General features: G+C 34.5%; 26 protein-coding genes, 3 long non-coding RNA genes and 19 pseudogenes across 37 annotated transcripts; 42 read left to right on the forward strand and 6 right to left on the reverse strand.

Annotated features, from left to right (window-relative positions):
- Nucleotides 1–7,225: 7,225 nt before the first annotated feature.
- On the reverse strand, nt 7,226–10,430 carry LOC18593330 (fatty acyl-CoA reductase 1-like). Its single transcript, XM_018124744.2, has 10 exons — nt 10,352–10,430; nt 10,139–10,242; nt 9,720–9,922; nt 9,503–9,603; nt 9,165–9,357; nt 8,884–9,045; nt 8,659–8,740; nt 8,289–8,558; nt 7,643–7,770; nt 7,226–7,528 (listed from the first exon to the last, which is right to left on the reverse strand). The coding sequence occupies exons 1-10, from the start codon at nt 10,428–10,430 to the stop codon at nt 7,372–7,374; spliced, it is 1,479 nt and encodes a 492-aa protein (XP_017980233.2). The 3' UTR covers nt 7,226–7,371.
- A 1,792-nt stretch (nt 10,431–12,222) lies between these two features.
- Nucleotides 12,223–13,109, forward strand: LOC148761370 (ABC transporter C family member 3-like). Its single transcript, XM_088808186.1, has 5 exons — nt 12,223–12,226; nt 12,268–12,501; nt 12,602–12,664; nt 12,709–12,906; nt 12,991–13,109. Exons 1-5 carry the CDS (start codon nt 12,223–12,225, stop codon nt 13,107–13,109), a joined length of 618 nt encoding a protein of 205 aa, XP_088664312.1.
- A 1,755-nt stretch (nt 13,110–14,864) lies between these two features.
- LOC18593332 (ABC transporter C family member 3-like) lies at nt 14,865–20,939 on the forward strand. The gene is made up of 10 exons (XM_018125121.2): nt 14,865–17,628; nt 17,821–17,907; nt 18,001–18,645; nt 18,756–18,920; nt 19,089–19,383; nt 19,488–19,702; nt 19,780–20,085; nt 20,218–20,281; nt 20,397–20,636; nt 20,720–20,939. Exons 1-10 carry the CDS (start codon nt 15,259–15,261, stop codon nt 20,836–20,838), a joined length of 4,506 nt encoding a protein of 1,501 aa, XP_017980610.2. The 5' UTR covers nt 14,865–15,258; the 3' UTR covers nt 20,839–20,939.
- A 986-nt stretch (nt 20,940–21,925) lies between these two features.
- LOC18593333 (ABC transporter C family member 3-like) lies at nt 21,926–28,009 on the forward strand. Its single transcript, XM_018125182.2, has 10 exons — nt 21,926–24,614; nt 24,830–24,916; nt 25,011–25,655; nt 25,766–25,930; nt 26,108–26,402; nt 26,498–26,712; nt 26,787–27,092; nt 27,226–27,289; nt 27,422–27,661; nt 27,745–28,009. Exons 1-10 carry the CDS (start codon nt 22,239–22,241, stop codon nt 27,861–27,863), a joined length of 4,512 nt encoding a protein of 1,503 aa, XP_017980671.2. The 5' UTR covers nt 21,926–22,238; the 3' UTR covers nt 27,864–28,009.
- A 1,914-nt stretch (nt 28,010–29,923) lies between these two features.
- LOC18593334 (receptor-like protein Cf-9) lies at nt 29,924–31,434 on the forward strand (annotated as a pseudogene).
- Nucleotides 31,435–32,263: 829 nt separating this feature from the next.
- Nucleotides 32,264–33,319, forward strand: LOC108662689 (receptor like protein 22-like; annotated as a pseudogene).
- A 5,668-nt stretch (nt 33,320–38,987) lies between these two features.
- LOC18593335 (receptor-like protein Cf-9 homolog) lies at nt 38,988–42,178 on the forward strand. The gene has a single exon (XM_088807930.1). It carries the CDS (start codon nt 39,020–39,022, stop codon nt 41,753–41,755), a length of 2,736 nt encoding a protein of 911 aa, XP_088664056.1. The 5' UTR covers nt 38,988–39,019; the 3' UTR covers nt 41,756–42,178.
- Nucleotides 42,179–44,963: 2,785 nt separating this feature from the next.
- Nucleotides 44,964–49,236, forward strand: LOC18593337 (receptor-like protein 33 pseudogene; annotated as a pseudogene). 2 transcript variants are annotated; one of them, XR_016027356.1, is made up of 2 exons: nt 44,964–48,190; nt 48,667–49,236. The product of XR_016027356.1 is annotated as a receptor-like protein 33 pseudogene, transcript variant X1 (transcript). The 2 variants fall into 2 exon arrangements; XR_016027357.1 differs by lacking the exon at nt 48,667–49,236 and having other exon boundaries at nt 45,463–45,604; nt 46,752–48,299.
- A 2,532-nt stretch (nt 49,237–51,768) lies between these two features.
- On the forward strand, nt 51,769–55,391 carry LOC108662690 (receptor-like protein 6). Of its 2 annotated transcripts, none has more exons than XM_088808739.1 (2): nt 51,769–54,863; nt 55,274–55,391. In XM_088808739.1, the coding sequence occupies exon 1, from the start codon at nt 51,818–51,820 to the stop codon at nt 54,857–54,859; it is 3,042 nt and encodes a 1,013-aa protein (XP_088664865.1). In that variant the 5' UTR covers nt 51,769–51,817; the 3' UTR covers nt 54,860–54,863; nt 55,274–55,391. The 2 variants fall into 2 exon arrangements, with proteins under 2 accessions (XP_088664865.1, XP_088664864.1); XM_088808738.1 differs by lacking the exon at nt 55,274–55,391 and adding an exon at nt 54,982–55,164.
- Nucleotides 55,392–55,584: 193 nt separating this feature from the next.
- On the forward strand, nt 55,585–58,264 carry LOC148761371 (uncharacterized; annotated as a pseudogene).
- Nucleotides 58,265–63,297: 5,033 nt separating this feature from the next.
- LOC108662930 (receptor-like protein 7) lies at nt 63,298–67,560 on the forward strand. Of its 3 annotated transcripts, none has more exons than XM_088808408.1 (2): nt 63,298–66,451; nt 66,910–67,560. In XM_088808408.1, exon 1 carries the CDS (start codon nt 63,331–63,333, stop codon nt 66,445–66,447), a length of 3,117 nt encoding a protein of 1,038 aa, XP_088664534.1. In that variant the 5' UTR covers nt 63,298–63,330; the 3' UTR covers nt 66,448–66,451; nt 66,910–67,560. The 3 variants fall into 3 exon arrangements, with proteins under 3 accessions (XP_088664534.1, XP_088664533.1, XP_088664535.1); XM_088808407.1 differs by lacking the exon at nt 66,910–67,560 and adding an exon at nt 66,570–66,621; XM_088808409.1 differs by lacking the exon at nt 66,910–67,560 and having other exon boundaries at nt 63,298–63,673; nt 63,809–66,621.
- A 3,185-nt stretch (nt 67,561–70,745) lies between these two features.
- LOC148761372 (receptor-like protein 9DC3 pseudogene) lies at nt 70,746–71,237 on the forward strand (annotated as a pseudogene).
- Nucleotides 71,238–77,606: 6,369 nt separating this feature from the next.
- Nucleotides 77,607–81,084, forward strand: LOC148761373 (receptor-like protein 6). The gene has a single exon (XM_088808578.1). It carries the CDS (start codon nt 77,639–77,641, stop codon nt 80,750–80,752), a length of 3,114 nt encoding a protein of 1,037 aa, XP_088664704.1. The 5' UTR covers nt 77,607–77,638; the 3' UTR covers nt 80,753–81,084.
- A 3,603-nt stretch (nt 81,085–84,687) lies between these two features.
- LOC148761374 (receptor-like protein 9DC3) lies at nt 84,688–87,111 on the forward strand (annotated as a pseudogene).
- A 6,568-nt stretch (nt 87,112–93,679) lies between these two features.
- Nucleotides 93,680–97,131, forward strand: LOC18593339 (receptor-like protein 7). 2 transcript variants are annotated; one of them, XM_018124759.2, is made up of 2 exons: nt 94,140–94,280; nt 94,447–97,129. In XM_018124759.2, exon 2 carries the CDS (start codon nt 94,524–94,526, stop codon nt 96,777–96,779), a length of 2,256 nt encoding a protein of 751 aa, XP_017980248.2. In that variant the 5' UTR covers nt 94,140–94,280; nt 94,447–94,523; the 3' UTR covers nt 96,780–97,129. The 2 variants fall into 2 exon arrangements, with proteins under 2 accessions (XP_088664246.1, XP_017980248.2); XM_088808120.1 differs by having other exon boundaries at nt 93,680–97,131.
- Nucleotides 97,132–97,863: 732 nt separating this feature from the next.
- On the forward strand, nt 97,864–105,679 carry LOC18593341 (putative DUF21 domain-containing protein At3g13070, chloroplastic). The gene is made up of 14 exons (XM_018125163.2): nt 97,864–98,677; nt 99,402–99,499; nt 99,592–99,685; nt 99,891–99,968; nt 100,163–100,266; nt 100,427–100,508; nt 101,142–101,281; nt 101,363–101,441; nt 101,553–101,616; nt 101,761–101,852; nt 102,343–102,408; nt 102,784–102,900; nt 103,169–103,348; nt 104,130–105,679. Exons 1-14 carry the CDS (start codon nt 98,138–98,140, stop codon nt 104,382–104,384), a joined length of 1,989 nt encoding a protein of 662 aa, XP_017980652.2. The 5' UTR covers nt 97,864–98,137; the 3' UTR covers nt 104,385–105,679.
- LOC148761375 (uncharacterized) lies at nt 104,318–104,904 on the reverse strand. Its single transcript, XM_088808121.1, has one exon. The coding sequence runs from the start codon at nt 104,902–104,904 to the stop codon at nt 104,536–104,538; it is 369 nt and encodes a 122-aa protein (XP_088664247.1). The 3' UTR covers nt 104,318–104,535.
- A 789-nt stretch (nt 105,680–106,468) lies between the features above and the next one.
- LOC18593343 (heavy metal-associated isoprenylated plant protein 47-like) lies at nt 106,469–107,410 on the forward strand. Its single transcript, XM_018124619.2, has 3 exons — nt 106,469–106,540; nt 106,703–106,781; nt 106,862–107,410. The coding sequence occupies exons 1-3, from the start codon at nt 106,484–106,486 to the stop codon at nt 107,158–107,160; spliced, it is 435 nt and encodes a 144-aa protein (XP_017980108.2). The 5' UTR covers nt 106,469–106,483; the 3' UTR covers nt 107,161–107,410.
- Nucleotides 107,411–110,095: 2,685 nt separating this feature from the next.
- LOC108662692 (heavy metal-associated isoprenylated plant protein 47-like) lies at nt 110,096–111,286 on the forward strand. Its single transcript, XM_018124152.2, has 3 exons — nt 110,096–110,247; nt 110,484–110,562; nt 110,678–111,286. The coding sequence occupies exons 1-3, from the start codon at nt 110,242–110,244 to the stop codon at nt 110,944–110,946; spliced, it is 354 nt and encodes a 117-aa protein (XP_017979641.1). The 5' UTR covers nt 110,096–110,241; the 3' UTR covers nt 110,947–111,286.
- Nucleotides 111,287–116,591: 5,305 nt separating this feature from the next.
- On the forward strand, nt 116,592–119,052 carry LOC18593344 (receptor-like protein 9DC3). The gene is made up of 2 exons (XM_088808187.1): nt 116,592–116,680; nt 116,944–119,052. Exon 2 carries the CDS (start codon nt 117,037–117,039, stop codon nt 119,050–119,052), a length of 2,016 nt encoding a protein of 671 aa, XP_088664313.1. The 5' UTR covers nt 116,592–116,680; nt 116,944–117,036.
- Nucleotides 119,053–120,691: 1,639 nt separating this feature from the next.
- Nucleotides 120,692–122,200, forward strand: LOC18593355 (uncharacterized; the record flags this gene model as incomplete). The annotated part of the gene is made up of 1 exon (XM_088808188.1): nt 120,692–122,200. A coding segment is annotated over exon 1 (1,509 nt), but the record flags the coding sequence as incomplete, so codon positions are not given.
- Nucleotides 122,192–123,000, forward strand: LOC148761376 (receptor-like protein 9DC3 pseudogene; annotated as a pseudogene).
- Nucleotides 123,001–123,944: 944 nt separating this feature from the next.
- On the forward strand, nt 123,945–126,563 carry LOC108662693 (receptor-like protein 9DC3; annotated as a pseudogene).
- A 4,298-nt stretch (nt 126,564–130,861) lies between these two features.
- LOC18593347 (uncharacterized) lies at nt 130,862–134,138 on the forward strand. Of its 2 annotated transcripts, XM_018124052.2 has the most exons (3): nt 130,863–131,036; nt 131,250–131,982; nt 132,213–134,138. In XM_018124052.2, the coding sequence occupies exons 2-3, from the start codon at nt 131,343–131,345 to the stop codon at nt 133,958–133,960; spliced, it is 2,388 nt and encodes a 795-aa protein (XP_017979541.2). In that variant the 5' UTR covers nt 130,863–131,036; nt 131,250–131,342; the 3' UTR covers nt 133,961–134,138. The 2 variants fall into 2 exon arrangements, with proteins under 2 accessions (XP_088664027.1, XP_017979541.2); XM_088807901.1 differs by having other exon boundaries at nt 130,862–131,982.
- Nucleotides 134,139–135,070: 932 nt separating this feature from the next.
- Nucleotides 135,071–136,660, reverse strand: LOC148761377 (uncharacterized). The gene is made up of 3 exons (XR_016027630.1): nt 136,378–136,660; nt 136,078–136,143; nt 135,071–135,226 (listed from the first exon to the last, which is right to left on the reverse strand). It is a non-coding gene; the product is annotated as an uncharacterized LOC148761377 (long non-coding RNA).
- Nucleotides 136,661–138,604: 1,944 nt separating this feature from the next.
- On the forward strand, nt 138,605–140,953 carry LOC148761378 (receptor-like protein 33; annotated as a pseudogene).
- A 4,748-nt stretch (nt 140,954–145,701) lies between these two features.
- On the forward strand, nt 145,702–147,736 carry LOC148761379 (uncharacterized). The gene is made up of 3 exons (XR_016027526.1): nt 145,702–146,097; nt 146,282–146,369; nt 147,622–147,736. It is a non-coding gene; the product is annotated as an uncharacterized LOC148761379 (long non-coding RNA).
- Nucleotides 147,737–148,087: 351 nt separating this feature from the next.
- On the forward strand, nt 148,088–152,568 carry LOC18593349 (uncharacterized). The gene is made up of 4 exons (XM_088808189.1): nt 148,088–148,149; nt 148,571–148,715; nt 151,202–152,441; nt 152,555–152,568. The coding sequence occupies exons 1-4, from the start codon at nt 148,088–148,090 to the stop codon at nt 152,566–152,568; spliced, it is 1,461 nt and encodes a 486-aa protein (XP_088664315.1).
- A 61-nt stretch (nt 152,569–152,629) lies between these two features.
- Nucleotides 152,630–153,478, forward strand: LOC148761380 (receptor-like protein 9DC3 pseudogene; annotated as a pseudogene).
- Nucleotides 153,479–159,659: 6,181 nt separating this feature from the next.
- On the forward strand, nt 159,660–160,660 carry LOC148761381 (receptor-like protein 9DC3 pseudogene; annotated as a pseudogene).
- A 4,291-nt stretch (nt 160,661–164,951) lies between these two features.
- On the forward strand, nt 164,952–166,702 carry LOC18593352 (uncharacterized; the record flags this gene model as incomplete). The annotated part of the gene is made up of 1 exon (XM_018124156.2): nt 164,952–166,702. A coding segment is annotated over exon 1 (1,635 nt), but the record flags the coding sequence as incomplete, so codon positions are not given.
- On the forward strand, nt 166,699–167,567 carry LOC148761382 (receptor-like protein 9DC3 pseudogene; annotated as a pseudogene).
- A 452-nt stretch (nt 167,568–168,019) lies between these two features.
- Nucleotides 168,020–232,129, reverse strand: LOC18593365 (ARM repeat superfamily protein). The gene is given in 5 exon segments (XM_088807952.1): nt 168,020–168,288; nt 168,291–168,468; nt 229,999–230,413; nt 230,415–230,946; nt 231,989–232,129. Coding segments are annotated over 4 exon segments (1,386 nt in total). The 5' UTR covers nt 230,939–230,946; nt 231,989–232,129.
- On the forward strand, nt 174,227–176,678 carry LOC18593354 (uncharacterized; annotated as a pseudogene).
- On the forward strand, nt 178,341–179,849 carry LOC148761383 (uncharacterized; the record flags this gene model as incomplete). Its single annotated transcript, XM_088808181.1, has 1 exon — nt 178,341–179,849. A coding segment is annotated over exon 1 (1,509 nt), but the record flags the coding sequence as incomplete, so codon positions are not given.
- On the forward strand, nt 179,853–180,544 carry LOC148761384 (receptor-like protein 9DC3 pseudogene; annotated as a pseudogene).
- On the forward strand, nt 184,314–185,804 carry LOC148761385 (uncharacterized; the record flags this gene model as incomplete). The annotated part of the gene is made up of 1 exon (XM_088807950.1): nt 184,314–185,804. A coding segment is annotated over exon 1 (1,491 nt), but the record flags the coding sequence as incomplete, so codon positions are not given.
- On the forward strand, nt 185,826–186,661 carry LOC148761386 (receptor-like protein 53 pseudogene; annotated as a pseudogene).
- Nucleotides 190,923–192,827, forward strand: LOC148761387 (uncharacterized; the record flags this gene model as incomplete). The annotated part of the gene is made up of 2 exons (XM_088807949.1): nt 190,923–191,661; nt 192,049–192,827. Coding segments are annotated over exons 1-2 (1,518 nt in total), but the record flags the coding sequence as incomplete, so codon positions are not given.
- On the forward strand, nt 192,846–193,658 carry LOC148761388 (receptor-like protein 9DC3 pseudogene; annotated as a pseudogene).
- On the forward strand, nt 194,853–199,085 carry LOC148761389 (uncharacterized; annotated as a pseudogene).
- Nucleotides 199,107–199,796, forward strand: LOC148761390 (receptor-like protein 9DC3 pseudogene; annotated as a pseudogene).
- LOC18593359 (uncharacterized) lies at nt 202,012–204,231 on the forward strand. Its single transcript, XM_007020533.3, has one exon. The coding sequence runs from the start codon at nt 202,128–202,130 to the stop codon at nt 203,994–203,996; it is 1,869 nt and encodes a 622-aa protein (XP_007020595.3). The 5' UTR covers nt 202,012–202,127; the 3' UTR covers nt 203,997–204,231.
- Nucleotides 205,294–207,531, reverse strand: LOC148761391 (uncharacterized). The gene is made up of 2 exons (XR_016027378.1): nt 206,816–207,531; nt 205,294–205,538 (listed from the first exon to the last, which is right to left on the reverse strand). It is a non-coding gene; the product is annotated as an uncharacterized LOC148761391 (long non-coding RNA).
- On the forward strand, nt 214,182–215,681 carry LOC18593360 (uncharacterized; the record flags this gene model as incomplete). The annotated part of the gene is made up of 1 exon (XM_018124158.2): nt 214,182–215,681. A coding segment is annotated over exon 1 (1,500 nt), but the record flags the coding sequence as incomplete, so codon positions are not given.
- On the forward strand, nt 215,697–216,389 carry LOC148761392 (receptor like protein 26-like). The gene has a single exon (XM_088807953.1). It carries the CDS (start codon nt 215,697–215,699, stop codon nt 216,387–216,389), a length of 693 nt encoding a protein of 230 aa, XP_088664079.1.
- ERMO2 (Sec23/Sec24 protein transport family protein) lies at nt 218,042–239,508 on the reverse strand. 2 transcript variants are annotated; one of them, XM_007020537.3, is made up of 14 exons: nt 239,316–239,503; nt 237,320–238,444; nt 237,080–237,218; nt 236,412–236,602; nt 235,695–235,802; nt 235,386–235,589; nt 235,052–235,283; nt 234,807–234,956; nt 234,425–234,581; nt 233,781–233,908; nt 233,369–233,691; nt 233,097–233,285; nt 232,374–232,614; nt 231,833–232,221 (listed from the first exon to the last, which is right to left on the reverse strand). In XM_007020537.3, exons 2-13 carry the CDS (start codon nt 238,385–238,387, stop codon nt 232,381–232,383), a joined length of 3,123 nt encoding a protein of 1,040 aa, XP_007020599.3. In that variant the 5' UTR covers nt 238,388–238,444; nt 239,316–239,503; the 3' UTR covers nt 231,833–232,221; nt 232,374–232,380. The 2 variants fall into 2 exon arrangements, with proteins under 2 accessions (XP_088664074.1, XP_007020599.3); XM_088807948.1 differs by lacking the exons at nt 231,833–232,221; nt 232,374–232,614 and adding an exon at nt 218,042–218,837 and having other exon boundaries at nt 239,316–239,508.
- Nucleotides 224,650–225,643, forward strand: LOC18593363 (receptor-like protein 9DC3 pseudogene; annotated as a pseudogene).
- Nucleotides 239,509–243,688: the final 4,180 nt, after the last annotated feature.

Below are 243,688 nucleotides of genomic sequence, written 5' to 3' on the forward strand. Positions count from 1 at the left end.
TTTTCCCTTGTTTTTATTTTGTTGTTCTTTCAACTGTATTTCTTCATCTTGTGAATCTGAGTTTAAGAGGTATATATAGGAGAGAACCTAAGCTGTTGATGGTTCTTTTCAAAAATACCCCTCATACATAATGTGTTTTTGAAAATAACCCTCTTTATAATTTTAATTATTTTTAGTCAAAAGAAATTACTTTGGGATTAAATTACCTTTAATAAAACAAACTCAGATGTTTAGATCCACATCTCAAACTGTTCATATCCTTTGAGCTTTCCTCACCAAACCATTTATCTTTGGAGTATTTCTTTCTAGAAAGAAAATCTTTTAGGCATTTTAGAGTGATTTTTTATGCTCGTAGAAAACTTTTGAGCGTTTTGAGTATTTTTAAACATTTAGAGTCATTTTTGATACATAAAAAAAAAACCTTTGAGTAATTTGAGCATTCTTCGACGAGTAGGCATATTCGTTGATCATATTGATAAATAGAATATGATATATTATTTGAAGTTGTTAATTTTGTTAAATGAAATTTAGTAATTTTGGTGGTTTTTAAGCCTTGGGTAACCGATTTTTGCGCATTGTGTGACTAGTTTTTAGGTATTGCATTACTAATTTTTAGACATTACGTGATTGATTTTTAAGTATTATGTGACTAGTTGATATGACATTACGTGACAGGTTGATAGGTATTGCGTGACCGGTTAATAAGACATTGCATGACTAGTTAGGAAGGTATTGTGTGACTTAGGCATCGCCTAAAAATCAGTCACATAATGCCTAAAAACTAATCATACAATATCAAAAACCAATAACGTAACGCCAAAAAACCAGAGACGTAATGATTAAGGCACGTAATGCCTAAAAATCAATCTCGCAATACCTAAAATCCAATGACACAATACCTAAAAACTAATAAAGCAATACCTAATAAGTAATCGATTTACCTGCTCGTAGTCAGGTTTAAGTTGCCAAAGTTATACAGCGTTCTAATTTACAGATATATCTAATTAATTCCAACCCCCTCAACTATGGGGTTCGATGAATAAATCAATAAACCCAAGAACCTAAAACACATACCTTGATGTCATCTTTGCACTTTGGGGTGGCAAGAAAGAGCTGGACGACAAGATAGATAGTATTTGCCAAGAGAGAGAAATCGAGATTTGATTTTGAAATTTTTGTCTGGATGGTGGAATAGAGAAAATCGAAACCATTTTATTTTGTCTAAAATTTTTTAAAGTGCATTATTATCAAGTCATGTCAAAAATTAACTAAAAATAGTTAAAATTATAATGAAAGATATTTTTAAATTGGATTTATGAAAAGGATTATTTCTCAGAATTTTCTCTAGTAGAAAACACCCCATTTTGGTGCCCTTAGGCCATTGCTTTTGAGCAATGAATGAAGTTATGGCAACCGATGGTCCTATTTCATGTAATGGCCTTTCCTTTCTGAAATTGGGTATTTTAATCCGAACATAAAGTTAGGTTTAATTTCTACCAAATTTAGGGGCACGCTAGAGGGAAGCCCCAGCCAACAGAATGTGGAGGTGGATTCCAATGGGTTTGTTAAGCAAGTGCCGACATTGCTATCAGTTTGTCTAGTTTGGCTCTCAGAGTCAAAAAAGGTTACTCTCTAACAATCCCTATCACGGTCATAGACTGAACCCCACAAGAAAATATTTGGTCTTTAATTATTGGTATAAGAAAACAAACAAAAATTCAGACTATGAATTCTTCATTTTACTTTGAAGCAAAGATAAAATGACGAAGCATCATGTACACAAATAAATAAAGAACTATCAAGGCAATAACATCTGTCATTGGTCACAATGAAAGTAATGTAAGTATTCTCCATCTTTCCTCATCTGTTAAGCTGTTCAAAGCTTGATACCCACTATTTTTTTTTTTTTTAGATTTAGGGAAAGAGATTTGAACTTTACTCTTTAAGTAGAGAGATCATACACCAATTAATAAATCAAATGTTCGTGTGCGTCATCTACTTAAATTTTATTCAATTACTTTTATTTTTTAAAAATAATTAGACTTAATCGCATGTCTTAAGAGGCCAGGAATGTGAATGTTCATCATGTAATCCTCCCAATCAATACTCTTAGAATCGAAGTCAAATACACCCATATCAACGCCTCTCCCTTGAGCCACCATTTGCAACTTGTCTAAATTTGAGTCACTAAAGCTGCATAGGTAGATAAGAACATTTAAAGCAACGTAATTGGTGATTAGAAAAATTAAATTGTTATGCCAAATGCAAGAATTTTGAAATAAATAATAAACACATATGCATACTCACATGCCCTTAAAGAAGGCATAAGGTTTGTAAACTTCAGCAAACCGCATTACCAATTTGATTTTGCGATTAAGGTCCATGTAAACTTGCCTGAAATATTGACAATTGAGGATGTTCACCAAATACAATACCTTTACAAATTCGAAACATAAAAAATATATACTATGATAAGAAATGAGAATTAATTAAATAAGAAATGCTTTGACACATCTATATATATATATATATATATATATATATATATATATATATATATATATTCAACTTTCTTAATTATTAGCCCTAAATATTATTTTCCTTTTTATTCTATTTTCTTCTATACCTATTTTTTTGTCATTAAATATTTACCTTTTATATTTTAATTCATTATTGTTATGATTTTATAACTAAATATTTATTTACTTTATATGAATTATTTTTCATCTACCTAAATAAATTTTCCTTACAACTAGATATTTATCTATTTTTTTATTTACAGCTTTCTATGTATTATTATTTTACCCCTATTTCTCTACTCTAAAACCTCTTATAATTTTTTAATAATATTTTTCCATCCTATTTAAATTAATCACATGTTTATAACAACAAATTTCAAGCTAAATAAAATAAGCCAGCCCAACAAACTTAACCCAAGCAGATTTATAAATGGGTCAAAGAAAAGGTTATACCTTTCTTGGGCTAGAATTGGCCCAAGATAGTCGGCGAAGGAGAAAACAAGTCTGCTGCACCAGCTAACTATATCCCTTTCAAAACGCACCGTTTGGTGCTTTAAAGGCCCCTTCAAACAACGCCGTTTAGGCTCAAACTCACTCTCCCTTCCCTTCCCCAAAACAACGCCGTTTAATAATAACCAAACCTAACTATAAAAAACCTCTTTTCTCCCTTTTCTCTCATTTGCCCTTTTCACTTTCTCTCTCTAGTCATCGACACGTTCTACCTTCTCTCTAAAACAAAACCCCTTCCCCTTTTCTTTCAAATCCGAAATCCAAACCTACCTCTCTCTTCACTTTCCTAGCCGGCTGCTCTTCCTTCTCTCTCCCTTACAACCACCAATCGAAAGCCCCAAACCCCGTGACTATCTCGAAAGAGAAGAAAGAAAAGCAAACCATTTCCCAGTCCCTCTTAGTTTCGAAATTTTTTAAGGCTTTTTCTTTGGATTTCTTGGTTGTGGTTTTTTATTTTTTCTTTCTTTTTGTGGTAGTGTATATGGCTAAGTATTTTGGTTGGTAACATTCATTCTAGGGATTTTTCTTTTTTTTGCATCTCTTGATTGTGGCTGTTGGTTGTTGGTAGAAACCTAGGATTTTTTTATTTTGATTTTAGGGTTTTCAATCTCTCAATAAAATCTGCCCCTTTTTAGCTTTTTTTCAATCCGGCTTTCCTCCCTTAACCAAAATTTTGAAGATGATGGCCTCTAAAAGGTGAGCATGATTTCACAGATAATGGCTTATGGAGGTGACCCAAATCTGACTCCCCAATGGGCATTGAATGCTTTGTGCAAGTTTGTTTTCTGAAATATTGACTATGGAGGTCATGCATTTCATTTTTTTTTATTATGATTTATTTTATTTTATTTATTATTTATTATTATTTTTTGTTTGGGAGAAACAAAAGTCAACATTAATGAAGTACGAAACTTAAAATATTAGATACCTCACTACAAAAATATTTTTATCTTGAAGAAACTTGACAACATTATCTAATGTAAGAGAGTCTAATATTGTATTTTATTTAATTTAATTTTTATTAATTTTAGTTGATTTAAGAGTATATTATTAAATTATTATTATTTAAAAATTATAGGTAAAATAAAATTCTTTTTTTACTTGTATGAGGATTTTAAGTCAATCATGTTTTATTTAAGAATAGAACATTTATTTTGTTTAAATTTTTTGTTAATTATTTTAATTATATTAGATAATTAAGAGTAGAGTTTTATTGAAATGTGGGTTTATAATATTATAAATAACATTTTTAAGCTTAGTTATGAGATATTCAAATTGAGAGTTAATAAATAATATTTTTTGAAGTATGAGTGTTTATTTTTTTGGGTTCTTTTTAAAGAGTAAAAAGTTTTAGTATTTTTAATTTAGCCAATTAAAGTGAGATTTTGGTTATTTTTTTCACCTTAGTAGGTTTTCAACTTTATCAAGATTGGTGATTCACCTTAATGAAGTTTTCAACCTCACTACGATTAGTGTTTTTCATAATGTCTAGATGTTTTTACAACGTAGAAGTAATTTATCTATAGTATATATTGGAATAAAATTGGGTAAAATCCAACAATTTAATAGAGAAAGATAAGAAAGCAATGTTTAATCATAATTTGGAATATTGAAATAAAATTATTAAAGTTGAATAATAATCTAACATGTGGTCATCACTTACCTTAATTTTGGAATTTCTTTTCCCTTTTTCCCATTGATTTTTCCGTGTTCCTTTAGCTGTTCATTCTCCTCTTCTCTATGTGAGTTTTAAGAGGTATAAATAGGGATAAGAAAAGCTGTGTGTTGTAGTGGAAAACCCCATAATTTTGGTACCCCTAAGCTACTGCTTTTGAGCAATGAATGAAGTAATTATGGCAACCATGGTCCTAATTTCAAGTGTGAAAATCACATCTTATGTTGAATGTGAATATAATTATTAACACTTTAATAAAAATTTAAGTTAATCACTACTTAATGGAGTTTAAACTTTTGAAAATTACATGAATTAGATTTGAAAAATTGTTCGACCAATAATATTTAAATCAAGATCGTTACTCCATGTGATTTGGTTTATACACATTGATAATAGCCAATTGACGCGAAAGTGGTTAATTAGCACAAATGACAAAGGTAAAAAAGAGATTTTTTTATTGTTTGAAAAGCATGTAAAGGTAAAGGATGGATTAATAAGAGGGATGCCTTCCCTCATAAACCTACCTTTTCTTTTCTTTTCTTTTTATGTAAAAAAAAACATAGAAGGTGCGTATGAGATTTCCACCCTTTAACCAGATAAAAAAGTGAAAATTCCTTAAATTCTTTTCCTTTCTCTTCGTAAGTTAACTAAATAAGGTAATTTTATTATTATGTCAAAAATGAATCTTTTCATAGTTCGAATTTTATTCACAACCGTTATAGTTTGAGGACTTGTTTTAAGGTAAAATATTCATATTGCTTTGAGTTTTGGCCATAATTTCATGCAAGTTTATTAATATTCGAAATGAATAGTCCGTTCTAAAAGAATATCTTGCGCTCGACGCATAAGTCCTATCATTAGTTAATCGTTAATGTTTTCGATATTTGATCACGTGGTAATATTTTTAGGATAATTTTACCTTTCATCGTAATGTGCAGGAATGAGAACTTGACGCTTGGCCTGAAAAATTTAGAGAGTTACTGCGAAATTTTTTTTTTTTTATCTAGGTACGATTGGTCACCTATTAAAATTGTTCTTCTTGATAAAGTCCTAAATTAATTTTAGGATTGCTTAAAGAACAAGACTTAGTCTATGTATTTCAGAGTTGGATTCGGAAGTACAGTTATGTTTGGGAAAAGATTAGCAATCTCGTGATGCCCGTTCTACGAATAGTACCACTTTATCATATATTATCCTATTAACCTTAACTTTTTACTTTTATTTTTATATTTCCCTAATCCTTGTTTATTTATTTTATTTACAAATTAAAACATTTTTTTTCAACCTTACAGGGTGAGACGTGCATATGATGCAATTGTAAAATGCATGGCATAAAATCTAGATAATGTCAACGAAAACCATTAATTGAGTGTACTTCTTGAATCCACCCATCACACTAGTTGGATCTAAAGGTATTCTCTCACTTAGAGAAATATACGAAAAACTCGCATTTGCAAGTTTAATTAGTAAATCTCATCATCAGAGTAGTCGTTTGTATGTAAAAACTATATTTTAATAAATGCAAATCTTAATACAAGTAGAAATCTTTTATTAAGGATATTCTTCGAGTCTTTTCATTATACTAGTAGGACTCAAAGGTATCTTTTCACCTAGAAAATAGTTGGTTAAAAATGTTTGTTTACACTATGTCCATGAGCACTTTTATCTTCTGGTTCCCCCAAATTTGTTTCTGTTTCCAGGCGCGTGTATGCTTATATGGGAATCCCATTGCAATCAAGTAATATCTCATCTGCACTTGCAACATTCAGGATGCTTGAGGAGCCCATTTACAATCTTCCCGATACAATCTCAACGACTGTGATTAGACTAAAGGATCCCTGAATAAAATATCCTAATCATTTCTCAACATGATGACCTGCCAGCTGATGTCATTCAGAAGCTTCCTAAAGGAAGTACTGTCATAGCAGTTGATCAGAAGTCCTTCCACCAGTTCCTTGGTTCTCTTGCTCTATCTTGACACATTCGGTACTCTTTTTGTTCTTCATTCCGGACTTTTCACCTAATCAAATTCCCTTGTATTCCAGGAATTTTTCTTGAAGCTTTTGAGTGAAAACATTTATATATGCTACTCATCAAATAGAACTTTAATTTTACCAAATGCGAATCTTATATATCCTGGTGAGTGATACATATAGTTTGAAACAGTAACTCATCTTTCCTAGGAAAATAAGGTATCCCCTATCTCTACATTCCTTTTAATGGTAACGAGTTAGCAGTTGAAAAATGGCATTCATGCTATCAGATGAATCGATCCTGGCAATTGCTTTCTTAATATTTGCTGTCAGAGAAGATGGAGAGAATCGGATCGTGGGGCAGAAGCAACTGCTAGTCTGTGCAAACGGATAGCCAGCAAAAAAGACAAGGTTCACCATTCAGCGGGAGGTAAAAAATTCCCCTCCACCTTTTTGATGAACCATTAATTTCTCGAAGGTGTTTAACAATGAATGATTCTTTATTTTATTTGAAAGCACAGATGCTATCAAGTACACAAATAGTCACATATTGAAAGTAATGCAAGTATTCTCCATCTTTCCCTCATCTTTTAAGCTGTTCAAAGCTGGATACCCTCTACTTAAATCTTATTCAAAGGGTCGTGCATACAAATTCATTCAAAGGGTAATAGATAATTTTTTTTTTTGACAATAATTAAGATTTAACCGCATGTCTTAAGAGGCCAGGAATGTGAATGTTGATCATGTAATCCTCCCAATCAATACTCTTGGAATCGAAGTCAAATACACCCATATCAATGCCTCTCTCTTGAGCCACCATTCGCAACTTGTCTAAATTTTTGTCACTAAAGCTGTATAGGGAGACAAGAGCATTTAAAACAATTTAATTAGTGATTAAAAATATTAAATTGTTAAGCCAAAAGCAAAAATTTTGAAATAAATAATAAACACATATGCATACTCACATGCCCTTAAAGAAGGCATAAGGTTTGTAAAATTCTGCCAACCGCATTGCAAACTTGATTTTGCGATTAAGGTCCATGTACACTTGCCTGAAATCCTGGCAACAAAGGATGTTCACCAAGTGCAATACCTTTACAAATTACAAACATAAAAAATATATATTATAATAAGAAATGAGAATTAATTAAATAAGAGGAGTACTTATAAAAAAATACAAGACATAATGTTTTAAGAAACCCTTAAACTATTGAAAAAAATTTAAATAAATTTTTATTTTTCTATTGCGTACAATTAAGTCTCTATACTTTTATTTTGAATCAAATAGATCTTTATAACTAATGATTAATTGAGGTGGAGAGTGAAAAATACCACGTGACTATGCCATCATGTCATATTAGTATGTCATGTTATTATCTGTTATGACATGTTAGCATTCTATATCAACATTACGTGATATAAAATGACATGTAATGTTTTAACTAATGACAATTAATTAATTATTAATTTTATGGACTTATTTAATCCGAAACAAAAGCATAACAGTTTGAATGAATGCAATAAAAACATAAAAATTGATTTAATTTTTTCTAAATAGTTCAGAGTCCTTTTAGATATTATGTCAAAATAAAAATTAAGACTGTAACAAACCTTCAATGGAAACACATATTTAGTCCACATGTAGAGAAAATATCCACTGATTGTGCTCAACACTGTTCCTTTGCGAACTTTAACTCGTTGTCCGTTTCTATTAGACCATGGGTTTTCAGTGAAATAACGGTGCATAAATTTGGAAAAATACCTGAGTTTTAAAGGATTTTGCAAAGAGGAGCTAACATGGTAAATGGTCTGACAAGATTGATCATTCGTGTGAACAACCATGGCCACAACCATTGCATTTACCACCATGTCTGCCGGTATCTGCATAAATTTTGAAATTCACGTTTTTAATTTCACTTGCAATCATACCCAGCCATAGGAAGAAAAGGGTTTATGTTATCTAGAGACTAAAAATACTCGCCACATCGAGGGCAGAGTTAGGATAGCCAGGAAAACATGTTAATTTCCCCTTGCCATAACTCACAATGACGCTATCTATAGTTCTGCAGTAACACAAACATTAATGAGTCATTATTCCCAATATACAGCGTTAATGAAAGCAATAAATTGCATTAATGAAATATAATAATAATCCTAAATCAAATACCATAAAAATTTGAAGTTACAATTTGGTCATGATAATTACCTCACACCTTCAATCCAGCCAGGGAAGGGTTCTTTATAAGTGCTTGCAATCATGGTAGGGCGGATAATGACAAGAGGCAAATCTCCTTTGAAGTTCCCTAAAAGCATCTCTCCCATTGCCTTTGTAAACACGTATGTGTTAGGCCACCCATACAATTTTGCCCTGTATTCATAAGAAACAAGGTTTACCACTGTTTTCTTTTTACTTTTTTTTTTTTTTAATTTAAGATATCGTCCATACAATTCAAGGTGAAGTGAAAATGATGACGGTGAGAGAGAAACATTTTGAGGCCGAATTCCTTCATTTCTGATTTTATTACTTCGTTTGGGGCATGTTGGAATCGCAATTCATCTAATTTTTCCTCTACAATTCTCTTCTCTTCAATAATGTCTAATTTACATGTTTTCAACAATGTATCATCCACGGAGAATGGTTTTTCTAATATAATTCCTGCTTGTTCATCGCACACGTAGGCTAAAAGAAAATTATAATAAAAAAGCATGATTGTCAATCTTAATTTATCTCCGATATATGTTCTGAATGCACTAAAATTTAACTATGTATATAACAAATATCAACCACTAATTAATCAAGAACGATCAATTAATTTCATATTTACCAGTTGATGTGTGGAGAAACAGCTTTATCTTATCACATTTCTTCGCAAAGCTCAAAACGTTAAGAGCTCCAAACGTATTGATGGCCAATGCAACATCATAGCTTGAAAAATAAGAGGAAAGAAGAAAAGCATAGGGGGCAGCAGTTGATAAAATTATAGGCAAAATTATGTTCTTATGGCCTACTCCTATAATTCGAATATGAGGATTCTAAATTACCTTTCATTGAATCCTGTTGTGGCTGCAACATGTACTACAATTTCTATTTCTCTCAACATATGTTCTCTTAATTTCGATTCATTTAGCCCCAAGCTTTCAGATGAGATATCACCTGGCACTGCTATCACCTTAGTTGATAAAAAGAGATCAAATTCTGATCCCCAACGGTCTCGAAGAATCCTAAATAATTCTGTGCTTATGATCTACATAAAAATTAATCCATGTAAGACTTTTTTTGTGAATTTGAAATTGAATTTTATATAGAGTGTAATAAATTAGATTTGAAAGAAGAATTTTAATTTCAAATTTAGTATAAATCATATGATAGAATGGTAGTAATTACGAACATAACGTTGATGATTATTGTCCAATTGCCTGAATTTGTTAATGAAGTACCTAACTTAAAATTCATTAGATACCTCACCATTCAACCGTTTTGTGGCAGAATTAGTATCTGCAGCCCTAAGAAGAAGATAGAGCTTATTCACATTCGGTTGAAGCCTTAATATCTTCTCCACAAAGACTGAAACCAGAGTTGAGAATTAAAACATTAAATAAAATTAATATGATTAATTATATTTTATTTTAAATTAAATCATCATCCTTGGCTTCGTAAGAGAAAGAGAGAGTACCCTTTGCTAAAAATCCAGTTGCACCAGTGACTAAAATAGTTTTGCCTTGAAGAAACTTGACAACATTATCCAACTCCATATTCATGTCTGAGAACCCAAAAAGAAATCAAATTAAAGAAATAATTTATCTATAGTATATATTGGAGAATAAAATTGGGTAAAATCCAATAATTTAATAGAGAAAAGATAAGAAAGCAATGTTTAATGATAATTTGAAAATATTGAAAATAAAATTATTAAAGTCGAAAAATTATCTAACATGTGGACATTACCTACCTTGATTTTGGAATTTCTTTCCCCTTTTTCCCACTGATTTTTCCTTGTTCTTTTAGCTGTTCTTTCTCATCTTCTCTATGTGACTTTTAAGAGGTATTTATAAGGGATAAGAAAAGCTGTGTATGGTAGTGGAAAACCCCCCAATTATGGAACCCTTAGGGCACTGCTTTTGAGCAATGAATGAAGTAATTATGGCAACCTTGGTCTTTATTCCAAGTGTGACATCACATCCCATGTTTGAATGTGAATGCAATTATTAACACTTTCGTGAAAATTTAAGTTAATCAATATTAGTTATTAATGGAGTTTAAATTTTTAAAAATCACATAATTTAGATTTGAGAAATTATTCAATCAATAATATTTAGATCAAGATCGTTACACTATGTGATTTGGTTTATACACACTAACTATAACCAATTGAGACGAGAAGCTGAAAGTAAGTTAATTACCTCAAATGAGGAAGATAAACGAGAGATTTTTTACCCCATAAGCTCCTCAACATCTTGCGAGTAACAATAATTCAAAGGGCAACAATCAATCCATATGTTTGAAACATGTTTATTTCATGTATTTGTTCTTAGTTAAACATCAATCACATGATAAAGAGATATATTACTGGATTGCTATCCTCCACCAATTCCACAAGCTGAGGTGTCTTCTTAAGGTTTAGATATGCTAATAGTTAGATGTGTAGTTGTCACAGATAATAAAGATGAGAAAAAGAGTACCTAAAAAAATTTGTATTAAGTTACCATCCTACTTTTCTCAGGCTATAAAGATAGTTTAATGCCTATACAAGTAATTGCACATAAATAGTAGAGATGAATTTTAGATGCCTACCTTTATAATTTGAGAGATCAACCCAAATAAGAGATGAGGCTATAATAAAAATAATCAAGATAAAAACTATCAGATTATTAGAATATTTAATGCTAACTCACATAAGTAACTGTTTACCTATACTAAACCTTCATTCAACCAAGTCCTGCGTGTCAATCTTTGCAAAACACTTAACCCAAGATAAGAGACTGCAATAAAAATAATCAAGATGAAAACCATCATATTATCAAAATATTTCATCCTAACTCACATAGGAAACTATTTAGTTGTACTAACCATTCCTTTAGCCAAGTCCTGTGTGCCAATATTTACCAAACACTTTTGAAGCATAACAGGATGCAACAGATTCCTTACCTATATGGATATGTAGATTTGCAATTAAGTTATGAGAATAATTGAATCATTTATTTAGATTATCTTCAAAAGTAGGTTTTTAAGCACCCATGAAATAATGTCACCTTGTATTTTTTGAAAGATGTGTAATTAATTTATCCCATACTGACTAACTTAATTAACTTACCTTAACGAAGATTAAAATGAATAATTAACTTATATGATCAATAATTGCTTCACTGCTCCAACCTTACTTTGGCTTTCACCCCCACTTTTCATTGTCACTCCCATGCACATCAAATTGCTTGCCTTAGAGCTGAGTCAATTTTAGGGGCTTTGTGTTCTTGATAAACCCTCTGGTGAGGATGAATATATGATACTACTTACATGTCTTAAAAAATATTAAGTGGCATGATTTTAATGGGTACCTAAAAATCCACTTTATATGATCCTAATATAATTTAGGCATTGTAGGGAGAACAGGCAGTGCTAAATCAACTCTTGTACAAACACTTTTCCGAATTGTTGAACCTGCTGAAGGCCAGATTATAATTGATGTTGTCAATATCTCATCAATTGGACTGCATGATTTGCAGTCAAGACTCAGCATCATTCCTCAGGATCCTACTTCGTTTGAAGGGACTGTATGGAGCAACTTGGATTCTCTTGAAGAGTACACAGAGGAACAAGTTTGGGAGGTGGGTTCATTTCATTTTGATTAGGAGAGAAACAAATATCCAGTCTATACTATTTCTTTTCTAATAAGATGTATCTTTTATGATTGGAATTTGAAGTCTGACATGTATTAAGTGTCCACTTGGGGATGAAGTTAGAAAGAAGGATAGAAGGCTAGATTTCACAGATCTTGTTTTCTGTGATATAAAATAAAACTTGTTTAAAGTTTCCTAAGTTCCAATATTGAACGAATTCTTTATTTCATTACGACACTGATGCTTGATGAAGCTACGGTATCCTTTGATACAGCTACTGATAATCTGATTCACAGTACCGTTAGGGAGCACTTCTCTGACTGTACTGTCATAACAATCGCCCACCGGATAACTTCTGTTCTTGACAGTGATATGGTTCTGCTTCTGAGTCATGGCTAGTATAATTTGTGTAATTCAATAGTTTGCTTGTAGGATTTGTTGGGAGTTCAACTCATTTAAAACCTTTTAACAGTTGCAGGACTTATCAGAGAATATGATTCTCCAGCTAGATTGCTAGAAAACAAGTCTTCCTCTTTTGCACAGCTTGTAGCAGACTACACTGGGAGATCAGATTTGAGTTTGAAGAAGCTTGACTGAATCAGATTATGGAAAAATAAGTATTACATTTGATTTTCACTCTATTTTAACAAAAGATCAACAGGATGAGGCAAACTTAGTTGCTCATATAGCAATCGGATGAATCTATCCTGGCAATTGCTTTCTTAATATTTGCAGTCAGAGAAGATGGAGAGAGAATATTGGACCATGGGGCAGAAGCAACTGCTAGTCTGTCTTGTCTGAGCAAGGAAACAGATCTCCAAGGCAACAGTCTCATCAGATAACACTGTTCTTGATAGTTAAGTTTGTTTTTGACTTCCATTGGTAAAAACAAAAACTTGGTTTCAGGGTGTACGAAGGAATATGATTTCCTGCAAGGTTGATGATGATCTGACACCAAATATTGGTTCCAGTAACTGAGGACCAGATAACCAGAAACAACAGTGTTCTTGATACTATTATTCCTGAAGCATGTTAGTGTCACATGGTTTCCAGTACTTTCCATTTAGATTTTGACAGGTCATTTGGTTGCATTTCCAAGAACTTTCACTTTCAAAAAGCTGTTGTTGGAAATAGGGAATGGAAGAAAAAGAATACTATATTCCTCCATAGTTGCCAAGCAAAGATGCCTTTTTCAACTCTTCCAAGTTTCTTGTCAAAGGAGAGTATAATAATTTATTCACATTATGCTCTTGACTCTTTGAACCTGATGCATGGCTTTTTTTCTTTCTTTATTTTGTTTGTTTGTTTGCTTAGAAAGTTACACCCCCACATTCCACAAGAGATTGCAAATCTCATACTTTGGGAAGAAAAACAATAATTTATTTTGCATACCATCCATGGGTTTTGTTTGGTAGCCTGGAAAAGTTACAAAGAGATATTTTGTAATGGGATCAAGCAGGACAAATCATCTTATAGATCATAGTCATCTTAGAAGCTTGAGGAGTTGCCATGTCATCAAAATTAATGTAAAAAAATTGAAGTGGATTAATGGGACCCATTTCCAAATGAGTGAACTGTGAACCCAAACTAGTTGCTGATTTGAACCTATTTTTATATTTCCTGTTTTGCCCCTAGGAAGACAGATTCTGACAAACAGAATCCCCACATTTTCGCTGTGAGCACACAAGTCGAAGTAAAATCTGTGTGTGCTTTAGTTCGACGTCGTTTCCATTGTCTTTTTCCTTTTTTGGGTCGGCCCGTCGGCACGTGAGTCTCCGGTTTGGTCCAGCGCCACGTGTCAAGACAGTGACGGTTGAAAATTCCAACGGTTTCTATTGGTGTTTCCCGGGTTTTTTTTTCCTGGTTTGCAATAATTTACTATTGGTTGTTTGGGAAATTTTTTGAAATTATTTTAAATAATAAAAAAGCTTTAATACCCAAAATTATTTTTTAATTTAGGAGGAATATATATTTTTTATTTCGCTATTTATTTTTATAATTTGAATTAATATCAAATAACCAATGAAATTAATGTTTTGCTAAAAAGGGTCTTTAACTTTTTTTATGAGAAAAAAGGGTTATTTACTTTAAAATAATAATAAAAGAAGATTTTTTATTTATTTCTAGAAATTATTAAAATAACAAAAAGTCAGCAACTTTGAGCCAGGTTCATAGGATCAGATTATTATAATCTTATAAAGATTGATAAATGAAAGAAAAATTAATTCTTGAATTAAAACAAGGGTTTCTTTCCATTTTTTTCTTTGTTCAGAAAGCAAAAAGTTGTAGTAAAAGTCTTCGTCAGACAATTTTCCATTACTAAAGAAGTGTTATTTATTTATCTTTTTTTTTGGGCTCTTCTTTTTGGTTTAATTTCTAGTTTCCCTCTCTACAGAACAGAGGCATCTCTTATGTTCTGTCTTTCTCTCTCTCACTCTCTCAAGTATCACTCCTATCCGGGAAAGCCTCCAAACTTTTGTGTTTTTTAACTGTCTTTTGAGGCTTCAGCCTCCCTTCCTCTTTGCTCTCTCTGTCTCTCAAGTCTTGCTCTCCACGCATATCCCTTCCCCAAGTAATCTTCCTAATTTGACTCTCTCCTTTTATTGCCCACTTTTGACTGTGATACTCCTTTTAAGTCTTGTTTATATATAAACTCAAAAATAGAAACTTTCAGACACTTACACAAGCAAGTATCTTCTCCAACACTGAAAACCCAAGTTTTTTCTTCAGTAAAAAGTCCAAAAGAATGAAACTTTTTGCTTCAGAATCACCTTTGCTAATGAGTTCAGCTTCTAGTTTTGATTTTCTCCTAAAACCCATGTTTCTTCGTTGGTTTTCTGCTTCATTGCACCTAGTTTTATTGCTTCTCTTGCTGGTCTTATGGGTAGTGAACAGAGTTAAAGAAGCTGGTGGGGAAGGATCAAAGAAGAGGTTAAGGCAAAGGAAGGTTTTATGGTATAAGCAAACTTTAGCTTGTTGTTTTATTGTATCAGCTTTCAATATTGTCTTGTGTTTGTTAAGTTATTTTTATTGGTATAGAAATGGTTGGTCTGAGGATAAGTTAGTGTCTCTTTCTGATTATGTGGTAAAAACACTTGCTTGGGGTGCAACGTGTGTTTATTTGCATTTCTCCAATTCTGGTGAACAAAAGAAGTTCCCATTGTTGTTGAGAATTTGGTGGGGTTTGTATTTTTCAATTTCTTGTTATTGTCTTGTTGTAGACGTTGTTCTTTACAACAAACATGTTTCTTTCCCGAGTCAGTACTTAATATCCGATGTTTTTTCTGTTATTACTGGTTTGTTCCTATGTATTGTGGGGTTTTTTGGAAGAAATGAGGGTGAAGATACCCTCCTTGGGGAGCCCCTTTTACATGGAGATTCTAGTGTTGGTAATGGTGTAGAGTTGAGTAAGAGAAAAGGAGGTGATACTGTAACCCCATATTCAAATGCTGGTATTTTCAGCATTCTTACATTTTCTTGGATGGGCCCTCTTATTGCTGCTGGCAATAAAAAACCTTTAGACCTTGAGGATGTTCCTCAGCTAGATAGCAGTGATAGTGTTGTTGGGGCTTTTCCAAATTTTAGAAACAGGCTCGAGTCAGCTGACAGTGATGGGAGTGGAGTTACCGCGCTTAAGCTTGTGAAGGCACTGTTCTTCTCAGCTTGGAAAGATATTCTTTGGACAGCTTTATTCACGGTCACGTACACTGTGGCTTCATATGTTGGCCCATATCTCATTGACACTTTTGTTCAGTACCTGAATGGGCAGCGGGAGTTTAAAAATGAGGGGTATCTTCTGGTTATTGCTTTCTTTGTTGCAAAGCTAGTAGAGTGCTTAACGCAGAGGCTCTGGTTTTTCAAGTTGCAGCAAGTAGGAATTAGGCTGAGAGCAGTACTGGTAGCAATGATTTATAACAAGGGTTTAACCCTTTCGTGCCATTCAAAGCAGAGCCACACCAGTGGGGAGATCATCAATTTCATGACTGTCGATGCGGAGAGGGTGGGTGAGTTTAGTTGGTACATGCATGATCCATGGATGGTAGCTTTGCAAGTTGCTTTGGCCTTGGTGATCTTGTATAAAAACCTTGGATTAGCATCCATTGCAGCTTTTGTTGCAACAGTGTTTGTTATGTTGGCAAATATTCCTCTGGGAAAAATGCTAGAGAAGTTTCAGGACAAGTTGATGGAATCTAAAGATAAAAGGATGAAGGCAACATCAGAAATTTTAAGAAATATGAGAATTCTCAAACTTCAAGGGTGGGAAATGAAGTTTTTGTCAAAGATTATTGAACTCAGGAATGTTGAGGAAGGATGGTTAAAAAGATTTGTTTATACAAATGCAATGACTAGTTTTCTTTTCTGGGTTGCACCATCGTTTGTGTCAGTAGCCACTTTTGGTGCTTGTATTTTTTTAGGAGTTCCACTTGAGTCAGGGAAGATCCTATCTGCACTAGCAACATTCAGGGTTCTTCAAGAGCCAATCTACAATCTTCCTGACACAATTTCAATGATAGCTCAGACAAAGGTGTCTCTTGATAGAATTGCTTCCTTCCTCCGCCTTGATGACTTGGAGCCTGATGTTATAGAGAAGCTTCCAAGAGGTAGTTCTGATACTGCAATTGAGATCATTGATGGGAATTTCGCTTGGGATTTCTCTTCTTCTACTGCAACGTTAGAAGATATAAATTTGAAAGTTTGCCATGGTATGAGGGTCGCTGTTTGTGGTACAGTTGGTTCTGGTAAGTCGAGTTTGCTTTCCTGTATTTTAGGGGAATTACCCAAGATATCTGGAACTCTTAAATTGTGTGGTACAAAGGCCTATGTTGCTCAGTCGCCTTGGATACAAAGTGGCAAGATTGAAGAAAACATATTGTTTGGCAAGGAGATGGATAGGGAGAGGTATGACAGAGTGCTTGAAGCTTGTACCCTCAAGAAAGATCTTGAAATCCTCTCATTTGGTGATCAGACCGTTATAGGTGAGAGGGGAATCAATTTGAGCGGTGGGCAGAAGCAAAGAGTACAGATTGCACGTGCTTTATATCAAGATGCTGATATCTATCTCTTTGATGATCCATTCAGCGCTGTGGATGCTCACACAGGATCTCATTTATTTAAGGTAACATCTTTTCTTCTCTCATACTATTGCATGTAGTTTAAAAGTTACTTTTAATCTATGCAGAAAGCTATGCTGCTCTATGTACAGTAATTAATTGAACTACTAACATTTGCAATTTTGTCAGCTGCTTATTTGAGCTTTCTTGTTCAGTTGGTGCTTTGCCTGAGTAATTGTTTAATCTTTGAATGATAGGAAGTTTTACTAGGCAGTTTGAGTTCAAAAACAGTGATTTATGTCACTCATCAAGTTGAGTTTTTACCAGCTGCTGATCTGATCTTGGTAAGCTATTTACGTTTTCAGTGATTTTCCTCCTATGCCTTGGAGGGTAGGCAATAATATAATTTCAGGGTTAAAATTTTGCATTTTTGTTAGGTCATGAAAGATGGCAGGATTACACAAGCTGGAAAGTTTAACGACATTCTCAATTCAGGAACTGATTTTATGGAACTTGTGGGTGCACATAAGAAAGCTTTGTCAGCCCTTGATACTGTTGATGCAGGATCTGTTTCTGAAAAAAATATCAGTGAAGGAGATGGTACCATGGGATGTGCTAATGGGGAAGTGCAGAAAGAAGAAAACCAAAATAATGAGAGTGGTAAAGTAGATGATGTAGGGCCAAAAGGTCAGCTTGTTCAAGAAGAAGAGCGAGAAAAAGGAAAAGTTGGGTTTTCAGTCTACTGGAAGTATATCACAACAGCATATGGAGGAGCTCTTGTGCCTTTAATATTGCTGGCGCAGATTCTCTTTCAGCTTTTTCAAATTGGTAGCAATTATTGGATGGCTTGGGCATCTCCTGTGTCTGCAGATGTCAAACCTCCTGTTCGGAGCTTTACACTAATAATTGTCTATTTAGCTTTGGCCGTTGCTAGTGCCTTTTCTGTCCTTGCCAGAGCCATGCTTCTTAATACAGCTGGATACAAAACAGCCACTCTTTTCTTCAAAAAGATGCATTCATGCATTTTCCGTGCTCCTATGTCATTCTTTGATTCCACACCAAGCGGAAGAATCCTAAACAGAGTTAGTATCTAATGTTTTCTTGTGTGAATGTCAAACATTCCATTTATCTTATTTTTTTGGCATTCCTCCCTTGTTTCTGAAGGATTCTATTATTTTCCTGCCTCTTTTAGGCTTCTACAGATCAAAGTGCAGTGGATATGAGCATTCCGTATCAAGTTGGTGCATTCGCCTTTTCAGTTATCCAGCTCCTTGGTATCATTGCAGTCATGTCTCAAGTTGCTTGGCAGATCTTTATCATTTTTATCCCTGTGGTTGCTACCTGTATTTGGTACCAGGTAATTCTTGTCCCCTCATATAATATGTTGTCTGTCAATTTGTGGTTATAGAATGTATGACCTCATAGACTTGCAATATATATTGTAAATCTCAAAGTCGTTCGAGAAAACATAAAACCTTGCATAATACTTGGACATAGGAATTCTCATAAACTTGTAATTTTTCAGCAATATTACATATCTTCTGCACGAGAACTTGCACGATTGGTTGGAGTATGCAAAGCTCCAGTGATACAGCATTTTGCTGAAACAATTTTAGGAGCAACAACTATCAGGAGCTTTGATCAAGAATCAAGATTCCAAGAGGCAAACATGATACTAATGGATGCATTTTCTCGTCCAAAATTTCATGTTGCTGGTGCAATGGAATGGCTGTGCTTCCGCCTGGACATGTTGTCTTCCATTACTTTTGCCTTCTCTTTGTTCTTTTTGATTTCTATACCAGAGGGAATTATTGATCCTGGTAAGTGATTGTAGATTGGAATCTTTATTGACTACCATGTCATTGTAGATAACAGATGTTAAAGGAGAATGACTGAAAGTGTTTTCGTGTTTTCTTTTGCTTAGCCATTGCGGGTTTAGCTGTGACGTATGGACTCAATCTAAATATATTGCAAGCTTGGGTAGTATGGAATATTTGCAATATGGAGAATAAAATTATATCTGTTGAGAGACTGCTTCAGTACAGTAGTATTCCTAGTGAGCCTGCCCTTGTGATAGAAACTAACCGTCCGGACCGTTCTTGGCCATCTCATGGAGAAGTTAATATTCATGATCTGCAGGTAATGCAGTTATGCAGTGTTTATGACTCTAAGTTGTTATGTGTTGTTTTTGAAATAAATGATGATGTTCGATGTAGGTGCGGTATGCTCCACACATGCCACTCGTCTTGCGAGGTATGACATGCACATTACCAGGAGGGTTGAAAACTGGCATTGTAGGGAGAACAGGGAGTGGTAAAACAACTCTCATACAAACACTTTTCCGCATAGTTGAACCTGCAGCAGGTCAGATTATAATTGATGGCGTTAATATCTCATCAATTGGACTGCATGATTTGCGGTCAAGACTCAGCATCATCCCTCAGGATCCTACCATGTTTGAAGGGACTATACGGAGTAATTTGGATCCTCTTGAAGAGCACTCAGACGAACAGATTTGGGAGGTGGGTTCATTTCATTTTGATTACGAGAGAAAAGCTTTTCTGGTCTGTACCATTTATTTTCGAATAAAATGCTGTGTTTATGATTGGTATTTGAAGTGTGATATGTATTGATGTATGTTTTGATTTTTTAAGGCATTGGATAAGTGCCAACTTGGGGATGGAGTTAGAAAAAAGGAAGGCGGGCTAGATTCTTCAGGTCTGATCTTCTATCATATAACATACAAGTCGGATGTCATGCAAGTTGTTTAAAATCTACTACTAAATTCAACTGTTTAAAGAAATGTTGAAGTATTATAACATTGCTTCTGCAGTTACCGAGAATGGAGAGAATTGGAGCATGGGACAGAGGCAGCTGGTCTGTCTCGGGCGTGTGCTGCTCAAGAAAAGTAAGATCCTAGTGCTAGATGAAGCTACGGCATCAGTTGATACAGCTACCGATAATCTGATTCAGACAACCTTAAGGGAGCACTTTTCTGACTGTACAGTCATAACAATTGCACACCGGATCACTTCTGTTCTTGACAGTGATCTGGTTCTGCTTCTAAGCCACGGTTAGCACGGTTGTGTTATCTATCATTTGCTTGTAGGATCCTTTGAACTTCATTTCGTTTAAAACTATGTTTAACTGTCGCAGGACTTGTCGAAGAATACGATTCTCCCGCTAGATTGCTGGAAAACAAGTCTTCAGCTTTCGCACAGCTTGTAGCCGAGTATACTGTGAGATCAAATTCAAGCCTGGAGAAGTTCGACTGAATTAGATGATCACGAAAAATATATGTTCGGTACTCATTGGGAATGTTTTGTACAAGACAATCCTAGTAGTTTCCTGGGCTTCAATAAACACTAGTTATATATTTTCCTTTTCTCTCTTCTATCAGTCTGCCATTATTAAGTTACAAAGAATTTTTAAGACATGTTACGTCAAGAAAATTAATGTGAAAAATTGTCAAAAACACGTGCGAAGAAAAAAATATTATTAATATAAAGTCAACAATTGGGTGGTGGGCCTTCACAAGTCCGTTAGTGGGGCCCATTTCAAAAAGAAAGTGTCCAGATTAGTATCCCCCAAGTTTTCGTGGTGTGCAATGAGGATACAAGTCGAAGCAAAACTGTGAGGCTTCAGTACGGCGCCGTTTTTATTGTCGCTTTCCGGTTTTTGGTCAGACTGGCGGGATTTGAGTCTCCGGTTTGGTTCACCGCCAGGTGTCTGGACAATGGCGGTTGATAATTTCCAACGGTTTTTTGTTAGAGTTTCCCGGGTTTTTGTGGTTCCTTCTAACTTACTATTTTATGGTTTGAGAAATATTTTAAAATTGTTTTAAATTTATTTATAATAAATAAAAAAGACTTTTGATACCCACAATTATTATTATTTGAGTTATTATCAAATTAACCAATGAACATTAAATTTTTTTTAATGAGAAAAGAGGGACATTAAGTTTAAAATAATAATAAAATAAATTTTTTTATTTATTTTTAAAAATTATTTTTATTTTAAATTTAAAAAAAAATCAAATCTCATGATCATACATCAATCAATAAATTAAATATTTATATATTAGTTTTAAAAATTATTAAAATAATAAAAAAATATCTTTTTAAGTAACCTTAAAATTAGATTTTGATAATCTTTTTTATAAATAAAAGAAAAATTAATTCTTGAATTAAAAAAAGGTTTTTTTTTTCTTTATTGGTAATGCGAGAGTTGTAAAAATTTCATTAGATAATTTTGCCTAACAAAAAAGTGTTTCTTTTGGCTTTTTTCTTATTTCCCTCGCTACAGAGTCACTCTCACTCTATATTTCTATTTCATTGTATATCTCTTATGTTTTGTCTCTCTCTCTCTCTCAAAGCTCACACCTTTCCCGGAAAGCCTCCAATTTTTTAATGTTCTTGGGCTATCTTTTGAGGCTTAAGCCTCCCTTCTCCTTTGCTCTCTCCGTCTCTCAGGTCTTGGTCTCCACGCATACCCCTTCCCCAAGTAATCTTTTTTTGGCTTTCTCCTTTTGAGTCCCGATCTTGACTTTAACGCTCCTTTTAAGGCTCGTTGAGATATAAACTCAAAAACAGGAACTCTCAGACACTTACGCAAGCAAAAATCTTCTCCAACACTGAAAACCCAAGTTTTTTCTTCGGTAAAAAGTCCAAAAAGAATGAAATTTTTTGCTTCAGAATCATTTTTGCTAATGAGTTCAGCTTCTAGTTTTGATTTTCTCCTAAAACCCATGTTTCTTCATGGGTGTTCTGCTTCATTGCACCTAGTTTTATTGCTTTTCTTGCTGGTCTTATGGGTAGTGAACAGAGTTAAAGAAGCTGGTGGGGAAGGATCAAAGGAGAGGTTAAGGCCAACGAAGGTTTTATGGTATAAGCAAACTTTAGCTTGTTGTTTTATTGTTTCATCTTTTAATACTGTCTTGTGTTTGTTAAGTTATTTTTATTGGTATAGAAATGGTTGGTCTGAGGATAAGTTAGTGACTCTTTCTGATTATGTGGTAAAAACACTTGCTTGGGGTACAACGTGTGTTTATTTGCATTATCAGTTCTCCGATTCTTGTGAACAAAAGAAGTTGCCATTATTGTTGAGAATTTGGTGGGGTTTTTATTTTTCAATTTCTTGTTATTGTCTTGTTATAGACGTTGTTCTTTACAAAGAACATGTTTCTTTCCCAAGTCAGTATTTAGTATCCGATGTTTTTTCTGTTATTACTGGTTTCTTCCTATGTATTGTGGGGTTTTTCGGAAGAAATGAGGGTGAAGATACCCTCCTTGAGGAGCCCCTTTTGAATGGAGATTCTAGTGTAGGTAATGGTGTAGAGTTGAGTAAGAAAAAAGGAGGTGATACTGTAACCCCATATTCAAATGCTGGTATTTTCAGCATTCTTACATTTTCTTGGATGGGGCCTCTCATTGCTGCTGGCAATAAAAAACCTTTAGACCTCGAGGATGTTCCTCAGCTAGATAGCAGTGATAGTGTTGTTGGGGCTGTTCAAAATTTTATAAACAGGCTTGCCTCAGCTGACAGTGAGGGGAGTGGAGTTACCGTGCTTAAGCTGGTGAAGGCACTACTCTTCTCAGCTTGGAAAGATATTCTTTGGACAGCTTTGTTAGCGTTTATGTACACTGTGGCTTCATATGTTGGCCCATATCTCATTGACACTTTTGTTCAGTACCTGAATGGGCAGCGGGAGTTTAAAAATGAGGGGTATCTTCTGGTTATGGCTTTCTTTGTTGCAAAGCTAGTAGAGTGCTTATCGCAGAGGCGCTGGTATTTTAAGTTGCAGCAAATAGGAATTAGGCTGAGGGCAGTACTGGTAGCAATGATTTATAACAAGGGTTTAACCCTTTCGTGCCATTCAAAGCAGAGCCACACCAGTGGGGAGATCATCAATTTCATGACTGTTGATGCAGAGAGGGTGGGTGAGTTTTGTTGGTACATACATGATCTATGGATAGTAGCTTTGCAAGTTGCTTTGGCCTTGGTGATCTTGTATAAAAACCTTGGATTAGCATCCATTGCAGCTTTTGTTGCAACAGTGCTTGTTATGTTGGCAAATATTCCTCTCGGGAAAATGCAAGAGAAGTGTCAGGACAAGTTGATGGAATCTAAAGATAAAAGGATGAAGGCAACATCTGAAATTTTGAGGAACATGAGAATTCTCAAACTTCAAGGGTGGGAAATGAAGTTTCTGTCAAAGATTATTGGGCTCAGGAATATTGAGGAAGGATGGTTAAAAAGATTTGTTTATACAAATGGCATCACTAGTTTTGTTTTCTATGTTGCACCCTCAGTTGTGTCTGTAGCCACTTTTGGTGCTTCTATTCTTTTAGGAGTCCGACTTGAGTCTGGGAAGATCCTATCTGCGCTTGCAACGTTCAGGATTCTTCAAGAGCCAATCTACAGTCTTCCTGACACAATTTCAATGATAGCTCAGACAAAGGTGTCTCTTGATAGAATTGCTTCCTTCCTCCGCCTTGATGACTTGCAGCCTGATGTTATAGAGAAGCTTCCAAAAGGTAGTTCTGATACTGCAATTGAGATAGTTGATGGGAATTTTTCTTGGGATTTCACTTCTGCTACTGCAACGTTAAAAGATATAAATTTGAAAGTTTTCCATGGTATGAGGGTTGCTGTTTGTGGTACAGTTGGCTCTGGCAAGTCGAGTTTGCTTTCCTGTATTTTGGGGGAATTACCCAAGATATCTGGAACTCTTAAATTGTGTGGTACAAAGGCCTATGTTGCTCAGTCGCCCTGGATACAAAGTGGCAAGATTGAAGAGAACGTATTGTTTGGCAAGGAGATGGACAGGGAGAGGTATGACAGAGTGCTTGAAGCTTGTACCCTCAAGAAGGATCTTGAAATCCTCTCATTTGGTGATCAGACCATTATTGGTGAGAGGGGAATCAATTTGAGTGGTGGACAGAAACAGAGAATACAGATTGCACGTGCTTTATACCAAGATGCTGATATCTATCTCTTTGATGATCCATTCAGTGCTGTGGATGCTCACACAGGATCTCATTTATTTAAGGTAACATTTTTCTACTCTAATACTGTGGCATGTGTTTTTAAAGTTACTTTTAGTCTATGCAGAAAGGTATACTGCTCTATGTGAGGTTAATTAATTGAAACGCTAATATTTGCATTTTTGTCAGCTTGTTATTTGTGCTTTGCCCTTTTATTTTTGAGCTTTCTTCTTCAGTTATTGCTTTGCCTGAGTATCTCTGTTTGATCTTTGAATGACAGGAAGTTTTACTTGGCATTTTGAGTTCAAAAACAGTGATTTATGTCACTCATCAAGTTGAGTTTTTACCAGCTGCTGATCTAATCTTGGTAAAGCTATTTACATTTTCAGTGATTTTAATCCTATACCTTGGAGGGTAAGCAATAATATAATTACTGGATTCAACTTGTACATTTTTGTTAGGTCATGAAAGATGGCAGGATTACACAAGCTGGAAAGTATAATGACATTCTCAATTCAGGAACTGACTTTATGGAACTTGTGGGTGCACATAAGAAAGCTTTGTCAGCCCTTGATACTGTTGATGCAGTATCTGTTTCTGAAAAAAATATCAGTGAGGGAGATCCTACTACGGGATGTGCCAATGGGAACGTGCAGAAAGAAGATAACCAAGGTAATGAGAGTGGTAAAGTAGATGATGTCAGGCCAAAAGGACAGCTTGTTCAAGAAGAGGAGAGAGAAAAAGGAAAAGTTGGGTTTTCAGTCTACTGGAAGTATATCACAACAGCATACGGAGGAGCTCTTGTGCCTTTAATATTGCTTGCACAGATTGTCTTTCAGATTTTTCAAATTGGCAGCAATTATTGGATGGCCTGGGCGTCTCCCGTGTCTGCAGATGTCAAACCTCCAGTTGGGAGCTTTACACTAATAATTGTCTATTTAGCTTTGGCCATTGCTAGTGCCTTTTCTGTCCTTGCCAGAGCCATGCTTCTTCGTACAGCTGGATACAAAACAGCCACTCTTCTCTTCAAAAAGATGCATTTATGCATTTTCCGTGCCCCTATGTCTTTCTTTGATTCCACACCAAGTGGAAGAATACTAAACAGAGTTAGTATCTAATGTTTTCCTCTATGGATTTTAAATATTCCATTTTAATTTTTTGGGCGGCATTCCTTCCTTGTTTTTTAAGGATTCTGTTATTGTCCTGCCTCTTTTAGGCTTCTACAGATCAAAGTGCAGTGGATTTGAACATTCCGTATCAAGTTGGTTCATTCGCCTTTTCAGTTATCCAGCTCCTTGGAATCATCGCAGTCATGTCTCAGGTTGCTTGGCAGATCTTTATCATTTTTATCCCTGTGATTGCTACCTGCATTTGGTACCAGGTAACCCTTGTCACCTCATATAGTATGCTGTCTGTCGAATTGTGGCTATAGAATGCATAACCTTATAAACTTGCAACCATGAAGCTATTTATTGTAAATCTCAAAGTCATTTGAAAAAACATTCCACCTTGCATAATACTTGGACATAGTAATTCTCATAAACTTGTAATCTTGCAGCAATATTATATATCTTCTGCACGAGAACTTGCACGATTGGTTGGAGTATGCAAAGCTCCAGTGATACAGCATTTTGCTGAAACAATTTTAGGAGCAACAACTATCAGGAGCTTTGATCAAGAGTCAAGATTCCAAGAGACAAGCATGAAACTAACTGATGGGTATTCTCGTCCAAAATTTCATGCTGCTGCTGCAATGGAATGGCTGTGCTTCCGCATGGACATGTTGTCTTCTATTACTTTTGCTTTCTCTTTGTTCTTTTTGATCTCTATACCAGAGGGAGTTATTGACCCAGGTAATTGATTTCAGATTGGCATCTTTATTGACTACAATGTCATTGTAGATAACAGATGCTAGAGGAGAATGACTGAAGTTTTTTCTTTTGTTTAGCCATTGCTGGTTTAGCTGTGACGTATGGACTCAATCTAAATATGTTGCAAGCTTGGGTAGTTTGGAATATTTGCAATATGGAGAATAAAATTATATCTGTTGAGAGACTGCTTCAGTACAGTAGTGTTCCTAGTGAGCCTGCCCTTGTGATAGAAACTAATCGCCCGGACCATTCTTGGCCATCTCATGGAGAAGTTAATATTCATGATCTGCAGGTAATGCAGTTATGTGGTGTTTATGACTCTAAGTTGTTATGTGTTTTTGAAATAAATGATGATGTTCGATGTAGGTGCGGTATGCTCCACACATGCCACTCGTCTTGCGAGGTATGACCTGCACATTTCCAGGAGGGTTGAAAACTGGCATTGTAGGGAGAACAGGGAGTGGTAAAACAACTCTCATACAAACACTTTTCCGCATAGTTGAACCTGCAGCGGGTCAGATTGTAATCGATGGTGTCAATATCTCAACAATTGGACTGCATGATTTGCGGTTAAGACTCAGCATCATCCCTCAGGACCCTACTATGTTTGAAGGGACTATACGGAGTAATTTGGATCCTCTTGAAGAGTACACAGATGAACAGATTTGGGAGGTGGGTTCATTTCATTTTGTTATGAGAGAAAAGCATTTCTAGTCTGTACCATTTCTTTTCTAATAAAATGCATAGTCTTTATGATTGATATTTGAAGTCTGATATGTGTTGATGTATGTTTTGATTTTCAAAGGCACTGGATAAGTGCCAACTTGGGGATGGAGTTAGAAAGAAGGAAGGCAGGCTAGATTCTTCAGGTATGATCTTCTATCATATAACATAAAAATTGGTTTTCTTTTTCTTTTGAACGTCATCCAAGTTGTTTCAAATCTACTGCTAAATTCAACTATTTAAAGAAATTTTAAAGGAATATAACACTGCTTCTGCAGTGACTGAGAACGGAGAGAATTGGAGCATGGGTCAAAGGCAGCTGGTCTGTCTCGGGCGTGTGCTGCTCAAGAAAAGTAAGATCCTAGTGCTTGATGAAGCTACGGCATCAGTTGATACAGCTACCGATAATCTGATTCAGACAACCTTAAGGGAGCACTTTTCTGACTGTACGGTCTTAACAATTGCACACCGGATAACTTCTGTTCTTGACAGTGATATGGTTCTGCTTCTAAGTCACGGTTAGTACAGTTGTGTAATTTACAGTTTGCTTGTAGGATTCTTTTAAGTTCATTTCATTTAAACCTTTTTCTAACTGTTGCAGGACTTGTTGAAGAATATGATTCTCCCGCTAGATTGTTAGAAAACAAGTCTTCATCTTTCGCACAGCTTGTAGCAGAGTATACTGTAAGATCAAATTCAAGTATGGAGAAGTTCGACTGAATAAGATGATGACGAAAATCATGTCTTAAATTTTTTATCAAGAAAAAAATGTGTTACTCATTGGGAATGTTTTGTACAAGACAAGCCTAGTAGTTATTCTGGCTTCAATAAACAGTAGTAATATATTTTCTTTTTCTCTTCTTTCAGTCTGCTATTATTAAGTTATTCAGAGTCTGTCATCAAATATATCAAACCTTTCTGAATAGTTTTCAATATTTCAGTCTGGTATGACCTGATAGCAACTTGTAAGAATCAAAGAGTTCTTTCAATTAGTTTAGAATAACCTGCAATCTTGCAGCATCAGGTGCTATGCTTATCTGTTATCAAATTATTACCAGCACTATTTATTCACTATAATTAAGCAGGATGGTGAGATTAAGTATAGCTATTCATTGTATTAAGTAAGATAGCAATTTTTAGTTTGAACTCTTGTTTTGGAACAGGAAAACAGCCAGATTAAAGAAATTAGAGGGTCAAGTTCTCCATTTCACAGTAACCAGTAACTTGGTTTAGCTATCAGTTGTGCATATCCTACTTAGAAGCAGATGATGACAATTTGGGATCAATCTCTTTTGAGTAGCTCATCACTTACATGTTAAAAGAAGCTATCAGTTACAGTAACTGCACGTTGTGGAGTCAATTCCAACGCGGCAAAAGACTAAATTCCAGCCTGGTGTAGACCATATGAGCATTAATGAGACAAATTATATAATAGAATGATTGGATCATTCATCCATATTTTCCTCTTACACGTACCACCTCACCTTTTTCTTTAAGATTAGTTTGATTTTTCCTTTAAACTTGTCCTCTTTCTCTCTTTGATCATCCCATATTTTCCCTAAAAAACAAATCAATGACCTTAATGAGCTAGATAATCTAATTAATTAATCAGAAGAAAAGTCTAGATATGATGATTTCGACTGTTACTTCATATTATTTACAAATGATAGTATCAATCTGATTCATCATGCAAAGACTCTTGTTCATTTTGTTACCCTATTTGCTTTAAGATAACTTAATTGACGGTTCAAAGAAGCTAGCTCCAACGTTAAGGTTCTTCCAGCTTAGCTCAATTTTTCTACTAGCCTAGTCAATACTACAAAATTTCCAGGCTGGTGTAGTCCATATTAACATTGACGAGGCAAAGTCTATAATGGAATGATTGGATCTAGTGCACATATATTTTCCACTTACTGAATACGACTTTCTCTTACTTTCATATTAGCTTGATTTTTCCTTTTTAATCGAGACCCATAAAATTAAAATTGACAAATGTTCTTATTTGTTCTCTTTTTAATTGTATTAAAGATTTAAACAATTACATCCAAGAATATATTCTCTTGTGATGAATTTCAAGAACTGGTAGTCATTTCATCAATTTGATAATTGGTTGGGTCCTTATTGTTGCAATAAGATGGATAATCCAATTCTTATTTGCTATATGGATAAACCAATTTAGAAAGACTGTTCCAATCAACCATCCATGTATACAAATAACCCAGCAATTTGTTTTATCCGTTTGATTAATCAATTAGAGACTCTCATTCATTTTGCCATTCAATCATTTATCAAGTGGCCTCTCATTGTTGTGGAAATTTTAGCATACATGGAATCATTTTCTGCAATCTCAATCCCATTACTTAGTTGTCATGGAGAATTGAAAATGTAAGATAAAAATGCACAAGTAGGAATTTCCTTCATATGAATTGACTAATGAAGCTTGGAAAATAGAATCCAATGACCCAAGATTTTAAGCCCTAAGCCCAAATAGGAAGTTCAAAATTAAAATCTTGCCAATTTTCATGGATAAAAAGTAAATATCTATATTTTTATATATATATATATATATATATATATATAAATATCAAAGTAAAATAATAAATATGACAAGAGAGGAATTAAAAATTTAGGTGGTTACCAAAGTTTACTGAAGAAATTAGTTTACTTCAACCACAAGGTTATATATGAATACAAAATTATTTCATTGTAATTATAAGAAAATGAAATACTGTGTACCTCTTGGCAGCTTATGAATACTCATCTATGCCTTCTTACCATTCATATCGTCTCATTATTATTCCATTTCTCTTCTTGCTGCTTACTCAGAGCCTTTCAACTCCTCTACCTTCTTTTTTTTCCTCAACTTGCAACCTAATCTTTCATCTTCTTCTTCTTCTTCAGTAACACACTCGTGCTTTCCCGAAGAAGCTGCTGCATTGCTCCAATTCAAGACTTCTTTTTCCATCCGTGATACTTCTTCGTATTATGATTATTTTGGCGTTAATTCTATCCCAAGACAAATTCATGGCAGGAGGGTTCAGATTGCTGCTCATGGGATGGGGTCACTTGTGATAACATCAAGTGTCAAGTCACTGGCCTTGACTTTAGTTGCAGTCAGCTCTATGGCGGCTTCCCTTCCGATAGTAGTCTCTTCCATCTTCCACACCTGCAGAAACTCAAACTAGCCTTCAACCGTTTTAACTCTTCCAAGATGTCATCTAAGTTTGGTCAGTTTGCAAGTCTAGTGTATCTTAACCTCTCTCAAACAGTCTTTGCAGGACAAGTCCCATCCGAAGTCTCCCACTTGTCAAAATTGGTTTCTCTTGATCTCTCTTTGAATGATTTTCTAAAGTTTGACAAATGTACTCTAGAAAGACTTGTTGAGAACTTAACAGAGGTGAGACAACTCTTTCTTGATGGAATCATTATGTCTTCATGAATCTATCCTCATCTTTAAGGACACTTAGTCTCAATGGTTGTGAATTGCTAGGAAAAATCCCAGAAAATATTTTTCAACTCTTGCACCTCCATAATTTATACTTGTCATTCAACTTTTTTGGTGGAAAAATTCCATCATCACTTACAAATTTAAGATAACTTGAATTCTTAGATATTTCTCACGATCAACTTGAGGATTCTATTCCTAACGAGGTATCTATCTTTCCTAATTTAATCTTTCTAGACTTATCTTTTAATTTACTCAATGGAACACTTCCATCATGGTTATATACAATTTCCACATTGAAGCACATAAATCTCAATCACAACCAGCTTAGTGGTTATATCAATAAATTCCAATACAAATCACTGGAAGAGATTTTTTTTTGGAATAATAAACTTACGGGTCCACTTCCATCTTCAACATCCCAACTTGTGAACCTTACTATTCTTGACTTATCATCAAATAATCTAAGTGGTATTGTAGAGCTTGACATGTTCTCAAAACTCCAAAATATCTAATACCTTGATCTTTCATATAATAGTCTATCCTTAAGCTTTAATGGTACCAATGCTAATTATACATTGCCCAATCCTCAATATTTACACTTGTCTTCTTGCAATGTTAGTGAATTTCCCCAATTGTTAAGAGGCTCAAAGAGGTTGCAATCTTTGGACCTTTCCAACAATAAAATTTATGGCAAGATTCCCGAGTGGGTGCAAGATGTAGGGAAGGACTCTTTGTTGCTATTGAATCTATCTCACAACTCTTTGACAAATTTTGAGCAAATTCCATGGGACGGAATTGAATATCTTGACCTTAGCTCCAATTTGATTTAGAGAGATCTTCCAATTCCACCTTCAGCAACAACTTTCTTTTTATCTCAAATAATAGTTTGGGTGGACACATATCTTCTCTTTTATGCCAAGCAAATTCTCTTCAATTTCTTGACTTGTCTCACAATAAATTGAGTGGAATTATTCCATAATGTTTTGGAAATTTGAGCCAAAGCCTCTTAATGTTGAAATTAGAGATGAACGAGTTTCATGGAATCATTCTTCCAACTTTTACAAAGGGATGTCAGCTGAAACATCTAAACTTACATGGCAATCGACGAGGAGGACTTTAACACAATCCATCATTAATTTTAGAGGTCAGGAAGTGCTAGATCTTGGTAATAACTAGACCTGTCAATATGGGCTAGTCCGGCTCAGCTCGGCCCTGGCCCTTGTAGGCTGAAAAAATATGAGATGGGTCGAGTCAACTCATTTTTTTATATGGGTTGTAAAATCCCCAAACCAGCCCACCCCTTGCTAGCCCATGGGCTGAGTTAGGCCAGCCCATTTTTTTTTTCAAAAAAAAAAAATTATTTTTATAATTTAAGTTAATAAATTTTCTATTAATAAAATTATTTTATGATTTAATTCATAAATTAAATTTATTAATTTGATAAATAAATATTAAACACATTAAAATATATAAAATAAGTAACATTATTGGTAATTAAATTATTACTTTTATATAATTAAATATATAAAATTATTAATTTTTTTAACTCATAAGACTGGCCCGTCTCAACCCACTGATTTGGTGAGTTGACCCATCTAGGCTTGGTTTAAATATGGACCTAAATTTTCATGGCCCAGCCCATCTCATATTAAATGAAAAAAAAGATGACCCAATGGGTCAGGTCCATTTTGACAAGTATAGTAATAACAAGATCAATGATAAATTTTCTCATTGGTTGGGAAGTCTTCCACAACTACAAGTTCTTGTACTGGGTCGAATAAATTCCATGGTTCCATTTGTGGCCTTAGGTCTAGTCGTTCTTTCTCTAAAATCCAAATTTTTGATCTCTCAAATAATTATTTTACTGGTCCACTACCTGTTCAATATATAAAAAATTTTTGAAGTTATGATAAATATCAGAAAAGATGAACGTGGAATGTCATACAGGGCGGTGCATGGATATGGTGGCTATAGCTATTTTATTGGATTTACAATAAAAGCATTAGAGATTGAACTGATGAAACTTTTCATCATTGACTATAGCTATTCTATTTGAATTGCAATAAAACGAAAAGAGATTGAATTGGAGAAAATTTTCATCATGTTAATGAGCATTGACCTCTCAAATAATGAGTTTCAAGGTGAGATTCCAGAGGTTTTTGGAAAGCTTAACTCACTCAAAGAGCTTAACCTTTCCCATAATAACCTTAGTGGTTGTATCCCCACATCAATGGGCAATTTGACATCACTTGAGTCACTGAATCTCTCTTGGAACAAGCTTGTTGGGAAGATTCCTACACAATTGGCTAGTTTGGGTTTTCTTGAAGTGTTAAACCTTTCACAAAATCAGCTTGTTGGACCTATACCTCAGGGCAAACAATTCAATACCTTCGGCAATGATTCCTATGTTGGTAACTTGGGACTGTGTGCGTTTCCATTGTCAAACAGATGTGACAACATTGAGGCACCCTTTTTTCATGAGGAAGCAGATTCTGAATCTGAATTTGAGTGGAAAGTGGCATTGATGGGTTATGGAAGTAGACTAGTGTTCGGAATATCTGCAGCATACATCATATTCACACTTGGAAAACCCAAATGGCTTGTATGGAAGGTTGAAAAAGCAGGCTACAAATTGAAGAGATATCTGAGAGAACGCAGGAAGTTGTGAATTGGTAAGGATGGTTGTTGAAGTCCTTTTTTTCTTTTTCTTCCTAGAATAAATTTTCTTTTCATGGTAATGTAATCGTAAGCATGTTATTGATGTTTTATGGAATTTAAATTTGAATTTTGTATCCCTTTTTACAGATTTTGACATGGAATTCTAGTTGAATTCACTGCCCTTCTATATCTTTCGTCTGTAAGCTATATGAACATATTAATATTAATACATAGCAGAGCCTAGTAAGGTATGAGGAAAACTAAAAATTTATCAATTTGATTTTAGACGAGAGATAAGAGAGAAAAGAAGGCAGAGGAAAGTTCATCTGTACATATCTGAAGAAAAGAATGGGAAAAACACAAAGTTGGTAATCTTCCAACTTGGTGATTTCCTTCAGTGTTTCTGTTTATTCTCAAAGTTGCTTTCCTTCAGATTTGCCTTAGAAGACTTAGAAAGTCTTTTGCTTTTCATCAAGAGAAATGGTCTAAATATTAGGTATTGGACATCCTTATCAACCATCATTCCTTTAATTGGTACAACATATACATAATTAGTAATTACTTTTGGGTAGTTTCATTGATGATGCGAAGACGCTAGCTCCAGCATTCAGGTCTTCTTGCTTATCTCTTCCTTTTTATTATCGTAGTCAATACTGCAGACTTCACTTTCATGGATATTTCTGTAATGTTTCGGTTACTGCACTTCTGAGGCATAAACGTTTTTTCTTTCGTTCAGCAATAAAGTCAGCAGAAAATCATACTTTGTATCACAGAATTTACAGAATGATTTGAGAAAACTAATTTACAGCTAAGACTGACACAATAATATGTACCATTGAGGTATTTTCCATTAATGTAGATCCAAAGGGATCAATCATTTGGTCAAGAACTAGCCAGGGAAAGGAAATTTCTTGCTTTGATTCAAAGTTTCTTTCTTCCAAATTTTCATTAGAAGACTTAGAAAGTCTTTTGCTTTTCATCAAGATATGGTTTAATTATTAGGTATTGGACATCCTTATCAACCATCATTCTTTTAATTGATACAACATATAATTACTATTTGCTTTTGGACCAAATTGGTCTACAAATTGTTAAAAATACTTGAAAGTTGAAATGGATGTACTATTGAGAATCAAACTTTAGATAGTAAGAAATAGCATAAATAATAAACAAATGAAAATAAGTGTGAACATGAAGACAGACCTCCGAAGGTGATTATCTATTTCTCACTCTACAGCTATGTAAATGCCATTGACAATTCAAAATTAACTCTGTTGAAGGAAATTCTAACTAATGCAAGATGGGTTTCACGTTTATAGACCTGTTGAAATCAGAAAAAACATGAGCAAGCTTCCTTGGAGGAGTTTTAACCTCAGGCCGAAGCCCATAGGACATTACTTGCCTAGAACATCTATTACTTTTTGTATACGAAAATGAATTCTTTTATATAATGAATAAATTAATTAATAATTAAAACCAATTGATTGTTTGATTCAGAGTGTTAAACTAGAGAAAATTTCACTTGTATATATGCACTGCACATGCAGCTTCATCAATTAATTTCACACTTTGTTTAAGAAATAGTAGCCTAATCTCACCCAATATACATGTATAAGTGAAGTAAAACAAATTAGGCATTTTCTTGGTTAATTGATTGTTACCCAAATATTGAGAAACTCTGCTTCAAATCCAATTGATGAAACTGCAGAGAAAAGTTTCAGCAAAGTCTTCTTTTTCTTTGGAATCTCTGTTTTTTTGTATTTTTGTTCAGTGGAAGACAAGGGCCCAAACATCTTTTGCCTTATGGAACTTTTGGCCTCACTTTTTCTTCTCTTATTTCTTTCTTTCTTTCTATATTTAACAAGTAATTAGCATCAAGAAGTGGAATCAGCACATAAAAAATTGTAATGGTAACAAAACTTTCAAAAGGAAAAAGTTAGAGAGACTCAGTAAACTAATTTATGTTGAATACACTGATGTGAAGTTGGGGTTCATGTAATGTAGGCCACATAGTACTTTTTCATGCACGTATTTCACGTAAAAATGGTAAAGCGTGATACACGACCGTCCATTACTTATGTGAAAGCAAATCATACCAAGAATAAATTGAAACATGGAAAGATCAACATGTTAATCAGCATAGAGTTTTCCAAACGATTGGTATCTCCAAAAGCAAAAACGGTAGCTCCAACAGCATGAAGTGACAAAGAAAATTTCACTCGCATTCACTGCACGTGAACCTTCATCAATTAAGTTCACACTTTGTTTAAGAAATAGTAACTTAATCTCACCCCATACACATATATAGGTGAAGTAAAACAAAGACATTTACTTGGTTAATTGATTGTTAGCCAAATATTGATTGCTATGTGAAAGCAATTATGCCAATAATAAATTAATACATGGAAAGATCGACATGTGAATCAGCATAAAGTGGTATCTCCAAAAGCATAATGGGGTAAAAAGCAAAAATGATAGCTTCAAAAGCATAGAGTGGCAATATTGAGTCTTTATTTATGTATATTTGTCTCCATCCTCTTTAATCTGCAGCTGTAATCATGTGAGATTATCATCTTTTTTATATTCTTTCATTATATTTCGTTAGAAATTGAACAAAATGGAGTTAAAAGTTACTCTCTAGTTTAGTTCAACATGTTCTTGAGAAAATGAATATTGTCTAATATGAACTCTAACAACCCTGTTTCTGTTTCATCAGCTAAATAGATTATATGGTTTGCCACAATTTTTGAGAATGATATAACCAAATTAATTTACAGCTGTGGGGTTGTTAATAGTCAGGAGTCCTTTAGTCTTTTTGTATCTGCTCCCTCTCTTTGGGCTGCAGTTCTTTCTGTAACTATCTCCTTTTCAATGAAATTTATTGAACTGCTGAGCAAAAATAATAATAATAATAATAATAATAATTTACAGCTAAGTAGCAGACAGTAGAAGACTAAAATAGTAATAAGGAGCATTGAGGTGAGGTTTGTCACATTAATTTTATATAATTTTCTCTCCTTGATATACATCTCTCAATAATTTAGTCTTAGATATTCTTTGTTATGTCTTGGGTCATTGAGACAATTTGAATAAGAAATAAATTATCTTTCAAGTGTTGTTTACTCTGAAACTTTGAACTAGCAGCAGACTACTTGTCTCATGCCTTGTTGATGATTGCCTTTAACTTTGTTAGTCATCAATTATCCATCAAACCATGTCCCTAGACTCCATTCGCTTTTGGTAGCTTCATTGATGATGCAAAGAAGCTAGTTCCAGCATTCAGGTCCTCTTCCTTATCTCTTATTTTTTACTAGCGTAGTCAATACTGCAGATTTCAATTTTGCGGATACTTCTGTAATGTTTCAGTTACTGCACTTTTGAGGTATAAACTTTTTTTCTTTCATTAATACTTCAGCAACAAAGTCAGCAGAAAATCATACATCGTATCACTTAATTTACAGAATGATATGAAAAAACTAATTTACAGTTAAGTAGCAGATAATAAAAGACTAACACAATAATAAGTATCATCGAGGTGTTTTCCATTAATGTAAGATCCAAAGGGATCAATCATTTTATCCAAAGGGATCAATCATTTTCTCAATTACTAGTAAGGGATCCAAAGGGAAGCAAATTTCTTGCTTTCTTTCAAATTTGCATTAGAAGACTTAGAAAGCCTTTTGGTTTTCCATCAAGATATTGTTTAACTATTAGGTATTGGACACACATCCTTATCAACCATCATTCCTTTAATTGGTACAACATATATAATTAGTATTTGCTTTTGGACCAAATTGGTCTACAAATTGTAAAGAAAAACTTGAAAGTTGAAGTGGATGCACTATTGAGAATCAAACTTTAGACAGTAAGAAATAGTATCAATAATAAACAAATGAAAATAGGTGTGAACATAAAGACAGACCTCCAAGATGATTGTCTATTTCTCACTCTATCACTATGTAAATGCCATTGATAATGCAAAATTGGCTCTGTTGAAGGTAATTCTAACTAATGCAATATTGGTTTCATGTTTATAGACCGGTTGAAACCAGAAAAAACATCAGCAAGCTTCCTTTGAGGAGTTTTAACCTCAGGCCGATGCCCATAGGACATACTTGCCTAGAACATCTATTGCTTTTTGTATACGAAAATGAATTCTTTTATATAATGAATAAATTCATTAATAAAACCAATTGATTGTTTGATTCAAAGTGTTAAACTAGAGAAAATTTCAGATGTATGCACTGCACATGCATCATCATCAATTAAGTTAACACTTTGTTTAAGAAATATTACCCTAATCTCACCCCATATACATATACAAGTGAAGTAAAAACAAAGGGCATTTACTTGGTTAATTGATTGTTAGCCAAATATTGTGAAACTCTGCTACAAGTCCCTGTGAATAATTGACGAAACTGCAGATAAAAGTTCCAGAAAAGACTTCTTTTCTTTGGAAATCTCTCTGTCTCTCTTTATCTTGAATGCAGAGACTTGATAAACTAATTTGTGTTGAATGCAGTGGAAGGTGGGGTTCGTGCAATATATAGGCCACATAGACTTTTCCATGCAAGAATGGCAAAGAGTGATACACAACCCTTCTTTACTTATGTGAAAGCAAATAATGCCAATAATAAATTGATACATGGAAAGATCGATATTTGGATACAAACAAAGGTTTCCAAACGATTTGGTATATTCAAAAGCAAAATGGGGTAGAAAGCAAAAATTGAGTCTTTATTTATATATATTTGTCTCTATCCTCTTTAATATGCAAATGTAATCGTGTGAGATTATCCTATTCTCATATTCTTTTATGCTATAACCATGGTTAAAATTGCTACTCTTAGAATTTTTTTTTTTATATATTTGGAGAAGTGAGATTCGAATTCTATTTTTTTTTTTTGAGAGGGAGATTATTCTCTAACCAATGAACTAAATGCTCAACTGTACTCTTAAAATCTTCCTCATTCATTTTTTATTAAATTAATTTTTTTGAATAAAATTTAATTTAATTCTAGGTTAACTCTGCTTTTGTTAATATTGTGTAATATGAACTCTAACAACCCTGTTTCATCAGCTAAATAGATTATACAGTTTGCCACAATTTTAGAGAACGTTATGACAAGTCTAATTTACAGCTAAGTAGCAGACAGTAAAAGACTAAAATAGTAATAAGTGATAGGTGAGGTGTTTCTCATTAATTTGTTTAATTTTCTCTCCTTGATATACATATGTCAATAATTTAGTCTTCGATATTCTTAGTTTGGGACTTTCAATTTATTAATAATTGCATTTGTGAAAAAAAAAAAAAAGAAAGACAGAAAAGGGCTTTTAAAGTTTAGGGCTTCCTGTTTGTTACACCATTATTTGCCAGGGAAGAAAATTCCTTCAGCCATCACTCTATTAATTGGTACTTAAAAAGGCTCCATGGCCAACATACTTTAGTCTTTGCTTTTGGACCCCAATACCAAATTCACTCTTTTGGTCTACAAATTGTTAAAACTTTTGAAAGTTGGAATGCATAAATAATAAACAAATGAAAATGAGTGTGCACATGAAGACTAGCTCGATCTGGCATGCCATCAATTATGAACTGCGAAGAAACAGTACGAAAGTTTGAATAAAATTATGAACTTGGAACATACAGATGCTGCCATTTGTTTGACATTGCTTTGACTGGGCTGCTTATAAATACTCATCTATGTCTTCTCACCGTTCATATCAATCATACCATACCCTTATTATTCAATTTCTCTTCTTAATAAAGATGTGCTGCTTACTGAGACCCTTTCAGCTCCTCTACCTTCTTTTGTTCCTCCTCAATTTTCAACCTAATCTTTCATCTTCTTCTTCTTCTTCTTCAATAACACAGTTGTGCTCTCCTGAAGAAGCTGCTGCATTGATCCAATTCAAGACCTCTTTTTCCATTGATGAATCTTCTTCTTGGTGGTGCGATTATTATAGCAAAATATCTTATCCCAAGACAAATTCATGGAAGGAGGGTTTAGATTGCTGCTCATGGGATGGGATCACTTGTGATAACGTCAACGGTCAAGTGATTGGCCTTGACTTGAGTTGCAGCTGGCTATATGGCAGCATTGCTTCCAACAGTAGTCTTTTTCATCTTCGACACCTGCAGAAACTCAACCTCGCCTTCAACTATTTTAATTTATCCAAGATGTCATCTAAGTTTGGTCAGTTTGCAAGTCTAGAGTATCTCAACCTCTCTGAAGCATACTTCACAGGACAAGTCCCATCCCAAGTCTCCCATTTGTCGAAATTGGTTTCACTTGATCTCTCTGGGAATTATATTCAAACACTTGACAAACATACTCTGAAAGGACTTGTTGAGAACCTAACAAAGGTGAGACAACTTGTTCTTGATGATATCAATATGTCTTCCATTAGTTCTAATGCCTTGATGAATCTATCCTCATCTTTAAGGACTCTTAGTCTCGTTGGTTGTGGATTGATTGGAAAAATCCCAGAAAATATTTTTCACTTCTCACAACTCCGTTTTTTAGGCTTGCCATATAACTATTTTAGTGGACAAATTCCATCCTCACTTACAAACCTAAGACATCTTGAATTCTTATACATTTCTAATAACCAACTAGAGGGTTCCATTCCTAATGAGGTAACTGCCTTTCCTAATCTAATCTCTCTAGACTTATCTTTTAATTTACTCAATGGAACACTTCCATCATGGTTGTATACAGTTTCCACATTGAAGCACATAGCTCTTGAGAATAACAAACTCAGTGGTGATATCAAGGAATTCCAATACAACTCATTAGAAGAGATCTCTTTTGGGAATAATAAACTCAAAGGTCCTATTCCATCTTCAATATCCCATCTTGTGAACCTTACATTTGTCGACTTATCAAATCTAATTGGTATTGTAGAGGTTGACATGTTCTCAAAACTCCAAAATCTCCAAGTCCTAGACCTTTCATATAATAGTCTATCCTTAAGCTCTAATGGTGTTAGTGCTAATTATACATTGCCAAATCTTCAAGGTTTATATTTGTCTTCTTGCAATGTCAGTGAATTTCCTCAATTTTTAAGAGGTTCAGAATCTTTAAAACGTTTAGACCTTTCCAACAATAGAATTTCTGGGAAGATACCCAAGTGGATGTGGGATGTGGGAAAGGACTCTTTGTGGAACTTGAATCTATCTCACAACTCTTTGACAGATTTTGAGCAAATTCCATGGAAGGAAATTGAATATCTTGACCTTAGCTCCAATTTCATTCATGGAGATCTTCCGATTCCACCTTCAACAACAATGGTGTTTTTAATCTCAAATAATAGTTTCAGTGGAGAGATCCCTTCTCTGCTATGCAATGCAAATAACCTTGAATATCTTGACTTGTCTCACAACAACTTGAGTGGAATTATTCCACAATGTTTTGGAAACTTAACCCAAGGCCTTTTTGTGTTGAATCTACAAATGAACAAGTTTCATGGACCCATTCCTTCGGTTTTTACAAAGGGATGTCCTTTGTATTATCTCAACTTAAATGGCAATCAATTAGAAGGGCCTTTACCACAAGCCATCGTTAATTGTAGACGGTTGGAAGTGCTAGATCTTGGTAACAACAAGATCAATGATACATTTCCTCATTGGTTGGAAAGTCTTACACAACTACGAGTTCTTGTGCTGTATTCGAATCAACTGCATGGTTCTATTCATGGCCCGTGGTCCAGTCATTCTTTCTCTGAAATTCAAATTTTTGACCTGTCAAGTAATTATTTTACTGGACCACTTCCAGTTAAATATATAAAAAATTTCAAGGTTATGATAAATCTCACTGTAGATGAAAGTGAAATGTCATACATGGGGACGGGGGGTCGTGCTCCTGGTGACTTCTATGGTTATTCTACTAGAATTGCAATAAAAGGACAAGAGATGGAATTGGAGAAAATTTTCTCCGGGTTCACGAGCATTGACCTCTCAAATAATGAGTTTCAAGGTGAGATTCCAAAGGTTATTGGAAAGCTTGACTCACTCAAAGAGCTTAACCTTTCTCATAATAACCTTAGTAGTTGTATCCCCACAACAATGGGGAATTTGACAGCACTTGAGTCGCTGGATCTCTCTTCGAACAAGCTTGTTGGGAAGATTCCGGAACAGTTGACTAGTTTGGGTTCTCTTGAAGTGTTAAACCTTTCACAAAATCAGCTCGTTGGACCTATACCTAAGGGAAAGCAATTCAATACCTTTGGTAATGACTCCTATGCTGGTAACTTGGGATTGTGTGGGTTTCCATTGTCAAAGAGCTGTGACAACACTGAGGCACCCATTTTTCCTGAGGAAGCAGATTCTGAATTTGGATTTGAGTGGAAAGCGGCATTGATGGGTTATGGAAGTGGACTAGTGTTCGGAATATCTGCAGCATATATCATATTCACACTTGGAAAACCAAGATGGCTTGTAAGGATGGTTGAAGAAGTAGGCTACAAATTGAAGAGATATCTCAAAGGACGAAAGAATTTGTAAATTAGTAAGGAGACCTCATCTGTTGCTGGTGGATGGAATGGTTTGTGTTCCTTTTTGTTGTTCCTTTTATGTTCAGTCTGATTTTCTTTTCTTGGTTGTGTTTTGTTTTGTCTTGCACCTTGTCTTCTCTTCCAGGGGTTGTATCATGTTTTTAGGTTGTTTGTTATAGGGGATGTCCTGTTTTTGGTCTAGTATGTTGCTTGGCTGTTGCTCATAGCCATCCAAATGCTTGTTCTCTTCTCTTTTGTTCACTAGTGCTTGTTCCTGGTTGATAATGAATTCTACTTTTCAGAAAAAGTAAGGATGGTAGTTGCAGATTTTGTTTTTTTTCTTTCTAGAATAAATTTTCTTTCACGCTAATGAAATTGTAAGCCTGTTATTGATGTTATATGGAATTTAAAATTGAATTTTCTATCCCTTTTACAGATATTGACATAAAATTTTAGTTGAATTCACCGCGTTTAAATAAATTTTTTTTTTAATGTTTGGAAGCAGCAAATATCATGATCACACTTGGAAAACCAAGATGGCTTGTAGGGATGGTTGAAGAAACAGGCTACAAATTGAAGAGATATCTCAAAGGACGAAGGAATTTGTAAATTAGTAATTAAGATGGTTGTTGCAGACTGTTTTTTTCTTCCTTGAGTACATTTTCTTTCATTGTAATGAAATTGTAAGCATGTTATTGATGTTTAATGGAATTTAAAGTTGAATTTTCTTTTGACATGGAATTTTAGTTGAATTCACTGCCCTTCTATATCTTTAGTCTGTAAGCTATATTAACATATAGTACTAATACATATTATCAGTATGCAACCTACCTTTGATATTTGTTTTTTCATTAAACCACATGAGTTAAAAAGAGCAATGAATTAGCTTTTCTGCTGTCTTATAGTCCTAGATCAGGGGACTAGCAGGATAGAAACAGGGAAGAAGAAGACTTGATTTGATTATAACATTAAACATGATTTTCTGCTGTCTTATCAAAGATTGTTGTCTCATCAACCATTATTCTTTTAATTGGTACAACATATATAATTAGTATTTGCTTTTGGACCAAATTGGTCTACAAATTGTTAAAAATACTTGAAAGTTTAAATGGAATGTACTAAGGAGAATCAAACTTTAGACTGTAAAAACTAGCAGAAATAATAAACAAATGAAAGTAGGTGTGAATATGAGGACTGACCTCAAAAGATGATTGTCTATTTCTCACTCTATTATGAGAGGGTACTATAAATTTAAACTAAATTTAATTCTCATATTCATAATTGTTATATTTATCACTACAAAATAAAAAAAAATCCCAAATTGAATTACCCAACTAAAATGTTTTATATATGAAAACAAAAAATAAATAAACATTATAATATTTATTCGTCAATTGTTTTGCTCCTTGCAATGGGGAAATTTTATTTAACCACTAATGAAAAAAAAAGTGGAAAAATTGAGTCTTTATTTATATATATTTGTCTCTATCCTCTTTAATCTGGAGCTGTAATCATGTGAGATTATCCTATTCTTATATTCATTCATTAGATTTCGTTAGGAATTGAACAAAATGGAGTTTAAAGTCACCCTGTTTCATCATGAGCAAAATAGATTTTATGGTATGAAACAATTTTAGGGAATGATATGACAAAATTAATTTACAGCTAAGTAGCAGACAGTAAAAGACTAAAATAGGAATAAGTAGCATTGAGGTGCTTTCCATTAATGTGGATCCAAAGGGATCAATCATTTGCTCAGGTACTACCCAAGGAAGGAAATTTCTTGCTTTGATTCAAAGTTACTGTTTTTTCAAATTTTGATTAGAAGACTTAGAAAGTCTTGTGCTTTTCATCAGGAGAAATGGTCTAACTATTAGGCATTGGACATCCTTATCAACCATCATTCTTTTAATTGCTACAACATAATTAGTATTTGCTTTCGGACCAAATTGGTCTACAAATTGTTAAAAAACTTGAAAGTTGAAATGGATGTATTATGGGTAAGAAAGAGCCAAAACATTATGCAAATGAAAGTAAGTGTGAACATGAAAATAGACCTCTGAAGATGATTGTCTATTTCTCACTCTATTGCTATGTAAATGCTATTGATAATGCAAAATGGGCTCTGTTGAAGGAAATTTTAACTAATGCAAAATTGGTTTCATGTTTATAGACTGGTTGAAACCAGGAAAAACATCAGGAAGCTTCCTTTGAGGAGTTTTAACCTCAGGCCAAAGACCATAGGACTTTACTTGCCTAGAACATCTATTACTTTTTGTATACAAAAATGAATTCTTTTATAAAGTAAATAAATTAATTAATAAAACCAATTGATTATTTAATTTAAACCAGAAAATTTCAGATGTATGCACTACACATGCAGCTTCGTCAATTAATTTCACACTTTGTTTAAGAAATATTACCCTAATCTCACCCCATATACATAAATGAAATAAAACGAAGGCATTTACTTGGTTAATTGATTGTTACCCAAAAATTGTGAAACTCTGCTACAAGTCACTGCTCCCAATTGAAGAAACTGCAGAGAAGAGTTTCAGCAAAGACTTCTTTTCTTCGGAATCTCTTTGTTCTTTTTTTATTGTTATTATTTTTCTTATTTAAATCCTTGGTGGAGGACAAGGGCCCAAACATAATTTGTCTCAAGTGCAGAGACCTGGTAAACTGATTTGTCTTGACTGCAACGGTGTGAAGTGGGGTTCATGCAATATATAGGCCACAGAGAGTTTTTCGTGCACCTATTTTACGTAAGAATGGCCAAGCGTGAAACACGACCGTCCTTTAGTTATGTGAAAGCAAATCATGCCAATAATAAATTGATACATGGAATGATTGATATCTGAATCAGCATAAAGTTTTTCAAACGATTTGGTATCTCCAAAAGCAATATGGGGTTAAAAGCAAAAGTGAGTCTTTGCCCTAATTCTTATCAACCATGGCGAAACATAATTAGTATATGCTTTTGGACCAGGTCGGTCTACAAATTGTTAAAAAACTTTAAAGTTGAGAGGGCACTCTGATTGAAACTTACAAAGATGACTTCCAACTCAAAAAGCTAAGTTAATACTCTCAATTTTAGAGGATTGTCCCTAACAAATTGAATCCAAATTGAATTTACCTTTTGGCACCAATGCTGCCATTAGTTTGCCTTTGGTTTGACTGGGCAGCTTATAAATAGTCATCTATGCCTTCTCACCATTCATAACTATCATATCATACCATTAATTTTCAATTTCTCTTGCTAAGAAAGATGTGGTGCTTACTGAGAAGCTTTCAACTCCTCTTGTTTCTTTTGTTCCTCTTAAATTTTCAAGCTAATCTTTCATCTTGTTCTTCTTCAACAACACATTTGTGCTCTCCTGAAGATGCTGCTGCGTTGCTCCAATTCAAGAGCTCTTTTTCCATCAGTGAAGTTTTATCTTGGTCTTGCGATGATGCTGGCACTAAATCTTCTCCCAAGACAAATTCATGGAAGGAGGGTTCAAATTGCTGCTCATGGGATGGGATCACTTGTGATAACATCAACGGTGAAGTGATTGGCCTTGACTTGAGTTGCAGTCAGCTATATGGCAGCATCCCTTCCAATAGTAGTCTCTTCAATCTTTCGCACCTACAGAAACTCAACCTAGCCTTTAACTACTTTGACTCTTCCAAAGTGTCATCTAAGTTTGGCGGGTTTGCAAGTCTAGTGTATCTCAACCTCTCTGGATCACGTTTTGCAGGACAAGTCCCATCCCAAGTCTCTCACTTGTCGAAATTGATTTCACTTGATCTCTCTCAGAATTATGATCTAACATTTGACAAACATACTTTGGGAAGACTTGTTGAGAACTTAACAGAGGTGAGACAACTTTTTCTTGATGATATCAATATGTCTTCTATTAATCCTAATGCCTTGATGAATCTATCCTCATCTTTAATGACACTTAGTCTCCGGAGATGTTATTTGCGAGGAAAATTCTCAAAAAACATTTTAAGATTCCCAAAAAACATTTTTCTCCTGCCAAACCTCAAGTCAATCTATTTAAGAGGCAATCAAAACCTTGCTCTCGATTTTCCAAAGTTGAACAAGAGCAGCAATCTCGAACTTTTAGATTTATCAAACACTTCTTTCTCTAGAGGATTGCCTGACTCAATTGGGAATCTTGTTTCTTTGAAGCATTTGCTTCTTGACCATTCCAAGGTTCTAGGGTCAATTCCAAGATCATTGGGGAACCTAGTTTTGTTGGAGTATTTAGATCTTCGAGGATCCACCTTTTCAGGATCAATTCCAAGATCATTGGGAAACCTCTCGCAACTCAGTTATTTAGACTTGGCATTTAACAATTTCAGAGGTCAAATTCCATCCTCACTTACAAATCTAAAACATCTTGAAATTTTAGACATTTCTTATAATCAACTAGAGGGTTCCATTCCTGATGAGGTATCTGCCTTTCCTAATCTAATCTCTCTAGACTTAGGTTCTAATTTACTCAATGGAACACTTCCATCATGTTTGTATACAATTCTCACATTGAAGGACATATTTCTCTATGAAAACCAGCTTAGTGGCGATATCAGGGAATTCCAATACAAATCACTAAAAGGGATAAATTTTGGGAATAATAAACTCACAGGTCCACTTCCATCTTCAATATCCCAACTTGTGAACCTTACTATTCTCATTTTATCATCAAATAATCTAAGTGGTATTGTAGAGCTTGACATGTTCTCAAAACTCCAAAACATCCAATACCTTGATCTTTCATATAATAGTCTATCCTTAAGCTCTAATGGCACTGGTGCTAATTATACATTGCCCAATCTTCAATATTTACAATTGTCTTCTTGCAATGTCAATGAATTTCCCCAATTTTTAAGAGGTTCAGAAGGTTTGAAATATTTAGACCTTTCCAACAATAGAATTTATGGCAAGATTCCTAAATGGATGTGTGATTTGGGGGGTTACTATTTGTGGTACTTGAACATATCTCGCAACTCTTTGACAGATCTTAACCAATTTCCAATGGAAGGAATTCTAGCCCTTGACTTAAGCTCCAATTTGATTCACGGAGATCTTCCCATTCCACGTTCTTCGAGTGCTAGTATCTTTTTGATCTCAAATAATAGTTTGAGTGGAGAGATCTCTTCTTTGATCTGCGAAGCAAGTTCTCTTGAATACCTTGACTTGTCTCACAACAACTTGAGTGGAACTATTCCAGAGTGTCTTGGGAATTTCAGCAAAAGCCTTTCAATGTTGAAACTACAGATGAACCGATTTCATGGAATTATTCCTCCAACTTTCATAAAGGGTTGTCAATTGAAGAATCTCAACTTAAATGGCAATCAATTAGAAGGGGCATTAACACAATCCATCATTAATTGTAGAGATCTGGAAGTGCTAGATCTTGGTAACAACAAGATCAATGATACATTTCCTCATTGGTTGGGAAGTCTTCCACGGCTAAAAGTTCTTGTACTACAATCGAATCAATTCCATGGTTCCATTCATGGCACTAGATCCAGTCGTTCTTTCTCTAAAATCCAAATTTTTGACCTTTCAAATAATTATTTTACTGGTCCACTACCTATTCAATATATAAAAAATTTCAAAGTTATGATAAATATCCGAAAAGATGAAGATGGAGTGTCATACTTGGGGCTGCTGGATTTTTCTGGTCACTTCTATAGCTATTCCATTGGAATTGCGATTAAAGGTCGAGAGATTGAATTGGAGGAAATATTTGTCATGTTCACAAGCATTGACCTCTCAAAAAATGAGTTTCAAGGTGAGATTCCAAAGGTTATTGGAGAGCTTAACTCACTCAAAGGGCTTAACCTTTCTCATAATAACCTTAGTGGTTATATCCCAACGTCAATGGGAAATTTGATTAATCTTGAATGGTTGGACCTCTCTTCAAACAAGCTGGTTGGGAAGATTCCAGAGCAATTGCTGGATCTGACATCTCTTTCCTTCTTAAACCTCTCCATGAATGAACTAGTTGGGCCAATTCCTCGAGGCAAGCAATTCAACACGTTTGAAAACAGCTCTTATGAAGGGAATGATGGATTATGTGGTTTTCCACTCACAAGAAGTTGCAGCATCAACAAGTCGCCTCAACGACTACCACCTTCAAACTTACTGGAAGAAGATGATGGCTCAGAATCTAAAATTGCTTTTGGGTGGAAAGTAGTGTTGATAGGTTATGGATGTGGACTATTGTTTGGATTAGCTGTGGGATACGTTGTTTTTCGAACTGGTAAGCCAGAATGGATTGTAACTTTGGTTGAAGACCTGTATCCTAAGAGGCGAAGAAAGTCAAAGATTGGCAACCGCAGTGGTGGAAGAAGAAGAATCTAGTCAGTGCAAATGATGTTCAAGGATTTGTGTTGCAGTTGTCTCTTTTCTGGTAGTGCAGTCTGTCAGGTGTGTTTGGCCATGGTGAAGGTATGTCTTTGTCTTTATTATTGCATCAATTGTCTCTGTCTTTTATTGAATTTAATAATGTATTGAAGGATCTCTTCTAAGTGTTGAAATGTTTGTATGGTTTCAGCTATTTATGTCTCCATCTATCACTTTAGTTTCGATTCTTCCTACCTCCTATATATAATCTCTGTTACTGCTCTTCAACAAAAAAAGAAAAAGAAAAGGAGAAAATCTCCTCTTTAGCAATCTCTTTAACCTATTATAGAAATAATTTGTTTTTCAGGAGTTATATGGCTGAAATTGAATATTTCCCCTTTACTCTACCAGAACTTTTCTTGGTTGATTTTAGCTGCCTAAATTATGAAGCAATTAAATGAATCAGTTGATATTTAAGTTGTATGCCTCAGGCAACAGGACTGTACAAAAAATTAATAAATTTGTATATCTTAATCATGGATTTACATGTATATTAGTAAATTTTACTAATCTTATTCCAGCAAGTGACAAAAAGTACAAGTTGCAGTCAAGCATTCTTAATTCTGATCGACAGCAAACAACCAGTCATGCTTTAAAAAATATACCCTGCTTTCCATATCCTGATTACTTGTAAAGCACATTGAAGAAATGAAGAAACTAGCAACATTCTTACCTCGAGCAGCTTAATGAAAATCAGACAAAAGGTTGAAGCTCGATTTGTTGTTCAAAAGTTGCTTTAACAAAGAGTGGCATGTCTGTGAAACAGAGATTCTACCATAGTGTTATTGGCTAAGGCATTGATTCCAAAAAGCACTGTCAACATGAAAGCTGCGTACTGCACAAGGCGATGAAATATATTTAGTAGGTTTAGAAGAGAAGTAAAACAAGAGGAATTTAGAGTTCCATCCCAAACATCTCATTTTTTTTACTTGAAAGTTCATAACATGATTGTGGGGATGATGTGACAATGCAGATAAGCATTTGTAAGCTAACATGCATGTCCTTTTTTTTTCTCTTTTTGATGAAACATGCCAGCAAAAATCTGTTTCAGTATTTCTACCAGAAAATTCAGAATTCTTAGCATTGTTCTCCTCTTTTGTGTAGATCATCTTGATAGTACAGAACCCAACTTTCTGGTTTCAAATCACTAGGCAATCTGTTAGACAATCCGGGTATGGAGATGCTCTGTTAAAGGAAATTCTAACTAATGCAAGATTGGCTTCATGTTTATGTTTGTGATCCTAAACATAATAACCTCTTCTCCATAAGATTTCAAGAAATTGAATCTTTATAGACAAATTGAAAGCAGAAAATAGATCAGCCACTAGTGGATTATGACAATTTGGAGATGTATGCATATACATCATCAGATCCTTTTTAGAAGCAGGTTATGAAAATTTGGGATCATAACAGAGACACAATTTCAACAACTATAAAGCAACAATACCCGGGCAGTTCATCAGAATTGTTGACAACATTAATATTGTGAGACACCTAGCTATAATTCGACTCCTGGAATCATCACATAGAAAATTTTAATGGTGACAAAACCTTCAACAGGAAAGATACAGAAACTTGGTAAACGAATGCACTGACGTGAAGTTTGGGTTCTGCAAATATCTTATCTTTTCTATTAGCACTAATCAATACTGCAAATTGCACTTGTTGTGGAGAATTCTACAATGGTAAGTACAATAATTCTTTTGCATATTTTTCTTTCCTCAGTTTCCTATGACATTAATACTCTTTCCTTTCGTTTTATATTTATTTTAGTAGTTATCATGGCACCTTCGTAGCAAGAATTTGTGTAGACCAACATGAATAAATACAACATGATTTTAGTATACATAAAATCATTTTTCTCCAATCTCAATATTATGGATTAATTATTTAATTGTCATGAGCCTTCATTATCTGACCTTTTAATTGGAGATCCCCACTTTGCAATTGGAAAATTTAGGGAAAAAATGTACAACTAAAATTTTCCACACAATTATTTCAACACGTTGAAAAACATTAATTTGTAGAATTAATAAAACTTATCAATAGACATCAAATATATAAAAAAATATGGTAATGATAATTGAATAATATATAGAAGTCTTCAATTCTCTAAATGCCAATCTAGTTGACCAACTAGATGATAGGAAAGTATATCTGTAAACCAATCGAAAACGAAAGTTTTCATGTTGAATTAAAATCCAGTACTCTCTCAAACTCAATTGTCAAAGGAAAGAAAAAGTAGAAAGCTCCTTAGAGACCATTTGCATGTTCCTCCAATAAGCTCTTCGCGGCTGCTATCAATAATTTATACTAGGCATTAATAAGGAAGATATTGTTGAAGAAGTTTATAATAACACCTCAATGCTCGCAGTAGTCCACATGGTGGATTGGCTCTTCTTGTGTCTGTGTTATCAAAAAGATAATTTTGCTTTTGTTCTTCGATGGAGTTTCTTTGTTGGGGGATCAACTCTCAATCTCTTTGTTGGGGAATAAAGAAGGAAGGATCGAACAGATTGCCAACAGGGGAAGGGAACGCTTGATGGTTTTAATTTTTAATTAAGCAGTGGAAAACTTTTTAGAGGAGACAAGAAATGATGGGACATTTTGAATAAGGCATACATTATCATTCAACTGTTGTGTACTTTGAAACTTTGAAGCAGCACAGGAAAAAGTCAGAGAGACTTGGTAAACGAATTTGTCTTGAATGCACCAATGCGAAGTTGGTGGTGTATCAATGGGCGGATCCCATGTCCCTACACCCTCTTTGCTTTGAGGCAGCACTCAGGCAGGTGTACTCCATATTATCATAAAGTTTGTGCATATATGGAATCATTTTGTATATTCTCTCTAATTGAAACTCTAAATGGTAGGATTCCAATGATCAACCTGATTCAACACTCAAATACTCTCATTCATGTTGTTTCTAAATCATTTATGAGTTAATTTTTTTTCATTCACTTTATCATTTATCATACATACAAAAACAACAAGAAAGAGTCCACAACATCGAATCACCACCACGCCGAGAAGAGAGATGATTTGTTGATTCCATTTATCAGTTATTACACAAACATAAAGATTGTGCAAGTGGCCCAACATAGTTGTGGAATTTTTAGTTTATATAAAATCATCTTCTCCAATCTCATTATTCTCTATTGATTAGTTAACTGTCAGGAGCTTTCATTAAGTAGAAAGCTCCTTAGAGACCACTTGCATGTTCCTCCAATAAGCTTTTCGTGGCTGCTATCAATAATTTATTGTAGTAATTAATAAGGAAGATATTGTTGATGAAGTTGATAATAAAACCTCAATGCTGCTCTTGTTTCCATATTTTTGTTTTACATTGATTTTAGCAGTTAACATGGCAGCTTATATAATACCAACTTCAACTTCAACCACAAGTTTATATATGAATACAAAATTGTTTATACATTCTTTATATGTATATACAGAGTGAAAAATAAAATAAAAAGTTATATCTCTGAATGAATCCGTATATGAACTAAACCAGTAAATTATAAACTTTATGCTGTTTACCACTTGGCACCAATGCTGCCATTCGTTTGACTAATGGTTTGAGTGGGCAGTTTATAAATACTCATCTATGCCTACTCATATCAATCGTATCATACCATTCTTATATTCCATTTCTCTTCTTAAGAAATTAAGATGTGCTGCTTACTCATCAGATCCTTTCAACTCCTCTACCTTCTTTTATTCCTCCTCAATTTTCAAGCGTATCTTTCATCTTGTTCTTCTTCAACAACACAGCTGTGCTCTCCTGAAGACGCTGCTGCATTGATCCAGTTCAAGACCTCTTTTTCCATCAATAAAGATTCATCTGAGTTTTGTGATGAATTTGATATTAAATCTTATCCCAAGACAAATTCATGGAAGGAGGGTTCAGATTGCTGCTCATGGGATGGGATCACTTGTGATAGCATCAAAGGTCAAGTGATTGGCCTTGACTTGAGTTGCAGTCAGCTATATGGCAGCATCCCTTCCAATAGTAGTCTCTTCCATCTTCCACACTTGCAGAAACTCAACCTAGCCTTCAACGATTTTCAGTTTTCCGAGATGTCATCTAAGTTTGGTCGGTTTGCAAGTCTAGTGTATCTCAACCTCTCTTTCGTATACGTTGCAGGTCAAGTCCCATCCCAAATCTCCCACTTGTCGAAATTGGTTTCACTTGATCTCTCTTGGAATTATTATCTAACACTTGACAAACATACTTTGGAAGGACTTGCTCAGAACCTAACAGAGGTGAGACACATTTTTCTTGATGGTATCGATATGTCTTCTAATAATCCTAATGCCTTGACGAATCTATCTTCATCTTTAAGCACTCTTAATCTCATGTATTGTGATTTGCGAGGAAAATTCCCAAAAAACATTTTTCATCTGCCAAACCTCAAGTCGCTCAATTTAGGAGACAACATAAACCTCACTCTCTATATTCCAAAGTTGAACCGGAGCAGCAATCTCGAAATTTTAGATCTATCAGGTATGTCCTCATCTATAGAATTGATGGATTCGGTTGGGAATCTAGTTTCCTTGAAGCAATTGGTTCTCTACGAGACCAACTTAATGGGATCGGTTCCAAGACCATTGTGGAATCTAGTTTCCTTGGAATATTTAGATCTTGGTGATACTAACTTATCAGGATCTATTCCAAGATCATTGGGGAATTTCTCCCAACTCCGTTATTTAGACTTGTCAGAGAACCATTTTAGTGGACAAATTCCATCCTCACTTACAAACCTAAGACAGCTAGAATTCTTATCCATTTCTGATAACCAATTACAGGGTTCCATTCCTGATGCCTTTCCTAATCTAATCTTTCTAGACTTATCTTCCAATTTACTCAATGGAACACTTCCCTCATGGTTGTATACAGTTTCCACATTGAAGCGCATATATCTCAACAATAACAATCTCAATGGTGATATCAAGGAATTCCAGTGCAAATCACTAGAAGCAATCTTTTTAGGAAATAATAAACTCAAAGGTCCTATTCCATCTTCAATATTCCAACTTGTGAATCTTACTAGAGTTGACTTTTCACATCTAAGTGGTGTTGTACAGATTAACATGGTCTCAAAACTCGAAAATCTCCTATACCTTAATCTTTCATATAACAGTCTTTCCTTAAACTCTAATGGTACTAGTGCTGATTATGTGTTTCCTAATCTTCAGTATTTGTACTTGTCTTCTTGCAATGTCAATGAATTTCCCCAATTTTTAAAAGGTTCAAAAAGTTTGCAACATTTAGACCTTTCCAACAATAAAATTTATGGCAAGATTCCGAAGTGGATGCAGGATGTGGGGAAGGACTCTTTGAAGTTCTTGAAATTATCTCACAACTCTTTGACGGATTTTGAGCAAATTCCATGGAAGGGAATTGAAATTCTTGACCTTAGCTCCAATTTCATTCATGGAGATCTTCCGATTCCACCTTCAACAACATCTGTCTTTCTTATCTCAAATAATAATTTGAGCGGTGAGCTCCCTTCTCTGCTATGCAATGAAAATTCCCTTGAATTTCTTGACTTGTCTCACAACAACTTGAGTGGAATTATTCCACAATGTTTTGGAAACTTAAGCCGAAGCCTTTCAGTGTTGAATCTACAAGGGAACAACTTTTGTGGAATCATTCCTTCGGTTTTTACAAAGAGATGTCAATTGAATTATCTCAACTTAAATGGCAATCAATTAGAAGGGCCTTTACCACAAGACATCATTAATTGTGGAGGTTTGGAAGTGCTAAATCTTGGTAACAACAAGATCAATGATACATTTCCTCATTGGTTGGAAAGTCTTACACAACTACAAGTTCTTGTGCTGCATTCGAATCAATTACATGGTTCCTTTCAGGACCCGTGGTCCAATCATTCTTTTTCCAAAATTCAAATTTTTGATCTGTCGAATAATTATTTTACTGGTCCACTTCCCGTTAAATATATAAAAAATTTCAAGGCTATGATAAATCTCTCAAAAGATAAAAGTGCAAGGTCATACATGGGAGTGTATGCTCGTTCTGCTGCTGCTGACTTCTATAGCTATTCTATTGAAATTGCAATGAAAGGAGTAGAGATTCAATTGGAGAAAATATTCATCGCGTTGACGAGCATTGACCTCTCAAACAATGAGTTTCAAGGTGAGATTCCAAAGGTTATTGGAGAGCTTGACTCACTCAAAGGGCTAAACCTTTCTCATAATAACCTTAGTGGTTGTATCCCGACATCAATGGGGAATTTGACAGCACTTGAGTCACTGGATCTCTCTTCGAATAAGCTTGTTGGGAAGATTCCTACACAGTTGAATAGTTTGGGTTTTCTTGAAGTGTTAAACCTTTCACAAAATCAGCTCGTTGGACCTATACCTCAGGGAAAACAATTCGATACCTTTGGCAGGGATTCCTACGCTGGTAACTTGGGACTGTGTGGGTTTCTATTATCAAGGAGCTGTGACAACACTGAGGCACCCTTTTTGCATGACAGCACTGAGGCACCCATTTTTCATGTGGAAGCAGATTCTGAATCTGGATTTGTGTGGAAAGCGACATTCATGGGTTATGGAAGTGGACTAGTGTTGGGAATATCTGCAGCATATATCATGTTCACACTTGGAAGACCCAAATGGCTTGTGAGGATGGTTGAAGAAGTAGGCTACAAATTGAAGAGATACCTCAGAGGACGAAGGAATTTGTAAATTAGTAAGAAGCCCTCATCTGTCACTGGTGGATAGAATGGCTTGTGTTCCTTTTATGTTCAATATGATTTTCGTTTCTTGACTGTGTTTTGTTTTGTCTTGCGCCCTGACTTTTCTTCCAGGGGTTGTATCATGTTTTCAAGTTGTTTGTTACAGGGGATGCCCTGTTTTTGATCTGGTATGTTGCTTGGCTGTTGCTTATAGCCATCCAAATGCTTGTTCTCTTCTGTTTTATTCACCAATGCTTATTCCTAGAATAAATTTTCTTTCATACTAATGAAATTGTAAGACTGTTATGGATGCTATATGGAATTTAAAGATGAATTTTCTATCCCTTTTACAAATGTTGACATGAAATTTTAGTTGAATTCACCATGCTTAAATAACTTCTTTTTTTTTTTTTAACGTTTGAAGGCAGCACTTAGGGAGGATAACATTGACACTCGGCTACCTTCTCAATCAAGTCAAGCAAGCAAAAAGAAATCTGTGTTACTAGCTAAAGGCATCTGGGCTGGCAATTCGTTCATCACAAACAAATTTTGCTTTACTTTGCTGAATCAAAGATTTTGCTTGTATATATATGTATATATATATAACTGAGCTTTACATATATGTATATATATATGTATATATGTATATACATACATACATATATGTATATACATACATACATATATGTATATACATACATACATACATATATGTATATATGTATATACATATATATATATATATATATATATATATATATATATATATGTATATTGAAGAACTGAGCTTTGCTTTTTAAGCTTCAGGTGCTTAAACTATCCAGTTGCCAACTTGGCTTAACCTTGAACATGCCTTGGACCATGTTGAGAACAACAGTATACGTAGTTACAAAATCTAGTTACCATGCCTTCACACTTACAACTTTGACTGGGCATTACCAATGGAGCCAAAACTTTCCTATAATTTCAGTTGTTCATAATAAAAGTCTTGTTCTTTTCAATTTCAATTCATAATTCAACCTTGTGCTAGTATTCAGTTGGACTGGAGTTGTTCTAATGCCCAATTCAGGTCATATTTTCCACCTACTTTAGTTTAAGGAGAGAACTGTAATTCTAAAGTCTATGGGGGCAGGTTTTGTCATTTCTGCTCCTCTTACTTCCCACTTGCAGCAAGCAAATCTTTCCTTCACCAACCAGACTTCTCCCAAAAACCCCCCGGCTTGGAGTAATGAAGAGACCGAAGAGACCACCCTTCCATGGGAATTCTCTTCATCCCAATAAAACCTGAAACTCCCTTCTTTTTCTCTTTCTCCTCTTTCATATTTTGTTTAAGCAAGTTTCAATCTTTTTTCTTTCCTTTTTTCTTTTGTAGATTATTGAATTATTCTTGTTGATGAGAATGGCGCTTGAATCCTCAATTCTCAGCCAACCCACTTTCTTTTCTTCAAGAAGGTCCTCGCCTTTCATGCTTTTTAATCGAAATTTGAAGTACCCATCAAAGTTTTTATCCAAAACTAATCACTACCCAGCTCCTATTATCTCCAGCTTTTCCAATCCCGAGGTTTTCAAAGCCTTTGGATTGCGAAAAACTGGAATTTTTGGAAGTCAGGCACGTCTGGGATTGTTAAGTGAAGACAATGAAGATGTGGGAAATAATCAGAATCTGATTTTGGTGAAAAGGGGAATTTTGGTGGCAATGGTTTGCAGTGTATTGGTCTTTGGTTGTAAAAGAGTGTTTGCTGTTGAGGGAGTGGTTAATGCTGGCTATGGGGTGATTGGGCAGTGCATATTGTTGTTGAGGAACTCTTGGCCTAAGTTATCTATGCTTCTTAAAGCTAATCTTTCATCTTCTTCTTCTTCAATTACACAGTTGTGCTCTCCTGAAGAAGCTGCTGCATTGATCCAATTCAAGACCTCTTTTTCAATCAGTGAATATTCATATTGGGAATGCGGTGAATCTTATCCTATGACAAATTCATGGAAGGAGGGTTCAGATTGCTGCTCATGGGATGGGGTCACTTGTGATAACATCAAAGGTCAAGTTATTGGCCTTGACTTGAGTTGCAGTCAGCTAAATGGCAGCATCCCTTTCAATAGCAGTCTCTTCCATCTTCCACACCTACAGAAACCCAACCTAGCCTTCAACTACTTTAACTCTGCCAAGATGTCATCTAAGTTTGGTGGGTTTGCAAGTCTAATGTATCTCAATCTCTCTTATTCAAACTTTGAAGGACAAGTCCCATCCCAAGTCTCCCACTTGTAGAAATTGGTTTCACTTGATCTCTCTGGGAATTATTATCAACCACATGACAGAGATACTGTGGAAGGACTTGTTCAGAACCTAACAGAGGTGAGACACCTTTTTCTTGACAGTATCGATATGCCTTGATGAATCTACCCTCATCTTTAAGGACTCTTAATCTCAAGTACTGTGATTTGCGAGGAAAATTCCCAAAAAACATTTTTCACCTGCCTAACCTCAAGTCCCTCTATTTAGGATACAACGAAAACCTTGCTCTCTATTTAGATCTATCAGGAATGTCCTTCTCAACAAAATCGATAGATTCGATCGGCAATTTACAATCTTTGAAATATTTGGATTTATCATGGACTTCTTTTCTTGGAGGGTTGCCTGAGTCTATCACGAATTTATCATCTTTGGAGCATTTGGATGCATCAGACTCATCTTTCTCAGGAGGACTGCCCAACTCAATCGGGAATCTAGTGTCCTTGGAGTATTTAAGTCTTTCATCATCCAATTTATCAGGATCAATTTCGATATCATTGGGAAACCTCTCACAACTCAATTATTTAGATTTGTCATGGAACTATTTTAGTGGACAAATTCCATCTTCACTTACAAAGCTTAGGCAACTTGAATTTTTGGACATTTCTAATAATCAACTAGAAGGTTCCATTCCTGATGAAGTAGCTGCCTTTCCTAATCTAATTTCTTTAAACTTATCTTTTAATTTGATCAACGGAACGATTCCATCATGGTTGTTTACAGCTTCCACATTGAAGTTCATAGCTCTCATGCATAACCAACTCAATGGTGATGTCAAGGAATTTCAATACAAATCACTAGAAGAGATCTCTTTAGAGAATTAACACTTGGTTACCTTCTTAATCAAGTTAAGCAAGGAAAAAGAAGAAATCGGTGTCACTTGCTAAAGTCATCTGGGCTGGCAATTCCTTCATCACAAGCAAATTTGGCTTTACTTTGCTGAATCAAAGATTTTACTAAGCTTTGCTTAGTAACTCCGTGTGCTTAAACTATCCAGTTGCCAACTTGGCTTAACCTTGGACCATGTTGAGAAGAACACTAACTGGCCATTACCAATGGAGCCAAAACTTTCCTATAATTTCAGTTGTTCATAATAAGAGACCTGTTCTTTTCAAATTTTATTCATAATTTAGCCTTCTGATAGTATTCGGTTGGATCGGAGCTTTTGTAATGCCAAATTCAAGTCTTTTTCTTTTCTCAGTTCAGGGTAGAGACGGTTACCTCTAAGAACTTTAGTCTAAGGAGAGAATTGTAATTCTAAAATCTATGGGGGCAAGTTTTGTCAATTTCTGCTTCTCTCACTTCCCACTTGCAGCGAGCAAAATCTTTCCTTCACCAGCCAGACTTCTCCCAAAGACCCCTCTTGGAGTAATGAAGAGGCCACCCTTCCATGGGAATTCTCTTCATCCCAGTAAAACCTGAAACTCCCTTCTTTTTCTCTTTCTCCTTTTTCCATATTTTGTTTAAACATTTTGTAGCAGGATTAGGAACTTAATTCTCCGCATTTAGATTTTCTTTTTGCCCTCACCATCATGCCAATTTTATCTTCACCTTCCTTATCAGAATGAATTGAGATCCTCCCCATCACAAACTTCTGTGTCCATAATAAATAGTATGAAAATGTAGCAAAGGTATTGCAGGCTGTGGCATTGCAAAGCCATTTCTTCTTCATCTTCTTATTCATGGCTACCAGCATCACCACTAATAGCGACTATTAAAGTTGAGTTGTGGCTGCAAGCATCAGCCTCTGTTAGAGAAACAAAAGACAACGGTCATGTTATTAATCCATTCATCATCATAAAGTTTGTACAAGGGATATGTTAATACATATTATCGCAAGCATGCACAACACCACGTAATGGCTTTTGAAGCTGAGCAAGCACGCGCTAATTTGCTTGCTGTAGAGATAGGTTGCCCACGTGGCATTCATTAGAAGACTTGGAAAGTCTTTTGCTTTTCATCAAGAAATGGTCTAAATATTAAGTACTGGACATCCTTGCCAACCATCATTCCTATAATTGGTACACCAAATTGGTCTACCAATTGTTAAAATAACTTGAAATTTGAAACCATGGTCTACCGAGAATCAAACTTTAGACAATAAGAAATAACATGAATAATAAACAAATGAAATTAGATGTGAACATGAAGACAGATCTCCGAAAGTGATTATTTATTTCTTTTCTCACTCTATTATGAAAGGGTATTATAAATTTAAATTAAAATTTAACTCTTATATTCATACTTCAATAATTCACTTTCATGCGTTATCAATGAATTACAAAACTGCTATGGATAAAAATTACTATTCACACGATCAAACAAATGATTATTACTACAAAATCACAAAATAAAATAAATAAACATCTCAAATTAAATTTACCATAATAAAATATTAAATATATGACAACAAAAAAAATATATATTTGACAACAAAAAGTTAAAATTTGTAGGAAGCATTTTTTGCCTTCCCTGTGTTATAGACAGTTTCTTTTCCTCTTGAAGACGGGACCAACATTAATTTGCTCCTTGCAATAATCCCAACCTCCAACATTAAAATGAAAAAGAAAAAAGGTGAGAAGATATGGCTTTGGTCAGCCGAGTCTAATTGACAATCTCTGTTCCAAAATTGACAAAGAAACATCAATATGAAATTAGGACTCTTCTTTTTGTTCTTGCCTTGAAAGAATTAAATTCAACATCGAGATGGACATTACCAAAGTAAAAGGGAGATTCCTAAAGCTTTTCCATAGATTTTTGAAGAAGTATTTTAACTAATTCTCTCTCTCAAAAAAAAAAAAGGAATAGAGATGCTTTATTAAAGAAAATTCTAACAAATACAAATTAGCTTCATGTTTGTGATCCTAAATCTAATAATGTATATCTTCATAAGATTTCAAGAAATTAGTTCCAGCATTCAGTCTTCTTGCTTCTCTCATGTTTTCTAGTATAGCCCAGTCAATACTGTAAATTGCACTTGTTGGGGAGAATTCTGCAATGTTTCAGTGAGTGCACGTTGTGGGGGCAATTCCAACACGGTAGAAGATTAAATTTCAGCCTGGTGTAGACCATATTAGCATTAATAAGACAAAGTTTATAATGGAATGATTGGATCACACGTCCATATTGTCCTTTTACGGAAATAACCACCTCACCTTTTTCTTTAAGATTAGTTTAATTTTTCCTTTTGACATGTGGTCTTGGTCTCTTTGATCATCTCATATTTTCTCTAATGGAAACTCTCTGTGAAAAGACAAATCACTGACCTTAATGAGCTAGATAATCTAATTAATGAATCAGAAGAAAAGTCTTGATATGAAGATTTCGACTTTTACTGCATATTATTTACAAATGACAGCATCAACCTCATTCATCACGCAGAGACTTTGTATTGGAGACAAGACACCATGGACAGTTTGAATAAGGAATGTAATGTCTTTGGAGTGTTGTTTACTCTGAAACTTTGAAGCAACAGACTACTTTTAACAGGAAAAAGTTAGAGAGACTTGGTAAACTAATTTGTCTTGAATGCATTGACGTGAAGTTGGGGTTTATCTTTGAATAATCTGTAAACTAATTTATCTATTCCTCTTTAATCTGTATGTTAGATTATGGATTCTTATCTTCTCTCATTATATTTTATTAGAAATTTAACAAGATAGAATTGAACTTAATCTTTATTTTAATTTGATATGAAAATTTAGAAAAATGTTATGAAGCAAAGGGTAATGGCACTCTCATAACGACAATTGGTGTAGACCATGACTTTTCATCAACCCAAATTTGGGGCCAAACTAAATTTGAGATACAACATAAATAAATACTACATTTATGGTCTTTGTTTCTGTTCTTCCTCTGAATTAACTTGAAATTTATCACCTCTTTTCTTAACACAGCAAGATTAATTTAAAGTATGGTGTACTCCACATTATCATTAATGTAAAAATATATATAATGGAATGATTGAATCAAATGCCTTTTTTTTTTTTTTTGGTCGGTACCACCTCCTTTTGCATTCAAATTAGCTTGATTTTTTTTTCCTTTTTGACCAAGATCCAGAAAGTTAACATCGATAAGTCTTGTTAGTCATCTTATCTTCTCTCTAATTGAAACTCTCCATCAAGGACAAATTAGTAACCTTCAATGAATCAAAAGCAAAATCTTGATATGATGACTTTTGAATGTTACTTAATATTATTTATAAATAGTAGGATTCCAAAAATCAATATGATTCATCGTTCAGATACTCTCATTCATTTTGTTACTAAATCACCTATTAGTTAATTTTTTTTCATTTATTTATTATTTATCAGACATATTATTGGAAAATTACGAAATTGTCTCTAAAAAATTGTCCAAGATCTAACCCAATCAATAGAATAAAGAAAAAAAATCAAACACACCCACAAGAACACAAGAATTTACGTGGTTCGATCTTTTGATGACCTACATCCACAGGCACAGCAACAGAGAAAATCCCACTAAGAGAAAAATCAAGAGATTACAAGAACAGTATCAAACTCACAACCCTTATCCCACGTACACCTAAATCACTCTCTCTAATTCTAGGTGATAATTATTCTTTAACCCATAAGATCTTTTTATAGTGTCAAATACAATAACCTTATCTTAATATAATTAGGAATCTTATCCTAATAGAATTAGAAATTGTTATTCTAGTCTAACTAGATTTAAAGACTATTTTATAAGATATACTAATTTAATTAAAATTAAACAATCTTAATTAAATCACAATTCAAGACTATTCTAACACATAAAAACAACAAAGAGTGCACAACATCGTATCATCACCATGCCAAGAAGAGAGATGATTTGTCGACTCCATTTATCAGTTATTACACGAACATAATGATTGTGTTGGGTGATCAAAAATAATTTTGCTTTTGTTCTTCCATGGACTTTCTTTGTTGGGGGATCAACTCTCAATCTCTTTGCTGGGGACTAAAGAGGGCAGGATCGAACAGATTGCCAACAGGGGAAGGGAACGCTAGCTTAATGGTTTTAATTTTTAAGCAGTAGAAAACATTGTATAGGAGACAAGAGATCACAGGACAAATTGAATAAGAAATATATTATCTTCCAATTGTTGTTTACTTCGAACTTTGAAGCAGCAGACTACTTTTCACAGGAAAAAGTCAGAAAGACTTGGTAAACGAATTTGTCTTGAATGCACTGACGTGAAGTTGGTGGTTCTGCAATAGGTGGATCTCATGTCCCTACGCCCTATTTGCTTTAAGATACTTCAATTGACGGTTCAAGGAAGCTAGTTACAACGTTAAGGTTTTCCTGCTTATCTCATTTTTTCTACAAGGTTAATGCTGCAATATTTTAGTCTAGTGTAGTCCATATTAGTATCAAATGGAATTATTAAATCAATTGCTTATATTTTCCATTTATTGGGCACCACCTTCTTTTGCTTTCAATTTAACTTGATTTTTCTTTTTCGCTTGAGACCTATAAAATTAGCATTCACAAGTCTTTTTAGTCTTCGTGGACATTTTTTTTTCTTGACGAAAAGACATAATTGGTGGACATCTGATGTGAAATTGGTGGATCCCATGTCCCTAACACCCTATTTGCTTTGAGGTAGCTTCGTTTCAGCATCCAGTCTTCTTTCTTCTCTCATACTTACTACCAGCCTAGTCAATACGGCCAAACACTAAAGACTAATGTCCAGGCTGGTGTACTCCATATTCACCGGTCTTTTTGTGAATTGACTTAAAAATGATTCTTTTCTATATTTTCCAGTTACATTAATTCACCGGTCTTTTTGTGAATTGACTTAAAAATGATTGGATCCATAATTTCCTCAGTTTCCTATGACACTAATACTCTTTTCTTTCGTTTTATATTGATTTTAGCAGTTAACATGGCAGCTTATATAATACCAACTTCAACTTCAACTTCAACCACAAGTTTATATATGAATACAAAATTATTTATACATTCTTTATAGGGTTATACAGAGTGAAAAATAAAATAAAAAAGTTTTATCTCTAAATGAATCTGTATATGAACTAAACCAGTAAGTTACTGTTTACCACTTGGCACCAATGCTGCCATTGGTTTCACATTGGTTTGACTGGAAAGTTTATAAATACTCATCTATGCCTTCTCACCACTCATACCAAAAATATCATTCCATTATTATTCCATTTCTCTTCTTAACAAACATGTGCTGCTTACTCATCAGATCCTTTCAACTCCTCTACCTTCTTTTATTCCTCCTCAATTTTCAAGCTAATCTTTCATCTTCTTCTTCTTCAATAACGCAGCTGTGCTCTCCTGAAGGAGCTGCTGCATTGATCCAATTCAAGACCTCTTTTTCCATCATTAAAGATTCATCTTGGTATTGCGATGAAATAGCTGGCACTATATCCTATCCCAAGACAAATTCATGGAAGGAGGGTTCAGATTGCTGCTCATGGGATGGGGTCACTTGTGATAGCATGAAAGGTCAAGTGATTGGCCTGGACTTGAGTTGCAGTCAGCTATATGGCAGAATCCCTTCCAATAGTAGTCTCTTCCATCTTCCACACCTACAGAAACTCAACCTAGCCCACAACAATTTTTACTTTTCCAAGATGTCATCTAAGTTTGGTGGGTTTGCAAGCCTAATGTATCTCAATCTCTCTGATTCAAACTTTGCAGGTCAAGTCCCAACCCAAGTCTCCCACTTGTCGAAATTGGTTTCACTTGATCTCTCTCAGAATTATTATCAACCACTTGACAGGCATACTCTGGAAGGACTTGTTGAGAACCTAACAGAGGTGAGACAACTTTTTTTTGGTGATATCAATATGTCTTCTATTAATCCTAATGCCTTGACGAATCTATCCTCATCTTTAAGGGACCTTAATCTTCGTGGTTGTGATTTGCAAGGAAAATTCCCAAAAAACATTTTTCACCTGCCTAACCTCAAGTCCCTCTATTTAGGATACAACAAAAATCTCGCTCTCTATTTTCCAAAGTTGAACTGGACCAGCAATCTTGAACTTTTAGATCTATCAAGCATGTTCTTCTCTACAGAATCGACAGATTCAATAGGCAATTTACAATCTTTGAAATATTTGGATTTATCATGGACTTTTTTTCCTGGAGGGTTGCTTGAGTCTATCACGAATTTATCATCTTTGGAGCATTTGGATGCATCAGACTCATCTTTCTCAGGAGGATTGCCCAACTCAATCGGGAATCTAGTGTCCTTGGAGTATTTAAGTCTTCTAGCATCCAATTTATCAGGATCAATTCCGATATCATTGGGAAACCTCTCACAACTCAATTATTTAGATTTGACGTCCAACTATTTTACTGGACAAATTCCATCCTCACTTACAAACATGAGACAACTTGAATTCTTATCCCTTGCTTGTAATCAACTAGAGGGTTCCATTCCTGATGCCTTTCCTAATCTAATCTCTCTAGACTTATCTTCTAATTTACTCAATGGGACACTTCCTTCATGGTTGTATACAGTTTCCGCATTGAAGCACATATATCTCAACGATAACAAGCTCAGTGGTGATATCAAGGAATTCCAGTGCAAATCACTAGAAGAGATCTCTTTTGGGAATAATAAACTCAAAGGTCCTATTCCATCTTCAATATCCCAACTTGTGAATCTTACTACAATTGACTTTTCACATCTAAGTGGTATTGTACAGATTAACATGTTCTCAAAACTCGAAAATCTCTTATACCTTGATCTTTCATATAACAGTCTTTCCTTAAACTCTAATGGTACTAGTGCTGATTATGTATTTCCTAATCTTCAGTATTTGTACTTGTCTTCTTGCAATGTCAATGAATTTCCCCAATTTTTAAAAGGTTCAAAAAGTTTGCAACATTTAGACCTTTCCAACAATAAAATTTATGGCAAGATTCCAAAGTGGATGCGGGATGTGGGGAAGGACTCTTTGCAGTTCTTGAAATTATCTCACAACAATTTGACGGATTTTGAACAAATTCCATGGAAGGGAATTGAAATTCTTGACCTTAGCTCCAATTTCATTCATGGAGATCTTCCGATTCCACCTTCAACAACATCTGTCTTTCTTATCTCAAATAATAATTTGAGCGGTGAGCTCCCTTCTCTGCTATGCAATGCAAATTCCCTTGAATTTCTTGACTTGTCTCGCAACAACTTGAGTGGAATTATTCCACAATGTTTTGGAAACTTAAGCCGAAGCCTTTCAGTGTTGAATCTACAAAGGAACAACTTCTGTGGACTCATTCCTTCGGTTTTTACAAAGGGATGTCACTTGAATTATCTCAACTTAAATGGCAATCAATTAGAAGGGCCTTTACCACAAGACATCATTAATTGTGGAGGTTTGGAAGTGCTAAATCTTGGTAACAACAAGATCAATGATACATTTCCTCATTGGTTGGAAAGTCTTACACAACTACAAGTTCTTGTGCTGCATTCGAATCAATTGCATGGTTCCTTTCAAGATCCGTGGTCCAATCATTCTTTCTCTAAAATTCAAATTTTTGATCTGTCGAATAATTATTTTACTGGTCCACTTCCCGTTAAATATATAAAAAATTTCAAGGCTATGATAAATCTCTCAAAAGATAAAAGTGCAAGGTCGTACATGGGAGAGTATGTTCCTTCTGCTTTGGCTAACTTCTATAGCTATTCTATTGAAATTGCAATAAAAGGAGTAGAGATTGAATTGGAGAAAATATTCATCGCGTTGACGAGCATTGACCTCTCAAACAATGAGTTTCAAGGTGAGATTCCAAAGGTTATTGGAGAGCTTGACTCACTCAAAGGGCTAAACCTTTCTCATAATAACCTTAGTGGTTGTATCCCCACATCAATGGGGAATTTGACAGCACTTGAGTCACTGGATCTCTCTTCGAATAAGCTTGTTGGGAAGATTCCTACACAGTTGAATAGTTTGGGTTTTCTTGAAGTGTTAAACCTTTCACAAAATCAGCTCGTTGGACCTATACCTCAGGGAAAACAATTCGATACCTTTGGCAGGGATTCCTACGCTGGTAACTTGGGACTGTGTGGGTTTCTATTATCAAGGAGCTGTGACAACACTGAGGCACCCTTTTTTCATGACAGCACTGAGGCACTCATTTTTCATGTGGAAGCAGATTCTGAATCTGGATTTGTGTGGAAAGCGACATTCATGGGTTATGGAAGTGGACTAGTGTTGGGAATATCTGCAGCATATATCATGTTCACACTTGGAAGACCCAAATGGCTTGTGAGGATGGTTGAAGAAGTAGGCTACAAATTGAAGAGATACCTCAGAGGACGAAGGAATTTGTAAATTAGTAAGAAGCCCTCATCTGTCACTGGTGGATAGAACGGCTTGTGTTCCTTTTATGTTCAATATGATTTTCGTTTCTTGACTGTGTTTTGTTTTGTCTTGCGCCCTGACTTTTCTTCCAGGGGTTGTATCATGTTTTCAAGTTGTTTGTTACAGGGGATGCCCTGTTTTTGATCTGGTATGTAGCTTGGCTGTTGCTTATAGCCATCCAAATGCTTGTCCTCTTCTGTTTTATTCACCAATGATTATTCCTGGTTGATAATGAATTCTATTTAAGCAGACTTTGTTTTTTTTTTTCTTCCTAGAATAAATTTTCTTTCATACTAATGAAATTGTAAGACTGTTATGGATGCTATATGGAATTTAAAGATGAATTTTCTATCCCTTTTACAGATGTTGACATGAAATTTTAGTTGAATTCACCATGCTTAAATAACTTTTTTTTTTTTTTAACGTTTGAAGGCAGCACTCAGGGAGGATAACATTGATTCTTATAATTAAAACTGGAGCAACGGAAGCCTTTAATTTCTCTCAGATTTTGCCCTTTCACATAGTACAGCAGGCAAGCAGAAGAACTTAACAGCATCCCATAGTCAATGTTTTAATACCAGACACTTGGTTACCTTCTTAATCAAGTCAAGCAAGCAGAAAGAAATCAGTGTTACTAGCTAAAGGCATCTGGGCTGGCAATTCCTTCATCACAAACAAATTTTGCTTTACTTTGCTGAATCAAAGATTTTGCTCATATATATATATGTATGTATATTGAGGAACTGAGCTTTGCTTTTTAAACTTCAGGTGCTTAAACTATCCAGTTGCCAACTTGGCTTAACCTTGGACATGCCTTGGACCATGTTGAGAACAACAGTATGCGCAGTTACCAAATCTAGTTACCATGCCTTCACACTTACAGCTTTGACTGGCCATTACCAATGGAGCCAAAACTTTCCTATAATTTCAGTTGTTCATAATAAAAGTCTTGTTCTTTTCAAATTCAATTCATAATTCATCCTTCTGCTAGTATTCAGTTGGACTGGAGTTTTTCTAGTGTTCATAATAAATAATTTCTTTTCTAGTATTCAGGGTAGAGACCGGTACCCCTAATAACTTTGGTTTAAGGAGAGAATTGTAATTCCCTTAATTGGTACAACATATATAATTAGTATTTGCTTTTGGACCATATTGGTCTCCAAATTGTTAAAACTACCTGAAAGCTGAAATGGATGACTATATATATATGGAGAATCAAATTTTAGACAGTAAGAAATAGCAGAAATAATAAATAAATGAAAGTAAGTGTGAATACTAGGACAGACCTTAAGGTGATTGTCTATTTCTAACTCTATTATAAGAGGGTAATATAAATTTAAACTAAATTTAATTCTTAGATTCATTCTTCAATAATTCACTTTCCTGCATTATCAATCAATTACAGAACTGCTATGGCTGCAAATTGCTATTCACATGATCAAACAAATTATTATCACTACAAAACAAAAAAGAAATAAAATCACAATAAAATATAAACATCCCAAATTGAATTTAGCAAAGTAAAATATTTTGTATATGACAACAGAAAAAAAATAAACATTATACTATTTATTCGTCAATTGTTTAGCTCCTTGCAATGGGAAAATTTTAATTGACCACTAATGAAAAAAAAAAGGTGGAAAGATATAGTTTTCGTCAGTCGTTGCTTAATTGACTATCTCTACTCCATAATTGACAGAAAGCCATCAAATATGAAATTAGAACTCTTCTTTTTGGTCTTGCCTTGAAAGAATAAAATCCGATGTCAAGATGGACATCACCAAAGTAATGGAGAGATTTCTTAAGTTTTTTTAGAGATTATAAAAGAAGTATTTTGACTATTTCTTTCTCAAAGAAAGGAAAAAGAATGGGAGATGTTCTGCTAAAAAAATTCTAACTAAAGCAAAATTAGTTTCATGTTTATGATCCAAAACATTAGCAAGAAATTGAATATTTATTGACAAATTGAAAGCAGAAAAAAGATTAGCAAGTTTCCTTTGAGGAGTTTTAACCTTACGCCGAAACCCATAGGACATTCCTTGCCTAGAACATTTTCTACTTTTCGTATACCAAAAGGTATTCTTTATATAATAAATAAATTAATTAATAAAACAAATTGACTGTTTGATTCAAAGTGTTAAACTAGAGAAAATTTCACATGTATGCACTGCACAGGCGTCTTCGTCAATTAATTTCGTCAATTAATTGTTACTAATTTGCTTATTCAAATCCTTAGTGAAAGACTATAGGGTCCAAACATCGTTTGCCTTAAGGAACTATTGACCTCACTTTTTCTTTTATTTCTTTAAAAGAAAAAATTACTGTATATAACAAGTAATTAACATACGAGAAGTGGGATCAGCACATAGAAAATTGTAATGGCAACAAAACTTTCCAACCGGAAAAAGTTTAAGAGACTTGGTAAACTAATTTGTGTTGAATGCACCTGCGTGAAGTGGGGTTCATGCAATATATATATATATATAGGCCACAAAGACTTTTTCATGCATGTACAGCATAAGGTTGATACATTGAGGGATTGGTATGTGAATCAGCATAAAGTTTTCCAAATGATTTGGTATGTTAAAAAGCAAATATGATGGATTCAAAAGCATAAAGTGGCAAAATTGAGTCTTTATATATACATATAGTCTGCAGGTGTTACATGTCAGATTATAAACTTTAATGAAATAATATTCCAAACTTTGAACATTTATAATTTCAATTGCTTTCAGACCAATTGACAATTAAATTACCTACTATAATTAGAGGTTTGTAACTTACACAGAAGGCTTATAGCTAAGTTAGACATGAGGTAATCAATTCTAAATCCATCCAACTCAAAAAGCTAAGTTAAACTCTCGATCTTGTCTATAACAAACTTGAAAACCATGCAATCATTGTTGCCATTCAATAAAAAAACAAAGGTCAATCATTGTCTGAAAAGTGGCATTTCATGTGGCAAATGATAATTGTAGTTACAACAGTAAAACCGTAAAACATTGAATTATACCGAGAACCAAATCAAGAAGTGGAATCTGCACATAGAAAATTGTAATGGGGATATGAAATATAGGCCACATGGACTTTTTCATGCACGTACAGCTCAAAGGTTGATACATGGAAAGACTGATATTTATTTTTTGAATGGCATAATATAATTAGTAAAGGAGGGAAGAGTCTCATCAGAAAAGGAGAAACTCCAAACCCCAATACAAAGGGGACATCAAACAGAAAATGGAATCCCAGAGCAACAAGGACACCAAGCAAGAACAGTCAGGAAAAAAAGGAATAACAAATAGAAGAAGGAGAAAAGCACCAGAAGAAGAACACGAAAACACAGAAATTAACCAAAAACTTGAATCAGGATAAAGTTTTCCAAACGATTTGGTATGCCGAAAGCATAGTGGGGTAAACAGCAAAAGTGATAGGTTCAAAGGGAATACAGTGGCAAAATTGAATCCTATTTGTATATATTTGTCTTTATCCTCTTTAATCTGCACATGTACATAATGTGAGATTATCCAAATTCTTATAGTCTCTATATTCATTAGAAATTGAACAAAATGGAGTTGAAAGTTACTCTCTAATTTAATTTGACATGAAAATTTAGAAAAATGTTCTGATTTTGATACTTTTATTAAAGTAGCAATAAAAAAATCTAAATTAATTTGAGGTATCTTGAAAAAAAATCTTCGAATTCCACCTTCAACAACAAGATTCTTTTTTATCTCAAATAATAATTTGAGTGGAGAGATCTCTTCTCTAATATGCAATGTGAGTTCTCTTATAGTTCTTGACTTGTCTCACAACAACTTGAGAGGAATAATTCCACAATCCTTTCGAAATTTGAACAAAAGCCTCTCAATGTTGAAATTAGAGAGGAACAAGTTTTGTGGAACCATTCCTCTAACTTTTGTGAAGGGATGTGAACTGAATTATCTAAACTTACATGGCAATCTATTAGAAGGACTTTTAACACGATCCATCATTAATTGCCAAGGTTTGGAAGTGCTAGATCTTGGTAACAATAAGATCAATGATACAATTCCTCATTGGTTGGGAAGTCTTGCACAGCTACAAGTTCTTGTATTACGATCAAACAAATTCCAAGGTTCCATTCATGGTGCTAGGTCCAGTAATTCATTCTCCAAAATCCAAATTTTTAACCTCTCAAATAATTACTTTAATAGTCCACTTCCTGTTAAATATATAAAAATTTGAAAGCTATGATAAATCTCACAAAAAATGATAGTGCAAGTTCATACATGGGGCTGGATGCATATTGTGGATCTTATAGCTATTCTATTAAAATTGCAATAAAAGGACAAGAGGTTGAATTAGAGAAAATTTTCATCACGTTGACTAGCATTGACCCCTCAAAGAATGAGTTTCAGGGTGAGATTCCAAAGGTTATTGGAGAGCTTAACTCACCCAAAGGGCTTAACCCTTCTCATAATAACCTTAGTGGTTGTATCCCCACATCCATGGGGAATTTGATTAGTCTTAAATGGCTGGACCTCTCTTCAAACAAGGTGGTTGGGAAGATTCCTACACAGTCAACTAGTTTGGGTTATCTTGAAGTCTTAAACCTTTTAGAAAATCAGCTCGTTGGACCTATACCTCAAGGAAACCAATTCAATACCTTTGGCAATGATTCTTATGCTGGTAACTTGGGATTGTGTGGGTTTCCATTGTCAAAGAGATGTGACAACACTGAGGCATCCTTTTTTCATGAGGAAGAAGATTCTAAATCGTGATTTGGGTGGAAAATGGCATTGATGGGTTATGGAAGAGGACTAGTGTTGGGAATATTTGTAGCATGCATCATGTTCACACTTGGAAAACCAAGATGGCTTGTAAGGATGGTTGAAGAAGTAGGCTACAAATTGAAGAGATACCTCAAAGGACGAAGGAATTTCTAAATTAGTAAGGATGCTGTTGCAGACTTTGTATTTTTCTTCCTAGAATAAATTTTCCTTCATGGTAATGAAATTGCAAGCATGTCATTGTGTTCGTGGAATTTAAACTTGAATTTTCTACCCTTTTTACAAATTTTGACATGGAATTTTAGTTGCAACCACTGCCCCTATATATCTTTCGTCTGTAAGCTATACGAACATATTAATATGAATACATAGCACATGAATTAAAAGAACAACGAATGAAGTGCAATTAAGGTATGAGGTCTTTCTCCAAAGCTTCTCCAACTAAATTAGTTCTTCCGATTTGTTGGGGAATATAGAAGGTGGGGTTTTAATTTGTTTAAGCAACAAAAAACTTTGTATAGAATATACTTTATAGTGGGTTCATTTCAAAAATACCGATCATAAATAAGGTATTTTGGGAAATAGTCATCTCTATAATTTTAATTACTTTTAGCCGAGAGAAATTTAATTTTGGACAAAATTACTCTCAATGAAACCGATTCATATGTTTAGGTCTGCACCTCAAACCGATTCATATCCTTTGAACTTTCCTCACCAAACCATACATCTCTAGAGTGTTCTTTGTTAGAAAGAAAAACCTTTAAGCATTTTGAGTATTTTGGAGTAGTTTTTGAGACACGAAGAAAAACTTTTGAGTATTTTGAGCATTTTAAGTATTTTAGAGTGGTTTTTGATATATAAAGAAAAACCTTTTAGCATTTTGAGCATTTTTCATCAAATAGGTATATTCATTGATTATATTGTTAAATAGAATATGGTGTGTTGTTTGAAATTGTTGAGTTTGTAAAATAGAATTCAATAGTTTTAGTGGTTTTTAAGCATTACGTAACCGGTTTTTAGGCATTACGTGATTAGTTTTTAAACATTACGTGACTAATTTTTAGATATTGCATGACTAATTTTTAGGTATTGCGTGATTGATTGATATAACATTACCTGACTGGTTGATAGGCATTGTGTGACTAGTTAGTAAGGCATTGTGTGACTAGTTAGTAAGGCATTGTGTGACTAATTTTTAGGCATTACCTGAAAATCAGTCACGCAATGACTACAACCTAGTTACACAATACCTAAAAATAAAAAAACGCAATGATTAAGTCATGCAATGCTTAAAAATTTGTCTCACAATACCTAAAAACTAGTGACATAATGTCTAAAAACCAGTAATGCAATACTTAATAACTAATTGATTTGCTTGCTTGTAGTCAAGTTTAAGTTGCCAAACAATGTTCTAATTTGTAGATATGTCTAATCAATTTCAACCCCTTAACTTTGGAGTTTTATGGATATAAACGAATAAATCCAAACCCCTAAAACATATACATTGATGTTATCTCTTCTCTTTGGAAGCACGAGAAAAAGCTAGATGGCGAGATAGAGAGTATTTGGTAGAAACGAGAAATCAGGATTTAACTTTAAAATTTTTGTCTAAATGATGGGATAAAGAAAACCGAAGCTATTTTAATTTATGTGAAATTGTTTAAAAGGCATTGTTGTCAAGTCATGTCAAAAATTAGCTAAAAATAGTTTAAATTATAATAAATAATATTTTTGAATTGAGTTTATGAGGAAGGTTTCTCACAATTATTACAGTTCAATTGTGGTTGCAAGCATCAACCTCTGTTAGAGAAACAAAAAACAAGGATGAACAGAGGATAATACCAGCAACGCAACGGTCATGTTATTAATTAAATCACAACACTTATCTGGAACGTAAGAGAAAATTTTCAGGAAAGAGATAAATTGAAAACAAGGAAGTGAAAATGATTTTCATCACTGCATTAAGCGTATTTATACATGTGGTGATTTTCATCACTGAAAGAATAAGAACGAGAAAACAGTTAACCTAAAAATAAGGGATCAAAGATAGCATATATCATTCAAATAACTGCTGTTTTTAATGGCTCACGACATGTGGTCTTTATTACAGCGTAATTAAAAACTACTTAAGAATAAACTTCTAAGTCAGGTGGTTGACATGTGGACATCTTTATCTATCAAGTACTATGCCACACCTCTGCAACCGAGACTTCAATATCCATTATTATCACACCAAACACTTAGTTTCAGGTCAAGCATGCACAACACCACGTAAATCATGGGACAACATGATTTTCTTTGAAGTGTTGTTTACTCTCAACTTTTCTCTTGGGGAGATTTGTTGGATGTTTCATTGAGTGCAAGCATCTTGGTGGAGTCAATTGCAACTCAAAGCATAAACTCTTTTTCTACGAGAAAAACGTTTCATTAAATAAACGTTGGTGGAATTTATAATGGAATGATCGGTTCAATTGGATTCAATTCCTCTCTTTACTTTTAGATTAATTTGATTTTTTTTTCTTTGCCAAGATTTGAAAACTTAACATTGAGAGATCTTCCTATTCACCTCATCTTTTCTCCAACTGCAATTCTTGGCTGAAGATAAAGTAGTAAGCTTGACGAGCTAGACAATCTAATTAATAAATCAGAACAATAGACTCGATATATACATATAGAAGATCATGACAACCCAGACTTTTTTTTTTTTTCTAAAATATCATCCTCATAAGAACTTCTTGTTTTGAAAGTTTTAAGATTGCAAACTTAATTTGTAGTTGATCACATTATTAGCAAAGATATGATCCAAATCAATTTAGTTTCAATCCCACATTATAACTTTATTCATGAATAAGATAAATTACAAAAAAAAAAAAAATCAGTGTTTCATTTTAAAGCCAAAGAAAAAAAAGGAAATACCATCCCATAGTCTAAAATCTTGAATATAAATTTGAAGTTGTTTATATTGTAGGGCTCAATTCCCGCACCAATTAAGATAATATATATTGCATAACGTCACCACTTTGGAAATGATTTATATATATAGCGTAAACGTGGGTCTGTGTGGTTGGCCATTGTCAAAGAAATGTGGAAACACCATCTTCAGAGTCTGAAGGAAATGATGATCATGGAAATGGAGTGGTGTTTCGCATGCCTATAACATATATTATTATAAACAATGTGCCAATACAAACACAATCAAAACCTTGAGGTTGTGCCACAACGTGTGTCTCCACTTCCCTTGAGTCTGATTTGATGGTTGACTCCCAAAGTTTTCTTAGTGCATCCATCCACTATCACTTTATCAATTTAATATGCAAAGAATTCTTCAACTTTTTAGTTATTTAGTTGCAATATTCAATTTGGAATTGAGTTTGAAAAGTGTAAATTACTTGTTTTTCCCCTTAAATTCCCTCCATTAATACTTCAGCAATGAGTCCGTGGAAAATCATACATTGTATCACAGAGAATTTAGAGAATGATATGAGAAAACTGAGAATGGTAGTTTTGTTTATTTTTCTGACCTTGATATTTATCTGTCAATACTTGGGCATCCAATCGTCAATGTTTTTAATACCTGAAGAAATAATGGTTTTCCTACAGATATTAAGTCAGAGCTAGTCTCACCATCACGCAAACTGTATCCTAACCTTCCTTTTCAGGATGAATTGAGATCCTCTCCATCACAACTTTATAATTTCCCTCAATGTTTCTATTTATTCTCTAACATTCTAGACTAAGAAATTAAAAATGTCATGTCTAAGCATTAATCTAAATCAGAAGGTAATTCTAAGCCTTTGTCACTTGAAAATCCTTAATTCTCAGCCAACCCACTTTCATTTCTTCGAGAAAGTGCTCATCTTCCATGCTTTTGAATCGAAATTTGAAGTACCCATCAAAGTGCTCATTTCGTGGATACTTGTGCAATGTTTCAGTGAGTGCGCATTTGAGGCATAAACTTTTTCATTTGCTTTTAATGGGAAAAACGAGTCATTAAATAAACTTAAGACTTTGAAATTTATTAGTAGCAAAAGTATTCATCCAATCAATTTCAAAAGTATTGAAATTGCGTGAAGTTGCGTAAAGTGGGGTTTGTATGGTCTGCCATTGTAAAAGAAAAGTGGCATTAAATAACATTAGATGGTTGACCTATGAATGTGCAAATGCCAACACAGTCAAAACCTTGAGATGTTGATAGTGCCACAACATGTGCCTTCACTTTCCTTGGGTCATGATTAGATGGTTGACTCCCAAAGGTTTCTTAGTGCATCCATCAATTATCACTTGATCAATTTAATATGCAAAGAATTCTTCAAATATGTAGTTATTTAATTGCAATATTCAATTTGGAATAGATTTTGAAAAATTGTGTCAAATTACTCTTTGATTAATAGTTCAGCAGAAAATATTCATTGTATCACAGAGAATTTAGAGAATGATGTATAAGAAAACTGATTTAAAGCTAAGTAGCAGAAAATGGAAGACAAACAATAATTGAGGTGTTTCTCATTCGTTTATTTGAAATTGCTAATACTTATCTGTGAATAATTTGGTCTTAATTAGATATCATATCAACATGGGAGCAGAAGAAGCTTAAGTTAAGAGACATCAAAGAAGTAAAAATTAAAGCACAATTGAAACTAGAAGTACATGGTATAAACAAAATGCAAAATTGGCCCAGTTGGAGGAAATTTTATCATTGCTGCACTCTTAGATTATTTATCTATTTATTATTATTTTTCTTCTTTCTTTTCTTCTCTGAGTTAAAAGAAAACTTACAAATATAAAGAATGAATGAACAAAGTCAAAATTAATACTTGTTTTGATTAAGAGAGGAAAACAGAAGACCTTTTCAAAATGTTAATTTTAGAAATAGAGGTCATATAGAACTTTTCATGCATGTATTTCACATGAGAATAGCAAAGAGTGATACACGATTGCTCTATTCCTCTTTAATCTGCCTGTTAGATTATGGATTCTTATCTTCTCTCATTATATTTTATTAGAAATTTAACAAAATGGAGTCGAACTTAATTTTTATTTTAATTTAATATGAAATTTTAGAAAAATGTTCTGATTTTTATACTTTTGTTAAAGTAGTCATATGAATTTTTTAAATTAATTTGCGATATCTTTAGAAAATGAATATAACAAAAATCTTGAATATAAATTTCACGTTGATTATTATTGTAGGGCTTAATTCCTATACCTATTAAGATACTCTCTTTTTTGCATAACATCACCATTTTGGCCAATGAACCAAATTTTTGAATTAATTAGCAGCAGACTACTTTTCTCATTCCTTGCTGATGGTTGCCTTTAAATTTGTAGGTCATCACTAGACCCCATTTGCATTTAGGTAGCTTCGTTAATGTTGCAAAGAAGCGACTCCAGATCGTCTTCCTGCTTATCTCTTCTTGCACTTTCGTGGATACTTGTCCAATGTTTCAGTGGGTGCACTTTTGAAGCATAAACTTTTTGTTTCTTTTAATAAGAACAACGAGTCATTAAACGAAACTAATTTAATTCATATAACGTAAACTTGGGTTTGTGTGGTCTGCCATTGTCAAAAAAAAGTGGCAGTGATAAGGCACCAGAAACACGACCTTCAGAGTCTTAAGGAAATGTTGATTCATTCATAGATGGCTTTGGTTATGAAAATAGTGGTGTTGGCATTAAATAACAGTAGACGGTTGTTCAATGAATGTGGAAATTCAAACACAATCAAAACCTTGAGATATAGATAGTTCCACAACATGTGTCTTCACTCTCCTTGAATCTGATTAGATGGTTGAGTACTCCCATAGGTTACTTAGTGCACTATATCACAGAGAATTTAGAGAATGATATGAGAAAATTAACTATTTTACAGCTAAGTAACAAACAATACAAGGCTAAAACAATAATGAGTACCATTGAGCTGTTTCCCATTAATTTATTTGAAATTGTTAATATTCTTTATTTTTTAGATATCAGGGAGCAGATGAAGCTTAAGTTAAGAGACATCAAAGAAGTAATACTTCTTAATGAACCAAATTTGTTATTTCTTGGTGATTGAGGCTGACATAATTGCTTTTGTTGAAAAACACAAAAAGAGAAAAGGAAAGAATAATACAAAACATAGAGATTATGCGATTGGTACATGTTCCATGTCAAAAACATAAATGGGTATTGCTTTTGGACCAGGTTGGTCGATATATTAGCTCTCCACATGACCACCGTAACATTTTCCTCGATTTGACACATCATCAATTATAAACTTCCAAGAAACCTGAGAAAACAAAATTATGAACTTGGATTTGGTACCTCTTGACTAGGCAGCTTATAAATACTCATCTTTGCCTTCCCACCATTCATATCATGCCATTGATATTCAATTTCTCTTGTTAAGAAACATGTGGTGCTTACTCAAAGCCTTTCAACTCCTCCACCTTCTTTTGTTCCTCCTGATTTTTCAAGCCAATCTTTCATCTTCTTCTTCTTCAATTACACAGTTGTGCTCTCCTGAAGAAGCTGCTGCATTGATCCAATTCAAGACCTCTTTTTCCATCGATGAATATTCATCTGGGGAATGCGATGAATCTTATCCTAAGACAAATTCATGGAAGGAGGGTTCAGATTGCTGCTCATGGGATGGGGTCACTTGTGATAACATCAAAGGTCAAGTTATTGGCCTTGACTTGAGTTGCAGTCAGCTCTATGGCAGCATCCCCTCCAATAGTAGTCTCTTCCATCTTCCACACTTGCAGAAACTCAACCTAGCCTCCAACGATTTTAACTCTTCCAAGATGTCATCTAAGTTTGGTCGGTTTGCAAGTCTGGTGTATCTTAACCTGTCTTTCGCATCCTTTGCAGGAGAAGTCCCATCCCAAATCTCCCACTTGTCAAAATTGGTTTCACTTGATCTCTCTTGGAATTGTTATCAACCACTTGATAGGCATACTCTGGAAGGACTCGTTGAGAACCTAACAGAGGTGAGACAACTTTTTCTTGGTGATATCAATATGTCTTCTATTAATCCTAATGTCTTGACGAATCTATCCTCATCTCTAAGGGCCCTTAATCTTGAGGATTGTGATTTGCGAGGAAAATTTCCAAGAAACATTTTTCTCCTGTCTAACCTCAAGTCGCTCTATTTAGGATACAACGAAAACCTTGCTCTCTATTTTCCAAAGGTGAACCGGAGCATCAATCTTCAACTTTTAGATCTATCAGGAATGTCCTTCTCAACAGAATCGATAGATTCGATCGGCAATTTACAATCTTTGAAATATTTGGATTTATGTGGGACTTCTTTTCCTGGACGGTTGCCTAAGACTATCATGAATTTATCATCTTTGGAGCATTTGGATGCATCAGGCTCATCTTTCTCAGGAGGATTGCCCAACTCAATCGGGAATCTAGTGTCCTTGGAGTATTTAAATCTTCAATCATCCAACTTGTCAGGATCAATTCCGATATCATTGGGAAACCTCTCACAACTCAATTATTTAGATTTGACGTCCAACTATTTTAGTGGACAAATTCCATCCTCACTTACAAACCTAAGACAACTTGAATTCTTATCCCTTTCTTATAACCAACTAGAGGGTTCCATTCCTGATGAGGTGAATGCCTTTCCTAATCTAATCTCTCTAGATTTGTCTTTTAATTTACTCAATGGAACACTTCCCTCATGGTTGTATACAGCTTCCACATTGAAGTACATAGCTCTCAGGAATAACCAACTCAATGGTGATGTCAAGGAATTTCAATACAAATCACTAGAAGAGATCTTTCTAAAGAATAACAAACTCACAGGTCCTATTCCATCTTCAATATTCCAATTTGTGAACCTTACTATTCTTGACTTATCATCAAATAATCTAAGTGGTATTGTAGAGTTTGACATGTTCTCGAAACACCAAAATCTCCAACGCCTTGATCTTTCATATAACAGTTTATCCTTAAGCTCAAATGGTACTAGTGCTAATTATACATTGCCCAATCTTCAATCTTTACACTTGTCTTCTTGCAATGTCAAAGAATTTCCCCAATTTTTAAAAGGCTCAAAAAGTTTGCAACATTTAGACCTTTTCAACAATAAAATTTATGGCAAGATTCCTAAGTGGATGTGGGATGTGGGGAAGGACTCTTTGCAGTTCTTGAACTTATCTCACAACAATTTGACGGATTTTGAACAAATTCCATGGAAGCGAATTGAAGTTCTTGACCTTAGCTCCAATTTCATTCATGGAGATCTTCCGATTCCACCATCAACAACATCTGTCTTTCTTATCTCAAATAATAATTTGAGCGGTGAGCTCCCTTCTCTGCTATGCAATGCAAATTCCTTTGAATTTCTTGACTTGTCTCGCAACAACTTGAGTGGAATTATTCCACAATGTTTTGGAAACTTAAGCCGAAGCCTTTCAGTGTTGAATCTACAAAGGAACAACTTCTGTGGACTCATTCCTTCGGTTTTTACAAAGGGATGTCACTTGAATTATCTCAACTTAAATGGCAATCAATTAGAAGGGCCTTTACCACAAGACATCATTAATTGTGGAGGTTTGGAAGTGCTAAATCTTGGTAACAACAAGATCAATGATACATTTCCTCATTGGTTGGAAAGTCTTACACAACTACAAGTTCTTGTGCTGCATTCGAATCAATTGCATGGTTCCTTTCAAGATCCGTGGTCCAATCATTCTTTCTCTAAAATTCAAATTTTTGATCTGTCGAATAATTATTTTACTGGTCCACTTCCCGTTAAATATATAAAAAATTTCAAGGCTATGATAAATCTCCCAAAAGATAAAAGTGCAAGGTCGTACATGGGAGAGTATGTTCCTTTTGCTTTGCCTAACTTCTATAGCTATTCTATTGAAATTGCAATAAAAGGAGTAAAGATTGGATTGGAGAAAATATTCATCGCGTTGACGAGCATTGACCTCTCAAACAATGAGTTTCAAGGTGAGATTCCAAAGGTTATTGGAGAGCTTTACTCACTCAAAGGGCTAAACCTTTCTCATAATAACCTTAGTGGTTGTATCCCCACATCAATGGGGAATTTGACAGCACTTGAGTCACTGGATCTCTCTTCGAATAAGCTTGTTGGGAAGATTCCTACACAGTTGAATAGTTTGGGTTTTCTTGAAGTGTTAAACCTTTCACAAAATCAGCTCGTTGGACCTATACCTCAGGGAAAACAATTCGATACCTTTGGCAGGGATTCCTACGCTGGTAACTTGGGACTGTGTGGGTTTCTATTATCAAGGAGCTGTGACAACACTGAGGCACCCTTTTTTCATGACAGCACTGAGGCACCCATTTTTCACGTGGAAGCAGATTCTGAATCTGGATTTGTGTGGAAAGCGACATTCATGGGTTATGGAAGTGGACTAGTGTTGGGAATATCTGCAGCATATATCATGTTCACACTTGGAAGACCCAAATGGCTTGTGAGGATGGTTGAAGAAGTAGGCTACAAATTGAAGAGATACCTCAGAGGACGAAGGAATTTGTAATTAGTAAGAAGCCCTCATCTGTCACTGGTGGATAGAATGGCTTGTGTTCCTTTTATGTTCAATATGATTTTCGTTTCTTGACTGTGTTTTGTTTTGTCTTGCGCCCTGACTTTTCTTCCAGGGGTTGTATCATGTTTTCAAGTTGTTTGTTACAGGGGATGCCCTGTTTTTGATCTGGTATGTTGCTTGGCTGTTGCTTATAGCCATCCAAATGCTTGTTCTCTTCTGTTTTATTCACCAATGCTTATTCCTAGAATAAATTTTCTTTCATACTAATGAAATTGTAAGCCTGTTATGGATGCTATATGGAATTTAAAGATGAATTTTCTATCCCTTTTACAGATGTTGACATGAAATTTTAGTTGAATTCACCATGCTTAAATAACTTTTTTTTTTTTTTAACGTTTGAAGGCAGCACTCAGGGAGGATAACATTGATTCTTATAATTAAAACTGGAGCAATGGAAGCCTTTAATTTCTCTCAGATTTTGCCCTTTCACATAGTACAACAGGCAAGCAGAAGAACTTAACAGCATCCCATAGTCAATGTTTTAATACCGGACACTTGGTTACCTTCTTAATCAAGTCAAGCAAGCAAAAAGAAATCAGTGTTACTAGCTAAAGGCATCTGGGCTGGCAATTCCTTCATCACAAACAAATTTTGCTTTGCTTTGCTGAATCAAAGATTTTGCTCATATATATATATATATTGAGGAACTGAGCTTTGCTTTTTAAACTTCAGGTGCTTAAACTATCCAGTTGCCAACTTGGCTTAACCTTGGACATGCCTTGGACCATGTTGAGAACAACAGTATGCGTAGTTACCAAATCTAGTTACCATGCCTTCACACTTACAGCTTTGACTGGCCATTACCAATGGAGCCAAAACTTTCCTATAATTTCAGTTGTTCATAATAAAAAGTCTTGTTCTGTTCAAATTCTATTCATAATTAATCCTTCTGCTAGTAATCAGTTGGACTGGAGTTTTTCTAGCGTTCATAATAAATAATTTCTTTTCTAGTATTCAGGGTAGAGACCGGTACCCCTAATAACTTTGGTTTAAGTAGAGAATTGTAATTCCCTTAATTGGTACAACATATATAATTAGTATTTGGTTTTGGACCATATTGGTCTCCAAATTGTTAAAACTACCTGAAAGCTGAAATGGATGACTCTATATATTGGAGAATCAAATTTTAGACAGTAAGAAATAGCAGAAATAATAAATAAATGAAAGTAAGTGTGAATACTTGGACAGACCTTAAGGTGATTGTCTATTTCTAACTCTATTATAAGAGGGTAATATAAATTTAAACTAAATTTAATTGTTAGATTCATTCTTCAATAATTCACTTTCCTGCATTATCAATCAATTACAGAACTGCTATGGATAAATATTGCTATTCACATGATCAAACAAATTATTATCACTACAAAACAAAAAAGAAATAAAATCACAATAAAATATAAACATCCCAAATTGAATTTACCAAAGTAAAATATTTTGTATATGACAACAGAAAAAAAATAAACATTATACTATTTATTCGTCAATTGTTTAGCTCCTTGCAATGGGAAAATTTTAATTGACCACTAATTAAAAAAAAAAGGTGGAAAGATATAGTTTTCGTCAGTCGTTGCTTAATTGACTTGAAAGAATAAAATCCGATGTCAAGATGGACATTACCAAAGTAATGGAGAGATTTCTTAAGTTTTTTAGAGATTATAAAAGAAGTATTTTGACTATTTCTTTCTCAAAGAAAGGAAAAAGAATGGGAGATGTTCTGCTAAAAAAATTCTAACTAAAGCAAAATTAGTTTCATGTTTATGATCCAAAACATTAGCAAGAAATTGAATATTTATCGACAAATTGAAAGCAGAAAAAAGATTAGCAAGTTTCCTTTGAGGAGTTTTAACCTTACGCCGAAACCCATAGGACATTCCTTGCCTAGAACATTTTCTACTTTTCGTATACCAAAAGGTATTCTTTATATAATAAATAAATTAATTAATAAAACAAATTGACTGTTTGATTCAAAGTGTTAAACTAGAGAAAATTTCACATGTATGCACTGCACAGGCGTCTTCGTCAATTAATTGTTACTAATTTGCTTATTCAAATCCTTAGTGAAAGACTATAGGGTCCAAACATCGTTTGCCTTAAGGAACTATTGACCTCACTTTTTCTTTTATTTCTTTAAAAGAAAAAATTACTGTATATAACAAGTAATTAACATACGAGAAGTGGGATCAGCACATAGAAAATTGTAATGGCAACAAAACTTTCCCACCGGAAAAAGTTTAAGAGACTTGGTAAACTAATTTGTGTTGAATGCACCTGCGTGAAGTGGGGTTCATGCAATATATATATATATATAGGCCACAAAGACTTTTTCATGCATGTACAGCATAAGGTTGATACATTGAGGGATTGGTATGTGAATCAGCATAAAGTTTTCCAAATGATTTGGTATGTTAAAAAGCAAATATGATGGATTCAAAAGCATAAAGTGGCAAAATTGAGTCTTTATATATACATATAGTCTGCAGGTGTTACATGTCAGATTATAAACTTTAATGAAATAATATTCCAAACTTTGAACATTTATAATTTCAATTGCTTTCAGACCAATTGACAATTAAATTACCTACTATAATTAGAGGATTGTAACTTACACAGAAGGCTTATAGCTAAGTTAGACATGAGGTAATCAATTCTAAATCCATCCAACTCAAAAAGCTAAGTTAAACTCTCGATCTTGTCAACAACAAACTTGAAAACCATGCAATCATTGTTGCCATTCAATAGAAAAACAAAGGTCAATCATTGTCTGAAAAGTGGCATTTCATGTGGCAAATGATAATTGTAGTTACAACAGTAAAACCGTAAAACATTGAATTATACCGAGAACCAAATCAAGAAGTGGAATCTGCGCATAGAAAATTGTAATGGGGATATGAAATATAGGCCACATGGACTTTTTCAAGCACGTACAGCTCAAAGGTTTATACATGGAAAGACTGATATATATTTTTTGAATGGCATAATATAATTAGTAAAGGAGGGAAGAGTCTCATCAGAAAAGGAGAAACTCCAAACCCCAATACCAAGGGGACATCAAACAGAAAATGGAATCCCAGAGCAACAAGGACACCAAGCAAGAACAGTCAGGAAAAAAAGGAATAACAAATAGAAGAAGGAGAAAAGCACCAGAAGAAGAACACGAAAACACAGAAATTAACCAAAAACTTGAATCAGGATAAAGTTTTCCAAACGATTTGCTATGCCAAAAGCATAGTGGGGTAAACAGCAAAAGTGATAGGTTCAAAGGGCATACAATGACAAAATTGAATCCTATTTGTATATATTTGTCTCTATCCTCTTTAATCTGCACATGTACATCATGTGAGATTATCCAAATTCTTATATTCTCTATATTTCATTAGAAATTGAACAAAATGGAATTGAAAGTTACTCTCTAATTTAATTGGATATGAAAATTTAGCAAAATGTTCTGATTTTGATAATTTTATTAAAGTAGCAATAAAAAGATCTAAATTAATTTGAGGTATCTTGAAAAAAAATCTATTCATGAATAAGATAAATTACAAAAAACTAATAATGATCCATTTCAAAACCAAAGAAAGAAAAGGTAAATACCATCCAATAGTCTAAAATCTTTAATAGAAAATTTAAAATCCATACCGTTCATTAAGATAATAAATTGGCACGGACCAATTATGAACTTCAAAGAAACCAGATACAAACGAGAGAAAATAAAATTATGAACTTGGATTTGATACCTCTTGACACCAATGCTGCCATTTGTGTCACATTGGTTTGACTGAGCAGCTTATAAATATTCATCTATGCCTTCTCATCATTCATAACAATCATATGTTACCATTACCATTCCATTTCTCTTCTTAACAAAGATGTGGTGCTTACTCAGAGACTTTCAACTCCTTTACCTTCTTTTGTTCCTCCTGATTTTTCAACCTAATCTTTCATCTTGTTCTTCTCCAATAACACAGCTGTGCTCTCCTGAAGAAGCTGCTACATTGCTCCAATTCAAGACCTCTTTTTCCATCAGTACATATTCAATTTTGTGCAATGAATTTCACCCCAAGACAAATTCATGGAAGGAGGGTTTAGATTGCTACTCATGGGATGGGATCACTTGTGATAACATCAAAGGTCAAGTGATCGGCCTTGACTTGAGTTGTAGTCAGCAATATGGTAGCATCCCTTCCAGTAGTAGTCTCTTCCATCTTCCACACCTGCAGAAACTCAGCCTAGCCTTGAACAATTTAACCTTTTCCAAGATGTCATCTAAGTTTGGTGGGTTTGCAAGTCTAGTGCATCTCAACCTCTCTAAAACATACTTTGCAGGACAATTCCAATATAAATTACTGGAAGTGATCCATTTCGAGAATAATAAACTCAAAGGTCCTTTTCCGTCTTCAATTTCCCAACTTGTGAACCTTGCACTTGTCGATTTATCAAATCTAATTGGTATTATAGAGTTTGACATGATCTCAAAACAAAAAAATCGCCAATTCCTTAAACTCAGATGTTGATTATACATTCCCTAATCTTTAAGTTTTGTGTTTGTCTTCTTGTAATGTCAATGAATTTCCCCAATTTTTAAGGGGTTCAAAAAGTTCAATATCGTTAGACCTTTCCAACAATAGAATTTATGGTAAGGTTCCCAAATGTATGTTGGATGTGGGGAAGGACTATTTGTGGAATTTGAATCTATCTCACAACTCTTCGATAAATTTTGAGCCACTTCCATGGAAGAAAATTAGAGTTCTTGACCTAAGCTCTAATTTGATTCAAGGAAATCTTTGAATTCCACCTTCAACAACAAGATTCTTTTTCTTTTTTTTTTTTAAAGTTGGAATTTATTGATCATATATCGGCCATGGCAAAAGACCAGAAAGATGAAGGTTCATACTGCATACAACATTCTTGCAGCAGACCTTCGAAAACAGAGACCACAAAAGAAAAGAAATCCTGCCAAAGAAAACAACCAACTGCAGGAAACAAGAAGACAAACAACAAACCAAAGAAACCAACTTCTGACATAGAATAAAATTGATAGTGATTGGACTCTTTTTATCTCAAATACAACTTCTGCCAAAGAAAACAAGATTCTTTTTTATCTCAAATAATAATTTGAGTGGAGAGATCTCTTCTCTAATATGCAATGTGAGTTCTCTTATAGTTCTTGACTTGTCTCACAACAACTTGAGTGGAATAATTCCACAATGCTTTGTATTTGAGCAAAAGCCTCTCAATGTTGAAATTAGAGCGGAACAAGTTTTGTGGAACCATACCTCTAACTTTTATGAAGGGATGTGAACTGAATTATCTCAACTTACATGGCAATCTATTAGAAGGACTTTTAACACAATCCATCATTAATTGCCAAGGTTTGGAAGTGCTAGATCTTGGTAACAATAAGATCAATGATACATTTGCTCATTGGTTGAGAAGTCTTGCACAGCTACAAAGTTTTGTATTACGATCGAACAAATTCCAAGGTTCCATTCATGGTGCTAGGTCCAGTAATTCATTCTCCAAAATCGAAATTTTTAACCTCTCAAATAATTACTTTAATGGTCCACTTCCTGTTAAATATATAAAAATTTGAAAGCTATGATAAATCTCACAAAAAATGATAGCGCAAATTCATACATGGGGCTGGATGCATATTGTGGATCTTATAGCTATTCTATTAAAATTGCAATAAAAGGACAAGAGGTTGAATTAGAGAAAATTTTCATCATGTTTACTAGCATTGACCCCTCAAAGAATGAGTTTCAGGGTGAGATTCCAAAGGTTATCGGAGAGCTTAACTCACCCAAAGGGCTTAACCTTTCTCCTAATAACCTTAGTGGTTGTATCTCCACATCCATGGGGAATTTGATTAGTCTTAAATGGCTGGACCTCTCTTCCAACAAGGTGGTTGGGAAGATTCCTACACAGTCAACTAGTTTGGGTTACCTTGAAGTCTTAAACCTTTTAGAAAATCAGCTCGTTGGACCTATACCTCAAGGAAACCAATTCGATGCCTTTGGCAATGATTCTTATGCTGGTAACTTGGGATTGTGTGGGTTTCCATTGTCAAAGAGATGTGACAACACTGAGGCATCGTTTTTTCATGAGGAAGAAGATTCTGAATCGTGATTTGAGTGGAAAATGGCATTGATGGGTTATACAAGTGGACTAGCGTTGGGAATATTTGTAGCAACATCATGTTCACACTTGGAAAACCAAGATGGCTGGTAAGGATGGTTGAAGAAGTAGGCTACAAATTGAAGAGATATCTCAAAGGACGAAGGAATTTCTAAATTAGCAAGGATGTTGTTGCAGACTTTGCATTTTTCTTCCTAGAATAAACTTTCCTTCATGGTAATGAAATTGTAAGCATGTCATTGTGTTTGTGGAATTTAAACTTGAATTTTCTACCTTTTTACAAATTTTACATGGAATTTTAATTGCAATCACTGCCCCCGTATATCTTTCGTCTGCAAGCTATATGAACATATTAATATGAATACATAGCACATGAGTTAAAAGAACAATGAATGAAGTGCTATTAAGGTATGAGGTCTTTCTCCAAAGCTTCTCCAACTAAATTAGTTCTTCCGATTTGTTGGGGAATATAGAAGGCGGGGTTTTAATTTGTTTAAGCAACAGAAAACTTTGTATAGAATATACTTTATAGTGGGTTCATATAAAAAATACCAGTCAAAAATAAGGTATTTGGGACAATAACCATCTCTATAATTTTAATTATTTTTAGCCGAGAGAAATTTAATTTTAGACAAAATTACTTTCAATGAAACCGATTCATATGTTTAGGTCCGCACCTCAAACCGACTCATATCCTTTGAACTTTCCTCGCTAGACCATATATTTCTAGAGTATTCTTTGCTAGAAAGAAAAACCTTTAGGCATTTTGAGCATTTTGGAGTGATTTTTGAGACACGAAAAAAACCTTTGAGCATTTTAAGTATTTTAGAGTGGTTTTTGAGATATGAAAAAAAACCTTTTAGTATTTTGAGCATTCTTCTTCAAGTAGGCATATTTGTTGATTATATTGTTAAATGGAATATGGTGCATTGTTTGAAGTTGTTGATTTTGTAAAATAGAATTCAATAGTTTTAGTGGTTTTTAGGCATTACGTGGCTAGTTTTTAAACATTGTGAAATTAGTTTTTAAGTATTGCGTGACTAATTCTTAGGTATTGCGTGACTGGTTGATATAGCATTACATGACTGGTTGATAGGCATTGTGTGACTAGTTAGTAAGACATTGTGTGACTAGTTTTTAGGCATTGCCTGAAAATCAGTCACGCAATGCCTACAACTTAGTTACATAATGCCTAAAAACCATTACACAATGCCTAAAAATCAAATACGCAATGATTAAGTCACGCAATACTTAAAAATCAGTGACATAATATCTAAAAACTAGTAATGCAATACTTAATAACTAATTGATTCGCTTGTTTGCAATCAGGTTTAAGTTGCCAAAGTCATGCAGTATTCTAATTTGTAAATATATCTAATTAATTTCAACTCCTTAACTTTGGAGTTTTATGGATATAAACCAATAAACCCAAACCCCTAAAACATACACCTTGATGTTATCTCTGCTCTTTGAGATTACGAGAAAAAACTGAATGTCGAGATAGAGAGTATTTGGCAGGAACGAGAAATCAGGATTTAACTTTAAAATTTTTGTCTGGGATAGAGAAAACAGAAACTATTTTAATTTATGTGAAATTGTTTAAAGGGCATTATTGTCAAGTCATGTCAAAAATTGACTAAAAATAGTTAAAATTATAATAAATGATATTTTTGAATTGGGCTTATGAGGAAGGTTTCTCACAATTATTACAGTTCAGTTGTGGCTGCAAGCATCAGCCTCTGTTAGAGAAACAAAAAACAAGGACGAACAGAGGATAATACCGGCAAGGCAACGGTCATGTTATTAATTCATTCATCATCATAAACTTTGTACTGCCTAGGAATATATTAATACATATTATCTGTTGATTTTTTTAGAATATTATAAAGAAAAATCACAACACTTATCTGAAACGTAAGAGAAAATTTTCAGGAAAGAGATAAATTGAAAACAAGGAAGTGAAGATTTTCATCACTGAAAGAATAAGAACAAGAAAACAGTTAACCTAAAAATAAGGGGTCAAAGACAGCATATATCATTCAAATAACTGCAGTCTTTAACGGCTCACGACGTGTGGCCTTTATCACAGCATAATTAAAAACTACTTAAGAATAAACTTTTAAGTCAGGTGGTTGACATGTGGACATCTTTATCTATCAAGTACTATGCCACACCGCTGCAACCGAGACTTCAATATCCATTATTATCACACCAAACACTTAGTTTCAGGTCAAGCATGCACAACACCACGTAAATCATGGGACAACATGATTTTCTTTGAAGTGTTGTTTACTCTCAACTTTTCTCTTGGGGAGATTTGTTGGATGTTTCATTGAGTGCAAGCATCTTGGTGGAGTCAATTGCAACTCAAAGCATAAACTCTTTTTCTACGAGAAAAACGTTTCATTAAATAAACGTTGGTGGAATTTATAATGGAATGATCGGTTCAATTGGATTCAATTCCTCTCTTTACTTTTAGATTAATTTGATTTTTTTTTCTTTGCCAAGATTTGAAAACTTAACATTGAGAGATCTTCCTATTCACCTCATCTTTTCTCCAACTGCAATTCTTGGCTGAAGATAAAGTAGTAAGCTTGACGAGCTAGACAATCTAATTAATAAATCAGAACAATAGACTCGATATATACATATAGAAGATCATGACAACCCAGACTTTTTTTTTTTTCTAAAATATCATCCTCATAAGAACTTCTTGTTTTGAAAGTTTTAAGATTGCAAACTTAATTTGTAGTTGATCACATTATTAGCAAAGATATCATCCAAATCAATTTAGTTTCAATCTCACATTATAACTTTATTCATGAATAAGATAAATTACAAAAAAAAAAAATCAGTGTTTCATTTTAAAGCCAAAGAAAAAAAAGGAAATACCATCCCATAGTCTAAAATCTTGAATATAAATTTGAAGTTGTTTATATTGTAGGGCTCAATTCCCGCACCAATTAAGATAATATATATTGCATAACGTCACCACTTTGGAAATAATTTATACATATAGCGCAAACGTGGGTCTGTGTGGTTGGCCATTGTCAAAGAAATGTGGAAACAGCATCTTCAGAGTCTGAAGGAAATGATGATTATGGAAATGGAGTGGTGTTTCGCATGCCTATCAAAACCTTGAGGTTGTGCCACAACGTGTGTCTTCACTTCCCTTGAGTCTGATTTGATGGTTGACTCCCAAAGTTTTCTGAGTGCATCCATCCACTATCACTTTATCAATTTAATATGCAAAGAATTCTTCAACTTTTTAGTTTTTTAGTTGCAATATTCAATTTGTAATTGAGTTTGAATAGTGTAAATTACTTGTTTTTCCCCTTAAATTCCCTTCACTACTACTTCAGCAATGAGTCGGTGGAAAATCATACATTGTATCACAGAGAATTTAGAGAATGATATGAGAAAACTGAGTTACAGCTAAGTAGCAGACAGTAAAAAGACGAAAATAATAATAAGTATCGTTGTTAGTTTTGTTTATTTTTCTGACCTTGATATTTATCTGTCAATACTTGGGCATCCAATGGTCAATGTTTTTAATACCTGAAGAAATAATGGTTTTCCTACAGATATTAAGTCAGAGCTAGTCTCACCATCACGCAAACTGTATCTTAACCTTCCTTTTCAGAATGAATTGAGATCCTCTCCATCACAACTTTATAATTTCCCTCAATGTTTCTGTTTATTCTCTAACATTCCAGACTAAGAAATTAAAAATGTCATGTTCCATGCTTTTGAATCGAAATTTGAAGTTTGAAGTTCCCATCAAAGTTTTTATACAAAACTAATCACTACCTAGCTCCTGTTATCTCCAGCTTTCCCAATCCCCACGTTTTGAAAGCCTCTGGATTGCCAAAAAGTGGTGATTTTGGAAGTTAAGCACGTTCGGGATTTGTTAAGTGAAGAACATGAAGCTGTGGGAAATTATCAGAATTTGGTGAAAAGGGGGATTTTGGTGGCAATACTTTCTCTTTGAATACGAGACGAGAGATGATGAAACTTTGTAGCAGCAGACTACTTTTCTCATTCCTTGCTGAGGATTGCCTATAAATTTGTAGGACATCATTATCCATCAGATCATGTCGCTAGACCCCATTTGCTTTTAGGTAGCTGTATTGATGGTGTAAAGAAGCTAAGTTCTGGCGTTCAAAGCCTCCTTGCTTATCTCTTCTCCTTTACTAGTGTCGTTAAAATTTACTGCAAATTGCACTTTCGTGGATACTTGTGCAATGTTCCAGTGAGTGCTCATTTGAGGCACAAACTTTTTTATTTGCTTTTAATGGGAAAAAGCAGTCCTTAAATAAACTTAAATGACTTTGAAATTTATTAGGAGCAAAAGTATTCATCCAAATCAATTTAATTCATATACCGTAAACTGGGGTTTGTATGGTCTGCCATTGTCAAAGAAAAGTGGCATTAAATAACATTAGATGGTTGACCTATGAATGTGCAAATGCCAACACAATCAAAACCTTGAGATATTGATAGTGCCGCAACATGTGCCTTCAGTTTCCGTGGGGTGATGATTAGATGGTTGACTCCCAAAGGTTTCTTAGTGCATCCATCAATTATCACTTGATCAATTTAATACGCAAAGAATTCTTCAAACATTTGGTTATTTAATTGCAATATTCAATTTGGAATAGAATTTGAAAATTTGTGTCAAATCACTCTTTCATTAATGGTTCAGCAGAAAATATTCATTGTATCACAGAGAATTTAGAGAATGATGTATGATAAAACTGATTTAAAGCTAAGTAGCAGAAAATGGAAGACAAACAATAATTGAGGTGTTTCTCATTCGTTTATTTGATATTGCTAACACTTATCTGTGAATAATTTGGTCTTAATTAGATATCATATCAACATGGAAGCAGATGAAGCTTAAGTTAGGAGACATCAGAGAAGTAAAAATTAAAGCACAATTGAAACTAGAAGTACATGGTATAAAACATAACGCAAAATTGGCCCTGTTGGAGGAAATTTTATCATTGCTGCACTTTTAGATTATTGATCTATTTATTATTTTTTTTTCTTTTTTTTCTTCTCTGAGTTAAAAGAAAACTTACAATTATAAAGAATGAATGAATAAAGTCAAAATTAATGCGTGTTTTAATTAAGAAAAGAAGAATGAAAGAGAGGAAGACAGAAAACCTTTTCAAAATGTTTATTTTAGAAATAGTGGTCATATAGAACTTTTCATGTCACGTATTTCACATGAGAATAGCAAAAAGTGATACACAATTGCTCTATTCCCCTTTAATCTGCGTATTAGATTATGGATTCTTATTTTTTCTTATTATTCTTTATTAGAAATTTAACAAAATGGAGTCAAACTTAATTTTTATTTTAATTTGATATGAAAATTTAGAAAAATGTTCTGATTTTTATACTTTTATTAAAGTAGTCATAAGAATTTTTTAAATTAATTTACAATATCTTTAGAAAATGAATATAACAAAAATCTCGAATACAAATTTCAAGTTGATTATTATTGTTGGGCTCAATTCCCATACCTATTAAGATATTCTCTTTTTTTGCATAACATCACCCACTTTGGCCAATGAACCAAATTTTTGGTATTTTATCTTTCAAGTGTTACTTGGAATTAATTAGCAGCAGACTACTTTTGTCATTCCTTGCTGATGGTTGCCTTTAAATTTGTAGATCATCACTTAACCCCATTTGCTTTTAGGTAGCTTCGTTAATGTTGCAAAGAAGCGACTCCAGATCGTCTTCCTGCTTATCTCTTCTTGCACTTTCGTGGATACTTGTGCAATGTTTCAGTGGGTGCACTTTTGAAGCATAAACTTTTTGTTTCTTTTAATAAGAAAAACAAGTCATTAAACGAAACTAATTTAATTCATATAACGTAAACTTGGGTTTGTGTGGTCTGCCATTGTCAAAGAAAAGTGGCAGTGATAGGGCACCAGAAACACGACCTTCAGAGTCTTAAGGAAATGTTGATTCATTCATAGATGGCTTTGGTTATGAAAATAGTGGTGTTGGCATTAAATAACAGTAGACGGTTGTTCAATGAATGTGGAAATTCAAACACAATCAAAACCTTGAGATATAGATAGTTCCACAACATGTGTCTTCACTCTCCTTGAATCTGATTAGATGGTTGAGTTCTCCCATAGGTTACTTAGTGCACTATATCACAGAGAATTTAGAGAATGATATGAGAAAATTAACTATTTTCCAGCTAAGTAACAAACAATACAAGGCTAAAACAATAATGAGTACCATTGAGCTGTTTCCCATTAATTTATTTGAAATTGTTAATATTCTTTATTTTTTAGATATCAGGGAGCAGATGAAGCTTAAGTTAAGAGACATCAAAGAAGTAATACTTCTTAATGAACCAAATTTGTTATTTCTTGGTGATTGAGGCTGACATAATTGCTTTTGTTGAAAAACACAAAAAGAGAAAAGGAAAGAATAATACAAAACATAGAGATTATGCAATTGGTACATGTTCCATGTCAAAAACATATTGAGTATTGCTTTTGGACCAGGTTGGTCGACATAAAAGCTCTCCACGTGACCACCGTAACATTTTCCTCGATTTGACACATCATCAATTATGAACTTCCAAGAAACCTGAGGAAACAAAATTATGAACTTGGATTTGGCACCTCTTGACTAGGCAGCTTATAAATACTCATCTTTGCCTTCCCACCATTCATATCATGCCATTAATATTCAATTTCTCTTGTTAATAAACATGTGGTGCTTACTCAAAGCCTTTCAACTCCTCCACCTCCTTTTGTTCCTCCTGATTTTTCAAGCTAATCTTTCATCTTCTTCTTCTTCAATTACACAGTTGTGCTCTCCTGAAGAAGCTGCTGCATTGATCCAATTCAAGACCTCTTTTTCCATCGATGAATATTCATCTGGGGAATGCGATGAATCTTATCCTAAGACAAATTCATGGAAGGAGGGTTCAGATTGCTGCTCATGGGATGGGGTCACTTGTGATAACATCAAAGGTCAAGTTATTGGCCTTGACTTGAGTTGCAGTCAGCTCTATGGCAGCATCCCCTCCAATAGTAGTCTCTTCCATCTTCCACACTTGCAGAAACTCAACCTAGCCTCCAACGATTTTAACTCTTCCAAGATGTCATCTACGTTTGGTGGGTTTGCAAGTCTAGTGTATCTCAACCTCTCTCGATCATGCTTTGCAGGTGAAGTCCCATCCCAAATCTCCCACTTGTCAAAATTGGTTTCACTTGATCTCTCTCAGAATTATTATCAAACAATTGACAAACATACTTTGGAAGGACTCGTTGAGAACCTAACAGAGGTGAGACAACTTTTTCTTGGTGATATCAATATGTCTTCTATTAATCCTAATGTCTTGACCAATCTATCCTCATCTCTAAGGGCCCTTAATCTTGAGGATTGTGATTTGCGAGGAAAATTTCCAAGAAACATTTTTCTCCTGTCTAACCTCAAGTCGCTCTATTTAGGATACAACGAAAACCTTGCTCTCTATTTTCCAAAGGTGAACCGGAGCATCAATCTTCAACTTTTAGATCTATCAGGAATGTCCTTCTCAACAGAATCGATAGATTCGATCGGCAATTTACAATCTTTGAAATATTTGGATTTATGTGGGACTTCTTTTCCTGGAGGGTTGCCTATGACTATCATGAATTTATCATCTTTGGAGCATTTGGATGCATCAGGCTCATCTTTCTCAGGAGGATTGGACAACTCAATTGGGAATCTACTGTCGTTGGAGTATTTAAATCTTCAATTATCCGACTTATCAGGATCAATTCCGATATCATTGGGAAACCTCTCACAACTCAATTATTTAGATTTGACGTCCAACTATTTTAGTGGACAAATTCCATCCTCACTTACAAACCTAAGACAACTTGAATTATTAGACATTTCTTATAATCAACTAGAAGGTTCCATTCCTGATGAGGTAGCTGCCTTTCCTAATCTAATCTCTCTAGATTTGTCTTTTAATTTACTCAATGGAACTCTTCCCTCATGGTTGTATACAGCTTCCACATTGAAGTACATAGCTGTCAGGAATAACCAACTCAATGGTGATGTCAAGGAATTTAAATACAAATCACTAGAAGAGATCTTTTTAAGGAATAACAAACTCACAGGTCCTATTCCATCTTCAATATTCCAATTTGTGAACCTTACTATTCTTGACTTATCATCAAATAATCTAAGTGGTATTGTAGAGTTTGACATGTTCTCGAAACTCCAAAATCTCCAACACCTTGATCTTTCTTATAACAGTTTATCCTTAAGCTCAAATGGTACTAGTGCTAATTATACATTGCCCAATCTTCAATCTTTACACTTGTCTTCTTGCAATGTCAAAGAATTTCCCCAATTTTTAAAAGGCTCAAAAAGTTTGCAACATTTACATCTTTTCAACAATAAAATTTATGGCAAGGTTCCCAAGTGGATGTTGGATATGGGGAAGGAATCTTTGTGGACTTTGAATCTATCTCACAACTCTTTGATAGATTTTGAGCCACTCCCATGGAAGAAAATTCATATTCTGGACCTTAGTTCCAATTTGATTCAAGGAAATGTTCCAATTCCACCTTCAACAATAAGATTCTTTTCTATCTCAAATAATAGTTTGAGTGGAGAGATTTCTTCTCTAATATGCAATGTGAGTTCTCTTAGAGTTCTTGACTTGTCTCACAACAACTTGAGTGGAATAATTCCACAATGTTTTGGAAATTTGAGCAAAAGCCTCTCAGTGTTGAAATTGGAGATGAACAAGTTTCGTGGAATCATTCCTCCAACTTTTATGAAGGAATGCGATTTGAGTTGTCTCAACTTACATGGCAATCAATTAGAAGGGCCCTTAACACGATCCATCATTAACTGTAGAGGTTTGAAAATGCTAGATCTTGGTAACAACAAGATCAATGATACATTTCCTCATTGGTTGGGAGGTCTTGCACAGCTACAAGTTCTTGTGTTACGATCGAACAAATTCCATGGTTCCATTCATGGAGCTAGGTCCAGTCATTCTTTCTCCAAAATCCAAATTTTTGACCTCTCAAATAATTACTTTACTGGTCCCCTTCCTGTTAAATATATAAAAAATTTCAAGGCCATGGCAAATCTCACAGAAGATGAAAGTGTAATAGGGTCATACATTGGCGGGCATGGATCTGGTGGCTATAGCTATTCTATTGGAATTAGAATAAAAGGAGTAGAGATTGAATTGGTGAAAATTTTCATCAAGTTAATGATCATTGATCTCTCAAATAATGAGTTTCACGGTGAGATTCCAGAGGTTATTGGAGAGCTTGACTCACTCAAACAGCTTAACCTTTCTCATAATAACCTCAATGGTTGTATCCCCACATCAATGGGGAATTTGACAGCACTTGAGTCACTAGATCTCTCTTCAAACAAGCTTGTTGGGAAGATTCCGACACAATTGACTAGTTTGGTTTCTCTTGAAGTGTTAAACCTTTCACAAAATCAGTTGGTTGGACCTATACCTCTAGGAAACCAATTCAATACCTTTGGCAATGATTCCTATGCTAATAACTTGGGACTATGTGGGTTTCCATTATCAAAGAGCTGTGACAACATTGAGGCACCCATTTTTCATGAGGAAGCAGATCCTGACTCTGGATTTGAGTGGAAAGTGACATTCATGGGTTTTGGAAGTGGATTAGTGTTGGGAATATCTGCAGCATATATCATGTTAACACTTGGAAGACCTAACTGGCTTGTGAGGATGGTTGAAGAAGCAAGCTACAAATTGAAGAGATATCTCAGAGGACGAAGGAATTTGTAAATTAGTAAGAAGCCCTCATCGTTGCTGGTGGATAGAATGGCTTGTGTTCCTTTTTGTTGTTCGTTTTATGTTCAGTTTGATTTTCGTTTCTTGGCTGTGTTTTGTTTTGTCTTGCGCCCTGTCTTCTCTTCCAGGGGTTGTATCATGTTTTCAGGTTGTTTGTTACAGGGATGCCCTGTTTTTGGTCTGTTATGTTGCTTGGCTGTTGCTCATAGCCATCCAAATGCTTGTTCTCTTCTGTTTTGTTCACCAGTGCTGATTCCTGGTTGATAATGAATTCTATTTTTCAAAAAAAGTAAAGATAGTTGTTGCAGACTTTGTTTTTCTCATCCTAGAATAAATTTTCTTTCATACTAATGAAATTGTAAGCCTGTTATTGATGTTATTGGAATTTAATGTTGGATTTTCTATTCCTTTTACAGATGTTGACATGAAATTTTAATTGAATTCACCGTGCTTAATAATTTTTTTTTTAATGCTTGAAGGCAGCAATTAGGAAGGATAACATTGAATCCTATGATTAAAACTGGAGCAATGGAAGCTTTTAATTTCTCTCAAATTTTGCCCTTTCACATAGTACGATAGGCAAGCAGAAGAACTTGACAGCATCCGATAGTCAATGTTTTAATACCTAACACTTGGTTACCTTCTTAATCGAGTTAAGCAAGGAAAAAGAAGAAATCGATGTCACTTGCTAAAGTCATCTGGGCTGCCAATTGCTTCATCACAAGCAAATTTTGCTTTACTTTGCTGAATCAAAGATTTTGCTTATATATATATGTAGAGGAACTGAGCTTTGCTTAGTAAACTCCATGTGCTTAAACTATCCAGTTGCCAACTTGGCTTAACCTTGGACCATGTTGAGAAGAACACTAACTGGCCATTACCAATGGAGCCAAAACTTTCCTATAATTTCAGTTGTTCATAATAAAAGACTTGTTCTTTTCAAATTTTATTCATAATTTAGCCTTCTGATAGTATTCGGTTGGATTGGTGTTTTTGTAATGCCAAATTCAAGTCTTTTCTTTTCTCAGTTCAGGGTAGAGACGGCTACCTCTAAGAACTTTAGTATAAGGAGAGAATTGTAATTCTAAAATCAATGGGGAATGTTTTGTCATTTCTGCTTCTCTCACTTCCCACTTGCAGCGAGCAAAATCTTTCCTTCACCAACTCGACTTCTCTCAAAAGCCCCTCTTGAAGTAATGAAGAGACCACCCTTCCATGGGAATTCTCTTCATCCCAATAAAACCTGAAACTCCCTTCTTTTTCTCTTTCTCCTTTTTCCATATTTTGTTTAAACAAGTTTCAATCTTTTTTCTCTCCTTATTTTTTTGTAGATTATTGAATTATTCTTGTTGATGAGAATGGCACTTGAATCCTCAATTCTCACCCAACCCACTTTCTTTTCTTCAAGAAAGTGCTCGTCTCTCATGTTTTTTAATCAAAATTTGAAGTACCCATCAAAGTTTTTATCCAAAACTAATCACTACCCAGCTTCTATTATCTCCAGCTTTCCCAATCCCGAGGTTTTCAAAGCCTTTGGATTGCGAAAAAATGGTATTTTTGGAAGTCAAGCACGTCTGGGATTGTTAGGTGAAGGCAATGAAGATGTGGGAAATAATCAGAATCTGATTTTGGTGAAAAGGGGGATTTTGGTAGTAATGGTTTGCAGTGTATTCGTCTTTGGTTGTAAACGAGTGTTTGCTGTCGAGGGAGTGGTTGATGCTGGGTATGGGGTGATTGGGCAGTGCATATTGTTGTTGAGGAATGCTTGGCCTAAGTTATCTATGCTTCTTAAAGTATTCAAGGAGCAAGGTGTGGTTTTGACAGCGCTTCTGGGCCTGTCTGCCTTCTTCTCAATGGCAGAGACTGCTATAACTACATTATGGCCTTGGAAGGTATTGATTTCTTTGACCCAGAACTGGATAGCTTTTATACTTATTGAATGCATGTTTTTGGTCGCTCAATGATGGAAATCAGAAAGCAAGTATACAGATTGTTGCAAATTGGAAAGAATGTAGTTGCTTTGGTCAATTTATAATGCAGTCTTTGGAATATTCTCTTTTTCTTGATTGTTGTGCAAATTTCTTTGGTGAGTTGATATATTGGCTTGAATTAATACAAGTTTAATTTTGATTCGCCATGTTAACTTTCAGTATAAATTCGATGCTGTATTATTAGTTTATGGTGGATTGCATTTGAACATATAATTTCTTATGGATGTGAGCTCAATCATAGTAACTTATAAAAAGGAAACAAATTGTTAGTGGTGCACACAAGAGGAGAAATATCATGGAGGAGAAAAGATAGAATGTACAAACACATTAGAGTGAAAAGGGAGAAGAAAGTGAGAGAAAACAGAGAGACAGAGAGAGAGAGTAGAGAAAGACAAGCAACTTATAGGATAAGCCATAGATAACAACATCATGAATTGTGTATTATTTCAACCATTAAACCCTAATTCTACACTAGTTATTTAGTATTGCATTTTGGTAAAGGGAAAAACAAATCTTTTGAAGTATAGATTGCACTTTAACTTTTAAGTTAGAGAAGGTTGAAGTAGAAATATCTGACACAAGTTTTCTTGAAATCCGTTTTTCATTTGATGTTAACCTGTGTTAGGTACGTGAGCTGGCTGAAAAAGAGTCTGAAGATGGTGTCTTCAAAATGCTTCGTAGTGATGTAACTCGATTTCTCACAACCATTCTTATTGGCACCACGTACTTCTCATTACCTTGATATATTCCAGTTCCATTTTTTTTAGATTAAGCTTGAAAGTATTTCTTATCGTAGATTCTATTTCTGTTCTCAGTGTGGTCAATATTGGAGCAACTGCCCTAGTCACAGATGCCGCAACGGCAATATTTGGGGAAGCTGGTGTTAGTGCGGCAACTGGAGTAATGACCGTATGTGTCAATATCCTGTTCTTTGATTTGTTTTGGGGGGTGTGTGTAGCATGCCTGCACTTATTTGTGTCTTGCTCATATAATGAATTTATATTAAGTTAGTAAAACAATTAATCAGTTAATTTGTGGTAGGTCTGGACATGAATACAGACCTACTTCATGTAATAAATATGAAAACCAGTTAACTTTTCTAGAATGGTGCTAGGTTGCTATATTGCTTCTCACTGAGATCACTCCAAAGAGTATAGCTGTTCACAATCCCACAGAAGTTGCCAGATTTGTGGTAAGTTTATTCTTTTCTTCCCCAGTCATTTGGGTCTTCAAATTTCACTGTCAGCCAGATGTGTGTTAAAACTGCATAGTTTTTCTTTTTCCCTATGTTTCATGCTATATGCTTCATGGCTCTCTTGGGACTTTGGCAAAGTTATCATTACCATTTCCAAATTGGCTAACTAATTGTGGTTGCAATGTTTGTAGGTCAGGCCAGTGGCATGGCTTTCTGTAATACTATATCCAGTAGGAAGAGTTGTCACATATCTCTCAATGGGAATGCTCAAAATTCTTGGTCTAAAAGGAAAAAGGTGAAGAAAATAATCACCTATATTTAATCTGTCTGGAGCTTCTAAGTCATCATGCATTTTCAGTTTTGTTTGTTTCCAATGGTTTGTCAAATTTTCAACATATGCCATCATTCTATTATATGCTTTTTGAATGCCTCAATGCCTTGTGTCTTTATTTTAGCGAACCTTATGTTACTGAAGATGAATTGAAGCTAATGTTACGAGGGGCAGAGTTGAGTGGAGCAATAGAGGAGGAGGAGCAGGTAACCATATATATCACATATGTCATAAGTTCATATGTTATAACACCGATTGAGCATTTGATTAACACATAATATTTGATATGCGGTGTAAATTTTCTATTACCTTCTGTTCTATAGCCCTAGAGCAGTGTGCTCCATATGCACCCAAATTGAAAATTTCTTCATTGCTTCCCCTTTTTGTATGTTTGTACATGTGTATGTTGTGTGTAGCCCACCTGCATGCTCTGACCCTACTAAGGGGTTTTCAGATAAGTTTTCTTGATGGATTAAAGAGAAGACATTAAGGAGAAATAACTGGTAGCCATAAACAAAAATTTGACTTCATTGAGGTGCCTAAAGATGAAATGATTCGAGAAGCAGTAGATCCTTCATGGCATATGGTAAACAACTAGTTTTATGCCAAAATAGATTCTTAAAACCCCTTCTCTATTAAGCCAAAGCTCACAATGATTATGTTATTTACCCCAATAGCTCAGGCTTAGCTATCTGGTACAATGCCAATGTCCAGGCATCCTCTTGTGATTGCTCCCTATTGTCCATGTTTATACTTTACTATTGGCATAAATCCAATTGAATCACTTCCTCTTTCTTTGTCTATGGTTCTGCTGCTCTTATTGTTGGAATCCTTCGCAGGATATGATTGAAAATGTGTTAGAGATAAAAGATACTCATGTTAGAGAGGTGATGACACCTCTTGTTGATGTGGTTGCAATTGATGCAAGCTCAACTCTTGTTGAGTTCCACAATCTGTGGTTGACTCATCAATATTCAAGGTAGATAATCTTAGTAATTCATCTCTTAGGTTCTTTTTTCCTTAAATTGACATGCTAAGAAATTTGTTGACATGTTTGCAGGGTGCCTGTTTTTGAGCAGCGTGTTGACAATATAGTGGGTATTGCATATGCTATGGATCTACTAGATTATGTTCCAAAGGTCAGACATTTTCTACTCTCGGTGTTGTTTCCTATCATCTGTAAGACTTTGCTTATTAATGTATGCAACAATATCATAGTGTGCAGAATTATAATCTATTTGATTTTGAAGGGTGAACTGCTAGAAAGTACTACTGTGGGAGATATGGCTCACAAACCTGCATACTTTGTGCCTGGTAAGTTTTAAACTTATCTTCTTCGGTTGATTTCATGCTTTGAGTTAATGTGTGGCTGAATTTTACCTTTCTATCTCAGTATTCATTAGGCCAAATGGCAGCTGTTACTTCAGTTTATAACCATTGTTAACATGTTCATTGTAGATTCAATGTCAGTCTGGAATCTTCTTAGAGAGTTTCGCATCAGGAAGGTTCACATGGCTGTTGTTCTTAATGAATATGGTGGAACTGTTGGAGTATGTGCTATGCTTAATTCAGAATGATATTGAACTTAGATTTATATTCTTAAATGATTTTTTACCTGTCAAAGAGCCTCAAAGTGAGATGGATTTATTTTTTTTTAAATGCACTTTTCGTGGATTTAAGGTGTTATGTGGAAGCACTCCCATAGCATAGTTGATAGCATGTTTCTATGCCCGCTTAAAACAGCATCATTGATTTGTATGGCATAACTTTAACTGATTTGGCATACAACATTAATATGGGATTGAACACGGAAAAGTTTGCCTGCAGTTGAAAGTTGAATGAGCTGTCAAATATTCCAAAATCCCTTCATCTCTTGTTACAAATTTGTCGAGAGTGAAGTCTTAGCAAACCCGAGAGACAACAACTGATATGCACTTATATTCCAACCCCACCCCCCCGCCCCCAAAAAAAAAATATATATATATTTTTTCAATCACCCACTCTATGTTCTTTTATCTCATTGTTTTAATGTTGGAACAGATAGTTACCTTAGAAGATGTGGTTGAGGAGATTGTTGGTGAAATTTTTGACGAAAATGATTCAAAAGTAAGGCTTACTACATCTTTGATGACTTTATCAATGACATAGTTCTTCTGCTTCAGACTTCATATTCCTAATTATTTAGGTTTAGTCAAAATGCTGCTTTTCATTACACCATAGACTTTATTCCTAATTATTTAGATTTTACTGGTTCTTATGTTTACCCTTCAATCTCTTATCTATTTTCTGGGTTTTTGATCATCATTATAAGTATGTTAGCATTGCATGTCTTCACTTTTGTAAGATTTGGTGACCGAATGAGGATCAAGTAATACTATGTCATGATTATGCTATCAATAGATGTGTAGACCTTAATAGCTGTGAACTTTATTTTCAAGTTTCTGTGGTCTTAATTATTTTTATTTTTGCCTGCTATAACAGGAGGAAATCCAGAAGAAAACTGGCTATATTGTTATGCGAGCAGAGGGAATCTTTGACGTTGATGCTAACACATCTATCGATCAACTTTCTGAAGATCTAAATATCAAAATGCCTGAGGTATGTTACTTGTATTACTCAGTGTTATTGATATAAGCCCTCAATATAAGTTTTCGTTGTACTTGCAAGTTTCTGCATGTATAGTTGAAATGTTCATGAATATGCATTCAGGTGTTAAAATAGAGTGTCCTTTGTTAATATCTATACTAGAGAGAACTATCAATTGGACCTTACCTCACAGTATGAAGAACTGGATCCACATATAAAGTGTCTGTTTGTCAATTATACAGGTATTGTCAACATTTTTTTTTCTTTTGCTGTTTTATAGGAACATCAATATGAGACAGTGTCAGGTTTTGTATGCGAGGCATTTGGATATATCCCGAGGACGGGTGAGAGTATTAAGGTAGTCCTTGAAAAGGAAAATCAAGAAGAAGATGATGAGAATTCCGAAGCTGGATCTGATCGTCAAGATTTGAAGGACAGGCATCAAATTTATAAACTTGAGGTATGGTTCAAACCTTTTTGCCATATGCAATTATATTGCATAACGTTGGTGTTGAATAATGTAATATTTATCTGAGTGCTTTATAATGTCACTATTTAGGGAGTGTAGTCCGACACATACTGAATGAAAGCAGTTTAGGATTTATGACATCTGGATTATGGATGAATTAGAATCTCTGAACCAAGTATTCAACATTTGAAGTGTCAAACATTTAGTTATTGGAATTATAATGAACTTTGGTCACTATGATATTATCCTTTTACATCAGGGTCTTCTACCGTAATGGCTACAGTGAAGTGATCCATCTCCTGTTTTTTCCAGTGAAATCACTCAAATGTTGATATTCTTATGAAATATTATGAGACTGAATGTTATACTTGACCAAAATGAAAAGAATTCTACACCTTTGAGAAAATGGTCATAAAACATATGTTACATAAAGGAGTAAGCACCAGATGAAATTCACTAAAACCACTAGGAAGGAAACAACACTAAGCACTCACCGTGGCATCTCTTTTTCAAATTACTGCTGCTGCACATGACAGCCAATTGAATGCTGTATTTTACTAATGCAAGAGTTCCTTGCATTCGTATTTTCTTTTCAAAGGCTAACTTAAGTTTGTTACATAAAGACAGCTTTTCTGTCTGAGTTTTCTTAGGATTCAAATTTTAATGGATCTTCCTGCAAATATTTCATCAATCTGACGAACATAAGATGAGGCCAAAACTTGATCAACTATATGACTAACACATTAATGCGGGCAACTTGTCTTTGATGCAGATATTAGCAGGAAATGCTCGAAAAGTGAGTGCTGTTCGGTTTGAACGGATAAACAATGAGGAAGCACTATTAGATGCCACAGCAGTAACTCCGATGATTCCAAAATTAATGAAGAAGAAATGGAGCAGTGAAGAAGACTCGAATAATGGTAACCATGATGAAGATACACTTGAAAAGAGGCAAGAGGATGATCTCTCCGATTACTATGTAATTTCTGATTATAAAGAGGATAATGAGAGTCCCAGTGAACAGTAGTTACATTACAATATTTGTTCTCTCTTTTCCCCCCTGAACTCCCCCTTTTTTCACCTCCCAATTTCTTACAGCTCCATAAGAAGAGGTATAAGACTAGAAAAACGGAAGAAAGAAACAAGAATATGAGATAGACTACCATTGTACAATTGTTTCAGAGATGAAGTGAGGTGTCAACATCTGAATCGTTAAAGGTAGATGCATGAATGGCAGTAACTCTTGGCTGTAAATTTGACAAAACCGGAGTCTCGATAACCTGTTGCTGAGTATGCATGCTCTGCATGCTAGATTCCCTGTAGAGAGATACTTGGAGAGGTCTTCTTGACTGAAGGATCAATTCAGAATGGAAAAACGTTTGGGATACCTCGTAAGGTGTAGCTGGATTGATCCGCTCTGCTTCAGAGAGCAGCCGTAAGACCTCTCTCTCCTGCCTCATTTCCTTAACTCTCTGCAACTGTTTGAACCTCTCTTGCAAGAGGGCGATGGATGAATGAACAGCTGGGTTACTCTGCCTACCCATCATAAAATGAACTGGTGCCTGTCTATGGTACTTGGAAGAATGGCCTATAACGTGGTCTGAGGTTGTTATATTCCTATATATAGGATATTGGTAAGCTTTGAAATCAATGATATATTTCAATGTAAGCCCTTTAATTTGATTCTCAATGATGTAAAAGAAAAAGGTAGAATCGGCAGCTGAGATACAAAATCCAAGGAGGCAGAGTTATGTGGCAATGTGTTGAGGTAAAAGTACATGATAGGGAGGAAAGGGTCGGAAATAAAATCCAAATTGGGGTGGAATGTAGCATTTGGAATGGTTTCTTTTGCAGAATAAAAGGATGGTTGATGCTTTGTCGGCTTGTTGCCAAGCGCTATTGGCCTTTCGAGAAGAGGGTGCCCCTTTTTTGGTGGGGGATTTGGTGGGATCTTATATTGTTCACCTTTCAACATTCCCTTTTCACTTTTGTGGAGAGCAAAAAGAGAATGGAGATTGAGGATGTCGAAGCAGGACAAGAGTTGGAACAGGGAATATATTTTGGACTCCCTCTCTCTCTCTCTCTCTCTCTCTCTCTCTCTCTCTCTCTTTCCACATTCTGTTTTGTCATCAAGTTGTTGGATAGAAATGGCATGGAAGGAGAAAGCTGTAGTTATTGGATTCGTTTTATGACTCTTCTTGTTCGAACACTTTTGTCTTTGAACTTAATTGTTGGAAGAGTGGGCGCAAGCTGAAAAGCAGCCTACCCAATCCTAGATATCTCATGGACTTTGGCAAAGTATCTAGCTTTAGCCAAGCAAAATCGCTGAAATGGAGGAATGAGTGGTGCAACTTCCTTGAAGCTTTCTTCTTGTCTGAGACCTCAAATATCAGTGGTGATAGTGTTGGCAAACAGTGTAATCCATGTCAATAATCTGTTAACAAAATCATGGCTTATGCATAAGGGTCTATGCACAAAACCATGGGTTTCAAATTGTTTAAGAATATATTAACAAAAAAAAAAGGAACTTGGGAGATGGTGATCAAAACATAGGTTTTGCCATATTGTTCCAACTAAAGCAGGCTATTAATAATCTCAAAGTGAAGAATTACTACCTCAAGCTAACAAATTAATTGCCCAAAATCAGGAGGAGGAACAATTAATGCTTTAGGAATAAATAAAATAACCTGTTTGCCATGTTGGACTAACTAGGAAATCTAGCACTATAAGGTTGTTGGGCCAACAGCTTTCCAGCAATTGGACAAAGAGCCTGTAAATGTCCTGATTTTGAGTCCTTGTTGGAAGGCAACTTCACTGTAAAAGTCTTTAACTTATATAAATATTTCATAATCATATGTCAAATTTCATATAAAAAAATGATGAACATTTCTGTTTACTGTCAAATTGTTCCATTTTTAGCTGCTGATCACTCATTTTGTTTAACACATGTAATTGATGGCAATAGCAAAGAAAAGTAATTTCAATTGGCTTAAGTCTGCTAGGCAGTTGTGCCTGAACCATCTTTTAAATGTAAACTTCATTAAAGCAGAAAGAGAATTACTGGTTTCAATCATGTGCTGACCTGTTGGTTTAATTGCTCTTGTCCTTGGATGATAACATTATAAAATGAACCTTATCACTCTATATTTCTGGACAAAGCAATCATTCCTTGAGAATATGAAGGTAAGCTGCTTATTTCTGGCTACTTTCTTGCTATTGTTTCAATTGAAATTAGAATCTGGGTTGTTATATCAAAATTGTTGGAATATGAATCGGGTCAAGTGGATGGAAATCGTATTTCTTTGCCTGTTTGGATGTGAAACATGATTTCATTTGATGCTGCAGCAAAAGATTGTTATCAAGGTATCAATGCACTGTGACAAATGCCGGACCAAGGCCCTGAAGATTGCTGCTGCAGCAGATGGTATGTTTGTAGTCTACCAATTAATTTCAACAATCGAAATTAAGGAATAATTCTTTTATTTTTTTCTTAATGGCATGTAGGTGTGATATCAGTGGGATTGCAGGGTCCAGAGAAAGATAAACTGATGATAGTTGGAGATGGGATTGATGCAGCCTGCTTGACTTGGTCCTTGAGAAAAAAGCTTTGCCATGCAAGCTTAGAGATGGTGGAAGAAGTGAAGGACAAAAAGGTGGAAGAGAAGAAAGATGCAGGTAAAAATGATGGAGAGAAGAAAGAGCCAAAATCACCCACAACTCTAGTTGTATGCTGTCCACAGCCTCAGCTGGAATATTTTGCAGTGGTCACTGAGCCCAATCCAGGCCCTTGCACTATATTGTAATGATAGAATAGACAGACCCCAAACGGCATCATCACCTTAAGGTCTCATGCCTTCATCCTTACTTCCAACTTCTCATTGTTTCTTCACAGCAGTAACTCAACAGGTTTGATTCTGTCGGGTGATGAGACCCCTGCAGATTTCTATGTTCACTTGTTTCATCTTAAGTATTCACCATAGTTTCCTTACCCACCATAACAATTGAGAATAAGATCGATGTCTGTTAAGATTAAGATCATTTTTATCATCAGAATCATCAGTTCTTGTGGCTCCAAACAACAAAAAGTTTAAAATTTTCCATACCAGTAGCATTCAGTCCATATTACCATGAGATTTTTCTTCCCATTTTTCATGATTTCATCGCTATAAATCAATGAGTAATAACAGGAACAAGTTTGTTACGGTATGAACCATCCAATGCCTTCTTCTGCAAGTACATGCATACATTGGGAAGGATGCCAGATTGACTTGGAAAAGTAAGCTTGCATTGATGATGGCATGGCCTACAGAGTTTAAGGAACTTACTGTAATTACTTGTGTCTACCTGTCTATGTACAAACAATGTCAGCTGCATCACATGGAAATTGTCCTTGTACAGAAAGAGGAGAGAAATACTTGTACAGATGATGCCAATTTATTAGATTAAGAACTGTGAAAATTAAGACAAGAAATATGCCACTATCCTTAGACGAATATGATTTCATGAATCTGTTTCGAAAGCAAATTGAACAAATAAATCGTTCAAAAAATTAACTCACAACGAGTAATTACCCTGTTTTCCTGAATAGTTACAACAGTTGAAATCTCGTGACATACTATTAAGTCCTGTCACGAAATAAACAAACTGATGAAGCTTTTCATTATGGGATTTCAAGCAAATGATTGGGGTTTAAATTTGTTTCCCAGAGAGGCGGTTGAGTGCAGTCAATTCATACCATACCAAAAAGCTTCAGAGTCAATATAGAATAACAATGAGTTTCAGAAAAGAAACACAGAGGTTTTTGTCCTGTCAGGCACTAAAAAACAAAGACATGGAGGCATGTGGGTCTGTTCCTTTCCTGAATATACTGAATTCAGAGAATTTGGGTGCTTAGGTACATGGAAAATGATACTTATAACATACACTAACGCCAAATACAGGAAAATTTGAATCCTGCTGATTATTTTCTAGGAACAATATCATTTTCTTTCATGTAAAAAAGGGTAATTAGTTTACTTTAGCCCTAGCAACTATAAGAATCTTGGACTTATAGTAGGATTCAGTTTCGTAATCTCTAATAACTACAATCTCAAATGTCGTAAAAAGTTTCAGATTCAAATTCTCTTATTTAGAAATTTACGGTGAATCGAAGCAAATTAATATTAAATTTAGAACAAGAAAAATTATTGTTATAAAAAAAATTTTTTACTAAAAAAAACTAATTTAATATGAAAACGGTCCATATTGACTCCATAATTATCATTTAAATGAAACCATCAAAGTCTGGAAATGTGATGAAATAGTGCATGATGACTCCTCCATCAACTCCCATAATATCTGGGTAGTTGATCTTTCTCTTAAGTCCAAACACGTGATTGTGGAAACTCCTAACTGGTTTTGGACTTGATTAAGTTTCCTTCCAAGTCTTTGTAGTTGACTTGATTCTTTTTTTATAATTTTGTTCCAACGGTTGACTTAACTGCTCTTTAATGGATTAAAGAACACTAAGAAACAGAAAGGAAAGTTGCACAATAGAATTCAATGGATTTGATCACCAACTCAACCCTTCAAAATTTAAAGATAATTAATTATTACTTTAATCTCGACTCCATTCACACTGAATCGATCATAATAGTGGCAACAGGTATGGTACCCGTTATGTTCAAAATACCTATATCTTTTAGATCATAATACCGATCATACACCATCTTTTAGATGGAATATGAAAAGAATAAGGTCTATCTCTTACAATAAAATTAACATCTGCAACAAATGGGGTTTTATCACTTGGGGTAGCTATATTAGCACGACAACCCGATAATGACCTTAATACGGAACTAATCTAATCATTAATATCATATGTACTAAATTATTAATACCCTTACCATTTATATAGTATCAGGATCATTTTGAATCTTTCTTTATATGTTAATTAATCCATGTAACCTTAATTCGGAAATATGATCAAGTTGTACATGTGCACAAACTTCTTCAAGACCTTAAACGCGTACAAATTACTATTAATATAAGACTTAATTATTGACTTAATGATATTATTTCTATACTTAATAGTTGACCTCAGTGTTTAACATATAGTTTATACCAAAGTGTGAACTGTGATTGATGTTTGCCTTCCCTTTGAAAAATGAATCCAGTTGAAAGTGCCTAATTTAATCACAGGTTATAGCTAATTAATTAGTCTCCATGTTTCTCCATTTTCACACTTAAATCAGTGTTGACTTCATTAATTTAATGCTTAATCCAACCAATTCTTCTGAAATTTTAACTTAATGACATAATATGACATAATGTTGATTACGTCAAAAACCCAATGTTTATATATTACTAATTTTTTTTACTAAGAAAAAAATTTATTAATATATCGCAGGCCATGCAACAGTTGAGGCAAGGGAAAAGCAAATCCTGACGTATTAGTCTGAACATGCAATGGGTTTGGTTTATTGATTTGGTCAAGCTATTCACACTAATGGTTTTACCTGTAAGCTTTTAGAATATTTAATTCCACCGTTAAACAAAACTGATCAATTACAATAATAATTGACTTTTACACAGGTAATCCAATGAGAAGATTAAGCTAAGCTGTGAGTTGGTGTTTGGCTTGGTCTGATAGGGCAGTTCTCCCCGTTGAACCCATGAAAGGTGGATCACTAACTTAATCCTTAAACTTCCATTAAAGGGGAATTAAGAAAAAGAAAGTAGATAGTGGTATTAGTCATGTGCTGGTTTAGATTAGTATGCAACCTTGGATCCGATGAAAATTATATAAAGAACCATGGCTGGTGCTTCTGCAGTCAGCTATATATTGGAAAACCTGTTAAACCCTTCTTGAACAAAGCAACATTCCTTTCGGGGTGCTAGAAAATATGAAGGTAAGCAACATTGTAACAACTTATTTTTCTTGGTACACTTGTTTCAATGAAAATCAAACATGGAATCTCACAACATTTTTTTTTTTGGAAAAAAAGAATGTTCTTCATATGCTGTAATGGCTGCATTTATCTTTTTTTTTTTTTTCTATCTTCTCCAACATTCACTTATTTCAGACATAGAGCAATTTTGGTTCTGTGGTAAAACCTGATGTGGTGTTTTTGCTTTCATTGTGCAGCAAAAGATAATTATTAAGGTGTCAATGCATTGCAGCAAATGCAGGACAAAGGCCATGAAGATAGCTTCTGTGGCAGATGGTGTGTAGCTTCCAAAATCAAGTTGATATGATTGTGAATTTCAACAAAATAAACAAACAGAGAGAGATGAATTCTAGATACTGATATGTTTTTGAAAATTTTTGTGATGGAACAGGAGTGACATCTGTGGCTTTACATGGACCCGAAAGAGATAAACTGATCATAGTGGGAGATGGGGTTGATGCAGCATGTTTGACCAGCTCCTTGAGGAAGAAGCTTTGTCATGCAAGCTTAGAAATAGTAGAAGAAGTGAAGGAGAAAAAACCAGAACAACCCAAACCACCCACTCCAATTTTATATTGTCCACAACCACAACCCCAGCCCCAGTTTGAATATTTTACAGTGGTTTCTGAGCCCCCTCCAGGTCCTTGTACTATCATGTGAAACAAAAGACTCACTTTCCTTCTCCAAATCTGTTTTATGCCAAGAGGAGCCTTTTACCAAATCGGTTTAAGACTTTTAATGCTATTCATGCTTTGGTGTTTCAATAAAACCCATTTTTCAAAAAAACAAAAAATGTGAAACAAAAGACTCCAATGCCATATGACCAATGAAGTTTTAGCAGTTGTAACTCCTTTGGCCTGCACCCAAACTTCTAGTTGTTTCCTCATTTGTAGTTCTTCAGCATATTGCAATTATATTGATCTTGCTAATTAGTCTAGTAGATTAGCTTGTGCCATGTATTTAAAGTTTTAGAACTATTTGATACCATACTATTAATCTCTCTCCTCTGAGTGTTATATATATATATATATATATATATAATATTTTTCTGCCTTCTCCCAGTTAATTTGATCATAGGAGACTTGGGACCTTGTTTTAGTGGTAAAATTCAAGCATTGATTGAATTTTAGATGAAGCAGGGGCATCAATTTTTTTTAAGATGAAGGTAATTACTTCATTATAGTAACAGACTAATAAAAATCAGAAACCAAAATGCAACAGCTATCCATTCTGCGTAATTGTAATGCAAGGAACATCATAACTTTAAAATATATTCCAAAACCAAATGTATTGGGTATTTGCAATTGTTCAGGAACTTTGCAAGATTGTTCCTCAGCTCCTGCATCAAGCAAAAATATCTGGGGAGTTGAATTTGCTCTATAATGCAAGCAGCATCCACTCCATGGACTCTAAAACCTCTCTCCAATTTCGCCATCAATGCCTCATTCTGCAAGGGATGTATCCATTGGAAGGATGCCAGAAGGACTTGGAGCTGTATGCTGAATTCAAAAATAATAATAACAATAATAATAAAGAAAGAAGACCACCTTCGTGGCTTAAGAACATATAGCAATTAACTGCTAAAAAAGTCAGCAAGTCACATGGAGATGAAGAGGGAGAGACAGAGAGTGTTGCGTGTATTGATTAATCCAGGAAATTATTTAGAAAACAGTAACATAGTAAGGAAGTCAAATTATATTAATAATGTGGAATTATAACACATGCATGCATGCTCCGGCTCACCATTCTGTCTAGTTGTTTTTAAGATTCCTCTCCAAACTATAGAAATTCCTAGAGACAAAGAATCTAAGATCCATATATCAGTACTATGATTTGAAAAAATATTGGCCTTAGATTTATTTGAATGTGGATTAATCACCCTAAGATGTAGTGGAGAGGATACTTTCACTCTATATATAGTCTATTAGGGCCGGCCCTTGGGTGAAGCCACCCAAGCAAGGGTTTTAGGCCTCCATTTTGGAGAGGTCCCAATTTTAGGAAAGATTTATAATTTTATAATAATTATAATATAATTAATTATATTAAAAATATATAAAAATAAAAAAATAAAAAATAATTAATAAAATTATTTGTTCTTTCACTTTTTTAATTATGTGCTTAATAAATATTAATTTTCTATTATTTCTATATTTCTAGAATGCTATTAATTCTTAATTATATTCTCTTATTTCCAATAAACTAATAGTCATATATATTTAATAATCTCCAATAACTATTTTTTCTCACTTATTGCTCTTATTTTCAATCAACGTATTTAATGATTTCCAACAGCTATTTTTTTCTATATATAAAATCAATTATTTTTTTTCAATGTATAATATCTACTTTTGAAATCTTCCTTTCTCATTTGTTTTTTCTTCCTTTAACGCTAATTTTTCTCCAAAGAATACACAACAAGTTTGTTCTTTTATTATTTTCATAAAGCTGTGAGCTTCATTTGAAATAATATTGCCTTAATGTTGAATGTTTTTTAAAATATAATAATTATTTTACTATTGATGGTTTAAATTTATTTTAAAGTTAAAAATTTTAAAAGAAATTATACAGGAAGAAAACGGTCCAATTGACATACTTAATCATATAAGAAGACTCGATTCTTTTTCAAATGCATATATTGCTTTAGAATAATGTTAACAATTCCAGTCAGTGTTACTTCAGGAGAAAGAAGTTTTTTAAAACTAAAATTAATAAAATCTTATTTAAGATCAACAATAGCTCAAGAAAAATTAAATGGATTGGTTATATTATCAATTGAAAAAGAAATTTTAGAAAAAATTGATTATAAAAGTTTAATTAAAAATTTTGCATCTCAAAAAGTTAGAAGAATAAAATTTTAATACAAAAAGCCCCATTTGAATATTTCACTTTAGGCTTTTGAACTTATTAGGCTGCCCCTGTAGTCTATATATGATCAAAGTATGAAATGCAAGAATTAGTTTTGGAAAAAATGACAATTCAATAAAAAAGATAGAGAAAGATTTGTGACCTTTAGTTAGTTGTGGACCATATTTAGTCATTACGATTGTCGTCGTTAATTTCAATTTTCAAATATTCTTTGTGCCGGTCCGTTGCTGCCATTCAAAATTTTTATTTTTTTCTCCTGAATGAATGCATTGGATCAATGTGGAAGAATGTGTCCTTGAAATCTTTTGAGAATGGAATTAGACTAAAAAATAAAAATCTTAGCATAATATTTTTAAAAATTTTAAACAATTTAAGAAAATTCTAAAAAATCTTTATTCTTTTATTGTGGTCATCATGTCACATTAATATACCATGTCAATATCAATAAAAGAATAACCCTTTATTTAAAAATTTTTGAATATTTTAAGTGATTTTGTAGATATTATGTGAGAATTCTTTTATTCGACGAAAGCTAAGAAGTGCTTGAGTAAAATTATTATTATTATTAAATGTGAAGAAACTCAAAGTCTTCAAAAGTAGTCCCTGTCAATGCCAAGAAGAATATCTTAAATGTCAACAGAAGCTATAAATGGTGAAGAAAAAATAGATTGAATTATATTCCACTACGAAGCCTTTCATTTTCTCAGCTAACCCGATGAGTTCACACCAACCAATTTGCACCTCAGCCACAAGCTCTTTGTTCTGGTTTAAATCCATGTTCTTCTAAGAGCTAAGATGCATATCAGATTCATGCACACTAGATCCTCTTCATTCCAAAGTTATTTGGTTTAGTCTTTTAAGCAGTTTGTATCCTTAGCTTTGAGGCCCAGACTTTAGTCTCCAAGCTCAAGGCATCCTTTCCCTGTTAAAAGATCTTCTTGTAAAATGTTAAATAAAAGAGCTAAAGTACACTCACTGCTGTTCATGTTCACGTTTTTATTAGTACTAAATTTTACCCTGTCTCAAGGTGACGAACTCGAGCTGCTCTTATCCTTAAAATCTTCAATCAATGATCCGTCTGGCTTCCTCTCCAATTGGAATTCCCCTACCCCATTGTGCATGTGGCATGGAATCACTGGCAACAGTTTTTCCACGGTAAAGGTAATTGATCTTGTTGAAAAAAGTATTTCTGAGATAATTTCATCTTCAATCTTTCATTTGACAAAGATTGAGACTATCAATCTTTCAAGATTTCTCTGTCTAGTTGTTTCCAAGATTCCTCTCCACTATGGGAACTCCTAGAGACAAAGAATCTAAGATCTTTATATCACTACTATGATTTGAACAAATATTGGCCTTAGATTTATTTGAATGTGGATTAATCACCCTAAGATTGCAGTGGAGAGGATCCTTTCACTCTATATATAGTCTCTATATGATCAAAGTATGAAATGCAAGAATTAGTTTTGGAAAAAAAATGAGAATTCAATAAAAAGATAGAGAAAGATTTGTGACCTTTAGTCAATTGTGGACCTTATTTAGTAGTTTCAGTTGTTGTCATTAATTTCAATTTTCAAGTATTCTTTGTGCCGGTCCATTGCTACCATTCAACATTTTCATTTTTTTTCTCCTGAATGAATGTATTGGGTCAATGTAAAAGAATGCATACTAGAAATCTTTTGAGAAGGGAATTAGACAACAAAAATAAAAAATCTTAACATAATATTTAAAAAACACTTGAACTATAAAAGGAAATTTTAATAAATCTTTATTCTTTTATTGCGGTCATGATATCACATCAACATATCAGGTCACCGTCAATAAAAGAACAATTCTTTATTTAAATTTTTTGAATAATTTAAGAGATTTTTTTTATAAATATTATGCAAACATTCTTTTATTCTACAAAAGCTAAGATGTGCTTGATTTAAAATTTTTTGAATAAAAACCATTTTTCCAAAAAAAAAAGTGAAACAAAAAGACTCCAACGCCATATGACCAATGAAGTTTTAGCAGTCGTGACTCCTTTGGCCTCCACCCAAACTTCTTGTTGTTTTCTCATTTGTAGTTCTTCAGCATATTGCAATTATATTGATCTTGCTAACTAGTCTTGTAGATTAGCTTGTGCCATGTATTTAAAGTTTTAGAACTATTTGATCCCTTGTTAATCTCTCTCCTCTGAGTGTTATATACATACATACATATATATATATATATATATACATATATATACTTCTCCTAGTTAATTTTATGATAGGAGACTTGGGACCCTGTTTTAGTGGTAAAATTCAAGCATTGATTGAATTTCGGATGCAGGGGCATCAATTTTTTTTTTCAGATGAAGATAATTACTTTATTATAGTAACAGAATAATAAAAATCAGAAACCAAAATGCAACAGGTACCGATTCTGCATAATTGGAATGCAAGGAACATCATAACTTTAAAATATATTCCAAACCAAATGTATTGGGTATTTGCAATTGTTCAGGAACTTTGCAGGATTGTTCCTCAGCTCCTGCAAAAACTATCTGGGGAGTTGTATTTGCTCTATAATGCAAGCAGCAACCACGTCCCATGGACTCTGAAACCTCTCTCCAATATTACCGTCAGTCCATCATTTTACAAGGGATGTATGATTGGAAGGGTGCCTGACGGACTTGGAACTGTAGGCTGGATTACCAAAAAAAAAAAGAAATGAAAATTAATTAAAGACAGATAATAAGTTGAACAGATATTGGCCTTAGATTTATGTGAATGTGCATTCATAATCCTAAGATGAAGTAGCGGAGAGGATCCTTTCCCTATATATATATAGTCTATATATGATCAAAGTATGAACTGAAAGAATTAACTTTGGAAAAAATGACAATTCAATAAAAAAGACAAAGGAAGATTTGTGACCTTTCGTCAATTGTGGACTGTATTCAGCAGTCCTGGCTGTTGTTGATGTCATTAATTTCAATTTTTAAGTACTTTTTGTGCCGGTCCATTGCTACCATTCAAAATTTTCAATTTTTTCTCTTGAATGAATGCATTGGGTCAACATGGAAGAATGCGTCCTTGAAATCTTTTGAGAAGGGAATTAGACTCACAACATAAAAATCTTAACATAATATTTTAAAAACACTTAAACTATTTAAGAAAATTCTAATAATTTTTTATTTTTTTATTATGATTATCATGTCACATCAACATATCAAGTCACCGTCAATAAAAAAATAATTCTTTATTTTATTTTTTCTGAATAATTTAAGAAATTCTTTTAAATATTATGCACAAATTCTTTTATTCTACAAAAGCTAAGATGTGGTTGAGCAAAATTATTATTATTAAATGTGAAGAAACTCAAAAGTCTTCAAAAGTAGTCCCTGTCAGTTAGAAGAATTTCTTAAATGTCAACAGAACCTATAAATGCCGAAGAAAAAACAGATTGAATAATATTCCACCACAAAGCCTTTCATTTTCTCGGCTGCCCCGATGAGTTCACACCACACAATTTCGACTTCAGGCCCAAGCTCTTTGTTCTGGTATAAATCGGTGTTCTTCTAAGAGCTAAGATGCATATCAGATTCATGCACACTAGATCCTCTTCATTTCAAAGTTATTTGGTTTAGTCTTTTTAGCAGTTTGTATCCTGAGCTTTGAGGCCAAGATTTTTTAGTCTCCAAGCTCAAGGCATCCTTTCCCTGTTAAAAGATCTTCTTGTAAAATGTCAAATAAAGAAGCTAAAGCACACTCATTGTTGTTCATGTTCATGTTTTTATTCGTACTAAATTTTAGCTTGTCTCAGGTTGATGATCTCGAGCTCCTCTTATCCTTCAAATCCTCAATCAATGATCCGTCTGGCTTCCTCTCCAACTGGAATTCCTCTACCCCATTGTGCATGTGGCATGGAATCACTTGCAATAATTTTTCTAGGGTAAAGGTAATTGATCTCGTTAAGAAAAATATTTTTGGGATAATTTCATCTTCGATTTTTCATTTGGTAGAGATTGAGACTATCAATCTTTCAAACAACCAACTCTTAGGTGAAATTCCCAAAGACTTGGCTTCTTCTGTGTCACTTCGATATCTTAATTTTAGTAACAACCACTTGACCGGTGAAGTTCCAAAATTTTCATTTTCATTGGAAATATTGGATCTCTGGGGTAACTTGCTTTCTGGAAAAATTCCATCACAAATTGGAGCATGCTCGAATCTACAAGAACTTGATCTTGGTGGCAATAATTTGGAAGGGAGAATTCCGAGCTCCATATCAAATATCAGCAGGTTGCAAATCTTGACTCTTGCTTGTAACAAATTGGTTGGCCGAATTCCACGTGCATTAACCAAAATGAAGAGCTTGAAGTGGATATCCTTTGGCTATAACAACTTTTCTGGCGAAATTCCACAAGAACTTGTTGGTTTAGTTTCTTTGAGTTTTCTTGATCTTGCCTACAACAATCTTAGTGGACAAATTCCATCTTCACTCGGAAACCTCACCAATCTACAACACCTCTTGCTCTTCGGTAACAAGCTTACAGGTTTGCTTCCTCGATCCATTTTTGGTCTCAAAAAGCTTATTGAAATTGATCTTAGTGATAATTATTTATTTGGTGAGATTCCAGAACTCATAATTAAGTTACAGAGCTTGGAGATTCTTTATCTTTTCCTCAACGACTTTACTGGAAAAATTCCAAATGCTCTAGCATCTTTGCCTCGTCTTCATGTGATTAATCTTTCTTCAAACAGCTTGATTGGAGAAATTCCTTCTTTGATCTGCAATCTAACTTCCATCGTAGTTATTGCCCTAGCTGATAACAACTTAAGTGGAATAATTCCACCATGTCCGGGAAACATCAGCAAAAGTCTTACAGTCTTAGATTTGTGGAAGAATAGTGTTCATGGACCCATCCTCGAAACATTCGGTCAGGACTGTGGGTTGAGAAACCTCAACTTCCAGGGCAATAAATTGGAAGGGTCCCTACCACGATCCTTGGCCAATTGTAGAAACCTAGAATTTGTGGACATTGGTAACAACAAGTTAAATGGCAGTTTCCCCTATTGGCTGTATACTCTGCCAGAATTACAAGTTCTTGGTTTACGGTCAAACAAATTGCGTGGTGTCTTACACAGTTCCAAGACCAGCCATCCCTTTCCCAAGTTACGGATTCTTGACCTTGCTAACAATGAATTCACTGGTCCTTTGCCCAAAGGCATAATAAAAAACATGAAAGCCATGATTAATCTCAAAGAACAACAAAGTTCTACTCAATATATGCGTGGAATATATTATCCTTATCATTTCAATTTAACGGTGAAAGGATTTTACATTAAACTTTATGAAACCACAACAACATTCGCAAGCATTGATCTCTCAAATAATAACTTTCATGGAGAGATTCCAAGTGTTATTGGAAAGCTGAGTTCACTTAGAGGGCTCAATCTTTCGCATAACAGCCTTAGTGGTCATATCCCTACATCAATGGGAAATTTGACTAATCTCGAATGGTTAGACCTCTCTTCAAACATGCTCACTGGGCAAATTCCTAGCAAGTTGATAGACATGACATTTCTTACCTTCTTAAATCTTTCAAATAACCAACTCACAGGACCAATTCCTCAAGGCAAACAGTTCAATACATTTGAAAATGGCTCATACGAAGGAAACTTGGCACTATGTGGCTTTCCATTGTTGAAAGCTTGCAACAATGATGGAAGAAAACAATCTCCATCATTCTTGAAAGAGGCAGATGACTCAGAGACCAAGATCAATTTCGGCTGGAAAGTTGTGTTGATAGGCTATGGATGCGGACTAATATTTGGAGTTGTTGTTGGATATGTTACATTCAAAAATGGTGAACCAAAATGGTTTGTGACATTGTATCACGTCAAATATCATGGAAAGGGAAGAAGATGACTTCCGAAGTTATTGCAACATGTGTATCTCTGTGTTCAGTTCCAATTGTTTGTTATGGACATGTCTTTGTATTTCGCTATAAGTATTTGTATTTAGCTATAAGCATTAGTAATTGCTGTCATAAAATAGCCATGTGTTTCATCAGCAAACACATGGCAGTGAAGTGTGGTTGCTGCTTTTGCTTAATGCATGACTTCTCTTGCAATTTGCTTTTGAATGTATTGATTAATCCAGGAATTTATTTAGAAAACTCTATACATAGTAAGGAAGTCAAATTATCATAGTACCGTGGAATGATAACACATGCATGCTCAAACTCCGAACTATAGAAAATCCTAAAGAGAAAGAATCTGAGATCCTTATCTAGAAAGAATCAATACTATGATATAGCAATTTAGACAAAGATCAGAATCATCATTCATCCATAGATCTGCGAGGATTTTTTTCTATGATAAAGCGTTCTTAAAGTCAAGTATAGAGACACAATTTGCCTGCAGATATCCAAAAGGGAAAATTAGACAGAATTTGCAGCAAAACTTTTGGCAAAATGAATTCACTAGCGTAATCTATGGTCTTTCCGATCTTGGGATAAAAAAATAATTTTGTCATCCACCTTTTGAAATTTCTGGCAAATGCTGTGGTGTAAAAACATTAGAATGTGGAACATGAACCAAACCTGAGGCAATTTAGAATAAATTAAAACACAAAAAGCAAGTCATTAAATCCTGTTATCATGTTTATGAATACTTAAATCAACCATTATGCTTTTCCACTAAATAAGACTCCATTTGCCTTTGCAGGAAAGTGCCTAATCTTCTTCTTTTTACCTTCATCTCTCCTTGTGCATTTCTTAAATCTTCTATTTTTTATGAGATGACAGAGATGTGAGATTAATTATGTGGGATAAAAAAAGATTATAGCAATCTAAGTGCAAGTAAGAAGACTTAACGTATTGAATCAGGGTCAAAAAGGCTATCTAAGTGCAACCTGCAATGCTCCAAACCCGGTCACCCCACTTATGGGCGAATCTGCAGTATATCAAGATCTGTTTCAATTCATTACTTTTAATTATTTATTTATATATCCTTCATCAGGTGTTGGAAATTAACTGGAAACTTCTACAAGTTAATAATTATCGATTAATACCAAACATTGAATTTCATTTTGATCAAAGGTATATAATATTAACCCTAAAATTCAATTTCGTGTTATTAAGATACAAGTGAAGCAATTAAGTTTCATTTAGTTTATATTTTTACTGTTTATCTTTTATCTTTTATTCATTTTGTATCAAAAACATGCAATTCGTTTTTCACGCGTTATCATGGGTTTCTCAATGTAATCTCTTCTCTATAAAACAAACGTTCAAGAGTCTCCACCACCATCTCTATACACTCAAAATCTGCCTCTTCCCACCCTAATATCATCATCTCAATAGTTCAGAAAACTCTTTGCTCTAATTTAAATCCATGTTCAGATTCGTGCACACGGGATCCTCTTCATTTCAAAGTTTTTTGGTTTAGTCTTTCAAGCAGTTTGGTATCTTGAGCTCTGAGGCCAAGATTATTGGTCTTGGATTAATAGTATTTAGTCTGCAAGCTCAAGGCATCCTTTACCTGTTCAAAAATCTTCTTATAAAATGTTAAATAAAAGAGCTAAAGCACACTCGTTGTTGTTCATGTTCATGTTTTTACTAATACTAAATTTTAGCTTGTCTCAGGGTGATGAACTCAAGCTGCTCCTATCCTTCAAATCATCAATCAATGATCCCTCTAGTTTCCTCTCCAACTGGAATTCCTCTACCCCATTGTGCCTATGGCATGGAATCAGTTGCAACAATTTTTCTAGGGTAAAGGTAATTGAACTCATTGAAAAAAATATTTCTGGGATAATTTCATCTTCAATCTTTCATTTGCCAGAGATTGAAAGTATCAATCTTTCAACTAATCGATTCTCTGGAGAAATTCCCAGTGACTTGGTTTTTTCTGTGTTACTTCGATATCTTAATCTTAGTAACAATCATTTGACGGGTGGAGTTCCAAACTGTTCAATATTATTAGAAATTTTGGATATCGGAAATAACTTGTTTTCAGGTAACATTCCACCTCAAATTGGAGTATGCTCAAATCTAAAAGAACTTCATCTTGAAGGCAATAACTTGGTGGGGAGAATTCCAAGCTCCATATCAAATATCAGCAGTTTGCAAATCTTAACTCTTGCTTGTAACGAATTGATTGGCCAAATTCCACATGCATTAAGCAAAATGAAGAGCTTGAAGTGGATTTACTTTGGGCATAACAATCTTTCCGGTGCAATTCCAAGAGAACTTTTTAATTTAGTTTCTTTGAATCATCTTGATCTTGTCGACAACAATCTCAGTGGACAAATTCCATCCTCACTTGGAAACCTCACCAATCTTCAATATCTCTTCCTCTACGAAAACAAGCTTACAGGTTTGCTTCCTCGATCCATTTTTGGCCTCAAAAAGCTTGTTGAACTTGATCTTAGTTATAATCATTTATCGGGTGAGATTCCAGAACTCATAATTGAGTTGAAGAGTTTGGAGATTCTTCATCTTTCCTCCAACAACTTTATTGGTAAAATTCCAAATGCTCTAGCATTTTTGCCTTGTCTTCAACTTGTTCGTCTTTCACTAAATAGCTTGACTGGAGAGATTCCTTCTTTGATCTGTAAGATAAGTTCCATCGAAGTTCTAAACTTAGCTGATAACAACTTAAGTGGAACCATTTCACCATGTCTGGGAAACTTTAGCAACCGTCTTTCAATCTTAGATTTACAGAGCAATAGTTTTCATGGAACCATCCTTGAAACTTTTCGTGAGGACTGCGGGTTGAGGAATATCAACTTCAATGGAAACAAATTGGAAGGGTCTTTACCACGATCCTTGGCCAATTGTAAAAACTTGGAAATGATGGATGTTGGTGACAACAAGATAAATGGTACATTCCCTTATTGGCTGTATACTCTGCCAGAATTACAAGTTCTTGTTTTACGGTCAAACAAATTACACGGTGTCTTACAGCGTTCCAAGATCATCCATCCCTTTCCCAAGTTACGAATTCTTGACCTTTCTAACAATGACTTCACTGGTCCTTTGCCCAAAGGTATACTAAAGAACTTGAAGGCCATGATGAATCTCAGTGAACAGCAAAGTTCTTTACAATATATGCAAGGAAGATACTATTATTATCATGTCAACTTGACAGTGAAAGGATTTTACAGTGAATTTCCTGAAATCTCAAAAACATTGACAAGCATTGATCTGTCAAATAATAACTTTCATGGGGAGATTCCAAGTGTTATTGGAAAGCTCCGTTCACTTAGAGGTCTCAATCTTTCTCATAACAGCCTTGGCAGTCAAATCCCTACATCAATGGGAAATTTGACCAGTTTGGAATGGTTAGACCTCTCCTCAAACAAGCTCACTGGGCAAATTCCTAATGAATTGACAGATATGACATTTCTTGCCTTCTTGAATGTTTCACATAACCGACTCACCGGACCAATTCCTCAAGGCAAACAGTTCTCTACACTTGAAAATGGCTCATATGAAGGAAACTTGGCACTATGCGGCTTTCCATTGTCAAAGGCTTGCAACAACGATGGCAGAGAACAATCATCTCCATCATTCTTGAAAGAGGCAGATGACTCAGAGTCCAAGATCAGTTTTGGCTGGAAAATTGTGTTGATGGGCTACGGATGCGGACTGATATTTGGAGCCGTCATTGGATATGTTACGTTCAGGAATGGTGAACCAAAATGGTTTGTGACATTGTTTCGAGTGAAATATCATTGAAAGGGAAGAAGATGCTCACGGAACTAGTCAATGTAGATGACTTTGGAAGTTTATTGTAACATGTGTTTCTCTGAGCTCAGTTCTAGTTGTTTTCTATCCATGGTCTAGAATTCATGGACAGGTCTTTGTGTTTTGCTGTAAGTATTAATAATTGCTGTAAAAAATTAGCCATGTGTTTCATCGGCAAATACATGGCAGTGAAGTGTGGTTGCTGCTTTTGCTTAATGCATGACTTCTCTTGCAATTTGCTAATTTTGAATGTATTGATTAATCCAGGAATTTATTTAGAAAACTGTTTGCATATTAAGGAAGGCATATTATAATAGTACTGTGGAATAATAACACATGCATGCTCCTGCTCCCAACTACAGAAAATCCTGAAAACAAAGAATCTGAGAACTTTTTTTTTTTTTTTAAAGCAAGAATCTGAGAACCTTAGCTAGAAAGAATCAGTAATATGATTCAGCAATCAAGACGAGATCAGTATTATCATTCATCCATTGTCTGCTGGGACTTTTTGCTATGATTAAGCGTCCTGATGGTTAATACATTATAGATATAGGAAGCAAAAGAACGAATTTGTAAAATAAATCTGTCATCAACTTCCTCGGTGCTAAGTTTTAAGTGCAAACAATCATCCACCTTTTGAAATCTCTGGCAAATGCTGTGATATATAGCCATTAGAACGTGGAATATGAACAAAAATGGACCTGAGGCAATTTAGAATAAAGTCAATTTATAAATACTTAAATCCCCACTAAGTGCTGGCAAATCCTTTTCCACTAAGTGCTCGCGTTACACCAAACACGACTCCATTTGCATTCGGTAAGTGCCTAATCCCCTACTTTTACCTACTTCTATCCTTTGTGCATTTCTTAAATCTTCTACTTTTTATGAGATGACAGAGATGTGAGATTAATGTGGGTTAAAACAAGATCATAGCAATCTAAGTGGAAGAGTCTCCACCACCATTATCTCTCCATTTTTTCACGTGTTATCATGAGTTTCTTAATCTTTTCCCTATAAAACGTTCAAGAGTCTCCACCATCATCTCTATACACTCAAAACCAGCCTTCCCCACCCTAATTTCATCACCTCAATAGTTCCTAAAACTCTTTGTTCTAATTTAAATCTTCTAAGAGCTAGGATGCATAACAGATTCATGCACACTTGATCCTCTTCATTTCAAAGTTAGTTTGATTGAGTCTTTTGAGCAGTTTGGTGTCCTGAGCTTTGAGGCCAAGATTATTTATTGGTCTTGGATTAATTATTTATTAGTCTCCAAGCTCAAGGAATCCTTCACCTGTTAAAAGAGCTTCTTGTAAAATGTTAAATAAAAGAGCTGAAGCACACTCGTTGTTGTTCATGTCCTTGTTTTTATTAGTACTTAATTTCAGCTTGTCTCAGGGTGACGAAATCAAGTTGCTATTATCCTTCAAATCTTCAATCAATGATCCGTTTGGCTTCCTCTCCAACTGAAATTCCTCTACCCCATTGTGCGTGTGGCACGGAATCACTTGCAACAAATTTTCTAGGGTAAAGGTAATTGATCTCGTTAAGAAAAATATTTATGGGATAATTTCATCTTCAATCTTTTATTTTCCAGAGATTGAGACTATCAATCTTTCAAACAACCAACTTTCTGGTAAAATTCCTAATGACTTGGTTTCTTCTATGTCACTTCAATATCTCAATCTTAGTAACAACCATTTGACTGGTGCATTTCCAAACTGTTCAATTTCACTAGAAATATTGGATCTCCGAAGTAACCAGTTTTCAGGAAATATTCCACCACAAATTGGAGCATGCTCAAATCTAAGAGAACTTAATCTTGGTGACAATAATTTGGTGGGGAGAATTCCAAGCTCCATAACAAATATCAGCAGTTTGCAAATCTTAACTCTTGCTTATAACGAATTGATTGGCCAAATTCCACACGGATTAAGCAAAATGAAGAGCTTGAAGTGGATTTACTTTGGGCATAACAACCTTTGTGGCGAAATTCCACGAGAACTTGTTAATTTAGTTTCTTTGAATCATCTTAATCTTGTCTACAACAATCTCAGCAGACAAATTCCATCCTCACTTGGAAATCTCACCAATCTTCAGTACCTCTTCCTCTACGGAAACAAGCTTACAGGTTTGCTTCCTCGATCCATTTTTGGCCTCAAAAAACTTGTCGAACTTGATCTTAGTTATAATCGTTTATCGAGTGAGATTCCAGAACTCATAATTGAGTTGCAGAGTTTGGAGATTCTTCATCTTTCCTCCAACAACTTTACTGGCAAAATTCCAAATGCTCTTGCATTTTTGCCTCGTCTTCAACTCATTCGTCTTTCATTAAACAGCTTGACTGGAGAAATTCCATCTTTGATCTGCAATATAAGTTCCATCGAAGTTCTAAACTTAGCTCATAACAACTTAAGTGGAATCATTCCACCATGTCTGGGAAACTTTAGCAACCGTCTTTCAATCTTAGATTTACAGAGGAACAGTTTCCATGGAACTATTCTTGAAACTTTTCGAGAGGATTGTGGGTTGAGGAATCTCAACATCAATGGAAATAAATTGGAATGGTCTTTACCACGATCCTTGGCCAATTGTAGAAACTTGGAAATGATGGATTTTGGTGAGAACGAGATAAATGGTACATTCCCTTATTGGCTGGATACTCTGCCAGAATTACAAGTTCTTGTTTTACGGTCAAACAAATTGCAAGGTGTCTTACACAGTCCAAAGACCATCCATCCTTTTCCCAAGTTATGGATTCTTGACCTTGCTAACAATGAATTCATTGGTCCTTTGCCCAAAGGTATAATAAAGAACATGAAGGCCATGATGAATCTCAGTGAGCAGCAAAGTTCTTTGCAATATATGCAAAGGAGATGCTATAATTTTAATGTCAACTTGACAGTCAAAGGATTTTACATTGAATTTCCTGAAATCTCGAAAACATTCACAAGCGTTGACCTCTCAAATAATAATTTTCATGGAGAGATTCCAAGTGTTATTGGAAAGCTTAGTTCACTTCGAGGTCTCATCCTTTCTCATAACAACCTTAGTGGTCATATCCCTACAACAATGGGAAATTTGCCCAATCTGGAATGGTTAGACCTCTCCTCAAACAAGCTCACCGGGCAAATTCCTGAAAATTTAAAGATATAACATTTCTTGCCTTCTTAAATCTTTCACATAATCAGCTCATAGGACCAATTCCTCAAGGCAAACAGTTCAGTACATTTGAAAATGACTCATACGAAGGAAACTTGGCACTATGCGGCTTTCCATTGTCGAAAGCTTGCAACAATGATGGGAGAAAACAATCTCCATCATTCGTGAAAGAGGCAGATGACTCAGAGATCGAGATTAGTTTCGGCTGGAAGGTTGTGCTGATAGGCTATGGATGCGGACTGATATTTGGAGTCATAGTCAGATATGTTACATTCAGAAATGGTGAACCAAAATGGTTTGTGACATTGTATGGAGTCAAATATCGTCGAAAGGGAAGAAGATACTCACGGAACTAGTCATTGCCAATGACTCTGGATGTTATTGCAACATCTGTTTCTCTGTGCTCAGTTCTAGTTGTTTTCATGGACATGTCTTTGTATTTTGCTATAAGTAATTACCGTCATAATAATGGTAATTAATTTTAATGAATGGCTTAGCCAAAAAAAAAAAATTACCGTCATAAAATGGCCATGTGTTTCATAAGCAAATACAAGACAATAAAGTGTAGTCGCTGCTTTTGCTTAATGCATGACTTCTGTTTCAGTTTGTTTTTGATCATTTATTCTTACATGCATCCGTACAAAAGAATCTCATTCTGTTCTGTGGAAAAATCAGCTACCATTGCCTCATGTGTTAAAAAATCTTAAGATTTTCAAAGCATTAAATGCTAGAACTATAGAAATTCCTAGAGGCAAAGAATCTGAGATCCTTATATCAGTACTATGATTTAGCAATTAAGACAAGATCAATATTTAAATGAAAATTAATTAAAAGGGATAATACTTTGAACAAATATTGGCCTCAGATTTAATTGAATGTGCATTAATCATTGTAAGATGAGGTAGTGGAGAGGATCCTTTCCCTACATATATAGTCTATATATAATCAAAGTATTAAATGCATGAATTAATTTTAGAAAAAAAAAATTGACAATCAAACAAAAAGACAGAGAACGATGTGTGACCATTAATTAATTGTGATCCATATTTAGTAATTTGGATGGTTAATTTCATTTTCAAGTACTCTTTATACCGATACGTTCTTATGATTCAAAATTTCATTTATTCTCAACGCATTGAGTTGACATGAAAGAGTACGTCCTTAAAATTTTCTGAAAAATAAATTAAGCTCTGGCAAAACTTATTACAAAAAGGAATTAATCTATTCTAGGAAAGCTAAGATGTGCCTTAAGCAATAATTAATTTGGACTTGGTAAAACCAATGTGAAGAAACTCCAAAAGTCTTCAAAGGTAGGCCCTGCCAAAGCCAAGAATTTCTTACATGTCAGACAAAAAGCTATAAATGCTGATGAAAAAAACAGATTGAATAATATTCCACAAGAATGCTTCGTTTCCTCAGCTAGCCCAATGAAGTCACACCAAGCAATTTCGACCTTAGCTAAATCTAGCCCACTGTTATTGTTCATGCTCGCCTTTTTTTTGTTACTACAGTTTAGCCAGTCTCAGGGTGAGGAAGTTGAGCTGCTCTGATCCTTCAAATCCTCAATCAATGATCCTCGATCAATGACGAAGTTTAGTAATATGCAGTTATAAAACATCCATGCATTTCATCAGCAGATCATATAACTAATGATCAGCTTAGAGATCCTTTACTCAGAGAGATGCTAGGATTTTGTTTTGTGATTAAGCATCCTTAAGTCAAGTATAGGGAGGAAATTGAAAGAACGAATTAGTAAAATATGTGTGGATAGGAATTCTGATTGTGATAAAGAGAGACACTTTGCCAGATACCAAACAGGAAAATCAGATAGGGAATCAGGAAAACTTATTGCAGAATCAATTCACCAGCATAAAAAATAAATTTGTCATCAACTTCTTCGGACCTAAGATTCTTTTTTTTTTTGCTTAGCTAATCATAAGAATTTTATTAATAACATTTAAAGACAGTACATGGAAGATCCAAGGGGTCCCATGGGTAGAGGAGAGTGCCTCCAAAGTCACCTAGAGTGCCATATCTTTTTTGGCTTGCAGACCCCTACACATAAAAAAAGGATAAGCATACATAAGATCACCACAGAGAAGGACTGCCATACATCATAGCACAAAGACTCAAGCAAAACAGTGCATACATATCACCACCAGGCCGAAAACATAGATGCCTTAGCTACACCAGATCTTGCTAAATGACCTAAGCTTTAAGTGCAAATAATCATCCACCTTTTGAAATATCTGGCAAATGCTGTGATATAAAAACATTAAAAAGTGGAATATGAACAGAGAATAGGCAATTTAGAATTCAAAAAAAAAAAAAAAAAAGCAAGTCAGCAAATCAGGTTCTTTGCGTGATTATCAGGTACATGAATACTGAAAATTTTCATATAACATCAGCGGAGATGGAGCAAATCATGTTGATTAAGGTGGTGCAATCAGCATCATTGCTGATATGACCTAAAGAGCAAGAGGGTGTCACAAGTTTTGGATTCAGGCCAAACGCAAAAGGTCAGGCAGAGGTTAGTGGGAAATTTCAAAGTCTTGTGCAATGATCTTCTCCATTATCCTTTTCCACCAAGTGCTTAAGTTCTATTTTTACCTTCATCTCTCCCTGTACATTTCTTTAATCTTCTACTTTCATCTTCAAATTATCCTTTCATTTTTTATCTAACACCTGAAAATCTTTTTTTTTTTTTTGTTTCCTTGCTCAAATTTGAATTTTTTTGATTTCGATACACCATAATTCGGAAACTGTTTCTGTAAACAATTAATTCTTTTGACAAACTAGAAACTAAGATTATGAAGGTACACAACTTTCATGACACAGGGTTGGGGATGACTGGGATGTGAGATTAATGTGGGGAAAAAACGATTATAGCCCGTGATTAAGGGTTCAGGTAAGAAGACCGAGAAGACTTAACCATATTAATTTATTGAATCAGGTCCCTAGTATGGCCAATAAAGGTACCTAAAAGCAATCTGCAATGGAGAAAAATGGGCATGTATGTGCTTTATCTCAATGCAAATGGAAATCTGTTGCAATTCATTACTTTTAACTATACATGTATCCTTCGTCAGGCTTGCAAATTGACTGGGAAATTTCAGGCCATTGGTCATTTAAAAATTCGAAATGATGAGTGGAGTTAACTGTTGCACGAATGTGTAACAGGTGATGTGCAGGATTTCTCAGCATGAGAAGTTTTAAATTCTGATAAAAGGGAGGTGAGGAGATTCCAAGGGTGTCACCGAGCTACAAGTTGATAGTGCACACAGAATTAAGCCTAAAAATTAGTTATAGATACCAATTAATTTACAAATACAAGTTTATGAGCTTAAAAAGATAAACACTTCCACAAGTTAGTATTGGTTTTAACCAAATATATATAATGCTAAACCTAAAATTGAATTCGTTTTCATTAAGATATAAGTGAAACAATTGAGCTTCGTTTAATTGATACTCTTGTTACCTACTTTTTTTCTGTTTGTTTTTAATCTTTTATTTAACTTCTTTTCTTTTTAATTCCTATTAAGTAAATAATAATCATATCAACTAAATGAAGCTAAAAAAAATTTGCAACAACATATTGGGAAAATAATATAAATAATAAAAAAATTCGTTATTGGGAAGGTTTCCTTATCAATATTTCATTTGTCTCTGGTGAAATTCCTGGTGAGATGGTTTCTTCTGCTTCAATTCGCTATCTCAATCTCAGCAACAACAATGTCACTGGTTCAATTCCAAATTGTTCGGTTTCACTTGAAACATTAGATCTTTTAAACAACATGCTATCCGGTAGAATTCCATCAGAAACGGGAGTCCTGCTTTGAATTATTTGGTGGGGAAATCCCAAGCTCAATATCAAATACCACCGGTCTGCAATTCTTGTCCCGGCTGGAAACGTAGTAATTGGCCAAATTCCACCGGAAATTGGATGCTGCTTGAATCTAAAAACACTTGATCTTGGTGCCCATTATTTGGTGGGGAAAATTCCAAGCTCTAGATCAAATATCAGCAGCTTCACCAACTATAGTGTAGATAGGAATTCTGATTGTGATGAAGAGAGACACTTTGCCAGATACCAAACAGGAAAATTAGACAGAGGATTTGCAGAAAAATTTATTGCAGAGTGAACTCACCAGCGTAAAGCTTCCAATTTGTGAAGATTTTGCTGTAAATAACTTGTGAAGACTTTGAATCTATATATGGTCTTTCGATCTTGGTATAAAAAAAAAAAATCTGTCATCTACTTCTTCTGTCTTAAGCTTTACGTGCAAACAATCATCCAACTTTTTTATGAAATTTCTGTCAAATGCTGTGATATAAAAACATTAGAATAAATTAAAACACAAGAACAAATCAGCAAATCAGGTTCTTTTTGTGGTTCTAATGTTTATGAATACTTAAATCATCCGTTACCCTTTACCACTAAATAAAAGCACTCCATTTCCTTTTGGAAAGAACCAAATCTTCTACTTCTTACCATCATCACCATCATCTCTCCTTGTAAATTTCTAAACTCTTGCTTGAGACAGGGTTGGAGATGACAGATTAATCTGCAAAAAAAAAAAAAAAGGCTTATAGCCCCTGAGTAAGGGTTTGGGTAGAAGGCCTAGAAGACTTATCCATCTTAATTTATTGAATCGGGTCCATAGTATGGTCAATAAAGCTATCTAAAAGCAACCTGCAATGTAGAAAAATGGGGATGTAGGTCCAAATTCAACCACCCCATACTCTTCATCAGGTGTTCAAAATTGACTGGCAACTTCTACAAGTCAATATCATGGGTTTCTCAATGTAATATTTTCCCTGAAAAATCTTCAATAGTCTCCACCACCATCTCTATACACTCAAAATCTGCTTCTCCGCACCCTAATCTCATCACCTCAATAGTTCAAAAAACTCTTTGTTCTTTTATAAATCCGTGTTCGTCTAAAAGCTAGGATGCAGATCAGATTCATGCACACTCGATCTTCTTCATTTCAAAGTTAGTCTGGTTTAGTCTTTTGAGCAGTTTGTTATCCAGAGCTTTGAGGCCAACATTATTGGTCTTGGATTGATTATTTATTAGTCTCCAAGCTCAAGGCATCCTTTCCCCGTTAAAAGATCTTCTTGTAAAATGTTCAACAAAAGAGCTAAAGCACACTCGCTGTTGTTCATGTTCATGTTTTTATTAGTACTAAATTTTAGCTTGTCTCAGGGCGATGAACTCGAGCTGCTCTTATCCTTCAAATCTTCAATCAATGATCCGTCTGGCTTCCTCTCCAACTGGAATTCCTCTATCCCGTTGTGCATGTGGCATGGAATCACTTGCAACAATTTTTCGAGGGTAAAGGCAATTGAGATCATTGAAAAAAACATTTCTGGGTCAATTTCATCCTCAATCTTTCATTTGTCAGAGATTGAGACTATCGATCTTTCGACTAACAAACTCTCTGGTGAAATTTCTTGTAACATCGTTTCTTCTGCATCACTTCAATATCTTAATCTTAGCAATAACAATTTGACTGGTGTAGTACCAATCTGTTCAATTTCATTGGAAATATTGGATCTTTGGAATAACTCCCTTTCAGGAAAAATTCCACCACAAATTGGAGTATGTTGGAATCTAAAAGAACTTGATCTTGGTTTCAATTATTTGGTAGGGAGAATTCCAAGCTCCATATCGAATATCAGCAGTTTGCAAAGATTGACTCTTGCTGGTAACGAATTGATTGGTCAAATTCCACGTGCAATAAACAAAATGAAGAGCTTGAAGTGGATTTACTTTGGCTATAACAACCTTTCTGGTGAAATTCCACAAGAACTTGGTGATTTGGTTTCTTTGAATCTTCTTAATCTTGTCTACAACAATCTTAGCGGACAAATTCCATCCTCACTTGGAAACCTTAGCAATCTTCAACACCTCTACCTCTACAAAAACAAGCTTACAGGTTCACTTCCTAGATCCATTTTTGGCCTCAAAAAGCTTATTGAACTTGATCTTAGTCATAATCATTTATTTGATGAGATCCCACAACTCATAATTGAGTTGCAAAGCTTGGAGTTTTTCATCTACTCTGTAATAACTTCAACTGCTTGATCTTTTATCGAAAAGCTTGACTAGAGAAATTAATTCCTTCTTTGATCTGCTGACATTTAGTCTACTATAAACTGCTTTCAGGGAAAATTCCACCACAAATTGGAGAATGCTCGAATTTGGAAAACCTTGATCTTAGTGACAATTATTTGGTGGGGAGAATTCCAAGCTCCATATCAAATATCAGCAATTTGGAACTGTTAGATCTTTCTGGTAACAGTTTGATTGGCCAAATTCCATGTGCATTAAGCAAAATGAAGAGCTTGAAGTGGATTTACTTTGGTTATAACAACCTTTCCGGGGAAATTCCACCAGAACTTGCTGATTTGGTTTCTTTGAATCATCTTTATCTTGTCTACAACAATCTCAGTGGACAAATTCCATTCTCGCTTGGAAACCTCACTAATCTTCAATACCTGTTCCTTTTCGGCAACAAGCTTACAGGTTTGCTTCCTAGATCCATTTTTGGCCTTAGAAAGCTTATTGGACTTGATCTTAGTGATAATTATTTATTTGGTGAGATCCCGGAACTCATAATTGAGTTGCAGAGCTTGGAGATTCTTCATCTTTTCTACAACGACTTTACTGGTAAACTTCCAAATGCTCTAGCATCTTTGCCTCGTCTTCAAGTGATTGATCTTGCATCAAATAGTTTGACTGGAGAAGTTCCTTCTTTGATCTGCAATATAAGTTCCGTCGAAGTCCTTGTCTTAGCTGATAACAACTTAAGTGGAATAATTTCACCATGTCTAGGAAACTTCAGCAAACGTCTTACAATCTTAGATTTGTGGATGAATAGTTTTCATGGAACCATTCTTGAAACATTCAATGAGGATTGTGGGTTGAGGAACATCAACTTCAATGGCAATAAATTGGAAGGGTCTTTGCCACGATCCTTGGTGAATTGTAGAAACCTGGAAATGATGGATGTTGGTGACAACAAGTTGAATGGTACATTCCCCTATTGGTTGGGTAGTCTGCCGGAATTACAAGTTCTTGTTTTACGGTCAAACAAATTAGGTGGTGTCTTGCACAGTTCCAAGACCATCCACCCCTTTCCCAAGTTACGGATTCTTGACCTTGCTAACAATGGATTCACTGGTCCTTTGCCCCAAGGTATGATAAAGAACTTGAAGGCCATGATGAATCTCAACGAACAACAAAGTTCTTTACAATATATGAATGGAAGATATTATAAATATGTTGTCAATTTGACAGTGAAAGGATTTAGCATCATTGCTAATATTCCGACAATATTCACAAGCATTGACCTCTCGAATAATAACTTTCATGGAGAGATTCCAAGTGTAATCGGAAAGCTTAGATCACTTAAAGGGCTCAACCTTTCTCATAACAGCCTTAGTGGTCATATCCCCACATCAATGGGATATTTATCTAGTCTAGAATGGTTAGACCTCTCCTCAAACAAGCTCATTGGGAAAATCCCTAATGAATTGACAGATATGACATTTCTTGCCTTCTTAAATCTTTCACATAACCAACTCACAGGACCAATTCCTCAAGGCAAACAGTTCAGTACATTTGAAAATGGCTCATACGACGGAAACTTGGCACTTTGTGGCTTTCCATTGTCAAAAGCTTGCAATGAAGATGGGAGGGAACGATCATATCCATCATTCTCAAAAGAGGCAGATGACTCAGAGACCAAGATCAGTTTCGGCTGGAAAATAGTGTTGATAGGCTACGGATGTGGATTGATATTTGGAGTCATATTTGGATATGTTACATTCAGAAATGGTGAACCAAAGTGGTTTATAACATTGTATGGAGTCAAATATCATCGAAAGGGAAGAAGATGCTCACGGAACTAGTCAATGCAGATGACTTTGGATGTTATTGCAGCAAGTGTTTCTTTGTGCTCAGTTGCAGTTGTTTTCATGGACATGTCTTTGTATTTTTCTATAAGTATTAGTAATTAATGTCATTAAATAGCCATGTGTTTCATCAGCAAATACATGACAATAAAGCGTGGTTGCTGCTTTTGCTTAATGCATGACTTCTCTTTCAATTTACTTTTGATAATTTATTCTTACATGCAACTGTACAAAAAAATCTCATTCTGTTCTGTGGAAAAATCAGCTCCCATTGCTTCATGTGTTAAAAAATCTTTGAAAAATTAGCTCTTCAAAAACATTTATATAAAAAAGTGCACATCATTGAAGCAGATTAAGGTTTCTTTGGTTATGGTGTTCTTCTGTAAGACTTTCGATGTCCCCTAGTAAAGTTTCCAAGCTGGAAATGTCTAGTTTATGTTGCCACCTCTTGTCTGCAATACCCTTTCAAATTTCAGTTTAAAACAAAAGAGTTATGCGTTGGATAATGAAAATAAGCTTCAGCTTTGACAGTCACTGAGTTGTATAACCATACATCTTAGAAATTACAGATAAATCTATGGCTAATGTTTTTAATGATTTTAAATTGAGTAGGAAGATAAATGAAACTTTAATAATTTGAACAATTATTTGAATGCGTATAATACCTTGAGATGATCAAAGTATTAAATGCCAGAACTATAGAAATTTCTAGAGAGAAAGAATCTGAGATCCTTATATCAGTACTATGGTTTAGCAATTAAGACAATATCAATATTTAAATGATAAATAATTAAAAAAAGATAATAATGTGAATAAATATTGGCCTTAGATTTAATTGAATGTGCATCAATCATTGTAAGATGAGGTAGTGGAAAGAATCCTTTCCCTACATATACAGTCTATATATATTCAAACTATTAAATACATGAATTAACTTTGGAAAAAAATTGGCAATCAAACAAAAAGATAGAAAAAGATGTGTGACTATTAACTAATTGTGATCCATATTTAGTAATTTGGGTTGTTAATTTCAATTTCAAGTACTTTTTATGCTGATACGTTTTTATGATTCAAAATTTCATTTATTCTCAATGAAAGAGTACATCCTTAAAATTTTTCGGAAGAGAAACTAAGCTCCTGCAAAACTTATTACAAAAAGGAATTAATCTATTCTAGGAAAGCTAAGATGTGCTTTAAGCAATAATTAATTTGGATTTGGTAAAACCAATGTGAAGAAACTCCAAAAGTCTTCAAAGGTAGGCCCTGTCAAAGCCAAGAATTTCTTACATGTCAGAAAAAAAGCAATAAATGCTGAAGAAAAAAACAGATTGAATAATATTCCACTAGGATGCTTCGTTTCCTCAGCTAGCCCAATGAAGTCACACCAAGCAATTTCGACCTTAGCTAAATCTAGCCCACTGAATAATATTGTTCATGTTCGCATTATTTTTGTTACTACAGTGTAGCCTGTCTCAGGGTGACGGAGTGAGCTGCTCTTATCCTTCAAATCCTCAATCAATGATCCTCGATCAATGACAAAGTTTAGTAATATGCAGTTATAAAATATCCATGTATTTCATCAGCAGATCATATAACTAATGATCAGCTTAGAAATCCTTTACTCAGAGAGATGCTAGGATTTTGTTTTGTGATTAAGCATCCTTAAGTCAACTATAGGGAGGAAATTAAAAGAACGAATTAGTAAAATATAGTGTGGATAGGAATTCTGATTGTGATAAAGAGGGACACTTTGCCAGATACCAAACAGGAAAATCAGATAGGGAATCAGGAAAACTTATTGCAGAATCAATTCACCAGCATAAAAAATAAATTTGTCATCAACTTCTTCGGACCTAAGCTTGTTTTGTTCTTTTTTTTGCTTACCTAATCATAAGAATTTTATTAATAGCATTTAAAGACAGTACATGGAAGATCCATGGGGTCCCATGGGTAGAGGACAGTGCCATATCGTTTTTTAGCTTACAGACCACTACACATAAAAAAAGGATAAGCATACATAGGATCACCACTGAGAAAGACTACCATACATCATAGCACAAAGACTCAAGCAAAATAGTATATACATATCACCAATAGGCCGAGAACATAAATACCTTATCTGCACCAGATTTTGCTTTAAGTGCGAACAATCATCCACCTTTTGAAATATCTGGCAAATGCTGTGATATAAAAACATTAAAAAGTGGAATATGAACAGAAAATAGGCAATTTAGAATTAAAAAAAAAAAAACAAAAGCAAGTCAGCAAATCATGTTCTTTGCATGATTCTCAGGTACATGAATACTATAGAGTGGATAAGAGTTCTGATTGTGATGAAGAGATACGCTTTCCCAGATACCAAACAGGAAAAGTAGACAGAATTTGCAGGAAAACTTATTGCAGAGTGAACTCACCGGCATAAAGCTTCCAATTTGTGAAGATTTTGCTGTAAATAACTTGTGAAGACATTGAATCTATGGTCTTTCCATCTTGGTATCAAAAAAAATAAACCTGTCGTCAACTTCTTCGGTCTGAAGCTATACGTACAAACAATCATCCACCTTTTATGAAATTTCTGGCAAATGCTGTGATATAAAAATATTAGAATAAATTAAAACACAAAAACAAGTAAATAAATCAGGTCTACACCTAAATATTTGACTTATTGATTACTGCATGATCCCTATCTTAAAAACGGAGTTCAATCTTCCTTCTCCCGATTATAAAAAAAAATCAGTAAATCACGTTCTTTTTGTGGTTCTAATGTTTATGAATTCTTAAATCATCGTTATCCTTTACCACGAAATAAGAGTACTCCATTCGCTTTTGGAAAGTGCCAAATCTTCTACTTTTTACCGTCATCTCTCCTTGTAAATTTCTAAATTCTTCTATTTGAGACAGGGTTGGAGATGACAAAGATGTGAGATGAATGTGGAAAAAAAAAGGATTAGAGCCCGTGATTAAGGGTTTTGGTAAGAAGACCAAGAAGACTTATCCATATCAATTTATTCAATCAGGTCCATGGTATGGTCAATAAAGCTATCTAAAAGCAACCTGCAATGGAGAAAAATGCGGATGTAGGTCCAAATTCAACCACCCCGTATCCTTCATTAGATGTTCAAAATTGACTGGCAACTTCTACAAGTCAATACCATGGGTTTCTCAATGTAATCTTTTCCCTATAAAACCTTCAATAGTCTCCACCACCATCTCTATACGCTCAAATTCTGCCTCTCCCCACCCTAAGGTCATCACCCCAATAGTTCAAAAAACTCTTTGTTCTCTTATATAAAAGCATTAAAAAGTGGAATATGAATAGGAAAAGGACTTTAGGCAATTAAGAATTAGTAAAAACAAAAAAGCAAGTCAGTAAATCAGCTTAATGATCAAAGTTGAAACTCTTTAGGTAGCGTTTAGTATGAGACATTCCATGCAATGTGTCTAATTAAATTACATTGCAGTATTTATTTTGTAACAAACCACTGCAATATAAGATTACAATACAATCACATTACAATCAATAGATATAATGTGATTGCAATCCAAAACCAATGCAATTAAATTGCATTGCGCTCTGCAAATGTTATTAAAGATATTTTTACCCTTCAATTTTGTTGTTTTGTTAAAAACATTTTGCAATGTTATAATTTGTTTTTATATATACAGATTTTGAATGATGTCTTTTTATTATTCTTAGTAGTTATGGTGACTGTTAATAAAATTTATATTCTTTTAAAAGAAAAAGAAATTAAAATATAATATATAATATAAAAATTATATTAAGAAATGAAAATAAAATATATGATATTAAAAATATATATAAGAGATGATATTATATAAAAATTAACAATAAAGAATACAAGTATATTAAATTTGTATTTTAATAAATAAGGGTAATTTTGAAAATTGATATTATATTCATAACAAATTACTTGTAAACCAAACGCTGCAACGTTATTTTCTCTACATTTTGATCATTATTTTACTTATATACCAAATATTGTAATATTATCTTCCTTACAATTATATTACTTACAATCACATTACCTATAATCACATTGCATTATAAAGTACCAAACACCGCCTTAAAATAGAGCTGATAGCTTTTTCAATCAGCAGCATTGCTGATATGATCTAGTGCGAAACTTTAAAGTCTTGTGCAATTGTCATGTCTATTATCCTTTTTTATTACCAGTAAGATTCCATTTGCTTTTTGGAAAGTGCCAAATCTCCTACTTTCACCTTCAAAATCTGCTTTCGTTTTTTATCCAACACCTCGAATTTCCCAATCAATTTCGAACGCCAGATGAAGTATACATAGTCAAAAGTAAAGCATTGGCATTGACATAAAGCACAAAAGTGGGGTGATTGAATTTGGACCTATACCGATTGCAAGTTGCTTTAGATAGCTATATTTTCCACAAGAATCTCACCTCCCAACCCTGCTTCATAAAACTTGTGTAACTCATTATCTTATTTTCTAAGTTATCTAAAGGATAAAATGTTTAAAGTAACAATTCCCAAAGTATAACGTATCAAATTTATTAATCTTAAAATTAAATATTTTATTCTTGACGTAATATTTTCTCTATAAAACGTTCAAGAGCCTCCACCACCATCTCTATACACTCAAAAATCTGCCTCTCCCAACCCTAATATATATCATCACCTCAATAGTTCAAAAAACTCTTTGTTCTAACTTAAATCCATGTTCTTCTAAGAGCTAGGATGCATATCAGATTCATGCCACTCGATCCCTTCATTTCAATGTTTTTTGGTTAAGTGTTTTAAGCAGTTTGGTATCCTGAGCTTTGAGGCCAAGATTGTTGGTCTTGGATTAATTGCTTTTAGTTTCGAAACTCAAGGCATCCTTTTCCTGATAAAAAAATTTCTTGTAAAATGTTTAGTAAAAGAGCTAAAGCACAATCATTGTTGTTCATGTTCATGTTTTTATTTGTACTACATTTTAGCTTGTCTAAGGTTGATGAACTCGAGCTGCTCTTATCCTTCAAATCTTCAATCAATGATCCATCTTGCTTCCTCTCCAACTGGAATTCCTCCACCCCATTGTGCATGTGGCATGGAATCACTTGCAACAATTTTTCTAAGGTAAAGGTAATTGAGCTCATTGAGAAAAACATTTATGGGATAATTTCATCCTTAATCTTTCATTTACAAAGATTGAGACTATCGATCTTTCAACCAACAAATTCTCTAGTGAAATTCTTGGTAAGATGGTTTTTTCTGTGTTACTTCGATATCTTAATCTTAGTAACAACAATTTGACTGGTGCAATTCCAAACTATTCAATTTCATTGGAAATATTGGATTTTTCGGATAATAGCCTTTCAGGGAAAATTCCACCACAAATTGGAGTAGTATGTTCAAATTTAAAAGAACTTAATCTTGGTGGCAATTATTTGGTAGGGAGAATTCCAAGCTCCATATCAAATATCAGCAGTTTGCAAGCCTTGACTCTTGCTAGTAACGAATTGATTGGCCACATTCCTCATGAATTAAGCAAACTGAAAAGCATGAAGTGGATTTACTTTGGCTATAACAAACTTTCTGGTGAAATTCCACAAGAACTTGTTGATTTAGTTTCTTTGAATCATCTTAATCTTTTCTCCAACGACTTTACGAGTAAAATTCCAAATGCTCTAGCATCTTTGCCTCATCTTCAAGTGATTGCTATTTACTCAAACAACTTGATTGGAGAAATTTCTTCTTTGATCTGCAATATAAGTTCCATTGAATTTCTTGATCTATGTGATAACAACTTAAGTGGAACCATTCCACCATGTCTGGGAAACTTCAGCAAAGGTTTTTCAATCTTAGATTTGCAGATGAATAGTTTTCATGGAACTATCCCTGAAACTTTTGGTGAGGACTGTGGGTTGAGGAATCTCAACTTCAATGGCAATAAATTGGAGGGGTCTTTACCACGATCCTTGTTCAATTGTAGAAACCTGCAACTGATGGACATGGGTAACAACAAGTTAAGTGGTACATTCCCTTATTGGCTGGATCCTCTGCCAAATTTACAAGTTCTTGTTTTACGATCAAACAAATTGTGTGGTGTCTTACAAAGTTCCAAGACCACCCATCCCTTTCCAAAGTTACAGATTCTTGATCTTGCTAACAATGAATTCACCGGTCCTTTGCCCAAAGGTATAATAAAAAACCTGAAGGCCATGATGAATCCCAACCAACAACAAAGTTCTTTGCAATATATGAGCAGAAGATTTTAGTTTTATTATGTAAATTTGACAGTGAAAGGATCTTACATTAAACTTCGTATCTTGCCAATATTCACAAGCATTGACCTCTCAAACAATCATTTTCATGGAGAGAAACCATCAATATTCAACAATTCCAAATATTATTGGAAAGTTTAGTTCACTTAAAGGGCTCAACCTTTCTCATAATAGTCTTAGTGGTCATATCCCAATGTCAATGGGAAATTTGACCAGTCTCGAATGGTTAGACCTCTCTTCAAACAAGCTCACTGGTCAAATTCCTGACCAATTGAAAGATATGACATTTCTTGTCATCTTAAATCGTTCACATAACCAACTCACAGGACCAATTCCTCAAGGCAAACAATTCAATACATTTGAAAATGGCTCATACGAAGAAAACTTGGCACTATGTGGTTTTCCATTGTCAAAGTCTTGCAACAACAATAGGAGAAAACAATCATCTCCATCATTCTTGAAAGAGGCAGATGACTCAGAAACCGAGATCAGTTTTGGCTGGAAAGTTGTGTTGATAGGTTACGGTTGCGGACTGATATTTGGGGTCGTTATCGGATATGTTACATTCAAAAATGGTGAACCAAAATGGTTTGTGACATTGTATGGAGTCAAATATCATCCAAAGGGGAGAAGATGTTCACGGAACTAGTCCTTGCAGATGACTTTGGAAGTTATTGCAACATGTGTTATCTGTGCTCAGTTCCAGTTGTTTTCATGGACATGTCTCTGTATTTTGCTGTAAGTATTAGTAATTGCTATGATAAAATAGCCATGTGTTTCATCAGCAAATACATGGCAGTCAAGTGCGGTTGCTACTTTTGCTTAACGCATGACTTCTCTTGCAATTTGCTTTTGATAATTTATTTTTACATGCATCTGTATTAAAGAATCTCATTTTTGTTTATGTGGAAAAAAACAGCTAAACATTTACTAATTTCACCCATTTGAAAAACTAGGAAGGCTACTCTTCAAGAACATTTATATAAAAAAGTGCAGACCATTGAAGCAGTTTAAGAGTTTTACATAGTTAAAGAAAAGATTTAACTGATTGGAAATGGACGCAACCTTTGGGGTTAATTGGAGAGGGATACAGCTTCTTGACCAGGCGACTAGGAAAGGAAGCTTTGCAAGACTAGAAACCATTGAAGGAGGGAAACACAAAGCAAAAACTATAGAACAATATTATCACAATGCTGCTCAATACTACTCTGTTTCATAGATTTCGTTAGATTATTGTTACATGTGTTTTTTTCTGCTCAATTCCAGTTTTTGTCAGTCCATGGTCAAGAATTCATGGACATGTCTTTGTCTTTTGCTATAAGTATTAGTAATTGCTGTCATAAAATAACCATGTATTTCATCAGTATGGTTGCTGCTTTTGATTAATGCATGGCTTCTCTTGCAATTTGTTTTTGAATCTATTGATTAATCAAGGAATTTGTTTAGAAAACTGTATATATAACAAGGAAGTCAAATTATAATAATGCTGTGGAATGATAACACATGCATGCTCCAGCTCCGAACTATAGAAAATCCTAGAGACAAGGAATCTGAGATCCTTAGCGAGAAAGAATCAATACTATGATTTTTTTTTTTATATAATTAAGCATCCTTAAAGTCAAGTATAGGGAGCAAAAGAACAAATGTCCATAATATAGTGTAATTTCCTAAGTCAACTTACTGGGACCTAAGCTTTACGTGCAAAGAATCATCTACCTTTTGAAATTTCTTCCAAATGCTGTGATATAAACACATTAGAATGTAGAATATGAACAGAAAAAGGACTTGAGGCAATTTAGAATTAATAAAAACACAAAAGCAAGTCAGTAAATCAGGTTCTTTGCGTGATTCTCAGGTTTATGAATACTTAAATCAACTTATGCGGTGTCACTGTTTTCTATCCTCTTAAATTCAAGGGATCGTGAGTCTGGAGACAGAGCTCAAAGTATTTTCTTTTGCTTTTGCTTAATGCATGACTTTCTCTTGCAATTTTCTTTTAATGATTTATTCTTACATGCATCTGTACAAAAAAATCTCATTCTTTTCTGTGGAAAAAACAGCTACCATTTGCCTCAATGCTCAAAAAGAAAAAAATCTTTGAAACATACACTACTCTTCAAAAACATTTATATAAAATCATTGAAGCAGATTATGGTTTCTCTTGGGCTATTCATGTTCATTGAAACAGTTTATGTCGCCACCTCTTGTCTCCAATACCCTTTCAAGAGTTTTGAGATGGATAATAAAAATAAGCGTCAGCTTTGACAATCATTGAGTTCAAATCATACATCTTAGAAACAGATACTTGTTTACAGAAAATCTATGGCTAATATTTTTTATGATTTTGAATTGAGTATGAAGATAAATGAAAATTCATTAAAAATTAATAATTTAAACAGTTATTTGAATGTGAATTAATTACCTTAAGATGAAGTAGTGGAGACGATCCTTTCCCTACATATATAGTCTACATGGATGATCAAAGCATTAATTGTCAAAACTAATTTTCGAGAAAAAATGACAATCAAACATAAAGATAGAGAAAGATGCATGACCATTTATTAATTGTGATCCATATTAGTAATTTCAGTTGTTGTCGTTAATTTTACTTTAAAGAATTCTTTGTGCTAGAACATTTCTACCATTCAAAAATTTTATTTATTCTTTTAAATATATCAACTCGATGTGGGAGAATGTGTTCTTAGAATCTCTCAATAATGGAATTAAAGCTCAAAGATATTCCCAAACGTATTATAAAAGAAAAAAATTCATAAACGCCAACATGTGCTCGAGCAAAATTAATTTGGACTTGGTAAAACAAATTCCAAAAGTCCTCAAAAGTAGTCCCTATGAATGCCATTAAATGTCAAACGAAAGTTATAAATGCTGAAGAGAAACAGATTGAATAATATTCCACTAGGAGGTCACACCAAGCAATTTCAACCATTCATGTCTTTTTCTCCTCCCTCTGGAATCAATAACCATTCATATCTTTTTCTCCTTTTCCGTGTTTTTGTTCTTGTTAGTTGACTGTTCTAATAATCTTTTAGTAATAATGAACTCAACAATTTCAATTTCAAGTGTTGAAAATAGATGGCGTCGGAAGCAAAGACACGTTACTTTGAGGTCAAGTCAAAACAGGTGAAGTGACTCCAGCAGCTTATATGACAGAAAACTCTTCAGTAATTTTTCAGTCTCCAAGCTCAAAGCATTCCTTACATAGCTGTTAAAAAGGAAACTGGGACAGTTTCCTCATCAATCTTTCATTTGCTGAATATTGAGATTATTAATTCTTCCTCTAATCAAAACTCTCGTGGAATTCCTGGTGAGATGGTTTCTTCCACTTCACTTCGTTATCTCAATCTTAGCAACAACAATTTCACTGGTCCAATTCCAAATTGTTCAGTTTCACTCGAGGTATTAGATCTTTCAAACAACCTACTGTCTGGGAAAATTCCATCAGAGATTGGAGTTTGCTCGAGCCTAAAAACACCTAATCTTGCTTTGAATTATTTGGTGGGGAAAATCACAATCTCTATATCAAATATCACTGATCTGCAATTCTTGTCCCTGTCTGGAAACGTATTAATTGGCCAAATTCCACCAGAAATTGGACTCTGCTTGAATCTAAAAACACTTGATCTTGGTGCCAATTATTTGCTGGGAAAAATTCCAAGCTCTATATCAAATATCAGCGGTTTGCAATTCTTGACTCTGGCCTCAAACAACTTAATTGGCCAAATCCTCAGTGAAATAGGCCCATTGAAGAGCTTGAAGTGGATTTACATTGGCAATAATAATTTTTCCGGTAAAATTCCAGAAGAATTAGGTGACTTGATTTCTCTTATATAATTACATGAATCAAGCTAGGATATAAAAGATTCAACAACATAAAGCACATAAAAAAGCATCTTATATAATCAGGAGTAATAAATATATATATATATATATATATATATATATATATTGGTAAAATTTTAAGCAACAATCAATAATACAACGTTACAATCTATATTTGCGAACTACATGATAATTTTTTAATTTTTAAAGACTAAAATCATTAAGAACACATAATTAAAAAAAAAACATGACAAGTAAAACATCGAACTACATAACAAAAAAGAAAAAATAAGAATATAATGATAACTCATAGAAATTTGAAGAAGAAAATCTATAGATACTTAAAACATATGATCAAATAGAATAGAATTGAAAAAAAAAATACAAATATAAATAATAATGATAATAATAATATAAATAGAAAAAAAAGATGAAAAAAGCTTTACCTCTTCGTAATTTCACAATAAAGGACAAAAGAGAAAATAAAGACAAAAAGAAAGAGATGGAAAGAGGTGTAAAGAAATTTAAAAGGAAAAAATTTAAGAGTTAAGGTAAAATTAAATAGATTTATAGGGTCATTTTATTTTTTATTTGAATTAATAATTTAATAAAAAATTATTTCAGCCCATTAAAATATATATATAACATAGTGTAACTAGGGATGTTGATATGACATTAGTAATTTTTTTTGTATATATATATATCTTGATGCATATATACAATTAAACTGATTTGTGAGATCAGACAATTTTTTCATCACACAATCAGGAGACTATGCCTTGAAACAAAAGGTGGTTGTAACACCCCGTAATCTCGTTTAGTAGTCAATAAGACCTTATCGATAAGACGAAGGGTTACTTGATATAAATTTAAAGGTCAAAGAGCGGTTACGGGTGAAAGGAATATTTTAAAATATTAATATTTTATTAATTACGAAAATTAGTTTGAAAAAAAAAGAAGGGTATATGACTAATTTAAGTGGGAGAGAAGAAATAAGGAAGAATTTTGGAGAAAAACAACGGTAATTGTACCTGCGTAATTTTATTAAATCGAGCTAGCACGGTAGGTAAATATTTAAATATTATGATGATACCGCGTTGAAATGTAACTTTGATATTTTGCTTGTACACATGTAAGAGAAGGAAGATACAAGAAAATTAAAATTTTTATGCATATAAAAAGAACCAAATTTTAAAATACAAAAGTTAGAGAGTTGTGTTGTAAATAAATGAAGATGAGAATTATGTGCAATATGTGTTTAAAAGCAAATACGACAAAGGAAATAATTGGGTAGCCGTCCATGTGGAAATAAAAGAGCTAGAATATATATATATATTTTTTTAAAGCATGTGAAGGGTGTAGGGGCCAGCTAATGAAACAATGAAGGAATAAATAATAAAAAAAATATATTCATTTGTCTTTTATTTCCTTGCATCAGCCGGTTCTAGGGACAAGATAAAGGAATTAGGAGTCAAACAATTTTTAAGTTATGAGGTAGGGGCCGGCCAGCTAAGTGGTGATTGAATAAAAAAAAAAAAAGAGAGAAGATAGGAAGAAGAAATGTAGGGGGCCGGCCAAAACAAAAAAAAGAGGGAGAAAAGAAATAAAATAAAGAAAGGGGCTGACTTTCTTCCCCAAAATTTGCAGCACATAGAAACACAATTTAATGTTCTTTTATTTGCCTTGTATCAGCAGAGTAAAAAGAAAAGAAAAAGGGAGAGAGAGCTGGTGAGAAGGAGAAAAATTTATTTTCTCATGGCTGCTGCCGACAACCACTTAAGGGGCAAATAAAAGGGAGAAAGAAGCTAATTTTTTGAGAGAGGAAAGAAAAAGTGTAGCTGCTGGTTTATGAGGGAAAAAGGAAGAGAACTTGCTGCCGATTTTGAGAGGGAGAAATGAGGGAAATTGCTGTCGATTTTGAGAGGGAAAAAGAAAGAGACTTGCTGCCAGTTTTGAGAGGGAAAAAGAAAGAGTCTTGCTGCCGGATTCAGGAGGAAAAAGAGAGACAAAGAATCGGGAAAGAAAGAAGAAAGAAAGGTAAATATATATATATATTAAATATAAAAATATAGATATAATAATATATATCTACTAAAATAATAATAATAGAATAAGATGATAAGAATAAAAATAAAATAAAATAAAGTAAAGTATAGATATATATATTAATGGGTTTCAATGTATAGGAGAAATAAGTAACGGTGGAACACTGTGGTGGCAGGTCGAAGAAAAATAACGAACGGCCGGTAGGAAGAAATAACTAGATACGTTTACGAATTAATAGCGACGTAATATCCCGTTATTATGAGGTGAGTAGGGGGTGTTCGTTTTAAAATTTTCGTAAATATATACTTATATGTATGATTTATTTTAAACGCGAAAATTGTGGATATCATGTGCTGATAGAAATCTAAGGAAATTGTGGTTGCAAATTATGTTTAGAAATCGTTTTGAATATATATGTATAAATTATATGTAAAAAGTTTTGAAAATCGAGAAACAAGTCCTTCGCATTGTTTTACCTCAAAATTTGTGCCTTATATTTGTACAGTGTGCATCTATGATTATAATGCTTATTCACCATGTGAGTTATTGTTTCGAAATTCATGCACAAATTTTATTTTATGAAAATGATAATATATTTTATCATACCTTGTGTTGAATACTTTGGAAATAATTTTGAGACAAGCTTTTAAGGACATAACACAATTTCAAAATGGTTTTACAAACCGAGAGATTCGAGAGTAGGTCGGTTGTCACTTCGGTTAAGTGTGACACTCGTACACGAGTGAGCTCTAGTTAGAGAACCATTGGATCGTCGACGGGCGATTAGGCGTGATTGGGGCCACGGCCTGTGATATATGTATGCATGGCTAGGCCACCAGATGATTACGCGATTGCGACCGTTTGATTCTCCGATGTCGACCAACATTGTGAGACTACTATGACATGTGGGATCTGGTGGAGCGAGGCTCCCGGAGGTTATTACGTGGTAGCGGGACCACGGGTTTTATTTGATTTCCTACTTGAGACAAAAATCTCTTTGGGTTTTCAGACTCTTATTTCTGGCATGGTGAAACAAAATTATACAGTTTCTTGTAGTTTCCTCGCATTTATTATTACATGAATTTTACACTCGCGTGCGAGGCTATTTGCTAACTGTGTATAAATTTGGTTACTATTCACGGGAGCTTGACCAACTTTATTGGTTTGATTTGAGTAAAATGTCAATTGAGTTTGATGGCGGAAATCCTTTTATGTACGATTGTTTTAAAACAATATTTCAAATGATTGTCCTGAAAAAGGTTATTGATTTGTTTTTGAGGGGAAACTTTTATTTACTTGGTTGATTTACCACTTGAAATGATTACAATGCCTAAGAAATTTTTTGTTTTTCATATAAGGCACAAACATCCGTTTGAAATAAATTGTTTTTATAATTTTGCATTTTTAATATCAACTGATTTGTTGTTTGCTTGTTTTCCATCTACGCCTTACTCATGGAGCCGATGATCACTGAGTCTGTGAGACTCACACCCCTTTTTATTTCCCTTTTTGCAGACAGTGATCAGCCTAGTGCGTAATCATCGACGCGTACGGTCCACCGCAGATAGGTAAAGGTATCTCATAGCATTTTATCCCGAGTCGCTCCGTTGTTAGAGGTTGAGTTGTAGTACTCTGGTTTACTATGTAAACAAATATTAATTTTGATATAAATGAAGATTTGGGATTTTTGAACTCAATGTATTTAATTGTGATGTCATGACTTAAAGTCAAAATTTAATGGCTATGCTTATTATTGAATTCATGTTATAAATGTATATGGATCAAACATTAATATGGTTTAGTAAAAGTGTACAATGAGTTATTGAGAAATTTCTTTCAGGCTTGTTCGGGACTTAACGGGATCTCTTGGAGGTCTCGGACGCCGGTAGCGACCGAGGAGGGGTCGTTACAGTGGCATAGCTCAATCAATCACAATTAATTCCAAACTCACATGAAACACTCTGCTGAGTTTAAAAGAACAATGTATCGAAATCTGCTGAGTTTAAACCCCATTTATGTGCTTTATCACAAAGCAAATCTGCTGTATCGAAATCTGTTGCAATTCATTACTATTTGCTTTTTCATTGTTTATCTTTTATTGTTTACTTTTTACTTTCTCTTATTTTTAGCAAAGAAAAAATAAATAATAAAAGTATGGAGCCACTTGTTTTCCATGCATTATCATGAGTTTCTCGACCTAATCTCTTTTCCTATAAAATGTTCTAGAATCTCCACCATCTCTAAACACTCAAAAATCTGCCACTACCCAACCTAATATCATCGCCTCAGTAGTTCAAAATCCTCTTTGTTCTGATTTAAATTGATCTTGGATTAATTATTTGTAGTCTCCAAGCTCAATACATCCTTTCCCTGTTAAAAGATCTTCTTCTGAAATGTTAAATAGTAGAGCTAGAGCACACAAACTCTTGTTCATGTTCATATTTTTGTTAACACTAAATTTTAGCTTGTCTCAGGTTGATGATCTCGAGCTGCTCTTATCCTTCAAATCCTCAATCAATGATCCATCTGGCTTCCTTTCCAACTGGAATTGCTTTACCCCATTGTGCCTGTGGCATGGAATCACTTGCAACAATTTCTCTAAAGTAAAGGTAATTGATCTCGTTGAGAAAAATATTTCTGGAACAATTTCATCTTCAATCTTTCATTTGTCAAAGATTGAGACTACCAATCTTTCCAACAATGATCTCTCTGGCGAAATTCCTTGTGACATTGTTTCTTTTATATCACTTCAATATCTTAATCTCAGTCAAACTATCTGATTGGTGCAATTCCAAATTGTTCAATTTCACTAGAAATATTGGAACTTAGTGGTAACATGTTGTCAGGGAAAATTCCACCACAAATTGGTCAATGCTCGAATCTAAAATTACTTGATCTTTCTGGCAATTATTTGGTGGGGAGAATTCCTAGCTCCATATCAAATATCAGCAGTTTGCAAATCTTAACTCTTGCTTATAATGAATTGATTGGCCAAATTCCACATGGGTTAAGCAAAATGAAGAGCTTGAAGTGGATTTACTTTGGGCATAACAACCTTTGTGGCAAAATTCCACGAGAACTTGTTAATTTAGTTTCTTTGAATCATCTTAATCTTCTCTATAACAATCTCAAGGGACAAATTCCATCCTCACTTGGAAACCTCACCAATCTTCAATACCTCTTCCTCTACGGAAACAAGCTTATAGGTTTGCTTCCTCGATCCATTTTTGGCCTCAAAAAACTCGTTGAACTTGATCTTAGTTATAATCATTTATCGGGTGAGATTTCAGAACTCATAATTGAGTTTCAGAGCTTGGAGATTCTTCATCTTTCCTTCAACAACTTTAGTGGCAAAATTCCAAATGCTCCAGCATTTTTGCCTCGTCTTCAACTCATTTGTCTTTCATTAAACAACTTGACTGGAGAAATTCCTTCTTTGATCTGCAATATAAGTTCCATCGAAGTTCTAAACTTAGCTCATAACAACTTGTGGAATCATTCCACCAGGTCTGGGAAACTTTAGCAACCGTCTTTCAATCTTAGATTTATAGAGGAACAGTTTCCATGGAACTATCCTTGAAACTTTTCGTGAGGATTGTGGGTTGAGGAATCTCAACTTCAATGGAAATAAATAGGAAGGGTCTTGACCATGATCCTTGGCCAATTGTAGAAACTTGGAAATGATGGATATTGGTGAGAACAAGATAAGTGGTACATTCCCTTATTGGTTGGATACTCTGCGAGAAGAATGAGTACTATGATTTAGCAATTAAGACAAGATCAGGACTGTCATTCAACTCATTCATCTGCTAGGATTTTTTTCTTATGATTAAGCATCCTTAAAGTCAAGTATAGGGAGCAAAAGAACGAATTTCTATTGTGGATAGGAATTCTGATGGTGATGAAGACAGACACCTTGCCAGATACCCAAAAGGAAATTCTAAATCAACTTCTTGGGTCCTAAGCTTTACGTGCAAAGAATCATCTACCTTTTGAAATTTCTAGCAAATTCTGTGGTATAAAACATTAGAATGTAGAATATGAACAGAAAAAGGACTTGAGGCAATTTAGAATTAATAAAAACACAAAAGCAAGTCAGTAAATCAGGCTCTTTGAGTGATTCTCAGGTTTATGAATACTTTAATCATCCATTATCCTTTTCCACTAAATGCTTGAGTTACACCAAATAACACTCCATTTGCTTTCGGAAATTGCCAAATCTTCTACTTTTTACCTTAATCTCTCCTTGTATTTCTTATATCTTCTATTTGGTTGGAGATGACTGGGATTATTAGACGTGGGAAAAAAGAAAAGATTATAGCCCGTGATTAAGGGTTCAGGTAAGAAGACCAAGAAGACTTAACTTATTAATTGAATCAGGGTCAATAAAGCTATCCAAAACAAACCTGCAATGGAGGAAAATAGGCATGTAGGTCCAAACTCAATGACCCCACTTATGGGCAAATCTGCAGTATCCATATCTGTTGCAATTCATTACTTTTAACTATATATATATATAGATATATCCTTCATTAGGTGTTGGAAATTGATTGGGAACATCTACGAGTTAATAATTATCATTTATGTACAAAAAGTTGAATTTGGCTTTAACTAAATGTATATAATATTAAACGTAAAATTGAATTTCGTTTTATTTAAGATATAAAGGGAAGCAATTATGTTCTGTTTACTAGTTACTTGTTTAATGCTTATCTTCTATTTTTTATTTTTTTACCTTCTCTTATTTTTTGCAAGGAAAAAGTTAATAACCAAAGCATGGAGCCATTCGCTTTTCACGCATTATCATGAGTTTCTTGACGTAATCTTTTCCCTATAAAATGTACAAGAGTCTCCACCATCTCTATACCCTCAAAAATCTGCCTCTACCCACCCTAATATCATCACCTCAATAGTTCAAAAACCTCTTTGTTCTGATTTAAACTGATTTGGGATTAATTATTTTTAGTCTCGAAGCTGAAGACTTCCTTTCCCTGTTAAAAGATCTTCTTGTAAAATGTTATATAAAACAGCTAGAGCACACAAACTCTTGTTCTTGTTCATGTTTTTATTAATACTAAATTTTAGCTTGTCTCAGGGTGACGAACTCCAGCTGCTCTTATCCTTCAAATCTTCAATCAATGATCCATCTGGCTTCCTCTCCAACTGGAACTCCTCCACCCCGTTGTGCATGTGGCATGGAATCACTTGCAACAATTATTCTAGGATTAAGGTAATTGAGCTCATTGAAAAAAATATTTCTGGGACAATTTCATCTTCAATCTTTCATTTGTCAGAGATTGAGATTATCAATCTTTCGATTAATCAATTCTCTGGTCAAATTCCCAATGATTTGGTTTCTTCTGTGTCACTTCGATATCTTAATCTAAGTTGCAACAATTTGACTGGTACAATTCCAAACTGTTCAATTTCATTGGAAATATTGGATCTTTGGAATAACAGCCTTTCAGGGAAAATTCCACCACAAATTGGAGCATGTTCAAATTTAAAAGAACTTGATCTTGGTGGCAATTATTTGGTGGGAAGAATTCCAAGCTCCATATCAAATATCAGCAATTTGCAAGACTTGACTCTTGCTGGTAATGAATTGATTGGCCAAATTCCTAGTGCATTAAGCAAACTGAAGAGCTTGAAGAGCATTTACTTTGGCTATAACCACCTTTCTAGTGAAATTCCGCAAGAACTTGCTGATTTAGTTTCTTTGAATCTTCTTAATCTTGCCTTCAACAACTTAAGTGGACAAATTCCTTCCTCGCTTGGAAACCTCACCAATCTTCAATACCTCTTCCTCTTCGACAACAAGCTTACAGGTTTGTTTCCTAGATCTATTTCTGACCTCAAAAACTTGATTGATCTTGATCTTAGTTATAATCATTTATTTGGTGAGATTCCAAAACTCATAATTGAGTTGCAGAGCCTAGAGGTTCTTCATCTTATCTGCAACGACTTTGCCGGTAAAATTCCAAATTCTCTAGCCTCTTTGCCTCGTCTTCAACTGGTCGATCTTTCATCAAACAGCTTGACTGGTGAAATTCCTTCCTTGATTTGCAATATGAGTTCCATCGTAGTTCTGAACTTAGGTTATAACAACTTAAGTGGAATTATTCCACCATGTCTAGGAAACTTCAGCAAACGTCTTTCAATCTTAGATTTAGAGAGGAATAATTTTCATGGAACCATCCTTGATACTTTTCATGAGGACTGTGGGTTGAGAAATCTCGACTTAAATGGCAATAAATTGGAAGGGCCTTTACCACGATCCTTGGCCAATTGTAGAAATTTGGAAATGATGGACATTGGTCACAACAAGATAAGTGGTACTTTCCCTTATTGGCTGGATACTCTGCCAAAATTACAAGTTCTTGTTTTACGATCAAACAAATTGTGTGGTGTCTTACAAAGTTCCAACACCATCCATCCTTTTCCAAAGTTACGGATTCTTGATCTTGCAAACAATGAATTCACTGGTCCTTTGCCCAAAGGTATAGTAAAAAACATGAAGGCCATGATGAATCTCAACGAACAACAAAGTTCTTTGCAATATATGGACAGAAGATTTTATTATTATTATGTAAATTTGACAGTGAAAGGATTTTACATTAAACTTCATATCTTGACAACATTCACAAGCATTGACCTCTCAAACAATAACTTTCGTGGAGAGATTCCAAATGTTATTGGAAAGCTTAGTTCACTTAGAGGGCTCAACCTTTCTCATAATAGTCTTTGTGGTCATATCCCAATGTCAATCGGAAATTTGACCAGTCTCGAATGGTTAGACCTCTCTTCAAACAAGCTCACCGGTCAAATACCTGACCAATTGAAAGATATGACATTTCTTGCCTGCTTAAATCTTTCACATAACCAACTCACAGGACCAATTCCTCAAGGCAAACAGTTCAGTACATTTGAAAATGGCTCATATGAAGGAAACTTGGCACTATGCGGTTTTCCGTTGTCAAAGTCTTGCAACAATGATAGGAGAAAACAAACATCTTCATCTTTCTTGAAAGAGGCAGATGACTCAGAGACCAAGATCAATTTTGGCTGGAAAGTGGTGTTGATGGGCTACGGATGTGGACTGATATTTGGAGTCATTATTGGATATGTTACATTCAGAAATGGTGAACCAAAATGGTTTGTGACATTGTATGGAGTCAAATATCATCGAAAGGGAAGAAGATACTCACGGAACTAATAACTGCAAATGACTTTGTAAGTTATTGCAACATGTGTTTTCTGTGCTCAGCTCCAATTGTTTTCATGGACATGTCTTTGTATTTTGCTATAAGTACTAGTAATTGTTGTAATCAAATAGCCATGTGTTTCATCAGTAAATACATGGCAGTGATGTGTGGTTGCTGCTTTTGCTTAATGCATGACTTTTCTTGCAATTTGCTTTTGATCATTTATTCTTACATGCATCTGTACAAAAGAACCTCTTTTCTGTCATGTGGAAAATATAGCTACCATTGCTTCAATGTTAAAACAGATACTAAATTCACCAACTGGAAAAACTAGAATGACTACTCTTCAAAAACATTTTAATAAAACAGTGCAGACCATTGAAGCAGTTTAAAGGTTTTACATAGTTAAGAAAAGGATTTGACTGATTGGAAATGGACACAACCTTTGGAGTTAATTGGAGAGGGATGCAGCTTCTTGACCAGGAGACTCAACAAGGAAGCTTTGCAAGACAAGAAACCATGGACGAAGAGAAGAAATACAAAGGAAAAACTATAGAACAATATTATCACAATGCAAGATCAGTGAAGACAAAAAGTAACCAATTAGACAAGATCAGGGTCTCTAGTATGCTGCTCAATACGACTCTGTCTCATAGAATTCGTTAGATTGCGAAGGCCATAACGTCTGACAATACTGTCACGCACGCTTTCTCCTGAAGGAAGGTCAACATCGACGGATTTTGTCTCATGACGATACTGTGGATCTTGGCAGAGAATCATAACAGCCTCTGTAGATTATCCCTCACCTCCTCTGAATCATCATCTAACAATTCAACGAAATGATTAACAGCTCCTGTTTCAATTATTGCCCCTCGATCTGCCTTGTTATAACTCAACTGAGAAATAGCTCCAGCTGCTGTGCCCCTTACGTCACTGTCCTCAGACTACAAAAGCTCAACCAGCTGGGGAATTGCACCTGAGTTTCTAATAAAAGGTACTGAATGCTTGTAATCTGAAAGGAGCCAGAAAACACAAGCAGCTTTAGCTTTTGCCTCATTATTTCCTTTCCCTAAGGATTCTCACTAAGTGGTCAGCTATTGAAACCGCATTTTCTTCATTAAGAGCTAATAGACAGAGTGCATTCTCTGCAACATCCCAACCAAGAGGATCAGGTCCCTGAAGAAGCTCGGCTAACAATGGAATAGCCCCAGCTTGAGCAACATGGCCAAGGTAATCAATCTGAGTTGAAATCACTCCAAGGGTATTACCTGCCACAAGTTATATGTCACTGTCTCCAACTTGAAGCAACTCCACAAGCAGAGGTATAACACCCAACTCAACAAGCGTACAGTTCCTAGCAGCTATTTATAGAGTTTCCGTTTCTTTATTTTTGCTTTCTCAACATTTAGAATATTATTATTATTTTAAGATATTTTAGGTAATTTTTTTTAAAAAATATTATACTCCATATTCGAAACTTTCTTCTTGAAAAACTTAGAAATAAAATTCAAATTTACCAAATCTATCACCATTTTGTAAACAATGAAATTTTATCACTAACTTTGAAATAACGACAAGATTTATATTTTTACAAATAATAATCACTAATTAATGTAATAATTCTTATAAAGTTTATGCTCAAATAGACTCTAATATTATATTTGATATTTGGATGTTTCTTTTTGGTAAACTTGAAAATAAAATCTAAATTTACTAAATTTATCACTCATTTTATAACATATGAAATTTTATTAATAACGACAAAATATGTGAAACTTTACACCAAATGAAATTTTACCAATAACAGCAAGATTTGTAAAGTTTTGTGTTGAATAAAATTTTATCAATAAGGCAAGATTTGTGAAGCGGAATGTCCATTTCCCATATTGAAGGACCGAAACTAAATTATAGTCAAAACTTAAAGAATTGAAAAAATAAACACAAACTTTTTTGAAATTCCAAAGTATATTGAACATGGAGCAATATTCAACCAATGCTTTGGGCAATTGGTCACACGCACCTCTTTCTAAACCAAAAACCCTAAAATCAAGGGAAAAACTTATGACACAAAAATTTGCTGCCAATAATGTAACTGTCACATACCAAAATTTAATCCGTTCTGCACTTCAATATCAAAGCAGTGCAATAGCACGTTCTTTTTTTTTTTTACCCTAGTTATTGAATCTTGTAATGAACAAATAAAATCGTTCCCTGAGAATATTCCGGGTGATCTGTTCTATCTATTCAACACCGAGATTTAAAGGGGCAACCGGAGGCTGAATACAGATTGAATTTATAGCATTTGGGACAGAGAACAATGAGTTGATGAAACCCCACCTGCAAATTCGAAGTCATCAGAAACAAAAGCAAGTCACGATGCATAACTTGTTATTACGGCGCCAAAATAGAACTGAATGTCTCTAGCAAAAACTGGATTCGAAATGGTTCAGAACGAAAGGAGTAATGATTCAAAGTTCATAAATTGTAATAGGAGTCGCTACACCCCCTAAGTGCTTAGGATGGTCAACGAAAAGTCACCTTGTAGGATCTGTTTGCAAATTTAGTTCTGATTTTTGTGTTTCTCGAAATACTAGGCTACTAAGAGGATTTCGGATTTGCTACTTGAAAGTAAAATTTACGAGATCAAGTAAGTGACTGATATCCCTTCGGTGTTTTTACACCTTAAAAATTAGCTTCAGTCTGAATTTGTACATGAGATATAATATTTTGTCCTATGATTTATTAAAATCGGGTTAAGCATGCAAAATGTATATGTATATAAGTTTATATGTTAGATTTAGAATGTGGTTTATGCAAAACGTGATTTCTGAATTGGAAATTTGTTCATGACTTGGTATAATGTATACGTATATGTTTTTGCGAATATAAACATAAATATTTAGTCTGAAACGAATATGCTTTTGAGGTGTATGAAATATACTTGAGAAATTTGATATATTATTTTATGAACTTTGGGTAATCTAAAAATATATATATTTCTGTTTTGTCTCCTAGTATGGCTATGCTCTGACCCTGCCAATGGGGGTTAAATGTTGGCCATGTCGACATGTATTCCGTGATTAGAGATCGATCTCCCAACCGCACTACCGGTTACAAAATAGTAGTATTTGTGATATCTGTTCAGTGCAGCCAATGGTTGCTTTGATATGCTTCTGACCCGTGCCACCGGGGTTAATTGTGGTTCTATTTCTGACCTATGCCACAGGGGTTAAGTGTGGTCGTAGCATGTTACAGGAGACCATTAAAAGTTAAATATGGTGAATATATTTGTTCTGTTATTTGAATGCGCAAATTTTGAAGTATGTGATTCCAAATAAGATTACCCAATATTTTGTCTTAGCATTTGTAAATGATATTTTGCCCTGAATGTTTTAAGCATGCTTAATCCGGCTGAAGGGATGTTAGTTACTTGCTGAGTAGTTGGACTCACCCCTTCCTTCAAATTTTTTTCAGGTTATGATTTGGTCAACCACGCGGGAATTTTGGGGAGTGATGATTAATTTAGTAGCACTTAAATTATCTAGGATTTATTTAAATATTATGAACATCGAACTATCTTAATTAATATTCAGACTTTTATCTTGACTTAGTAGCTTTATGGTTTTGGAGATTTAATTTTGAATATTGTCGAATTATGATATTTGAAAATTCTGTCAACAGATATAGTTTATAAATTACTAAATTCTTCAGGTATATCAGTCTCTTTTAGTAATGGTTTAAGATATATATTTTAGAGCCTTGCATGTCTGTAGGATTATACCTTACAGGTATGCGGCGTCTATCATGTCTCAGGTCTGGGGCGTGACAGAAGCTATCTAAAAGCAAACCTGCATTGGAGAAAAATGTGGATGTAGGTCCAAATTCAATCACCCCATTAATTTATGTGCTTATCACAAAGCAAATCTGCAGCATAGAAATCTGTTGCAATTCATTACTATTAAATATATAAGTGCTTCACGAGGTGTTGAAAATGGACCTGGATCTTCTACAAGTTAATATCATGGGTTTCTCAATCGATGGTCTTTCATCTTGGGATAAAAAATTAAATCTGTCATCAACTTCTTGGGTCCTAAGCTTGACGCACAAAGAATCATCTGCCTTCTGAAATTTCTGGCAAATGCTGTGATATAAAAACATTAGAATGTAGAATATGAACAGAAGTAGGACTTGAGGCAATTTAGAATTAATAAAAACACAAAAGCAAGTCAGTAAATCAGGTTCTTTGCGTGATTCTAAGGTTTACGAATACTTAAATCATCCATTATCCTTTTCCACTAAATGCTTGAGGTGCACCAAGTAAGACTCCATTTGCTATCGGAAAGTGTTCATAACCCGTGATTAAGGGTTCTGGTAAGAAGACCAAGAAGCCTTAACGTATTGAATCAGGGTCCATAAGCTATCCAAAAGCAACCTGAAATGGAGAAAAATAGGCATTTAGGTCCAAGCACAATCACCCCACTTATGGGCAAATGTGCAGTATCCATATCTGTTGCAAGTTATTACTTTTGACCATATATTTATTTATATATATATCCTTCGTTAGGTGCTGGAAATTGATTGGATTTGGTTTTAACCAAATGAACATAATATTAAACTTCAAATTGAATTTCGTTTTATTTAAGATATAAAGGGAAGCAAAGCAATTATGTTCTGTTTACTATTTGCTTTTTTATTGTTTATCTTTTCTTTTTTACTTTTTACTTTCTCTTCTTTTTTTGCAAAGAAAAGGTAAATAACAAGAGGATGGAGCCACTCGTTTAATCTTTTGCCTATAAAATGTTCAGGAGTCTCCATCTCTATACACTCAAAAATTTGCCTCTACCCACCCTAGTATCATCACCTTAATTGTTCAAACACCTCTTTGTTCTGATTTAAATTGATTTTGGATTAATTATTTTTAGTCTTCAACCTCAAGACTTCCTTTCCCTGTTGAAAGATCTTCTTGCAAAATGTTAAACAAAACAGCTAAATCACACTCACTGTTCTCCATGTTTATGTTTTTATTAGTACTAAATTTTAGCTTGTCTCAGGTTGACGAACTCAAGTTGCTCTTATCCTTCAAATCTTCAATCAATGATCCATCTGGCTTCCTCTCCAACTGGAATCCCCCTACCCCATTGTGCCTGTGGCATGGAATCAGTTGCAACAATTTTTCTAGGGTAAAGGTAATTGATCTTGCTGAGAAAAACATTTCAGGGACAATTTCATCCTCAGTCTTTCATTTGTCAAAGATGGACACTATCAATCTTTCAAAAAACAAACTCTCTGGAGAAATTTCTTCTGAATTGATTTCCTCTTCGTCACTTCGATATCTTAATCTTAGTCATAACTATTTGACTGGTATGATCTCAAATTGTTCAATTTTACTAGAAATATTGGATCTTGAGGATAACATGTTTTCAGGGAAAATTCCACCCCAAATTGGAGTGTGTTCGAATTTGAAAGTACTTAATCTTGGTGGCAATTATTTGGTTGGGAGAATTCCAAGCTCCATATCAAATATCCGCAGTTTGCAAATCTTGATTCTTGCTGCAAATGACTTGATTGGCCAAATTCCATGTGCATTAAGCAAAATGAAGACCTTGAAGAGGATTCATCTTGGCTATAACAATCTTTCTGGTGAAATTCCACAAGAACTTGTTGATATTGTTTCTTTGAATTATCTTGATCTTGCCTTCAACAACCTTAGCGGACAAATTCCAACCTCACTTGGAAACCTCAGCAATCTTCAATACCTCTACCTCTTCAATAACAAGCTTACAGGTTTGCTTCCTAGATCCATTTCTGGCCTTAAAAAGCTTATCGAACTTGATCTTAGTCAAAATTATTTATTTGGTGAGATCCCAGAACTCATAAGTGAGTTGCAGAGCTTGGAGATTCTTCATCTTTTCTCCAACGACTTTACCGGTAAAATTCCAAATTCTCTAGCATCTTTGCCTCGTCTTCAAGTGGTTAGCTTTCTCTCAAACAGCTTGACAGGAGAAATTCCTTCTTCGATCTGCAATATAAGTTCCATCGAAGTTCTAGACCTAGCTGATAACTACTTAAGTGGAATAATTCCACCATGTCTAGGAAACTTCAGCAAATATCTTACAATCTTAGATCTACAGATGAACAGTTTTCATGGAACCATCCTTGAAATGTTTGGTGAGGACTGTAGGTTAAGGAATCTCAACTTCAATGACAATAAATTGCAAGGGTCTTTACCAAGATCATTGGCCAATTGTCGAAACCTGGAAATGATGGATATTGGTGGTAACAAGTTAAATGGCACATTCCCCTATTGGTTGGAAACTCTACCAGAATTACAAGTTCTTGTTTTACGGTCAAACAAATTGCGTGGTGTCTTACAGAGTTACAAGACCATCCATCCCTTTCCCAAGTTACGGATTCTTGACCTTGCTAATAATGAATTCACTGGTCCTTTGCCCAAAGGTATAATAAAAAACATGAAGGCCATAATGAATCTCAGTGAACAACAAAGTTCTTTGCAGTATATGCATGACAGATATTATACATATTATCTCAGTTTGACAGTGAAAGGATTTTACATTGAACTTCCTCTCTTGACAACATTCACAAGCATGGACCTCTCAAACAATAACTTTCATGGAGAGATTCCAAATGTTATTGGAAAGCTTAGTTCACTTAGAGGGCTCAACCTTTCTCATAACAGTCTTAATGGTCATATCCCAATGTCTATGGGAAATTTGACTAGTCTCGAATGGTTAGACCTCTCTTCAAACAAGCTCACCGGTCAAATTCCTGACCAATTGAAAGATATGACATTTCTTGCCTTCTTAAATCTTTCATATAACCAACTCACAGGACCAATTCCTCAAGGCAAACAGTTCAGTACATTTGAAAATGGCTCATACAAAGGAAACTTGGCACTATGCGACTTTCCATTGTCAAAGTCTTGCAACAACAATGGGAGAAAACAATCATCTCCATCATTCTTGAAAGAGGCAGATGACTCAGAGACCAAGATCAATTTTGGCTGGAAAGTTGTGTTGACGGGCTACGGATGCGGATTGATAGTTGGAGTCATTATCGGATATGTTACTTTCAGAAATGGTGAACCAAAATGGTTTGTGACATTGTATGGAGTCAAATATCATCGAAAGGGAAGAAGATGCTCACGAAACTAGTCAATGCAGATGACTTTGGAAGTTATTGCAACATGGGTTCTCTGTACTCTGTTCCAGTTGTTTTCATGGATGTGTCTTTGTATTTTGCTCTTAGTACTAGTTATTGCTGTAATTAAATAGCCATGTGTTTCATCAGCAAATACATGGCAGTGAAGTGTGGTTGCTGCTTTTGCTTAATGCGTGACTTCTCTCACAATTTTGCTCTTGATCATTTATTCTTACATGCATCTATACCAAAGAATCCCATTTTTGTTTATGTGAAAAATACAGCTACCACTGCCTTAATGTTACATCAGATACTAAATGCATCAATTGGAAAAAGTAGAATGACTACTCTTCAAAAACAATATTTATATAAAAAAAAAAAGTGCAAAGCATTGAAGCAGTTTAAGGGTTTTACATAGTTAAGAAAAAGATTTGACTGATTGCAAATGGAAGCAACCTTTGGGGTTAATTGAAGAGGGATGCCGCTTCTCGATCAGGTGAATCGAGAAGGAAGCTTTGCAAGACTAGAAAACAAGGAAGAAGAAGGGAAATACAAAGGAAAAACTATAGAACAATATTTTCACAATGCAAGATCAGTGAAACCAAAAACCAACCAATTAGACAAGATCAGGGTCTATAGTTTGCTGCTCAATACTACTCTGTCCTATAGAATTCATTAGATTACGAAGACCATAAAGTCTGATAATACTGTCTCGCAAGCTTATGAATACTTATATTATCCACTATCCTTTTCCATTAAATAAGACTCCATTAGGTTTCGGAAAGTGCCAATCTCCTACTTTTTACCTTCATCTCTCCTTTTACATTTCTTAAATCTTCTAAGTTTTTATGAGATGACAGAGATATGAGATTAATGTGGAAAAAAGGAAGAGAAATTATAGCTGGTGATTAAGAAGGCCAAGAAGACTTAAGGTATTGAATCAGGGTCAAAAAGGCTATCTAAAAGCAAGCCTGCAATGGAGAAAAATGGTGATGTAGGTCCAAATTCAATCACCCCATTAATTTTTATGCTTTATCACAAAGCAAACCTGCAGTATGAAAATCCGCTGCAGTTCATTACTTTTAATTATATATGTGCTTCATTAGGTGTTGAAAATTAACGGGGATCTTCTACAAGTTAATATCATGGGTTTCTCAATGTTGTGTTGATGGGCTATGGATGGGGACTGATATTTGGAGTCATTGTCGGATATATTACATTCAGAAATGGTGAATCAAAATGGTTTGTGACATTGTTTCAAGTCAAAAATCATGGAAAGGGAAGACAATGCTCAGGAAACTAGTCAATGCATGACTTTGGAAGTTATTACAACATGTGTTTCTCTGCACTCAATTCAAGTTGTTTTCATGGACTTGTCTTTCTATTTTGCTATATGTATTAGTAATTGCTATCATAAAATAGCCATGTGTTTCATCAGCAAATACATGGCTATCATAAATTGTTTTAGAATGTATTGATTAATCCAGGAATTTATCTAGTAAATATCATGGCTTGCCTTTGGCCGAGCTGTCGACATTAAATTTGAATTGACCAGTGGGGGTGGAGACCATGAAGTAGTCTCATAACAACTTAAATGGGACAATTCCATAATGTTTGGGAAACTTCAGCAAACGTCTTTCAGTCTTGGAATTGCGAATGAATAGGTTTCATGGATCCATTCCTGAGACATTTGACAAGTACTGTGGCTTGAAGAATCTTAACATCAACGGTAATAAATTGGAAGGGTCATTACCACCATCTCTGGCCAATTGTAGAAACATCGAAGTGTTGGATCTTGGTAACAACAAGATCAAGGATACATTCCCTCGCTGGTTGGAAACACTACCAGAATTGCAAGTTCTTGTTTTAAGATCAAACAAATTGCACAGTTTCTTGCCAGGTCCCAAGATCAGCCATCCTTTTCCCAAGTTACGAATTTTGGACCTAGCTAACAATGATTTCACCGGCCCTTTTCCCAAAGGGTACATTGATGTGGAATCGCAATGAACAACAAACTTCTTCATATATGCAAGCAGGAAATTTGTCTTATCATTACTCTGTAAGTTTAACTGACAAAGGATTTGAGATTGAATTTGAGAAAATTTTGACAACATTCACAAGCATTGATCTCTCAAATAATAAGTTTGATGGAGAGATTCCAATTGTTATTGGAAAGCTTATTTAACATTGAGGGCTCAACATCTCTCATAATAGCCTTAGTGGTCATATCCCTGCATCTATGGGAAATTTGAAGAGTCTTGAATGGTTAGACTTCTCTTCAAACAAGCTCAATGGACAGATTCCTCAGAAACTGACAGATCTGACATTAATTTCTTGCGTTCTTAAACCTTTCACATAACCAACTCGTAGGACCCATTCCTAATGGCAAACAGTTCAGTACATTTGAAAATGCTACGGAGGAAACTTGGGACTATGTGGGTTTCCATTATCAAAAGGTTGCAGCAAAGATAAGAGACAACAACCACCTTCAGCAATCTTGGAAGAGGCAGATGAGTTGGAGACTGAAAGCAGTTTTAGTTGGAAAGGTGTGTTGATAGGATACGGATGTGGACTGATATTTGGAGTTGTCATTGGATATGTTGCACTCAAAACAGGTAAAGCAAAACGGTTTGTGGCATTGGTTCAAGGAAAACATGATTGAAAGGCAAGAAGATGCTCATGGAATTAGGCAATGCAGATGACTTTGGCAAGGCGTTGGTAGCATTTGCTTCTGTGTGTTTACTTCCAGATATTCTCGGTCCTGTTAGAGCTGAACCAGGCATTGACTTTATCATTTTGTCTGTTATGGCTTTGCTTGGTTGTACTGGTTGTTGAGTGTTTTGCACAGGTGCCTATGATGTGTCATCTTGCATGCTTAGTTTTAGATGCAGCTTAACACTTGTCTTTTGTGTTAACAGCTGTTAAGCTTATATAATTTGTATAAATAGTTTGCTTATAGTTGAATGAAACCAGTGCAGAACTTTCAGCTTACTTTCCTCTCGGTTTTACCAGCTTTCACTAATACATACCAGAGCATCATAGGTTATCGTTGGCTCTGTTATGCTTTAACAAAATTTGTTGTCTCTCATAGTTTCCTTACAGGTCCACGGTCAAGTATTCATGGTCATGGTTTTGTCATTACCGTAAGTTTTGGTAATATGCAGTTATAAAATATCCATGTATTTCATCAGCAGATCATATAATTAAATGATCAGGTTAGAAATCCTCTACTCAGAGAGATGCTAGGATTTTGTACGAATAGGATTCTGATTGTGAGGAAGAAAGTCACTTTGCCAGATAGCCAAAAGGATAATCAGACAGAGAATTTGCAGGAAAACTTATTGCAGAGTGAACTCACCAGCATAAAGCTTCCAATGTGTGAAGATATTGAAGTCTATGGTCTTCCATCTTGGGATAAAAATAAATAAATCTATCATCAACTTCTTGGGTCCTAAGCTTTAGGTGCAAAGAAGCATCTGCCTTTTGAAATTTCTGGCAAATGCTGTGATATAAAAACATTAGAATGTAGAATATGAACAGAAAATGGACTTGAGGCAATTTAGAATTAATAAAAACACAAAAGCAAGTCAATAAGTCAGGTTCTTTGCGTGATTCTCGGGTTTATGAATACTTAAATCATCCATTATCCTTTTCCACTAAATGCTTGAGTTACACCAAATAAGACTCCATTTGCTTTCGGAATGTGCCGAATCTTCTACTTTTTACCTTCATCTCTCCTTGTACATTTCTTATATCTTCTATTTGAGAAGGGGTTGGAGATGACTGGGAGAAAAAGGAAAAGATTATAGCCCGTGATTAAGGGTTCAGGTAAGAAGAACTAGAAGACTTACCGTATTGAATCAGGGTCAATAAATACAGCTATCTAAAATCAACATGCAATGGAGAAAAATAGGCATGTAGGTCCAAACTCAGTTACCCCACTTATGGCCAAGTCCGCAGCACCCATATCTGTTGCAATTCATTCCTCTTAGCTGTATATTTATATATCTTTCATTAGGTGTGGGAAATTGATTGGGAACATCTACAAGTTAATAATTATCATTTTAGGACAAAGAATTGAATTTCATTTTAACCAAATGTATATAATATAAAACACCTGAGCATTTGATTCATTGATTGGTGCATGATCTCCTACCTAAAGAGTATGGTCCGAATCCCCTACCCTTCAATTAAAAATAGTGTATATAATATTAAACTTAAAATAGAATTTCGTTTTATTTAAGATATAAAGGGAAGTAATTATATTCTGTTTACTATTTACTTGTTTAATGCTTATCTTTTACTTTTTATTTTTTTACCTTCTCTTATTTTTTGCAAAGAAAAAGTTAATAACAAAAGCATGGAGCCACTTGCTTTTCACGCATTATCATGAGTTTCTTGACGTAATCTTTTCCCTATAAAATGTTCAAGAGTCTCCACCATCTCCATACCCTCAAAAATCTGCCTCTACCGACCCTACTATCATCACCTCAATAGTTCAAAAACCTCTTTGTTCTAATTTAAATTGATTTGGGATTAATTATTTTTAGTCTCAAAGCTCAAGACTTCCTTTCCCTGTTAAAATATCTTCTTGTAAAATGTTATATAAAACAGCTAGAGCACACAAACTCTTATTCATGTTCATGTTTTTATTAATACTAAATTTTAGCTTGTCTCAGGGTGACGAACTCCAGCTGCTCTTATCCTTCAAGTCTTCAATCAATGATCCATCTGGCTTCCTCTCCAACTGGAACTCCTCCATCCCGTTGTGCATGTGGCATGGAATCACTTGCAATAATTTTTCTAGGATTAAGGTAATTGAGCTCACTGACAAAAATATTTCTGGGACAATTTCATCTTCAATCTTTCATTTGTCAGAGATTGAGACTATCAATCTTTCGAATAATCAATTATCTGGTCAAATTCCCAATGATTTGGTTTCTTCTGTATCACTTCGATATCTTTATCTTGGTTACAACAATTTGACTGGTACAATTCCAAACTGTTCAATTTCATTGGAAATATTGGCTCTTTGGAATAACAGCCTTTCAGGGAAAATTCCACCACAAATTGGAGCATGTTCAAATTTGAAAGTACTTATTCTTGGTTACAATTATTTGGTGGGGAGAATTCCAAGTTCCATATCAAATATCAGCAGTTTGCTAATCTTAAGTCTTGATTGTAACGAATTGATTGGCCAAATTCCTCGTGCATTTAGCAAACTGAAGAGCCTGGTGTGGATTAACTTTGGCGTTAACCACCTTTCTGGCAAAATTCCACAAGAATTTGTTGATTTAGTTTCTTTGATTTCTCTTGATCTTGCCTACAACAATTTCAGTGGACAAATTCCTTCCTCGCTTGGAAACCTCACCAATCTTGAATACCTCTCCCTATTTAACAACAATCTCAACGGAAAAATTCCATCTTCATTCGGAAACCTCACCAATATTAAAACTCTTTACCTCTACAACAACAATCTCAATGGACAAATTCCATCCTCACTTGGAAACCTCACCAATCTTCAATATCTCTACCTCTATAGAAACAAGCTTACAGGTTTGCTTCCTAGATCCTTTTTTGGCCTCAAAAAGCTTATTCACCTTGATCTTAGCGAGAATCATTTATTTGGTGAGATCCCAGAACTCATAATTGAATTGCAGAGCTTAGAGGGTCTTCAACTTTTCTCCAACGACTTTACGGGTAAAATTCCAAATGCTCTAGCATCTTTGCCTTATCTTCGAAGGTTTAGTATTTACTCGAACAACTTGATGGGAAAAATTTCTTCTTTGATCTGCAATATAACTTCTATTGAAGTTCTTGATCTATCTTATAACAACTTAAGTGGAACCATTCCACCATGTCTGGGAAACTTCAGCAAAGGTCTTTCAATCTTAGATTTGCAGATGAATAGTTTTCGTGAAACCATCCCTGAAACTTTTGGTGAGGACTGTGGGTTGAGGTATCTCAGCTTCAACGGTAATAAATTAGAGGGTTCTTTACCACGATCCATGGCCAATTGTAGAAAGCTGGAAGTGATGGATATTGGTGGCAACAAGTTAAATGGCACATTCCCCCATTGGCTAGATACCCTGCAAGAATTACAAGTTCTTGTTTTACGGTCAAATAAATTGCGTGGTGTGTTACAAAGTTCCAAGACTATCTATCCTTTTCCCAAGTTACGGATTCTTGACCTTGCTAACAATGAATTCACAGGTCCTTTACCCAAAGGTATAATAAAAAACATGAAGGCCATGATGAATCTCAATGAACAACAAGGTTCTTTGCAATATATGCATGGAGAATATTATAATTATTATGTCAATTTGACAGTGAAGGGATTTTACATTGAACTTAAGATCTTGTCAACATTCACAAGCATAGACCTCTCAAATAATAACTTTGATGGACTGATTCCAAGTGCAATTGGAAAGCTTTATTCACTTATAGGGCTCAATCTTTCTCATAACAGCCTTAGTGGTCATATCCCTGTATCAATGGGAAATTTGACCAATCTTGAATGGTTAGACCTCTCTTCAAACAAGCTCACCCGTCAAATTCCCTATCAATTGAAAGATATGACATTTCTTGCTTTCTTAAATCTTTCATATAACCAACTCACAGGACCAATTCCTCAAGGCAAACAGTTCAGTACATTTGAAAATGGCTCATACAAAGGAAACTTGGCACTATGCGGCTTTCCATTGTCAAAGTCTTGCAACAACGATGGGAGAAAACAATCATCTCCATCATTCTTGAAAGAGGCAGATGACTCAGAGACCAAGATCAGTTTTGGCTGGAAAGTTGTGTTGATGGGCTATGGATGCGGACTGATATTTGGAGTCGTTATTGGATATGTTACATTCAGAAATGGTGAACCAAAATGGTTTGTGACATTGTATGGAGTCAAATATCATCGAAAGGGAAGATGTTCACGGAACTAGTCATTGCAGGTGACTTTGGAAGTTATTGCAACATGTGTTCTCTGTGCTCAGTTCTAGTTGTTTTCATGGACATGTCTTTGTATTTTGCTATAAGTATTAGTGATTGCTATAATAAAGTAGCCATGTGTTTCATCAGCAAATACATGGCAGTCAAGTGTGGTTGCTACTTTGGGTTAACGCATGATTTCTGTTGCAATTTGCTTTTGAACATTTATTTTTACATGCATCTGAATTAAAGAATCTCATTTCTGTTTATGTGAAAAAAACCAGCTAAACATTTACTAGTTTCACCCATTTGAAAAACTAGGAAGGCTACTCTTCAATAACATGTATATAAAAAGGTGCAGACCATTGAAGCAGTTTAAAGGTTTTACATAGTTAAGGAAAAGATTTAACTGCTTAGCAAAAAAAAAAAAAAGGAAAAGATTTAACTGATTGGAAATGGACGCAACCTTTGGGGTTAATTGGAGAGAGATGCAGCTTGTTGACCAGGCGACTCGGAAAGGAAGCTTTGCAAGACTAGAAACCATTGAAGGAGGGAAATACAAAGGAAAAACTATAGAACAATATTATCACAATGCAAGATCAGTGAAGACAAAAAGTAACCAATTAGACAAGATCAAGGTCTATAGTATGCTGCTCAATACTACTCTGTCTCGTAGAACTCATTAGATTACGAACACCATAAAGTCTGATAATACTGTCTCGCAAGCTTCCTTGTGAAGGAAGATCAATATCTACGGATATTGTCTAATGACTATACTGTGGATTTTGGCAGAGAATCATAACAACCTTCGTAGCATTATCCCTCACCTCCTCTGAATCATCATGTAACAATTCAACAAGACGATTAACAGTTTCTGTTTCAATTATTGCCCTCGATCTGCCTTCTTATAACTCAACTAAGAAAGAGCCCCAGCTGCTGTGCTCCTCAGGTCACTGTCCTCAGACCACAAAAGCTCAACCAGTTGGGGAATTGCACCTGAGTTTCTAATAAAAGGTACTGAATGCTTGTAATCTGAAAGTAGCCAGAAAACACAAGCAGCTTCAGCTTTTGCCTCATTATTTCCTTTTCCCTAAGGATTCTCACTAAGTGGTCAGCTATGGAAACCGCATTTTCTTCATTAAGAGCTAATAGACAGAGTGCATTCTCTGCAACATCCCAACCAAGAGGATCAGGTCCCTGAAGAAGCTCAGCTAACAATGGAATAGCCCCAGCTTGAGCAACATGACCAAGGTAATCAATCTAAGTTGAAATCACTCCAAGGGTATTGCCTGCCACAAGTTTTATGTCACTGTCTCCAACTCGAAGCAACTCCACAAGCAGAGGTATAACACCCAACTCAACAAGCGTACAGTTCCTAGCAGCTATTTATAGAGTTTCAATTTCTTCATTTTTGCTTTCTCAACATTTAGAATATTATTATTATTTTAAGATATTTTAGGTAACTTTTTTAAAATAATATTATATTCGATATTAGGAAGTTTCTCTTTGAAAAAGTTAGAAATAAAATTCAAATTTACCAAATCTATCACCGTTTTGTAAACAATGAAATTTTATCACTAAATTTGAAATAACGAAAAGATTTATATTTTTACAAGTAACAATCACTAATTAATGTAATAATTCTTATAAAGTTTATGTTCAAATAGACTCTAATATTATATTTGATATTTGAATGTTTCTTTTTGGAAAACTTGAAAATAAAATCTAAATTTACTAAGTTTATCACTCGTTTTATAAGGTATGAAATTTTATCAATAACGGCAAGATTATCATTAATGGCAAGATTTGTAAAGTTTTGTAATGAATGAAATTTTATGAATAACGGCAACATTTGTGAAGTGGAATGTTCATTTTCGATTTCCGATATTAAAGGATTGAAACTAAATTATAGTCAAAACTTAAAAAATTGAAAAAATAAACACAAACATTTTTGAAATTCCAGAGAATATTGAACATGGAGCAATATTCAACCAATGCTTTGGGCAATTGGTCACACGCACCTCTTTCTAAACCAGAAATCCTAAATCAAGAGAAAAACTTATGACACAAAAATTTGCTGCCAATGATTTAACTGTCACATACAAAAATTTAACCCGTCCTGCACTTCAATATGAAAGCAGTCATTGGTTGCAATTGACATTCAGTCATATATATTTAGAACCTGTATGATAAGACCACTCCAAAATTTTACTTATTAATCAAATCAGACATATTGTACTTGAGGCACAGTTCACAAAACAGTAAGGCCAGCATTTAAGGCACATCTTATATATGTAGAAGACCAACAACAATATCACTTCCTTAAAACAGATGAAACATATACTAATATCCAACAATCTTGCCACCATAGAATAACTTCACCAACTAGAGATCATACCTTTGATAATTCTGCTGCAAAGTCCGCCCCAAGTAAATTCCTAGCTATTTCAGGCGAAAGCATTCTATGAAACCATATAACGAAGCGGAAGCCATCGTCATATATATAAAGGCCTCTTGAGTCTAGGCTTTCTGCAATCAATGGCAGTCTCTTCACAGTGGTTTTTAAATCATCAGCTTCAGCAGATGGCTGCAAAGATAAGACAGAAGTGATGTTCAGTTTGCAAAATCTACATCTTTATTCAAATTATTCAAAGGCACAAAATCTTTTAAAAATTTATATATTTTTTAAAAAATCAATGAAAATCACATTATTGAAAAATAATTAAGAGGCTATTACTCTTTTAAAAATTTATATATTGATATGACCAAAAATTTTTTTAAAAAATATGCATGATAATTAATTCTCATAAAAAAATATATACAGGGAAGGGCGGAGCTAGCCAACTTTTACTGGGGGGCTAAAGATAAAGGTGAATAATGTATAAAATAGAAATAATTAAATGCAATATGCAAGATTAATAATTTTCTCTTATATAATTAGTATCGTTTAAAAACTAAATACTCAAAGATAGTTTTCTTTCAACTAAATATAAAACACAAAGCACATAAAAAATATCTTATATAATCAAGATTAATATATATATATATATTGGTGAAATTTTAAGCAACAATAAATAATGCAATGTTACAACTCATATTTGAGAATTACATAATAATTTTTTAATTTTTAAAGACTAAAATCATTAAGAACACATAATAAAAAAAAATATGACAAGTAGAAAATAGAACTACATAACAAAAAAGAAAAAATAAGAATATAGTTGATGATTCGTAGAAATTTGAAGAAGAAAATTTATAGATACTTAAAACATATGATCAAATAGAATAGAATTGAAAAAAAAACAAATATAAATAATAACAATAATAATAATAGAAAAAGAAAGATAAAAAAAAGCTTTGCCTCTTCGTAATTTCACAATAAAAGGACAAAAGAGAAGAGAAAGACAAAAAGAAAGAGATGGAAAGAGGTGTGAAGAACTTTAAAGGGAAAAATTTAAGATTTAGGGTAAAATTAAATGGATTTATAGGGTCATTTTATTATTTTTTATTTGAATTAATAATTTAATAAAAAATTATTTTAGCAGCATATTAAAATATATATATAACATAGTGTAATTAAGGATGTTGATATGACATTAGTAATTTTTTTTGTATATATATATATATATATCTTTATGCATATATATAATTAAACTGATTTATGACATCAGACATTTTTTTCATCACACCAAATCAGGAGACTATGCCCTGAAACAAAAGGTGGACATAGCTCAACCAATCACAATTAATTCATTATCATGGTCGCCAAGGGTAACCTGATTTTTATTAGAAAACATAGGGAACCAGGTGAGTTAAGTACCATTATTAGCTTGTGCCGTGTATTTAAAGATTTAGAACTTTGTGATACCATACAGTTAATCTCTTCCCTCTAAGTGTTATACATCTTTCCTTTTCCTTCAAGCATGGATTGAATTTCTGATGAAGCAGGGACATCTATTTTTATTTTTTTTCATATGAAGATCATTACTTCATTATAGCAACCGAATAATAAGTATCAGAAACCAAAATGCAACAGGTACCAATTCTCATTTATTTTCTCTTGAACATATTAAGTCGACGTAAGAGAGTATGTTTTAAATTTTCCCGATGAAGAAATTAGGCTCAGACACAACTTGGAGATACTCCCGATCGTATTAAAAAAATCATCGACTCTACCAAAACTAAGATGTGCTTGAGCAAAATTAATTTGGACTTGGTAAAACCAAATGTTAAGACACTTCAAAATCAATGCCAAGAATTTCTTGAATGTCAGACAAAAGCTATAAAGGCTGAAAAAAACAGACTGAATAATATTCCACTGCGAAGCTTTTATTTAAGACCAAGCAATTTCGACCTTAGCCACAAGCTCCTTCCACTGGAATCAATAACCATTCATGTCTTTTTCTCCCTTTTTTTTTCTATTTTTGTTCGTGTTAGTTGACTCTTCTAATCACCTTTTAGTAAATGAATGGAATAATTTCAATTTCATGGATTCAAGCAAGTTAAAACAGAGTTTCAGAACGACGATATTAAAGTATTCCTCTTAAAGTGTGAAAACCCGTCCATATGATGTAAAGTGTGAAAAGGTCAATTGACTCCAACTTATGTGGTGTCACTGTTTTCTATCTTCTTAAATTCAAGGGATCGTGAGTCTGGAGACAGAGCTCAAAGTATTCCTCACACAGCCGTTAAAAGGATCTTCTTGCAGAGATCATCGCCACTCTCCACCCTAACTTGTATTCCTCACACGGCTTTGAGGCCAAGATTATTGGTCTTGGATTGATTGCTTTTAGTCTCCAAGCTCAAGGCATCCTTTCCTGTTGAAAGATCATCTTGTAAAATGTTTAATGAAAGAGCTAAAGCACACTCACTGCTGTTCATGTTTGCGTTTTTATTCATACTAAATTTTAGCTTGTCTCAGAGTGACGAACTCGACTTACTCTTATCCTTAAAATCTTCAATCAATGATCCGTCTGGCTTCCTCTCCAACTGGAATTCCTCTACCCCATTGTGCATGTGGCATGGAATCACTTGCAACAATTTTTCCACCATAAAGGTAATTGATCTCGTTGAAAAAAATATTTTTGAGATAATTTCATCTTCAATCTTTCATTTGGCAGAGATTGGGACTATCAATCTTTCAAGATTCCTCTGTCTAGTTGTTTTCAAGATTCCTCTCCACTATAGAAAATCCTAGAGACAAAGAATCTAAGATCCTTATATCACTACTACGATTTGAACAAATATTGGCCTTAGATTTATTTGAATGTGGATTAATCACCCTAAGATTGTAGTGGAGATGATCCTCTCACTCTATATATAGTCTATATATGATCAAAGTATGACATGCAAGAATTAGTTTTGGAAAAAAGAAATGACAATTCAGTAAAAAGATAGAGAAAGATTTGTGACCTTTAGTCAATTGTGGACCATATTTAGTAGTTTCGGTTGTTCTCATTAATTTCAATTTTCAAGTATTCTTTGTGCTGGTCCATTGCTATCGTTCAAAATTTTCATTTTTTTCTCCTAAATGTGCATTGGGTCAATGTGGAAGATTGTTCCTCAGCTCCTGCAAAAAATATCTGGGGAGTTGTATTTGCTCTATAATGCAAGCAGCAAGCACGTCCCATGGACTCTGAAACCTCTCTCCAATATCACCGTCAGTCCATCATTCTACAAGGGATATATGATTGGAAGAATGCCTGACGGACTTGGAACTGTAGGCTGGATTACCAAAAAAAAGAAATGGAGACTGCCTTCGTTGCTTTAAAAACACATGGTAACTGCCAAAAAAGTCAGCAAATCACATGGAGATGGAGAGGGAGAGACAGAGAGTATTGCATGTATTGATTAATCCAGGGATTTATTTAGAAAACAGCATACATAGTAAGGAAGTCAGATTATATTAAAACTATGGAATGATAACACATCCATGCTCCAGCTCACCATTTTGTCTAGTTGTTTTTAAGATTCCTCTCCGAACTATAGAAATTCCTAGAGACAAAGATTCTGAGATCCTTGTATCAGTCCTACGATTTAACAATTAGGATCAATATCTAAATGAAAATTAATTAAAAACAGATAATAAGTTGAACAAATATTGGCCTTAGATTTATGTGAATGTGCATTCATAATCCTAAGATGAAGTAGCGGAGAGGATCCTTTCCCTATATATATAGTCTATATATGATCAAAGAATGAACTGAAAGAATTAATTTTGGAAAAAATGATAATTCAATAAAAAAGATAAAGAAAGATTTGTGACCTTTCGTCAATTGTGGACCATATTTATTAATACTGGTGGTTGTCAACGTCATTAATTTCAATTTTCAAAGTATATTTTGTGCCGGTCCATTGCTACCATTCAAAATTTTCATTTTTTTCTCCTAAATGAATGCATTGGGTCAACGTGGAAGAATGCGTCCTCGAAATCTTTTGAGAAGAGAATTACTCACAAAATAAAAATCTTAATATACTATTTTAAAAAACGCGTCAACTATTTAAGAAAATTTTAATAAATTTTTATTTTTTTATTGTGGTCATCATGTCACATCAACATATCAAGTCATAGTTAATAAAAAAATAATTCTTTATTTAAAATTTTTTGAATAATTTAAGAGATTTTTTTAAATATTATGCAAAAAAAATTTTATTCTACAAAAGCTAAGATGTGCTTGAGCAAAATTATTATTATTATTATTAAATGTGAAGAAACTCAAAAGTCTTCAAAAGTAGTCCCTGTCAATGCCATGAATTTCTTAAATGTGCACAGAACCTATAAATGCCGAAGAAAAAACAGATTGAATAATATTCCACTACAAAGCCTTTCATTTTCTCAGCCGCCCCGATGAGTTCACACCAACCAATTTTGACCTCAGCCCCAAGCTCTTTGTTCTCGTAAAAATCCATGTTCTTATAAGAGCTAAGATGCATATCAGATTCATGCACACTAGATCCTCTTCATTCCAAAGTTATTTGGTTTAGTCTTTTTAGCAGTTTGTATCCTGAGCTTTGAGGCCAAGATTTTTTAGTCTCCAAGATCAAGGCATCCTTTCCCTGTTAAAAGATCTTCTTGTAAAATGTCAAATAAAAGAGCTAAAGCACACTCATTGTTGTTCATGTTCATGTTTTTATTCGTACTAAATTTTAGCGTGTCTCAAGTTGATGAGGATCTGGAGCTCCTCTTATCCTTCAAATCCTCAATCAATGATCCGTTTGGCTTCCTCTCCAACTGGAATTCCTCTACCCCATTGTGCATGTGGAATGGAATCACTTGCAATAGTTTTTCTAGGGTAAAGGTAATTGATCTCGTTGAGAAAAATATTTCTGGGATAATTTCATCTTCAATCTTTCATTTGGTAGAGATTGAGACTATCAATCTTTCGAACAACCAATTCTCTGGTGAAATTCACAGCGACTTGGTTTCTTCTGTGTCACTTCGATATCTTAATCTTAGTAACAATCATTTGACTGGTGAAGTTCCAAAATGTTCAATTTCATTGAAAATATTGGATCTCTCAGATAACTTGCTTTCTGGAAAAATTTCACCACAGATTGGAGTATGCTCGAATCTACAAGAACTTGATCTTGGTGGCAATAATTTGGTGGGGAGAATTCCGAGCGCCATATCAAATATAAGCAAGTTGCAAATCTTGACTCTTGCTTGTAACAAATTGACTGGCCAAATTCCACGTGCATTAAGCAAAATGAAGAGCTTGAAGTGGATATCCTTTGGCAATAACAACTTTTCTGGCGAAATTCCACAAGAACTTGTTGATTTAGTTTCTTTGAGTTATCTTGATTTTGCCGACAACAATCTTAGTGGACAAAATTCCATCTTCACTTGGAAACCTCACCAATCTTCAACACCTCTTGCTCTTCAGTAACAAGCTTACAGGTTTGCTTCCTCGATCCATTTTTGACCTCAAAAGGCTTATTGAACTTGATCTTGGTGATAATTATTTATTTGGTGAGATTCCAAAACTCATAATAAAGTTGCGGAGCTTGGAGATTCTTTATCTTTTCTTCAACAACTTTACTGGAAAAATTCCAAATGGTCTAGCATCTTTGCCTCGTCTTCATGTGATTGATCTTGCTTCAAACAGCTTGGTTGGAGAAATTCCTTCTTTGATCTGCAATATAACTTCCATCGTACTTATTGTCCTATCTGATAACAACTTAAGTGGAATAATTCCACCATGCCTGGGAAACATCAGCAAAAGTCTTGCGGTCTTAGATTTGTGGAAGAATAGTGTTCATGGACCCATCCCCGAAACATTCAGTCAGGACTGTGGATTGAGAATCCTCAACTTCCATGGCAATAAATTGGAAGGCTCCTTACCACAATCCTTGGCCAATTGTCGAAACCTGGGAATGGTGGATATTGGTAACAACAAGTTAAATAGCACATTCCCCTATTGGCTGGATACTCTGCCAGAATTACAAGTTCTTGGTTTACGGTCAAACAAATTGCGTGGTGTCTTAAACAGTTCCAAGACCATCCATCGCTTTCCCAAGTTAAGGATTCTTGACCTTGCTAACAATGAATTCACTGGTCCTTTGCCCGAAGGCATAATAAAGAATATGAAGGCCATGATTAATCTCAAAGAACAAAAAAGTTCTTTTCAATATATGCATGGAATATATTATTATCCTTATTATATCAATTTGACGGTGAAAGGAATTTACATTGAACTTTATGAAATCCTGACAACATTCGCAAGCATTGATCTCTCAAATAATAACTTTCATGGAGAGATTCCAAGTGTTATTGGAAAGCTGAGTTCACTTAGAGGGCTCAATCTTTCTCATAACAGCCTTAGTGGTCATATCCCTAAATCAATGGGAAACTTGACTAGTCTCGAATGGTTAGACCTCTCTTCAAACATGTTCACTGGGCAAATTCCTAACGAATTGATAGACATGACATTTCTTACCTTCTTAAATCTTTCAAATAATCAACTCACAGGACCAATTCCTCAAGGCAAACAGTTCAATACGTTTGAAAATGGCTCATACGAAGGAAACTTGGCACTATGTGGCTTTCCATTGTTGAAAGCTTGCAACAATGATGGAAGAAAACAATCTCCATCATTCTTGAAAGAGGCAGATGACTCGGAAACCAAGATCAGTTTCGGCTGGAAAGTTGTGCTGATAGGCTATGGATGCGGACTAATATTTGGAGTTGTTGTTGGATATGTTACATTCAAAAATGGTGAACCAAAATGGTTTGTGACATTGTATCGAGTCAAATATCATCGAAAGGGAAGAAGATGCTCATGAAACTAGTCAATGCAGATGACTTCGGAAGTTATTGTAACATGTGTTTCTCTGTGTTTAGTTCTAGTTGTTTTTTATGGACATGTCTTTGTATTTCGCTATAAGTATTTGTATTTCACTATAAGCATTAGTAATTGCTGTCATAAAATAGCCATGTGCTTCATCAGCAAATACATGGCAGTGAAGTGTGGTTGCTGCTTTTGCTTAATGCATGACTTCTCTTGCAATTTGCTTTTGAATGTATTGATTAATCCAGGAATTTATTTAGAAAACTGTATACATCGTAAGGAAGTAAAATTATAATAGTTCTGTGGAATGATAACACATGCATGTTCAAACTCCCAACTATAGAAGATCCTAAACAGAAAGAATCTGAGATCCTTATCTAGAAAGAATCAATACTATGATATAGCAATTTAGACAAAGATCAGAATCATCATTCATCCATAGATCTGCTAGGATTTTTTTTCTGTGATAAAGCGTTCTTAAAGTCAAGTATAGAGACACAATTTGCCCGATACCCAAAATGGAAAATCAGACAGAGAATTTGCAGGAAAACCTTTGCTAGAATGAATTCACTAGCATAATCCATGGTCTTTCCAATCTTGGGATAAAAAATTAATTTTGTCATCCACCTTTTGAAATTTCTGGCAAATGCTGTGATATAAAAACATTAGAATGTGGAATGTGAACAAAACCTGAGGCAAATAGAATAGATTAAAACACAAAAGGCAAGTCAGTAAATCATGTTACATGTTTATGAATACTTAAATCATCCATTATCCTTTTCCACTAAATAAGACTCCATTTGCCTTTGCGGGAAAGTGCCAAATCTTCTTCGTTTTTCCTTCATCTATCCTTGTACATTTCTTAAATCTTCTATTTTTTATGAGATGACAGAGATGTGAGATTAATTTTGTGGGATAAAAAAAGATTATAGTAATCTAAGTGCAAGCTAGAAGACTTAACGTATGGAATCAGGGTCAAAAAGGCTATCTAAGTGCAACCTGCAATGCTCCAAACTCGATCACCCCACTTATGGGCGAATCTGCAGTATATCAAGATCTGTTTCAATTCATTACTTTTAATTATTTATTTATATATCCTTCATCAGGTGTTGGAAATTAACTGGAAACTTCTACAAGTTAATAATTATCGATTAATACCAAACATTGAATTTCATTTTGATCAAAGGTATATAATATTAACCCTATAAATTCAATTTCGTTTTATTAAGATACAAGTGAAGCAATTAAGTTTCATTTAGTTTATATTTTTACTGTTTATCTTTTATCTTTTATTCATTTTGTATCAAAAACATGCAATTCGTTTTTCACGCATTATCATGGGTTTTTCAATGTAATCTCTTCTCTATAAAACAAACATTCAAGAGTCTCCACCACCATCTCTATACACTCAAAACCTGCCTCTTCCCACCCTAATATCATCATCTCAATAAGTTAGGTCAGAAAACTCTTTGCTCTAATTTAAATCCATGTTCAGATTCATGCACACGGGATCCTCTTCATTTCAAAGTTTTTTGGTTTAGTCTTTCAAGCAGTTTGGTATCCTGAGCTCTGAGGCCAAGATTATTGTTCTTGGATTAATAGTATTTAGTCTGCAAGCTCAAGGCATCCTTTACCTGTTCAAAAATCTTCTTATAAAATGTTAAATAAAAGAGCTAAAGCACACTCGTTGTTGTTGATGTTCATGTTTTTACTATTACTAAATTTTAGCTTGTCTCAGGGTGATGAACTCGAGCTGCTCTTATCCTTCAAATCATCAATCAATGATCCCTCTAGTTTCCTCTCCAATTGGAATTCCTCTACCCCATTGTGCCTGTGGCATGGAATCAGTTGCAACAATTTTTCTAGGGTAAAGGTAATTGAACTCACTGAGAAAAATATTTCTGGGATAATTTCATCTTCAATCTTTCATTTGTCAGAGATTGAAATTATCAATCTTTCAACTAATCGATTCTCTGGAGAAATTCCCAGTGACTTGGTTTCTTCTGTGTTACTTCGATATCTTAATGTTAGTAACAATAATTTGACTGGTGGACTTCCAAACTGTTCAATATCACTAGAAATTTTGGATCTCGGAAATAACTTGTTTTCAGGTAAAATTCCACCTCAAATTGGAGTATGCTCAAATCTAAAAGAACTTCATCTTGGTGGCAATTGCCTGGTAGATAGTATTCCAAGCTCCATATCAAATATCAGCAGTTTGAAAATCTTAACTCTTGCTTGTAACAAATTGATTGGCCAAATTCCACATGCATTAAGCAAAATGAAAAGCTTGAAGTGGATTTACTTTGGGCATAACAACCTTTCTGGTGAAATTCCAAGAGAACTTTTTAATTTAGTTTCTTTGAATCATCTTGATCTTGTCGACAACAATCTCAGTGGACAAATTCCATCCTCAGTTGGAAACCTCACCAATCTTCAATACCTCTTCCTCTATGAAAACAAGCTTACAGGTTTGCTTCCTCAATCCATTTTTGGCCTCAAAAAGCTTGTCGAACTTGATCTTAGTCATAATCATTTATCGGGTGAGATTCCAGAACTCATAATTGAGTTGAAGAGTTTGGAGGTTCTTCATCTTTCCTCCAACAACTTTATTGGTAAAATTCCAAATGCTCTAGCGTTTTTGCCTCATCTTCAACTCGTTCGTCTTTCATCAAACAGCTTGACTGGAGAAATTCCTTCTTTGATCTGTAATATAAGTTCCATCGAAGTTCTAATCTTAGCTGATAACAACTTAAGTGGAACCATTACACCATGTCTGGGAAACTTTAGCAACAGTCTTTCAATCTTAGATTTACAGAGGAATAGTTTTCATGGAACCATCCTTGAAACTTTTCGTGAGGACTGTGGGTTGAGGAATATCAACTTCAATGGAAATAAATTGGAAGGGTCTTTACCACGATCCTTGGCCAATTGCAGAAACTTGGAAATGATGGATATTGGTGACAACAAGATAAATGGTACATTCCCTTATTGGATGGATACTCTGCCAGAATTACAAGTCCTTGTTTTACGGTCAAACAAATTACACGGTGTCTTACGAAGTTCCAAGATCATCCATCCCTTTCCCAAGTTACGGATTCTTGACCTTGCTAACAATGACTTCACTGGTCCTTTGCCCAAAGGTATAATAAAGAACTTGAAGGCCATGATGAATCTCAGTGTACAGCAAAGTTCTTTACAATATATGCAAGGGAGATACTATTATTATCACGTCAACTTGACAGTGAAAGGATTTTACAGTGAATTTCCTGAAATCTCAAAAACATTGACAAGCATTGATCTGTCAAATAATAACTTTCATGGGGAGATTCCAAGTGTTAGTGGAAAGCTCAGTTCACTTAGAGGTCTCGATCTTTCTCATAACAGCCTTAGTGGTCAAATCCCTACATCAATGGGAAATTTGACCAGTTTGGAATGGTTAGACCTCTCCTCAAACAAGCTCACTGGGCAAATTCCTAACGAATTGACAGATATGACGTTTCTTGCCTTCTTGAATGTTTCACATAACCGACTCACTGGACCAATTCCTCAAGGCAAACAGTTCTCTACACTTGAAAATGGCTCATATGAAGGAAACTTGGCACTATGCGGCTTTCCATTGTCAAAGGCTTGCAACAACGATGCAGAATACAATCATCTCCATCATTCTTGAAAGAGGCAGATGACTCAGAGTCCAAGATCAGTTTTGGCTGGAAAATTGTGTTGGTGGGCTACGGATGCGGACTGATATTTGGAGCCATCATTGGATATGTTACATTCAGGAATGGTGAACCAAAATGGTTTGTGACATTGTATGGAGTCAAATATCATTGAAAGGGAAGAAGATGCTCACAGAACTAGTCAATGTAGATGACTTTGGAAGTTTATTGTAACATGTGTTTCTCTGAGCTCAGTTCTAGTTGTTTTCTATCCATGGTCTAGAATTCATGGACAGGTCTTTGTGTTTTGCTGTAAGTATTAATAATTGCTGTAAAAAATTAGCCATGTGTTTAATCGGCAAATACATGGCAGTGAAGTGTGGTTGCTGCTTTTGCTTAATGCATGACTTCTCTTGCAATTTGCTAATTTTGAATGTATTGATTAATCCAGGAATTTATTTAGAAAACTGTTTGCATATTAAGGAAGGCATACTATAATAGTACTGTGGAATAATAACACAGGCATGCTCCTGCTCCCAACTATAGAAAATCCTGAAAACAAAGAATCTGAGAACTTTTTTTTTTTTTAAAGCAAGAATCTGAGAACCTTAGCTAGAAAGAATCAGCAATATGATTCAGCAATCAAGACGAGATCAGTATTATCATTCATCCATTGTCTGCTGGGACTTTTTTCTATGATTAAGCATCCTGATGGTTAATACATTATAGATATAGGAAGCAAAAGAACGAATTTGTAAAATAAATCTGTCATCAACTTCTTCGGTCCTAAGTTTTAAGTGCAAACAATCATCCACCTTTTGAAATTTCTGGCAAATGCTGTGATATATAGCCATTAGAACGTGGAATATGAACAAAATGGACCTGATGCAATTTAGAATAAAGTAAAACACAAAAGCAAGTCAATTTATAAATACTTAAATCCCCACCAAGTGCTGGCAAATCCTTCTCCACTAAGTGCTTGCGTTACACCAAACACGACTCCATTTGCATTTGGCAAGTGCCAAATCCCCTACTTTTACCTACTTCTATCCTTTGTACATTTCTTAAATCTTCTACTTTTTATGAGATGACAGAGATGTGAGATTAATGTGGGTTAAAACAAGATCATAGCAATCTAAGTGGAAGAGTCTCCACCACCATTATCTCTCCATTTTCTCACTTGTTATCATGAGTTTCTTAATCTTTTCCCTATAAAACGTTCAAGAGTCTCCACCACCATCTCTATACACTCAAAACCAGCCTTCCCCACCCTAATTTCATCAGCTCAATAGTTCCTAAAACTCTTTGTTCTAATTTAAATCTTCTAAGAGCTAGGATGCATATCAGATTCATGCGCACTTGATCCTCTTCATTTCAAAGTTAGTTTGATTTAGTCTTTTGAAAAGTTTGGCGTCCTGAGCTTTGAGGCCACGATTATTTATTGGTCTTGAATTAATTATTTATTAGTCTCCTAGCTCAAGGAATCCTTCCCCTGTTAAAAGAGCTTTTTGTAAAATGTTAAATAAGAGAGTGATCATTAATTTAAGGAATCCTTTCCCTGTTAAAAGAGCTTCTTGTAAAATGTTAAATTTAAGATAGAAAAAGATGTGTGACCATTAATTAATTGTGATCCATATTTAGTAGTTTGGGTTGTTAATTTCATTTTCAAGTACTCTTTATGCCAGTACGTTCTTATGATTCAAAATTTCATTTATTCTCAATGAAAGAGTACGTCCTTTGAATTTTCCGAAAAAGAAATTAAGCTGCGACAGAACTTATTACTAAAAGGAATTAATCTATTCTAGGAAAGCTAAGATGTGCTTTAAGCAATAACTAATTTGGACTTGGTAAAACCGATGTGAAGAAACTCCAAAAGTTTTCAAAGGTAGTCCCAGTCAATGCCAAGAATTTCTTAAATTTCGGACAAAAAGCCATAAATGCTGAAGAAAAAAACAGATTGAATAATATTCCACTAGGATGCTTCGTTTCCTCAGCTAGCCCAATGATCCGTTCGGCTTCTTTGACTGGAATTTGTCTGACCCTTTCTGCCTTAGGCACGGAATCACTTGCAATAGTTTTTCTTATGTAAAAGCCATTGAATTTACCGGGGAAAAACGTTATTGGGACGGTTTCCTCATCAATATTTCATGTGTCTCTGGTGAAATTCCAGGTGAGATGGTTTCTTCTGCTTCAATTCGTTATCTCAATCTTAGCAACAACAATGCCACGGGTTCAATTCCAAATTGTTCGGTTTCACTTCAAATATTAGATCTTTTCAACAACATGCTATCCTGTAAAATTCCATCAGAAATTGGAGTCTTGCTTTGAATTATTTGGTGGGAAAAATCCCATGCGCTATATCAAATATCACCGGTCTGCAATTCTTGTCCCTGGCTGGAAACGTATTAATTGGCCAAATTCCACCAGAAATCTACACCTAAGTATTTGACTCATTGGTTACTGCATGATCCCTGTCTAAATAACGGAATTCGAATCTCCCTTCCCTTTATTATAAAAAAAAAATCAGTAAATCATGTTCTTTTTGTGGTTCTAATGTTTATGAATGCTTAAATCATCCGTTATCCTTTACCACTAAATAAGAGTACTCCATTCGCTTTTGGGAAGTGCCAAATCTTCTACTTTTTACCATCATCTCTTCTTGTAAATTTCTAAACTCTTCTATTTGAGGCAGGGTTGGAGATGACAAAGATGTGAGATTAATGTGGAAAAAAAGGGATTATAACCCGTGATTAAGGGTTTTGGTAAGAAGACCAAGAAGACTTATCCATATTAATTTATTCAATCAGGTCCATGGTATGGTCAATAAAGCTATCTAAAAGCAACCTTGCAATGGAGAAAAATGGGGATGTAGGTCCAACTTCAACCACCCCGTATCCTTTATTAGGTGTTCAAAATTGACTGGCAACTTCTACAAGTCAACACCATGGGTTTCTCAATGTAATCTTTTCCCTATATAACCTTCGATAGTCTCCACCACCATCTCTATACGCTCAAATTCTGCCTCTCCCCACCCTAATGTCATCACCTCAATAGTTCAAAAAACTCTTTGTTCTCTTATATAAAAGCACTAAAAAGTGGAAAATGAACAGAAAAAGGATTTGAGGCAATTTAAAATTAATAAAAACACAAAAGCAAGTCAGTAAATCAGGTTCTTTGCGTGATTCTAAGGTTTATGAATTCTTAAGTCATCCATTATCCTTTTCCACTAAATGCCTGAGTTACACCAAATAAGACTCCATTTGCTTTTGGAAAGTGCCAAATCTTCTACTTTTTACCTTCATCTTTCCTTGTACATTTCTTATATCTTCTATTTGGTTGGAGACGACTGGGACGTTACTTACAGTGGGAAAAAAGAAAAGATTATAGCCCGTGATTAAGGGTTCAAGTAATTAAGAAGACCAAGAAGACTTAACGTATTGAATCAGGCTCAATAAAGCTATTCAAAAGCAACCTGCAATGGAGGAAAATAGGCATGTAGGTCCAAACTTAATGACCCCACTTATGTGCAAATCTGCAGTATGGAAATCTGTCGCAACTCATTAATTTTAACTATACATTTATGCATCCTTAATTAGGTGTTGGAAATTGATTTGACCAAATGTATATAATATTAAACTTAAAATTGAATTTTGTTTTATTTAAGATATAAAGGGAAGCAATTATGTTCTGTTTACTATTTGCTTTTTTTATTCTTTATCTTTTATTTTTTACTTTTTATGTTCTCTTATTTTTTGCAAAGAAAAAGCGAATAACAAAAGCAAATAACTCGTTTTTCACGCATTATCATGAGTTTCTCGACCTAATCTTTTTCCTATAAAAAGTTCAAGAGCCTCCACAATCTCCATACACTCAAAAATCTGCCTCAATTGTTCAAATACCTCTTGGGATTAATTATTTATTAGTCTCCAATCTCAAGACTTCCTTTCCCTGTTAAAAGATCTTCTTGTAAAATGTTAAACAAAAGAGCTAAAGCACACTCACTGTTGTCCATGTTTATGTTTTTATTACTACTAAGTTTTAGCTTGTCTCAGGTTGACGAACTCAAGCTGCTCTTATCCTTCAAATCCTCAATCAACGATCCATCTGGTTTCCTCTCCAACTGGAATTCCTCCACCCCGTTGTGCATGTGGCATGGAATCACTTGCAACAATTTTTCCAAGGTAAAGGTAATCAAGCTCATTGAGAAAAACATTTCTGGGACAATTTCATCTTCAATCTTTCATTTGTCAAAGGTTGAGATTATCGATCTTTCAACCAACCAACTCTCTGGTAAAATCCCCTATGACTTGGTTTCTTCTTTGTCACTTCGTTATCTTAATCTTAGCAATAACTATTTGACTGGTGCAATTCCAAACTGTTCAATTTCACTTGAAATATTGGATCTCCATGATAACCTCCTTTTAGGAAAAATTCCACCCCAACTTGGAGTATGTTTGAATCTTAAAGAACTTAAACTTGGTGGCAATAATTTAGTGGGGAGAATTCCAAGCTCCATATCAAATATAAGCTGTTTGCAAATCTTGACTCTTGCTGACAACAAATTGACCGGTCGAATTCCACATGCATTAAGCAAAATGAAGAGCTTGGAGTGGATTTACATTGGGTATAACAATCTTTCTGGCGAAATTCCACAAGAACTTGTTGATTTGGGTTCTTTGAATCTTCTTGACCTTGTCTACAACAATCTCAATGGACAAATTCCATCCTCGATTGGAAACCTTAGCAATCTTCAATACCTCTACCTCTTTGGAAACAAGCTTACAGGTTTGCTTCCTAGATCCATTTCTGGCCTTAAAAAGCTTATCGAACTTGATCTTAGTGAAAATCATTTATTTGGTGAGATCCCAGAACTCATAAGTGAGTTGCAAAGCTTGGAGGTTCTTCATCTTTTTTCCAACGACTTTACCAGTAAAATTCCAAATGCTCTAGCATCTTTGCCTCATCTTCAAGTGGTTAACTTTTTCTCAAACAGCTTGACAGGAGAAATTCCTTCTTCGATCTGCACTATAAGTTCCATCGAAGTTCTAGACCTGTCTCATAACAACTTAAGTGGAATAATTCCACCATGTCTGGGAAACTTCAGCAAATATCTTACAATCTTAGACCTACACATGAACAGTTTTCATGGAACCATCCCTGAAATGTTTGGTGAGGACTGTGGGTTAAAGAATCTCAACTTCCACTACAATAAATTGCAAGGGTCTTTACCACGATCCCTGGCCAATTGTAGAAACCTGGAAATGATGGATATTGGTGGTAACAAGTTAAATGGCACATTCCCCTATTGGTTGGAAACTCTACCAGAATTACAAGTTCTTGTTTTACGGTCAAACAGTTTGTGTGGTGTCTTACAAAGTTCTAAGACCATCCATCCCTTTCCCAAGTTACGGATTCTTGACCTTGCTAACAATGATTTCAGTGGTCCTTTTCCAAAAGGTATAATAAAAAACATGAAGGCCGTGATGAATTTCAGCGAAGAACAAAATTCTTTGCAATATATGCGGGGAAGACTTTATTTTTATGATGTCAGTTTGATAGTGAAAGGATTTTTCATTAAACTTTCCAATATCCCGACAATATTCACAAGCATCGATCTCTCAAACAATAACTTTCATGGAGAGATTCCAAATGTTATTGGAAAGCTTAATTCACTTAAAGGGCTCAACCTTTCTCATAACAGTTTTAGTGGTCATATCCCCATATCAATGGGAAATCTGACCAATCTAGAATGGTTAGACCTCTCTTCAAACAAGCTCACTGGTCAAATTCCTGACCAATTGAAAGATATGACATTTCTTGCCTGCTTAAATCTTTCACATAACCAACTCACAGGACCAATTCCTCAAGGCAAACAGTTCAGTACATTTGAAAATGGCTCATATGAAGGAAACTTGGCACTATGCGGTTTTCCGTTGTCAAAGTCTTGCAACAATGATAGGAGAAAACAGTCATCTCCATCTTTCTTGAAAGTGGCAGATGACTCAGAGACCAAGATCAATTTTGGCTGGAAAGTTGTGTTGATGGGCTACGGATGTGGACTGATATTCGGAGTCATTATTGGATATGTTACATTCAGAAATGGTGAACCAAAATGGTTTGTGACATTGTATGTAGTCAAATATCATCGAAAGGGAAGAAGATGCTCACGGAACTAGTCAACGCAAATGACTTTGGAAGTTGTTGCAATATGTGTTCTCTGTGCTCAGCTCCAGTTGTCTTCATGGACATATCTTTGTATTTTGCTATTAGTACTAGTAATTGTTGTAATCAAATAGCCATGTGTTTCATCAGTAAATACATGGCAGTGATGTATGGTTGCTTCTTTTGCTTAATGCATGACTTTTCTTGCAATTTGCTTTTGATCATTTATTCTTACATGCATCTGTACAAAAGAATCTCTTTTCTGTCATGTGGAAAATATAGCTGCCATTGCCTCAATGTTAAAACAGATACTAAATTCACCAACTGGAAAAACTAGAATGACTACTCTTCAAAAACATTTAAATAAAACAGTGCAGAGCACTGAAGCAGTTTAAGGGTTTTACATAGTTAAGAAAAAGATTTGAATGATTGGAAATGGACACAACCTTTGGAGTTAATTGGAGAGGGATGCAGCTTCTTGACCAGGAGACTCAACAAGGAAGCTTTGCAAGACAAGAAAGCATAGACGAAGAAAAGAAATACAAAGGAAAAACTATAGAACAATATTATCACAATGCAAGATCAGTGAAGACAAAAAGTAACCAATTAGACAAGATCAGGGTCTATGGTATGCTGCTCAATACTACTCTGTCTCATAGAATTCGTTAGATTACGAAGTCCATAAGTCTGACAAAACTGTCTCGCACGCTTTCTCCTGAAGGAAGGTCAACATCTACGGATATTGTCTCATGACGATGCTATGGATCTTGGCAGAGAATCATAACAGCCTTTTGGATATTCAGAAAAGCAGATGGAACAAGAAAAAATGGGAACTTTAATGGGATTACTGAGCAGATTAGAAGAAAACAAGACAATGGTTTGCTTGTCAGATAATGTTAAAAAGAAGAGGAGAAGAGTGAGGAACGAAAGGAAAGGAGACAAGCAGAAAGTACGCTTTGGAACAGATGTTGGAATGTGAAGATTCTTGTCTGTCTGCACGAGTATGAGGTAAGTTGCTTTCTCAGTTCCGAGCAGCTATTTATAGAGCTTCAGTTTCTTCTTTTTTTCCTTTCTCAACATTTAGAATATTATTATTATTTTGAGATATTTTAGATAATTTTTATAAAATAATATTATACTCGATATTCGAAAGTTTAGAAATAATTTTCAAATTTACTAAATTTGTCACCCTTTTGTAAAGGATGAAATTTTATCACTATCTTTGAAATAACGACAAGATTTATATTTTTACAAGTAACAATCACTAATTAATGTAATAATTCTTATAAAGTTTATGTTCAAATAGACTCTAATATTATATTTGATATTTGAACGTTTCTTTTTGGAAAACTTGAAAATAAAATCTAAATTTAATAAGTTTATCACTCGTTTTATAAGGTATGAAATTTTATCAATAACGGGCAAGATTATCATTAATGGCAAGATTTGTAAAGTTTTGTAATGAATGAAATTTTATGAATAACGGCAACATTTGTGAAGCGGAATGTTCATTTTCGATTTCTGATATTAAAGGATTGAAACTAAATTATAGTCAAAACTTAAAAAATTGAAAAAATAAACACAAACATTTTTTAAATTCCAGAGTATATTGAACATGGAGCAATATTCAACCAATGCTTTGGGCAATTGGTCACACGCACCTCTTCCTAAACCAAAAATCCCAAATCAAGAGAAAAACTTATGACACAAAAATTTGCTGCCAATAATTTAACTGTCACATACCAAAATTTAACCCGTTCTGCACTTCAATATGAAAGCAGCAAACCTTCCCTGGGTTGCTCACCTTGTCTTACAAGATAAGAAAGCTGATAATACGAACAGTCGCTCTCTCTTAGTTTCTTCAATACCCCCATCAGCCTTCTTGACACGTCATTATCATGCTCGCTAAGAGTAACCTGATTTTTAAATAGAAAACATAAAGAACCAGGTGAATTAAGTACAACCTCATCATGGCACAGCAGGCCAAGTAAAGGTCAAAGGAAGAGATTAACTTCAGATACGGTTATCATGGAGAAAAAATTTGTATGCACATAAAATTCCGAAATACAAAAAGAACCATCAAAACAAGCAAAAATTATTATTTAGAAGATTACATTGCGACAGTCATTGGTTGCAATTGACATTCAGTCATATATATTTAGAACCTGTATGATAAGACCACTCCAAAATTTTACTTATTAATCAAATCAGACATATTGTACTCGAGGCAGAGTTCACAAAACAATAAGGCCAGCATTTAAGGCACATCTTATATATGTTGAAGACCAACAACAATATCACTTCCTTAAAACAGATGAAACATATACTAATATCCAACAGTCTTGCCACCATAGAATAACTTCACCAACAAGAGATCATACCTTTGATAATTCTCCTGCAAAGTCAGCCCCAAGAAATTCCTATCTATATCAGGCGAAAGCATTCTACGAAACCATAAAACGAAGCGGAAGCCATTATCATATATATAAAGGCCTCATGAGTCTAGGCTTTCTGCAATCAATGGCAGTCTTTCACAGTGGTTTTTAAATCATCAGCTTGAGCAGATGGCTGCAAAGATAAGACAGAAGTGATGTTCAGTTTGCCAAATCTACATCTTTATTCTAATTATTCAAAGGCGCAAAATCTTTTACCTCCAAAAGATACTCATCAACGCAAACCAAGCTAGGATATAAAAGTTTCAACAACATAAAGCACATAAAAAAAAATCTTATATAATCAAGATTAATAAATATATATATATATATATATATATTGGTGAAATTTTAAGCAACAATCAATAATACAATGTTACAACCCATATTTGAAAAATACATAATAATTTTTTAATTTTTAAAGACCAAAATCATTAAGAACACATAATAAAAAAAAGAAAAATATGATAAGTAAAAGACAGAACCACATAACAAAGAAGAAAAAAAAAAGAATAGAGTTGATGATTCGTAAAAATTTGAAGAAGAAAATCTATAGATACTTAAAACATATGATCAAATAGAATAGAATTGAAAAAAAATAAAAAATAATAATAATAATATAAATAGAAAAAGGAAGATAAAAAAAGCTTTACCTCTTCATAATTTCATAATAAAAGGACAAAAGAGAAGAGAAAGACCAAAAGAAAGAGATGGAAAGAGGTGTGAAGAAACTTAAAAGGAAAAAATTTAAGAGTTAAGGTAAAATTAAATGGATTTATAGGGTCAAGTCATTTTATTTTTTTATTTGAATTAATAATTTAATAAATTAGCAGCCCATTAAAATATATATATATATATATATGTATATATATAAAACATAGTGTAACTAAGGATGTTGATATGACATTAGTAATTTTTTTGTATATATATAATTAAACTGATTTGTGAGATCAGACATTTTTTTCATCACACAAACACAGAAGACTATGCCCTGAAACAAAAGGTGGACATAGCTCAACCAATCACAATTAATTCCAAACTCACATGAAACACCCTGCTGAGTTTAAAAGAACAATGTATCAACGGCAACCCCACACCTACTTTCAACTATAAGATTCCATAATTTTCCACTACCAATAAGATTCCATTTGCTTTTTGGAAAGTGCCAAAGTGTCCACTTTCACCTTCAAAATCTCCTTTCATTTTTTATCTAACACCTACAAATCTGGCTTTTTACATGAATACTGCAACCATCCATTATCCTTTCCACCAAATAAGACTCCATTTGCTTTTGGAAAGTGCCAAATCTTCTACCTTTACCTTCATCTCTCCTTGTACGTTTCTGAAATCTTCTATTTTCCATCAGATAGTGTTGGAGATGACAGAGATGTCAGATTAAAGTGGGAAAAAAAAGGATTATAGCCCGTGATTAATGGCTCAGGTAAGAAGACCAAGAAGACTTAACGTATTGAATCAGGGTCAAGAAAGCCATCTAAATGCAACATGAAATGGAGAAAAATGGGGATGTAGGTCCAAATTCAATCACCCCATTTTTGTGCTTTATCACAAAGCAAATCTGCAGTATGCAAATCTGTTGCAATTCATTACTTTCAATTATTTATGTACATATCATATAGGTGTTGGAAACTGATTGGGAACTTCTACAAGCTAATGTCATGGGTTTCTCAATGTAATCTTTTCCCTATAAAATGTTCAAGAGTCTCCACCACCATCGCTATACACTCAAAACCAGCGTCTCGCCACCCTAATATCTTCACCTCAATAGTTCAAAAACACTTTGTGCTAAGAACTAGGATGCATATTAGATTCATGCGCACTCGATCCTCGTCATTTCAAAGTTTTTCGGTTTAGTGTTTAAGCAGTTTGGTATCCTGAGCTTTGAGGCCAAGATTTTGGTCTTGGATTAATTAGTTTTAGTCTCCAAGCTCAAGGCATCCCTTCCCTGTTAAAAGATCTTCTTGTAAAATGTTCAATAATAGAGCTAGAGCACACTCACTCTTCTTCATGTTCATGTTTTTATTACTACAAAATTTTAGCTTGTCTCAGGATGACGAACTTCAGCAGCTCTTATCCTTCAAATCTTCAATTAATGATCCGTCAGGCTTCCTCTCCAATTGGAATTCCTCTGTCCCATTGTGCCTATGGCATGGAATCACTTGCAACAGTTTTTCCAGGGTAAAAGTAATTGAGCTCATTGAAAAAAATATTTCTGGGACAATTTCATCCTCAATCTTTCATTTGCCTGAGATTGAGACTATCGATCTTTCAACCAACCAACTCTCTGGTGAAATTCCTCATGACTTGGTTTTTTCTATGTCACTTCAATATCTTAATCTTAGTAACAATTATTTGACAGGTGTAGTCCCAAACTGTTCAATTTCATTGAAAAAATTGGATCTTTGGAATAACTTCCTTTCAGGGAAAATTCCACCACAAATTGGAGAATGTTCAAATCTAAAAGAACTTAATCTTGGTTTCAATTATTTGGCGGGGAGAATTCCAAGCTCCATATCAAATATGAGCAGTTTGCAAATCTTGACTCTTGCTGGTAACAAATTGATTGGCCAAATTCCACGTGCATTCGGCAAAATGAAGAGCTTGAAGTGGATTTACTTTGGTTATAACAACCTTTCTGGTGAAATTCCACAGGAGTTAGTTGATCTGGTTTCTTTGAATCTTCTTGATTTTGCCCACAACAATCTTCGTGGACCAATTCCATCATCCCTTGGAAACCTCACCAATCTTCAATACCTCTACCTCTACAACAACAAACTCACAAGTTTGCTTCCTAGATCCATTTTTGGCCTCAAAAATCTTGTTGAACTTGATCTAAGTGATAATCATTTATTTGGTGAGATCCCAGAACTCATAATTGAGTTGCAAAGCTTGGAGATTCTTTATCTTTTCTCCAACGACTTGACTGGTAAAATTTCAAATGCTCTTGCATCTTTGCCTCGTCTTCAATTGGTTGATCTTTTATCAAACAGCTTGATTGGAGAAATTCCTTCTTTGATGTACTGATATTTGCTCTATTATAACCTATTTTCAGGGAAAATTCCACCACAATTTGGTGTCTGCTCGAATTTGAAAGAACTTCATCTTGCTTACAACAATCTCAGCGGACAAATTCCATCCTCACTTGGAAACCTTAGCAATCTTCAAAACCTCTTCCTCTACGAAAACAGGCTTATAGGTTTGCTTCCCAGGTCCATTTTTGGCCTCAAAAAGCTTGTTGAACTTGATCTTAGTTATAATCATTTATTTGGTGAGATTCCAGAACTCATGATTGAGTTGCAGAACTTGAAGGTTCTTCATCTTTTCTACAATGACTTTACTCGAAAAATTCCAAATGCTTTAGCATTGTTGCCTCGTCTTCAAGTAGTTGATCTTTCATCAAACAACTTGATTGGAGAAATTCCTTCTTTGATCTGCAATATAAGTTCCATTGAAGTTCTAGTCTTGGCTGATAACAACTTAAATGGAATCATTCCACCATGTTTAGGAAACTTTAGCAAATGCCTTTCAATCTTAGATTTGCAGAAGAATAGTTTTCATGGAACCATCTTTGAAACTTTTGGTAAGGACTGTGGGTTGAGGAACCTTAACCTCAATGGCAATAAGTTGGAAGGGTCTTTACCACGATCCTTGGCCAATTGTGGAAACTTGGAAATGGTGGCAATTGGTGACAATAAGTTAAATGGCTCATTCCCTTATTGGCTAGATACCCTGCCAAACTTACAAGTTCTTGTTTTACGGTCAAACAAACTGCACGGGGTCTTACGAAGTTCCAAGACCATCCATCCTTTTCCTAAGTTACGAATTCTTGACCTTGCTAACAATGAGTTCACTGGTCTTTTGCCCAAAGGTATAATAAAGAACATGAAGGCCATGGTGAATCTCAATGAACGGCAAAGTTCTTTGCAATATATGCAAGGAAGATATTATGATTATTATGTCCAACTAACAGTGAAAGGATTTTATGTTGGACTTTCTGATATCCCGACTACATTCACAAGCATTGACATCTCAAACAATAACTTTCATGGAGAGATTCCAAGTGTAATTGGAAAGCTTAATTCACTTAGAGGGCTCAACTTTTCTCACAACAGCCTTAGTGGTCATATCTCGAAATCAATGGGAAATTTGACTAGTCTCGAATGGTTAGACCTCTCTTCAAACAAGCTCACTGGGCAAATTCCTAACAAATTGACAGATATGACATTTCTTGCCTTCTTAAATCTTTCACATAACCAACTCACGGGACCAATTCCTCAAGGCAAACAGTTCAGTACATTTGAAAATGGCTCATATGAAGGAAACTTGGCACTATGTGGCTTTCCATTGTCAAAAGCTTGCAACGAAGATGGGAGGCAACAATCATTTCCATCATTCTCAAAAAAGGCAGATGACTTAGAGACCAAGATCAGTTTCGGTTGGAAAGTTGTGTTGATAGGCTACGGATGCGGACTGATAGTTGGAGTCATTGTCGGATACATTACATTCAGAAATGGTGAACCAAACTGGTTTATAACATTGTATGGAGTCAAAAATCATCGAAGGGAAAGAAGATGCCCACAGAACTAGTCAATGCAAATGACTTTGGATGTTATTGCAACAAGTGTTTTCTGTGCTCAATTACAGTTGTTTTCATGGACATGTCTTTGTATTTTGCTATAAGTAATAGTAATTAATGTCATAAAATAGCCATGTGTTTCGTCTGAAAATACATGACAATAAAGCGTGGTCACTGCTTTTGCTTAATGCATGACTTCTCTTTCAATTAGCTTTGGATCATTTATTCTTACATGCAACTGTACAAAAGAATCTCATTCTGTTCTGTGGAAAAATCAGCTCCCATTGCCTCATTTGTTAAAAAAAATCTTTGAAAAATCAGCTCTTCAAAACATTGAAGCAGATTATGGTTTCTTTGGTTATGGTGTTCTTCTGTCAGACTTTCGATGTCTCCTGGTAGAGTTTTCAACCTGGAAATAATATTGAAATATGTTGGATAATCAAAATAAGCTTCAGCTTTGACAATCACTGAGTCGTATAACCATACATCTTAGAAATTACAAATAAATCTATGACTGATATTTTTAATGATTTTAAAAATTGAGCAGGAAGATAAATGAAACTTAATTAAAAAATTAATAATTTGAACAATTATTTGAATGCGCAGAATACCTTGAGATGATCTAAGTATTAAATGCCAGAACTATAGAAATTCCTAGAAACAAAGAATCTGAGATCCTTATATCAATACTATGATTTAGCAATTAAGACAAGATTAGTATTTAAATGAAAATTAATTAAAAGAGATAATACTTTGAACAAATATTGGCCTTAGATTTAATGAATGTGCATTAACCATTGTAAGATGAGGTATCAGACAGGATTCTTTCCTACATATATAGTCTATATATAATCCACCTATTAAATGCACGAATTAACTTTGCAATAAAATTGACAATCAAACAAAATGATAGAGAAAGATGTCTGACCATGAATTAATTGTGATCCATATTTAGTAATTTGGGTCATTAATTTCATTTTCAAGTACTCTTTATGTCGATACATTCTTAGGATTCAAAATTTCATTGAGAATTGAGTCGATGTTAAAAAGTACGTTCTTAAAATTTTCCGAATAAGAAATTAAGCACCACAAAACTTATTACAAAAAGGAATTAATCTATTCTAGGAAAGCTAAGATGTGCTTTAAGCAATAATTAATTTGGACTTGGTAAAACCAATGTGAAGAAACTCCAAAAGTCTTCAAAGGTAGTCCCAGTCAATGCCAAGAATTTCTTAAATGTCAGACAAAAAGCTATAAATGCTGAAGAAGAAAACAGATTGAATAATATTCCACTAGAATGCTTCGTTTCTTCAGGTACCCCAATGAGGTCACGCCAAGCAATTTCGACCTTAGCTAAATCTAGCCCGCTGTTATTTTCCATGTTCACCTTGTTTTTCTTACTACAATTTAGCCTGTCTCAGAGGGACGAAGTTGAGCTGTGCTCTTATCTTCAAATCCTCAATCAATGATCTGTTCCGCTTCTTCTTCAACGGCAATTCGTCTGACCCTTTCTGCCTTAGGTGCGAATCACTTGCAATAGTTTTTCTTAGTAAAAGCAATTGAATTCACTGGGGAAAACGTTATTGGGACGGTTTCCTCATCAATCTTTCATTTGTCTATGGTGAAATTCCAGGTGAGATGGTTTCTTCTGCTTCAATTCGTTATCTCAATCTTAGCAACAACAATGTCACAGGTTCAATTCCAAATTGTTCGGTTTCACTTCAAATATTAGATCTTTCAAACAACATGCTATCCGGTAAAATTCCATCAGAAATTGGAGTCTTGCTTCGAACTATTTGCTGTGGAAAATCCCAATCTCTATATCAGATATCACTGGTCTGCATTTCTTGTCCCTGGCAGGAAACATATTAATTGGCCAAATTCCACCAGAAATTGGACGCTGCTTGAATCTAAAAACACTTGATCTTGGTAGCAATTATTTGGTGGGGAAAATTCCAAGCTTTATATCAAATATCAGCTGCTTCACCAACTATAGAGTGGATAAGAGTTTTGATTGTGACGAAGAGAGACACTTTGCCAGATACCACACAGGAAAATTAGACAGAATTTGCAGGAAAACTTATTGCAGAGTGAACTCACCAGCATAAAGCTTCCAATTTGTGAGGATTTTGCTGTAAATAACTTGCAAAGACATTGAATCTATGGTCTTTCCATCTTGGTATTAAAAAAAAAAATTCTATCGTCAACTTCTTCGGCCTTAAGCTATACGTGCAAACAATCATCCACCTTTTTTGAAATTTCTGGCAAATGCTGTGATATAAAAACATTAGAATAAATTAAAACACAAAAACAAGTTAACAAATCAGATCTACACACAAGCATTTGACTTATTGGTTACTGCACGATACTTGTCTAAAAAACGGAGTTTGAATCTCTCTTCCCCTGATTATAAAAAAAAATCAGTAAATCAGGTTCTTTTTGTGGTTCTAATGTTTATGAATACTTAAATCATCCATTATCCTTTACGACTAAATAAGAGTATTCCATTCGCTTTGGGAAAGTGCCAAATCTTCTACCTTTTACCATCATCTCTCCTTGTAAATTTCTGAACACTTCTATTTGAGACAGGGTTGGAGATGACAAAGATGTGAGATTAATGTGAAAAAAAAAAGGATTATAGCCCGTGATTAAGGGTTTTGGTAAGAAGACCAAGAAGACTTATCCATATTAATTTATTCAATCAGGTCCATGGTATGGTCAATAAAGCCATCTAAAAGCAACCTGCAATCGAGAAAAATGAGGATGTAGGTCCAAATTCAACCACCCCGTATCCTTCATTAGGTGTTCAAAATTGACTGGAAAGTTCTACAAGTCAATACCATGGGTTTCTCAATGTAATCTTTTCCCTATATAACCTTCAATAGTCTCCACCACCATCCCTATACACTCAAATTCTGCCTCTCCCCACCCTAATGTCATCACCCCAATAGTTCAAAAAACTCTTTGTTCTCTTATATAAAAGTATTAAAAAGTGGAATATGAATAGAAAAAGGACTTTAGGCAATTAAGAATTAATAAAAACACAAAAGCAAGTCAGTAAATCAGCTTAATGATCAAAGTTGAAACTCTTTAGGTACTGTTTAGTATGAGAGAAGTGAGAGCACATTCCATGCAATGTGTCCAATTAAATTACATTGCGGTATTTGTTTTGTAACAAACCATTGCGATGTAAGATTACAATGCAATAATATTACAGCCAATGGATATAATATGATTGCAGTCCAAAACCAATGTAATTAGATTGCATTTCACTCTGCAAATGTTATTAAAGACATTTTTACCTTTTAACTTTGTTGCTTTGTTAAAAACATTTTGCAATATATAATTTGTTTATATATATATAGATTTCGAATGATGTCTTTTTATTATTCTCAGTAGTTATGGTAACTGTTAATAAAATTTATATTCTTTTAAAAGAAAAAAATTAAAATAAAATTTATAATATAAAAAATTATATTAAGAAATGAAAATAAAATATATGATATTAAAAATATATATAAGAGATGATATTATATAAAAATGAACAATAAAAAATACAAGTATATTAAACTTGCATTTTAACAAATAAGGGTAATTTTGAAAATTGATATTATATTCACAGCAAAGTACTTGTAAACCAAACGCTGCAACGTTATCTTCTCTGCATTTTAATCATTATTTTACTTCTATAACAAACACTGTAATATTATCTTCTTTGCAATTATATTGCTTGCAATCACATTACTTGTAATCATATTGTATTGTAAAGTACCAAACACCACCTTAAAATACAGTTGATAACTTTTTCAATCAGCAGCATTGCTGATATGATCTAGTGCGAAACTTTAAAGTCTTGTGGAATTGTCATGTCTATTATTCCATTTATTACCAGTAAGATTCCATTGGCTTTTTGGAAAGTGCCAAATCTCCTACTTTCACCTTCAAAATCTGCTTTCGCTTTTTATCCAACACCTGGAATTTCCTAATCAATTTCGAACTCCAGATGAAGGATACATAGTCAAAAGTAAAGCATTGGCATTGACATAAAGCACAAAAGTGGGGTGATTGAATTTGGACCTATCCCGATTGCAAGTTGCTTTAGATAGTTATATGTTCCACAAGAATCTCACCTCCCAACCCTGCTTCATAAAAGTTGTGTAACTCATTATCTTATTTTCTAAGTTACCTAAAGAATAAAATGTTTAAAGTAACAATTCCCATAGTATACCGTATCAAATTTATTCTTAAATATTTTATTCTTCACGTAATGTTTTCTCTATAAAACGTTCAAGAGCCTCCACCACCATCTCTATACACTCAAAAATCTGCCTCTCCCCACCCTAATATATATCATCACCTCAATAGTTCAAAAAACTCTTTGTTCTAACTTAAATTCATGTTCTTCTAAGAGCTAGGATGCATATCAGATTCATGCCACTCGATCCCTTCATTTCAATGTCTTTTGGTTTAGTGTTTTAAGCAGTTTGGTATCCTGAGCTTTGAGGCCAAGATTATTGGTCTTGGATTAATTGCTTTTAGTTTCGAAACTCAAGGCATCCTTTTCCTGATAAAAAAATTTCTTGTAAAATGTTTAGTAAAAGAGCTAAAGCACAATCAATGTTGTTCATGCTCATGTTTTTATTTGTACTACATTTTAGCTTGTCTAAGGTTGACGAACTCGAGCTGCTCTTATCCTTCAAATCTTCAATCAATGATCCATCTTGCTTCTTCTCCAACTGAAATTCCTCCTCCCCATTGTGCATGTGGCATGGAATCACTTGCAACAAATTTTCCATTATTTGGTAGGGAGAATTCCAAGCTCCATATCAAATATCAGCAGTTTGCAAGCCGTGACTCTTGCTAGTAACGAATTGATTGGCCACATTCCTCATGAATTAAGCAAACTGAAAAGCATGAAGTGGATTTACTTTGGCTATAACAAACTTTCTGGTGAAATTCCACAAGAACTTGTTGATTTAGTTTCTTTGAATCATCTTAATCTTTTCTCCAACGACTTTACGAGTAAAATTCCAAATGCTCTAGCATCTTTGCCTCATCTTCAAGTGATTGCTATTTACTCAAACATCTTGATTGGAGAAATTTCTTCTTTGATCTGCAATATAAGTTCCATTGAATTTCTTGATCTATGTGATAACAACTTAAGTGGAACCATTCCACCATGTCTGGGAAACTTCAGCAAAGGTTTTTCAATCTTAGATTTGCAGATAAATAGTTTTCATGGAACTATCCCGGAAACTTTTGTTGAGGACTGTGGGTTGAGGAATCTCAACTTCAATGGCAATAAATTGGAGGGGTCTTTACCACGATCCTTGGTCAATTGTAGAAACCTGGAACTGATGGACATGGGTAACAACAAGTTAAGTGGTACATTCCCTTCTTGGCTGGATACTCTGCCAAATTTACAAGTTCTTGTTTTACGATCAAACAAATTGTGTGGTGTCTTACAAAGTTCCAAGACCACCCATCCCTTTCCAAAGTTACAGATTCTTGATCTTGCTAACAATGAATTCACCGGTCCTTTGCCCAAAGGTATAATAAAAAACATCAAGGCCATGATGAATCCCAACCAACAACAAAGTTCTTTGCAATATATGAGCAGAAGATTTTATTTTTATTATGTAAATTTGGCAGTGAAAGGATCTTACATTAAACTTTGTATCTTGCCAATATTCACAAGCATTGACCTCTTAGACAATAATTTTCATGGAGAGATTCCAAATGTTATTGGAAAGTTTAGTTCACTTAAAGGGCTCAACCTTTCTTATAACAGTCTTAGTGGTCATATCCCAATGTCAATGGGAAATTTGACCAGTCTTGAATGGTTAGACCTCTCTTCAAACAAGCTCCCTGGTCAAATTCCTGACCAATTGAAAGATATGACATTTCTTGTCATCTTAAATCTTTCACATAACCAACTCACAGGATCAATTCCTCAAGGCAAGCAATTCAATACATTTGAAAATGGCTCATACGAAGAAAACTTGGCACTATGTGGTTTTCCATTGTCAAAGTCTTGCAACAACAATAGGAGAAAACAATCATCTCCATCATTCTTGAAAGAGGCAGATGACTCAGAAACCGAGATCAGTTTTGGCTGGATAGATGTGTTGATAGGTTACGGTTGCGGACTGATATTTGGGGTCGTTATCGGATATGTTACATTCAAAAATGGTGAACCAAAATGGTTTGTGACATTGTATGGAGTCAAATATCATCCAAAGGGGAGAAGATGTTCACGGAACTAGTCATTGCAGATGACTTTGGAAGTTATTGCAACATGTGTTATCTGTGCTCAGTTCCAGTTGTTTTCATGAACATGTCTCTGTATTTTGCTGTAAGTATTAGTAACTGCTATGATAAAATAGCCATGTGTTTCATCAGCAAACACATGGCAGTCAAGTGTAGTTGCTACGTTTGCTTAACGCCTGACTTCTCTTGCAATTTGCTTTTGATCATTTATTTTTACATGCATCTGTATTAAAGAATCTCATTTTTGTTTATGTGGAAAAAAACAGCTAAACATTTACTAATTTCACCCATTTGAAAAACTAGGAAGGCTACTCTTCAAGAACATTTATATAAAAAAGTGCAGACCATTGAAGCAGTTTAAGGGTTTTACATGGTTAAGGAAAAGATTTAACTGATTGGAAATGGACGCAACCTTTGGGGTTAATTGGAGAGGGATGCAGCTTCTTGACCAGGCGACTAGGAAAGGAAGCTTTGCAAGACTAGAAACCATTGAAGGAGGGAAATACAAAGCAAAAACTATAGAACAATATTATCACAATGCTTCTCAATACTACTCTGTCTCATAGAATTCGTTAGATTATAGTTACATGTGTTTTTTTCTGCTCAATTCCAGTTTTTGTCAGTCCATGGTCAAGAATTCATGGACATGTCTTTGTCTTTTGCTATAAGTATTAGTAATTGCTGTCATAAAATAACCATGTATTTCATCAGTATGGTTGCTGCTTTTGATTAATGCATGGCTTCTCTTGCAATTTGTTTTTGAATCTATTGATTAATCAAGGAATTTGTTTAGAAAACTGTATATATAACAAGGAAGTCAAATTATAATAATGCTGTGGAATGATAACACATGCATGCTCCAGCTCCGAACTATAGAAAATCCTAGAGACAAGGAATCTGAGATCCTTAGCGAGAAAGAATCAATACTATGATTTTTTTTTTTTTTATAATTAAGCATCCTTAAAGTCAAGTATAGGGACCAAAAGAACAAACGTCCATAATATAGTGTAATTTCCTAAGTCAAGTTACTGGGACCTAAGCTTTACGTGCAAAGAATCATCTACCTTTTGAAATTTCTGCCAAATGCTGTGATATAAACACATTAGAATGTAGAATATGAACAGAAAAAGGACTTGAGGCAATTTAGAATTAATAAAAACACAAAAGCAAGTCAGTAAATCAGGTTCTTTGCGTGATTCTCAGGTTTATGAATACTTAAATCATCCATTATCCTTAAACACATTTCTTATATCTTCTATTTCGGTGGAGATGACTGGGATGTTATTTACAGTGGGAAAAAAGAAAAGATTATAGCCCCTGATTAAGGGTTCAAGTCATTAAGAAGACCAAGAAGACTTAACGTATTGAATCAGGGTCAATAAAGCTATCCAAAACCAACCTGCAATGGAGGAAAAGATTATGTAAAGCCCGTGATTAAGGGTTCAAGTAAGAAGACCAAGAAGACTTCACGTATTGAAAATCTGCAATGGAGGAAAATAGGCATGTAGGTCCAAACTTAATGACCCCACTTATGTGCAAATCTGCAGTATCGAAATCTGTTGCAATTCGTTACTTTTAACTATACATTTATGCATCCTTCATGAGGTGTTGGAAATTGATTTAACCAAATGTATATAATATTAAACTTAAAATTGAATTTTGTTTTATTTAAGTTATAAAGGGAAGCAATTATGTTCTGTTTACTATTTGCTTTTTTATTCTTTATCTTTTATTTTTTATTTTTAATGTTCTCTTATTTTTTGCAAAGAAAAAGCAAATAACTCATTTTTCACGCATTATCATGAGTTTCTTGACCTAATCTTTTTCCTATAAAATGTTAAAGAGTCTCCACCATCTCCATACACTCCAAAATCTGCCTCTACCCACCCTAATTTCATCGCCTCAATTGTTCAAAAACCTCTTGGGATTAATTATTTGTTAGTCTCCAAGCTCAAGACTTCCTCAATTTCCCTGTTAAAAGATCCTGGAAAATGTTAAACAAAAGAGCTAAAGTACACTCACTGTTGTCCATGTTTATGGTTTTATTAGTACTAAATTTTAGCTTGTCTCAAGTTGATGAACTCAAGCTGCTCTTATCCTTCAAATCTTCAATCAATGATCCATCTGGCTTCCTCTCCAACTGGAATTCCTCTACCCCGTTGTGCCTGTGGCATGGAATCACTTGCAACAAATTTTCCAAGGTAAAGATAATTCAACTCACTAACAAAAACATTTCTGGGGCAATTTTATCTTCAATCTTTCATTTGCCTAAGATTGAGAGTATCGATCTTTCGACCAACAATCTCTTTGGTGAAATTCCGTATGACATGGCTTTTTCTATGTCACTTCAATATCTTAATCTTAGTCAAAACTATTTAACTGGTACAGTTCCAAACTGTTCAACTTCATTGAAAATATTGGATCTTTCAGCTAATAGCCTTTCAGGGAAAATTCCACCACAAATTGGAGTAGAATGTTCAAATTTAAAAGAACTTGATCTTGGTGGCAATTATTTGGTAGGGAGAATTCCAAGCTCCATATCAAATATCAGCAGTTTGCAAGCCTTGACTCTTGCTGGTAACAAATTGATTGGCCAAATTCCTCGTGAATTAAGCAAACTGAAGAGCATGAAGTGGATTTACTTTGGCTATAACCACCTTTCTGGCGAAATTCCGCAAGAACTTGTTGATTTAGTTTCTTTGAATCATCTTGATCTTGTCTACAACAATCTCAATGGACAAATTCCATCCTCGCTAGGAAACCTCACCAATCTTCAATACCTCTTCCTCTACAGAAACAAGCTCACAGGTTTGCTTCCTCGATCCATTTTTGGCCTCAAAAAGCTTGTCGAACTTGATCTTAGTGAAAATTATTTACTTGGTGAGATCCCAGAACTCATAATTGAGTTGCGAAGCTTGCAGGTTCTTCATCTTTACTCCAACAACTTTATTGGTAAAATTCCAAATGCTTTAGCATATTTGCCTTATATTCAAGTTGTTAGTTTTTACTCAAATAGCTTGACTGAAGAAATTCCTTCTTCGATCTGCAATACAAGTTCCATTGAAGTGCTAGACCTATTTGATAACAACTTAAGTGGGATCATTCCACCATGTCTAGGAAACTTCAGCAAAGGTCTTTCAATCTTAGATTTGGAGATGAATAGTTTTCATGGAACCATCCCTGAAACTTTTGGTGAGGACTGTGGGTTGAGGAATCTCAACTTAAATGGAAATAAATTGGAAGGATCTTTACCACGATCTTTGGCCAACTGTAAAAACCTAGAAATGATGGATATTGGTGACAACAAGTTAAATGGTGCATTCCCTTATTGGCTGGATACTCTGTCAAAATTACAAGTTCTTGTTTTACGGTCAAACAAATTGCGTGGTATCTTACAAAGTTCCAAAACCATCCATCCCTTTCCCAAGTTACGGATTCTTGACCTTGCTAATAATGAATTCACTGGTCCTATGCCCAAAGGCATAATAAAGAACATGAAGGCCATGATGAATCTAGGTGAACAGCATAGTTCTTTGCAATATATGCAAGGAAGATACTATAGTTATCATGTAAATTTGACAGTGAAAGGGTTTTACATTAAACTTCATATCTTGACAACATTCACAAGCATTGACCTCTCAAACAATAACTTTCATGGAGAGATTCCAAATGTTATTGGAAAGCTTAGTTTACTTAGAGGACTCAACCTTTCTCATAACAGTCTTAGTGGTCATATCCCAATGTCAATGGGAAATTTGGCCAATCTCGAATGGTTAGACCTCTCTTCAAACCAGCTCACCGGTCAAATTCCTGATCAATTGAAAGATATGACATTTCTTGCTTTCTTAAATCTTTCGTATAACCAACTCACAGGACCAATTCCTCAAGGCAAACAGTTCAATACATTTGAAAATGGCTCATACGAAGGAAACTTGGCACTATGCGGTTTGCCCTTGTCAAAGTCTTGCAAAAACGATGGGAGAAAACAATCATCTCCATCATTCTTGAAAGAGGCAAATGACTCAGAGACTGAGATCAATTTTGGCTGGAAAGTTGTGTTGATGGGATACGGATGTGGAATAATATTTGGTGTCGTTATCGGATATGTTACTTTTAGAAATGGTGAACCAAAATGGTTTGTGACATTGTTTGGAGTCAAATATCATCGAAAGGGAAGAAGATGCTCACGGAACTAGTCAATACAGATGACTTTCAAAGTTATTGCAACATGTGTTCTCTGTACTCTATTTTAGTTGTTTTCATGGACATGTCTTTGTATTTTTCTATTAGTACTAGTTATTACTGTAATTAAATAGCCATGTGCTTCCTCAGCAAATACATGGCAGTGAAGTGTGGTTGCTGGTTTTGCTTACTGCATGACTTCTCTTGCAATTTGCTCTTGATCATTTATTCTTACATGCATCTGTACAAAAGAATCCCATTTCTGTATATGTGGAAAATACAGCTACCATTGCCTCAATGTTAAAACTGATACTAAATTCACCAATTGGAAAAAATCGAATGACTACTCTTCAAAAACAATATTTATATAAAAAAAGTGCAAACCATTGAAGCAGTTTAAGGGTTTTACTAGTTTCAAAAATGATTTGACTGATTGGAAATGGACACAACCTTTGGGGTTAATTGGAGAGGGATATCTCTTCTCGATCACGTGACTCGAGAAGGAAGCTTTGCAAGACTAGAAAACAAGGAAGAAGAAGGGAAATACAAATGAAAAACTATAAAACAATATTGTCACAATGCAAGATCAATGTAACCAAAAAGTAACCAATTAGACAAGATCAGGGTCTATGGTATGCTGCTCAATACTACTCTGTCCCATAGAATTCATCAAATTACGAAGACCATAAAGTCTGATAATACTGTCTCGAAAGCTTATGAATACTTATATTATCCACTATCCTTTTCCATTAAATAAGACTCCATTTGCTTTCGAAATATGCCAATCTCCTACTTTTCATCTTCATCTCTCTTTGTACATTTCTTAAATCTTCTAATTTTTTATGAGATGACAGAGATACGAGATTAATGTGGGAAAAAAGAAGAGAAATTATAGCTGGTGATTAAGAAGACCAAAAAGACTTAAGGTATTGAATCAGGGTCAAAAAGGTTATGTAAAATTTCTGATGAAGCTAAGCTGAAGAACAAAGGAGCTAAAATTAAATTGAGAATAAGGAAGAGATTTTTATAAAACCAAAAAATTGGAGAAGGAACATATAACTATTTTAATCTCAAGAATATATATGAGTAGCAACAGACCAAGCCAAGGAAATCGGGGAATAAAATGAAAAGAGTAAAACCCCCTAAGCACAGAAATACTATAACAATCCCTCCTCGGTCGCTACCGACGTCCGAGACCTCCGAGAGATCCCGTCAAGTCCCGAACAAGCCTAAAAGAAATTTCTCAATAACTCATTGTACACTTTTACTAAACCGTATTAATGTTTGAACCATATATATTTATAACATGAGTTCAACAACAAGCATAGTCATTAAATTTTGACTTTAAGTCATGACATCACAATTAAATACATTGAGTTCAAAAATCTCAAATTTTCATTTATATCAAAACTAATATTTGTTTACATAGTAAAACCAGAGTACTACAACTCAACCTCTAACAGCAGAGTGACTCGGGATAAAATGCTATGAGATGTCTTTACCTATTTTGCAGTGGACCGAACGTGCCGATGATTACACACTAAGCCAATCCTTATCTGCAATAAGGGAAAAAGAGGGGTGTGAGTCTCACAAACTCAGTGATCATCGACTCCGTAAGTAGGGCGTAGATGAAAAACAAGCAAACAGTAGATCAGTTTATATTAAAAATGCAGGATTATAAAAATAATTTATTTCAAACAGACATTTATGCCTTATATGAAAAACAGAGAATTTCTTATGCATTGTAATCATTTCAAGTGGTAAATCAACCAAGTAGATAAAAGTTTCCCCTCAGAAACAAATCAATAACCTTTTTCAAAACAATCATTTGAAATATTGTTGTAAAACAATTGTACATAAAAGGATTTTCGCCGTCGAAATCAATTGACATTTTACTCAAATCAATTTAATAAATTCAAGTAAACTCCCATGAAATCGAATGTTATTTAAACTTATACATAAATCACAAATCGCCTCGTACGCGAGGAGTTAAAATTCATTTCTCCGCAAAAATAGAGGAGCTGCGAAAAAACCGTTTAATTCCGTTTTCACCATGCAAAGAAATATGAGTTTGAAAACCCAGAGATGCCACTCTCGAGTAGGGAATGAAAATAAACTCGTGGTCTCGCTACCACGTAATAACATCCGGGAGCATTGCTTCCACCGGATTCCCATATGCCATGGCTATCTCAACAATGTTGGCCGACATCGGAGATATCAGGCGGTTGCAATTGCGTAAATCACTGGTGGCCTAGCCATGCATACATATATCACAGGTTGTGGCCCTCGCCACGCCTAACTGCCCGTCGGCGATCCGAAAGTTCTTTAACTAGAGCTCACTCATGCATGAGGGTCACACTTAACCGAAGTGACAGCCAGCCTACTCTCAAATCTCTTGGTTTAGTAAAACCGTTTAAAAATCTAAATCGGGTTTTCATAGAATCTTTTCAAATCATTTTTTAAATACCGATCGCCTTATCAAGATAAAACTCTCTTTTCATAAAACTGTATACAATAAACTTTTGCATGCGATTCTCATTTCAAAATGGCATGGTGAATATGTAATTAAACTCCATGAATGCACACCACACAAATGTAAGGCACATTTTTCTTTGATGTAAATCATCTTGAAAGGCTTGTTTCCCAGGGTAAAATACTTTACGTACAAGTATACATATATATATTCAAAACACGTTTAAAAAACTATAGCAATCACAAAATTTCTTAGAATTCTACCAACTCATACTGTCCACAATTTTGCATGTAAAATAAATCATACATAAATACATATATATAGTTACGAAAATTTTTAAAATTGACACCTTCTACTTACCTCGACATAGCGAGATACTACATTGCTATTTCTACTTGTTAATGGCTCGTTATTTCGTCTGACACTCCGACACAGCTCACTTCCTTTACCTTTGTATTTTCTTTTCTTCCTTGTTTTTCTCTTCTTTTTCTTGCTCTTTTGGGCCTACCCTTCCTTGTTTCCACTGGGCCTCCTTCCTTGTTGCTATTAGGCCTTTCTCATGGGCTCTTTCCACTTTTCCTTATTAGGCTATGCCCACTCTTTTCTTTTCTTTTTTCATTTCATTCATTCATCATTTTATTTTTTTTCTTTTTTTTCTTCTCTCTCTTTCTTTTTTTCAGCTGGTCGGCCTTTCCCTCCTCCTCACTTGCACCGCCCGGTTGGCCTTCTCTCTCTCAAAATCAGCTTCACAACCTCTCCTACCTCCCTCAAAAACTGGCAGCACAAAGCCCCCTTTGTCCTTCACAATCCGGTAGCAAATAGCCTCTATTTTTCCTGCACAAACTGGTAGCAACACAGCCTCTCTTTCTCACCCTCCTACTGCCATTTTTCAACTTTCTCACCAGCACTCTTTCCCCCTTTTCTTTGCCTCATAAACTGCACTCTCCAGTTGCCATTTTCTGCTCTCTCACCAGCACTCTTTCTCTCCTTTTCTTGGTCCTTCTTCAGCCGACCTTATCCCATTTTTTGCTCTTAAAATGTCAATCCTTCTTGGGAGGAGAAAGACAATAATTTTGTTTGATATTAATTTCACATGTGGGGGACAAGTTGGACAAGTCAATGTATTTGTCAACTATTTCTTTTTTTTTTTCCTTGATGGCTTTACATTCAACTGGCCCCTACCATCATTTCTTTCTTTTCTTTTTGTCCACTTTGGCCGGCTTAATCCTTTATCCGTCCATTTTTTTTTATTTGTTGACTTTTCTTGCACTTTCCTTCAAGTATTGATCACACGGACATTTATCCTCATTTTGCTGTTCATTTCTTCTTCTTTGTCTTCCTTATTTATTTATTCTGTTATTCTTTTACCCTTTACACCATTTTTACTTTATATTTTATTTATTATTTAATGGTCCCATCCAAACCACATTCAATCCATTTTATTCTTTCAACATTTTATCACCATTGCCTCAATCAAAGTTACATACAACTAGTTTTAATTTTTATTCTTTATTCACCATAACTTTCATCCTTATAATTTGATCTTTTCAACATTTATTAAATTTCAATTTCCTTCTATCTTTTTTCCTTCACATGTATCCAATAAAAATGTCGAAATTATACTTCAACGCGATATTACCATAATATTTAAATATTTACTTACCGCGCTAGCTCAATTTAATAAAAATCATGCAATACAATTATTGTCATTTTTCTCCAAAATTCTTCTTTACTTCTTCTCTCTCACTTAAATTAATCATATTCCTTTCTTTCGAACTAATTTTCGTGATTAATAAAATATTTAATATTTTAATATTATTTTATTTATAAAATAATATTTTATTCTAAGATATTTTCTTCACTCGTAACCACTCTTCGACACTTAAATTTACATCAGTGACCCTTCGTCCTATTGATATGATTATCTTGACTACTATATGAGAATACGAGGTGTTACAAATACAAACTTGAATTTCTGTGCATTACAACGGACTTCAACAGCTAAGAGGAAAGTCAAAAATAGGCAAAACAAACGTGGCTTTTCAGCCTTACAAGCAGCCAAATAAAACGACACCAGCAAAAACGTTTTAAGCAAACAAATAACTAAGAATCAAACTGACAATAATTAATGAGTTTCACTAAACACTAACTCAACAGCTAAAGCGATACCGTTTTCCATCTTTTTCCTTCCTTCAACAAGTAGTTGATTTAGTGCACAATTTCATCTTCTTCTGCAGCACCATCTGGAATCACTGGATTCTCAACAAGCTATCTAAAAGCAAGCCTGCAACGGAGAAAAATGGTGATGTAGGTCCAAATTCAATCACCCCATTAATTTATGTGCTTTATCACAAAGCAAACCTGCAGTATGAAAATCCGTTGCAGTTCATTACTTTAATTATATATGTGCGTCATTAGGTGTTGAAAATTAACGGGGATCTTCTACAAGTTAATATCATGGGTTTCTCAATGTTGTGTTGATGGGCTATGGATGCGAACTGATATTTGGAGTCATTGTCGGATATATTACATTCAGAAATGGTGAATCAAAATGGTTTGTGACATTGTTTCAAGTCAAATATCATGGAAAGGGAAGACAATGCTCAGGAAACTAGTCAATGAAGACTTTGGAAGTTATTACAACATGTGTTTCTCTGCACTCAATTCAAGTTGTTTTCATGGACATGTCTTTCTATTTTGCTATATGTATTAGTAATTGCTATCATAAAATAGCCATGTGTTTCATCAGCAAATAGATGGCTATCATAAATTGCTTTAGAATGTATTGATTAATCCAGGAATTTATCTTGAAAATATCTGTTGAGATAAAAACTAGCTTGAATGTCATTTTGTCTAACTATGTACAGGACAAGTGTCCACTTTGCTTTGTTGTACTGGTTTAATAAGTTAGATTGTCTGCTGCTGCAACATGTCCTTAGAACGTGTAAGCATTGCATGCTTACCTTAATGCTGTGTTAAACACTTGGATATTTTGTACAAGTGTTAGTCAAACAACTCATGTATACATTGGTACATCTTTCTTCAGTTAATGACAATCGATATTAACCAAGTTCTGTTTTTCATTGCTTTTCACTTTCTTCTTTGAATGCCTGATGCCTCTGTTTTGTATTAACAAGAACATATCATGGCTTGCCTTTGGCCGAGCCGTCGACATAAATTTGAATTTACGAGTGGGAGGTGGAGACCATGAAGTTGTCTCATAACAACTTAAATGGGACAATTCCATAATGTTTGGGAAACTTCAGCAAACGTCTTTCAGTCTTGGAATTGCGAATGAATAGGTTTCATGGATCCATTCCTGAGACATTTGACAAGTACTGTGGCTTGAAGAATCTTAACATCAACGGTAATAAATTGGAAGGGTCATTACCACCATCTCTGGCCAATTGTAGAAACATCGAAGTGTTGGATCTTGGTAACAACAAGATCAAGGATACATTCCCTCACTGGTTGGAAACACTACCAGAATTGCAAGTTCTTGTTTTAAGATCAAACAAATTGCACAGTTTCTTACCAAGTCCCGAGATCAGCCATGCTTTTCTCAAGTTACCAATTTTGGACCTCGCTAACAATGATTTCACCGGCCCTTTTCCCAAAGGGTACATTGATGTGGAATCGCAATGAACAACAAACTTCTTCATATATGCAAGCAGGAAATTTGTCTTATCATTACTCTGTGAGTTTAACTGACAAAGGATTTGAGATTGAATTTGAGAAAATTTTGACAACATTCACAAGCATTGATCTCTCAAATAATAAGTTTGATGGAGAGATTCCAATTGTTATTGGAAAGCTTATTTAACATTGAGGGCTCAACATCTCTCATAATAGCCTTAGTGGTCATATCCCTGCATCTATGGGAAATTTAACGAGTCTTGAATGGTTAGACTTCTCTTCACACAAGCTCAATGGACAGATTCCTCAGAAACTGATAGATCTGACATTAATTTCTTGCCTTCTTGAATCTTTCACGTAACCAACTCGTAGGACCCATTCCTAATGGCAAACAGTTCAGTACATTTGAAAATGCTACGGAGGAAACTTGGGACTATGTGGGTTTCCATTATCAAAAGGTTGCAGCAAAGATAAGAGACAACAACCACCTTCAGCAATCTTGGAAGAGGCAGATGAGTTGGAGACTGAAAGCAGTTTTAGTTGGAAAGGTGTGTTGATAGTATACGGATATGGACTGATATTTGGAGTTGTCATTGGATATGTTGCACTCAAAACAGGTAAAGCAAAACGGTTTATGGCATTGGTTCAAGGAAAATATGATTGAAAGGCAAGAAGATGGTCATGGAATTAGGCAATGCAGATGACTTTGGCAAGGCGTTGGTAGCATTTGATTCTGTGTGTTTACTTCCAGATGTTTTCAGTCCATGGTCAAGTATTCATGGTCATGGTTTTATCAGTACCGTAAGTTTTGGTAATATGCAGTTATAAAATATCCATGTATTTCATCAGCAGATCATATAATTAAATGATCAGGTTAGAAATCCTCTACCCAGAGAGATGCTAGGATTTTGTGTGGATAGGATTCTGATTGTGAAGAAGAGAGTCACTTTGCCAGATAGCCAAAAGGAAAATCAGACAGAGAATTTGCAGGAAATTTTATTGCAGAGTGAACTCACCAGCATAAAGCTTCCAATGTGTGAAGATATTGAAATCTATGGTCTTCCATCTTGGGATAAAAATAAATAAATCTATCATCAACTTCTTGGGTCCTAAGCTTTAGGTGCAAAGAAGCATCCACCTTTTGAAATTTCTGGCAAATGCTAGCTGTGATATAAAAACATTAGAATAAATAAAACACAAAAAGCAAGTCTTTGCGTGCTTCTCATGCTTATGAATACTTAAATCATCCATCATCCTTTTCCATTAAATAAGACTCCATGTGCTTTCGGAAAGTGCCAAGTCTCCTGCTTTTACCTTCATCTCTCCTTGTACATTTCTTATATCTTCTATTTGAGACAGGGTTGGAGAAGACTGGGAGAAAAAGGAAAAGATTACAGCCCGTGATTAAGGGTTCAGGTAAGAAGACCGAGAAGACTTACCGTATTGAATCAGGGTCAATAAATACAGCTATCTAAAATCAACGTGCAATGGAGAAAATAGGCATGTAGGTCCAAACTCAGTTACCCCACTTATGGCCATTCAAAAATTTTATTTATTATATTTTTTTTTAGAATTTTATATATTTAATAATATTATGAACCCACTAATTTTTTTATAATTTTTTAGGGAGTGGGGTCAAAAGCTAGATTTTATTAAAAAATTTATATATTAATAATCTTCTAAAAAAAGAGTTATGAGTTGGATAATCAAAATAAGCTTCAGCTTTGACAATCACTGAGTTGTATAACCATGCACTTAGAAATTACAGATAAATCTATGACTGATATTTTTAATGATTTTAAAAATTGAGTAGGAAGATAAATGAAGCTTCATTGAAAAATTAATAACTTGAACAATTATTTGAATGCGCATAATACCTTGAGATGATCTAAGTATTAAATGCCAGAACTATAGAAATTCCTAGAAACAAAGAACCTAAGATCCTTATATCAATACTATGATTTAGCAATTAAGACAAGATCAGTATTAAAATGAAAATTAATTAAAAGAGATAATACTTTGAACAAATATTGGCCTTAGATTTAATTGAATGTGCATTAATCACAGTAAGATGAGGTAGTGGAGAGGATCCTTTCCCTACATATATAGTTTATATATAATCGAACTATTAAATGCACAAATTAACTTTGAAAACAAAAATTGACAATCAAACAAAAAGATAGACAAAGATGTGTGACCATTAATTAATTGTGATCCATATTTAGTAATTGAGTCGTTAATTTCATTTTCAAGTACTCTTTATGTCGATACGTTCTTATGATTCAAAATTTCATTGAAAATTGAGTCGATGTGAAAGAGTACGTTCTTAAAATTTTCTGAATACCACATTAAGCTCCAGAAAACTTATTACAAAAAGGAATTAATCTATTCTAGGAAAGCTAAGATGTGCTTTAAGCAATAATTAATCTGGACTTGGTAAAACCGATGTGAAGAAACTCCAGAAGTCTTCAAAGGTAGTCCCTGTCAATGCCAATAATTTCTTCAATTTTAGACAAAAATCTATAAATGCTGAAGCAAAAAAACAGATTGAATAATATTCCACTAGGATGCTTCGTTTCCTCAGCTAGCCCAACGAAGTCACACCAAGCAATTTCGACCTTAGCTAAATCTAGCCCACTGAATAGTATTGTTCATGTTCACCTTATTTTTGTTACTACAGTTTGGCCTCTCTCAGGGTGACGAAGTTGAGCTGCTCTCATCCTTCAAATCCTCAATCAATGATCCGTTCGGCTTCTTCTCCGATTGGAATTCGTCTGACCCTTTCTACCTTTAGCACGAAATCACTTGCAATAGTTTTTCTTACGTAAAAGCCATTGAATTCACTGAGGATAAATGTTATTGGGACGGTTTCCTCATCAATCTTTCATCTGTGAGATATCGAGATTATTAATTTAATCTTTCTACCTATCAACTCTCCGGTGAAAATCCAGGTGACATGGTTTCTTCTGCTTCAATTCGTTATCTCAATCTTAGCAACAATAATGTCACTGGTTCAATTATTCCAAATTGTTAAGTTTCACTTGAAATATTAGATTTTTTGAACAACATGTTATCGGGTAAAATTCCATCAGAAATTGGAGTCTTGCTTTGAATTATTTGCTGGGGAAAATCCCAAGCTCTATATCAAATATCACCGGTCTGCACCCTGGCTGGAAACCTATTAATTGGCCAAATTCCACCAAATATTGGACGCTGCTTGAATCTAAAAACACTTGATCTTGGTGCCCATTATTTGGTGGGGAAAAATTCCAAGCTCTAACGTGTGGATAGGAACTCTGGTTGTGATGAAGAGAGACACTTTGCCAGATACCAAAAAAGGAAGATTAGACAGAGAGGGTCCATGAAAACGTTTTACAGAATGAATCCACTTAATCTTTTCATGCAAACAGTCATCTACTTGTTGAAATTTCTGGCAAATGCTGAAATATAAAAGCATTAAAAAGTGGAATATGAACAGAAAACTGACTTGAGGCAATTAAGAATTAATAGAAGCACAAAAGCAAGTCAGTAAATCAGGTTAATGATAAAAGTGGGTTGATTGAATTTGGACCTATTCCGATTGCAGGTTGCTTTAGATAGCTATATTTTCCACAAGAATCTCAGCTCCCAACCCTGCTTCATAAAAGCTGTGTACCTCATTATCTTATTTTCTAAGTTATCTACAGAATAAAATGTTTAAAGTAACAATTCCCACAGTATAACGTATCAAATTTATTAATCTTAAAATTAAATATTTTAATCTTGACGTAATGTTTTCTCTATAAAACGTTCAAGAGCCTCCACCACCATCTCTATACACTCAAAAATCTGCCTCTCCCTACCCTAATATAGATCATCACCTCAATAGTTCAAAAAACCCTTTGTTCTAACTTAAATCCATGTTCTTCTAAGAGCTAGGATGCATATCAGATTCATGCCACTCTATCCCTTCATTTCAATGTTTTTTGGCTTAGTGTTTTAAGCAGTTTGGTATCCTAAGCTTTGAGGCCAAGATTATTGGTCTTGGATTAATTGTTTTTAGTTTCGAAACTCAAGGCATCCTTTTCCTGTTAAAAAAGTTTCTTGTAAAATGTTTAGAAAAAGAGCTAATGCACAATCTCTGTTGTTCATGTTCATGTTTTTATTTGTACTACATTTTAGCTTGCCTCAGGTTGAAGAACTCGAGCTGCTCTTATCCTTCAAATCTTCAATCAACGATCCTTCTAGCTTCCTCTCCAACTGGAATTCCTCCACCCCATTGTGCATGTGGCATGGAATCACTTGCAACAATTTTTCTAAGGTGAAGGTAATTGAGCTTGTTGATAAAAACATTTCTGGGATAATTTCATCCTCAATCTTTCATTTGCCAAAGATTGAGACTATCAATCTTTCAACCAACAAATTCTCTAGTGAAATTCCCGGTGAGATGGCTTTTTCTGTGTCACTTCGATATCTTAATCTTAGTGAAAACAATTTGACTGGTGCAATTCCAAACTGTTCAATTTCATTGGAAATATTGGATCTTTCAAATAACAAGCTTTCAGGGAAAATTCCACCACAAATTGGAGTAGTATGTTCAAATTTAAAAGAAGTTGATCTTGGTGGCAATCATTTGGTAGGGAGAATTCCAAGCTCCATATCAAATATCAGCAGTTTGCAAGCCTTGACTCTTGCTTGTAATGAATTGATTGGCCAAATTCCTCGTGAATTAAGCAAATTGAAGAGCATGAAGTGGATTTACTTTGGCCATAACCACCTTTCTGGTGAAATTCCCCAAGAACTTGTTAATTTAGTTTCTTTGAATCATCTTGATCTTGTCCACAACAATCTCAGTGGACAAATTCCATCCTCGCTAGGAAACCTCACCAATCTTCAATACCTCTACCTCTACAAAAACAAGCTTACAGGTTTGCTTCCTCGATCCATTTTTGGCCTCAAAAAGCTTGTCGAACTTGATCTTACTGAAAATCATTTATTTGGTGAGATCCCAGAACTCATAAGTGAGTTGCAGAGCTTGGAGATTCTTCATCTTTTCTCCAACAACTTTACTGGTAAAATTCCAAATGCTCTAGCATCTTTGCCTCGTCTTCAAGTGGTTGACCTTTTCTCAAACAACTTGACAGGAGAAATTCCTTCTTCAATCTGCAATATAAGTTCCGTCGAAGTTCTAAGCCTATCTGATAACAACTTAAGTGGAATAATTCCACCATGTCTAGGAAACTTCAGCAAATATCTTACAATCTTAGATCTACAGATGAACAGTTTTCACGGAACCATCCTTGAAACGTTTGGTGAGGACTGTGGGTTGAGGTATCTCAATTTATATTGCAATAAATTGCAAGGGCCTTTACCACTATCCTTGGCCAATTGTAGAAGCTTGGAAATGATTGATATTGGTGATAACAAGTTAAATGGCACATTCCCCTATTGGTTGGAAACTCTACCAGAATTACAAGTTCTTGTTTTACGGTCAAACAATTTGTGTGGTGTCTTACAAAGTTCCAAGACCATCCATCCCTTTCCCAAGTTACGGATTCTTGACCTTGCTAACAATGAATTCACTGGTCCTTTTCCAAAAGGTATGATAAAAAACATGATGGCCATGATGAATTTCAGCAAAAGACAAAATTCTTTGCAGTATATGCAAGGAAGACTTTATTTTTATGATGTCAATTTGAAAGTGAAAGGATTTTACATAAGACTTTCCCATATCCTGACAATATTGACGAGCATTGATCTCTCAAACAACAACTTTCATGGAGAGATTCCAAATGTTATTGGGAATCTTAATTCACTTAAAGGGCTCAACCTTTCTCATAACAGTTTTAGTGGTCATATCCCCATATCAATAGGAAATCTGACCAATCTAGAATGGTTAGACCTCTCTTCAAACAAGCTCACCGGTCAAATTCCTGACCAATTGAAAGATATGACATTTCTTGCCTGCTTAAATCTTTCACATAACCAACTCACAGGACCAATTCCTCAAGGCAAACAGTTCAGTACATTTGAAAATGGCTCATATGAAGGAAACTTGGCACTATGCGGTTTTCCGTTGTCAAAGTCTTGCAACAATGATAGGAGAAAACAATCACCCCCATCTTTCTTCAAAGAGGCAGATGACTCAGAGACCAAGAATAATTTTGGTTGGAAAGTTGTGTTGATAGGCTATGGATGCGGACTGATAGTTGGACTCGTTGTTGGATATGTTACATTCAGAAATGGTGAACCAAAATGGTTTGTGGCAATGTATGGAGTCAAATATCATCGAAAGGGACGAAGATGCTCACGAAACTAGTCAATGTAGATGACTTTGGAAGTTATTGCAACATGTGTTCTCTATGCTCAATTCCAGTTGTTTTCATGTACAAGTCTTTGTATTTTGCTATTAGTACTAGTGATTGCTGTAATTAAATAGCCATGTGTTTCATCAACAAATTCATGGCAGTCAAGTGTGGTTGCTACTTTTGCTTAACCCATGACTTCTCTTGCAATTTGCTTTCGATCATTTATTTTTACATGCATCTGTATTAAAGAATCTCATCTCTGTTTATGTGAAAAAAAAAACAACTAAACATTTACTACTTTCACCCATTTGAAAAACTAGGAAGGCTACTCTTCAATAACATTTATATAAAAAAGTGCAGACCATTGAAGCAGTTTAAGGGTTTTACATAGTTAAGGAAAAGATTTGTCTGATTGGAAATGGATGCAACCGGTGAGGTTACTTGGAGAGGGATATAGCATCTCGACCAGTCTACTCGAGAAAGAAGCTTTGCAAGACTAGAAACCTTGGAAAAAGAAGGGGGGAAATGCAAAGGAAAAACTACTACAGAACAATATTATCACAATGCAAAATCAGTAAAGACAAAAAGTAAACACTTACACAAGATTAAAGTCTCTAGTATATTGCTCAATACTACTCTATCTCATGGAATTCGTTAGATTACGAACACCATAAAAGGTACTAAATACTTGTAATCTGAAAGGAGCCAAAAACACAAGCAGCTTCAGTTTTTTCCTCATTACATCCTTCCCTAAAGATTCTCACTAAGTGGTCAACTATTCAAACCACATTTTCTTCATTATGAGCTAATAAACGGAGTGCATTCTCTGCAACATCCCAACCAAGAGGATCAGGTCCTTGAAGAAGCTCAACTAACAATGGAATAGCCCGAGCTTGAGCAACATGGCCAAGGTAATCAATCTGAGTTGAAATCACTACAAAGCGATTGCCTGCCACAAGTTTTGTGTCACTGCCTCCAACTCGAATCAAATACACAATCACAGGTATAACACCCAACTCAACAAGCGACAGTTCCTTGCAGCTATTTATAGAGGTTCAGTTTCTTCATTTTTGCTTTCTCAACATTTAGAATATTATTATTATTTTAAGATATTTTAGGTAATTTTTTTAAAATAGTATTATACTCCATATTCAGAAGTTTCTTCTTGAAAAACTTAGAAATAAAATTCAAATTTACCAAATCTATCACCATTTTGTAAACAATGAAATTTTATCACTAACTTTGAAATAACGATAAGATTTATATTTTTACAAATAATAATCACTAATTAATGTAATAATTCTTATAAAGTTTATGCTCAAATAGACTCTAATATTATATTTGATATTTGGACGTTTCTTTTTGGTAAACTTGAAAATAAAATCTAAATTTACTAAATTTATTACTCGTTTTATAACATATGAAATTTTATCAATAACGACAAAATATGTGAAACTTTATATCGAATGAAATTTTACCAATAACGGCAAGATTTGTAAAGTTTTGTGTTGAATGAAATTTTCTCAATAAGGCAAGATTTGTGAAGTTTTGTATCAAATGAAATTTTATGAATAACGGCAACATTTGTAAAGCGGAATGTCCATTTCCCATATTGAAGGACCGAAACTAAATTATAGTCAAAACTTAAAGCATTGAAAAAATAAACACAAACGTTTTTGAAATACCAAAGTATATTGAACATGGAACAATATTCAACCAATGCTTTGGGCAATTGGTCACACGCACCTCTTTCTAAACCAAAAACCCTAAAATCAAGAGAAAAACTTATGACACAAAAATTTGCTGCCAATAATTTAACTGTCACATACCAAAATTTAATCCGTTCTGCACTTCATTATGAAAGCAGTGCAATAGCACATTCTTTTCTTTTTTTTTACCCTAGTTATTGAATCCTGTAATGAAAAAATAAAATCGTTCCCTGAAAAGATTCCGAGTGATCTGTTCTATCTATTCAACACCCGAGATTTGAGGGGGCAACCGGAGGCTGAATACAGATTGAATTTATAACATTTGGGACAAAGAACAATGAGATGATGAAACCCCCCCTGCAAATTCGAAGTCATCAGAAACAAAAGCAAGTCATGATGCATAACTTGTTATTACGGTGCCAAAATAGAACTGAATGTCTCTAGCGAAAACTGGATTCGAAATGGTTCAGAACGAAAGGAGTAATTGTTGAAACCTTTCCGAGAATTACCAGTACATCATGCGTTTTGCTGGACTTGCCGGTGTATTAGCGTTATCCAATCAACATAACCACTGGTACCGCCCATCTGGTCCTCGAGAAGATTTACAAGAAGCAGCAAACCTTCCCTGGGTTGCTCACCTTGTCTTACAAGATAAGAAAGTTGATAATACGAACGGTCGCTCTCTCTTAGTTTCTTCAATACCCTCATCAGCCTTCTTGACATTTCATTATCATGCTCGCTAAGGGTAACCTGATTTTTAAATAGAAAACATAAAGAACCAGGTGAATTAAGTACAACCTCATCATGGCACAGCAGGCCAAGGAAAGGTCAACGGAACAGATTAACTTCAGATACGGTTATCATGGAGAAAATTTGTATGCACGCAAGTTTCCAAAATATAAAAGAACCATCAAAACAACCTAAGCATATTACATAGAAGATTACATTGCCACAGTCATTGGTTGCAATTGACATTCAGTTATATATATTTAGAACCACTCCAAAATTTTACTTACTAATCAAATCAGACATATTGTACTAAAGGCGGAGTTCATAAAACAGTAAGGCCAACACTTAAGGCACATCTTATATATGTTGAAGACCAACAACAACATCAGTATCCTTTATACATAAAATGGTCACTAAAGCAGATGAAATATATACTAATATCCAACAATCTTGCCACCATAGAATAACTTCACCAACAAGAGATCATACCTTTGACAATTCCGCTGCAAAGTCTGCCCCAAGTAAATTCCTAGCTATATCAGGCGAAAGCATTCTACGAAACCATATAACGAAGCGGAAGCCATCATCATATATATAAAGGCCTCTTGAGTTTAGGCTTTCTGCAATCAATGGCAGTCTCTTCACAGTGGTTTTTAAATCATCAGCTTGAGCAGATGGCTGCAAAGATAAGACAGAAGTGATGTACAGTTTGCAAAATCTACATCTTTATTCAAATTATTCAAAGGCACAAAATCTTTCACCTCCAAAAGATACTCATCAACGTGAATCAAGCTAGGATATAAAAGATTCAACAACTTTTTAACAGGTAATGCCATCATGTAATTTGCTTACGATCATTTATTCTTACATGCATCAGTGCAAAAGAATCTCATTCTATTTATGTGGAAAATACAGCTACCATTGCCTCAAAGTTAAAACATTATACATCTTAGAAACAGATACTTCTTTCACCAATTTGAAAATCTTGGGCCCGATACAATGCTGGGATGGAAAGGCGGTGAATTCAGAGGTAACTGCAAATGGCGATTCAAGAATATTTTTTAAAAAATCAATGAAAATCACATTATTGAAAAATAATTAAGATGCTATTATTCTTTTAAAAATTTATATATTGATATCACCAAAAATTTTAAAAAAAATACACATTATAATTAATCCTCATAAAAAAATATATACAAATAAGGGCGGAGCTAGTCAACTTTTATTGGGGGGTTAAAGATGAAGATGAATAATGTATAAAATATAAATAATTAAATACAATATACAAGATTAATAATTTTCTCTTATATAATCAGTATTGTTTAAAAACTAAATACTCAAAGATAATTTCTTTTCAACTAAATATAAAATATAAAGCATATAAAAAAATCTTATATAATCAAGATTAATAAATATATTTATTGGTGAAATTTTAAGTAACAATTAATAATGCAATGATACAACCCATATTTGAGAATTACATAATAATTTTTTAATTTTTAAAGACTAAAATCATTAAGAACACATAATAAAAAAAAAGAAAAATATGACAAGTAGAAAATAGAACTACATAACAAAAACGAAAAAGAAGAATATAGTTGATGATTCGTAGAAATTTGAAGAAGAAAATCTATAGATACTTAAAATATATGATCAAATAGAATAGAATTAAAAAAATAAACAAATAATAATAATAATAATAATATAAATAGAAAAAGAAACATAAAAAAAGCTTTACCTCTTCGTAATTTCACAATAAAAGGACAAAAAAGAAGAGAAAGACAAAAAGAAAGAGATGGAAAGAGGTGTGAAGAAGCTTAAAAGGGAAAAATTTAATAGTTAAGGTAAAATTAAATGGATTTATAGGGTCATTTTATTTTTTTTATTTGAATTAATAATTTAATACAAAATTATTTTAGCAGCCCATTAATATATATATATATATAAAACATAGTGTAACTAAGGATGTTGATATGACAATCGTAATTTTTTTTGTACATATATATATATATATATATATATATCTTGATGCATATATATAATTAAACTGATTTGTGAGATCAGACATTTTTTTCATCACACAAAATCAGGAGACTATGCCCTGAAAGAAAAGGTGGACATAGCTCAACCATCACAATTAATTCCAAACAAAAAGATGGTCATGGAATTAGGCAATGCAGATGACTTTGGCAAGGCGTTGGTAGCATTTGCTTCCAGATGTTTTCGGTCCACGGTCAAGTATTCATGGTCATGGTTTGTCATTACCGTAAGTTCTGGTAATATGCAGTTATAAAATATCCATGCCTTTCATCAGCAGATCATATAATTAAATGATCAGGTTAGAAATCCTTTGCTCAGAGAGATGCTAGGATTTTGTGTGGATAGGATTCTGATTGTGAAGAAGAGAGTCACTTTGCCAGATAGCCAAAAGGAAAATCAGACACAGAATTCGTGGGAAAACTTATTGCAGAGTGAACTCACCAGCATAAAGCTTCCAATTTGTGAAGATATTGAAATCTATGGTCTTCCATCTTGGGATAAAAATAAATAAATCTATCAACAACTTCTTGGGTTCTAAGCTTTAGGTGCAAAGAAGCATCCACCTTTTGAAATTTCTGGCAAATGCTAGCTGTGATCTAAAAACACTAGAATAAATAAAACACAAAAGCAAGTCTTTGCGTGCTTCTCATGCTTATGAATACTTAAATCATCCATCATCCTTTTACATTAAATAAGACTCCATGTGCTTTCGGGAAGTGCCAAGTCTCCTACGTTTACCTTCATCTCTCCTTGTACATTCCTTAAATCTTCTGATTTTTTATGAGATGACAGAGATGTGGGATTAATGTGGAAAAAAACAAGGGAGAGAGATTATAGCTGGTGATTAAGAAGACATAAGGTATTGAGTCAGGGTCAAAAAAGCTATCTAAAAGCAAACCTGCATTGGGGAAAAATGTGGATGTAGGTCCAAATTCAATCACCCCATTAATTTATGTGCTTATCACAAAGCAAATCTGCAGCATAGAAATCTGTTGCAATTCATTACTATTAAATATATATGTGCTTCACGAGGTGTTGAAAATGGACCTGGATCTTCTACAAGTTAATATCATGGGTTTCTCAATCGATGGTCTTTCATCTTGGGATAAAAAATTAAATCTGTCATCAACTTCTTGGGTCCTGAGCTTTACGCGCAAAGAATCATCTGCCTTTTGAAATTTCTGGCAAATGCTGTGATATAAAAACATTAGAATGTAGAATATGAACAGAAAAAGGACTTGAGGCAACTTAGAATTAATAAAAACACAAAAGCAAGTTAGTAACTTTGCGTGATTCTCAGGTTTACGAATACTTAAATCATCCACTATCCTTTTCCACTAAATGCTTGAGTTACACCAAGTAAGACTCCATTTGCTATCGGAAAGTGCCAAATCTTCTACTTTTTACCTTCATCTCTCCTTGCACATTTCTTATATCTTCTATTTGAGACGGGGTTGGAGATGACTGGGAGAAAAAAGACAAGATTATAGCCCGTGATTAAGGGTTCAGGCAAGAAGACCAAGAAGACTTAACGTATTGAATCAGGCTCAATAAATACAGCTATCTAAAATCAACATGCAATGGAGAAAAATAGGCATGTAGGTCCAAACTCAGTTACCCCACTTATGGCCAAGTCCGCAGCACCCATATCTGTTGCAATTTAGTCCTCTTAGCTATATATTTATATATCTTTCATTAGGTGTTGGAAATTGATTGGGACATCTACAAGTTAATAATTATCATTTTAGGACAAAGAATTGAATTTCATTTTAATCAAACGTATATAATATAAAGCACCTGAACATTTGATTTATTGATTAGTGCATGATCCCCTACCTAAAGAGCACGATCCGAATCTCCTTTCCCTCAATTAAAAATAGTGTATATAATATTAAACTTAAAATTGAATTTACTTTCATTTAAGATATAAAGGGAAGCAATTATATTCTGTTTAGCTGATATTTTTACTATTGGCCTTTTTATTGTTAATCTTTTATTTTTTACTTTTTACTTTCTCTTATTTTTTGCAAAGAAAAAATAAATAACAAAAGCATGGAGCCACTTGTTTTTCACGCATGAGTTTCTCGACGTAATCTTTTTCCTATAAAATGTTCAAGAGTCTCCAGCATCCTTACACATTCAAACATCTGCCTCTACCCACTCTAATATCATCGCCTCAATAGTTCAAAAACCTCTTTGTTCTGATATAAATTGATTTGGGATTAATTAGTTTTAGTCCCAAAGCTCAAGACTTCCTTTCCCTGTTAAAAGATCTTCTTGTAAAATGTTATATAAAACAGCTACAGCACACAAACTCTTGTTCATGTTCATGTTTTTATTAATACTAAATTTTAGCTTGTCACAGGGTGACGAACTCCAGCTGCTCTTATCCTTCAAATCTTCAATCAATGATCCATCTGGCTTCCTCTCCAACTGGAACTCCTCCACCCCGTTGTGCATGTGGCATGGAATCACTTGCAACAATTTTTCTAGGATTAAGGTAATTGAGCTCACTGAAAAAAATATTTCTGGGACAATTTCATCTTCAATCTTTCATTTGTCAGAGATTGAGTTTATCAATCTTTCGATTAATCAATTCTCTGGTCAAATTTTCAATGATTTGGTTTCTTCTGTGTCACTTCGATATCTTAATCTTAGTTGTAACAATTTGACTGGAACAATTCCAAACTGTTCAATTTCATTGGAAATATTGGATCTTAGTCGTAACATGTTGTTCGGGAAAATTCCACCACAAATTGGTCAATGCTCGAATCTAAAAGAACTTGATCTTGGTGGAAATAATTTGGCGGGAAGAATTCCAAGCTCCATATCAAATATCAGCAATTTGCTAATGTTAAGTCTTGATCGTAATGAATTGATTGGCAAAATTCCTCGTGCATTAGGCAAACTGAAGAGCCTGAAGGGGATATACTTTGGCAATAACTACCTTTCTGGCAAAATTCCACAAGAATTTGTTGATTTAGTTTCTTTGATATTTCTTGATCTTGCCAACAACAATTTCAGTGGACAAATTCCTTCCTCGCTTGGAAACCTCACCAATCTTCAATACCTCTCCCTCTTCAACAACAATCTCAACAGACAAATTCCATCCTCGTTTGGAAACCTCACCAACATTAAAAACCTTTACCTCCATAACAACAATCTCAACGGACAAATTCCATCCTCGCTTGGAAACCTCACCAATCTTCAATATCTCTACCTCTACAGAAATATGCTCACAGGTTTGCTTCCTAAATCCCTTTTTGGCCTCAAAAAGCTTATTCACCTTGATCTGAGTGAGAATCATTTATTTGGTGAGATCCCAGAACTCATAATTGAATTGCAGAGCTTGGAGGGTCTTCAACTTGTCTCCAATGACTTTACGGGTAAAATTCCAAATGCTCTAACATCTTTGCCTTATCTTCGAAGAATTGCTATTTACTCAAACAACTTGATTGGAGAAATTTCTTCTTTGATCTGCAATTTAAGTTCCATTGAAGTTATTGATCTAGGTGATAACAGCTTAAATGGAACCATTCCACCATGTTTGGGAAACTTCAGCAAAGGTCTTTCAATCTTAGATTTGCATATGAATAGTTTTCGTGGAACCATCCCTGAAACTTTTGGTAAGGACTGTGGGTTGAGGTATCTCAACTTCAAAGAAAATAAATTGGAGGGGTCTTTACCACGATCCATGGCCAATTGTAGAAACCTGGAACTGATGGATTTTGGCGGCAACAAGTTAAATGGCACATTCCCCTATTGGCTAGATACTCTGCCAGAATTACAAGTTCTTGTTTTACAGTCAAATAAATTGTGTGGTGTCTTGCAGAGTTCCAAGACTATCCATCCCTTTCCCAAGTTACGGATTCTTGACCTTGCTAACAATGAATTCGCTGGTCCTTTGCCCGAAGGTATAATAAAAAACATGAAGGCCATGATGAATCTCAATGAACAACAAAGTTCTTTGCAATATATGCAAGGAGAATATTATAATTATTATGTCAATTTGATTGTGAAAGGATTTTGTGTTATATATTTTCATATCTCAAAAACATTTGCAAGCATTGATCTCTCAAATAATAACTTTCATGGAGAGATTCCAAGTGTTATCGGAAAGCTTAGTTCACTTAGAGGGCTCAACCTTTCTTATAACAGTCTTAGTGGTCATATCCCTACATCAATGGGTAATTTGACCAATCTCGAATGGTTAGACCTCTCTTCAAATAAGCTCACTGGGCAAATTCCTGACGAATTAAAGGATATGACATTTCTTGCCTGCTTAAATCTTTCACATAACCGACTTATAGGACCAATTCCTCAAGGTCAACAGTTCAGTACATTTGAAAATGGCTCATACGAAGGAAACATGGCACTATGTGGCTTTCCATTGTCGAAAGCTTGCAACAACGATGGGAGGAAACGATCATCTCCATCATTCTTGAAAGAGGCAGACGATTCAGAGACTAAGATCAGTTTTGGCTGGAACGTTGTGTTGATGGGCTATGGATGTGGACTGATATTTGGAGTCATTATCGGATATGTTACATTCAGAAATGGTGAACCAAAATGGTTTGTGACATTGTATCGAGTCAAATATCATCGAAAGGGAAGAAGATGCTCACGGAACTAGTCAGTGCAGATGACTTTGGAAGTTATTGCAACATGTGTTCTCTGTACTCTATTCCAATTGTTTTCATGGACATGTCTTTGTATTTTGCTATTAGTACTAGTGATTGTTGTAATTAAATAGCTATGTGTTTCATCAGCAAATACATGGCAGTGAAGTGTGGTTTTGTAATTTTCTTTTGCTTTTGCTTAACGCATGACTTCTCTTGTAATTTTCTTTGGATGATCTATTCTTACATGCACCTGTACAAAAGAATCTCATTTCTGTTATGTGGAAAATATAGCTACCATTGCCTCAATGTTAAAACTGATACTAAATTCACAAATTTGAAAAACTAGAATGACTATTCTTCAAAAACATTTTAATAAAAAAGTGCAGACCATTGAAGCAGTTTCAAGGTTTTACATAGTTAAGAAAAAGATTTGACTGATTGGAAATGTATGCAACCTTTGGGATTAATTGGAGAAGGATGCAGCTTCTCGACTAGGTGACTTGAGAAAGAAATTTTGCATGACTAGATACCCTGGAAGAAGAAGGGAAATACAAAGGAAAAACTATAGAACAATATTATCACAATGCAAGATCAGTGAAGACAAAAAGTAACCAATTAGACAAGATCAGGGTCTATAGTATGATGCTCAATACTACTCTGTTTCAAAGAATTCGTTAGATTACGAAGACCATAAAGTCTGATAATACTGTATCGCAAGCTTTCTTGTGAAGGAAGGTCAACATCCACGGATATTGTCTCATGACAATACTGTGGATCTTGGCAGAGAATCATAACAGCCTCCATAGCATTATCCCTCACTTACTCTGAATCATCATGTAACAATTCAGTGAGACGATTAACAGCTCTTGTTTCAATTATTGTGTTATGCCTCAAACCCTGAGATATGACAAACGTCGCATACTTGTAAGATATAATCTCACAGACATGCAAGACTCCAAAACACATATCTTGTACCACTTACTAAAAAAGACTAATATACCTGAAAAATATAGTGATTCATATAACTATATCTGTATGTAGAAACTAAAAGGTCATAATTCGACAACATTCAAAGTTAAATCTTTAAAACTATAAAGCTAATATGTCAAGATAAAAGCCTGAATACCAATTAAAGATAGTTCAATGTTCATAACATTTAAATAATCTTAGACACTCTAAATTCATATACTAGATGATGAAACATCACTCCCTAAAATTTCTCACGTGGTTGATCAAATCACAACTTGAAAAAAATAGTGAAGGAAGAAGTGAGTCCAACTACTCAGTAAGTAACTAACATCCCTTCAGCCAGATTAAGCATGCTCAAAACAATTAGGCCCAAAATTTTATTTATTCTCATATAAATATCAAAACAAAATTTTGGATAACCTAATTTTGAATAACAAAACTATCTTACTCCAAAATTTTCAATTAACAAAACAAAATATAAATTTCACAAAGTTTCAGATTTTTTATTGTCTCCTGTAACATGCTATGACCACACCTAACCCTTGTGGCGTAGGTCAAAAATAAATCCACAATTAACTCAGTGGCACAAGTCAAAAATATATCAAAAGCAACCATTGGATGCACTGAACAGATATCACAAATACCACTATTCTGTAACCGACGGTATGGGAGATCGATCTCTAATCACAGACTACATGTCGACATGGCCAACATTTAACCCCCATTGGTAGGGTCAGAGTATAGCCATACTAGGAAACAAAACAGAAACATATATTTTTAGATTACTCAAATTGCATAAAACAGTATATCAGCTTTCTCAAGTATATCCCATACACATCAAAAGCATATTCATTTCAGACTAAATATTTATGTTTATATTCACAAAAACATATATGCATACATTACACAAAATCATATACAAATTTCAAAATTAAAAATCAAGCTTTGAATAAGCCACATTCTAAATCCAAGGTATAAAACTCATATATATACACATTTTGCATGCTCAACCCGATTTTAATAAATCGTAGGACAAAATACCATGTATCATGTACAAATTCACATTAAGGTTAATTTTTAGGGTGTCAAAACATCAAAGGGATATCAGTCACTCACCTAATTTTGTCAATTTCACTTTTAATCAGCAAAGTAGAAAATCCTCCTAGTAGCCTAATATAACAAGAAAATACATACAACATTAGAATTGAATTCGCAAACAAATCTTACAAGGTGACTTCCGATGGGCATCCTAAGCATTTAAAGTGTGTAGCGACTTTTATTACAATTTAGAAACATTTCCGATTAATAAATTAATATTTTATTATTATATTTTTTTTGAATTAATAAAATTTTAAATAAAGTTGAGAATTTAAACTTAAATCATAAAATCAGTAAGGATTTTTTTTAATTTTCAATGGAAAGATAACACTAATTTCATTCATAAAAATCATATTTATAATTTTCATTAATTTTTGATATTTTAATAAAATCTACTAATTTAATAAATAAATTTATAAAATATAGAAATATATAATTTTAGATATAAAAAGACAGTGAAAATCACATATCCAATATTTATGAAGTCTACAGCAGAATTTATTACTCATTAATTAATAATTCAATTTTAAAAAAATAAAATAAAATTTTTTATTTTCTAAAATTTTTCAGAATTTAGATGGTCATTTGGCCTACTTTGAGCTCTTGTAACTCTTAACCCAAATTTTTTTCAGCGATAAAATCAACACCAATTTGAAGTATTCATATCATTCTATAACCAAAATTTGTTTCTATTAAACAGAACACAAAATTTCCAATTTTTAAAAATCAAAATTCTAGAAATCGTCACAAAAATACCCATATTTTTTTGCTTCCAGTACAATGAGCCTACTTTGAGGTTTTAGTTCTCTTAACACAAGAAGCCCCTAACTAAGCTATTGACACCAAATTAAACATCTCATTTCATACTACAAAAGTCCTCAAAGAAATGACCAAAAATGTTACCTGAACATGGATTTCCTGTGACCCAAAGTTGGGCTTTAGAGGAGTATAAATGAGTCCACACTGTATGTGAAGAGTGAAAATGGCACTATGTTACTCATTGTAGCACTCTATGTTAATGATCTTTTAATTACCGGACCTGAAGGGCAATATTTAACTGAGTTTAAAACTCAGATGAAGAAGGTGTTCGAAATGACAGACTTGGGTGAAATGACTTATTTTCTTGGGATGGAGGTTATACAATCTACTGGTAAGATTGTTTTGCATCAAGTGAAATATGCAAAAGACCTACTTAACAGGTTCAAAATGAGTATGTGCAAGGCTGTAAGTACACCTTTGAGTACTGGTTCAAAATTTTGCAGAGATGATGGCACTGCTAAGGCAAATGGGCAGTTATATAGAAGCATCATTGAATCTTTACTATATTTAGCAGCTACACGGCCTGATATAATGTTTGTTACATGTTTATTGTAAAGGTTCATGCAAGATCCTACAGAGACTCATTTTACAGTAGATAAGAGGATCTTGAGATATGTGAAGGGAACTATGGATTATGGATTAGTGTACATGAAGCAAAAGAGCAGTCAGTTGGTAGGCTTTTCAGACAATGATTGGGCTGGTTCTTTAGATGATTCTAAAAGCACATGAGGGTTTTGTTTCTCTTTTGGCAGTGCAGTGTTTGCTTGGAATTCAAAGCAACAAGTGGTTGCTCAGTCAACAGCTGAGGCTGAGTACATTGCTTGTGCAGCTACTGCTAACCATGCTCTATGGTTAAGGAAGTTACTTGTTGAGCTGGGATTCAAGCAAGTCAAAGGAACTCTGCTCAATGTTGACAACATGTCAACAATTGCTATTGCAAAAAACCCTGTTCAACAAGGCACATCAGAGTCAAGTACCATGCTCTGAAAGATGCTATAAAAGAAGGTGAAATTGAATTGGTTCATTGTGCAACTGCTGATCAGGTTGCTGATATTTTTACCAAAAGTTTGGGAAAGGAGGGATTGAGTATTTGAGATTATGTCTTGGAGTTATTCAAATTGAGAATTATAGGGTTGTGTTGAAAGGTAATTCTCAATCTGGAAGCAAAACCGATTGAAGATCAAGCAGGAAGCAACAGCTTTGAAGGTTGAAGAATACACTTGGAGCATAAACGGTGGCGTTTCTTGATTGAATAGGCTAGAGGTTTCAAAACGCATCGTTTTAGTCTTTGTTTAAAGTTGCTGTCCTCAAAACAATGTGATGTTTGTCGTTTGAGTTTGCTGTAATTTTACTTAATCTTATGCGCATTTTTGTAATGTCGTTTAGTCTGTTTTTCATTTTCTGTTTCAAGGCCTAACAGCCATGGTTGATTAAACGTGAATTTTAGTGCTGGATCCGATTTGTTAAGAAGTGTTGTTAACTTTGGAAGTTTAAAATACAAAGAGTTGAATAAAAATATTAAGATCTCTACTGCTCTTGCTGCTCCCTACTTCTTCCTTTACTCCTCTGTTTTCTTATTTTAATTTTTTCCGGAGAAATTTTTGTAAATTTTTCTTCAATGCTTCAGCTTTTGCCTCATTATTTCCTTTCCTAAGGATTCTCACTAAGTGGTCAGCTATTGAAGCCGCATTTTCTTCATTATGAGCTAATAGACAGAGTGCATTCTCTGCAACATCCCAACCAAGAGGATCAGGTCCCTGAACAAGCTCAGCTAACATTGGAATAGCCCCAGCTTGAGCAACATGACCAAGGTAATCAATCTGAGTTGAAATCACTCCAAGGGAATTGTCTGCCTTGAGTTTTGTGTCACTGTCTCCAACTCGAAGCAACTCCACAAGCACAGGTATAGCACCTAACTCAACTAGCGAACACCGAGCTTGCCTTGTAGTTGCAAGCAACCCAATTGCTTGACAAGCTCGTTCTCTAGATAGCATGTTACCATAACTAGCTGCGTCAACAAGAAAGTGAACCCCACCTAAATCAACAAGACCTTACTTCTTTCAACATTGATAGTGCTCTCAAAATCTCTAACAAGTACCGCCTAACACTACGCACAGATGAATTTAACAGGTTAGCAATAATCTCCAAACCACCATTGTTTGCAACAATGACACGATTATCATCAGTACCCAAATTTACAAGACACCAGAGGCATTGTGCAGAAAGTCTTTGAAAACTACCATCAGATTCAGGCAACAACCTCAATATCGAAAGCAAAGCACCAGATTGGCCTATCTCTGTGGCCAACCTGCCATCACCCTGACGAGCAATGCATTTTAAGCAATGAACAACCACTCCTTGAAGAGAAGGACTCGAACTATTTGAGCTATGATCAGCAACAAGACTAGCAAGAATCGGTATGGAATGGCCTAAGATATTCTCTGGGGCATGATTGGATAGTTTGGCCAATTTGATTATGGCTTTTAGACGCATGGCCTCAGTACCACGATCAATCACCCTTTTGAAGTGATCCGATGCTTCTTCCCAATTTGGGTCCATTTCCTTTTCTGACATCCTTGTATCTGTATCACCAAATTATCTAATTTGAGCCTGACACAAGATTTCAAACCATGAAAGTACATTAAAGAAAAAGAAAGACATGGACAGCAATATTCAAAGAAGAGAAGGTTTCATATCTTGAAAATCCCAGAAGAGTTTTTGCATGGGGCAAAAGCAATATATCTATAAACAAAGAATCAAGTTTTGATATTCAGAAAAGCAGATGGAACAAGAAAAAATGTAAACTTTAATGGGGTTACCGAGCAGATTAGAAGAAAACGAGACAAGGGTATGGTTGTAAGATAATGTCAAAAAGAAGATGAGAAGAGTGAGGAAGGAAAGGAAAGGAGACGAGCAGAAAGTACCCTTTGGGAACAGATTTTGGAATATGAAGATTCTTGTCTGCCTGTACGAGTACGAGGGAAGTTGCTTTCTCAGTTACTAGAGCAGCTATTTATAGAGTTTCAGTTTCGTCTTTTTTGCTTTCCCAACATTTGGAATATTATTATTATTATTATTTTAAAGATATTTTATCACTATATTTGAAATAACTGACATGATTTACATTTTTACAAATAACAGTCATTAATTAATGTAATAATTTTTATAAAGTTTATGTTCAAATAGACTCTAATATTATATTCGATATTTGAGCATTTCTTTTCAAAAAACTTAAAACTAAAATTTAACTTAACTAAACTATCACATAAAATTTTATCATTTGTGAAGCTTTGTATCGAATGAAATTTTATCAATAACACTAAGGTTTGTAAAGTTTTGTATCGAATGAAATTTTATGAATAACAGCAACATTTGTGAAACAGAATGTCCATTTTCGATTTCTGATATTAAAGGATCAAAACTAAATTATAGTCAAAACTTAAAAGAATTGAAAAATAAACACAAACATTTGAGAAATTCCAGAGTATATTGAACATGGAGCAATATTCAACCAATGCTTTGGGCAATTGGTCACACGCACCTCTTTCTAAACCAAAAACCCTAAAAACAAGGGAAAAACTTATGAAACAAAAATTTGCTGCCAATAATTTAACTGACACATACCAAAATTTAATCCGTTCTGCACTTCAATATCAAAGCAGTGCAATAGCACATTCTTTTTTCTTCCCCTAGTTATTGAATCCTGTAATGAACAAATAAAATCGTTTCCTGAAAATATTCCGAGTGATCTGTTCTATCTATTCAACACCCGAGATTTGAGGGGGCAACCGGAGGCTGAATACAGATTGAATTTATAACATTTGAGGCAAAGAACAATGAGATGATGAAACCTCCCCCTGCAAATTCGAAGTCATCAGAAACAAAAGCAAGTCATGATGCATAACTTGTTATTACGGTGCCAAAATAGAACTGAATGTCTCTATCGAAAACTGGATTCGAAATGGTTCAGAACGAAAGGAGTAATTGTTGAAACCTTGCCGAGAATTACCAGTATATCATGCATTTTGCTGGACTTGCCGGTGTATTAGTGTTATCCAATCAACATAACCACTGGTACCGCCCATCTGGTCCTCGAGAAGATTTACAAGAAGCAGCAAACCTTCCCTGGGTTGCTCACCTTGTCTTACAAGATAAGAAAGTTGATAATACGAACGGTCGCTCTCTCTTAGTTTCTTCAATACCGCCATCAGCCTTCTTGACATTTCATTATCATGCTCGCTAAGGGCAACCTGATTTTTAAATAGAAAACATAAAGAACCAGGTGAATTAAGTACAACCTCATCATGGCACAGCAGGCCAAGGAAAGGTCAAAGGAACAGATTAACTTCAGATACGGTTATCATGGAGAAAATTTGTATGCACGCAAGTTTCCAGAATATAAAGGAGCCAACAAAACAAGCTAAGCATATTACATAGAAGATTACATTGCCATAGTCATTGGTTGCAATTGACATTCCATTATATATATTTAGAACCTGTATGATAAGACCACTCCAAAATTTCACTTATTAATCAAATCAGACATATTGTACTCATGGCAGAGTTCATAAAACAGTAAGGCCAACACTTACGGCACATCTTATATATGTTGAAGATCAACAACAATATCAGTATCCTTTATACATAAAATGGTCACTAAAGCAGATGAAACATATACTAATATCCAACAATCTTGCCACCATAGAATAACTTCACCAACAAGAGATCATACCTTTGATAATTCTGCTGCAAAGTCCGCCCCAAGTAAATTCCTAGCTATATCAGGCGAAAGCATTCTACCAAACCATATAACAAAGCGGAAGCCATCATCATATATATAAAGGCCTCTTGAATCTAGGCTTTCTGCAATTAATGGCAGTCTCTTCACAATGGTTTTTAAATCATCAGCTTGAGCAGATGGCTACAAAGATAAGACATAAGTGATATTCAGTTTGCAAAATCTACATCTTTATTCAAATTATTCAAAGGCACAAAATCTTTTACCTTCAAAAGGAACTCATCAACACGAATCAAGCTAGGATATAAAATATTCAACAACTTTTTAACAGGTAATGCCATCATGGTGAAACCTGCTGCACAGCGTTCATCAAGCTGAGCATCAGCATATCCTCCTCTTAGAGGTACTGATTTACAGAGTGCTAATCCATACAAACACAAGAACTTTAAGGACTCTGGATAAATCATCCTAGCTCCCAAGCGATGCTGGACAGCATAGAGATTGCGGTATTCTCTAAGTGCTTTTACAATCCTTAGTTGCAAAGAATTTCTAGCATCTTCAAGTTTATTGGTCAAAGTTTTCTCGATTGCTGCAAAATATCAGTTGATTAGAAAATCCCTAAAACCAAGATCCACTAAACAAATAGCATCTCTTGAACAAGGGTTTTGTTTAACTTACCTAACCTACAAAACAAAGAAACAATGGCACCAGTATCAGCCTGACGGTACATCTCTCCCAGATCTGTAACAACTGGGGCAGCTGCTGTATGTACTCTGATACGCCTCTCTCCGCATGATGCCGTGTATCTTTAGATTGTTAAAGAAACATCAGTAACCCAAATCTTTTTCCACTTCTAAAAGTAAGCCAGCCAGTTTCAGCAAACAAGGGAATAACCCAAACAATTAAAATTGATATAATTTCAACAAGCTCAATGCAGAGAAAAAAAAAATGATGCAAATCCAGTTGTGGCTTGCAAACACAAGGAAATATAGATATGAAACATAAAGACCCAAGGTTCAGCAAGGATTCTCTCGATAATGCAAAGGAAAAAGATATACAACATATATGTTTTATGAAATAGGACCTTTATTAATTTTATAAGAAAGGACCCAAAGTTCTGTCAGCGACAAGCTCTTCCTGATCAAAATTAATTGTAAAAGGAACCACTGACTAGCCTTTTTAGATAAGGATCAGGTTAGATATAACATGACTCAATTAAGGAACTTCACAAATTTAATCAAGTAAAATTTTCGCTCCAAGAAGACGCTCACAGCTACTGTAAACAGAGCCACACAATACCAAGCATCCCACTCAAAGGATACAGTAAAGCGACTTGGAAATAAACAGTTTGAGTTGTCAGCAGTGTCTCCTCAAGGGATAACTGCATTGCATATGCTTTATCACAATCCACAGCCGGAAGTGCTAATAAATCTGTGGACCTCAGCATAAAGTTCCCATGATAAGATGTAAATCGAATCCCTGGTGAAAGTACCAAATGACAAGAATCAACTGCTTTGTTCTAACAAAATCATACGGAAAAAAAAAAAGAACAAATAAATAGCATTTTCTATGAGCATTAGCCCCTATTGGCATATAGATTGAAAGGGCAAATCATGTAGCTAACCCCAACTACATTGGGATTAAGGCTTGATAGCATTGAGTTACCAGTGGATTCAACAATAAATAACAAAAGAACAGGCAGACCTTTTCCACATCTTATGCGCATAACTGCTTCCCAGGCTGTTTCCCTCGTGAGATCTCTGGCAAATTCATGCCTCAACTTCTCTCCATGAATGCCCGATTGGAAGTTCGGGTAATAATATACTTGACCTCCGGTATATTTTGCCAGGGTTCCTACATTCATAAAAGAGATATCAAGTATGATTGAAAGCTCTTCTAACTTCAATATCATTTTTAACTTCAAAGTCCAAAAGGACATGATTTTGTACCTAGGGAAGCTACGTCAGTGTATTTGTCACTGAAAGCATAAATATTAACCCCTATCTGGTATTTTGTAAGATCAGCAGCCATTTGCTTGTAGAAGGGATCTTCTGGTAATCTCAATGTATGTTCCTTATCAGTTCCATACACACGAAGATCATCTCCACGCAACTTCAAGCGCCCAACCCCCAGCGAAGGCAATGTGTTCTGGAAAATTAGCAACTTTCCTCCAAGTTGACTCTGCAATAAATAGGTGGCCAAACAACCATTAAAGAATACAATCATCAGCAAGAAACTAAAACGCATCTCATTGTTAAAACCTCATAGTAGCAAACAACACACCATAACCATGAATGCTGCTTTAAGTGCAGGACCAAAAGCAGATTCCACATTCACATTGTCCTGAAACATAGAGGGCAAGCTATCTAGGAATGTTTCAACCACATTTCTTGATTCAGACAAGTTGACAAGGAGATCATCTGGCAATGGCACAAATATATCATCCAGATCTGAAACTACCATCATTTGAGGTTGTGTAAGAGATGACTGCAGAGACAAAAACCAAAAGTTAGTTTGGAAGTACTTCAGCTGAAATAGAGAAAAATTGAGGCATCTCAGAAAACTTTTCCACTGATCACGCAAGTCACTTGCCTTCATATTGTAAAAATGAATTGTGCTATCGAAAGTAATGAATCCAATCTGTGTTCTAGGGAAGCCTGGCAGCTCATCCAAACATGAACGGATAGTTTGGGCAACAACCTATACAGATATGTTCTAAGTCAGCAGAAACCATTACCATGCAAAAACAATAAGCAGAAGTACAGAAAGAAGAGAGAAAAGCAGCATGGCCTCTTATCACCAAAAGGCACAAGTAGAAAGTATGCAGACCCAAAATTACTTATATAATCAACTATGATTGGGGAAATGCTGAGAACAACCCGGATAAACAATCACCTAAACAAGCTTTACAGTGTCAGCCAAACCCTGTAATTTAGCAGCAAGGCTAACTCACATGCTTCTTTTCTTTCTACAGATGCCGTAACAAGGCAAAAGAATCTTACAAGCCTTAATTAATAAACATGTTTGTTTGAGACAAATTGTGGCAAAGCCAGCCCATCTACCACTTTCCAGTAGCACAAATATACATCACACAAACACCAGATAACCCCTCTGAAAAGCTATAATATAGAGTACTAATAGCTGTACAAGAAAAGAAAAAGCAGCCTGGTCAACTGTAATTCACATGTTTGTGATTCACATGACAATGAGACAACTTTGCCATTATGATCACCATTTGAATAACACAATGCTTTCTTACAAGACAATATGAGATGAAACATAATCAACTGCTTTAAAGGAAATGCTTACCTCAATCATACCACTTCTTACTGCAGATATTGAAACATCAATGAGAAAAAAATATAGTGGCGGCATTGGAGGCCGCACCATGTATTCAGTTGGTGCAACAAATTCCACACTGCCTTTTGTAAGCTCAGGCCGCTGATCCAAATCAATTCTTCTTCCAGTAGCATCCAAATTTGCAAAATACTCACCAGGAACTGCACATGGAAGTTGAATCAAATAAGCATAGATGCAATGTAATACCAACTATTAAAGAGATTTACAAAGAAAAAAATCATAAGTCTGCCACAAAATATAACCAATTGGATACAACTGAAAGAAAAACAAAAATTACTTCGCCAACAAAGAAGAGATAGTTGACCTGCTATGTGAAATTCCAGACCACACCCATATTAAATCAATTGAAAGAATACATTATGCATTTGCACATTACCAATGAATTATGATAGTTTAAAATAGTGTAAGGGGAGATGCCCATAGCAAGCAAGTATGTAGAAGTAAGGGATAAGCTCATTGCCCTCCAATAGTAGGACATTCCAGAGACAAAAGATAAAATAGATAACAGATTAAAGAATGTACGGCATTGAAAACGATGCTGTACGCATCAGTCACAACTCAAAACACTTGATGTCACTCATTGCACAATCTTTGCTTCGTAAGTTAAATGAGTTTACCATCATTTAGTAAAGAACAGATGTTGCAACGCCACTTTCTTCCAGCATCTGTAAATGTGACATGGGGATTCACATAAGTGCGGCATCTTCTACAACGAATAATACCAGTTGAAGCGAAATTAATTACTGGCACTTCTTCCTGTAAGAACAGTAATTGACAGGAAAAATATATAAGTCTTCAACAAAATACAGTTACTGCATACCTAAAGGTAAACTGATATTGATTCTTGAGCCACTTACCCCTTCAGGAGCCTCTGCAAGAGGACAAACAACTGCTCCAAGAGGCAAATGCCATCTTGAAACTAAAGATTGGGAATTTGGTATAGCACTTGTAGTAAGTCGTAGGTATCTAGGATCGCAATTCATAGGGTATGTCTCAACGAAAGAACTTGGCTCCACATCACCATCCAATGGCCTAGGAAGTGTTTTATAATCAAGTCCTGGCTCAATTGATCCTGGCATAGATGCAAGCGAGAGAGAACTAAAATCTTCCGTCAAGCTTTGGATGCCACCAATAGGAGGTGCAGAGCCTGGATGTTGCATTTGGTCCCTTGTTTGGTAGCCCAGGGGAGCTGCCACTGGTGGAGGAGGAACATAACTTCCTTGCTGAATAGGAAAGGGAGAAGATGATACTGGTGGAGGAGGCATAAAACTTCCTTGCTGAGCAGGAAACGGTGATGGTGCTTGTGAAACTGCAGGCTGCTTGCTTGGATATCCAGGAAAAGAAGGCTGGAAAGTGGATTTGGTAGCAGAATAAGATGTATCTGGAGTGGGGAAAGAAGGCTGAAAATTGGGTCTAGGCCCTGAAGGCAATGAATCTGATGGAGGTTGAGGAACATTCACACTGGATGGAGGAAAATTTACAATTTGTGGTGGAAATCCCATTGGCACTGGTGGTACTTGTGATGGTGGCCGGAAAGAAACTGGTGGAGCTGATACTTGACTTGCAGGAGGTTGAAATGGTGGCTGCCCCATAGGTGGTACACGAGTAGGAGGAGCTTGGGCTGTTGAAGGAAATGGTGGTGTTGGAAATTGCTGATAAAGTCCCCCAGCAGGTGGCGCAGATGTTATGGGTGGAGATGCAACTGATGGATCACTAAAACGAACGGGTCCAGCTGCTGGCCCAGCTGATGAGAAAGGTGTCATAGTTGGGGGAGCACCTGGTGGAGTGGGTCTAAAATTGCTGGCCTCTGATCCCACCACAGGACCAGATGATGAAAAAGGTGTCATAGTTGGAGGAGCAGAAGCAAAAGGGGTAGAGGAAGGTCTCATGGGAAAAGTCGGCCGACTGGGGTTCTCAGTCCCCATGGTTTTCAATAATATGACTAAGTATACTACTTAATAGGCAATCTCTCACAACTAAACCTGCCAACAGAAGTAATATCAAAGTTGTGAGCATTCATAAAAGAAAATTAATGAAACACCAGTACATTTTAGCTAATCAAGACCTACGAAAGCAAGAAATTTTTCATAGACATTGTCAATGACTTCAATCTCATCGGGAATCAAACCTCCGGTACTCCTAACTAAAAATTTCAAATTATCACCTTTTTCAACCTTATTGCAGTCACTAATTCCATGCTGCCCGTAACTTAAGGGTGGGAAAAGAGAACAACTGCCTCCCTGAATCTGGAACAGAATGTTACCTAATAATACCATCTGTCACTAATTCAACTTCCACCAGCCATGTTTAACTTCCATGCCACTCATAATTTACAAAAAAGAAATTGCAATCACATCCTTGAACCTAAGGCAAAAACATTACCAAAGCACAATCGACCTCAACAATTACCTTCCAACTCGCAAACAGCTTTAAAGACCACATACAACATAATTAAGCTCAAAAAGACTTTGATTTCTCCCTTTTGCTCAAATTGTATGCACTTCTAAGCAATAATATTCATATAACAACTGTAACACAAAGTTTGACAATCAAAGGAAGCTTCCAGAACACTCTAGAACATTCGAAATTCAATTCAATTCAAACTAATTTCCGAAGAAAAAGCTCAACTCTTCAATTCAATACCAATCTAACTCCCAACTAAAAACAGTTCAGATTCAAAACTTCACAACCATTCAATTCATCAACTGAATTCCCAATCAACTAATCCATATTCGCTACCTTAGCTTCACTTCTGACTTAAAAGTCACCTATTTACACAGTGTCACACCCGCAACCGAGAAAAATCAAGAAAAAAAACCAAAAAAAAAAAAAGAAAGAAAGTGTAAGACTAACCGGCGTCGTACAGCGTCAGTGGCAGGCCATCGGAGATCTAACTGAACAGCTACGTATTTGAGCGACTTCTCCGAAGCCGAGATCTAAAGAGAGAAGAGGATTCCGTTCGGGGAATTGCAGATCGAGAGAAGGATTTCAGCTTTTGGGGCAATCTGGGGTTTTTATTTTAATATATATTTTATTTTCTTCTGTACTGCCTGCCTGCAAAGAAAGAAGCTCTCTCTTCTTTCCTCTGTTCTTTCTTGCCTCACTTGTTTGGGCTTGTTGAAGTATTTAGGGCCCAATTAGAGCAGCTGATTTTGGGCCAATGGTTTCTAGGCCCAAATAACCCAAACCAGTCCAAAAAAAGAATTTGGGCCTACATTTAATTTACCTCATTATAAAAATAACATGATTATCAAAACTCGAGAATTTGAAAATTTTAAATTCAAATATGGGGGACGAAAAAAATTTTTGTTTCTTCATATTCCTCTCGAGTTTTTTTTTAATTTAGGTTACTCTCTTTTATATAAACAAAACCGTCTATGCCTTTAAATGTTTGTTTTTCTTTAATTTTTACGAAAATTAAAATAAAAATTTTTTGTATTTGATATATTTTATATTAAAATTTTAAAGATTTTTATAATATAGACATTCAATGTTGTTTTATATTAAAAATAAAAAAAAATGAAAATACACAAACCCTAATCAAAGAGTAAATGATTTCAATTTGTTGAGCATCCCCAAGTTAGGTTCATGGATAACCACAAAGCACTCAAGAACTATACAAATTGTCTTAATCAAAAAAACAAACAACTACACCTATTATATCCACATCAGAAAGAGTCAACAGATCAGCCGACCATTTCATGGGGCCCAATTTGTATTCAACAATCAGAATGGATCATTGTATAAATATATATTGTACACACACACACAAAGCCTTGATAAAGACCACACATCCTTATAAATCTATGTTTGATGTTGACCAATATGCAAGATCATTGGCTATCTCATGTGGCTATGGACCCCATCTAATGGTTGTAAGATATTGTCCTCTCATCAATGCATGAACGTGGGAACAGTTGGATAACATGAGGGTCTCTGCTTTTTGTGGGAAAATTATTCAATTAGTCCCTTAATTTTGAAAGTATTACAAATGGTTTGAACACCGAGTTGAAGTTTTAGAAACTTTTCGATGACTAAATTGATAAAACCCATAAATTGAAGGGACCGGTGGCGTAATATACCCTTATTGAAGATGTTGATGTAACTCAATGATATGGACTTGCTTGTTACCATAATTGCAAGAACAAAATTGGCACATGTTAGGGGTTGTATACATTAGGGTTCATGTCAAACCTAAAAATATCTTCTTAACCTAGGAATTAGCCAATTTAGGGTTTACGAGAGACAATGGAATGTGGAAAGGAATATTTGGTTTGGGGTTAGTCCAATATATATATAATGACTAGCTAGATTGCCTTCCTTAATTATTCTTTGTACAAGTTGTGAGACAACCTCAATTAAAAAATCTTTGTGTTGTTTCACTTTCAATTGTTTGGTTTCTCTTGTTTTTGGAGACAATTGTTGTGGACATTATGTTTTTGAATATGTTGGACAAGACCTAAAAATATTGCCAAGTCAATAGTCTTTCCACCCTTGTAAGGATGAATAATCATTGAATCAAAGATTCAGTATGATCATAAACGTACACTAACAATAACAATGATGTGAGCTTATCTCTTAGGATTATCGTACTACAATAAGATAATCACAAGCAAAAAACCTTCATCAAAATATTATAGGAAACCCTGCACCAATAAATAGTAGATTTCTACAGTGGTTGGATGATTGTAGACTTATATCGATGATTAAGCATGAACCCAATTCTAATATCGTCTTAATCTTTTTTAATATCAAAGATTTGGCATAATCATAATACATTAACAATGATGTGAGTATATCTACTACAGTTATCATATTGCAACTAATCAATCTCAAAGATGAACGGTTTGCCTTAATATTTTATGAATAATTGCAGGGTGATACACTCTCAACAACAATTAGACTTGTACCGATGATTGATCATGAAATCAATTCCAAAATTATCTTGGTATTTTCTTTCCATCTAGAAAATTAGGTTATGCAATGGAGGATTATAGTCAACCTTCCCCTCCGGCCTCCACCCCCATCCTTTTCACAGGATTCAATTTCAAATGTTTGCCATAACTATAAAAGAATTCCACACACATACTTTAATCTTTGACTTTAAACATCTACTAAACATGTTCTCTTTCCATAAACTTGAAGCTAACCCACTTACATTAATTGCTAATAGAGAGGACAGGAAGCTTATCTCTCCATTGATTTACCCACATTTAAGCTTGGTAGAAAATGCCAATAAATCCCATGGGAATAGGACTCTTCATCATCATAATTTGAGGTAGACCCAAGATAGAGCCACCCACATTTATTGCACAAAAGCTTAGCACAATTGGGGGGCCAAACCAACACAAGTTGAATAAAAAAAAGGGCCATGCTTTGCATTAATTGTGACTCTACCCCTGTCTGCCCCTATATTGTGGGGTAGTTAACTAACATTTTTAAAGCCCTAACATGGCAATGGGGGGTCCCTTTTCTCTGTTCCATGTCAAACAAACCCTTTTTGAATGACTTTGAGGGCATCAAAGGGCTCCAATTAAACAACAAATAGATAGACCTAAAAGAGACAGAGAGAGGTGATTGCACTAGGAGAAAAAAATGGTTCCCCGTCTTTCCTTTAGGGTTGCTTTTTCTTTTTCCATCCTTTTTGGCCTTTGTTTTTCAAACATGCACCATATCTTGCCTGGAAAGATAGCAATGATTAGGTGAAAAACATGTGAAGCAGCTAAGCAAAAGAAAAAGGGGTAACCTTAGCATGCAAGAGGGACTCTTAGCCCATGTTAAAGTTTGACTACAAATGGAGGTACCCATTGGATTTTAAATGGTTTTCTACTCTGAAATATCTCACAAAATTGTGCACCTCATCCTGCCCTAGATTGCATGTATATTTTTCAAACTTTCCAGACTAGCATTGTACCTCTATATATATATACATACATATATGAGTATCATTTCATTCCTTATAATAGATCAAAGAATTGGATTTCGGATTTGAATCTGATTGCAAATTTAATATTACATTCTATAAATTTCGTCATTCAAAAAATTAAATTTGATCATTTAAAAAATCTGATTTGAATCATTTTATTTATTATATAAAAAAAATTGTGATGACGGCACACGAAAAACATATTTATCATCAAGTTACTGTGAATTGATAAAGACTATGGGTTAGTTTCGATTTTTGAATGTTAACCCACCATTGTAATTAGTAATTAACTTTAAGCAATTTCTTAAAAACCAATATAATGTCTACCATCACCATCCTTCAATAGTTATAAACTAGGTTTTTGTCTTCATTATATAATAAACTCTTGCCAACTTGATTATATTGAAAAAATAAGTGTCTAAATAAGCAAAGCTACTTCTTTATCAAGATTGCATATATATATATATATACCGGCCATGAGAAAGGGACTGATTTGTAGTAGGGCATAAATAAAGCAAACACATAAGGAATTTTTTAAGTATTTTTTTCCATGAATTATTGTTGGAAGAAACAAACAAAAGTAGGTGCCATCATCTCAATTTTTTTTTTGACAATTTGTTTAATAATTAATTATTTATCTCTTTTATTTTGTTCCATTATTAATAAGTGAAAAATACACCATCAATTCTACAATGGGGACAAGACATCTATTTTTTGATTGGTATAGGAGAAAATTAATTATAAAATAAATAATGGGAGACCTACAATGTTTATGACATGATATCTTAAATATTAAAATTGAAAATGAGTCAACTAGCTTGATCTAAAATGTTCCCTCTTTTCAATTTGAGAGGAATATGTATTTTAATTTTTTATTTGGCAATTGAGTTGAATAAATAATGATAACCTTTTTTAGAAGGAATATAAATTTTATTGTTTATTGTCTAAGTTATATATAATAAATTAAAATTTTGTCTATATCCGATAAAATTAGAACGATAAAAATTCTTTACACAAAATACGCACATATCGGAAAAATAATTCAATTTTTTTATTTTTCAAAAAAATATGAAATATTTTCTCTTATTTCTAATTAGGAAAGAGATACCACATATATATGATGGAGTTTCACAAGCTTTGTTGGTTGGTTGGAAAGGATAAAACCCAAAGTTTACTAATTAAAATCTGTGGGTTATCTTGAAATGATGGAGATAATGACCCAACAACCATGACTACCAATCATTTCATATTCTGTGTATCTTTCTTTATCTTCCTCATCACATCAAAGCCCTCCATGGGA

The sequence above is a fragment of the Theobroma cacao genome, chromosome 7 (genome assembly GCF_053813885.1).
Source record: "Theobroma cacao isolate CCN51 chromosome 7, ASM5381388v1, whole genome shotgun sequence".
In the NCBI taxonomy this organism is placed as follows: Eukaryota; Viridiplantae; Streptophyta; class Magnoliopsida; order Malvales; family Malvaceae; genus Theobroma; species Theobroma cacao.

Excerpts from the sequence above, each read along its gene's own strand:
- LOC18593333 (XM_018125182.2), top strand. The coding sequence starts at position 22,239 with ATGAAATTTTTTGCTTCAGAATCATTTTTGCTAATGAGTTCAGCTTCT. Across the intron at positions 26,403-26,497 it reads AGAGGGAGTTATTGACCCAG|CCATTGCTGGTTTAGCTGTG; the intron begins GTAATTGATTTC and ends TCTTTTGTTTAG. Across the intron at positions 26,713-26,786 it reads TTAATATTCATGATCTGCAG|GTGCGGTATGCTCCACACAT; the intron begins GTAATGCAGTTA and ends TGTTCGATGTAG.
- LOC18593341 (XM_018125163.2), top strand. The coding sequence starts at position 98,138 with ATGAGAATGGCACTTGAATCCTCAATTCTCACCCAACCCACTTTCTTT. Across the intron at positions 99,969-100,162 it reads CAGAAGTTGCCAGATTTGTG|GTCAGGCCAGTGGCATGGCT; the intron begins GTAAGTTTATTC and ends CAATGTTTGTAG. Across the intron at positions 102,409-102,783 it reads TTGACGAAAATGATTCAAAA|GAGGAAATCCAGAAGAAAAC; the intron begins GTAAGGCTTACT and ends CTGCTATAACAG.
- LOC108662690 (XM_088808739.1), top strand. The coding sequence starts at position 51,818 with ATGTGCTGCTTACTCATCAGATCCTTTCAACTCCTCTACCTTCTTTTA.
- LOC18593339 (XM_088808120.1), top strand. The coding sequence starts at position 93,702 with ATGTGGTGCTTACTCAAAGCCTTTCAACTCCTCCACCTCCTTTTGTTC.
- LOC18593343 (XM_018124619.2), top strand. The coding sequence starts at position 106,484 with ATGAACCTTATCACTCTATATTTCTGGACAAAGCAATCATTCCTTGAG. Across the intron at positions 106,541-106,702 it reads CATTCCTTGAGAATATGAAG|CAAAAGATTGTTATCAAGGT; the intron begins GTAAGCTGCTTA and ends TTGATGCTGCAG. Across the intron at positions 106,782-106,861 it reads GATTGCTGCTGCAGCAGATG|GTGTGATATCAGTGGGATTG; the intron begins GTATGTTTGTAG and ends AATGGCATGTAG.
- LOC18593335 (XM_088807930.1), top strand. The coding sequence starts at position 39,020 with ATGTGCTGCTTACTGAGACCCTTTCAGCTCCTCTACCTTCTTTTGTTC.
- LOC148761375 (XM_088808121.1), bottom strand. The coding sequence starts at position 104,904 with ATGATGGGTAGGCAGAGTAACCCAGCTGTTCATTCATCCATCGCCCTC.
- LOC18593347 (XM_088807901.1), top strand. The coding sequence starts at position 131,169 with ATGTTCAACAAAAGAGCTAAAGCACACTCGCTGTTGTTCATGTTCATG. Across the intron at positions 131,983-132,212 it reads CTACAAAAACAAGCTTACAG|GGAAAATTCCACCACAAATT; the intron begins GTTCACTTCCTA and ends AACTGCTTTCAG.
- LOC148761392 (XM_088807953.1), top strand. The coding sequence starts at position 215,697 with ATGAATTTCAGCAAAAGACAAAATTCTTTGCAGTATATGCAAGGAAGA.
- LOC108662692 (XM_018124152.2), top strand. Across the intron at positions 110,563-110,677 it reads GATAGCTTCTGTGGCAGATG|GAGTGACATCTGTGGCTTTA; the intron begins GTGTGTAGCTTC and ends GTGATGGAACAG.
- LOC18593344 (XM_088808187.1), top strand. The coding sequence starts at position 117,037 with ATGTGGCATGGAATCACTTGCAATAATTTTTCTAGGGTAAAGGTAATT.
- LOC18593332 (XM_018125121.2), top strand. The coding sequence starts at position 15,259 with ATGAAACTTTTTGCTTCAGAATCACCTTTGCTAATGAGTTCAGCTTCT. Across the intron at positions 17,629-17,820 it reads CAGGATCTCATTTATTTAAG|GAAGTTTTACTAGGCAGTTT; the intron begins GTAACATCTTTT and ends TTTGAATGATAG. Across the intron at positions 20,282-20,396 it reads AGGCGGGCTAGATTCTTCAG|TTACCGAGAATGGAGAGAAT; the intron begins GTCTGATCTTCT and ends TTGCTTCTGCAG.
- LOC148761370 (XM_088808186.1), top strand. Across the intron at positions 12,665-12,708 it reads TAGAAGGCTAGATTTCACAG|TAAGTTCCAATATTGAACGA; the intron begins ATCTTGTTTTCT and ends TTTAAAGTTTCC. Across the intron at positions 12,907-12,990 it reads GGTTCTGCTTCTGAGTCATG|GACTTATCAGAGAATATGAT; the intron begins GCTAGTATAATT and ends TAACAGTTGCAG.
- LOC148761373 (XM_088808578.1), top strand. The coding sequence starts at position 77,639 with ATGTGGTGCTTACTCAAAGCCTTTCAACTCCTCCACCTTCTTTTGTTC.
- LOC18593359 (XM_007020533.3), top strand. The coding sequence starts at position 202,128 with ATGGCTTTTTCTATGTCACTTCAATATCTTAATCTTAGTCAAAACTAT.
- LOC18593349 (XM_088808189.1), top strand. The coding sequence starts at position 148,088 with ATGTATCGAAATCTGCTGAGTTTAAACCCCATTTATGTGCTTTATCAC. Across the intron at positions 148,150-148,570 it reads TATCACAAAGCAAATCTGCT|CTTGTCTCAGGTTGATGATC; the intron begins GTATCGAAATCT and ends ACTAAATTTTAG. Across the intron at positions 148,716-151,201 it reads ACAATTTCTCTAAAGTAAAG|GGTGACGAACTCCAGCTGCT; the intron begins GTAATTGATCTC and ends AGCTTGTCTCAG.
- LOC108662930 (XM_088808408.1), top strand. The coding sequence starts at position 63,331 with ATGTGCTGCTTACTCATCAGATCCTTTCAACTCCTCTACCTTCTTTTA.
- LOC18593330 (XM_018124744.2), bottom strand. The coding sequence starts at position 10,430 with ATGGAGTTGGATAATGTTGTCAAGTTTCTTCAAGGCAAAACTATTTTA. Across the intron at positions 9,923-10,138 it reads CAAAACGGTTGAATGGTGAG|ATCATAAGCACAGAATTATT; the intron begins GTATCTAATGAA and ends ATTTTTATGTAG. Across the intron at positions 7,771-8,288 it reads AATATGTGTTTCCATTGAAG|GTATTGCACTTGGTGAACAT; the intron begins GTTTGTTACAGT and ends TAATTTGTAAAG.
- ERMO2 (XM_088807948.1), bottom strand. The coding sequence starts at position 238,387 with ATGGGGACTGAGAACCCCAGTCGGCCGACTTTTCCCATGAGACCTTCC. Across the intron at positions 235,590-235,694 it reads TTCATTTTTACAATATGAAG|TCATCTCTTACACAACCTCA; the intron begins GCAAGTGACTTG and ends TTGTCTCTGCAG. Across the intron at positions 235,284-235,385 it reads AAGCAGCATTCATGGTTATG|AGTCAACTTGGAGGAAAGTT; the intron begins GTGTGTTGTTTG and ends TATTTATTGCAG.